The sequence below is a fragment of the Harpia harpyja genome, chromosome 1 (assembly GCF_026419915.1).
Source record: "Harpia harpyja isolate bHarHar1 chromosome 1, bHarHar1 primary haplotype, whole genome shotgun sequence".
Lineage (NCBI taxonomy): Eukaryota > Metazoa > Chordata > Aves > Accipitriformes > Accipitridae > Harpia > Harpia harpyja.
Genome location: NC_068940.1, coordinates 34,626,319 through 34,914,676, shown reverse-complemented (window position 1 = coordinate 34,914,676; position 288,358 = coordinate 34,626,319). Strand labels below are relative to the sequence as shown.

General features: G+C 40.9%; 3 protein-coding genes across 10 annotated transcripts; all 3 read left to right on the top strand.

The window, feature by feature from the left end:
* Positions 1-50,296: 50,296 nt before the first annotated feature.
* On the top strand, positions 50,297-64,933 carry STX16 (syntaxin 16). 4 transcript variants are annotated; one of them, XR_008235125.1, is made up of 9 exons: positions 50,297-50,681; positions 55,624-55,731; positions 56,906-57,046; positions 57,607-57,769; positions 58,703-58,794; positions 59,980-60,123; positions 60,648-60,728; positions 62,280-62,478; positions 62,946-63,041. XR_008235125.1 is itself a non-coding variant. In XM_052786593.1 (8 exons), the coding sequence occupies exons 1-8, from the start codon at positions 50,547-50,549 to the stop codon at positions 63,048-63,050; spliced, it is 915 nt and encodes a 304-aa protein (XP_052642553.1). In that variant the 5' UTR covers positions 50,299-50,546; the 3' UTR covers positions 63,051-64,933. The 4 variants fall into 4 exon arrangements, 3 of the variants coding, with proteins under 3 accessions (XP_052642553.1, XP_052642543.1, XP_052642563.1); XM_052786593.1 differs by lacking the exon at positions 62,280-62,478 and having other exon boundaries at positions 50,299-50,627; positions 62,946-64,933; XM_052786583.1 differs by lacking the exon at positions 62,280-62,478 and having other exon boundaries at positions 50,299-50,681; positions 62,946-64,933.
* A 3,126-nt stretch (positions 64,934-68,059) lies between these two features.
* Positions 68,060-83,804, top strand: NPEPL1 (aminopeptidase like 1). Of its 2 annotated transcripts, XM_052786565.1 has the most exons (12): positions 68,060-68,246; positions 69,520-69,705; positions 70,874-71,044; positions 73,559-73,648; positions 74,343-74,424; positions 74,631-74,773; positions 75,333-75,410; positions 79,041-79,141; positions 79,798-79,921; positions 81,095-81,271; positions 81,933-82,043; positions 82,899-83,804. In XM_052786565.1, the coding sequence occupies exons 1-12, from the start codon at positions 68,097-68,099 to the stop codon at positions 83,055-83,057; spliced, it is 1,572 nt and encodes a 523-aa protein (XP_052642525.1). In that variant the 5' UTR covers positions 68,060-68,096; the 3' UTR covers positions 83,058-83,804. The 2 variants fall into 2 exon arrangements, 1 of the variants encoding a protein (XP_052642525.1); XR_008235124.1 differs by lacking the exons at positions 81,933-82,043; positions 82,899-83,804 and adding an exon at positions 80,466-80,706.
* A 36,630-nt stretch (positions 83,805-120,434) lies between these two features.
* GNAS (GNAS complex locus) lies at positions 120,435-281,989 on the top strand. 4 transcript variants are annotated; one of them, XM_052786525.1, is made up of 12 exons: positions 120,435-120,756; positions 184,147-184,219; positions 222,070-222,124; positions 222,210-222,329; positions 240,633-240,730; positions 270,628-270,682; positions 272,402-272,475; positions 273,283-273,341; positions 275,263-275,383; positions 276,527-276,657; positions 277,173-277,240; positions 278,132-281,989. In XM_052786525.1, the coding sequence occupies exons 1-12, from the start codon at positions 120,492-120,494 to the stop codon at positions 278,276-278,278; spliced, it is 1,266 nt and encodes a 421-aa protein (XP_052642485.1). In that variant the 5' UTR covers positions 120,435-120,491; the 3' UTR covers positions 278,279-281,989. The 4 variants fall into 4 exon arrangements, with proteins under 4 accessions (XP_052642485.1, XP_052642494.1, XP_052642513.1 ...); XM_052786534.1 differs by lacking the exon at positions 120,435-120,756 and adding an exon at positions 179,172-180,117; XM_052786553.1 differs by lacking the exon at positions 120,435-120,756 and adding an exon at positions 180,399-180,526.
* The last annotated feature ends 6,369 nt before the right edge of the window (positions 281,990-288,358 follow it).

Genomic DNA, 288,358 nt, shown 5'->3' with positions numbered 1-288,358 from the left:
AGGAATTGAACCTCATGCCCATGTCAGGAAGACAAATTAGACTCTCAGCAATACCCTCCAAGGTCCAGCTCTTCCCTTGGGTTCATGCCACTGAAGTCGTTTCTGCAGTGCCAGAAACCACAGAGCTGGACTCGCTGCTTGGAAGGGTATGTCTGCACCGATGGCCCTTCCAGAGCCGGCCACACGCTGCCACGGCTCCAAGTTGGTTGGATCCAAGCCAAGTCCGCAAGCCAATGCCTGGTCGTTGCTGGCCTAAGTGCAAAATGCCTCTGGGACACTTGTACAGACATACTTCCCTGCTTTTCCTTTGTCGGTCGGGGCATTTCAGGCCCACTGCTTGCAGCAGCAATGGCACCATTGGGCTTTCCTTCCCCACTTACCCCCACATTTCACTTTATGAAAAGAAGCGTTTACATCTGCTAGGAGGAATGACCCGGACTAGGATTTTCACAGGAGGATTTTAACAAAATTCAGAGTCATCTGCATCTCCTGTATTTGCAGAATAACTGCCACAGCAGCAGTGAAACACAGCGAAAACAGGTGATTAGTTCAAGATCACCCAGGAAATCAATATCACTGGGAGGAATGAAACCTAACACTTAAGTTCTATACACCCAGACTCTAACACTAACATACAGAAACTCAGCTGGCAGGTATTCTGTAAAATATAATCTGGCTATACAAAGAAGACTAAGAATAATCACTTACATAATGAATGCAATAGGATAAATTAAGATGAAAGAGCCTATCAAAGGAAATTAAGAATTACAGGATCAGTCTCAAAGTTGGATGGAGATGGGTTATTTGGAAGGAGATGAAGTGACTGTATTTGTTATATCCATCCAGCTATGTACCACTAGTTTGAAGAACCCCTTGGAATGCTCATTTTCAGAATAAAATATATTAATGAACTATTTAATAAAAGGAGGTGACCTAATTCTTTACACTCACATTGCAACTCTGTTTCAGGCTGATTAAGGTGACTAGTTCATCTGCTACATGGGCAGGGTGGAATGTCCCTAAATCCCTGAAAATCACTTGCATTGTCTTAATAGTCAACTCTTCATCAGTTGTTCCTTAAGAAAATTTTTTTCTTTGTAAGAAATTTATGAAAAAACAGCTTAGTATTCAGAAGTACAGCTCTTGAGAAACACTTCTCCCTCCTGTTAGACCCAGTAAAGGGAGCCGGGTGAGCTATCAGATCAAACAAGCCTACCACAGAGCAGCTTCAGTTTTCATTGTTGCAATATGAAAATATTTTATGATGTCTCATAACTCATGCATGAGGCTCTGATAATGGTCACGTCAGCCCCCACATTTCACACTGCGTTTAAAAATACGGCTTGTTTATCTACCACATGGGCTGCAGCCTGCGATCAGATTTACATTTGAAAACACTCAGCACCCGCACGCAGTCTCAGAGACTCTCTTATGAAAAGCACCCTAACACGATACAAAATTGTTGCCCTCCTGATTGTAATTAATGTTTTAGAGTTTCACATTTTTTGTCTCTTGGTTTGGAGACAGAGTTAAATCCATACTCAGTGCCCTTTCAGGAAATGCATTTAAGATATTTTGCACATCCCTTTCACCCTGTATCCCCTGCAAACCGTGGGTGAACAGGGTAGGTGGGTGGCTAGATGGGGCAGAGCCACAGTGTGTCTGTGTTAAGGGTTCTCACGTCCTCTTCATTTTATTGTGTTCTGGTGCATCTAACATTTTACTTACAGTACAAATCTTACGGACAATTGTGAGAGGATCTGTACTCTCAGCCATAAAAAATAGCCTTGCAGCCCATACGATTACACTGAAAATCTTCAATATGCAGCTGAGATGAACCTTTGGGTCTTAAGGCAAATGCAATGAACCTCAATGCATTTAAACATACAAACACATAAAAATAAAACAACATAAGTTCTAAGCCAATTTCACAATTATGCTGCCTGAGTCACAAAACTAAATTCCTTGGAACTGGCAGTAACATATGAACTTTTATTTGGGTCTGTGCTCTCTATTACATTACTCTATTAGCTCTTTAAATAGCAAAATAAAGTATGACTTAGCATTCAGCAGTAAATCCTTTCCTTTTTTGTGTCATATGCTACAGTAGCATAGTTTAAGTGAAAATAATTTCCGACAATGACAATAAATGCAACATATTGCCTGACTGTAAAAATGAGGTGGTATTTCAGTTAACTATTTCTTTCTTAATGCAGAGTATTAAATGTCAACCAGAGGCATTAGCCATGGTTTAAAGGAGCCTGTTGATGATTTCAAATATTCAAGTGGTGTTTTCCTGCCTTGTTTGTATAGTCGTTGGGCAGTTGACAAGTAGTTTTGCAGAGCATAATGATTGCACTGTATCACACCAGAGCCTAGAGAGAGCCAGATGCTGCAATATAAGGGACGGCAGCTTCAAGCAGGCCAGCACATCTGTAGGTTGGTGTGTTTATCATTAATCCATGTGTATTCAGGATGTGTAATCTCCCGTGTCCCCACCTGGCCCATTGCCCCAGTACCCCCAGTCCACACTGTGCCCATACCACCTCCAATGCTGCCTTTATCTCCTCGCTTGCTGAGGCTCGCTGCCCACCGCATAGCATCTCTTTAATCTTTGTGAACCAAATTCCTGGCCAGAACAAACTCTGTGTGCCAGAATGCATTTGGGAGGGATGGCAGGGATGAGCGGCGAGAGGCTGCATGGCAGAGGAACCAGCGTAGGGGCCTCATGGGTTAATTCCTGGTCGAGCACCTCCTTTCGCAAAGCAGAGCAGGCAACAGAGAACTATTAAATCCCCTTAGAGGTTTTTCCATTGATTACGGCACTGGTCTAACCTGTATTCTCAGGCTTAAGATCACATAAAACCACCTCGATGTGACCTGAATTTCAGCCCTGAAATGTCTTCTTGTGCAGAGTTCCCGGCCAAGGGTTGCTTTTTGGGTGTGATTTCAGGCAGGAGGGCAGGTTGCTCTCCAAAAGCTCTGCCTGGATACAGGGAACAACAGGCTTTCATGAAAAGCTTATTCTGAAAAAAAAATACTGTACATTGTATTTGGAATCGTGTGGGGGGTTATCCACACAAGCCAAGTGTTATGTTTTCCAATTGTCCAATAAAATAGATTTACATAGGAGCAAGGAAGAAATAAGGCATTTTATAAGACTATTCCTAACCTCCATGAACTAGGACATCTTGATTTAAAACCACTCAGTGCCCAGCAAGAGGAAATAGTTTAGACTATATGTGAAAAGAGAATAATGGCTCCATCAGGTAGTCTGTCAGCCTGTGTAAATAGGACCAGGTTGTTGTGTAGGAAAGCAGGGTGAATGATCTACTCTCCCAGGAAAGGGCTTCAGTGAGGCATTTAATGAAACTAGAACAGACTTATTGTTCTATGGGACTCATACAGCAATTCCCCTGGGTCCCTTTGAAAATCACAGGCTGAATAGACACAACAGGAAAAATAAAGACTGTATTTGCAGCGGAAAAGTTGAGTCCCAAAGCATTTACAAGCTCAGTCTAAAGCCTTTCAGAAGTACAGGCTGAATCCGTATTTCTTAAAACCTAGCACCTTATCTACAGAACATCTCCCCGTTCAGTAGAAGCAGCACAAAATGTACCATTTGACAGTAATGCTGCACTCTGTGCAAAACCTCACTGAATTTATTTTGCAGGATGTCTCTTTCCTACTTTATTGCAGGCAAAACTCCACATTGCCAAAAGACTTCAATGCAGAACAAAGTTTTACAAACCTAAAGACCAAGGTTGATTGAAAATCAGGAATCATTCATGGAAAATTAGGAGATGTGACACACGCAGAGTGAAATCTGCATTAAGAATCACCTCCAACTGGCGAGGGCTTAACCTATGGGACAGCTTTACTGTATCTCCCAGGATTACAGCATAATTTTCTCCGACAGCTAGTTCACGATCCAAACTATGCAGAAACCCTTTTTTGGGGTCTGCTCTGAGGCTGCCTACTGCGCCGGGATCTGTGAAAAATATCAAGACAAAAACAAGCAGGAGGGATTTTTTTGGTTTGTTGTGTGCGAGGAAGAAATAGGCCTTGAAACGGCAAGAGCTTCCATGTGCCGAGACGTTGTTTCAGACTCTTTAATTCTTCTGCCTGGATGCACATGCGGCTCCTATTAATGTCAGCTGGAGCTACATATGCCACAGCAGAGGAGCAGACCCAGCAGCGGACATTAACGCACGACCAGGCACACGTGTTTCCAGACACCGTCATGCCTCAGGTACATCCGAGGCACCACATCAGCGCTGAGCTCTTCCCATGCCTCCGCCATCTCTCCAGCGCTCCCCACTTCATTTGACTTTTTAACCAAAATCCTGGCCAAAATAGATCAGAGCTTTTCTAGGGCCAGTGAAAAAGCCTGGGAGAGCCCATTCATACCATAGAAAAATTTTTGGGCTCTTGGGCATCACCTCTAGCCCTTTGTGATCCCCTTCCCACAAAAGGGAGACCCAGATGCTAAGGGCAGGAGGAAGCTCCTTATAGAGATACCAGGTGAGCAGGGAGGACCAGGAGCGAGGTAGCTGATGGAGAGTACCATCCCCACAGTTTAATGAAGCCTCTGGTGATTTTGGTGGGGGTCGGAGCCATCTCCAAGTGACTGAAGGTGCCCAGGGTGCACCATCCCCACTGCGGGTGCCAGTAGGGCCACACACATTGTGGGTTATTAGGCAGCAGGCAGTAGTGGTCACCACATAAATGAGAGGTATTTTTTGAAAGGAAAGCACAGAGAGGCTTGTCACAGTGCTGTGGCAGAAAGAGTGTTGAAGGGCGGAATTGGGGGCAGCTGCACAATCTGCACGATGTGCAGGACAGAGCCTGGTCCAGGCGCAGGGGAAGGGATGCTGTTGCTCATGCAACATGGGGCGGTGGTGGGATGTGACCTGGAAAATCGGCAGCGATGCATGGAAGGTGTGGCATGGGAAGGTGCTGCAGTCTGCACGCTCTGCTGAGATCGGCATATGGATTCAATGTCAATAGATGAAAGGCCACACGTCTGGGGAGGAACAATAAAAATGCAAAATATACTTCGGATGGAAATGTTCATGAGGAAACTAAAGGGGAAACAGATCTGCTGGCAACAGTAGCTGCAAAGCAGTCAAACAGGGCTGGAGAATATAACGGTGGGGGACTGGGTTACAAAGCAAAGGAGATAACTGCTCCCCTCATCTGGCCACATCAGGAATTCTGTAATGGTGTTACTCAATTTGCTTTATAAATTACACTGGGGAAGAGATTCAAAAGGCAAAAAAGGCCTTGTGATAGGAGAGGTGCTGCTTTTAGGAGGACCTACTCAGCCAAGCAGTTTTAGCAAGGCAAAAGTCAATCTCCTCCTAATACAGGATAAAACCACCTGAAGGGCTGTGTGTGGGGAGAGGTGCTCTGTCTTTGGGATGGGTACCACTGTTTCCCTCAGGCAGGGCTGCTGTTTTTGCCAAAGGAAATGGTGAGAAAATATATGGCCAAAGTGTTGCAAACAGACAAGACACAAACTTTTCCAGAATAAGAGATGCGGCTCCTATCGAGCACTCATTACCAGAGGCACAGGGCTGGCTGTGTACGCAGAGCTGTGCTGGCGGGGATGCCCGTACCTCTGCAGGCAGCAGCCATGTACTCAGGATGATGAAATTCAGCAGTAAGCAATGGCAGGAGGTGGCCCTGATGGTTCTTCAAGGGTAAATGTTCTTGCAGGTGTCATCAGACACAGGGAGGTCATTGGGGTGAGGGTGGATTTAGACAGGCTAACCAGTCCCCATTCTTTTCTGTGATCACATCTGGTAATTGCAGGGGCTGCAGTCTCAGCAAGAACCATCTTCTGCCTTTTTTTCCTCACATAAGCAGCAAATGGGGTCATGGATGGGAAGTGCCAAAAGTAATCTTTCAATCTCTTGTTTTCTTAATATGAAAAATGTATTACATTTTTCTAAAAGGAAAAAAAAAGACAAAGAAAAATGACTTTGTCTGGAACCAAAAATTAAAAACCCCAAAGCCTTCCTTGCGAAGTGAGCTAGGAGTGACTTGGATAAACACAACTATTGACTTTAAAATATAATACTTTTCTTCAGAAGGAACAAATGACATGAAGGGTGTGTGTATCTCAGAAAGCTATTTACATTGCCTTAACCTGGATTCACCTTTTTTTTCTCCGCAGTATTTATTTTCTTTGCGTAATGTTCTTCTTCACATTAGCCCTTCTGCCATAATTTCGTAAAAGGATTTGCAAGAATGCAGGTTTTATTGTCTGCAGTTTTGCTTTAACCTTTATGCAACTTTTGTTTCCAACGAACTCTTTCTAGCTTTCCTCATTCTTTCTTGTTTCTTCTCATTTCATCTTCTATTCTTAATGATTTCTCTGCTCTTCTTGAAACCTTTTTTTACTGTTAGTTTTCAATAGATAAAACCTTTAGGACTTCTCAGCAAATGAATGTTGGCTTTTGCTCAGTATGAGCCAAAGCTCTTATTCCAGAAGACTGAATTTGCGTTTTTTCTGTTTGTAAAACTTCGGTAGTACAGTTTCTCACCATATTGAACAAAGGTCTGCTTTAAAGAACTGCATGGTGTCAATGTTCATACACTTGATTTATTCATTAAACCTATTGGAGGAGGCTTTGCTTTTATCAGGAGGCTGCCAATATGCAGTAATAACTGCAGGGCTGTTCCTCCCCCTCCAGCCCCAGCATGTGGGGGATTATTACACCTTTGCATTGTTTTACTTCACTTCCCTGGTGTCAGGAGGTCTGTGGAATGTGGCCAATGGCCTCATCACTCTGCAGAATAACTTGCTAAAATATATGATGGAGAGGAGCTCAAAGTGTATGGGATTAGTTTGGAACCCCAAGGATGGCTACAAAGAGACTTCAGCATAGCTCTGCAGCTGTGGGGGGAGGAAGACTTGGGGATGCCGCAAAAGCACTGTAATGACTGAGATAGATACAGGAAGGCTCAGAACCATTGCTTTTAAGCCAACATGGTCCACAGAGCTGAGGAGCTCTGTGCATGATGTCTCATACTATGAAAACAAAGTCATTGTGCATCCAGCCACAGTAAAAGGGAGTGTGGTCAAAGCTGATCCAAGCATGTTTTTCTCCACGTGAAGCCTGATTAAGTCAGAATTTAGTACCAGAGGAAGCCTTTGTGGTCAAGAATTAAGCTCGTTTAGCAACCATATAGGATAATAAACTTGTCCAGAGCTATAATGGTTACTGTTAAATCCTAGAAATACTGTTAAACCTAATGCTTCAGAGCTGAAACCAGCCTTCACCCATTGCAGATTAAGAAGTGTCTAGAGCAGGCAAACCTCCCACACCAGCATCGTAGGCATTTCATACCAGCACAGGCTGGTGACTGCATGGGGACCAGGATAGGTTTTATCGGTAATGAGCATCTTGAAATGAAGATGCCTACATGAATGCTAAACTCCTTTAAAGAGTTTGGCCCAACCTAATAAGAAAAAGAAAGGGTTCTCCAAGGTACGGTTATTTCTTCAGGCTGTATTGGGTAGCTGCCAGCTTTATTCACAAAACTGCTGTTTTCCTCCTTCCATAATTGCAGTGGGCAGAAAGCCACCTCACAGAAAAGAACTGGCACATCCTTGAGCTCCGTCCACCCGTCTCAGCAGAGTTCGTTAGGATGAGCTGGCTGGCAGGTGCAGCCACTGTCTTCCCACAAAAAATGCAGTCTGACCTCTCTTTGCTCCTTCAAGCTCAGTGCCCGCTCTCAGAGTCGAATTTTCCAGTGCTATGAATGTCAACCTCTAGTTGTTCAGGTGCCTTTTCACATCAAAAGCTTGAAATTTTCCTCCTCCAGCATGCAAAAATTGATTATTTATCCTTCCACTGCCAAGTTTGATCCTGCCTTATGTCATGAGCACCATCAAACCAGTGGCAGTTATATCCAAGTCACTAGCAAGTTTTCAGTGAATTGGGGTTTTGTGTTGCTGGAAAATGGCAGTTAATTAGAACTGAAGCTTTCTGTGCAAATATATTGGTTTTGCTAAATTTAACTCAAGACAAGGTGTGAAACTGCTGAGCAAGGAGGCAGGACGGGAGCATACCCCTTTCTGTCTCTCCTGTCCTGATCATCCAGGAGAGTATCTGGTGTCCAGGCCCCTCACCTGCACTATGGAAAGTTATTTTCAAGTCCTTTTCTTGAAATGGTGCAAAATCTTTCACCTGGTACCCTAACCAATGGATGAGGGAGCAAACAAATCACTGGTTTCTATCCCATGACAGATGGATGCTATAAACTTGTGCCTTGGGCGTTCATTCAGAATAAGAAAACAATTCCCTTATTTTTTCTGAAAAAATAACCCAGAAGTTTTCAATTTCATTCCTTTGCAGAACAAAGCAAATGTTGACACCTGCACATTTCACAACAGGTAACTGTTGGTGTTTCGGTTATCCCTGGCATTGGAGTCGGGGGGGGTGTGAACCTTTGGCGACCCACATTCATACCCACCAGCTTTTCCAGCAACCTGGCATCAGTGCTCCCTCTTCATCAGTCCTGGCACATCTGAAACTCCCAAGGTCATTTGCAAGGACAAGCCAAAAGTTTACATTTAATAAACCATTTCTCATAGTTAATTAATAACAGTTCAGGTAATTGGGAGACCTGGGTGAGGCGTGAGGATCAGCCCTATGGGTGTTATCCTGACTTCCCCCAGCTCTTACTCCTTCAAGTCCAAGTGTGCACCACAGATAACTAGAGAGAAAAGCAGAACAGCAAGTTGCAAAATCACATTCTTTCCCCTAAAACATGAAGGGACATGTTTGCTCCAGCATATTGGGTTTCATAGTGATGGAGTATAAGCAGGTTAGGGAACTAAGCCTGTCTGCCTGTGGTTATCAACGTGTCTTCATCTCGGTATTACTGTAACCGGTAACACGAGTGCAGAACCACATCGCCAGAGAGCTGCTACCTGCCTGCGAGCAGCCAGCAAAAAGCCCTCAAGAGACCGAAGTCTTTCCTCTCCATTTGCCCAGGCAGTGTGGCTCGTTTGTATGTCTTGAAGAAAGTTTGACACCTTTTAGTTTCTTGAAGAGTGGATGTCAGAGCAATGGGAGAGGAAAGGTGAGGCAGGAAATCTGGCTCCCTTTAAAGGTGCTTTGATAATCTCCTGCACAAAAAGTGAAAGCCCTCAGGTTTCTCACATTGTAACATGGAGCATGCACTGCTCAAGACCTACACTTATAGCTCAGTTACTAGGAGTGAAATGCTTTACATGCCTCTGGGGACATGTGAAAGGAGAGCTGCCCCCAGTGTACTACTAGAAGCCATGCCAGCAGTTCAAATAATTTTTTTCCAAGATTTTATGATCTGATGCTTGGATTACATTTGTTTAGCTGTAGAGGTGTGAGGTCTGAACAATTTGTCAAAGGAAAGAATAGCCCCAGCTCCAGACGTGTGTGCATTTGGAGTTCAGCTTCAACCATGACACTGTGGAAATCCTTGAGGAGGGATGAAGTCATAGGACATCTTGCCTGAGACCTAAAGTGTAGGAGAGAAGAGGGACACAAAAGGTGGGGAGAAGTGGCTGTGAGCCACCTTCCCCTACTGCAGAGCAGGCTGGGTGCAGCGTTTGGGGACGGTGTCTGCACAACAGTGGGGAGAGAGCCCCAGGAGCCATCGCCTGGGGTCGGCAAGTGCTGTGCACCCACACCTGGGGTGAATCCAGCACCAGGGTGAAGTCATCTAAAGCTCACCTGGACATCTTGCACCGTGCAGTGGTCTGCAACGGACATCTTACACCCCAGCCAGACATCCCAAGGAGCAGAAAGGGCTCGCCATGAAACATTACTGTCTTAGTCACCTGCAGTGCTATGACAAGAAAAACCTTCACCTCCAAATATTTAATTTTATTAAACTATTTTATTCCAACAACATTTTCCTCAAATTTCAGGCTTCAGACCTTTATTTCTGTTGTTCCAAGAGGGCAGTTCAATAACACAACACGATTCTCTTCCTAAACCTTCACAGACATGAACTGAACCTCACAGCTCCCCAGACTGAAGGCAACTATGGCAGTCTCCCTGCTGTGCAGGTGGGGCATTGAAGCAGGGAAGCTGGTGACATTTCCAAGGCCCCAGAGAAGAGCCACCCTCTTCCCCAGCCCAGGCAGGCAGTGACAGCAGACAGGGACTGAGAAGTGCAAGTGACAGCCTGGGCAAGTTTGTGGGAATCCTCTCTCAAAGTCTCAGGTAAGGATTAAATGGCAGGGCAGTAACTCCAGAACCCCCACCCTATATCCCTCTTTGCATGCCAGAGCCTGCTATCCCAGACCAATTTGCTTTTCTCACCAATCCTATCCCAACATCTTTTTTTCTTCCCCATTTCCTCATCCCCAAATCCCCCTTCTTCCACCTTATCAGCCTTCCCAGCACAGGTCCTTCCGCTAGCCCATGACACTTCTTATCCTGCCTTGACCCTCCATCATCTCCCCACGTCCATCAGCCACTTGCATCCACTGACACCCTGCATCTGCCAACCGTGGCAAACCAAATCCACTCCTGCACACAGACGTGCGCACTTCAGGGGTTGGGGAAACTTGGAAGTGGGCTGCACCTATGAAAAATCCAGTGAAAAGAACTTGGGGGCAGAAAAAGAAGACAAATGTAAGAAAAAAAGGTGGACATATGGTAGCCCTAATAAAGAGTGATAAAGTCCTCTGATGTTGCTGGAAAAACTCCCACTTAATTAACTGAGCTTTGGACCAGACTGCAAAGCAGCTCACTTTCCAAAGCTGAGATAAGTTCCTGGCTCCTATTTCCAGCTCTTGTGCTCAGACTGCTCGACAAGGCCCATCCTCCTGCTTTTATTTATATTAGGGAGTCACTCATTCGTAATGCATCTGGGACTGAAGCTCACTTCCCGTGTCAGGATACAGATCGTTTATAAGGCGATAAGGGACTATATTAACATTATAACCCAGTGTTTGTAGATGCTCACATTCTCTCTCAAGATGTTTATCGCCAATAAACACAGCAGAACATCTGACCTTCATTGACCTTTGCTTCACAGATGATTCTCTTTCACACTGTACATAAAACCCGACATTTATTTAATGCAGTCCTGTGTTGGGTTCAGTCAAGTTCAGTACGTAACACTGAAGACAAGAGGAGCTGTAGGTGCTCAATACCTTTGAAAATACTGCTCTTATAAACCTGTTTAGGGTTTTTAATTATCACGCGTGCCAATAGTATATATTTACTTGATCATCAGGAATTTCCCCTACACACTGTCCACCCTAAAACCCAAATTCATTTGTTTTCATTTGAAGAATAACAAAACATATAATTAACAAGCACATGACAAGACTTCATGATGGATTAACACCATTTCACAGTTGAAAAGTAGGCCTGTAGATAAAAAGCAAATGTTAACAGATAGTCACTTAGTGAACTCAAAATTTCCACCCCATCTGGAATTGCAATGTTATGGTTAGTGTGTGCTGCATTTATTGAAATGAGTAGCAAACGTTCATCTTTTCTCTTTGAAACATATTTAAATGACTTGTCCTCTTTACGGCTTGTAAAAAAAAAAAAGTCTTTATATACCAGGCAGGTAAATGTCAAATCAACCTCTCAGGTAAGACAGCATTAATGAACTAACTGGTACAGGTACCAGCAACAAAAACTGGGCATGGATGGTTCATACCATTGGGACTACTCTTTGGTTCATATTTGAGGAGTCTTTCATTTCCAGGTAACAGGTTTGACTCTACCATGCTCTAAAATGATGACCAACTGACAGTGAAGGGTGGAGAGGAAATTCAAATTGCATCTGGTGCTCTTGCGACGAAACAGCACCGATGGGTGAGTGACTCAATGGGTCAACCCTACGTGCAGCAACTCTGGGGACCTTCTCCTGAGCTGGGCTAGCAGAGCTTGGTGAAGGGTCAAGGCCCAGGGTGATGATCCCACCACAGCCCTTGGGTGACCACTGCTCATGACCTATTATTGTGGAAATGACAGAGCAAGATATGGGGTGCCCAGCTCTGAAAACGTGAAGGAATGTGACTTCCAGTAAGTGGTCAGCACTCACCTCTAAAAATAGAGGCACTGGAAATCACTGGTGACTTTTGACAGTCTTGGCCAAAATCAACTATTTTTAGTCCATCTGTTCCCTCTGAGCTCAGTTCTCTCAGGAAGAATGTATATTTTGGGGGAAGGGGAGGAGGCAGAGGTTCTTGTCACAGAGTGAAAGTTGAAACACTTTCATATCAAGAGCTCTAAAAAATGACAGAACCACTTAATTTCTTTAAATGGGTGTGAGAACGTTGCCAAGTTTTGTGAGCAATTAAATTTAATGCAGGATAAGATGGCAGGGATGAAGGATAATTATATGCTCTCAAAAGCTTGGTCTTTTTGTAAGTGAAATGGCCTTAGGGAGTTTTCCAGCAAAGTTTGGGCTCAGCCTTTTAGTTCCAACAAAGCTGATTGCCAGTCGTGGCTCTGTACCGGGCATATGTGACATGATTTTTAATGAATTCCCTGTCAGATTCCCATTCAGTTGCCCACCAAACCTGACAATAGTTTGGTTTTTCTTTTGCGGTTTTGTGCAATCGAATCTTGCCTAATGTGTTAGCTTTCCCACATACCTGCACTCTTAGCAGGTGAAGAATTCAATATACTGGACACTGAGAAATTTATCTGATAAATAAACACTGGAAGCCTCTGAGGTGATAATGTAACAAATGCATCAATAACAGCAATGGGAGCACTAATTACAGTTCTTGCTAATGAGCCCTGACCTGTGAGGTGTTTGGTAGTTCCTAAGAGGTGCTCAGTGCCACCATTCACTTTGCTGAAAGTCAAGAGAATTAATTCATTCTTGCTGAAGGGAGGCACAGGTACTGATTTGCCCTTACACAAGTTGTTGGGCACATCAGTTAGAGTACGTCCAGACATCATCTTGTAGCAGTATGAAAAGCAAATCTTTAATAAGATTAGAGGCTGGTGGCAGAGGGTCTATCCTTCAGACTTTGAGCACATTACTGACTCATTTTCTTTTGAAGTTATTTGTGGGTGTTATATGAAATTATTTATTTATCACTATTCAGACAATGTTAGATTATATATTCATGAAAACTTTTTCAGTTTTCAGAAGTGTTGTAAACCCATTACCACTGCTTCCCCAAGATCAGTTATTTAAGAAACTGGGGGAGGTGATATAATATTCTTTGTGTGATGCTCATTACTGTCCTGTTGGAAAAGTTTTGAGTAGCCAGACATGTAACAGAAGCAATATAATATGATTTAGACAGTATATTCAAAATATCTGATAGTCAATCTGAACAAGTTCATGAGTATCCCAACAATGGAAATTTTAGGAGGGGATGGATTATGATAAAGGTCATGAATGATTAAAACATCATAAGAATGAAGGATTAACAAACTAAAAATGGGTAAATCCCTTGGATCACTCATGTGATGTTCGCTATCCACTCTTACAGGTCGCAGTCTGACAGGTTACAAAATACAGCCTTAGGCCAGTCACCAACTAGTTGATTCTAGCAGAAGGAAAGAATATTTATAAGCAACTTGTCTAACCATGTGAAAAAGTTATTTCCATTTTTTATTTTATTTTTTTCCATTTTCTTTTTTTTATTTAATAAATCTATTTTGTGTTATTTTGGCAACATTCTCTCCATGTAAAGCATATTTTATTTGCAGCTAACTACAGAAATATTTCCCAAGTACATTCCAACTAGCTGCAAGGATGATAATCTTCCAGACATTTTTCTTTTTATGGTTTAATTATATTTATTTTTAGTTGAATTGCTGGGCTTATTCTTGGGAGCCTGTTGGATCCTGATGATGCTTGCATTTGCTGTTGGGAATATGGCACAAGCAGCAGCACTGAACTGGATAACATTTATAAAGGCTCTAATAGCTTCGCTGCTGGCGAAGAGCTAAGAATGTCATTTTCCCAACCCCACCTACAGATTTCAGGACCTAACAAGCTCCGGAACAAATGGTGCATTTCAATTTTGTAAAAATGATTTTATCTTTTGCTGGAACCCCCTCCAGCACTTTAGAGAGGGAAAAAAAAAAAAAAAAGAAAGAAAGAAAGAAATATGATTATATCTGATACCTGCATTTGTTTCTCCACTGGTTGAACATATATTATTCTGACTAGTTCAGTGATATTGCCCAATAGTATAACCATACTCCTACATTACCACGTAACTGATATGGCCATGCCACCATCAGCTAGGACATAATCAGCTTGTATAAGCCAGGTCAGGCTAAAGCTTTGCATCCAGGCAAGCTGGGCTGCTCCAGAGGGATGCTCCAGTGGTTCAGGCCAGCCGGAGTATCCTTCTCTCCAAGGAAGTGGATCGTGCAAATGGATCGTGACCCACTGCAACAGGAAGAGTTTACTGTGACCACTGTGCTGGATGGAGCCTTTGTGACCAGGGTTAGTGCACCGTAATGGGGGTGACAGGCAAAACAGTTGGTGGGAATCTCATCTTTTCATGATTAAAGACACCATGTTCTTTTCCATAGGAAACACTCGACTTAAGACTGTGCAGTTGCAATTTCCTATCTGTTTTTCACTCTAGTTTTCCTTTTGGTCATTTCCTATCCTTCTTTCTTGAAGGAAGATGCTTAACATTGTTAAGCAACTTCTGTTTGAGATATTTACATTTCAGTAACTGACACCCAGTATAGAGTTTGCTAATGGATCATTCAGGAAGGAACACACTAAATGTGAGGTACAATGAGGCATATATTAATAGTATGTGTTCACAGTTAACATTAGTTTGATATTTTTTAAGATTTTGATGAATAGTGCCACATCTGAGAAAACAAAAAATGTATAAAATCTGAGTAAAGATTTCCTGAGTAGATACATTTCACAGGAGCTAAACCTGAAATCAAAGCTGACTCGCAGGTCTGTGCTTAACATGCCATTAGCACGTTGCACATGGGATTGCCTGTTTGCCCATAGTTTATGATTATGGTGCTGCAAATACCTAGTAATAGCAACAATTTGATGTTTCAATTGTCATAGGTCTCACATCCTTGAACCTAACCATGCATCCAGTCTCTGTGTCTTGAAAGCTCCAGAGACAGATGTGGTTCTCATGTGTGTCCATCAGCGTGCAGCAAAGTGTGTTTATCAGAAGTCTTTCTACTAATTGCCTGGAGGGGTCCTGTGCGTTTATATTGGCATAACTCACACCAGAATCCTGTTCTCTGAACCTTGGAAAACAAATACTTTGGCTTCGGGAAAGAAAATGGATCCACAACAAATGGTGTAGTATTGCTTAATGGTTTCCTGACAAATCCCTGTCTCTGCTTTGGAGCTGTGAAAACAGACGCAGAATCTGCTCTCCTTTCAGTCTCGGGAGGAACCTGACAGGTGCAGTGAGCAAGCTGGTCAGGATAATAAAAACCATAGGTTCCGTACGCTATTAAAAAAGGCATTATGCAAAGCTCGGACACTTAGCTCAATTAAGGGCTGTCTGAAAAACTGCCATAAGAGGAGAGGTCCTGCACCGCTGGTGTGTGCAATGCTTGCATGTGCTCAACTCCCTTGAAAATGGCAAGACCGGGGAAGGAAGGCAGGTTAGCCATTACCTGGCACAAGGTGCGACTCCCCAGGGTCACAGCGACACAGAACAGGGGCAAGTCAGATCAGAAGATGAGGTGAACTGTTCACATAGGAAATATGTACCTGGAGATTGGGTTTCCATGTGTTTTCTTCTTTGCAATGGTTTTATAGTTTACTAGGACTCTCACCATGAGTTCAGCCACTGGTCAGTCACAGCCCAAGGTTTCTTCTCTCTTAACACCACATTCCACAGTAATTTCTGCCCCACATTCAGATTCTTTGCCGTTTGAAGGACGGCATTGGATAAAGTTTTCTTAGTTTGTTGAAAAGTCTTACAGAACTAAACAGACTTGATCCAACAACCTTGAAAATCAGTGGATCTCCTCTTGCTCCAGCAGTCACAGAGGTGGAAGGGAGTGTCTGAAGTAACAACCCCTCTCTTCCCCTTCACCTGCCCAGCCTAGACTAGACCACCTAGGTCCTTCCTCACAATTTATCTAGCCTGCTCCTAGAGACAGCAGCCTGCACACTTTGCAGCTGTGTTTCTCAGCCCTCACCCCAGGGAAGCTTTTTCTGATGTCTTGCCTAAAACTCTCTAGCTTCAGTTTAAGCCCATTGCTTTTTTGCCCAATCCACTTAGGTGCAGAGGAAGGCTTTATTTCTAAAATACTTCATAAATCAATAGAAGGTAAGATGGAGCCTTTCTGCTTCCATTGTTACTTATTTATTTTAAACTAGAAATTTGGAGGATTTATTAACTTCCTCAGAGCGGTTCAAATAAACCACACAGAAGAGCAATAGCTTTCTATGGAGTGCTTTAGGGAAAAGTAGTTTCATGCGCTAGTTAAACCTGGTGTACTGAAGTCATGGGAAGTTTTGCCATGGAGTATAACAGAGCCTGGATTTCAGTCAGTGACTGGCGGTTTTCACACTCATATATTCGTTAGGGTCCATTGGCTCACCGATCCTGAGAGCATCTCAGTGTCTTCCAGGTAAAAACATGTAAAACTGTGAAGCCTCCAATAGGTCTTGTTGAGCTATGGCCCCTTCACCTCCCTCCAGGGCAGAGACAAAAGATCTCCTTGAAGCGGGGTTATAAGGGGCTTGATTGATTTGCCTGAGCTTCACTTTAAGTAGAGAAGAGCTGAGACTGTAATTCTCTTACAATGAGAACACAGGTTTGAAGGAAGAAAGGAAGAAATACAGATTCTGGAAGAGGTGGAGACTCATGGCAGAGCACCAACAGTCTCAGTCCCATCCATCCATCACCCCAGGCACAGACCAAAAGTCTATCAGTCACAACAGTTTATTCATGTCAAATGATTCCAGCTCCCCGCAGGAGCGATGGGACCGGCACCAAGCAGAGGAGGTTTGAATCATCTGAGCTTATCACACAGAGGTTTCAGAAAGTTCACATTACAGAGCCCCAATGCATTTTACAGCTTACTTGAAGGGAAAGGACTGAAACATCCCATATATCTCCCATAGGCTGACAACCTAGTAAACACTCCAGCAGGATAACCATGATCCTTAGAACAATGGAAACATTTTAGTTAGAAACTGTAGAAGTTACAAGGCAAAGATTTATGTGCTGTGGGGTAAATAAATATTCAGTTCCCATTAATGTTAATGGGAGTTAAGTGGCTAATTCCCCACACATTATGCTGAAGATTTACTTCTCTGTGTTTTATAGAATAAATGAATTTATAGTCTTCCTGGAGGTTAGACCTGAGAAAAACAAAGAGCTCAGAGTTTACTCCATTTTTATGAGGTCATTTTTTTAAAGGAGGTTTATTCCCCGAACAGAAGGAAAGGTTAGAAGAGCACCAAGTTAAAGCAATCCCCTCCATGGGATGCCAGGGAGATTTGTGGCAGGCATTTAATCCAAACTCACAGACGGAGAGACACGCAAAGATCCATATAAAATGTCTTAATAACAGAAGCCGGAAATTCGTAACAATAATAAAGGCTGACATTTATACAGAGCCTTTCATCCACACATCTACAAGCTGGATTTTGCATTCAGAGGCACTCACAAAATTCTCTTGCAAACCACATGTGATTTCACACTAAGAGGGCAAAATGCATCAAGTAGGCTGACTTCAGCGTTACTGAAACTCGGCCAACATTGGGGCAGGCATTTAATGCCCCAGGAAGGTAGTTAAGCATGTTTCTATTTTAAAGCTCAGAGTATTCTCATTAACTTCAATTGATTTTTCATGGCATCTGACTATACATCAGAAATGAGCATATTTACCTTGATGAACTAATACCTACACCAGCACTGAACAGCCATTCCCTGCATGTCCATGCAAAAATCCCATGGAATTTGTTCTTTTTTTCTTATGCTCCAGTCTCTAAGATGACCCCATAAATTTTCATTGCTGGTTAAAAAACATTTAAAGTCAGTTTTAACACATTAGAAGTCACAAGAATCCTTTGCCCAAGATGCAAACAGTATACCATAGTCTGTGTTCAAAGACGACCAAATATTCATTCCAAACAATCACATTTTTCTCTTCCTCTGTTAAGGACTACTACGTATTTGTGCTGAAACTGAGATTAGAGATTATGTAGGGGACAATTGCACATTTGTTTCCTTTTTGCCTGGTCTGAAAAAGAACAGCTTCAGGGAGAGGAAGAGAAAAATTCATAGCAGTGTTTTCAATAGGGCACAGTGATCTGCTACAGATAAGCAGCAGTCTTTTTTCCTTATTCAAATGTTAAGCTTTCCCAGGCAAATAATATTTTCCCCTAACTGGTCATTCATTCATCTATAACTCCATGCAAACAAGTCCTTTTCATTAGCAGGGTCACTCTCACAGTTTCATTTTGATCAGACATTGCTTTTGTATTGCATATATTGGATTTTTTCCTTTTTGACAGCAAAAGAGCCTCTCAAGACCTTTGACAGGAACTCCATGCACTCATCTTTCATTAGGACTAAGCTCTCCCAGATCACTTCTTATTTACCAGAGCCAACAGCTGAAGACATACTGCAGGATCAAGTGGACCGGGCACCCATGCACCAGCTTCACCCAGCAACCTGGTGCCAAGGCTGGGCCACGGCGCTTTTCGGCATCCTCTCCCTCCCCCAGCTCCTGTTAAACGCTCTTGATGCAACCGGTTATCTCGAGGCTTACATGGAAATTGCAAAATGAGGTAGCACACACAAATTAAGTTATAGTCCAGGTGTATTACGCTTGGCCTGGTGTGAGCACAGAGCGCAAATTCAGCCCCTGGGAGAGCTTAGGGCTGAAATGTTGGGGATGAGACAACCTGCGGATGGAGAGACAGCTGATGGCTGGGGGTGCTGATGGGAAGCCACAGCTCAGAGCCCGCCAGTCATCAACCAGGGGCATGCCCTATAAATGCAACACTTTCATCCTCTCTCCTCTGCTGATTTTCCAGGCTATAAGCGCACAGAGGAGGGCAACAGCAGGCAGTGGACCGCAGCGTGACATAAGGGGTTGGATGGCTTCCCCTCCTACGTGGGACAGGGTAGCTGCTGGTTTTTTGGTTTTTTTCAGTGCTCAGGAAGAGCCTCCTGATGAGGGTGATGGGGAACCTGAGTGAGGGTCCTGCTTTGTGTCAGGCTTTGGAGGGTCTGTCTCTTCCCATCAGCTGCAAAAGCAACATAGGGAAACTGGTCAGCCAACAGAGACACCTAAATTATGTCTTGTATGAAGTGGGGCAAATATGCCCCAAAGTTATAACTGCTTGTGTTTGCGCTGGACTTCCCACAAGTAGAGCAGATCCTGGAGGGAAGGCAGGCAGCAAAGAGAAAGCAGGACTGGAATGTGATTCCCTTGCATATTTGAAATGTTATTTACTATCTAGTAAACCCATTTTATAGCACCCTGCATTTTATTTTCAAACACTTCTATTGACACGCACTGTATATCAGTCATTATCTGATTATGGAAGCTTTCACAATGGTTTCCGGGCAGCTTTAAAAAGCTGCCAAAGAATTCAGTGTGGCAGAGGTTTGAACTTTATTGCTGCTTTTCACAAAAAAAGAGATGGAAAAAATGGTTTTCAATGACCTGTGTGAATGCAGTAGGCCCCAAACCATGAAAAAATGACCTTTTGGGGGTTATTCAGTTCAGATAACCTGCTCACAACTTTCTGCCAGTGGATCATGAGATCCATAGCCCCTCTGGCTTTTTTATTAATTCTTGAAGAAGAGCAATAAATAAATGTCTTGTCATTACTGAAAAAGCACCTATGAGACACAGAACAAATATTAATTGTACTTAAAGTAGTGCAGTTAGACGGTATGTGCGCATCCTAGAGAGATGATGGACAGGTAAAGAAAGAAATCCCTCCTTTTAAAAGAGATAGCTGACTCAACCAATTTGTTTTTGCTGGCCACACGTGAATAGGATTGCGTCTGTACAGATTACTTTTACATTCTCTGCTTCTCCTCGGGGACAATACCTTGTCTTTTTAAGCCATTTAGTTATGTTGATAATTTTTATTCTTTACACTGGGCTGTTAGCCAAGGCAAATGTTTGTGTTGTTTTAAAAACTTGAAGTGTATCACTGTGGGAAACTTCAAATATACAGATAACTTCAGAAAGCATTTTTGAAAAAAATTGTGATAATATCCCATGTTATTTTACTTTCCTTCTATTAGTTTTACATGTAGCAGTGTTCAGTGCCTTCACTGCCTGTTTTTCTGTCCTCCTCCTTTCCCATTCCAAATACATGAAAATACTGATATGATGCTAATTGAACTGAACCATCAACATTTCTGTAGCAACAAAAGTTACACAAGAAATCAAGAAGCTAAAGTCAAATGTTATTTTTATCTTTGAGAGAATGTGTGAAATATGTAGCTGAAATAAGAAAAACACTTTGAAGTGCATGTATATTAAATATTAGCACTAAACAGGACTCAAAACAGTAATGGAAGGACAAGCAAAGTTTAATTGAAAATGACAAAATTAAATAAGACACAGCCTCTGAGTTCACATAGGGAACATTTGTCTCAGTCAAATGCTACCAGTGCTGCATACCAACGATATGCTGTGTGCTGCTGAGCACGCAAGGACTCAAATCAAAAAGATTACAAATTTGGCTTGTGAAGCCTGCCTCAGACTCTAAGTAAGACAAAGTTAGAAGGCTCCAAATATTCAAGGACTGCTAGGCACTGATGAGAAAGCTTGGGGGAAGGAGCATAAGTGAGGAGGAAGGCATCCAGGCTCTTTGCTGCTTTTGCAAAGCCACTCGCCCTCCCAGCAGCTCTCCCTTACCCCAGGGGTGAAAGCAGAGGATCTGCCACTGCAGGGTTAATCTCTGTTGCCCACTCCGTCCTGGAAGTGGATCCTGGCAAGATCCACCAGCCAATGGGATACTGCTCACTGTAGAAGGAAATATTAATTAAGGGTGAACCTGATCTGCAGAACCTGGGCTTGCATATCTGAATCCAGCTTAACGCAGAGTTCAAGCACATAGGTTTTGATACTGTGTTAGCAAGTAAATCAAGCAAGCACCAGCTGTCAGCCCAGCCCAGCATCCCGTATTTCTGCCACATTCTTCATGGTGAGGGCATTATTATGTGTTTAGACAAGCCAGAGGCTGTCCTGCGTAAAGCCTGACATGTATGAACTATACATGTGTCTATTAATCAGATGATGATTGAGCCCCCGTGTGTCCTCAAGCTAATAGCGGTCCTGGCATATTCAGTGCAGACCCAAATCTATACACCAGCTTGTCCTCATGAGTCATCATAACCTCAGACCTACCTTCCTTCTCCGAGACACGCACACACAGGCACAAGTCCCCCCAGGTTTGCTCTTTTAGGAGCAGATGACTTTAAAGCAGCACGGAGTTGTGTAATGTGGCTTTAATAAGCATGTGCTTTCTCTTTGTCACTGCTTAAACTGTACTTTTATACACACAGCCCAGGAGTCCTGCTGAAATCTGCAAAACATTAACGGCAGCAAAGATGAAGGGGTTTCGACCACTCTGTGGGCTGGGGAGAGAGTCTGGCTGGGGAGGCCGGGTTGGGAAGAAGTCATTTTGATGGAATTAAAGGAAATAGTAATCAGGGTTGTAGTGAGAACTCTCTTCCTCCAGTTAATGTATTTTCTTAAACAAAGAACAGGAAGTTATAACAGAAAGCTCCTCTGTGCTCCTTAGGCACACAGCGACCGGCATCCTTCAGCTTAGCACAAATCCCCTTTGACTGGGGGCAAATCGGAGATTCTCCCCATTAGCAGCACACAATCCTGGGCATGCTCCATTCAATCCCTCCTTTTCCCACTCCAGGGATGCTTTTTCTCTTCCATATACCTCCTTAAATAGATGATCTGTTGGTGGAATAAAAAGAGAAATGTCAGTTTTCCCTCCTTTTCACTGAACTCTGTCCCTCCAGCTCTCTTGCTGGCTGTGAAGGTTCTTAGAGAGTCTGTTTTTCAGCAATAACCATTCCCTAACCAAGGTCACACACACTGTCTAAGTGCCAGCAACCAGAAACTTTAAATAAAGTGTTAGTGAAGTAACTGTACAAATACCTTTTTCGCAATAATCTGCTCGCTGTCTTTCATGTGTTTGCTAATGAGCTTTACCTCCTGTGGAAATTCAATGGGCTCTAGCTGTACAATTTTCCAGCATTCAAAAAATATATCAGTTTTGCTGGAAGAGGAGCTGGTGTTTGTTTTTCTGCGGTGAATTTTGTTTTTATTGCTCTAACTGCAGCTTCAGAAAATGAAATGTCTGTCAAAACAAATCAGGAGTAGGAATGCTCAAAACTTTCATTTTTGGCACCATTCTGCAACATCAAGTGTTCACCGTCTCAACTGTTTTAAATGCTGAACATGGTTAAAATGAACCTCAAGATCAAAAATTAGTAGATGTCCCATTAATTATGTTTCAATGTGTAGTAAGCTTCCAAGTGAACTCGAGGCCATACGGAATTTTTCTGATGCCAAAGCCTGAGGCCTTCTCCAGCTCTGCTATTGCTGCTTTAGTCACTCTCAACACATTCCATCCCCACAACTCACTAATAGTGGAGGACACTGGAGAAATCCTGGTTTTGCAAACATGTGCCACTGATCCTATTAATCATATTACTAGCACCAATACTCATAGCATTTACCCCTGGGAAGGATAACACTAGTTGCCATGGGGTTACTTAGGCATATAGTATAAGCATGAGAAATATTTGCAGGTCCCAGCAAATGTTCTCAAGGCAATTCAGTGCAGTGAACTGAAGTATCATGGATTATGAGGGGATAACAAAAGCAGGGATGCTAAAACACAACACAGTTTGTCTTTGCAAATGAGCCTACATCAGCTTCTAGTTAAGCACAAGCAAGTCAGTGTGCACGATTAATTGGTATGGTACATGTGTCGTAGTATACAGCCTCCTCAGCATAGGCCCATGATTTGGGTGGAGGATGGCAGGTACAAAGGCTACAGCCCGCGTCGGACATGCTGACTGTGGTAATGCCAAATATTTTCAGCATAGTAAGCCTTCAGCTAATTAGTAAAGAAAGGCTCAAGAGGGAAAGTTATAAGCTGAATAGCATTGTCATGATATTAGGATTCAGATGCTGAAAATTGGTCATGTTTATGATATTGCTTATTAATAAAGTAATTTCCAAGGGGGGTCTACTAATAACAATAATAACAGCAATCAAATAACAATGAGCTAATAGTTGTGCAAAGAGATGTGTGCTTAGGCATGGTGCCATCAGACAGCATGTACAAATCTTAATGTGCAAATTCCGAGTCCAGGACTGAACAGGTGGCTTCAGAGAAATGTTGATAAATACTTTTCTAAACAAAAAATAGATAATAGAAAGCACAGGCAGGCTACCACATTTAATATTTTCCATACACAACTGCAGAATCACAAAGTCCAGAGATTAATAAGGGGGAAATTATTCTATGTCAACACCAGTGAAAGTTTTAGAGGCCAAAATACTCTTGAGTCTGAGCTCAGTCATGAGAATATTCCCTCAGTGAAGAACTGTGATTGTCTGGTAATAAAATAATGGGAAGAATAATGCATTGCACTTGCCCAGTACTGCATGGGAAGTGGCAAATAAGGACAGTGGTTGCATCTATGTAAAAATAAGCCCCAGGCTGGGCTCAAAGCCAGCTCTGCTGTTCACCTACACTTCTTTGCTGCTGTAGCAACCTGAGTCAGCTCTGGGGTGAGCCATTTGGCAGTTCAAGAAGCGGAGAATTTGATGTGCTTTCTGTACTGTACAGCACATCCACAGCATACGTGGGGCCCAGAGCTCCGTGCCTAGCTCTGCAGCTTCCCTCTGCCCTATCTGCCTGAGTGCTGATGCCATGTCATCAACATCAGCCAGACAAGACCACTTGAAATCTTTCCTAGAAGGCCACAGTGTTAACTGCCTACCAGGGCAGATGGGATTTCTAGGCATGTCAGGTTGAATCCAAACTGCATACAAGGACAATAACGAATGCAAGGTTCTGGGATTTAGGAGGTAACCCAGGCTTCAGGACAGCCCCAGACTAGCCAGTTAAATTTTGAGGTAGCCACAAGGACCACCTCTATCTAGATCTATAGGACAGATCATGGTGTCCACTCTGGCCACGTGCTGTCCTTCAGCACGCGACCATTCCCAAACACCATGCAGGCAAAAGGTTTGGCTGGGACACGTTGAAGGAGAAGGGGTGGCCAAGAGAGGCTCTGCTGGCAGTGCCTCGCCTCCGGCTGAGTGGCCACCAGCCTTGAGGTTGTTCAGTCACACTACAGGTCAAATAGCCATCCTAAAACATTCGGTAGCTATTTACTGCTCCCCCTCCTCTCTGCAGTGTGCTGAGCAAATGTGTGGACTGATAGAATATGTTTAATCTAAGGAGGAGAAGTATCTTTATTAGTTTGTAGCATCATTTTTCTTTCAAGTTCCATTAACAAGGTTTTGTGTGCCTTTAGATGGTGGTTTATTATGACTTTTAAATGTTAACATAAATCCTGTTGTTCATCAGTATATCTGCACTGATCTTATTTCATTAATTCCTATCTTTGCTCCTGCGGATTTTATTAATTTTAGTCAGTATAAAATTAGATTTTTAAGAGCCATCATTAAATTTCTAGCATTTGAAATAGTCCTCAGAGAGTCACCCTGTAAATGTGACTGGCTTCAAGCACTTTTTTTCCTTTATAAGGAGTGCTGTAAGATCTTTTGTTTTATTCATGAAATGTCACATTGTCTAGTATCACAGCACTACATCACATAACACATCCAGTCTGTAGTAGTAAATCCCTTTATGTTTCTACATTGTATTCCAATTTGCAATATTAATGCTGCAAGTAACATATAGTGACAACTGAAACTTTCAAAAGAACATACATTTTCCATTCCAGACACCCACTATCATTTCCAGTAATGGGTATCCAGTCTGAATGTATGTTTCTAGCAGACTGTAACAGTATGACCGTTAAAGTACCAGTGGTACTTGTGAAACCACAAATATGCAGGTAATCTTCTGTGATTAGTAAAACATTTCCAAAAACTTTGACTTTTCCATTTCAAATCTTAATTTCTTGTTAATCCCTCAAAATACGTAATAATAACAACAATAATAACCATAATGATAATACTAGTAAGTCAATGGCAGAGTAACTGTGAAGTGTCTTCCAGTAATACATCAGTGCACAACTAAATTTCTGTATGTGGCAGAGCAATTCCTCCTGCCAATCCTGTCTGGAAAGATCCAAGAGTTTGACTAAACCATGGATGTCATCAAAAGGGAATTTTTATTTTAGTTCCTGAAGATCTTGAAGGGTTTCCCACTTCTTTCTGTGCCACCAGGTTTATGCAAGCGTTGCTACCTTCCCACCAAGTGACCTTTCCACCATCCCCTTGGTGGAAGTCCATGCCTTCAGGGTTTCAAATCAACCTTATCAGAGCCTCCTTTTTACCTCACCAGAAATAGCTCAGGCATCTGCATACATGATGTTCCTGCTCTGCCTGCAGCTGTACTAATACCAGAAAATGTAAGAAAAGAAAAATGAGGGGTAGCTTTTGAAAATGTGATCGTTGAAATTTAGAAAAAATTTCAAATTAAGATAGCCCCATCCCCTCCTCCTCACACACCTCAACCACAAGTTTAGATTTGTTCAAGTTCTGGCTTTTCCTGAGGCCTCATTCTCCATTAGGCAGTTTTATCCTTTCTTTACTAATTGTTTATACCAGAGGTAAATCCTCCCAGCTGCCTATGAGGAGCAAAGAGGTTCCCACAGCACTGCTATCTCAGGGAGCACTGCAAGCCTCGAGGGAACATTTAAGAGGAACATGCACACTGCATGTCAGGGCCACATTTCTTTCAGGCACCAGTGATTTGGGCTTTTAATTATCTTCTTAGATATGTCATGACAGGTGACAACATCCCAGGGAAGGCTCACAATTCTCTGCTGGCATTGCATCAGTGGTAAAGCCTGGCTGCAAAGCTGTGAGGGTGCCTGAAGATAAATGAGCCCCCGCATCCCAGCGTCTCCACGCGTAGCTGCTTTCACCCCTGGGATTTCACAGGTCAAGTTGGCCTCAGCACGTCAATAATTCTGCCCTGGGTATCCATGTTTACCCATTTCTTTTGCATTAAAAGGATGTTCCTAGCAAGCCAAACGATCCCTGCCATGCTGGGGTGGGCGGGTATATTCAATTCATCAAAACTTGCAGGTAAAAAACAGCCACCATCACAAAACCTGGCTCAGTTCTCAGCTGCACCAGGCTCATGCTGTAAACTCTGCTTCTGTTTCCCTGAAGCTGAGCAAAAGTTGGGCTGAAAGGCTTTCCAGCATACTTCAGGATGACTTGGGGCTGCTGCAGCACATCCCAGCTGCAGCCAGCTGCTGGCCCAGCAGAGGGGCTGGCTAAATACTACGTGCTGTCACCCATGTGTGAAGGCAGGGACAGGGGACGGGCAGCAGAAAGCCAGCCAGGGCAGCTCTGCTCTGTCCCGGGGCTCTTGTGCAGAAGAATCCTCCATTACTCTGCAGGGACAGTGCTTTGGCTGCTTTCTGCTGCCTCAGCAGAGAAGGAAACCTACTACCTGGACCAAAGTCCAAGGATTTAGCCCATAAATCTCAAGGCTTTGATTAATTCCTTTCCTTTTATTTTTTTTTTCCTTCGCAGATATTAACATTTTCCAAGAGTTATATGCTACCTTGGTGAAGTGCAAAGAAAATAGAAACCATGTCTGAAATTACACAAAGGATGAAGTAGAATAGCATGCATTGGTTTAATGCAGCAATCAAGATTAGATAAGAAGCATATGCCCAGTGCTGGATCTGAGAAATTAGCAGGAACGCAAAAGACATTTTTAGCATGTGTTTCTGATATAAAGTCACTTTCACTCAGAGGGGAAATACGTTGTGCACTAATACTGATATTTTCTTCCCTGATCCATCAGGTGAAAACATATTGGAAGAGGCAGGATAATACTATTTCACCCAGGGTACAATTTTCTTCTTGCTAGAAATAGATTTATTGTGCCTTCTCAGTCAAAACTGATAGCATCCAGCATACTCCCATTTACCTCTCACTGCTTCTGTCATCTGACATTTTTCTATAAACAGACAATGATTTAAGATTTCAGCAGAAATGAAATCATTTTGCCTGGTAGATGATGGCAAGCTTTGAGGCTGTGCAATCTTGATTATACAGTTTTAACATGAAAAAACACCATACATCTAAAACTTCCTTCCTTTTTTTCCAAAACTTAACAATTCAAGAACACAGTTGCTTTCATCATCCATCATCACAATAATGGTGATGATGAAAAGACATATTAGCCACGCTTAAGTTATTTACTCGGAAAAGTAAGTTTTAATATGGAATTACTATAATAAAATTTGGGGACTCAAAAATAAAGGTTTTCATGTTACAGTCTGTTAGCTGAAATGTGGCAGTACAGATGTACCTAATAGTTCAGAGAAATCTGGAATCCTTATTGAGACCTAGGAATCCCAGTCTCAATTGCATTCAAATAAGCAGTTTTCACTGGGAATGTTATGGGTTTGCCAGTCAAACTGACATGAGAGAAGGTTCATTTCCACTCTTGAGGGGTTACACAGAATTGATGGAGATTTTTCATAATATGCTGTAGGCTCCTCATGTTGATGCTGTGGATCCAACAGCCAGGGACTTTTCTGTCCTTCTGACTCACCCTCCGGAGGAGCCCCAGTCTCCCTCTGTGGGAGTCTGGCAAGATGAGCTGTCTATTTTAGGGACTCAAGTTAAAGCTAAACAGGAGAGAATACTCCTACAGATACAGCAACTTCTTTTGCAAAGAGTGGCTGAACAACTGGACCATTTCTGCAATTATTTCTGCATTTTCCAGTTATATCATATACAGCCTCAGTTGTTTTGCAAACTCAAGTGAGAAGTGCAGTTAAATGCATACATGTAGACATCTATCCCAGCAGTGCAGCAATGAACTACCACTCAGTCAACCCCATGGCACTGCTCTTAGACCACTCCTCTCTTTAAATTCCAGTTTTACATCTATATTATTCTTTATGAAAGAAACAAATTACTCCCATAGCACACAGGCTTCTACAACGCAGTCATTAACCTCGCATAAGTGATGCTTGCCTGATGCTGTTTCCGACATATCAAAATCCCAGGACTGGAATACATGACCTCTTCCTTTTCCCTTCCCGCTAAAGGAAATCACAATACATTTTTTATAAGGTTGTATACTCCCACATAGTGAGGGAAAACATGGTGCTGCTCTTGTGTATATCTTATAAAAGAAATTCTTTTGTCAAAGAAGCCCCGCAAATTATAGCCTAAGGCATAAAAAAGAGATCTAGATCCCAACTCAGATTTAGATGTGAACACACTGTGATCAAAGATCTTGGAACTAGAGATAATTACACCCTACTGCAACGATCATTGCTGCTTTAAAAATAAATCAGGCTGGTTAGAATCTTTTCACTGAAAGCACTTCCAAAGCAAAAACAGGAGTTGGATCAAACACAATTTTAGGAAAATGTTATTTTTTAACTATTAAAAAAGATATTAGAAATTTCCAGGCACAATCTGGATTTTTGTATTAATTATATTTTCACTTGAAACAGAGGTAACATTGACATTTTGTTACCTTTAGAAATCTCCCACCAAACATTTCAAGTGAAAAAATTTTAAGCAGAACATGTTCAGTTAAAAATTTTACAAGAAAAAAAACAGCCTAAAAAAAAAAAAGGCATAACTGGAGAAAACTAAGATTCTAAATTCATAAAAATAGGATTAGCTTTTATTTATAAAAGTACAGGTTTTAAATAGACATCAACTTAGTGCTTTAAATGTGTGAGTCCAACATATTGTCACCAGTATGACCATAACTACCGTCATTGCTGAAACTGACTGGTGACATACTGGTGTACCAAAGTGTTAATGTCTCAACACATGAGTTAAGGAAAAGGTTGCTATCATGCACAATGCATGTGTCTTATAAATTAGGTGGATGAAAATCAAAATCCCTTATTACTGTAAGCACAAAATTACAGGGATAAATTTAGAAACTACTTTCGATTTTTCAGTATTCCTACACCATTAATCCCTCTCTCTGCTTCTCCTATTATTACCATATTAAGTTTATAAGCCTATAGCCAGAAGAACAGTCACAAACAGAGTCCGCTGGTAACTAATATAAATAATTTATTTCAATTCTGAGTTTAATCAATATACGGCCCAATTTTTCTAGCTGTATTTTCTTCCATGCATAGAAAATGCACAGAATTTCAATGGCCATTTCAGAATCCTTTTTAAAAATTGAACACTAGGGATCGTATTTTCCAAACCTGCCCAGTCTGTCTCTTCTAATTAATGATGTGGTGCACTAAAATAGATTGCTGTGTATTTTGCAAAGTGTTGCTTGAAGTTTGACTTGTATGACTGCCATTGGCTTTCACGGCTGTTGCCATGAAAACTCCAAATCATTATAAAAAAAAAATAGATGTCTGTACAGCAGAATAAAGGCAGAAGTTGTAAATAACATGCCAAGAAATGAATATGCCTAAGTAAGCATGCCATCACTGCTATGTACCAAAGATTGCTCCTCCAAACGGAGCTCCAGCCAAGAAGAGAAATGGCGGTGATGAGTTCTTGTGCCATTTCACCCTCAGCCTTGAGCTCAGCAGCAGAAGTAGCACCAGCACCTTCTGAAACTGTTTAACAGAACGGAGAGCAATGAGTCATTTCGCAGAAGTCAAAAACCGATCAGCTGAGAAGAGCTTTTGATCACAACTCCTTCTGTGGCCCCTCCTTGGCCATAGACCACCAGCTCACCTTGGTGTCCCCCGTGAGAGGGCCAGTGGCCCACAGAAGCTGGCAGCTTCCACAAGAGCAATGCGCGACTGCAGATTCTTTTGCTGGTGGATCTATTCATAAATGAGTTCTGTTTAAAACCGTCCAGCTGCAGAAACTTGGCAAGGGGACTGCTCCGCAACACAAGCACTAACTCAGTTGTCACTCTGGATATGGGGCTTTTACACAGTGTGACATTTGCACTGATGGATGAGGTACCCAAACAGGGTATCTATGTAATAAATGCATATGAGTGAGTAAGCACATTTCATTCCCAAACAAAAATCATGCCTAGGAGAACAAGAAATCAACAAACACATTAGGGAAATGAAAGGTCACAGGAGGGAGCTTTTCTCGTTAACCCTTTAAGTACCGAGAAGCTGAAAAGAGTAGTCACTTAGTCAATGTATGGAGAGCTAAAGGTCTCCATTGCTGCCTTCCTTCCCATCCATACCAGCATCTAACAACAGTGTACGCAGGGATTTCTGATACTGCAAAACGATTTATGTCTTAGCGTAGGCAAGAATCACTGAGATCGTTACTGACAGTAGTCAAGATCTGAAATATTCTGGCCTGTTGGTTATAGCTTTAGCTTCTGGCAATGAGCCATAGTATACAGCAGAGGTGCAGCAGTATTACACCTCTATTAGTATATGCATGATATAATTCAGCTGGTGTCTTATGTAAATGACCCACAAAGGATGAATGTATGCTCTGCTGGGTGAAAACTTGCCTGTCGCACATGCTACATTATCAGTGGCCCTGGCCTGCCCGCTGGGTTCCTCCTAAATCCCTCAGGGTTTGTTCCACTAACGCAGCACATCTACCCGTGTGCAATCTGCTAAGCCACTGTTTGGACACTATTGCTAGGGAACTCTGATGTCCTTTTTAGCTTGGGTTACAAGGCAAAGCTTCACATATAGCCAATGCCTCTCTCTTTTCGGATCCAAATGCCCTCAGGGCCTCAGTATGGTGAGTTATCTCTGTTTCTGAAACAATCCGCCATATTTACTTCACCACCGCATATCTTTCTGATAATGTTTCTTCCTGCAGATCATGAAGAGAAGCCTGGCTTTCCACAGCTCTCCTAAATTCCCAGCCACCGCAGGTCACCTATCCTTTTCTTCCCCTATTTTCTGCCTGCCATTTCAATGGCTTCTTGGAGAGGGGCAAATTCTCTCCCTTCTCCTCATCAGCCCATGGTCTTCCTCTTCCTCATCCTGCTAGCCGAGGCAGGAAGGGAGCACAGGACCGACAGCAAAGTGAGGGCAGAGCTACTTGTGACACAGCAGCAGCGCTTTCTGAAGTGTGCTATGCCCCAGAAAGCTCTCTCCAGCCATCGGGTGGTCCAGGATCCATAATTTGAGACACACTGACGGGGAGAAACAGGCTTTCTCTGTTCTAGTCCAACACCATTTGGTGTTTTCTCTTACAGGCTGTTCTCTCCACCTCACTGCACAGAGAAAACACCCCAGAGTATCCTGTTCAGAGCCACTTCCTTACCCTACATCCCAGTGGATGCAGCTTCTGAAAGGAAGCAGAGTCGGCAAGGATGGAGTGCTTTTGGGAATCATTCCCAGCATATGGAGACTGCATTCTGCAGCAAGCAAGGGCAGTTCCCTCAGCAAGTGGAAAATGGGCTTCACCTCCCTGTGGTCTCACTGTGGTTTGCTTCCCTTGCGATATTATTTTTGAACAGCAGGCAGGAGCTCTGTGTTTCTTGTTCTGTTTAGTAAATCCAATAACCAAACCTGGCCCACTTCTGGGTGGTCCTCGCGAAATACCAGAAAACCACGCCAAGGCCATGTGATATAATAATCATAAGAAATACAGGGATTGCTTTGACAGATACCTCAAAATCAGTTTTTCAAGAAATGGGATGTTTCAACTAATGTGTCCATTCCATTTGGGGTTTTTTTTTCCCCTATTCCTTTTACTTATTGAGTGCCTTTGTTCTTCATTCTGGTAAGCCAGAATTACCAGCCTGGAAAATGAAGATCACTGATGCATGATGCTTAACTTGCTCTTAGGCTGGGAGACGTTACACTACACAAAATGCCTTCCAGGTTAAAGAATTCAGATCTGAATTGCTAGGCAGACTGACTGCTTTCATGACCAAGAATAAGAAAGAGAGATGCAAAAAGCCAGCCACTAAAGCCCAAACGTAAGCATGGTTTCCTTTTATTTTCCTGAATACTTTGTGGGTAAAGTTAGTGCTGAAGGACTAATCTCAGTGCACAGGGCCAGCTTCAACCTTGCCAGGCGGTACGCCTGCCCACACACCCGCAGCTCTGCCAGCGGACTTCACTTGCAGCAGCAGCCACCGCCGTCCTACCGCGGGGCCCCTGCGCTCGCCGTTTGCCAATGTGCTTCAGCCATGACTTCCAGTGCCTGCGGTCCAGCTCCGGCCCTCCTCGCTGACATCTGCCCCAGCTCCATGAGCATCCATGCTGCCCTGCCTCTAGAATTGCTTTTGGAACGTATCAGCCCACCGGGGCAGAGATGGGGGATGTGAGATGGGCTAAGGGAAAGGAAATAATCCGAGTCCCTTCTGACCTTGCAGAAGGAGGGGCACAGTCAATCATCTGCCAGTTCATCTCCCTGCACATTGGGGATATCCCTAAACATGCTTAACTCAGAGGGAAAATAAACATTATATCTTACCACTAACACATTCCTTCCCAGCTACCAACTATTAATGATGTTATACTTAACTAACATTTTTTCATTCACAGTTTTTTACAACTGCATTGTATATATGCACAGTCATTTCTGGAGAGGATAGGAACCCAAGTCTCTTCAGGTCGAGAGGACAGGCTGGTCAGAGGCACTGTAGTTTATTCCTGTTCTGATAGCAATCAAATTAATAATTATTTGGAGCAGAAAGGCTCTTCCTTCTTAAGGGCCCGATCCACATCACATTATGTCAGATGAACTTTGTTCTTTTCTTCAGCTGCCTGTGCAACAGCGCCTAATTGGGCATCTATGCTCTTATTTGTCACTGCCCTGATTTAATTAATTGCCGTAGGATTAAAAATACTGGCTTAATTCATGCTCACATAAATATTAATCATTCTTGTCTCTTTTCATAAACACAGGCGCTAATTCAAGTATCATAATTTTACACAGCAAACATAGCCAAAAATGTGATAAAGGAGAATTTCATGATCAGAGGTTGGCCAATACAGAAACATAGCACAGCAACATGACCAAAGCAGAACAGTGTGATTGATTTTCCTCTTCCTTTACTCCCAGCTGCTGCGATTCGTGTGAAATCTGTCTCAAGACAATGGGATCCCACGAAGGGAGCAATTGGTGCCGGGAAGAAGCAGTCAGCGTTAAAGGGGATACACATCCTCCCTCTCCTCCTGGCATGGATATACATCTGGATAGACAGTCATTGCACTCCTGGACGCCCTGCCATTTCCTCATGATCTGGGAACCCAGCTGCTAAGCTGCACTTACAGAGATGCTCAGGGTTAAATAGGCACACCCCGACCCTCCCAAAACCTTCATCCCACTGTCACCTGGCACTTCACAATCCTGCTAGCTTTCTTTTGCCACGCTACTTTCTCACAGACCTGCCTCTGTTCTCCCAGCATGTAAATAATGTAAAAAAGACTGTTCTCTTTGTATTCAATTAGAGAGTGAAAATGGTTTTGTGGTTAATGGACCAGGTGGGGACTCAGGAGATGTGACTTCAGTTCCTAGCACTGCCACACGCTTCCCGCACGACCTTAGCTTCCCACACAGCCCTGTTGCATTCACCCAAGCCAAAAGGAGAGTAACAGAGCAAGTGTGATTTCAAACAGCAGGCCCAGGGTGCCAAACCCACCAGTCATCAAAAGACCTGGTACCAGTGACACCAATAGGCTGCTGCCCACACACGGCTTTGTGCAATCATCGGGGTCACAGCCTGAGCGGAGCACGGTGCGGTGCCATCCCTCCTTCTCTTCAGCAAGAAAACTGCACCACAGTATTCCTGACTACAATGATTTAGTGTCTGTTCCCTTGCACTGCACTGAACCAAGCCAGCCGGGGCGCAGGGAAGCCTAGGACAAACTGCGATGAAGGGAGCATCACCATGAAGACAGAGAAAGGTTTGTATAACTGCAAAGGCAAAAGGTCAAATCCTTTATTAAAAAAAAATCTGTAAACAATTAAAGTAGCCACGAATATGGGAGGTATGAGTGCAGGCATTAATATTTAGGGGAGTGGAGGAAGGAAGACAGAGAGATGAAAGCTGAACACCTTTTTGAACCTCAGCCAAAGCTTTATCAACCGTATAACTAAGAGAACACATCCTGCTCAGCGAGACATGTATTCACCCTGTTTCATTACATTCTGTTCTGTCCTCAGTCATGATGGATCCTGCTGAGACTCGTGTTTAACAGCTCCTTCCTGGAGTGGCTCGAGCAACAACAAGAAAAAAAATATTGTGAAAGTCACACCCCATTGAAATTGCATCCTAAAGGGACCTGGCGAGTGCAGTAATTACCAGAATGACTATGAACACCAGGGCCACACTTGGCTCAGAGACTGCTGTACATGTTAAAATTAAGAAGGACTTTAAGCAGATGCAAGAAAAGTGGAAATTAGGGACCAAAGTGTAGGCACAAGAGCGATTCATCATTCCTGATAAGGAGCCATTAGGCTGGATTTTGATGGGAGCAGAACCCGGGGAAGCTGGCCATTTTAAGCTTACAAATGCAGTGTAATCCCCGACTGTTTTCAGATAATGGAAAACTGCATTAACCTTGTAATGCTTCCCTGGTGACTCTATCACCCTCTTACAAGCCTCTCAGCTACTTTTTTTGCACCCTCTGATTTCTCCAGATTCTGATTTCTATGCTCTGGGGCCAATGCAAAATGCCTTGGTACACGAGATCAGAATCCAGCTCCTTGTTATTTCAGCCGGAACAAGATTTCTGGCTTGTTTTAGCCATCAGGATAGCCTTGACATGCTTTGACTTGCCTGCACCAAAAATGTAAACAGCAGCGCTAAGTACAACAATTAACGTTGTGTCTCTGCAGATGTTTGTTTCCCTTGAAGGAGCTTGGAATTTGAGTGGGGAAAAGCAGGGTAGGCAGCGAACAGAGGCTAATGCAGTCTGGGGCAAACTTCCCAACTGCAGTTTTATAAACAGCTCAAGCTTCTCCCCTTTCTATCAGTGATGTCACTCCTAACCTTATAGCGGGCTGCGGCATTGCGATCCATCATCTGCCAGCTGCTATTCCTTCCCCACCATAAAGCAGGAGGCACGTGGTGTGTAAAGGCGGCTGGAGTCTTGAAGTGTTTCAGTTTCATGTGAATGGAAGCCAATAAGCTTCAGATTCCCTGGATTTTTCATACAAATTATCTCACCCAAGTCTGCAGATAATGCTGTCTAACAGTTGTAGGTTATAATTTCCAAACAGCAAGATAACCTTCATCATCAAGCAAAGGCAAAAATGCCATTAGCAGATAGAGAGGTGATTTAACTCAACCCAGCCATTTGCTCACGAGTCTGAATTTATGTCACCAGCTGTGATGAAATGAGTGTTTTCTTAGATAGATATGGACGACTAACACAGCGCAGAACTCAGCAATCTTCAAAGGACTCTGAGTTTTAAATTCTCTGGCTAAAGTCAAACATTTGTCTTTCTTATCACTTTCACTCTAAGGATGTGTTTTTGCAATATTACATCAGGTTAATTTGCCAACAGAAGAGGCCAAAATGTGACGTCCAAGAGATGAATGCTGCCTTCACTTACATGACAGTAACCCATCAGCTGCACTGGAATTACTCTGGGTTTCCAGTGAAGGACTGACAGCAGGACCATAACACCCTGCTAGAACATTTCTTGTATCATCATTGCAAGAGCTCTGTAAATCCAGCGCTTTCCAGCTGAGACATTTCAGATGAGAGCTCAAAGTTGAGGTGATCAAACCACTAGCGCAGAGGTGGCCAAACAATGAATAACAATAGGACATTCGCCTTCCTTCCTCTGTCCAAAAAATGTGTTAAGTTAGAGTAATACAAAATGTAGAGGTATTCTGTGTCCAAACCTATTTTGTCTGCAGTTAGACCCTTTCACAACATGAGTGCTGTAGGCTTTGGGAACAGGACATATTCTTTAACAGCTCACCTGCATTTTCTTGTTCTCTTCTCAAATGACAGCACCTTGGATGCTCTTGTATCCTCCTTTAAACTGTTTCTGAGCCAATCCTGTACGATTGCTTGCGGTACTGCTCTCATCCCTCAACAGGCCATGAAAATCAAAGCAAATTTCATTTGCTTTGGAAGCAGATGCCTTGTGAAAAAGCCTCTGTCTGTTTAGCAGCATGGCAGATTCATTCCTCCTGCAGTCAAAAGGTTATTTTAGTGAGGTCACACAGTCAGAAATTGGCCAATTGAATACTCACCAAAGAATCTCTGCAAAAGCCTGATGTAATTCTACAGGACAGAGAAGTACCTTCAGCATCAGGTAGAATACTAGAGCATCTCATTATTCAAACAGTGAAGTGGTTTCACTGCAGTACATTGTTATTATTATATACAGCAAATGTTGCTACATCAGTTTTACTTTCCTGTAGCCTCCCATGGGGCTCACAGCAAAAGCAAATGAAGTGAGCAAAGAATGATTGTGGTCACCGGACTCCTTCAGGCGTAGGAAAGGCTGAAGCTGACTGGCTTTTATGCAATACATGACTACAAATCCAGAGCTGGTCGTTTGCCACTTTTCTACCAAGATAAACAAAACATGCCCCTACTCTGTGCATGTAATTTTCCACAATGCCATGAACTCTGCAGGTGACAGCCTGGGCAAGGGAACAGAGCCAGCTCTCTGCACACACGCTGATTGGATTTCAACACACAATTGTGACAGATGTGGATATTTTTCAAAGCTATCTGTATACTGGAGGATTTGAAATGTTTCTTACCTGAGGCTACCTGCCAATAACTACTGCTATTCTTTGCAGCTGCAAACACCTTCAGAATGAAGGCAAAGTTCCAACTAAGCCTGATGTTCAAACTCCGGCTCCAGCTTCAAGGTATGTGAAGAATTCGATCAACCTACTCATGCATCTTGTTGAACAAAGATGAGTTGTTTTTCATGCCCATAGTTTCTGGACAGTTGTGTCAAGCTTTTTGCTATACCTAGCCAAAGACTTGCCTAAACCCAGATGCATCACTAGGTTAGTGAGACTAAGTCATGCCAGCGTCTCCACAGTGACATTAAAGGGAGCAACATCCTTTGCATCACAAATAGCCACCTTTGTGGCTTGAGACAGATGGGTCAGCTGGGAATACCTAGGCAAGGATGACCAGAAGGTTTCTGCAGAGAAGACGCTAAAGAAAAGCACCCTAGCACAGTGCATTTAGCCATCACTAACACTTATCAAGTGCATCATTTGGAACAAAAATAAAAGTAGCTGTAACTCCAGTCTCTGCATTCCCTGTCTTCAAAGAGCTTCCAAAGGCAGCTTGAATTCTTCATCCTTTTGCTAGCATGCTCGGAGTGACATTAGAAGCCACTTCTGGCACTAGCTGTTATCACATCCCGGTAACTGCAGCCCCCAGCTAGCCACATGTTGGCAGCAGGAGAGGAACGCAGCTGTAACACTATCTGACACACACCCAGAGAGTTTGTGCAGCCCCACTCACAACTCCACTACACAACGGATATCAGCCCTACACACTAACTATAGACTTGCTGAAACATTATCATACATGAAGGACTAATTAGGTGTGCTGGGCCATTAGCCATCTCTGAACATTGACTGATGAAAAACATAATTAATGGCAGCTTTCATAAACAGACTCCAGAATGGTGAATTAAATTAAAAGGAAAACAGCTGTTGCTAATGGAAATAAGGACCATTTCTTGATTAAAATATCTGCCTGTCTTTCTGTGGGAGTTTTTCCAGAATGGTGGGATGGAAGAGTGTAACAAGATCTGGGAGCAGAGAATCTGCAAAGCTTCCTGCTGAAGAAAACACAACTTCGCTGGCTGATGAGTCACAATGTTTTGCTTTTGCAGATTTGAGTAGGGGAAGGAGCTGTACAATTGCCTTGTTCATCTCACTGCCAGTCTAAATGGCTTTATAAACCTTGGAGATCAACCTTGACATAAAAGAATCCATTTCAGCTTTAACATAAGATAATATTTCATATTACATGAACCCGCAGATATAGGAGGGTCTAGATTTCAAAAGCTACTTGCTAAAGCCCTACATACTAGTACAGAGCTCTGAATCCAGAAGACAACATCTCCACAAATCTCACTTAAGCACATATATTGATTCTGACACCAAACTTCAGCAATGAATGCATGGCTGAGAACATCTATCAGAGGGAGACTTCCACCCGGAGAGAGCCACTATGGACTCAGTAAAAGTTTGCTGACATAAATGAAAGGGTCTGAAGGATAGAAAATGTCAGAATCAAGATTTCTTCAGGTCATGAGGCCTTTTCTTCATGCTGTGATGACTCTGATCCTCTCTGACAAGTAGTACTGCAGGAGGAACCTACAGTGTGGAACAGTTAACATCCAGATTTTTATAGAAACTGAGCAACACAGCTTCATCTGCCTCCTACCGTCTTCTCTGTGACAGAAGTCACACACCTGTGGGGTGAAAGTCTTCTTTCTGAGCCCCTGAAGTCATTTACTTTTACATTTACTTAATTTAGCGTAAACATTTTCAGTGTGCTTCCAACTGCCATTGGGACTTGTGTGTCATCAGATGTGGCCTTCTCAGTTTTACCCTGTGCGTTTCAGTGTGTCCTCTCCAAGGCACACAGACGCTTTAGTCTGTCTTCATATAAAGTCTTGAATCACGGGTTTGATTCTCTGGGTGGGCCCTGAGCACTGCGTGTTACAGATTAATACTGGTACTTAACTGTCGACCAGCTCTTTGTAGATTTGCACCCCATTCTGTACCTGGGGCAGGAGATCCTCCGCTCTGCCGCACCTACTCCATCAGTCTTGCTCTGCCTTGTTCAAAATGATAGATCTTTTCCATCACTCTGATGCCTGAGAGCTAAGCCCTGGAAATCCTGTGCCCCATGAAGCCCGCTGACAAGGAAATACATGCTCCATACCACCTGCGCCTTGAGGAATGAAGGCATATGAAAGGCTGCGTTCAGGCTGCTTATCAGATTCAAAGTGGAAACTAAAGAGAGAGAAAGGTCTGAAAGATGAGCCAGCCAGGAATGCCTGTTGCTTTCACCTTTGATCCACGTGGTGCTTTGATGTGGTATTTCAGTCCTTCAGACAAGGTAACTTATCCCAGTCTGCAGCTCATGGCACCTCCAATGGATATAAATGAGGCAGCAAGCCGTGCTCTTAGGCTCTCACTGAGGCACTGCCAGTTAGCAATATAATTCAGTCCCAGCTCCCTTCCCATCCCCATTTTTTTCTCTGCCTGCAGAGTCTAAATGGAAATTCCCTCAAATAAATACAAAAGCACTTGATGTTCATCTAATGGCATTTCAGGGAAAGGAAGCATGAAACCACACAAGTTATTAATCTCCATAAAATGGTTTTATCAGAGGCCCAGAAGACAATTCCTTAGCCTGAGGAGGTCTGATCTTCCTCGTGAGATGTAAACGCATGACATTATGTGCAGAATGGGTGCTGCTTAAGAACCCAGATAGATACAGAGCAGGCATGTGGGAACGATCAGCATAAAACATTTCTTTTTAATGATGTGCACACTTCTGCTCCTTTGAGGGAGAACAATATGTGCACTGAATACTGCAGCACATTCTTCTAGTGATATGGAGGTCTTGATCTGCTGGTGAGGGCTCAGACTGGAGACATTATTTGTATCACTGACTCAGCCAAAGGTTGCCTCTCCATGGCTTACCCTCACTCAGCCTCCCTGTGCCAGGGTTTTCCCACCTGCAAAATGGAAACAAAGTTCATGTCCAGGGGTTCACCATCTGGGCAATGAGCTGAGCTAGAAAACCTGGCTCCAAAGTCCCTGGGGTTTCTCTCTGCAGTGAATAGCAGCATGGAGTTTATTTTCTCACGTAAGATTATCCCTGTTTCTTCTTTCCCTCTCACAATAGCACCAAAGTGAGCCTGAACTCCCGAAGCCAGGATGACTGAATCATGTTCAAAGGAGCCCAAAACCAGTACGGGAATGCAGCCTTTCTTGCCAGAGGCCTGGGTATACAGCATGCTGAGTGGGAAAGGTTCTTTCAGGCTCAGCTGCTGCAGTCTGAGGTAGTGGCACTGGAGCCGATCACTGCTCTTCCGCTGGAAGCTGCTGTCACAGCCCGGCAGCTATCACAGAAATCACAGCTCACAGCCACTGCAGTTCACAGTTCATTGTCATAAATTAAATCACCAGCGTAAGGTAATACAGCAGACTGGGAATAGCAGAGGCCGAGGACCTGGCAGATATTTGTGCCTCTCTCCCCTTCCATTATGAAAACAGAGGCTTATACCTTCTCCACCCCAGGAAGATTTGGCACAGTTTGGCTGTCAGAGTCCCAAGCAGCTCGCTGGAGGTCAGGCAGGAAATGTGTGTCAGCACAGATCGTCGTGCAGGGTGTTGGATTTGCACCTCGGGAGCCCAGGCAAACGCCCCGCCATGAGACTAACCTTTTCCTCCGAGCAGGGGCTGGCTGTAAGCATCAATCCCAAGCCCTTCAGTTACCACCGCCGCTGCCTGCCAGGCATGCGCCTGTCAAGCCGCCTTGCGAGCAGCTGGCACGTGGGTTAAGAGGAGCATTATTCTGTAGTTGCCTTTCTAAAGCCCTGTTGAAAAATCTGTCCCAAAGAACAAAAGGAGAGGTATTAGTTTAAACAAGCACTCCTTAACATGCACATGAAACAAGCCCTGGAAAGGGAGCAGAGCTGGAGCTATTCTTACTTGCTACCTCCTGTGCAGGCTTTAATTGCACATTATTCATTAATCCTTTGCTCTTCAGAGCAAACAGATCCGTTTCAAGACACTTGTGTTACATAAACAACCAGAAACCCTTCTGGATGAGTGTGTGTGTAAACACCCACCCAAGGGAGCGTCGCAGACATGTCGGAGATTCTCGTTTCCCTGTGCAAGTGCTGTGCTTGAACTGACAGAAATTAGTAGTCGTTGCGTGGCTTTGTTGGGCTGGTTTTGAAATTGGTTTTACAAAATCTGCATGGGAACCCAAAGATAATTGCCTAGCTCCTGGTTAATTTAGGAACAGAGACACTCTCAGGAGTGGCACTTGGAGGGAGGCAGATATTTGCAGGACTGCTCTGAGCTACAGGAGGCATCTCGCCGAGGCATGGTTCATAACACAGTCCCTGGCAGGAGGGAGATTCCTCCTCTCACCCACCAGCTGTTTGTGTCTGCTGCCACCCCCGTGTGCTTGCTCTGCTGTCAGACCATGCGTGGATTAGATATGCAATTCTTGGTCTACAAATATTAGCACTCACTGCAGTGTTACAGTTTCACGGTCACTCTACAGAAAGCATCATTCTGGCACTGGGGCCATGAAAACAGAAAGAAATTAACAAATGAGCTGCAGGAGAGGGCGAATTCTCCTCATCCAGGGCTTTGATCTCTGTAACACAGCTGCCATCTTGCTTAAAAAAAGAGAAAAGTTATCTGGAAACAGAAATGAGGGAGCAAAAGGTGAAGAAGCAAATGCAGGGAGCACAGAAAAGTGTTCACAGGTCTCTGTCGTGCTTGGACCGCATGTTCAGGAGAATCAAACACAAATGCAGCTCTGTTGTTCTTTGATTCAGTAGGAATGAACCCTGGTCCTGCGGGGAGGAGGACGGGGTAACAGGCAATTGGTGCAGCAGGGAGACATTTCGAGCTGGATCTGGAGCCAGAGTAACTATTGGCCAAAGTCATCTCTGCTATAACACTGCCAAAAGCAGTTCAGCATTCTTCACCTCCCTTGAGCTTCACCAGCGACAAACCTGGCTGGGCTGTGCTCAGCCCGGATAATCCAGCTGTGGAAGGACCCAAGCTCAGCAAACCGAATGGCCTTGCGGGCACTTGCCAACCTGACACGTCTGAGTTTGTGAACTGCAGATGGTGCTGGCCCGTGTATTTCATTTTCCCTCGACATCCCCAAGCAAAGTGAGTCAAGCGTGCCTTACCACAGCGCCTGGGAGACCGCGGGCAGGAAGGGATCGAATTTTCCAGTTTTGCCTCAAGCGTGTCACCACATCAGCAGACAACTCCTTTGCCTAATGCCAGTGTATTGTGTGTCACCTCATATTTCACACAATACAACACAGTCCAGTGATGCAAGTCCCTTCTCCTGCCGGCTGACCAGTATTTATGGAGATAGCAATTACCAGGAAGGCAGGATTTAGGGCACGTAAGGGCTGGTGGTGGCACAGAGCCCTTGCTACTGGTGGGTGGGATTCCTTTACCTCTCCCTGAATTCCTGCCAGGCCACTCAGCACATCTCCAGCCACAAGAAGTTTGCAGCTGTTTTGGTTTGAAGCACCAGAGGAGGGGGAGAAGCGGGGGAGGCTCTATCAGCTCTTCCCAGGGAATGCGGTTCAGTTCCTCACACCTCATCTTTGGTCAGGAAACTGAGATGGGGATAGGCAAAGCTGCTGAGCCTACTTAGACAGAATACCTCAAGAAAATACGCGGAGCCAAATTATGTCCCATTAACTTCTCCCAGCCCACCATCTTCCACAGCTATGCTGCAGGGAAAGCGGGTCAGCATTTGGACCATTATCTTGGGCCCCTGCTACTGAACACCTCCCGCTCTCTCGCATGCTCTCATTCGCAATGGTGGGGAAAGGCAGTGCTGTTAGCTGGGACACTGAAGCACCAAGAATAACCCAGATCCAGGTACCCTAAATCCCACTGTGGTCCTTGTACTCAGTGTTTCCTGCTGGCCGAGTACTTCTGATGGCCTCTTCTATGGATTTTAAGAGGGACACAGCAGGCAGAAGCCAGGGTGGATATTGCCATGCAAGGAAAATGGGGTGGCTGTGTCAGGGTAACCAGCCAGCCTGGACTGGCACAGGCTGGATCCAGCCCTCTCTCAGGTACAATAATTTGGACATCGGTCTCTTTTTTTCCTGCAACTTAGCTCAGGGCTCCAAGAATCCTGAGCCCTCTATGGTCAACGGTAGATGTACCCCAAGCATGGGAAGATGTGACTACCCCTGCAAAGCACAGACAAAGGGCACTGGACTACCTTTCCCAACAGGGATACAACAAGGACAGCAGAGCACAGAGATGGGGCCATACACCCTGGAGACCACAGAGCCTCCCAGATCAGCCTATACATGGCAGCGCAGAGGTGGGAGATCGAAGTAACCCTCTGCCCACTCTGAGCACTGCTGCCATCATTCACAGTGCGCTGGATGATCCTCTCTCAGCAATGGGGGTGAGTGGGGAGTTCAGGGCGCAGACGATTGAAGAGGATATTCACTACTGCTGCAGACCAGCTGGAGCCCACAGGCAACAGCTGAAGGGTCCTGGCCTAAAGCCAGCCACTGGGACATCAGTGGGAGGTAAACTAGTTGAGCCTGGGCTGCATGAGTCATCCAAGGTCAGACATCCATGTCTTCAGAGGGCTCAGACGAGGATAGCTTGGAGAAAAATTGGTTGTCAAATCAGCATCATGCTCCTTTGCCTCAGTTTCTTCAAACTGGGGACAATAAGATGTGTTCCTGTGAGGCCTTGCTCTGTGGAATGGAAGTTCACAGATGGTGGTAAAAGTGTTTCTGGAGACACTGTAATTCTTTTATCTGAGCAACAGGAAGAAAAGAGAAAGAAATGAGAGCAGTTCCTTTCTTGGAGCTGCTGTTCTGCTGTTCCTTGCAACCCCTTTGTTTTGATTTCACATGTATGGTTTGTACTTTTTTTTTTCTTTTTTTTTACTGTGATGCTATTTAAGGCAGAAAAGGGATTTCATCATCTCCCCATGGCCATTCTCAGCTGCAGCCCTGACCCCCCTCCCCAACTTGCTCCACTTGGTCTAATAAACTTTTTTTTTTGCTTGGTCTAGTTTCCTTCCTTGTGCTCTTACATCATCTTTGTACTTATCTCAGATTCTAGCATTTCCCATTTCTAAGCACCTCTGAGAATAGCAATAAACACCACGTACAGCAGTATCTTGGCATAATACGTCAGCTGCAAGCAGCAGTCGTAAGTGACAGAAAACCGTTCTGGAAATCTACGATTCCTTCTTTAGAGGATACCCACTTGCTAGCCACTTGGCACCAATTCATTAAGAAAATCAGTATTTACAGTTCCTGATTCTACAGGAAAATCTAGGCCAAAAAAGTGAAGATTTGTTAAGTAGGAACCTGCTCTTATGTGCCCTCTGCTGCTCCCAAATGGCATTGAAATTAGCAGGGTCGTTCCTTCTTTCCCTCTCGTTTCAGAATGATTTATGGTTAATGCTATTCATTACAAAGCAGAGTCAGACTACTTCTGTGCAAGATAATACTCATTATGCAGACTTCTGACTGGATTTTTTTCACTATTTCATTGATTATTTTTACATTGTAATGTGCGAAAACCTATTCATATCTTTATTAGCCTGACTTGTTTCCTGCGTTTATGAAAAAGATCTTTCTTTGATAACAGTTGTTATTGCTGGAATGAATGTCAGACCATGATCTACTGTAATATATCTTTTTGAATTGCCTTCTCTAATTTTATTACTTGAAAAAAACAACACCTAATTTAAAGAGATAAAGCCTTCTGGAAGTGGAACATTGCCACTAATTAGGATAACAAGAACATAGGTATGAGTTGCTGGGGATACTGGAGTCTAAGCTTCTTTTTCTAACACAAGCATAGGCATCTTTTTCTGGCACAGTCTTCCTTCTTTTTCTGAAATTCTGCTGCTTTGGGGGAAACTATTGACACTAATCTCCTTATCTATGATTCCTTTAGGAAAAATGCTGACCAGGACTCAGCAGCTCCAGATTCAGGTCCTGGGTTTGCTATAAATACCCTGTGCGACCTTGAGCAAGCCACTATTGTTCTGTGACTTGGTTTTTCCGTCTGTAAAATGGCAGTAATGATGAATCCTGTGGTTTATTGCCAGCTCTTACATTATGCATATCTGCAGGGGAACTGCTCACTGAATCTCTTCATGGCTTGGTTCCTCATCTCTAAAAGAGGAATAATAATACTTCCCTTGTCTACTTATTTTGATTACAATCTTTTCATGTATGGATATGCTTGAAGTACTGTGGGACTTTGCCACAGTATGCAAACAACACACTTCCCTCCTCTCTTAATCCAGACTCAGTACCGTTCGACCCTCGAATGTGGGTTTGCAGAGTGGCTTTGAGCTAACTCCCCTCAGCACTCCAGTGTGTCAGCTGCAGTGGCTTGACCTCTCTAGGAAAGCTGCTATATCAGTAACTAAACTGATCAACTTGCACTAAAGCATGTGAGAAGCACTCACAGACAGACTGTGCTAGCTAAATTGCAGGGTAACATCATTGCTGTGGTCAACAGCAAACAGCTAGGGGACAGAAACACCTTGAATTTGCACTGCTATTTCTATGGATGAACATCTGACCACTGCTGTACATCTAGACCCACAACTTCTGCTCAGCTAAAACATACATCCATGAGAGCTAGGTATCCCATCTTGATCTAAAATCTTTGCATATATATCTTACAAGAAAAAGACCAGTAACAAATTTTTACATTTGATACATCAATTTAAATACAGAATATCTTCACATGACTACTGGAGAGGTACTTAGAATAAGCAGAGATATAAATGCCTGCAATGAGCAATCTTTTATCTTTGCTGCAGAGGTGACCTAACACCATGGTGACACAGAAGATTTAATATAGTGCCCAGCTGAAGAAAGGAATTTTGCACAATATTAGATGACAAAGTTGTTCCATTGTTTAAGTACCACAAGCATTATTAGCCGGTCACAAGACTGGGGTACAAGCTCACAGACTGTAACTCTCATATCTGCCTTTGAACAAGGTTGCCTGTCTAATTATGTATGTGAAGTACGTCTGCCTGTAAACATCAAATTTTTGCAGCTGAATTTTGATTAAAAAATTCCTCCCAGCCCTCCAAGCAGACACAGCAGTCTTCACTGCCTACCCAGATTGAAGACTTGATTCCACCTGGATTGATTGCATTTCAGTAGCAGGGGAGGAGTACAGACACATTTGCAGGATCTATTCTACCATTTTTCAGTGTGCAGAAGAGCCGCTGAACTCAAGGCAACATTTGAGTGTAGAGCAAAAGAGGACAGAGCCCACTTAGAGATGTGAATTTTTTTTCTCTTTAAACATCCATTACTTAGGGTCTCTGCATGACCAACTTATTATTCGTTTTCAGATGTTCTTCTCTAATTCATTAGATTCTACAATCTGCTGTTAAAATTCTGGTAAAGTTAGATCAATATGAAAAGACAGTTTGTTCAACTGCAGTTTTCCAGGAAGAGTACATAATGCCAACAGTTTGAACCCAGGGAAAATAACAGTTCTCCTCTGTTTATATTTCCAATGGGTGCATTCAGATTATAGATCATCGAAATAAAGAAATTACGGGCAACTATGTCTAATTTTCTTTAGGAAAGTTGGAATACCAAGAGCTGGTTAAGAAACCAAGGGACTGACTTTCAAAAATAGCACAGGCGAGTCTTAATCACATCTCACTGCCTTGCAGCACCACCTACAGAGAGGCTGTCAGAATCACACCCACTGCCAAAACTCGGGAAACTCCCAGTTCACTGGCCAAACAACCTCTGGTTCAGTGATTAACACACTGGAAACTGCGAGTTTGACAGCCCTGAAGCCTGAAAATCTGCTACAAGATAAAGGCAAGAACATGGTCTATTTTTCCAAAAGCCCCTCGACTCCCATGCAGAAAATGCCCCTGTAGCAATGACAGAGCTAACGTAGCCACTTGGCTGTCTTTTTCTTTAGAAACTTTCCTGCAGAACATTTCTGGCAGCCAAGTGTCCCAGCTGCAAAAGGATGGTGGGATTTTCCAGGGCAAAATGCACTTAATGGTCCATTAATCCTACCTTTGGCACAAGCCGATTGTTTAGGCTTCAAAAGACTGCAATATTTCACCTCCTCCGTGTATCCACTCAATTACACAAGATAAAATGTGGTGGAGATTGACCTTCATCTGATCACCGAAGCATAAGGTCTGTTTGCCCTTGACTTAGCCTGGGTAGCTAAACAGTGGCGATACAGGGACTGGACTGTGAGAAAGGAGTTTGCAAGCATAGTTTAAAAGCTGGCTTTTGAAATATGGCTCTGATTATCTTCCGGTTTAAACAAAAAATGCTTAGCTATTCACCTCAAAATAGAATGTTCTTCTGAAATACGGCGTATTGTTGTCTTCCTCCACAAGCCTGATCCAAATGCCATGGTAGTAACTGGAAAGTTCCCACCATTTTGGATCAGGCCCTGGCTGTGGGAGGCAGTGGGTGCAGGAATGTGCAAGTGCAGGCAGCATTGCTATCTCATTGCTCATTAAGGACAGCAGAAAAGAACAGGCACTAAAAAAGCAGATAAAAGGGCAAAGGAAGACACAGGCTCCAAATCTATGGCAGTGAGCTTTAGTGTCAAGAAGCAACAGCCTGAAATATTAACAGTATATGCTTAGAAAAGATATATTTAGGGATATGTGCTGTCTTAGGAGGGGAAAATATCCTTTTTATGAATGGATTGAGTGCTACCTTATAATGTGTTTGTTTGCCCTTGCCATGCTTGTAGGAAGGACACTCATTCCTCTAATGGTTAAACATTTTCTTCTAATTTCCAGCCTACATTTATTCATTACCAGACAAAATAATCTACTAGCTTTTCTCTGTTTAGAAAACTAGTTACCTTACAAAGTCACAAAAAACTAGTCACCTTACGTAGCACTATCCACCTTTAGTAAATGCATGTTGTATTTTAGCCTGTTTCCATCTGCCATCATGTCTGATATTATTCTTTCCTGCTAAATTTATCCAAAAGTCTTATATTTTATTTGGATCAGACTTCAATTATTTTTCCTCTTTTTAACTGCTGGAACAATTTTTCCTGCTCTCAAATTGTGTTGTGTTGCTCCTGCAGTGATGCTGTTACACAGCCAGATATAATCTTGATAGGCCAGTGCTGTTAGATGTCTGGGTCAGAAATTAGAATATTTCAGTTGAAAGGGACCTATAACGATCATCTAGTCCAAATTATCATCGCATTATGATCTTTATGATTTGTTCCACTTGGATGAGATAATTTCTATCTCCATGCATTTATTTCCTCTATGTACATTTCCACTATATATTATGCATTCATTTGTGTCCTGCCTTTCCCCTTTCATCACCCCTACCTCTTCTCTCCTTCATCTTCTGGTATGTACACCTGAAGAACATTTTGCTATTTGTTTTAATTTCCTTTGCAAGGTCTAACTTGGCTTTACTTCTGGCACATTTCCCTTTATGCCTACACTTCCTAACTTCTAAGACTTAGTTGTCTTTGATTAATCCTTTTTTCCATTCCTTCTACTCCCTTTGCTTATTCCTAATATCCACTTTGAAGTGGTTATTCACCAAGTTAGGTCTGGACCCCTTCCTTGCAGTTTTATCCCTCTGTGTACAAGTCCAAAATACTTCTTATAGCCACTGCTTAAATTCCAAGCCTGCCCAACATTCAAACCTTTTTAAGCTGTCAAAAATCAGGAAGCAAAAGATGTTAATTGCTGGTGTGTACTAACTTCCAGCACATTAGGCTTCCCATTGGGTTCATGTTCACTATCCCAATGTGTGAGATATTCCAACTGGTTTTCCCTGCGCACACATCCAGAGCTAAGAGATCACGGGGAGACCGCTGACGGCAGGAGAAATTCCTCTCGACCTACAGCCATGACAGCAGTGCCAAGAGAAAGCTGGAAGGTCATTAGCTGAAACTGTTCTCATAGAATAAAAAATTGTTACAGTAGATTAAAAATTAGCATGAAGAAATGAAGTACATACATATATTTTTAAAGCCTCTGTCAGGCAGCCAAAATGAAAACAGATTTCACCAGACCACGAAAAATGAAACGCGTGCGTTAGTCCTCGTATGACTGGAGCTTATTTCCTTGCTAAATTCCAAGTTTCAGGTCTCTCCCGCTGAGGCAGAAGGGCTGCTCAAGAAAACTCCCCAAATGTCTCATAATAGCAAAGGAATACTTTTTTTTTATTTCTCACTGTACAAGTTCGCCCAGGCGGTTAGATAAAACGAGGTAACATTTCCAGAAAATGTGGTTGTGATTATAGTCACTGTTCCTACCATATGTGTAAATACTAGTTGTTTTGAGGGGCAGGGGGTGAGAGTTTAAGCTAGGGAGTGTCCTGACGACCAGCGTGCAGCAGCCGCCCTGGCCGTGCCATGCCGTGGCCGCTGCCATTTTCACAAGGGACATGTTGGACGTCCCTCAGGGTGCCGGCGCGAGGTGCGGACCTGGCGTGGGGTGCGCAGGAGGGAGCCCAAACCCCAACTCGTGTCACGTCTGCCCCGCGCGGGGCGGACCCAGGCTGGCCGGACAGAGCAGCAGGGGAAAAATCATTTCAGTCCGCCTTATAAAAAAGTCTCTTTCAGAAACTGAAACCCAGTATTGTCTTTTTAAATGCCTTGTTCGTTTTCAGGGAACGTCCTGATTTTTGAATAGTTGGGGGGAAAAAAGTTGCGTGAGGTTTTTTGGAAAACAGAAAATTCACTGGAAGCAAAGGAAATTGGGGGGAAGGTGTGGGGGGATTCAGAAGACAAAAAAAAAAATGGGAAAAGAGAAGCCATTGATATAGAGAACGAACTGCTTATTGCTTAATGATTATCTCTCTGTAACTTTACATACCAAGGACTGGTGTTTGTCAAGGATTAAGCCTGTCAGAGACTGGTACTTGGGAGTAATGAGCAAGAAGAAGCCATGAGCAATCACAAAACTTAATTAAATGTTTGATGAATTTACGATCTTGTTGAGAAGGCACAAGCAGAGGCCTTGCCAAACCAAAATGGTCATACTATGGTATTTTGCTTTGAACCAAACTCGTGCCTTTCGAGGATGCTTCACAGCAGTGAGAGGGAGCAAGTTAACTGAAAAAGCTACGGAAATGTTAGGGCTTCTTTGTAGGAAGCCATTTAGCCAAGTTTCCCCGCCAGGGAAAGGCAAGGCTCCAGCCCAGCCGCCAGCAAGGGAGCCCAGGGACAGGTGTGGAGACATGAGGCCGCCATTTGCACAGGCCCGCACCTGGCTCTCGTTATGGGCAACCAACACAAGGCACTAACCCCCGGGATTAGGAGGGAGCGGCAGAGGGCTGGGGTCTCTTAGCCCCAAGGGGGTTTCACAGCCGTTTGGGTTGGATGTGGGGTTTTGCTCGCCCCCGGCCGCAGTGAGGCCCGGAACGTTGGTGCGGCGGCCGGCGGGCCCGGGCGGAGCGGGGCGGGGCGGAGCGGGGCGGCCGGAAGGCGCTGAGCGATGCACAACGCGGAAGTGAGCCGGGCCGTTGCTGGGGCTGCGGTCGGATCCGGGGGGGGATGGATGGGGCCGGCGGCCGGGGGGTCCCGGCGCCGGGGGTCTCCGCCCGGGCCCTGTGAGCGGCCAGCGGGCGTCGCCGGGGGCGGCCGCCGTCTCTGCCCGCGGGCCCCGGGGCTGAGCTAGGGCCGAGGGCCCGGCAGCGAGGCGCCGAGCGGCCCCGGGGCGAGGGGCCCCGGGGCGGTAGGCCATGGCCACCCGGCGTCTAACGGACGCGTTCTTGTTGTTGCGGAACAACGCGGTGCAGAGCCGGCAGCTGCTGGCCGAGCAAGTGAGTAGTTACGGCTCCTCCAGCCCTCTGAGTTCACGTAGCATGGCTGCTGCGGTGAGTCTCCTCCCTTCATCCTACTGTACCTTGCTGCGCCTAGGGCTGCCAGGCAGCCGTGCTGTGTGCCCCGCTCCTCCCGTCCGACCCTCCAGCCTTACCTGACCCCCCCGACCCCCCCTCCAGCCGGCCCGGGTCTCCCTAGCTCCCTTTCTCTGAGCCCTCTCCTCAAAACCCCACCGTCCTCTGTACTTTTCCCCTCTGCCCCTCCCTCCCCACCTTGTTGATCCCTTTTTCCTGCTACTTCACGTAAAATGAATAGAAGAGATCTGTCCTGGTGCTGATCACGTCTCTATTCACTTCATGAATAATACAGTTATTGTTCTAGTAACTTCGTATTAGCATTGTCGTGAGGTTTTTCGTCCCTTGCGCTTTTTGATGCCTCCTTTCCCCAAAGAAAAAAATCCAAGTCATTTCACAGAGCAGAACTCTTCTATTCACTTCAGTGTGGGCACTGTTAAATGCACTAGTGTAGATTATTCCCATTGCTTGAATTTTTCCATAATTTGCTCTGATGTCCGTTGCCCTTTTTATTCCCCCCTCCAAATAACAAATAATACTGAAAGTCGTCTGTGAGAGAGGGGAGTTGGTAGAGTCTAGTGCACGTCCTCGTTACAGAAGCTTCAAAAAGTCATTTGTTCAGTGGCAGTTTATGTGGCTTTTTTGAAGTTTTGAGCTAGTCAGACTGATGGACTGCTTGGCAGCTCAGCTCTGCTGAGGTTTTTACACTTTCTGCTCAAAGTTGTTATTTATTTGTAATAGGCACCAGTAAATATCTCCTGGTAGTCTCATCGTTATAAATTGCTTTACATTAATGCACTTTTGTTAGGAAAAGCAGGACTTCGTGCTGCAAATTTTATTTCAACTGATGAGTTGCAGTTGAATGCTCTTTGTTCATTGTTAACTTTATTACACCTGTGTCTAGCAACCTACATGTTAAATTGCATTTGCAGAACAGGAAATGTCAATAGTAATGTGTATTATACATGTTTAATTTGGCACTGCATTTAGTTCTTGTTAACATGGGGTTTTGCCAATACCAATATCACTTCTTTAGATCCTTGGCTTTGTATAAAATATCACCTAGAAAAGTTAGTGATAGTTTAAACTCACATACAGACTACTGAGCGGTGAAACTACACTTTTACTCAACAGTGAGTGCAATAACACTTAGCACTCTTATAAAACATTTATTTACAGTGTTTGTTAATGTTAATTGAAGCTATTTTCTAGGATGCTCATTCAAATGTAATGAAAGCTAACAGTGATTGGAAATTGTCACTCTTGTGCAGTGGGTGGAGTTAGTCAATGGCTCAGTCTTGATCCTGGCAGACAGTTCAGAGTTCTGTAGTTACTACAAGGGTATTATTTTAGCAAGAAGTGTAAAGATGGTAGTGTGAGCTATTCGCCTTTCATGTTTCTAAGGTGCCTATCGCTGTCAGAGTTGCAGCTAATTACCTTTTGGGTGGCATCCCCAGAGCAGAGCTGCTGCGTGCCAGCAATGCAGTGGTGCAAATTCTAGCTCATAGCACTTCGGCTTACCTTAGTTCACTCTCCAGGCTTCTTCTGAAGAAATCCTTTAGTCTGAGAGCTCTCTATCAAAAATTGCATTCTGCCCTGGAAGATGCATTCTCATGTGGACAGTCAACCACTCCTTAAACTCGGATAATCAAAGCAGCATTCTTAACAATATAGTCCTATTTCAAAAGCTTGGTATAGGATAAAAGAGATCAGTAGTTAAAGCCTGCTGCTTTGTTAAACCACAAGTATTTTGTCCTTGGTTTAGATCTGCTTGCTTTATTAATCTTTGAGTGAAATATCCTACTGCACACACATACCTTCTACAGTACAAAGACTGATGAGTAGAGAAGGTGCAGATATGTTGCAGATGCTAGCTTTTTGTGTTTTTTCAGGTGCATGTAGGATTAACATTACCTGAAACTAGACTATAAGTGAAGTGTGTACATAAGTGAGCGTACGCTACATTTGCTTTTGCTTTTTGTCTTTTGCTGTCTGTTTTATCCTGTGATAACTGGGGTGCTTGTCAATAAATGTCTTACAAAGCTTGTATGTGCATCTTCCAATCATAATCAAACCTTCTAACTCACCAGTGGATGTTGAATACTGCAGTCAAATTGCCCTTGCTGTCACACTTCAATATATTCTATTGCAGTTTTTCTACCTGAAATTTTAGTAACTAGAAACTTCACTGTGCAGTTACTTTGGAAACCAAACCAAGCTTTTAACTTGATCTCTTATGTTCTTTCTGTTTACCAAGCAACTGAAATATTTTTTTTAAAAGTTTGTGCATCAAGCAAAATGCTGACTTAAAATGTGCAATATCATGATGTATTTATTGAATAGTTGTGTTTTAAAAGCCAATTTGTTTTGTTCTTGGTAAACCATCATGCTTAAAAAATAAATTAGTATTTTCTCAACTGACCATACCCTATATCTGTCCTATGTCTCTTTTCCCTTTTATCTTTTGCTGTCTCTAACTGGATGGGGCTGATGGGATCCACAAAACACTTCAGGAGCTGGATGAGGTACTGTTTTTCACGTTTTATTCTGCCATCGTGCATCAAGCATACATCGCTGAGCTGAAATGTTCCTTTCTTTATTCTGCTAGTTTTCTTAAATTTCATTATGTAGGATGAGGTGTTTCCGTGTAGAGTAGAAGGATAAGGCTGCATAGAGAAGACAAGCATTTTGTGATACCATGTTACATTGTTAATAGATACATGTATAAATTAGTCTGACTTATTGTATAAAGTCACTGTATCCCATATGTATACAATGAAGCATTAACTATTTTTTATGCTATGCATAAATTGTATAAACTTTATTGGTCAGGAAATAAGGTCAAGGATAGAAAACAGGCTTTCAGGAAAGAATTGCCCAGGAAGGAAGAGGGGTTGTTTTTTAAAAGGGGAGGGAGTGGGGAACCACAAAGCTTTCCAGGCCTGATAAAGGAAAATTAGAAATCTGGGAGAAACAAGGAAGTGAGGTTTTTTGTATGAAATCTTTCCCTGGGAACAAACAGTGACATAACTAGGTATGTTTCAAGTGGTATCATCGATGATACCACCTCTTTCTATCTCCAGTAAAGGAGGATTAGTTTATCTCTGAAATCACAAAGCCTGATTCAACTGGCAACAAGATCTATATTTGTGTTCCAATTTCATCCATTCCCCTGCCTTCCTCTCAGAGGAAGATGACTGGAAGCATCTATGGCCCCAGTGCTATATGTTGCTCTGTGGCCCTGCACACTGTTAGCTGTGTATCCTACTCAGCCTTAAATTGGAGAATCATAGGCATGCTTGTTGGAAGGAACCTCTGGAGATCTAGTTCAAGCTGCTGCTCAGAACAAGACTCTTGGTAGTCTATATAGGGTCATCCATGACTTTGTTTAACCAAGTCTCAAAAACCTCCAAGAGCAAAGATACCATCCTTTCGCTGGACAACCTCATACAACACTGTGCCATTGTAGAAATAGGTTTCTTTGTACCTGCACTATAGCACTGAGTCTATTTACATAAGTTTCTAACCCTACCAAGAAAAATCTTCTGATCTGTTTAAAGGTCAGTAGCACTAGTGCTGTCCTTAACAAAAGAATTCTTATTGAGGGTGAACAGCATGTTTTACTGGCAATGATATCAAAGCAGATAAATAAATCTGTACCTATATATTCAAGATCAGACCATGGCTTTTGGTTTCTGCCAAACTGAGCTTTATAGAAAAACAAACAAAACCAAAACAAACACCTGACACATTATGTTCTTATTTCTTCATAGTTGTCATAACTTCAACCTCAACAAAGCTTGAAATATTCAACCTGCATCCAAAAGTGTTATTTGAAAAATAAGATTCTGAGAGATTTATCACAGGCATTTTGTGACTCAAAAATACCTTTAATTAGTTATGTGGGTTTTCTCCTAAAAGCTGTTAATATTTCAACCCTACAAATGGGATTCTATCCCCAAAAAGAGTCTCCAAAAAATATATCATACCCTTCTGCAACTACGACTGTGCTGCTGTACATCAGTGTGCATCAGCCAATAATATAAACCCCTGATTTGTTACACCTGAATTATTCAAATTATGACTATTAATTGTGATAAAGGGTTTCTTTTATTGCTTCCCTACCTCCAGCCCTCCCTCAGATCTGTGGAAAGCTGTGTATAAGCTGGCTGGCACATTGTCTTACTCTCTGACAATCTCTGGAATTTTCTGGAGAATTATTCCACCCATTTTCCTGCAAGTTTCTTTGCCTCATGCCATATAGCTGAAGCAGAAAGCATGTATCACTGTGATATAGAGAAGTGTGGATTGGTCACTGCCTTGGCTACTTTTGTTTAGCACCTTTTAATTTCTGTTAAATAAATAAACAATTTTAGTTGCTTGGCAGTTTGCAAGAGTGCTTGTTCTTCAGCTGCCTAGTAGGTGAGTGCCTGGCTAAATACAATGTTGTCTGAGAACAATCATGAGATACTGTTTTTATTTCTTGGAGATGTAATAAACATTTTTATTTGGAGATTTTCCCAAATGAGACTTTCAGACTCACCTGGCCCAATATAAACCATGCTACACTGTTGATTAGGGAATCCCTTGGCTGTGAATCATTGTCTAATACGACATGTACCAACATGAGAATTACTTGAATTCTCACTGCAATGCCATATTTTCTCCTTGAAAATCTGCTAAGAATTTATTCTAAGAGAAACTTTCATCTTTCAGATCCAGTAGGAAGTGGGAGGATGTAGGTCATTAGCATACAGGGACAAACCAGGAGATGTGGAGCTTGATCATGCCTGCATTATGCGCAAACATGTTTTTGAGGTTAATTTTTATGGGAAGGCATACGTGCACTTCTTCCTGATGCTCAAGGATTCAGATCTAATTTGAGTAAAATTAATTTGCTATCTTTTCTTATCTTCTGTAGCTTGCTGATGATCGTATGGCACTGGTATCAGGAATAAGTTTAGATCCTGAAGCAGCAATTGGAGTAACAAAACGCTTACCTCCCAAATGGGTTGATGGAGCAGACGAAGTAAGTTGTGTGGCAAATCCAACACAGATTTTGATTTCTCGTGTAGGGATTTATTAGTGTTGTCAGTTACTTTCTCAGTGCTGTAAGTTTTATGACAGAAGTAGTATTAGAAGAAAGATTAAAATAAGTGTGTTTTCTAAATTGACACCCTTGTTTAGAAGAAAATATCAGGCAACCTGTGACTCATTATCTTGAAGTATATATTGCCAGTGAAATAAAGGGAGGTTATGTAGGGCCAGAAATTCCAGAAGACTTGGTTTGCATCTGTAGCTGAGCTTTTAGACTTGAGACTGCAGGAATGTCCTAAAGCTCTTAGCAAAGCAAAGTTGTTCTCGGTTTGAAACTTAGAAAGAAGGATACAAAAAAATTAGCACTTCCAGTAGACTTTTTGTTTGAACCTGTTGAGGGGTCCAATTGAATAGACCCTAAAATGGTGGAGATTAGCAGTTTACTGTTTGACAACAGGAAGTGTTAGTGTCTTCTAGAAGGAGAATTTTTCCTGCCTATGCAGTACCGGTGCTTTGCAAGTTATGGATATATTTGGACAAACGTGAGGGAATTATTCTGGAGGCATCCTATTAAAAACCTTTTCCATTATTTGGAGTGTGAAGCTATTCTTGACTTTCAGAAAATCCTTTTAAAATGTACTCTCAGAGCACATGTTGGCTCCTCAGTTTGTGCGTACAGAACCCATTGTGCAGAAAGGTGATCGGTCTCCTTTTTACTACAATAATAATCATCCTTACAGATTTATTTTTAATGACTTGTTTGAAAGCATGTCATTTAACTTCTACCGTTGAGTTCAGGCTATTCAATGTTTGACAGAGTTGAAGGTGTGACCTGAATTTTCATTTCTATTTTTGGAAGTTGGCTAAACCTTCTCACTATGATATTAATTACAAAATGATAAAAATATTATTCCAACTTAATGAAGCATATTTGAAAACAGCAGTCATAACGAGTAGGTTTAAAAAGTAGCAAACTCAAAGTATATGAGAGTATTCAGTTACTTCTTAGTCAGCTTTTTATGAGTGTTTTTCTTTTTCATGATCTTTGGTCTGCTTTTTATATCATATAGATTTATTTCAGTGATTTTTGTCTAACGTTTGTCAGAAGCTTTTCCTCTGAAACATTAGTCACTTCCTTTTCTTCATTGTTGGGTTTTCTGTTTTAGATTCAGTATGATATCGCCAGGGTTAAACAGAAGATGAAAGAATTAGCCAGTCTTCATGATAAACATCTAAACAGACCAACACTGGATGACAGCAGTGAAGAAGAACGGGCAATAGAAATAACAACCCAAGAGATCACACAGGTACAGACTGCTTTCAATTCTAAACCTACAGTTTGATGTGTCTGTAATGCATCATGATGAGGCAGTGGTTGCCTTTTGAATAAAGCATTTATTTTGTAATCAGTATTGGTGTGAGCCAGAAGTCCTGGGCTCTGTGTTTGGTACTGCACTTGCTGTCTCAGTGAATTTCTCAACAAGTCACTCAACCTCCCTGTTCTTTTACCTTACCTATTTGCTTTTCTGCTTGGAACAGGATTGGGAGACTTAATCAAATCACATTTACAGATATCTCAGAGAAATACAGATATATATTCTAAGGCTTCCAGTCCAAGCAGTTATAATGAAGCAAATGCCTTTGGTCGGAAGTAGTTGTGTTACTCTGCTACCCTGTTAGCTTGAAGTTGTTTGTTCACCTATGTTCTGTGTTTCCGCATCTTTTTAAACATTGCACTGGGCAATAAGAAATTAACTTTAAAAATCTAGAAATCAAAATATTAGTCTTCCGTTTGGAACTTCTGCAATGTGATATTTAAAGTGTGTGTTGCTGTATGTTTTTTTTACTAATGGAATTGTTTTCTCAGTTATTTCACAGATGTCAGAGAGCAGTCCAGGTCTTGCAGAGCAGGTCACGTAGTTGTACAGAACAAGAAGCACGTGTTCTCAGGAATGTAGTGTCTTCCTTAGCACAGTCCCTTCAGGACCTATCCACCAACTTTAGGCATGCACAGTCTGACTATCTCAAACGTAAGCATAAGAGATACAGTAATACATGGGCACCTTCTGTGGAAACCACTAATTAAGGTGTGCTTATTTTATTGGTTGGGAAAACTGAAGAACAGAAGGGTTAAGTGATGCACACAGGAGTGCCAGAAGTATATTAGAGTGGAGGTTAGAATTTGGGAGTTTTTGGTTCACAGCCCATGTTCAAACTGCTTTGTTCTACCTCTCATATTGCTAAAGGAGAAATTTCATGGTTAAATATATCAACAAAACCAGTGTATTTCATCCGTCCACATTTTTAATGCATCATTGCTTTTCAAATTGTGGTCTGCAAAGCTACTTCTGTTATATTGGTGAAGCAGCTGTTGGTCTTCAGACATGATACCTGCTGTTGATTGATAGTCTGTGATAGATAAAACTTCAAAAATGAAGTCTTCATCCATAAACAGATCGGAAGTGGAATATCCTCTGTTTAAAATTCTAAAATTGTGTGCGATTCTATTTTCAGCTAAGTAAGATTATTTTGATCTTGGGAGAAACCCACAAAAATTTGATCTTCAAATTTAATACTGATGTATTTCTTCCTCCAAAGATATAAATGGCACAGGTGGAAATTAAGATCACAATTCAGACAAGGGATGTTCCTAAGAGAATTTGTTAGAAAATAGCCTAGAGTGATCACACATTAAGGCTCTTAACTTACCTATTTTTTTTTTTAACTTCATGGAACACAATGACTTAAAAATCACTGATTTAACTGGAGTCTTGCAAGTCTGGTTGAATTTGTTATGCTTTGTTAAATAGTAAGCCTGTGTGATAGTTAAAATTAAGATACTGCTATTTGTCATTAGCCAGATTTTCTTTCTTCTGCTTTTCTATCTGGTGCTTCAGACCTTACTCTTAGTCTGATTTTAGTGTGCGTAAATATTATGCTCAAACATAGTTTGTCTTTTACAGGCATGAAGAATAGAGAAGAAAGATCCAAACACTTCTTCGACACCTCAGTCCCGCTGATGGATGATGGGGAGGATGATACACTTTACGATAGAGTAAGTTAAGATACTATTACGCAAATTCAATACAAAGAAACTTTTTAATATACCTTTAATTTTAGTATGAAAATATCAAAATGGTATGCTATGAGCACCAAGCTACATGCAAATTCTATTTCTGCAGATTTCTGTGATGCATTTTCCTAATTAATATTGCTGTTGCGATGTTAAGATGATTGCACTATCAGCCTCAGCATTGCAGTGTGAGGGAACTCAGTTTGACTACTGAATCCTCCTTACATGACTGACAGGGACTAAAGGTCTGTAAATACAGTGCTGTCCTTTGTCATACCACCTTTCTGGGCAGATGCAATTGTTAGAAAACTGTGATTCTGAGTTTGAATGGAAGGTGGCACTCTTTAAAGTTAACTTTAAAGTGTAACTGAAGCTTTTCAGTATTACAAATAATGTAATTATTTGTTGCAAATAATGGTGTAATGATTTGTTTCTGCACAGTTATGTTGTGGAGCCATACCCGACGCACTTCTTTGTTTTACTTTGTGGAGTTTGGGGATACTGAATTTCTAAGCAATGGTGGGATCTGTTCTATTGTGTCCTATCTAATACTGCCGCAGAATACTCTTAACTGTAACGCTTACTGTTTAACTGAAAATTTACCAAAAAAATTCAAGGCAGCTTTTCAGCTAATCTTGTATATAAGAGGTTTTTCACTTATCTCTAAACAAGAGTGATGGAGAAAGGATAGTGTTCAGTTATGATTGGCCTTGGGAGACAAAACCAGTAAGGTGTCTACAGTTTATTTAAAAAAAAAAAAAAAAAAAAAATCAGAATTGCTGCTGTGTCTTTACACATTGGCAGTATGGGACTTTCTGTAATGCTGGTCAATCAGTAGATATTCCATAACTACCAGACACTTGCATGTATTGGTTTTGTACACCAATAAAAACATTGTTTTAGGACAGATCTTATTTTAAAAAGTTGTGAGTTTGGGCAGGATGCAAGATTTACATTTTCTCTGCTCAAACTATAAATAGCTGTCCAAGTTATTTTAGTGACCCTGAAACTCTGTTTTTAAAATACAGTAAGTTTTTTTAGATACTTGTCTACTAAGGAAATTCCAAAAGGACTGTTGTGTTATGAAATCTTGTAATCCTTGTAATTATTTGTAGTGTTTTCATGGTGTTAATGTTAGTTCAACATCTAAATCTTTTATTTCAACAGGGTTTTACAGATGACCAGCTAGCATTGGTGGAGCAAAACACATTGATGGTGGAAGAGCGGGAACGAGAAATCCGTCAGATTGTACAGTCAATCTCTGATCTCAATGAAATATTTAGGGACCTGGGAGCAATGATAGTAGAACAGGTACATTGACATCACAGTGTTAGTAAGAAGTAGGAGATTCCATGTAGTGTTAAGTCTTCCAGATGGTTGTAACATCCTGTTTTCACGTGCTTCTTGCTTTTCCTAACTTATCTCTTCAGGCTAAGATTTCCTCTGCTTGAAATCTGCCAGAAGATGACTTAATGAAAATAAATAAATAAAAATTCAACTGCTTATGGGTGTCAGACTAAAAAAAACATAGAATGCCAAAGTTCTGTTGGTTATTTCTCCCAGAGATTCAGTTTAGGTTGTGTCAGCCAAAAGCACCTGGACTGGAAGTAAGGTGATTATTAAGGGATGTGATGAGATGGTGACAGAGCTGCCAGTTAGGCATTGAGCAAGGAGGTCCTTTAACGAAGTCCCAACTAGTTCTGTAAGAGTTCCTAGTTTACGTAGTTCATTAGCTGTTTGCTGTGAGTATTGTTAATTACTCTGCTGTTCATAATAATTGCTTTATGACGTTCATTTAGGTTCAATTTGGTGCTGATTCTCTCCATTTTATTTAGGGAACAGTTCTAGATAGAATTGACTACAATGTCGAACAGTCATGTATGAAAACTGAAGAGGGTCTCAAACAACTACACAAGGTAAGTAAAGAATACTTAAGCTGCTTTGAATATCTAATTATCTTTTATAATTTAATAGAACTAAGTTATTCAGTCATTTTTCAATTGGACATTGTTCCTTTTAGAAATGATTGCTGTACTGTATAAAATGTCCAACTGTGCTGTATTAGGAACTTTTCATATAATTTCAGTTAATGTCATGCTTGATGCCTAGTGTTAATTTCTTAAATAACTTCTGGGCATCTAAGCGATGTGTTTTGATCTTTATATTGTTGACGTGGTGGGACCTATCTGCAATTCCTTCTCTGGAGAGCCCAGCACTTGTGAAATAGGACTGGTTATTGAGTACCTCACTATAGATTTCAGTCAGTTGATATATCCTACTTTGAAAACATTATCTCAATAATGTGAGCAGCAAGCATAATTTTTAATGTTTTCTCTTACCATCTGACACTTGTTAGAAGTTAGGTCCAACCTTATGCTTTTAATGTGAAGCTTTTACTATGAACATCTGAAAAGTTTGAATTGGCAGCAGAACACAGCATTTTGTGGTTGTTTTGTTGGCTTTTTTGTTTTGATTTTAAGCTAAGTTTGGACTTGTCAGCTCAGTTCAACCCTTCCATTGCTGGAAATAAAGTAGAATGAGAGATTCATGCAAAAGCCTCTTAAGTAAAACAAAGTAGAATGAGAGATTTATGCAAAAGCCTCTTAAGTAAAATATTCTGTTTTGGAAATGTGGACATCTTGTTACTACACACTCAACTTCTTCATATTATGGTAGACTTCTAATATATGGACAGCAAAATAGTGCCATTTGAGGAAAAGCAAAATAAATTGGTTATAGGTTTATTCTTGTTATACATAAAAGTAAATTGGAGATCACTAAAGTCATTGACCATTGGTGAACAAGGCTTAAAGTAATTGCAAGCAATTTGCACAAACTGAACTGGAAATAAATGAATCAGTTGGAATCAATGCTATTTCTAGTCTAGTGGTAGTTAATGAATTGTCAGCAAACCCTTGTTAGGATTGCTGACTAGAGTATGGGTATTTGATGCAATATATACCCGTTTTTGGTACAGCATAGAAATTTTTTCACCTATCATGGAAGGCATGCACACAGGTCTGAATAGTAATATCGAACACAAATACCTTGCTGTTTCTAATACTGTTGGTAGCTTTATTCTGATTTAATATCTATGATGTCAGTTTTCTTTTCTGTTTTAATTGGCATAATTATTACAAACTACTGAGACAGCACTTTCACAGAAATTGCATTAATTCACTGCAGAAGTCTGGTGTTATGAAGCACTAGTTACCAATTCCTGCTTCACATGAAAATTGGAATCAGTTGTGATACTTTGTCAGGCTGTGATACTTAAAGCCTAATAAAGTAAATAATCACAGTGGTTGCATGTTATATAGTTTCAGGTCAAAAACTCCTCTTTAGCAGATCTGATAATAATTAATTACTTTCCAGGGACTATAAAGGAGAATTAATATCTTTTGCCCTTTAAATATTGAAGGTTTGTTAATTTAAAAAGAATTAAATGCAAGTTTTGTTTTGTTTAGCTTCTATTAGCAGACTTTCATTTGGCTTTTGGAGAGTTTTCTCCACGTTGCCTCCTTTTAATTCCCCTGGGAAAAAGAGGAAAGGGATGAGAAAATGTGGTTAGAAGAAAGAAGGAATGAAGCAGAAAACTGAGAACCAAATCAAAAAGAAAGCTTTCAGTTCTAATTGAAATTAAATGAAAATACACAGCTGAATCAGGTACAACAAAAATGCCTATTAAATAATGAAGTTTTGTTGTGAATTTCAATGTCCTTCAAATATAATACAGGAATCTTATTATCAGCAAAATGACTTAAAACATCTTACCAACTTCTACTGTTTCACACAACTTCTGTGTAGCTCGTGTCCTGTGGAGGCATAGGGACCTCTCAAGGACTCCTGAAAAGTAGTCACAGTAAGGTTGCTTAACTGACATGAGGATGCATTCTTCTTTATAGAGTCTGCTGTTTAACACAGATAAATGTGACTTCAGTGCACACTTACCTTCACTGAAGTCTACAGTGCAGACCAGAGTTATTTTGTGGGAGTTGCTTGCAATATATATTGTATGAAATGTCAAATTACCAAAGAACAGTTCTGAGATACATGTACTTCACTTATACTAAACAAGAGTCTGTAGCTTGGCAGAAATCTAAGTATTAACTCTTTCTTTTCTGTTTCTATAGGCAGAGCAATATCAAAAGAAGAATCGGAAGATGCTTGTTATTTTAATTTTGTTTGTTATAGTAATTGTCCTTATTGTTGTTCTTATTGGTGTAAAGTCACATTAGGTTTCACTTCATTTTCTCATTTTTGGAGTTTATGTGAACTTTTTTCCCCAATGTGAATGGATGGACCTGCACTCCAGAAAGCTGCCTTTTGAATGTATAAGCCCTTGTGGTGCAAAGTCAGTGCAATGTTTCTGTAGAATTCTTCAAAGTACAAGTTTGGTGATCTGTGAGGTGGTTTTAAGGATTATATGGAAAATATCAGGAAATTCGATGCTCCCACACAAATAATTTGGCGCTTTTATGCAGAGGTATTTGGAAACACGGTACTTAAAAATAATGACAAAATTGAAGTTTACCAGTGAGTACAGTAATTAGTGTGTTGCTGTGAACAAAAATGTGTTGTCTTCTGTATTCTTAGTCACAATTGTTACAGGCTTCAAATTTAAACCATGTTTCTGAGTCTTGGGACTAGATAACAAAAATTGACCTAGATGTAAAATATGTTGAGGCACAAAAATGTTTGGCTTCATCTCCTTTCTTCCAGACTCAAAAACTCCAAGAACTGGATAGACAGCTAAAAAAGAAAGCTTTTAGCAACCAGAATGTAATCCGACCCCTGTGATCTTAATTTAGATACTGCGCCATTACTAAGAATGAGTAGTGCTTGATCTTGTAAATAACAAGATTTAATCACTGGGATAATTTAACACATTTAGTTAATTAAAAAAAATTTCTGAGCTTGAGTAATCATGGGAATGCTTTTCCTCACCAGAATGATCATATATATTTTTGCATGTACAATTTTTTTTTAGTTTGAAGTACAGACATCACATTAAAGCAGTGGTGAAGTTAAACATAAAAAATGGAGTAGAAAGCTGAAAGGAGAATCTCTCTCTGACCTCAGATGTTTCAAACTTTAGTTGTTGTATAAGCTGTTTATTTTACAGTGCATCTGCCCATATGTATTATGTTTTTTTTATAAGAAGTGACTTCACTACAGTATATATTACATCCATTTTCCCTGACAGAAGATTATTTCTTTCAAATGTCTGCCTGGAAGAGGACGTGTTTATGGTCTCTTACTGACCATGAGATGTCACACAAGTGACATGTTACTAGGCCTTCAGTAGAGAATTTGGGGTTGTTTTCACTATGTTTTTCAGTGGAAGACTTTGCTGTAGGCCATAAAAGAGAAATCAGGGCAACATCTAATAGAATACTCCTGATTTAATTCAGGCCTGAAGTGGTGTGCAATTGTAGAGGCCTTGTCTTAATATTTTTAATATGGCTTTTCTGTATGGATTTTCTTCCCCAAAGGGACTGTAACTTCCTTCCTTCACTTTGACTGATACAGTGCTCCCCATAAACTTGCAGAGATGCTCTGCTCAAAGCCCCTGAAGTGCAGTTTCATAATACTATGATATTAATTTTGCATATGTTGCCTGCCCTGAGTTTATCTTTACTATGTACTAAGGAGGACTTTAAGATGTGGCTTTAAACTGACTTGGTGCAGGAATGGACCTGAAAGCAAAGACTACAAAGATGTGAAAGCCTTGGCTTTTTGTGTGGCTTATTGTGAAAAGCTTTGTACCACTTTTGTTACCTCTAGACAAAGGGGATGTTGAACTTCCAAAACTGCCAGTTCAAACCCTTGATTAAATTCATAAAGTAAATTGGTAAAAGAATGATGCTTGTAGTTGGGTGTGCAGCTCCCCTGTTCTGGTAATAGATCTTTTCAATGATCGTGAGTAAAACTACTGTCTCCCTAGTGTGCTGTCTACATCGGTTGGTATGAAGCAGCATATTGCTATAATTTAATATACTGTATTTGCAACTTTCTCTCTAACATGAGATTGTGTTATTTATTTCTGTCTTGACTGGTGCTTTTGACATTTTATCATGGCTAATGAATTCAAAAGAGTAATAAAACACTTCCAACCTAATTGGGCAATTATTCATTTTTTAGAAAAAGTATAAACTGAAACATACTTGTGTGATGTTAATGTGTCTCTATATATTCTTCATAATTAAAAGAAAGCAGCAGTGACATGAAATACCTTTGTGCTACAGAAAGTTACAGGGTTGGTTTTTTTTTTTTTTTTTCAGTGTAACTTGTATTGTCAAGAGTTATTTCCCCTGAGTTATGGTCATGGTATCTTAGCTCCACTGAAGTAACTGGGTACATATTTTCTATCCAAGTTCCGTAAAAGGAAATGCATTTTTAATATGCATTGGACAAGAGGTTAAACTTGGATGTCAACTGTCCTGTGTAACTTGAGCTAGAATTTATTGAAGCTGATTATATCAAGAAAAAAAACAGGCTTCTAAATCATTGCAGGTGTCTACCTTATTATGAGTCAGTCTAAATAACTATCAGAAGCTAAATCAAACCCTTATGCTGTGCTTGGTAAGAATTTCTCCAAGTGGCATGTTACAGAAGGGGTACTATCTGTGCCATTGGGCAATGAAAGCCCAAAAAAGCCACTGCAACTGAGGAGTAGCTTGGCTTTGATAGTGGCTGCTGCCTACTCAGGTGTTACAGGAGCAAGAGCTGCCTGAACCTAATGACTGTGCTTCTGTCCAGCCCTGTAAGCATCTCTGCTGCTGCAGAGAAAGCTGGTGTGCTCCGTTATGCAGATCGTGGCCTCTTCATGGTTGCTGAATTCTTCTTCTTGGCTTATACTGAACCTCTGATTCCTTACAAAGGAACGGAACAGCATTGCTAGAGTATCTCCCAAGAATCTGTGGCTCCTCACGTGGTGGGAATGACCTGTAAAGCTGTTGGCTTGTACAGAATTTCTCCATTAAAATGCATGCAAGTGTGCAAAAATGAGCTGCTACTCTTTGTTAACAGAAGTTAATTCTAGTGGTATGTGAAAATGACAGTATTAAAAGCACTGTTACAGCAGATTTATTTCTACTGCAAGCCTTCTCCAGAAACTGAAAAGTAAAATGGAAGAATTAGTTTCTTGCTTGGTGATTTTTGGAATGTGATAAAAATTTGAATGAATATAATCAATGCAGTTTTCACTGAGGCTGCCTAGATTGTATTTATTTAAGGTTTGCTTTTATGAAACATTTATCACAACACAAAGGAGTCTTATTTCCTTTGTTTAAATCCTTGGAAACCTTGCTTTTGGTACAGCTATGCAAAATTTAAGTTCTTGGATAGGTGACAATGAAACTGACTTTGTTGGGAAAAAAAAACTCATATATTTACTACTTAAAAAAAAAAACCAAACCACCAAACCCACTACCGAAAAACACACCCAACAGCCTTCCTATATAAAATTCATTAAAACAGGGTATCCATTATGATTTTGCATATTAATTGATAGATTATGTTTCAGTGGCTTAATTCTATAAATACTTGCAAAGGATCAATAGTTGGAGTGGCCATGGAAGACTGGTCTATGCTGCAGCTTCCGCTGTGGCTTGTACGAGTAGAAATGTTTGCAGCTACTGTTAGTGGAACATATGCGGGAAGTTTCTGTACTGTAGATAGAATTGATTTTCTCAGTCTATTACTTGACTAGGACCCTCCTCTGCTGTCCTTAACTTTAGTGAAGGAAGGGCCAAGGGTTAGATGAGTATTTCCTACTGCTTTGTTTACCTTTCAGATAATGTGGATTTGGGGACATTGCTCTTGCACTAGCAGGAATAGCAGAATTTTTACCCTAGGAGCTTACTGCCTGGTAGAATCTTTGGAATGTCTCAATCCTGAAATAATTGCTGTGTGTTACTGTCTTTCGTATCTCCCATGCTGACTATATATATTGGAATAATAGTGAGCCCCTAAACAGTTTATGTTCTGTGGCTTAGTAGAGACTCATAAAAGTTGGAGTTGGAGCTTGTTTAGTGGGTTATTCCTTCCAGTCTGTGAGGATGCATGACTGATCTCTGCAACAGATTTGCTAGAACTTTTATTCAGGCTAATTCTAAATCTATCAGGCAATAAAGTTTCCATAATGTCCCTTCAGAGACCAAATAAGACCTTACTCTAAGGAAGCGTTCTGCAATACAACCTGATTTTTTTTTTTTTCTTTTTAGATGTATTTCCATTATATGCATCAGCATTCACGTTTCCAGTCTAAGTGGAAGTGCACCGTTTCTGATGTTTAGACTTCCCTAGCTGCAGATTAATGAGTATCAATTCCCCACTGACCCAACATTAATAGGACGTGCTTGGCAAATATAAAAAGATGAGGATAAATACCCTATTATGTTTAAAACAAACATTTACATCTACTATTAAAGCTGGTGTTTGGAAAACTGTTTCTGTTTAGTGAATCCCCGTGCTGTACCTCGGAGCCTATATTGGCTTTTTCTTCTGTTTCTGGAACATTTTTTAGATGTACCTTTTTTCCAATATTTAACTTCATGAGGAAAAGAGAAATTGAGCTTTTTCCATTTTTATCCCTATGTAACTTCACGCTTTCAGAATGAAGCCTTTCCATCCTAAAATGGTATTATGAAGGGGAAATACAGACTTTCCGCTTGATACAATTGCCTGTCAGTTGTACGCAGAGGCAGCTGGATTAGCACCCAATACCTTTCCCTCTGTACGATTCGATGCGTGTGGTGGGACACAGGGGCAGCGTTACCGTGTGGGTTTGGTCTTTTTTTTTTTTTTCCGTTTTCCTCTATAACTTGTGAAACTGTAACACCCCTGATCTACGGCCTGATCTCCGGAACGCGGGTCAAACACAAAGGCCTGGCGCAGGGCGCTTTTTCTGGCCGGGAGCTCCCGCGCGTTGTGCGGGGGATCCCGATGCGACCGAGCCGCACGCCGCGCCCGGGTGCGGAGCCGAGGGCGCCGGGGCTGTGAGGGGCCGCAGCACGGGGCTGGGCCCGTTTCGGAAGGGGCCGGGAAGGCCCTGCCCGCCCTCCCCGGGGCCCTGCGCCGCATCCGGGTCCCGCGCCCCGCCCGGCCCGCCGCCTTGCCCGCCTGCGGTGCCCGGCGCGGCCGCCGGGGGCCGCCCGCGCCTCCGTGGTGCCCGCCCCGCGGAGCCGGAGCCGGGCGGCGGGGCGGAGCCGGGCGGACGGGCCGGGCTGGGCCGAGCCGAGCCGGGCTGAGCCGAGCCGGGCCGGGCCGGGGGCAAGAAGATGGCGAACGTGCAGCTGGAGTTCCAGGCCAGCGCCGGCGAGGCGGACCCGCAGAGCCGCCCGCTGCTCGTCCTGGGCCAGCTCCACAACCTCCACCGCCTGCCCTGGGCCCAGCTGCGGGGCAAGCTGCAGCCGCGGGTCACCGAGGAGGTGAGGCCGGGCCGCGGCGGGAGCGCGGTGTCCCCGTCCCCCCCCGCCCCGAGGCGGCGGCCCCGGCGCAGGGGAGCGGGGGGGGTGGGGGTGGTAAGCGCGGCCCCGGCACCGCCTCCCTCCCCCCCCCCCCCCCCGCCGCCCACGGGCCCCCCCGGAGGCCGCGTCTTCCCGCCCCGGCCCCGAGCGGCCTCGTGGTGCGGGGTAGGCGGGGGCTCGCCCGGCCTGCGGCCGCCTGCGCGGCGCCCGGCCTGCTGCGGCGTGGGGGACCGGCCGGCAGGGCGGGCGGGGAGGGAGCCTGCCGGCCCCGCCGGAGGGGAGCCGGCCTTGAAGCCCAGAGCCGGAGGGTTTTAACCCGTGAAACCCCCTCGGAGTGGCCCCTTAACGGAGAAATAAAGGGGAGACGGGCCGGGCCCGGGGGCGGCAGCGGGGTCCGGCGGGAGCCTGTTGCTGAGGCGGGGGGAGCCGCGCAGCCCTTCCCCACCCGCGGGTGAGGCACGGCGGCTTCGCTCCCGCAGCCCTCGTGCCCACCTCGGCGGGTGGCGAATGCTTTGGGCGAGCGCTTTGCCCTCCCCTGAGGTGACGCGGGGATGTCCGCAATTAGCGTAATTACCGAAATACGCCTTCTCAGGTGCCAGATGGCAAGCGGGCGGCTGAGTGCGACTCGCCCCCGGCAGAGGGTGAACGAGATGGCAGCGCTTCCCCCTCCCCTGCTTTCAGCTACCGCGGCGGGATGCGCGGACCTATTTACTTAGATGGTGCTGATGGCTTGTGGTAAAACGATAAATGTTTTGCATCGCGGCTTTTTAGGTCGCCAGGTGTTTGGCCGTCTTTTTTGCTGGACTCCCGAGCCTCTTATGACAATGTTTAGCCTTCTTTTTTTGTTTGTTTGTTTTTAATTAAATTGCTATGTGAAACAGTAACTCGGGACTAGTAAATCAATCCACTTATTTATCAGTAGCAAAACTGTCTCATCTTAAAAAGGCTCTGAAGCGGCTTTTGCGCTAAATGGTGTGGTTTTAAATTTTAATTCATAGGGCCTAAAAGAAGTGCTTGTAATGGAAGGTACATTTGTATTTTCTGGTTAATAAACAGGTTTGTTTTATTTCCTGTTTCTTTTTACTCTAGAGGTTATTGCATTTAAACGCGTGTGCATAATTTGTTTCCAACACCTAAAACCCTGCAATTAAAGAGTGCCTAAATATAGTGGGAATGAGATGGAAAGAAAAGTCTGATCCAGTGCTTTGTCTTTAAATTCTTCTTTTCTCCCCAGATATGGCAATCTGCATTAAGCACTCTGAATCCAAACCCCACCGACAGCTGTCCTCTCTACCTGAATTATGCCACTGTGGCCGCTTTGCCTTCCAGGGTCAGCCGGCACAATAGTCCATCTGCAGCTCAGTTCATCACCCGCCTGGTTAGAAACTGCCTTCCAGGAGGTGTCAACAGATGTATTGTTGTAAGTGGCTATTTGAAAATGCTTCCGGTGAAATGTCTAGTCAAGTATTTTCTTGACTTTTCAGGATTTTAGCTGTATCCAAGGAGACTGGAGGTGGGCAAGCCTTACCGGTATAATTATACTGGTATTTATAAGTGGTTTTGTACTGACGCGTAAACAAGACCTAACTATAATGGCTTATGTGTGCTCAAACATTTGGAGGGAGTTAAGGTTGGATATGCATGGAATGTCTTCAGCTAGGAACGTCCATGCAAAGGGAACCAGTAGTGGCTTTTTTCGAACAAGAATTCATGATGTTAGCACATGCTGTAGAAGATTGACGTAGCCTGCATGCAGGGTGCCATGTCTATATTGCATAACCCACTTAAGGTGCCTTGTTTGTGTTATTCAGTGACTTTTAAAAGTCTTAATGCAAACTAATGCTCCAATGTGAGTCCTTTGCAGGACAAGCTCTTGGACTGCTTTGGTCATCTTCTGCATGAGCTTGATGAATTTGTTATTTGTGTCTATGGCTTCTCCAGTTAATTCCGATTTCGAGATTGTTAGAGAAGACTCATATAGTCAGTGTCAGTAAGAAAATCTAATACTCTTCTCTTGGAAAACTTATTTGCAAGAGTAATTACTTAATTTTTTTCCCCTTATAGTTAACTTTGAAAATGTTTAGCTAAAACTGCTTTCCATTGGTAATTTCTGTAATGAACTTCAGAAAAATATTCTACATGTTAAAAGGCTTTTGGGTTAATATTAGCCACATTCTCATATTTCTGTCTTTGTTTCAAGCACATGTTGATGGTTCTCATACTTTTTTTTTGTCTTGATCTGTAGGCTAACCTGTGTTAATTGCACTAGTATAATTAAAGGAGTCCAGCTCCCTTGTAAGGATGTACTAATTCCCACACAGTCAAGTCCAGCAGTGTAATTCATTTCCGTATGGGAAATTAACTCAATCAGTACAATGTGGTACAGTTTGTACTGTCACTCCATCCATGCAAAACATGACGTATGAGTATGTCTTTATTCAGACATCAGTTATTTCCCAGCCAGCCACCCCCCTCCCCTTTTTTTTATCCCCCTTCTCTTCCCCAATAATATCACAGGTAACATCCTTTTAAATCTAGTCTTGCACATCCCTAATGCTGTCTGACTTGCCTTCTGGCTGGTGTTTCAGATGGTCTGTGAGCGGTCTGAAGTCTTCGCTTCTGCTTGTGCGTTGGCCAGGGCTTTCCCATTGTTCACACATCGGTCCAGTGCATCAAGACGCACAGAGAAGAAAACTGTAACGGTAGAGTTTTTCCTGGTTGGACAAAACAATGGACCAATAGAAGTGGCAACACTTAAAGTAAGATTTTGCTTTTTTCTGTCATCGTTTTTTTCCATTATTCCCTGAAATATTTTTTATTGTTTTCTTCAATTGGTTGCATGCACAAATACATCTGTCTCAGGCTACGTATGGAATAGGTGTTGTACCTAAAGTAATAAATTACCCTAGGTCAAAGTTCCTTGAAATTGATCGGTTCACAGTACCTGTGAGTAGAAATATTGAACATATTACTGCAGCAAAGGCTGAAGATGTTATTCAGAATTTAGATTTCAGGGATGGAAAACACCACAAACAAATAGCTCAAAGAAAATGTCTCCTTTCTCATGTTCACAATAGATGCAAATAGTGTATTTCTAGCCTTTAATATTACATTGCCTTCCGTGTGTGGGCTTCTCACTTTCTTTTACACAGGCAAAATCAGTATGTGGCTGTGCAGGTGAATATCACAGTGAAGTCACTGAAAGTTGCTTATTCTGGGATCACATATGGCCTCTGCTATTTCTGTGTGATTTATCTCTTTGACTGAGTTTTTCTAGCAGAACTGTAGCCAGAAACAAGACCCTAAGAAACAATACAGCTTGGAGAAGAGCTATACATAAAAGTTAAATATGTCTAAGTCATCTTTCAATAGCAGAAAATCAAACTCCACATCAGGTAACTTTTAGTATGCTAGGTCATTCTTCTTCAAGATCCTAACTTAAAAGCTGTTCCAGGGTTTACAGTTAAGCTGTTAGGCAACTTCCTGTTCAGTGCTCCAGGTTCTGTGCTTCAGTACAGATGGACACTCACTTAGCTGATCAGTCAGTGAGGTTATACAAATCCCTTAAAAATTTTGGCAATGGATTTGACAAAGGATACGGTGTTGCTGCATCTGAAATTCACAGAATTGCAGCTCTAGGGTATTTTTTTTTCTTTCAGTATTTCTTCCTCCATACTTTGTCCTTACACTATGAACTGATTTGGCCACAGCAAATGATGCCAGACCAGTTTTCAGGAAAGTGACAAAGACAGATGTGCTGTGAGTACAACTGTTGATCACTCAATTTTTCCGTGCCCCAAATCAGAAAAAACATAACTGGTGTCAAAAATAGTTCCTTCAGATAGGTAGATTCCAAACCACTTGGGTTATTTATAACTAAAAAACAAAGCTGAAATATTTCTACCTCCTGTTCTTCCCCTTGATGTCAATGCCAAAACTATTACCGGCTTCCTCCAAGCTAAGTTTTCACCCCTTAAATTCAACCAGCACCTACTGCGTTGTTCAGGATATTTTATGGTGAGGACTAGCAGGTATTGTCATAGTTTTACAAGGCACTTAATAAAGGCTGCCATTATCCAGGTTCTCTTGAGTACCATGGAAGCCAAACCCAGGCACAGCTTATTTCTGTAAGTTATATTGTTTCCCTCAGACTTGGCCTTTGGGTTAGAGCCACCTCTATTTACCTGCATGGCCCTAACGGTGAATCACTCCAAACCTAGCTTGGCTCCTGAGGAGGCCCTTATCCCTTTAGGGGAAGTAAAGCAATCAAAAGTAATTGTAGGGAATCGGGCACCATTCCAAAGCGAGCCAAGGTTTATGAGTCTGCTGGGATACAGAATGTATAGAGTCCTTAGGCCAGTCTGGCCAAGCCAAACTTCAGATACCTCAGCACAAACGACTATCCAGCACATCAGATTCTTTTGAAACCCGTCTTGACTCACCCGCCTGCTGTGTGTGGTCTTCAGTGTGGTGTGGCTACTGGAAAGCTTGAACAAAGTTTCCTTCCACCTAGTCTTTTTGTTTCAAGTTGTTGATTTACAGGAGTTAAAAGCTGAAGCTTGGTGTCTGGTGCCTTCATTGTCCTTTTTGCCAGGAGGAGGATCCTTCTTTAAGGAAACAGCCTCGGCATGCTCACTGTTGACCATTTTGATTCTGTCCACTCTTGCTTAGATAAGATTTTACTTAGTCCATTTTGCCACAGGAATGAGGAAACAGATGCGTGCATGTTTTACACAAATATGAAATATTCCACATTCCCCATGGGCCTGCCATATAGAATGTCTTACGGTAATAATCTTTATTGCACTCAGCCACTCTGCCTGCCATATATAAACTGCTGTTTCCCATCTTGTAGATTATGTAATCTCTGCAGGTTTCCAACCTGAGCAGCCTACAAGCAATTTGCAACTTCCTCAATTGGCTTTCTCTTATGTTTGTTTCCTCCACTTCACATTGTCGTCTTGGTCTCCATTTGATAGTGGAGAAGGCTACTAATTTTGCAATATCAATTCACTGTGGGAAAGAATACAGTTGCTTAGAAATTAGAGCCTAGGGAAAAATAACTGAAGCTTAACACATACAAAAAAATAATGGTTAGCTTGGCTGATATTATTTAATACTGTACAACTGCCTGTGATTGGTTGCAGTTAAGCATTAGTGTGCTCCAGAGGAACCACACGTCTGGTGTGGGCTGCATAGGACTAAATGCAAAGCTATGCAGAAAACCAGCCAAACCAAGGCCAGTTCTCAGGTGTCCTCGCTTCTTTTCATAGTGTCTGGCAAGTGCTACAGAAGGAGTCAGGCTGGCTGCTCGAATTGTGGACACCCCATGCAATGAGATGAACACGGATAACTTCCTGGAGGTAGGTAATACACCTGATGAGTAAGAGTTAGTAATTGTAAGTCTAGACTACAGTAATCAAGAACTAGTGTTGCTATCTCTTAGCAAAACCTGTATGTCAGCAGTGGGAAGCACATCAAAGAACCTGCCCAAGGATGCTGAGGCTCTTTCTTTGGCCTTTAATATTTCGTAGAACTTTGGTAAGTTGGAAGGAGGCAGAGTGTACAGCTTGGGATAAGGCATGGGGAGTCAGAAGACATGAGTTCTTGATTCGGTCATGACACTGGCTTCTTTGCCAGTGCTAGTGTTGTCTTAAGCCTGATGGTGACAAGAGTTTCTGAAATTACGGGACAGAAGTTGACATATTTCCAAATTAGCTTTGTCGTAAAGATCTGGAAAGCTGTTGAGAATGAAAATATTCCTGTTCTATTGCATCATGATCCAATAGAGTGAACAGCTGGCCTTTACCTCTGAAGATTTCTTTTATTGGTGGAGCTTAAAGGTCAAATTTGTATTTCATGCCATAGTAAGTCAAGGATGTCTCAGTGGAATTAGGCCATTGGAAAACCAGCACCACTCCCAAAATTGTGAATGTTTGTATGTGTATGCATGCAAAAATCACACAAAACCCTTAAGTGGGTACCCATTTGTGTGGAAAGACAGATGTGTCCTTCTGATGACTGACTGACAATGTCCTTTTTCTTTTAATGATTAAGGAAATCAAAAAAGTTGGCAAGGATCTTGGGATTACTCCTACCATTATTCGAGATGAGGAGCTGAAAGAGAGAGGCTTTGGAGGTATATCTTGTTGATAATTCAGCTTTTTTCGTAGCAGTTAATTGGAATGTGTTGCCATCTCTATATCTCTATTGTAATATTTTATTTGCACATTTTTTAAATGGTTTTATTGCCCATAGTATTCCAAGATGTTTTACAGAAAATAGCCACAGATTGCTCCCCACAGTCTGTCTTCCCCACAAGTGGTTTAATTCTCTGTTTTCCAGGTATCTATGGAGTTGGCAAGGCAGCTCTGCATCCTCCAGCCCTAGCAGTTCTCAGTCACACTCCAGATGGTGCTACACAGACCATTGCATGGGTGGGCAAAGGTATTGTGTATGACACTGGAGGACTAAGCATTAAGGGAAAGGTACCTAAACACTTGTTCTTCTGCTGCCTTTGCTTACAGTGTTGTTTTCTGTTGGAAATAATTCAGTTAATGTCTGTAGGAAACCAAAGTATGTTTATTTGAGTAAACACTTGATCTACTGTCATCCATATGGGCACAAACTGTCAGCCGAGAAGACCAAATAGGATTCAAGGAACACTTTACAGAGCAGTTAAATAGCTACCTGATATTTTGCCCTCTGTATTTGATATTTGACCACTGCTAGGAGAAGGCTAGAAACAAAGATGTTTAATTCCTGATTTTGGAGATAGATCCAAAACCCATTTGAGTTGGCCTCAGTGTGAATCTTGTAAACAACCTTTTTTCTTTTCTAACAAATTAGCAGCAGAGGTTTAGTGTTTTCCAGTTCTAAGGCAGGATCCACCAATAAGCAGGTGCAGGTGTTCTGTGTTTCTGTTACGGCTGAGCACTGTTAAGACCAGAGTTACAGAAGCATCAGGAATACTAGTTTTAGCAGGCATTACTGTGAAATTCTCTTTTAAGGAAAAAGAAAAAAAATTCTATGGTTCTGTTTAAACAGACGACTATGCCTGGAATGAAACGAGACTGTGGTGGAGCAGCTGCTATTTTGGGTGCCTTCAAAGCCACTGTAAAGCAAGTAAGTAAAATGTGTTAATTGATATCATGTATCCCAGCATTGCCAAGGAGCAGTCTGGGTTTTGGATATATTCCCAGATATGGGGGCCAGTCTAACCCTGAGGTTCTGACCTGCCACGGCTGTTAGTGATCCTGGGTCACTCTGCTCTTTCTGCTATTTCAGGAAAATATTTCAAATCTTTACTGGGATCTTGAGAATTATGAGAAGTTCTTTGAGTGCTAATTTTTTTTGAAGAGTCTTTCTTGAATTTCAGGGTTTGTTCTGCAGGCTGAGTGGTTTCTAGTTCCTTGAATCAGATTTATACCCAGTGCTGATTTTGTTTAAGCTGTAGGATTTGGGGCAGCTGTCGTCCCTTTAGCAAAGAAGGGCATGAGTGACTCTGGTATATGAAGTCTGTCCATATTCCAAATCCTGTGCCTGTTCTAATATTAGCCTACTGGGGAAGTGGCAGCTCTAGTCTCATCAGGAGCTGCTTGTTGGGTTTGCTCCTGTGGTCAGAAAGTAGTAGGGGAGCTGAGAAGAAGCCAGGTATTGAAATACGAAGAATTTAAAAAATGCATATTGTGCTTTAACAATACGAACTGGGGAAAAGAAGTGGCTGCTGCCAATAAAACTGTGCCCTCTCCACAAATCCAGTGACTTGAGTCTTGCTGACAGAGCAGCTATTGCCTCCAAGGAGTATCCAAAGTTCAAAGAACATTACTGCTGGAGATTAATGCATAGATCTGACGGAAGCCTTGTCCAGGGGATGATCAGTGCCAAATTCCCATTTCTCAACAGTGTAGTTCTGTGCCTTGGCCCTAGCAGCATGTTTGATGTGGAAAGATTGTAAACTTCACAGTTATCTGCAGAGACTTAAAATTGAAAACAGATTTGCGAGCTGTATCTTAGGCAAAACGGCTAGCTTTCCGTAATGAAGTTCTTCAGAAAGATCAAGCGTTTGCAAGGGGAAAGAGCTAGAACTTACACAGTGGTTTGGGAGAGTCTGGGAAAGCCATGGATGCGGTACATTCTTTCGGTGATTCAGTCCTTGTTTCCAAAGTAGTTTTGTGTGTAATCATCTGCACTGAGAGAAGTTGCATTCACAACCACACTAGGTGTGAACGTAAGTGATCTGCCATTTCATATGCAATTATTGTAACGATGAATAAACTGGCAGTGATATGTTTGGACAAACTGAGCCTGAAGAAGCTGTGGTACCTCACGAGAAATCTGTGCCTTTACATGTAAAACCAAAAGAATGATTTCGCTGCTTAATTTTACAACCTCATGTAAGAAGATCTGTTAATGAAATCCCTGCAGAAAATGTATTCCGGTAGGCAATGGAAATAATTTGTTGTTACTGTTTCAAGTTGTTGGGTTTTGGGTTTTTTTTTAATGCTCTTAAGAATAATATAAAACTGGAAGAGGTTTAAATTAGCTATGCTTTGTCAGAGAGACTGAAGTTGGAAATGTGTGTTGGATAGAAAGCTCAGTGGGAAGAGGGGCAGAGGTTATTATCCATCTTCAGAAAATATCTGCCTACATGCTGTTCGACAGTTTTACAACGTGATTTAAAAAGACTTTGGATAGCAAAATTAAGCAAGTGATTTTTCCTAGAAGGATGCATTTCATCTTTTGTGAGCTTTCCAACACAAGGGAGAAGAGAAAAACATTCACTTAAATTTTTTAAATCCGTCTTGATCCTGCATGTTAAACATAGTGAATCCTGCTTCTGAAGAGCTGCAGACAAAATGAGATTTAGGAAAAGGCAACTGATACTGGAAACGGCTTTTCACTTTTTGACAGTAGATTAACCATATCTCCCACTTGGAGGAGGAAAATTTGGTGCAGTCCAGTGAGAGATTGTGAACAGAGTGAGGTTTTTGCTGCACAGACCGTTTTGGAAGAGCCAAGGGTCATAGATGGAAGGTTATCTCATCAACAGTGCTGTTTGCCCACTGGCTGGACTAGAAACTGCAAAGTTACTTTATGGCTTCTAGATGCTGCCCATTGTTTTGAAAGGTTTTGATTGATGCATTTGCCCTTTAGACTTCAGAACAGGAGCTGATTCAGCAAGTCCAGATTTCTTCAGCTATGGACTTTTATCCAGAGATTAACAGTAAAACTGTACCTGTTTTCCCTAGGAGTTTGATGGTTTTGAGGCTAGTTATCCCATTTGAGGAGGAACTGTGTTTTTATGTGTTAAATACTGCTGTCTCCCTTTCTGTTCCTAGGATCCCTCCACACAATACAGCTGTCGTATAAATAACAAAATCATCATACATTTTAAAATATCATCCATGACCATATAAGCACTTGATTTTAAATCAAAGTAAACCAGAATGGGAAATGCCAGAAGAGAGGAGGCTAAGGGAAAAAAAGAGCTTGAAAATGCTGTGTGCCTCCCAGCAGGAATGCTACATTAAAAAAAAAAAACCAACCCAAATTCATCTTAGCCTTGGATATTTTTAGTTTCACATGGAAGGAGAGAGGATAGATCGTGATAGCATGTATGTGACCTGTGGTGCAGGTTGGATGTTGAAAGACATTGAGCTGTGTCATTGGCATCTGGGAGATCCACTGAGACATGGAATTCCACCACGTTCTAGGATTGCTATGATCAAAGTTACTTTCCATGAAAATTCTCAGATACGGAATCTCTTCACCTGGGGTTGGCTTTTTAGGGAAGGTATGCCGTTCACAAATGGCTGCATATTAGCATTTAGTATTTCCATCATTTTTCACTATTACTGTGGCTCTTCCCCAGTGTGGCAGCAATGATGGGAAGGAGCTCAGTTTCTCAAATGGCCCCAGTTGTATCTTTGTTGTTATTGGAGACTAAACAAAAGCGGTGGAAAATACAGGGTTCAGAAAATAATCCCAAGCATCCTGACTGGCTGCGTAGTGTCCTCTCACGAGCCTTTGTAATTGTCACATTGAAAGCATCCGTTGCTTGGATCTTTCCTTCATGGCTATGAAACGTGAAGGAGTTACACAGTCCGGATGTGTTGTTTGTGACGTCTGTTGTGAGTCAATGTTAGAGTTGTATTAAAATTAGATGAGTGAAGTGTCGCATCTTTGGAGATGTATTCCACTGATTTTCATACAGGGGTACTGTAGTTTAGTGACTTACGGTTTGGTTTTGGTTAGCCTGGCAGTTTCCTGGTGAGCTCAGCAGGCTTTGAAGTTGTGCTTGTGAAGATCTTACTGGAGCTGGCTGTAAAGAGCTGAATGTGCTCTTCCCAGGGAATCAGGTTTGACTAAACATAACCCCCTCCAGTTGCATATGCATACTGCATATAAAAGATGCTTTAGTTCAGATAACTTGCCACTGAGAGAAGATTGTACTGATCACTGCTTAATTGTCAGACACTGCTTAATTCTAGATCCCTTCCCCAGTTGCCTGTCACATGCATATAGGCTTTTATTCACTCTCCAGTGAGTACTCTAAAACCAGTATTAGATGTAACCTCCTCGCCCGCCTTCTGTAGCTCTTGGCCTCAGCTTCAAGATACAAGACATTCCTCACAGGTTTCCGATATAATTAGTGGCGTTGCTGTCAAGAAATCATAATCCCTCACTGATTTCAGTCCCAATAAATTAGCTTGATGTGAATCAAAAGCCATTTCTCTCCTATTGTTGTTACAGGGTTTTAAAGACAATCTTCATGCTGTTTTTTGTTTGGCCGAGAATGCGGTCGGACCACGTGCAACAAGACCTGATGACATTCATGTTCTTTACTCTGGAAAGTAAGAGTGTATCTATCCTTTTCACAGAAACATTGAGAGGAAACGTCATCTTTGGTTCTATTTATCTGAGTACCATGCAGATTGTGAACCTGTCCCTCATCAGCTTCCCTAAATATTGATAACAGTGTTTCAGACAGCCATAGCAGTGAGTTTTAAGTGTGCTGAGAGTTTCCTGTTGGGTATGTAAATACACACCAAAATACATATCATATATCATGAGCCAAAGTTTACTTAAACCACTCAGGTTTAGGCGTTTTTTCCAGTACAATCAGTTTTCTGTGTCCATCTGTAGTCTACGTTGTCTCAGTCACAGAGGCAGGCTACCATTGTATAAGAATCTCTTCTTGTTTTAAGCAGAGTATGATACCTCTTTGTATGGAAGTAATTTGTAAAATGCCAGCTCGACATGCTAGGTATTATACACGCCCAACAAGGAGACCCAACCATGAGGACAGTACTATTATAACTCTTTTCCATGTGTCTTCTGTCTGGATGCTTGCAGCTGGGGAATAAGCAGTCATACCGACTTGTAGAGTCAAATAAGAAAGCACATTAGGTTTGAGTCTGCTTTTTCATCCAGTATTCTAGTCCAGACAGATGAGTCTTAACTTCCAGCCTGAAGCACTGTTGTATTAAATGCCCTCTTTTCTTCCTAGAACTGTGGAAATCAATAACACTGATGCAGAAGGTAGATTGATACTGGCTGATGGAGTAGCTTACGCATGCAAAGATCTTGGAGCTGATATCATCCTTGATATGGCCACTCTTACAGGAGCTCAGGTACTGATACAGAACTGCTAGCAGACAGGGGGTGCATCCTTCTACTCTCTGTGCATTATACACTTCTTTGCCTCTGTCCTGCTAGTCTTTGGGGGAAAGTAGATATCGTGAACTGTTGTGCTTGATGGTGGCTTCCTAAACTTGTGCAAGAGAACGTTGCCAACAGCAACCCCAGTAAACTGTAATCTTCTGTGCACATGACGTGTGCCATGAATTTGTTAAATTTATAACTGCATTACTCAAGCAGGTGGTTTTTTTGGTCTTTATGCGACTTTTTTGCTTTTTCATACTTAAAGAAAAAATGGTATTCTTATGATGACATTAGCAGCTGATGTAAGTGATCCGGTACTCAATGCTTGCAATTCAGTAGCTTTATAATGAGCAGAACTAATTTGATGATAGTGATCAGGAATTTTCTTGTCCATAAGATGGCTTACATTGTAAGTTGTACACAAAACGATAAAAGAGTACAAATTCAGTGCTATTGTTTTTTGAAATCTATTCCTGTTTTATAGGTTATATTGACAAGCAGTGATTCTTGTAGTTTAATTTTCTAGAAAATGAATTGGTCTTCATATCAGGAGGAGAAATGGTGGCAAATTTTAAAAGCACGAATGTTGCATACAGTGCTGTAAACATCAGTCCTTTGAAAGTTTCCCATCATTGTCCTACTGGAAAACTGGTGTGATGGTGGCTTCTGGGTTTTGTATATCTGGAAGGAAGCAATCTTTCCAATGAATGAGGATGTTACATTCAGACTCCAATGACTGACACACATTGGTGGGGTATGCTTTATGTGTGTGTTAGATGTTTCATTTATAATTCATTGCTGATTTAATTTTATTTCTGAGGATAAATGTAGAGTGATAATAGTTTGCTTGCTCATATAAAGAAATGTTTTTGTGGGGCAGTGGTTTGAGTAGGCCAGACAAATGCAGACTATTTCACTGCAGAATGGATTTTCAGAAATTTTAAAAGATTCAGCAGTAGCTACAATGTCTTTGTCTACATTTGTAACACTAATTTTCTGCAGAGTAGTTTTGAGACTTTTTTTTCTTGGTGGTTTTCTTAGATGAAAAGCAGCTGTTAATGCTGAGAGGGAGTAGTACAGAATTATCCTACCCAGCACATTTAAGGTGAATCCTTCCTGATTTTTGTCTTATATCTCACTAGGGAATTGCTACAGGAAAGTATCATGCTGCTGTCCTTACCAATAATGAAGAGTGGGAAAAAGCTTGTGTTAAAGCTGGCCGGAACTGTGGAGACTTGGTCCATCCTCTTGTTTATTGCCCCGAGCTCCACTTCAGTGAATTTACCTCTGCTGTAGCTGATATGAAGAACTCTGTGGCAGTAAGATTTTGTTTTTCTTTTAAATGTCATTTTTTACATAAAAACGTGTCTTTTCTAAATAATGTGCTGGCCTGTTGATAGCTGAAAACCTCTTCATGTGGGCTGTAATATTTTAGAAATGGGCCATATAATTATGGTCTTCGGGGTCTTATACCTGGGGATTTTGCAGGCTGTGTGTCACTACACTGATATTTAGTGTCAATTTTTAAACAGGGTAGCCTGTTGCAAAGGTACTTTGGGCTGCTTGCCCCAAGATGAATGCTAAATTCCTGGATGGAGACTGTTTAAGAAGTAAAGATGGATATTCCTCAGGTCATACTAGCGGAGGCAGTATCTGGGAACACAGAAACCAGGAAATTGAGGACAGAGGCCTTAGGAATCACTGCAGCTTCTTTTGCTGCATTTGAGAGTTACAATGTGCAGTTGACTTCCAAAAACACTGCAGAAAGGAGCTTGGGCAGAAGAGGACTTGAGGAGGGCCAGACTGCTACCAGAGATTAAGTCAAAGGATTTATAGTATAATTGGTTTGCAAGACTGTGTTTTAGGGCTATTTGTTAAGCTTTGAACTAGATTTACACAACTGTCTTTTCTGTAGACAAGAATAAAACATTGACATTTTCTTTTGTTGCAAGACCTACTGTATTTTTACTATTTCTACAGGACCGTGACAATACTCCAAGCTCCTGTGCTGGGCTCTTCATTGCTTCTCACATTGGCTTTGACTGGCCTGGAGTCTGGGTCCATATAGACATTGCAGCACCTGTTCATGCAGTGAGTATGTTCATATGACTTCTGACACTTTCCTGGGCAAGCAAGCTGGGTAAAGGAAACTGCTTGTGCCTGCAGGTACTCTGAATTCTATGCCATCAAATTCAAAGCAAGAGAATTAGGTGGAGAAGAGTTCTTTTTAAAAGCATTGACTCTTCATCTGTGTTGGGAATTTCTTTGTTTTGGTAGCTTCATCTGTTCTTATTTTTCATTTTGGTTTTAAAATATGCTAATGGTCACTTTAATCAGCAACATCTTTATCATTGTAAACTTTGACAACTTGCCTGCTTTCTCTTCATGGCAATAATCGTAGCCTTCCATTTTCACCCATATTGTTTCAAGGTGATTGACCAGAGTTGATCATCCTGCCTGCTGACCTGCAGCAGAGAAAACATTTGTTTCCTCTTGGGGGTTTTCCCTCCTCCCTTTGGTGGAACTTGTGTATATTCTTTTTTCCTAAAAAACAAGCCAGTTTACTTCCCCACCTCCTTTTCTTTTAAACCCAACTTACTCAGCTTATACTGCAAATCCATGCTCATGCTGGATGGAACATTCCCTGCCCTGAACAATGCTAGCATAAACCCACCATCAAGTCAGTGTGAGCTCTGTTCTCGTGTGAATCAACCAACGTGTTGGTTTAATCTAGCCGGGACAGATTCCAATAGCAGTAAGGATACAGAAGCACAAGCTGAGCAGGCCTGCCAGGCACCCCAAGTATTTGCTGTGGCCATGCGCCATCACTGCCCTTGTTGAGTGAGTAGGTAGATTAAAACTAGATTCAAATTGTAGAATCTGAAGTGTGAATTGTTATGTGGTGGGTTTTTTTGTTGGGGGGTTTTTGTTGTTTTTTTCTTCTAGGGTGAACGAGCTACCGGCTATGGTGTGGCTTTGTTGCTGTCCCTGTTTGGAGGGGCATCTGAAGACCCTTTGCTAAACATGGTGTCCCCTCTTGGGTGCAATGGAGACTCTCCCACTGAAGATATGGAGAGGGATTCCAAAAGGCGGCGCCTGGTTTAATGTGCCCCCAGCCCTAAGTGACGGGGTGCATGGGTTACCTCACTTTGCACTGATTCATTCTCAAGCAATGAAAATGTTACACATCAGAAATTGCCATTTTTTTTTACTATCACGATAAGATTTATTACTTGTTTCTGATAAAAACAGCCTGATTTCTTGTTTGTTTTTTTTTTTTTAAATTATTGGTGCACGCAGTTGCTGAACAATATCAGTGGTGCAGAGTCTAGGCTCAACTAACTGTATCAGGAAGAGGACACATCCTCCTCTGAGCTCCTCACAAAACCTAACTAAGTGCATTAATGCATGAGAAGCTCTCTCTAGTCTGAAGAAGCAACTGCAGCTATTGCTTACAAAGCCTTCTGAATTACTTATTATATGTGAGATTTTATCAGACATTTCTGCAGGCCCCATTACATCTCAGAACACCGGACAAGGAAAAAAACCTCTGTAGACTTGGCTTATTCAGTGACAATTTAGCTTAGCAGCAAAGGAGATGTAATGAGAAAAGGCCTATAGTTTTAATAAGGTGCTGTTTCCGCATGTTTAATGTTTTTCTGACCAGTGAAATCAGCGAGAGTGGTCCAGAACATATCTCTACGTAAATCTTTCACATACAAATTACAGAATGTATTCATATTAAATGAGAAAAAATAGAGGGACTGTGATTGAGTAAAATCGGTTTACAAAGCAGAGTGGCTTCTTGCCACTTAATAAATTTATTATTATTAAAGCAGCTTACGTATCCCATGTGGTGTTTCATGGTGTTATTTACATTTCTGAGAACACAGAGTGCTCCAAAAGTTTGTGCACGACATCATTACTCTGTTCAAATTCCTTTTTCTAGCACTCATACATCTAAAAACAGACTTACTAGAGTAACAGCTTATACTGAATGGTTCGCGGCAGTTCTGAAGAACTTACACTGATTCAATTCATTTATTTGATTCAACAGTAATCAGGGGTGCATAGCATTAGTTTCTGTGTAAGCCAGTCACAAGGAGCTCACAAGCACTAGTTTGGCTTGGACACCCCTGGGGAAATTACTTGCCCCAATTTATGTAATGTCAGCGGCAGAGCTGGGAACAGACTGACCAAGTTTTAATCAGTGCTGGTCCCAGCCCAGTGGTTCAAGCATCAGCCTTTGGAAATGTTTCCTGGCTCAACCAGAGTGTTGATGGTGAAAAATCCCACCCAGCACACGCTTTTGGCTGCTTTGCAGATAAAGTCAAGCTGAGTTGAGTTGAATTACACCTTTCCCTGTGTCAGAGCTGATCTCTGGAGAGAACTGGTGCTAGGTTTTGGATGGAGTTCCAACAATGAGGTACACATCTGGTTTTAGGCATGAGTCTTTTTGATTAAAGACTTCATGGAAAGCTTAACGCAGTAGGGCGAAGAAACAACATTTTTTATTCTGGTTTTGTGGCTATATTTGATTCTTAGGCAGAATGTAACTTTTTTAAAAAAAAACAACACAGAACTTCATTACTTCCTGTATTTGCTTCCCCCTTGCTGTTCTGGTTCCCTGGTCCACTTGATCATAGTTTTAAGGGATCTATATATAAATGAATTCTGCCTTTGGTCATTCTAGACACTCAGTATAAAGCACTATCTGGTACCAAAAACTGTTGTGGGAAATGTGTTGAAGAGTTGTTTTCATTACTGACTCAGTCTGACCACTGAAGCCAATAGCAAAATTTCTAATTTCAGTGCTCTGAAATCAAGTCTTCAATCTCCATCCTGTAGAAACACTCTTCAAATTAAGCAATTCTGATTTTGAAATTTAGTGTTTTGCTGAAACAAGGCAAATTTTTACATAAAAAGTAGCCTGCAGTTTTGTGGCATAATGCTAAATTCTAATGTTATTCACTGACTGCAGCAAGCCCAAATAAAGGAGAAATTAGATTTTCATGACTGATTACCATACTCTTCAATTTCGCGGCGTCTCAGAGCATATCATTCTGCTGGATTTAATTTGGAAGGCACTTAATAGAAGCTATCTTTAAAAAGAAATACCTAATATTAAGGAAATCTAATATGAAATACCTGAAAAGCAAATGGGATAAATATTTAGGAAATCAAAAACTGAAAACTGACTTAAGTTTGCTTAAGCAGAGTAAAATAAATCAATCCAATACCTAACAGTAAAAAGGTCTGATGCTTCCTCTGTTTCAGAGATATAACATAATAATACAAGGCTTTTTTTTTTCCCCAATTCTGTAATAAAATCTCCTGCTATTCCTGATGTACGTTATTATTTCCTTCTGTTTAGATAAGAGGTCTATTCTCTAGAGCAGAAGCTTCAGACCTACACAAGACAGTGATCTGAGCTGTACTTGCCAAATAAATGATTCTCTCTCTTCTGTGTTTCACGGAGCTTGCACTGGGATAATTTCTGTTAAGCTTACAGTATTTCTTAACCCCTTACGAGTAGAATTTTAGTTCCTTCAAGGCCTGCTTCCAGCACCTGCATTTACTTATCTGCTTTCAGGTACTGGGCAATTTTAACTGCTGCTGCAGCATTTGCCCTGAAGTGTCTTGATATGAGACTTGGAAGCAGTCTACAAAAGGGGAGATCCCCAGACTGCCTTCGAAGCAGCAGATAGTGTCAGAAATTAATATGTGGGATAGTTACCAAACAGAAATAAGCCTGTGTCGAGCAGCAAAGCTGGAATTTGGTGTCTGCAGCTGCCACCTACTTCTGCTAATCACTGTGCAGCCTGAAGTGCGGAGGTTGCAGAAGCTATCTGATGTTCCTGTGGCCTCTGTGGCCATCCTGACCGAGTGCTCCACAATTACTAACGCATTTAGGTTTACAGTCCCTTCTGTGTGACAAAGCAACGGTTATTCCCGGGAAACAGTTCCAGACACCAGAGGTTGACCTCAGTGGATTTAGGTGACTACACTTGAAGTATATTCTGGCACCACTGAAGCAACTTTCAATAGAAACACTCCTATGCTGGGCAGCGTGCACCAGCACCCTTTCATATAACTCTGCTAGGTCCTGGGTCCTATACGCTGCGGGGTACCCTGGACCAACCCTTCAGAGATAACGAAGCAGCACAGGGCTCAGTGAGTTGCTGAAGGTCACCTCAGTAGATAAGCAGAAAACTGAAACTTGGGGGCTCCCACGCCCCGGGTTCCCCCGTGTCCTCTGGCTCCTCAGCACCTTCTGAGCAACCACGGGAGATGGAGCAGAGGCACACAGGGCCTGACACCTGGCTCCAGAAGCAGCACAGAGCCAAGGAGGTGCCTCTCTAGGTTGTTTTCTACGAATTAGAGCTTAAATTACTACAGCTGTGGGCCCAGCACTTTGAAGAGGAGGTTGAGGGGTATACTAATACACTCCCCCAGGAGATTTCCTTCTCCTCATTTCCTCCTTGGAGCTGTGCTGCTGTTACCTGAGGATGGTCCAGGGGAAGCTGATGTAGGCAGCAGGTGAGTTAACAACCTCCTCCGCCGTGGCCGCCTGGCACTGGTGGCTGATGGTCTGTAGCAGAGCAGTGCTGCTCTTTATCTTGGTGACACCCACGACCTCTGGGCAGGAGTTTGCTATGAACCGTGTGGCAGGCTTGGGGGGGAGGACAAGGGTGATCTGCTGGTTTGCTTGTTAAAGTAAAGAGGAGTTGGTGTTTTATGGATTGTCCAACGTGTTCAGTCAGGGAAAAAACCTATCTGATGTTTTCAACTTGTAAACCTTACTGCAGAAAACACCTTTTCTGTCTTTGCTGCACTTTGCATGGAGCAAATTAAGCCAACAGCATATTTTACCACATTTTGGTACTACTAACTGCTGTCTGAATTGTGGACTGGTGACAGACGCATCACCAGAGTTTTATCAAGGGCTCACTCTGTCAAGATGGACTTACCCAAAACACTGCTTAGGGATTAACTCTTGCTAGGCAGTACGGACCTCGGGAGAGCATTTACATGCAGTAGAGGTGGGTGTACTCCCTCTGACGCGCCGATGCAACACTTCACAGGGTCTCGTATGCTGCTGCGATGTGTTAGCCCAGTCGAGTACGGTACCAACGTAACTCCCAGAGCTCTGGTAGAGGAGCGAGTACAGCGCTGTGCACTAACACCACAGCTGTGCTCTGTGCACGTCGTTAAATCGTACAGGGGTTCTGCTCTCCTGTGTTATATATGTCGGGTTCTTGGCCAGCACTTGCTGGGTGAAGGGCGTAGTGATTTGTTGGGCCGTTGTGTGCTGCCTGAGTAAAACAGATCAAAGTCCTCTGCTGAGAATTCATGGTGAATGATGAGGAAGAGTCTGACAGGGTGTTCCAAGTGCAGCCTTTATAGCACCGGGGCTACGTGTAGCCTGAGGGGGTGAATTAGCCTAGTCCTTTACCAGAAATATAGAGAGAAAAGTTATTCTGGAGGATACTGTGGTCTGACTGACAATGAGGGCAAACTGTTTCCCACCGACGACAGGGAGCCTGGGTTGGTGGGTGTTTGCAGATACCTCCTCCTGCATCTGGGACAGCATTTACTAAAGCTAACAAAACCTGTGATGTTGGAAGGCAGAAAGAAACTAAACTGGGACTTGCTGTGTTCACATTTCTCATTCTCCCTTACCTTTCTTCTCTCGTTTTCCTCCTTGCTGCTTTATGTGTGGGACTGAACAGCCTTCAGTTAACATTAAGGTGATGGATTAAAGTCTCTTAGCTATTGAGTTTTGAACTTGTATGTCATGCTTTGGTCAGAGGAACCCCTTACCTCGTAACTGCTCCTTGTAAGGAGTCCAGAGATGTCCAGGGGCTGGCTGGTCACGGACTGAAGAAGTGGCGTAAGGAGCAAAGGAGGCCACACGGTACAGATCAGTATGAGCCCGCATTCTGCATTTCACAATCACTTTCCTCTCCTGCCCTGTAGGCTGAGGATATTTCTGCAAAGAAAGAAAATTTTAGTTAATTTGCCACAGCCGTTTCAAAAGTTTTCATGAAAAGGGATTGCACAACAGGACTCGCTCACCTTCTTGGACACTCTCCAGGCTTTCGTAATTAAAATGTTAGCGTATAAATCATATAAACACAGATGCAGCTGGAGAAGCTGAGGGTTGTGTTAGTCCAGACCCATTTTGGTTCCCTTTGGGTGTGTTGGACTTTACCTATAGCTGCCAGTTTGAATTCTGCTGGGTAGCTGAGCCATGCTGGGTGTCTGGGGCTGGAGGGATCATAGACACCTACTGCTTTCTTTGGGTACAGTACGAGAGTGGGAGGCATGGAAATCCCATCCTGTTTATAATTTGGACAAAATTTTGGACAAACTAGTTTTTTGGAAAATAGTCTTTGGGACATCAAGACAAGTGCCTGTATTCCAAGACTCTTCTAAGTGAGTCAGGGCATCTTTTTATCTCCTAGTACCTATGCACAAAACTACTATTAATCATGTGTGCTACAGCAGGGCTAGGGACCTGCTAAAAAAGCACCCATACAAGAAAAGGGTCCTCTTATACTTACACTACACTGAATCAGAAGCTGCACAAAGTCACGCTAGACAATCCAATTGACTTTTCTCTATTTGCATGTTTAAGGGATGGAATTAGTACATCTCATTCCTTGGTCCCCATTGTGGTTTGTGTCCTGGAAATTCTGTTGCCTTGATGTGTGATGACTTCTAGGCTCTGGATGGGCAAGTAATAGTTTTCAAAAAGTGCAGTGCAGGGATTTTTATTTTTCCCTTTCATGTTTTCTTTCAAACACTTCTCTTACACAAAACCCACAGAGAGAGTTCCAGGCAGTGTCCACCCATATGAAACCAGACATTTTTTTCCATAATCTTTTTATAGACTTGATAATATTTAACTCAGCATGTATTAAAAATGTATGGAGTACATAAAATTCATTATCAATGTCACCAAACGGGCCAATGGCTTTTTAATATCACTGCCACAAGACTGCGTTTTAACCTATTTCCTGTCTGGATCCATTCCAGTGGCAATTCCAGCAGGGGAATATATTTAGTCTATATTTACTTAGTCTGTTTAACTTTCAGTTAGTGTCTTTGGCTCATCCCGTGGCCATGCTATTTTGGGATGATTTATACAATATTTACATTAAATTCTGCTAATATTTCCTTGCCTCTTGAAGTCAGATTACACTATTTACATCTCAAAGGCCCAAGCTGGAGGAATAAGCAGCTGTTCCAGGCACCAGAGAGAATTTAGCGTAGGGGAGGCTGCCAGAAATGAGACCGTGTGTCTGAAATAATCATGGAGGAATTATTTAGAATTGGACCAGTCCTCCATGAAGGAAGGGGGAAGGCTTACCATAGCAGTAAGAAACATGGTTGGTATATAGGGGTCAGACAGTAGCATTCAGACATTGCTCGTTTTCTGCAAAGAATTCCTGGTGCACTTTCCATCAATTGCAAATGTCCCAAGCTAAACCACGGCAGGACCATACTCTGGGCTCCTCTGCGGGTAGAACTTGTGGTTTTCATACTCTGTTGTAAAAGCTGAATGTCACTGCTGTGCTTAGCCCTGAAATAAGGGTGAATGCAATTGTATCTCCATCACAATGTTGCCTGGGACTGGACTGGGCTATAGCCATGCTTGGTCTGACAGTCTGACAAACCAAAATAGATGCATTTGACCAAGTACCAAAGCTGAGCCATGTGGTTTCTGTTAAACCTCCTGGAAATGAGCAGAGCACAGGATTTGCTGGAGTATTTTAAAGAATTTCATTTCAAAGAATAAAAAAAGTGACTACTTAAAAGTAAAAGATTGGACCTCTTTGTTAAGGCTGAATCAAAAAGCAAGCAGACAAGCAAAGAACAGAGGCTGTAGATCAGAGGAAATTCCCATCGCATCCCCAGTGGTAGAGCAAAGCAGTCCGCTGAAGGGAATAAAGTATCTCTTATTGAGGCCTCTGTGTGGCATAGCATGAGAAGTAGGAACGATGGTCCTTAGGCGTGTGATTTAGCCTTTTACAAAGCCGAGAGACATCTTCAAATCAAAGTTTGGATGCTGAGGCCATATTTCTTAAAGCAAAGAGGTCAATTTTGGATTTATAACAAAAATGAAGACAAAGTACATTCAATGGCACTTAAATTAACCGCAAACGTGCTTCAGAGTTAGGAAAAAAAATCCTCTCCATATGTATGAAAATTTACCTTCAGGATTGACCTGTGAAGTAACAAAGCAAGCAGCTGGATGAGATCAAACTGCATGTAGCCAGCCGCCTTCTCAAACCCAACAATAGTTGGCAGAACGAATGGTTCTTCTGCGTTGATGGCACAATACAATTTAGTGGTCCAGGGAAAAAATCCAAACTGTGAAAATATTTGACAACTACTGTTATTGGGGGGGGGGGGGGAGAAACCAAATTATCTGGAATTTTGGACTATAATTATTCTCAGAGGAATCTGCAGATCTTTTAAGTATAGGGGATGGTTCCAACAGACATTCTTAATGGCTTTAAACTCTGGAGAGCAAGTCTTGCTCTGAAAGCCAGTGAAACTTTAGGGTAGATAAATATTTTCTCTTTTTACTCAATTTAGTTCTCATTTTCAAGTCAATGAATTATCTACAGTTCATGAACAAAATATTTTAAGTCTTATATCCTTGCTAATCCACCCTAACATTGGTCCTAAAGGACATTCGTTGTACTTTAAAAATGTCTTGTTTGCAAAGTTACTCACTTAAATACTAAGAAAAGCTTTAGCAGTAGTAAGAAAAACATACCTGTGTATAAATAATAGCTGTCATCCAGAAGGATTTTGTTGACCTTGGAACAGATAAAATGACCCAGAAAAAAAATAATGGGCAGAACGAAAGTAAGAATTGAAGCAGAAATCCTGTGATTCAGAATGATCACAAAATAGCAAAGCCTCTCTGACTTGGACACCATAGCATCGTACAAATTAAAGCACAAGTCAGACTGATAAAATTTCTCTGACTCCTCCAGTTCATTGTCGTGAAATATCCTGAACCATGGCGGGGGCAGGGGGTAGAGAAAAAAAGAGTTCAAATGAATCATTTTTGTTTTCTAGGAAAAAGGGCGTGAGGCTGCTAAACAGCATTTTTAACCCAGACATTTAAATAAATCAGACTAGGGGATGGCATAATGGCACCTCCTAAGAACTGCAGGTGTGAGGTGGTAACACCATGTTAACCAAGTCTTTCCTAAAAGCTTTTGCTGACTCAGTGACTGATAATGACAGTCCAGGATACTAGGGCTGATTTATAGGTACTGAAAGGATGCGAGTTAAATCATCTAAATTGCACCTGCTCTGTAACCCCCCTGAATTACAAGGATGTGTTTACAGTTATACATCAAACAGGGCACTAAACAGTCGTCAGATTACTTTGTCAAAAGTTTAATTTTCTTTAAAAGGCCACAGAGACAACATACAGTGTGAAAATGAGCATCAGTTCCTGCATTGTGGCACTACTGATGGCCCTGGCGGAGGCTGTGATCCCAAGAGGCAGACACGCGCTCACAACTGGTACAGGCGCTCTGTCAAGGCAGCTTTGGGACAACTGATTTACACCATCTTTTTAGTCCATACATGATTCAAATCCTTCTTGGAGCAAGTTTAAAAAGTGGAAACTATTAAGTTTTTTTGTTGTTAGATTTTTTTGCACCGATCATATGTATATTGTAACAGGTGGGTTTGCTTTTAGTTTTTTCTTGCCTGTTCAGGAACAGTTCACTGGCAGTGATCATAACAAGAACTTCATTTAATGGCCTGCCTGCTGCTTTGCTCCTCTGAATTGGTGGGGAAGGGATGTGATCTGCTGCAGCTAGGGAACAGTTCTTCAGGCTAGGAAACTGAGCAGAGGAAGCAGGTGAAGGATTCATCTCTGGCATCTTGCCTTTGATGCCATCTTCAGCTTCCATCTTTTCTGCTGCTTCATCTCCACTTACTTCTTCAGTGTCGTGGCTCAAATGTGTTGTTTTGAACATCTTTGAATCCATCCGAAAAAAAATTAGTAGACGATGATCATTTTAGATAGAGATAACAGAAGGCTCTTGCCAAGTGGCAAATATCCTACCTGTGCTTCCCTGTGTGCCCTGGGTCTTCCTCCTCTTCATGCTCAGCCTCAAAGAGGTGGTAACCACCGGTTCAAATCACTAAAACAATCTGAAAAACGGTGGAGTTCAGAGTTGTGTAGATGATTTAGAAAGACAATTCTCCTCAAAATCCAAAGGGACTGTGCCTGTAAATCATGTGTCTGCTGTTGGACAGCTCAGTGCATATGTTTAACTTTTTAGTACAAGTTAACTATAGCATAATGGAACATACAGTTAATGTTTTTATTCTCTTTATTAGTATTTTTAATGTAATTTTAATATAGTTTAAGGCAGTTATTGAGCTCTAAATAGGAACATCTGGGAAGAAAATAATTTTCCACGTACATTGAAGTATCTTGGGCAATGGTAGTGTTTGGGAGGGACAGAGTGGAAAATTGTACACATCTTGCTAAAATACACACACTCCCCTTAAATGAGGGTAGCTCTTGGTGCAGCTATTGGAGAGCAGCAGGGTTTCATTCCTGCAGGTCGTGGCTGCGTGCAGAGACACATCTCCAGCAAGGGTGTGTTGTTTCCACTTCTACACATCATCTTTCCTACTAGTAATGGCTCATTGGCTTTAACTTTCCCGAGGTGTGGTTCAGCCAGCATTGCCACCATTTCTTTTTGCCATCATTTTTCTGCAGAACCCAGGGAGAGAACAGGGACAGAGACACAACGTCATGCTGCCGTTTTACCTGCATCTTGGAGATGCTGCTCTTTCTCTGGTAGGATCACAGGGCTAGCAGTTTGCTTCAAACTCTCACATTTCTTCTGTCTTATTTTGATTAGTTTCATCCTACTGGTTGAAAACAAAATTAAGGCAATAACTGCTCTAAATTAGGTGTCCACTTTATCTGAATTCAATGTCTTACAAACACTGTCCTCATGACAACTCTGTGGCATAGAGTCTGCAACTTCAGTGTTATTGAAATGACCAGAAAGCTCACATTTGATTTAGAAATTACTTAAGAAATGAGAAATATTCATTTTTTAGTCTAAAATGTTTTGGGGTTGTGTATTTTTCAACTAGTCAAATACTTTTATTTTATTCTATTGTATTTTACAACATTTTTGATTTCCTGTCAAGCCAGCCCAAATGAATAAATCCAGATTGCAAATCTGGAAGTATTTTTCCCAAAGACTTAAGGTTAAGACTAAAGCCAAGGAGACACTGGCTGTAGGTCTGGTGTTTAAAATACCAGCCATTTGTTTGTTATGGGCATCCACATCCACACACGACTTTCTTTTTCATCTGACTGTTGCACCCATTCTTACAAGACTGGGTATCCCACCAACATGCTTCTTTCTGAATCGTACTTCACAAGCAATTTCATAACACTTAGCCACTTTTCATATCTGTCTGAAATACTCCAGTGGTAGCAAAATAGCATTCCCTTTGTCTTCAGCAGAATTAACAGTGGACAAGCTCACAAACCTAATCTGAAGCCCATTGTATGAATATCAAAAGGGATGGGTCTTAAATGCATATTTTGTTGGATATCACTTTGACATGTAAGATATAAAGGCTGTGAGAGTAAGAGAGACCTTCATATCTTTGGCCACCAGGAATTTAGCATATGTCTTTTAAAATTGCCCCCCCTCCTGTGAACACATGTAAGCTTGCAAGCCAGGAAATAATGAGGAGACAATTATTCATCTGAGTATTTATACTACTTCTGATATTATTGTTTTTATTTTTGTGGAGCACAGCTTACTTTGGACCTGGCTAGTATTTGGAAGCTCTCCATCCCAAGATCTAATATCCAAAACAGGAAGCAGATTTGACAGGCACATGCAATACTATAGGCAAACGCAAAACAACATCGTAAAGGTTTGGCTCTGGACCAGCTTTGTATGTTGAAACATTTGGTATTCTGCTTAAGGCTTCTGCAAGGAAACATCTGTGAGACTCTGCCGCAGATAACATGAAATGTTTGATCAATCTTTGTTCACCTAGAAGGGCACTGAGAAGGCTTCACTCAGTCCTAACTGTCAAATCAAAATGTGCCTCGTTACTCCAACACGGAAAGCCCACGTGCTGTCTGTAGTGGTGCTCCACCAAGAAATGGTGGTGTAGCGCCCAGGCAGAGAGACACAGGCCAGGACAACCCTGTTACATACCTGCTGGGCCACAGATCAGGGTCATTACGCAGGTCTAGATCTAACACGCTTCCCCTCGCTCTTCAAGGGAAACTTTACTACTTCATCCTCTCCATCTGCAGAGAGGCATCTCCAGTGGAGGACTCTAATGAGCTCTGTTCATTGTAAGGCTTTCATACTGGTACGTCTATGGAACGCACTGTCAGTGCCAGGGCTTTTTGGAGAGCCTGTGACAAAGTACAGGGGTCAATCCCAGTTTACGTTAACGCAGTGTGTTTATGCTAGATGTTTGCACCAATGCAATTATGGTATCAACTAAAGCCTTAATGGGCAGATGGCTTCGATCTGATCACCGAGCCGTTCACCCTTGGCTGCAAAACAGTGAAGAAGCCACAATCCCTTCAGATGGAACAGACAAGTGTCTTCCAGCAGAAAAACACTGTCTTGGTGAGCACAGACAGTTCCTCCAAGGTTGCAGCCACCATGCCAGGTTAACAGCTTGTGGCTCGTGGCTGGGTCAGAGGGACAAATGGGAGGGAATGCTGCCTGTTTTCAGGCACATGTTCCCCAACAGCCCTCATAGAACAGGTGGGTTTTTCTTTTTTAAACAGTGCTGTTTTCCGAATGCATAAATATACTCCTAATTGTGACAATATGCTTACCAAACCCTTCCACTTTTCAGAATTACAGAATTGTGATCCCAAGACAGCACTACCATCAAGCAAAAGGAGCTCAAAGATTTGCATGCTGCTTTTAAGGATGACTTGAAATTTCATAAATATTTTTATCTACTCATTGTAGATATATAGAGAGAAGTGCTGTTTGGAAATTTTCCATGCAGCATGGACTATACCTAGAAATGCTCAAATTTTTTGTATAATATATTGTTTTGATGTATCATGGGAGATTCTTTAGTAACCCATTTTCTGATGTTATGGCTTCATATAATTAGATGGTGTTTTGGCTATTTCTAAACTACGTAAGACACGGACACTCTACGGGATTGTTAGTACTAGGATTGCTGTCTGGGAGAAGAACTTGACACACTGGGTTATTTTATTATTTAGAGGGACAAAAGTCATTAGATGGTAGAGCAAACTGTCAGGAGAAATGAGAGTGTCTCCTGATTTCTTGAGACTGTAAGACTATATGTTGAAAATACAGCTTAGTCAAATGTAAGGTAATGACTCAAGCAAATTGCAGTCAGTTCTTGATCCTTTTAAAAAATGATGTGGTGGGATACCCAGGATAAATGAAAAAAGCCCACATGAAACCACAAAACATATGTAAAATTAGCCTAAAAAACATGTTACAAGAGAGCAATGGAAGAAAGAAGAGTCAGTGATAGCACCTGCTGTGCAGAACAGCATCTCTGAGTTAGTCCTGGCTGAGCTGGTAGCGTTTGCCTTTGTCTTCTGTAATCTCAATCAGTATGAAAAGATCCTGCCCTTCCACCTGTAACAGCTCCCTGTAACTGCACTTACCTGCAGCGCACCACATTTGGTGCAGGACTGTAGTGACTGAGGGCAGCCAGGTCAAAATCATGACTGATCTATCTCCATGTTGCCTCCTGTCTGTGTTCTCCCACAAGCTTTACTCTCGTCCTCAAGCGCTTGCCACTGGAGGGAGGCAAAAGGCAGAAGTTGAAAGTCATCTGGAAAGACAGAAGAGCCAGAAAAGTATGTCGCAGTTTAGCTTTAGCTGTAGGATTGTGCTAGGCAGCTTCAGGTCTCTCTGCAAAATCAGCCAGGTAAAGCCATTCAACCAGGCTGGAATGGATGGGCCAGTGAGAGGCCCTCCATGGGTAAGCTATTAGCAGCGGTGTTATGTTCATCACATACAATGCCTCAAGCCGGTTTCTGTACTTGTGGTGTAACAACACAGACTCTAAAAGAAAAAGACTTGTCTGGTGAGATGTGCAGAGCTAATGTGGCTGTCCATAAACATGTACCTACCTTCACAGTGCTCTAACACCTGGAACAAGTGATGGGGTGTGCTATGTGAGTTGACTTCAGCCCTGGGAAAAGTCAACAGGAGCCTTTGTAATGGAAGGTGGGTGTTTACAGCTGCATACTCTGCGTGCGGTTCAGTGCTTAGCAACTGGTGATTTGGGGATGTAATAGAAGGAGCTCATCGGGGTCTATTCCAGGATGCTTTCTGGTCTCTTCTTGTCATTAGTTAGTACTAGTTGAACTGTGCCAATTGCTAACTGAGCTCTCAGATATCCCTCCCCCCTTTATTCTTCCTTGTTTTAAATATTTCATTGCAGTGGCTGCCACCTTCTGCCACTCTTTGGGCTCTACAGAATGGTGGTTGAATACTGGTGTCCGGACTGCTTGTGGGCAGGGAGATGACTCGGGGAGTCAGTTGAGCTAGAGAAGGAACTCAGTCCCGCACTCTTTATTTTGCTTTGTAGGGAGAAATAAAGGCTGCCAATGGGAGAATCGTTTAAAACAGTGATCGTTATTTTATACACTTGTGTTACAGGTTCCCCAAATGCACTGTTTGTCCTTTGCTTCCAGCAGAATATGGTATGCAAAGAGACTTTTTAATTGTGGCCATAAAGTTGTCAGGAGCATAATACTGTGTCGTTGATTCATTTTTGTATGTGGGCCTCAGCCAAACATCTTAGCTGTTGGCTTCAAAAACTTTTGATTTGGATGGTGATTTTTCTATCGCAAGGAATTAACCCTTCTTCAGACTTGGGTGCTTAGGATGCAGGGGAGAAAGGGAGGGGAAGCTGTTTGAAGGGGAATCGAGAGAAAAAGCATGTCTTCCAGAGCATGACCAGATTTTGGTGATTATAATGCAGATCACAGTTGATTGCTGCTTTTCTGGCTGTTGAGCAGATAAAAACCAATCGTGAGGAAACAGCCTTGGTGACCTGAGGCTTGGAGGACTGTTTGCATCCACTCCCTGGTGGGGTCCTCTCACCAGCCTACCACTGCTCTTGAATGAGCATCCCGTGGGAGCTCAAAGAACAGCGAGGGGCACTACTGACTGCGATCCCACCTCCTGCTCTTGCTTTGCCATGTAGGTGCTCTCCCCTTGCAGAGCTGGAAGGGCAGTAACCCTCCAGTGCTCCTCTGCTGAGCTTTGCCCAGTTCTTTCTTGGGTCTCTTCTGCATTCTGTTTTCCAAACCTAAAAATTGCGCTGCACAAGGGTTTGCAGAGAGCAGGAGAGAGGCCAAGACACAGCAAATACTGGAAGGCCGCAACAGTGGCCAGGGAACAGCAATATCTTGGCCAGACTTCAGCCACTGCGTTTCTCCTCTGGCACCATAGCAGATAGGTTGTCCAACATACATGGAGCAGCATGTAGAAATCCATACGGTGCTGTATAACATTGATGGCAGCAGTGAGGCACATCTGCAAGAACACAGCGAGCCAAGTAAACAAGAAGGCATGCTTTGTAGGTTACAATGTACTGTCATTTAGAAAATTATCCTGACTTGGCTTGTGCAGCTTGAGAACAGTTTTAAGAAACACTTAAGAAAAGAAAAGAGGCTCCTGGAATAAGAGTGTCTATACTTGGAGTTTACTTCTATAAATACAGACAAAATTTTGCCGTATTAGGAGACCTGTGCTTAAAGAAGTCAGAAAGCAATGTTGTTATTTACAGAGCGAAACATTAAAAGCAATATTCTGTTTTTCTGTACAAGTGGGTGATAGCCCTGAGAGCTGATGAGAACCCCTGATACCGTAATCCTCCTCCTGCCGTGTTGTGCAACCCTCAGAGCACAGCGTGCACCTGCAGTGTCTGGTATCACCGGGGGAGAGAGCATGGGAAGAGATGACATTGGTATGTCGCTGCTGTTGTGTATGCTTGTGGCATCAGAGAATTTGGCCTCTGTTTAACTAAGTTTGCAATGGGTGTTTTAATGCCTCAGCAAACTGAGGCCTGATGCCCACTTCCCGAGGATACTTCTCCTCGCCTTGTATTTCCTCACCTCCAATCCAAATTTGTAAGAACTGTAGCTGAGAAAATATTTGATCCAGCTGAGTAACCCATCATCCAAGTGCTCCCAAGTAATGCTGTCAAATATGATCCCTGTCACGGGAGGTGGCAGCTGGTTTTGAACCCAGTAGACAAGCTGTTGGTAGTACACTGTCATCTCCATTGCCGTTAGCCACAATATAATTGTGTGGTTCTTAAACATCAGTGCAAAACGGTCTCAGGCCTGAAGAAATCCTAAATGTGACACTGAGCAAGAACTGAGAAAGGTGAGGACAGTCAAAACTCACAGCATCTAAAATGCTGTTCTGTGTTTTCCTCTGCTAGGAAGCAAAACTGTGTTTACCACCCTCTGGGGCTGTTTTTAGGAACAGGAGCCCAGTGAGAACTGGATGACCTGTAGCCCATTCCCAGCCCAGAACACGTGCAATATCATGATGTGGGAAGATCCTCCTCGTAATACTGCAGTAACAACAGTAACTGAAGGATTTGGGCCAGTGGCAATTTCAAGGGATATTGTTTCTGGAGTTGTGTAATAAGGATCCTAAGGGGAGATCGCCTAAAGCAAAGTGAACTAAGAACTAAGCACTAAGATGGCTGAGAAAATATTATTTGTTTCATAAATATCCTCTCTCCTCCAGTTGCTGTCAAAAAGATCTAAACAGGATTTTTGTTTTAAAGAATTTTTTACACCCTGTTTATCCCATGCAAATAATGGATTATTTAGCCTACTGACTGAACCAGAAGTCATTTAAATAATTTCTAGCCAACCGGCAAATACATTCAAGCTCTCTTTAAAAGAGAAAACCAAACAAAATAGAAGAATGAAAGTTAGTGCAACTGTGGGGTTTTTTGTTTGGTTTTTTTTTTTTTTTTTTTAAAAAAGCCACAATAAGTGCAAATCCTGCTAATACTGCAATCCTGCTAATGCTGCGAGGACTTCCTTCTCTTGGTAGACATCAGCCTGATATGCAGCAGAGCTTGGTGCTGCTTGGACCTCCTATGACATTGTTCCAGCAATCTTTCAGTTATTCAAATAAGGCTCCTACCTTGAGGCAGGGTAAAAGAGTCCTCGCACTCCCAGAGCCCTCTGCACCAGTCTACAGGATCAATAACAGCAGAGCACAATGCAGATTTGTGCAGCACCTCGTTCAGGCTGGCACAATGGTGTAAATTAAACTGAAGTTGAAGAACCCTTCTCCCCACCCCCCATAAAGATGTGACAGTTTATTCCATCTGAAAATCTGTGCTAAAGGACACAATTAATTTGATTTTTCTGCTTACCTGATACTGAGCCACATAGAACCAAAAGAGCACAGTGTAGAGTATTTCATCTGCCACTACGCTGCCATTGAGGCTGAGAATTAAAAACATGGCAGCACAGAAATAGCTCCAGTATTTAACTAGCATTCCCTTAAGCAGAGAGCCAAGGATTTCCAAAAGAAGATTATGTGGTTTGTCCCGTTCTGTAATAAGAAGAAAACAAATCTGTTGGGCGTGACGCTATCACTGTACTGTCTTGACACCTTTTTTATAATTATCGCTGCCTATGGCTGCAAACGCCTCTCTTAGTAGGTGACTTATCTTGCCTTAAACATTGTCACCTAGCAACGGAGGCTGCAAATGCAGAGGAGACTGGCAGTCCCATAAAGTGGTCACTGCTCCTGAATACATGTAACATGCTCTCTTCTAGTATACATGGCAGGCCTCCACCTGCCTGTCCAAAATCCACTTACTTGAAACAGCAACCAGAGCGAGCTGAGCAAGTGGTAGAAATAAAAGGTATGCTCTTGGCAGCAGAGAACTTCTGCTTCAGGAGGCGTGTATGGTCCTTACAATACTGTGTTGCTCCCAGAATGGCTGGAAGGTCTCTACTGTGAGCGTGAATGCATCACCCATCTCTGTCCTGCATGTTGTTATGAAGCTTGTGATATCCAAGAAGTCTGTTCTCATTCCAACACCGAGGCAAACGCACAGCTGAGCTGTTTGCAAAAGCACATGTGCAACTGCACAGACAAGCCAGGTAGCTGTCTACACAAATCAAGTGTTCACGCTTGCACAACTGATATTTAGTAAAACTATCCTTAGAGTATTTTGGTAACAGGTTCCAGCTTTAGTTTAGCAAGACTAAATGCTTAACTGTGTTGCTAAAGAGGAGGTCAGAGAACCACACTAAGACGAACTTGTGTTGTTTCCTTACTGCTCTCATTCAATATTGCTTCTTGGAGAGATTCTTGTTTATCCTTCATAAGTTTTTGAATCTCATGTTGCCTTAGCAACAGCCAGAGTGCAAATGCATAGAGGATCTGCAGTTAAACCACATTTGCACCTTATTTTTTCCACAGAACTCTTAGAGGTACACAAGCAACATCTTTCCTTGTTCGGTAACTGACAGAGATCTAGAGCCTTGCAAACTATCTAAACAAGTCAAAAAAGTAGCATACTTTAGAGGGGATGTCTGTCCCGGTGGCTATATCTTCTATATGTGTAGATTAGGGAGTTCAGGTTGCAAAGACTTTGGAGGCAAGAGTTGCTTTGTGTCGGTATTGCACAGGACCTTGTGCGGTCTGAGCATTATCAGAAAATGGGACGCAAAGTCTAATTGCTGTACTTTTCTTCAGTGACAACAAATGAGTTTTCCCTGACAGTTAATTAAGTTAGCATAGGAAAAAGAAAGTTTAACTTGGCTATAGAGCACGATCCCCTCTGAACTCCACGTCCGCGTTGAAGTGTCTTTGACAAATCAGATGACAAGTGTTTCCAACACTACGGCGTTCTCCCGTGCAGACTCCAGAACTGGCCATTCACCACTGCGGACTCTCTTACAAAGCCAAATTCTTGTGCTACAAGAAATTGGTAGGCCTGGAACAAGCTCCCAGGCTTTAACAACGAGAATTGGACTTTGCATGTGGCCTGGCCTCAGTGGTTGAAAACATACACGCCAAACTGTGTGTGTATGTCATGAATGCCTCTGCCAAGTAATTTTGATTTGTCCCCCACATCATTCCTAACACGGTACTGGGTGTCATGGGTTGAGGGAGAGTACAATACAGCACAAAAATAAAAATAGAGTTTTATTTTTCTCTCAAAGCCTGGCTCACCTAACTAAGGAATGAGAAAATGAGGAATTCCTACCTTCATGCCAAGGGGCATGCTTAAGCCAAAGCTGATGAGAACTGATTGTGGGATTGTAGGGAAGAATTCCTCTGGGGAGATATTTAGCCCTGCAAAGAAACTTAGGACAAGCAGGATGTTCCCATAAGCAGGAAGGAATGGGGAACTACGCAAGGCATAATGCCTCTGGTCACGAGCCATCCAAATGATGCAGCACCAAATCAGCAGAACAAAAGTCAAACAGCTGTAATGTGCGATGTTCCAAACTTGCAAGGCAACAGAAACACGCAATGGAAGAAATGCTGCCATTTAAATTTCAATAGGCCTCAAAATCAGATATATCAGAAAAGCTATGCGCTATGTTATCCCTTTTGATTCCCTTGGGCAAAGCAAAATCAAAGATTAATTGGCTCCCAAGTAAAAACGTTGTGTTTGCTTGGTTTGCACCAAGCAAATGGGCAAACCAAAAGCCTGATTTGGTGTGTCTGTAAGGAATGAAGTACGACAGATAGTCCTTCAGGGAACCAGGGGCCAGCACTCTTTTAAACATGTTTCTTGGCCCTTCTGGTCATGGTCTCCAGCACACTTACAGAGTTTGTGTACACAGTCTTTGTGTCTTTCATTTTCTGTTCCAAATGCCATTATTGTCCCATTTCAGTAGGAAGCAGATGTGACACTGGAAGGTACATTAAAATTGCTTGCAAATATTATACAAATTATTCCAAGTTAGTGTGTTGCAAAGTCAGGTTAAATAGACTTAACTGACCAGGTAAATATGTTTTATTTGTATGCTCTTCATCATCATAAAGTTCTTGCAAATGACAGCCAAGTGGAGTTTTATTTTTAGAGCTCATCTGGCACTGGAACTTCTTTCAATCACGTATCGCCTAGCGACAGTGAAAAAGTCAATGGATATAGCATCTGCCATGAAACCAGGTGTGTTTCCCTTCCCCCCCTTGGCCCCTTCCCTCCCCAAAACCCCCCAACCTTAAGAAAGAATCATTTGTGTTTGTTTGTGTTGGTAATCCTAAGGGAAACAGGTCCCTCTTAAAGCATTTATATGGCAGACCAGTACTGATCCATGAATGGCAGGCAAGCTGCCTTCTTGATTCTGTGTTCCCCAAGGCTGTGAATTTATGACACAACCGCCTCCATTTTTAAGATGGGATTAGGTGGCAATTGTGCTTTGGTCTGCGTCACGCTTAGTCATGTAATTATCACTCTTAGAGCTTTGTACCTGATAAAGAAGGGCTTTATACTTTGCCAATGTTGGCAGGAGCTGTGCAGGAAATGCTGTGTACACAGGGTAAAAAGGGAGTGTCCTGCCAGCTTCCACTTGCAAAATGAGCTGCCCAAAAATGAAACACAAGAATATTGTAGGTGCATCCTCATCTTCCCACAGAGGTTTCTAGTGCACTTGTACAGGAACCTGGAACTGCTTTCCAATGACTCACTGTTCCTGCATGTTGGCATGGCTATCAAGGTGTTAGTTTTCTGAATATTGCATTTGTTTGTTAAGAAACTTGAACGGGTGGAGGGAAAAAGCAGGAAGGGACAAACGATAGGTCTCAATTTCTCTGAACATATTTGTGTTGATAAAAGGTAATGCTAGTCCACCTTATTCTCTTCATTCTTGGTCAGCCGTAGCACATTATCCTACTCCAGACTTCAGCTGGTCACATTAGGACTTCTTGCCTGCACTCCTGCATTCAATATCACACCAGGATATCATATTCCTGTAACACAGCTACACACCATCCAGTATCAATATTACTAGCTGAGAGTAACAGTACAGTTTCACCAACACCCATAAAAATTTTTTTCTGTTAGCAGTTCCATAAAAAGCAGGAGTCAAACATCAGTCTGATGAGTAATATGAAAACCAAGCTATTGCTAAACAAGGCTTAAAATGTCTTTGATGTACTTTCTCATTAGGGCAAATGTGATCCAGTCTGGATGTGGTGACATGCAGAACAGTACATAAGAGTCTCCAGAAGGGTCAAGGTACATTGAGTCTCTAAATGCTGGATTGAATATTCACAGCTGGTGTGGGAGAACCTCTTCTGGGAGATCACTTAGGCTACACAATGAATTAGACAAAGCAAAACTTCTCTTTAGAACTGTTTCTTTAGCTCCTATATATGCTGCAAACAAACTTTATCCCAACTGCATTTTTGCTACGTGTTGGAGTTTTAATTTAGGTAGTGGAATACTACATGTACTTCTTCATTGTTTTCCTCTTCCTCCTCTTGTTCCTGGTCTTGAGAATGAAACGGTATGTGGGGAATTTAGGGCTTTCTCAGGTTTTTTTGCAAATTCTTGGAACTGTGGTACTACTAAGAAATGTTCCAAAATCGGTAATCAGTAGGCAGAAGATATTACCAGCATTGACTCTGCTGAGCCTGCCAAGCAGAAAGCAATGCTTAAAAATGTACAGCTTCATAATTTTGCATGTATTCTTTTGAATAATTAACTTGAAATCTCTCTTACTTCTACCACCCAGAAATGTAACTGCAGTAATACAGAAAAAAGCGCTAGTGTGCTTTAAAACAAAGCAAATTGCATCGCAGTAATCAAATGTGCAATAAAGTTGCTCCAGTAAAACATTTATTCTCTCTTCCAAGGAAAGATTCAATCAGTCCTTTCAGAAGACTTATTATAATTCTTTGAGAGAAAAGATCAGATAACCTAATAGATAGTGCAATTTAATACCTTTTTTGTTTGTTTTATTTTTTTATAGCCAATATTGAATATAGTTTGATGTATTTAATACGCCACTTCTTTGTACTGCATCTCAGAAGTAGAGCCATACTTTGGTATCCCACCTTACAATTCCAACATCGCAAAACCAATTTTCCCAACTTCAGTCTCGTAGATAAGAACAAAAAGATGTGTTTATGAACTGATATGCCCCTATTTTCAAATCCCCAAACACATGCTTAGCGTAGGTGTATGCCTCCCATTTCTGTCTTCACATTTTTTTAAAGGGAGCCTGAATTACGATATATCCTGCTTTCCCACACCCCAATTACTTTGCCGTAGCAAATGACAGAAGTAGAATCTGATTTTGGTTCAAGTTGATGGAGTTTCAAGAAACTTCTGAAGAACACACTGATGTTATCTGCAGTCAGAATGATGCATTTGTGTTTCTACCAGCAATTCTGGGATTTCAGTGGAACTGCAGTATATGTTTAACTGCCTTGTGAATCAAATCATTACAGAAACAGCTTCAGTAGCAATTGGAGATGTCACTGAACTGTGACATCTGGACCCTGTCCAGGTAAAAATGCCACCCGATGAAAAAGGGAGATCAGTATCCGAAGTTCTTTAACTTAGGGGCAGTTGGAACAAGGCTATCAGTGACAGCACTTTGCTCCAGTAAATGAGTTTCTGAGGCTTTTACTATCAAGTAACCAACTGCCATGAAAAATGCCCTTACCATTGGGCAGCAGGCAGTGGTAAGCTATCTGAAATGCCACTTGGATCGTAAGGAAAGAGAAACTGCTGAAACTGATTGCTCTGAGTAAGGTGTGGGTGCCTCCTCAAACAGCAGATACTGGTTTTGTTGTGCCAACAGAAAAATGTATATTATATAAAGCAAAACATATGACAAAGCAAGTACCTTGCTCTGAGGATTTAATAGGCTACATCACCTACGTATGCTACCCCAGGGCAACCATGAGCATATTCCCTTCTCAAGCACAGTTCAGATAAAACCACACCAGAAGATTCTGGCATATCTTATGGAGAGGAAACTCTCCCATTTGTCACCACTGCAGAGGCAGCGAGTGAGAAAAATGAACAAGTTAACGAAATAATGATGATGCAGCCAGAGCTGGGCTCCTTAGACACCATATCAGGAAGGTCTGTAAGAACACAGGATATAATGTATTTATATAGGTCCAGTGCACAATGCTTAACTGAGTGGATTAGTAACTAATGTGTAATTATGCAGTCTTGCTCATCAAGAATTTGACAGAGGTCATCTACCTTTCACTGTGTCAGCTATAGGTCTTGGAAACCGTGGGAAAATCAGCGGGAAGATAAGGCAGGCAATTAAGTCCATTGTATAGGGTGATATAGCTCTGAAGTAAGATGTGACTTTAATTGCGAGGCATGATGGAATTAACTGAAATCCTACATCTGTTCAGCAATACTGTGGATATTGGGAATGAGGTATTTTATTTCAAAGCCATCTCTCCTGTCTGTCTTTCCATAAGCCATACTGTGCCTTTGTGAGACAGCCTTGAACATGAACTTGACTTCTCTACTACTTAGTTTTGATTGTAACTTTAACATTTTATCTCTTTAGGAAAATTATTCAGTATTTAATTTTCTTCCTCTTAATTATCATAATCAGAATGTCCTAGACCTTTTCCCTGGAGTGCTTGCAGTTTGAAGACAGCGCCAAGGATAAGGAAAGGGTAGAGTGACCCAGTGGTGATGGTTCCAGCCTGAGACGTACCAGCTCCTTGCAGTGCCACAGGCTCTGCGTGGTTGAGAGTAAGTCACCCCAGCTCTTCACATTAGCTTCCAGTTACAAAGGGGGGTGGGGGGGTGGTGGTGATGGTGGTGGCATCTTCTAATCGCCCAGTGTGTCAGTGGTAATAAAAGCTAAGTAATCAACATAGTGAATCTGAAGCTTTAGAAGGATTGAAATGCATTTTATGATTTAGACTGCCTGATCTTTGGACCATGTTCAAACTAGAAATGTGGATTGCTGGTGCGTTTTGAAGGGGAAATGCTCTGATGAGGCTAAAGGTTTGGAGGTAGCAAGAGGCTGATATGAATGCAAACAGCTTTTTTTTTTTTTAGCAATTCTATTAACAAGAAACTTTGGGTAAACTTTGACTTTAAGATAATGAGAGAGGGTTTGGTTTGTTTTTTAAAGTGAAGCACTTTTTACTGGATTTTCTTCTGCCCCAAATGTAAAACATCTTTTATTGAAATGAGTGGTTCTTGCCTAACCAGTGAAAGTAGAATTGAGCTAATACATTTAATGAACAAAACCTGTATTTTAAAATAATCAATAGCACATGAAAACCCCTGAAATACTAATTTTGTTTCTCCAGATACAAAACTGACAAAATGCCAGTTTAAAATAAAACAAGAACCGGTATGTTCTGTAACACAACAAATTTTTATTGCTAATTTTGATTTCAAGGTGTGGGTCTGTAAAGAGTTTGGATTATTAGTGAAACAAAGAAGCATATATTTCAGCTACCTCTTCAGTGTAGTAGGTATTGCCAAGCTAATAATGCAGTTACAGGGTGCTACTTTCAATAATTGGTAAGTTGTGCCAAAAAAAGCAACATTCATAAATTAGGTCATATATTCATGTTGTCCAATTGTTTCATGTACAAAGTTGTACTATTATTTGCAAAGTTTACTAAGCTAGTATTTTCTTTAACTATAAAGAATGACCAGGGGTATATTGTACAGACTGTTCTTCAAAACAAGTTTCCAAAAACAACAAGCACAGGAAAACAAGTTCGTATCAGATAATTAAAAACTAAGCTATTAGAATTTAAAGTAAGTTTATGAAATTTATTGTAATAGAACAACAGGAAAAGTTACCCTTCTTTTCAAAGAGAGCTTTCCATGCTAAGTTGCACTCACGTACAAGAGCTGTATGAATGCTAAAGTTTCAGCATGATAAATAAAGTTGTATATGATATACTAAAATTTTAACCATATACATTTTATGAGTAAGGCTGTTTTAAGGAGAAGAAATCCTTTACGAAAAAAGAAATCCAACTGCTGATGAAGGTGAGGTGCAACTAGTGTCCCTGTGTCAACAGCATGACATTTTTATAGCAACTCTTCTTCAATCATCGTTCTCTCTCTCCCTCCCTCTCTCTTTTTTCCCTGAAGTTGTTATCTACAAGAAAATTCTTCTGAAAAAAATAACATCTTCCAAGGTTCTGACAAATAAATATGTCAGAGAGCACAGGAGAGTTTCTGAGGCTGCCCTGCATCTAGTTCTCTCTCTTTCCAGATCTGCCCAGTTCTTTTGTCCAGACAGTGCCTTATCTTTCCACCCAGTGCAACGCTGCTGGGGTTTTCTTCAGTGAATGCAGCTCCTAAAAATGATATTTCTAAATTTATAATTTTTTTTTCTTCTTCTCGTCTCTAGTAACATGGTTCAATTTCAATCCTGCTTCATCTACGTTGAACTTTGTGTGATTACTTTAGGAATAAGTTTTGCCTTCTCTTCCTATCACCTTGCTGCATTATTCTAGCCATGAATAAATTGTCTTACTTGCTATCAAGGCAAATGGCAAAACCATGCTGAAAAATCAACCCAGAAGCTAAATTATTCTCCATGATTGTCACACCACTTCTGTGGTTGGTGTAGCAAACTGTAAGGCTTCCACAAAATGTGGGCTAGCAGCAATTGTTTACACTGCTTAAAAAAGGGGGAGCAACCTTACAGTGAGCTGTTTCTGTTTTCTTCCCCTTTAGTTCTCTCGAATGGAGAGCACAAACTGTGTTAATCGATTGCTTTGCAGGTACTTTTAACGTATACATTTCTAATCATCAAACCAAATGCTGGGATTTGTTTTCTGTCCAATAATCCTCATTTTCTCTGAAATGGGAACTATTGATCCCTTATGTTTCACTTCAATCCAGACTCTTTATTGCTGAACAAGTATTCTGAAACATGGCTGTCAGATCATTCTTTCTAAATTAGAGTTTCTTTCCTTGGTTTCTTTCCAGATACAAATAACTAGTCAGAACAGAAGTGGTTTTCAAATTAAAAAAAAAAAAATTAAAAAAATCTGATTTTTCTTTTTTTCATTAATCTTCAACAGTCTAATTCTCGAGTTTAAGGTGAATGCAGACATTCTGTATACAATGCATCCTTAAATGCTTAACAGGCCAAGTGGAGAGACTTTAAAGAAAATTCTAAGCAGCAACCCAAGCATCCCAGAGGCCACATATAGCTGCCTGGATTATCCACCAGAAAGTTTATTTCAAAGAAAAGCATTGACACATGGGCACAACTGTTTTTGGAGTGAAACAGAAAACAGCTGTCTATGGACGTGATTATGTCCCCAAATTAACTCAAATGCTTTTGACTAATAGGTACAGTATTAAATGTCCCAAATTTCCACCTATTCATCCCATATCGCTCTATCCACTTCAGCAGAGCAGAAGCTGTTTGTATCAGCTGTAGTTCCAAGTGCGAACTCTGAGCTCACACAGACCAGCGTTGCATGAAGGCACCAACCAAGCTCTGAGCAAACTAGCTTGCAGATTGGGAATAGTAGAGGTACCTCAGCACAGTACTTCACCTGAGTTTATATCCTTAGTAATACTCAGGGCAGGATTAACTAGCAAGGCAGAACACAATGAAGTTTATATAGTACTGTTGCCTCACTCAGCAAATCCTCTGTCATATTAATTATTTACTGGAGACATTTACTACTTAAACTCTGAAAGCTGAAATATATCTGTGAATTTTCCTTTTAATCTTTGGCTAATGATTTTGTAGTAGATAATCCAACAAGAGTATATGGTGGGTCTGTGATTTTTGTTGCCAAATTTATCTGTGAATGAACTTTGCAGCTCTGAAAACACAGAGCTCTTGGCAAAAATAATTTACCAAAAAAGCAATTACAAGCTGTTTTGAGGCTGGTACTTGTGTGCGGTCTCCTTTTACGTTACTGTTAGCTTTAAAGGAAATTAATCATAGGGTGAACTGGAGCTCCCATCCCAGAGACTAGCCAGAATGCTGTAACATGTTTGTACTACTCAGCAAATGGATGCGTATGTTCAGTTGAAATAATACAGGCGGCCGGACTGTACCCTGAGTCACACCAATTCCCAGGGCTTCCTCCAGCCCTGGGCAGCTGTGTGCTACTCCTACACTGGAGCGGGAATTAGTTCAGGGACTGTGCCTTAATTACACAGTCTGTCCAAAGGGAGTTTGTCTCTGTGGAGTATCAGTCCTGCAGAAGAACAAGTCTTCCTGAAGTCCTTAGCGCCAGTGAGTCAATTAAGGAACGACACTCTGCAGGCTACATGCACTCCTCTGTTTACGTATTTCATCTCCCAGTCATTTCTACTCTCAGTGGAATTTAATTCAGTCCCATAAACCTCTCTGTGACATGTGAAGGCTGAATGATAGCTAACATTGCATTCTGCACCTAAAATCCTGTTGGGAAGACCACAGATACCTATGCTGGTGCTGGCTGTAGAAAGAATTATTTCATAATGGGAGTGCAAGTAAATGTCCTCAGCAAAAATTAATAAAGCTCATCAAAATTTCCTTTGCTGTCCAGCGACAAATACCACTTAAGATATGACTGACATCATTGCATGGAAAAGCACATTTTTAAATGGGACGGAAACCAAAGTCTCTTGTATCATATAAACAAGGGAATTATTAAAGTGATAAGGCGATGTTATAAACCAAAATACAAATTTTTGCCCTTTCCTATAGAGCAGTTTCTAGAAACTGGTAGAAGTTAATGTACTGTTCTGCCTTGCTTTTCTCTGCGCTGCCTGCCTGCCTTGTCCTCCAGCGGGGCTGGTGTAGCTGTGGTTGACCCTGGGTACGGAACTTGGCCGTGCCATCGCAGGGGCAGGGTTTCAGACTCGGTCTCTAGTCAACACGTTGTAATGTGCACTTTTAAATATCTTCATAAATTCCATTCTATCCAAAAGCCAAAGCAAGCTAACTCGTGAGGGATATATACACCGCAGAAGGTAAAGGCATTTTAAAAACAACTCGGCTTTAGTATGAAACAGTCCGAGATACATCGTTGGGACCTGACTGCTATTCGAAAAGGACAGCTCATCACCCGCCAGCTGCACAGAGAGCATTGCTGCGCTCAGAAAATCCCTGTGTGCAGGTTTCCACATGGCAGGCTAGTGAGCAGCTCTTGACTTTAGAGCATACAGATCTTTATTCATCATCCCTTATTTGGCAAGTATAAAACCTGTGGCTGCATAAAAGCACAGCATGCTTTTGCACAGAAAGCGTATGACAGGGACAAGGCTTTGGCACTTCCACCTTGGTAAAACACGAAGGAAAGCTGCCCATGCCTTGCCTCCAGCCAGACATGCTGAGCTCTCCCAATGTAATAGCACAAATTACTTTGTTTAATCTGTGGAAATGGATTAAAAGTTCTCAAGTTGTTTAAAGGAAAATGCTACGGTGATTTACTGGTTGATTTTTATGGCTACAGAGAAGTGGGAAATAGGGGACTCTAAGGAAGGCACAAGACCTGTAAACTTGGAAGTTTGCCTAAGTTCTCAGCAAGGTGTCATCTTTGTGCATCCTGGGTATATTCTAGCATCACCGAGATGTGGCAGTAAAATTTTGAACCAAGTTCCTAAGAAATAGATGAAAATCTACACTTAAAAAAATCCTTGGGATTTTTTTTTTTCTGGCAAAGGCTAACTCTGGAGAAAATGAAATGTTTTAAAAATCTTTTTTTCATGTTTTCTAACTAGCTGCACACAAGATGTCTGAATTCATAATGTAGATATAGGTTTGGCAAAAAAATCTTCTTGGTGTAGAATACTACAATTCTGGCTTGTGGCTCTGAAAGCAAGAATCCTTTGGCAGTACTTGCTTTCACATCCAAAAAATGATAGATTTTTGTCTTTTTCCTCTTGTAGCCTCTGTACCCATTGCTGATAATGTAATGCAGTACAGCCTGTGGTGTCTTTTTTGCCAGATGAAACAGTCTCTTAACATGAAAAGACTTCATTGTCTTCATTGTTCCATTCTCTTGTATTTTTTTCAGTAGTAATAACAGCAAGGGGAATCATGAATGCTTTGCACTTCCAGGAGGGCTTTATAAATGAGAGGCTTGAAATTTTTTCCTTTACACTGTTGTTCTCTCTTTCACATGGGGCCTTTCCATTTGCTTCAGTGGATACTGCAGGTCTTCAGCTTGGCACAGAAGGCCCCTCCTGAGTGAAGGGTAGCTGTCTGTCCCAACAAAGGGCAGCTCTCTGTCCCAATAAACACAAGTCTTTTGCTTGGGCGTTCCAACCAGATGTGGTTTGGCTCTATCCAGGCAAAGAGTTAACCAATTCTTACTCTACGGAAACCATTGGGAAGATGAAAAATACAGCAGTTAGTGAGATAACAGCAAAATACATCTTGTGAGGAGGATGAGGAGGAACATTGTATTTTTCCAAAGGGTTTTTTGTTGTTGTTGCACCAGAAGAGGAATGGTTGTAAATTACTCGTCACTCCCCTTTCGTGCCCGCAACCTGAGCACTGCAGCATTAGCATGCAGACACCTGGATTGATTAGACACCAGATGTGAGAAAGCAAGTCGTGAAAGAACAGCCGAAATGGTGAAAAAGAAATGAAGTGGTTATGTTCTTTTTTTAACTTTTAATGAGGCTGGTGTTAATACACTGGGGCCTCATTAGCAACTTGAAAACGGCTTTAAAGCTGGCCATCTCAAAGGCAGTAACTCTGCCTTTGTGCTTGCTGGACACGCTCAGGGATGTGTTGGTGCAGGAGCAGACACCTGCAAGGCCGTTGCAGTGGTGACATCTAGAGGATTCTGGGTTTCCAACCATGGGCCATTTTCTGATGCCAGCTAAAATCATTTCACAGTGATGTAGCAGAGGAAAACATTAAAAAAACACTCCATGTGCACATGTAACTGCCCCCTGAGGAAACACTGTGCTTTCCTCATCCTGCAGCCCTCGCTCTAGTTTCAGATTTCATCAACTAATGGTGTAAACTGTACTACTGCAAGTGAAGAATAGAAGAGCAAAATCCCTTACTTCACTGCTGTGACTGACTGACTTATCAGAAGGCCTGTGTCTGGGGAAAATCTCTGACACTGTTCCCAGAGCCGGGGTCAAGTGACGGTGCGTGATGCAGAGCAGATGCAGCTGTTGTGCTCTGGGGATTATTTCTACTGTTGCCCTCCCGATTGCCGATGGTATCTTGCCCTGGAAGCAGTGCACAAATAATCAGAATTATGACTATATGACTACAACTGCAGCTACAGTGAATTGATGTCTGTGTTTTCTGCAGTCCGAACGAGAGGCAAGCGGGAGGTGTTCAGGCAATGTGAGTATATAAAGAAAAGGTGTAAGTGGGAGCTTAAACTCCTCTGTAGGGCTGCTGCTTCTCATTTCTCTGAGGCAGGTCGCTGCAGTACCTTCCTGAGAGCCCTGGGTTCGCTCAGCCTCCTTGGCCCTGGCAGCTCCAACTCTTTACCTTGGCTCTTGAGTGTCTTGGGACAGAACTGTTCAGTGCCAGAGCTGCCAGGCTGCTCTGGGGCTTGCCGGCAGTGGAGATACCAGTCTCGTCCACCTCCCCTGTCCTGCGTGGCCAGCAATGCTTTCATGTTCAGTACTTTTTTTACCAAGAAAGTAGATCCCTTGCTTCTCTGCCATCTTCTCCTTTAAAGCTGCATGAGAACAACAAAGTCTAGCAGGCAGTCAGCCTGGCCCAGTGCTTCCATGGGAAATATTAAACTGCAGCACTCGGAGAAATGATGAAATCTTTACTGGTAGAATTTAACAACCTACTCACACTGGAGCCAACCAGCAGAGATTTATAAAGCTGTAAAATAAGCTAATTCTGTTTTAAATTATTTCAAAACCTGAATAGTACAAGCTGTCTTTAAAATCAAAGGGCAGATTTGACTTTTAAAAATGAGATTATATTTTGTAAGGCAAAAATTAAATGCTGTTGGCCCAAGCATTTGACAAATATTTGTGAGGAACATCAGGGAGAAGGATTTCTGGAATTGTTTCCACTCGAAAAGGAAATTGATGGTAGTCTCCATCTCTCTCAAGTCTGCCCCTCCGGTCCATACTATCCTAAAGTCCTCTTCCATGTAACTTCCTCCCACGCTCACAATACCTCTGTGCTACTTGTTTGCTCTTTCTCTCACTCACAAAGCGCTGCAGTCACATCAGTGCCCAAATCAGCTGGGCACCGTGTTTGCAGAGTGGTTCTCAGAAAACCCCTTGAGCTGCCCAGTCAGACTTGGGACTTGCCACACTTTGGGCATTAGTCACTTAAAAAAAAGAGCCCTGTAATTGCTTCATCACTAAGCCTGACAGAGAAGTGGGTAGCACTGTTACCCACTTCAGTTAAGTCTTGTGTTAATTCTGTGAATAAGAGCACTGACATATGAGTACAGTATTGCAGGACAGAGCTTTTAACCAAAGCAGGATGCTGGCTAAACTCCAGGACATCCAGTTGTTCTTTGCTTATTACCCTGAACATACAGTTATATTATCAAAATTGTATATCTGAGTAAGACTTTGCTAGTTCAAGTGAAACGCTTTGCTCAGTTCTTACTTGTTTTTTCCAAAAGGTTGTGTGATCTTTTCAGACACTGATTCAGAAATGAGTGTTCATGTCCTACTGGTTTAATTAGTCACATGGACTGAACAACATGCTTGCAGTGAAGCACACAGCTTCTTCAAGCTGGCTTGAGCTTTCTCCTTTAGAAAGGCAAAGGCAACTTGTGCTGTTTTAGGACACGAGGAGAGCCACAGAATTGGAAGGACGATCGCTGGGAATTGCATGTTTCATAGGGAACATGGTACGTCGCCAACTGTATAGGAGGCCCCAAGCTTTTAAACTTACTCGACCCTGCCCAGTGGACAGTACTGCCTGTGAATTACTTACCACGCCTGGATGCAAGCCAGTGTTATTGCAGGATTGCTCGCCCGGTTATTTGCTTCAGCCCGCGAGCGTTATCTCGGTGTATGAAACCAACCGAGTTTGTTTTTTCCTACCTTGGTTGATAAGAGCCAACAGATGTCAGTGCAGCCTGAATAACAAGAGGCCGAGTCGCTGCTCAGGGCTCTGCTTGTGCAGAAACATCCCTCTGTCGGAGTTCCACCATCAGACGGCTGCAGCATGCCTGGGAGAGGGGGAGAACGGCGCCAAGAACACTACCCGTGTGTTAGGGGAGGCTGGAGAGGCTCTCACAGCTAAAAATACCCGCCCGAGTATTTTTAAAAACACATTCGAGGGTCCTTATAAACACACAGACTTTTGTTGACAGAACAAGACTGCTCATTTATGCTGCGTATTATCCTTGAAAACCTGCGCTGTTTATGCAGGGAGTCCCATGACAACCCTGGCTTGCTAAAGGTGCCACAATGATCTCAACAACAAATGTGTCACTTTATCTGCTGGAGAGGGACAGAGGGGAAGCAGGAAGTGTCTGCAGGCTGTTGGAAAAGCAGTTAAGAAATGGAATTAAGCTGCTTTATCAAAATATTGCTTTGCTGTTTACGCGAGTGCAATCCCAGTGGCTTTCTAGCCCAACTCAGGGCACCTCTTGCATGGGAGGTTAATGCTGGATATGTGTATAAAGCCCAGTAAAATCAGTGGAATTGGGTAGGTCATCTGGTTACATGATTTCTGAAAGGAGGGAATTTGACAATGTGCTTTACTCTTTTTCCACCTGAAGCCATAAATATTTTTTCAGGTGACAGCTCTAGAACCCAGAAAGCCACTGTAGGGAAACTCACACATGGTCTTCAGTGGGTGGGAAAAAAAAAGGGGACGAGGGGAATACGTTGATATTCCTGAAGGAGAACTGGGGCATGATGCTGAAAACCAAGATAGTCAAGGGGAAACCAACCATAAAGATAGTCGGGGGAAAGGCAGCAAGTTTTATTGTATTCAACAGAGTGAAAAGTTTGTACTTTGGAGTTTGGATGGTGACACTGGTTGGTTCTGTGCCCAGTGAAGCCTACCTGTCAGGGAGCAGTTAGTCTCCCCAGAGCACAGGCTATGGTTAGTACTAAAACACACCTGCATGAGTGCCTTCAGAAGTTTGGCAGGAGGAATGGACCCAGGAGCAAATAGTCACACTTTAATTTACACGCACAATGCAGTTTGATCCCATAATGCAGTACGCTCAGGTACAGATATCCAAGTCCCACTGCCACCTCTGAATGCCCTTCTCGCCACAGCCAGTCTTTTATCCCTCACTGCATTGTCAGGACCAGAGAGAAGACAAATGCTGGATGAGGTGATGAAAGATCTCATGGAAATTGCTTTGGGATAAAAAACACCTGCATAAAACTAATCAGGATATTAATAAGTTGGATGCTTATCTATTCAGCCACACACCACACACAGTGAAGTGCACAGCTTTGCTCCTGGAGTCCAGGACTTCACCCTGTGGCTTATGGGAACCAAAGATAGACTGGAAGGGTATCAGTCAGAACTGACATTTAGACCAGGATGTTGTCCCCTCCCACAGCCATATCTATACGCTCCGGTCTCCCCACATAAAGAATTTGCCCTCTTTATACAGGGAATGGACTTGAATATCTTCCTAGATGAAGGTGGCTTTGCTCAGCCTATGTCCTCATGAGCCCAGGGTGGGAAGCTGAAAGCCTGCTGTGCAGTAACGGTAACACTGCATTTGTTGACCATGTCTTCAGAACACTTTCCCATGACTAGAAGCGCTAATACCTTTTGTCATTTTATATCTGAAACACAATTCAAATGTAGCTAATTCTACCCATCGTGCCTTATCTGTGTATCATGATGTTTATTTTACAGATGAACTGGCTTTTAAGTTAAGAGATGTGACAAGGCTGCTGACAGTGGCTTTGTGGTTATAGGTATTAGGACCTCTTGGCTTTCACACTTTCTGAAATACGACAAAAAGTTAACAGTTTAGATTGATACTTAAACAAGGATTTAGGAATCCAAGATTGAAATTAGGTGCTTAGTCACCCTTTTAAGTCTAGACTTCAATGTAGGAAACAAAAGAATGACAGCAAAATAATATTGACCTGAAGCCAAGGACCAAAAGCAGAGACCAGATAGAACCTGCTTCAGCTAAAATTAGTGGAAAACACTCACAGTCTGTAGTGGGTGTTCAACCTTATAGACACTGAGCAAACTCCACAAATGCAGGTTACTCTCCTTATGCCCTAACAGCCCTGTTTTGCAACTGGGTGGCATGATTTATTTTTCAGGGGTGCTCAGCACCCTTTGTTGCTCCAGCCACACTGTGAACAGCAATCACGGGGCCTGTTTGAAAAGCTAACTCCTTTGCTTGAGATGCCTTTAACAGAGGTGCCAGGCTACAGCCACCTACATTGGAAAAGTTGAGTGCAAATCGGCGCAATGGAGAGAGGACTGCCTGTGGGAGGGCAGTGCCAGAAGCTGATGAGCGGGTCTGACACGCTGGTGTTTTGCAACAAGAAGTGAACATTGCATGTATAGATCACTTACAGTAATAGGGGTGGGAGTTCGAGTTCAATCAACTATTTTCCCTCCCAAGGTACAAATAAATGCAAATTTTACTCATTTACATTTCTCTTGATGACATATTTCCTGGTGTTGATCCAAGATTTTTTGCTTGTGTGTCCATGTCTCTTAACGCTGCAGTCTCACAGTTACTGCCTCTCTTCCTCTCTTCCTTGGTATTTTTTGCATTCCCAGGTGGCCCACTCTGCTTTTTAACCTCTCCACTCCCCCCCCCCCCCCCCCCCCCCGTTGCAGATGGTAGAAACAACAGAATAAAAATATAGAGAGATCTGCAGCCCAGTGCTTGGGGAAGGACAACTCTCTATTCCCTTCCCTCCCTGCTGGGAGTCAGGAAGGGGCAGGGTCTTAAGTCATCCCCACTCTGCTTGGCTGCCAGAGGGGTGGGAGTGGTAGAGGAGATGTATGGAGGAGTAGCAAACTGTACAGCCGTGGCACTGCTGCAGGCTCAGCGCCTCAGAAAGCCCTCTTATGTCCCTGACGTGAAGAACTCCTCCTGGGCTGGTACAGCCGTGCCTCGGCCCAGCGGACCGCTGGGCTGTACAAGCTCTCAGTTCAATATGCACGGCCGTTTGCTTCTTGTGGTGTTTGCTGCTTAAGGAGTTTGAATGAAGCTGAACACATTGCCGTGAGCTGTGCAGTTTGTCATGCGCCGGCAGAGTGGGGTAGATACATACCCTGTGTCTGTGGGCATGACCAGTGCCCTTTAGAAACGTATTCTTTAACTGCGTTTTGTGAAACCCACTTAATCTGTGCTTTTTAAGCCTGAATCTGTCCCACAGCATAAATGCTCCAAGTACAATGCGGATGAACAACATTTATATATGGCAGAAGACTGTTTGATCTTTGAGGTGATTTCCTCTGCTATCTTTGAAACTGTGTAATTTCAAAAAGCAGTCAATCTGTGTCATCCACTCTTTACCCAGGTGAAATATGTGACCTTATCCTTGCTGTCACTTTTTGCCACCAACTAAAACTGGTGTAAATGGGGAAGCTGATGAACCTTGCCTCTGACATTGTTAACAGCTGGCATTCGAGTAACTACATCTATACTGTAACTATAGGCAGGGCCATATCCAGGACTATACCAGGATGTGAAATTTCTGTTTTCCTGAAACATGTTATTCTAGGGGTTTAGAATACTAGGATGAGGGAAAGCCCGTCTTCCACTTTGAAATCCTACTTCATTTTCAGATTTCTACTTCAGATCATACCTGGGAGAGGATGGCCATTACAGTGAAGATAGGCTTGGTGTGCTTTGCAGAACCTGTCACCTGCAATGGAAAGGTTTTCAAAGTAATGAAACCAAGACAGACTGATCTTAAACTTGTCTTGCTGTGAATTGCACCAGCAGGAAAACCTCTGCTTGTCTACCTGCAGAGCCAGGGGAACAAATTCATGGGCTGAATGCTGCTTTCCAGTTCCTCTTTTTACCTTTGGGGTTGGTTTGGATTTGTTTTCTTCACAGCCCTCAAGAGTTCCCTTTCCTTTTGCAGGTGGCACATCAACAGATCCCCACAACCTAGCATGCTTCAGAGAACTGTCCAGTCTGTAAGCATAAGCTTCCTCTTGTTCCAGTGCCTCTCCAAAAAGCACAGGAAGAAAAAGAAAACCGCTATTAATAATCCTCTAGGCTGACCTTTACATTTTCTTGGTATATTACATTCTCAGGGGTGTGTTCATCAGAAGAACGAACTCTCAGTCCCAGAGGAAAAGGCATTACAGCAGTGGAGACAGAGAGTGAGTCATGTGGGCATCTCGAGCCTGATGTGAGATGGATTAATTCCTGCAACAGGCAGCCGCTGCTGCTGAAGCCTGGGCTTACAGCGATGTGTAAAGTGAACTTGTCTGCTGTGTAATGATTTAATGTGTACACTTAGTAATTGCTGTAACAGCCAGGGAGCAGGGTATTGATTAGGTGCCTTGAGTGGCACACAGGCAACACGATAAATGGGAAGAAGGAGGCGTTCTCTCCATTTGCTCAGGTGATGTCTTTCTCCAGGAAGAGACCCACAGACTTTCCACAGCATAACTTGCAGGAGCGAAGAGGTAAGAACCTGGCCATCAGTTACCAGACCTGACTGAAAGTGAGTCAAATAGAAACAAACTTGTTGAAATAACCAACATCCGTCCTACGAGGGACACACACACACAGTGTCTCCTTACAGAACAGATGCAAGTCTTTCCAGGCATATTCCTGCTGTGGAGCATTTGCTCATGTCTCTGCCTGAGCCCAAACTCACAGACCATTTAAACACATTTCCTGAACTTTGTTCTGGCATCCCCACTTGCCGTTGCTGATTATTCCTGGAACCACTCTGGGAACAGGATGCCAGGGAGCCAGTATGCAGAAGCCCGAGCTCCCTCCTGCAGGACAGGGCTCGGGCTGAGCCTCACCAAAATGCCACTGCCGCCTGCCAGGACCACGGTCTTTGTTGCTGCCTTCCAGCAGAGGCCAGACCCGGGGCACCACTCGTCCTCTGCTTCAGCGCAAAGTCAAATGGGCTGATTTGAGGCTGGGTCCCAAGAGTAAGAGTAACAAAAGGTACAAAAAAAGAGAACTGGTTAGCTCACCTGGTTAACGGGGACCTTCGTGGGCAGCTCTGTCATTCCTGCAGGGCAGCTCCTACCCTGTCAAAGCTGTCCTGCTGAGTCAGCAACAGAAACACTCTAAGGTTTCATACAGGATATGACCTGCTCAGCCTTTTGGGTGGTGGTAATGAAGAGGGAAGAGAGGGCCCTCTTAACAGATCTATCCTTCTGCTGACACAGACTCGCAGGAGATTTTGAAAGAGAAATTTGTATCAAGAAGACATCTAACTTGTGAGAAAGCCCCCAAAAGAGAAGCTGAGATTTCAGGGAGAACCACACAGGCTATTTGCAGAAGATAAGGTACAGCACAGATAGCTGGCTGGAAAGCTCTAACTCCAGAGTGCAGGATGTGTGGCCAGGCCCCAGAGAGTATTAGTCATATTGCAAGTGAATGTTCAGAGCTGGCCGGAGATGAGTATAAAATACAGTATGACAAAGTTGGCAGTACTGTGCATGGAGCGTGCTGCCAGGGAGGGGGATATTACCACAACCAGCATCATCACCCCAAGCCAGGTAAACGGATAGCAACTGAGGAGGTGAATTTGAAGTTTGTTGTAAGAAGGCAGATGCGGTGCCTCCAGCGGAGAGGGGGAGAGCGAGAGAGCAAGCTCCATCATTAACTTCTCCACTGGATGACAAGTGTCGGTAGAAAATAACAAGAAGCCACTGACAAATATGCGTGTGGCAGGAAGTGCAGAAAAACTGGGGCACGAAAATGGCGCACATCTCGGGTGTCACGTCCTGATCCCCAGTGGGCTGAGACATCGTGGTGGAGGAGCTCGGCCGCAGTGTTCAAACTGGACATGAGCTCTCCCGTGGACCAGGGCTCTTCCCGCCCGCCGCAGCATCCCCACGACATCCCAGAGGCTGGCATCTCACCTCACCTCACCTCCCGACCCGGACCCGCGGCTGGGGTCACCGCGGCCGGGGTGCAACAGCAAACCCGCGAATAGCTAAGGGTGGTTGGGGGTGCTGGAAACGGGCAGAGCTGACCGACGGTTCTCCCGGTGGCTCTCTGGCCGGCGGCTTCCCCGCGGGGCAGGAGCGAAGAGGGGAGCCCGCAGAGCCGCAGCCGGCCCCGGGCGCGGCGGGACGGCGGTGTCGTCCCCCCCTCCTCACCCTCACCCCCACCTCCCCGCCCCGCCACCACCGGGAGGCTGCGGCGGGGGTGGGGGTGGGGGGGGCCGCTTTCCAGAGAATACGGTAAACATGTCCGCATCACGTGTGGCCGCCGGCCGCGGCGCGGGGGACCGGCCGAGGGGAGGGGCGGGACGGGACACCGCGCTCCGCAGCCCCGGCGGAGCGGGGCCACTTTAAGAGGCCGCCGGGCGCCGCCGCCTCGCCCCCGCCCGGCCCGGCGGAGAGCATGCCCGCGGCGCGGTAGAGCGGGCAGCTCCGGTACCATGGGGCTGTGCTACAGCCTGCGCTCCCGCCTGGCCGCCGCGCACCCCTCCGCGCCCTACGGCGGCCGCGGCGGCGAGGCGGACATCCCCCCCTCCACCGCGGCGGCGGCGGCGGGGGAGCACGGCGACCCGCAGGTGCGGCACCGGCTGCGGCAGGACCTGGTGGCCAAGGAGCGGGCGGACAAGAAGCGGAGCAAGAGCATCGACAAGACGCTGAAGGCGGAGAAGCGCGAGTACAAGCAGACGCACCGGCTGCTGCTGCTGGGTGAGCCAGGGCGGGAGCGGGGCGGCCCGGCTCGGCTCAGCTCGGCCCGGCCCGGCCAGGTCCGGCAGGTGCGGGGCGGCCCGGAAGCCGCTGTCAGAGCCGGTGCCCGGCGGCCCCGCGCTCGCGGAGTGGGCGGCGGTCGCGGGTGGGCCGGGGCGGGGCGCCGCGCTCACGTGGGCGGCCGCGCCTCAGCGCGTCCGGGCTCTGCCGCCGCCGGGCGGGGGTCGCCGGCCCCCGGGGGGGGGAGGCGGGAACTCTCGGTGGGACCCCCCATGCCGCGGCGGGAGGCTGCGCTGGGGTCCCGCTGACCGCGGGGGCTCGGGGCCGGGCCGGGGTGCCGTGGCGGCTGCCAGTGCAGCCGTCGCTGTGGCGGGAGCTTGTGGCCGGCCCGGGGGAGGTGACAGCCCGCCTCACCCCCCCTTCAGGGGACTTGCTCGGTCCCCACAGAGGTGCCATGTCCGCTCCCCCTCCCGCCCCCCCCCCCCAAGTGGCTGTCGACATAAAGCCGCTCACTGGGACCACAGGGGAAGAAGGCGAGTTCATTGAGCTGGTGCAGTTTTTCTGTGAGGAGAAAGCCTGAGTTTCTCTGTGTGCGTTCGTTTTTTATTTTGCTGTTGCCTGCCCCACCTCCCAAAACACACGCTGGGCAAGTTTCAGCCTCTACGACCGAGGCTCATTTAATTCCTCGCTGCCTCGCACTCCCACGCACTAGCACCTGCTTACTGCGTGGCACCTTATCTCTGCGCAGGGCTGCCCGGCCGGAGATGCTCCGGCACGGGGCTCCCATCCTGAGGGAAGCCCCTTGGAAAGACACCTTCTCTTTAGCCGCTTGCGTTGTGCGATGTCTGAGCGTGTACGGTACGTGACCGCAACGCAAACGGTCGTAGAAAGTCATGTGTTGGCCTTCAGGTAAGCCAAAGGGGCTTGGAAATGTTTTTGCTGCCCCCCCAGCACAGTGCAGGTGGAGCACAGATTATCCTGCACAAGTGGATTGCTTAATTCTGAACATCTTGGAATAATAGGGAATATTTTCAAATGTCTGCAAATAACTCAAGAGCCTCCTATCCCCTGAGGCGTGTGTGGTACCGCATGTGATAAATAGCAAGATTTGGCCCTGATCTTTTTGGTATGTGTTTGTAGCCTGTAATTGAGGACCTGAACTTTAAGGAGCTTTAGAAAACAATATTGGACATAGTTTTCTGACTCTTAGTGGTAAAAGTTTTTATTCTAGAAGTACAGCTTTTTTTGATGTGGTTGTAGCTATACTGATGTAAGTCTGTTCATAAAGGTGTACTTTCTTCTTGTGAGAAGGGGGTTGCGCTACCCCTGTGTAAAGACTAAAGCTTGTATGCTGCGACTGTATTGGTAAGAAATCACACCTCTAACCGACGTGGCTTTCCTTTCAAGCACAGGCAACACCGTAGGTATTTTACAGTTCAGGGTTGGTTTTGGTTTGTTTTTTATAACATATTCCGAGTTTTTTCTCTAGTAAACAAGTGCTTGAAGAAGGAGCTGTGAGAATTGGTTTTTCTTTGTAGATGAAATAATTAGGGGAAAGAAAAAACCCAGTAGGGCTAATTTTGATGTTAATCTGCAAGCCTTTATGACTTAAATGCTATCTGATAGGCTTCTGTATTTGCAGTAGGCAATATTTCAGTTGCCTGTTTTTTAATATTGCTTCTAACATGTTGTGCCACAAAACTGGTTATTGCAGAAATGACATTAAACATTGAGTGGGTTAAACAACTTAGCAATTTAAAATTATCTATGGTGAAGCCAACAGAGAGAGCATTCTTTGTCGAAGTACTGATTTATAAATCTGATGGATATGAGTCAGTGTTATGCTGGCAGTGTTTTATTATATTTCAGCCTGGACTTGAATAGCAGGAAGTCACTTTTTGGCCCTCTTGTAAATCTTGGGATGCCTAAGAGACCCATTTCCCTGCTCCTTGCTCAGGGACTGTCAGTTTTCCAGTTAGCTTCCTTCCCTTGCTGCTTCTCCCCTGCATCCCGCTCTCACTGTTACTTTGTGAATTTTCTATTTCTAAACTGGAATATGAAGTTTGGGGTACATTTGATTACACTTTATGTACATCTGCTGGTATTGCTGCCACAGCTGAGTGTCTCTGTGCTGAGACTTCACCTAGATGCCTATGGATTGCACATGCAAATAACGCAGGACAGTAATATTGAATGAGGGGGGCAGGAGCGTCTAGCTGGGATTTAAAGCTGCAACTGAGTCTTCTTCCAAGAAATGGAGTTAGGATGGGGGGGGGGGAAGACGGAAGAAGTACAGAGCCAGGGATGTGTCCTCGCTTGGGGTTGAAGCAAAAGCTGCAGTAGGTACTCATGGTTTCTTACTTGTGCTCCCAGCTTTTTAGGCTGATGTGCTCCTGCAGGAGCATATTGCTGACGTGGATAGCAAAGGAAAACACAGGTGGACACTCTTTCTTTGAGCGTAACAGAATTTTAAATGAAAACTGCACTGATGCTTCAGGTCTGGTTGGTCCCCAAAACTAAATATTTTTAACATATGGCTGTGTTAGCTCATATGCTTTCAAGGGCTGCAAAGTTGTACTTGCAAATCTAGAGTGTTTCCTCCTATCGTGTGCTCGGCTGTTCAGAATACAGGGAGTGCACAAAGTCACAGGTATCTGTGCCTGCATGTGTTTTGATGTTGTAGTGTGTATATAACACACATTACAGCTGTAAGCTCTAGTCTGTTACTCGGGGTATTACTCAGATTAGTGCTCTTTAGCACAGCTGATATTTATGTTTCCATGTTGCAGTTCCTTTTTTGGAAGGAGAAGTTCCTCACTTTATCCGAGTGCTCAGGGATGTGCAGTGCATGGGTGTAGTTACTCAGTGGACATCTGTATGTCATGTTAATTCATTTTAGGTCTTTTTCATCATTTTTTCAGTCCTTTTTCATCACCGCAGATGTGTGAGGTAAATTCCTGATTCCTGAAACTTCTCTTGGTTTCAGTAGAGCAAAGATCTTATATCTGCTCTATTTTTGAAGCAATAATCTGACTTTGTACTTGCGGTAGAGTAGTTTTTTGCTTCGTGCATTTTCCTTTCACAAAAACAGTCAGGTGTAATCTCATTGGATTATGTTTAGTGTACTGTACAAGTCACAACTCCAAGATTACAGTCATTGTTATGTTGGCAACATAGTGAGAGTTCAGGGTTACTACTGGGTATTGGAGGGTGATTTTTTCAGTGCATGGGGTGGTTTTTTGTTTGAGAGCAATCCTGGCTCTAAAACTGAAAGTGTGTGCTTATGGGGGAAAGGATTTTAAACTTTGCCATAAAACAATTCCATTCTGTGTGTGCTTTCTCACTGGTGACAGTAATGCGGGTCTTCCTCTATCTTTTTTTAAGACTTTAAAGTATAATTCAAATTCACTTATGTTTTTTTATTTTATGACAAGTATATGGAAACAAGAATTGTAGTCCTGTCTGAGGGATTTTAATGCTTTTGATAAGTTAGTATTTTGCAATAAAAACCCACCCTGTCTGAAACCGTCGCTCAGCTCTCCTGGTGTATGTGTTGCTTTACCATGACCTTCCTTCTCTTCTGTGATCTGGTTTGCTGTAAGAGAGTGAACTTGGGCTGGTCTCGTCTTGGTGCTTTGCCAATCTTTGTGTACTTAAGTTTTTTTTCACTCTCTCAGGCTGAACTCTTACCTGTGTGAAAAATACTTGTAGCTTATTCCCACATTGAAAAGGAAATGTGGATATCAATATACCAGTATAGATATATGCATTTGTCACCTTAGGTATTTATATTAAACTACAATATATTAAATAATGGCCATTCCAAATCTTACCTACATCAGTGCTTAAGTAAAAATGTTTCTAACAGAAATATTTATATTGGTACAAATATGAATATAGGGCATGCAAATTTGAAGTTTTTATAGGGGGAATATATTATACAGGAAGAAAAACATACTTTAAAAAGCTAGGAAATATCAGCGTGAAGACTAACCACAGTCACCCTCTCTGTGTGTATGCTGTATGGTAAGCGCCTCCATACCATATAATTAAAGACTGTCTTGTATGGTTTACATTGTATTTTTTTTCCACAGGGCTGGTACTTCATTCAGGGCACAAGATGGATGCTGTGCAGTGAATGAGCAGCTATTCAATATTCTTATCCTCCTCATACAATGTGTCACCCTGTGCCCTATTTATGACACACCATCCATACCCTGTACTGAATAAAGAACTGTTGAACTCCTCATGGGCTTTTCTGTAGTACTGATCACTGCAGGGACTGAATGCTTCATAAATGTCAGTGCGCGGCACTGCTGTGAAATGAGGTGGTATCGTTCTCCTTTCGTAGATGCTGAAGAGGGAAATGCCACCACAGACTAAAGCTAAAATTGTCTGAAGCTACCACTGACTTTAAATGCCCAGTCTTTGCCTAACGCTAATTTTTCTCTGTAGTACTCAACTTTTTTTTTTAGTAACGCTTCGTGTGTTTAGAGCATGGACCTCATGGTTGTGAACACTCAGCACTTTTGTAACACGAGCTTTAGATGCTCTGAAGTGCAACCCAGGGAGCGAGAAGCACAGATGGGTGCCTGCTATGGAAGCTGCGTGCTGCTCGGTCGGCCACAGCAGCTCTGCAGCAGAATGAAGCCGGTCTGGTTCTCCAGGGCAGCATTTAATGGCAAATCCCATGAGATATCCTTTCTCTTGTTGTGATTCCCTGTCTTGTTCACTTACAGTGAGGTGGTTGTCCTGACACTGCTTCTCTCAGGGATCAGGCGGCTGGGGAGGGGAAGATACGCGGTTATAAAGATAGGCATGTGTTCAAGCACTTGACGAAATTCCATCTCACAGGAGCTTGTCCTTGTTGACAATAGTTGCATTCACTTACAACCGATTCGTTTTTTGTGCCCCATGCATTGCGAGCTAGAAGAGGGGGCATACACCCTGCAAAAAAGCAGGAGAGAATTAGAGGAGTGTGTAAAAGATGTACAGAACAGAATAAATTAAAAATGTAGAGGGAACCTTTATCCTGTTGCTTCCTAATTCTTGAGAACAAGATTTTTGACACTAAACATCTTATACCAAGTCGGTATTTAGTTTCCCCTTTAAGAAAAGCAGGAATAGGAAAAATCAAAAAACATCCTGCGTTCAGTCCTAGGGGAAGTTTGCGATGCGAGTATCTTGTAACGGGGGGGCTCTGCTGAACAACCTGTCCCCTGCACACTGCGATAGCAGCTGGCAGGGCAGCAGTACACAGTTGTTCTCCAAATGGACTGTCATTAGTGGTGAAGGAATTACAATATTTTCCAATAGGGTTCCCAGTAATTACCAGATACTACAAGAACACTTGGACATGGGAATCTCTGTGGTTTCCATTTGCCCAGTACTTTCCAGCACTGACATGACGATCCTGCTGTGGACACCAGGAGGTGGTATGCTAATTATGGGTCTTTCTTTACCATGAAGAGCCTCTGCAAGACGAGTCCTGTCCGGTTCCCACTGCTGTATACAAAATGTGCTTGATGGCATAGTGCTGCCTGTTCAGTTGGTAAACAGAGATCTTCTGGGTCTGGAGCTTGTTTACCCTGAACAAAAATACCTGAAAATCTTTGCAAACTTTAACAAGGCTTTACCCAGTATGCAAGCAATGCTGGCTCCAGGACCTGTGATGTGATTTGGTGAATGTTCGCTGAACCTCAGAGTGATGTAGTGTGTTCAGCACTGGCACCTCTATGCTTTAGATCAGTTAGTAACATAGTTTCTCTCCTGCTCCCCTTTTAAAATTTCATAGAAAGGAGACAGGCAAGCTACTCATAATTCCCTGGTTTTTTCTTTGTTTTGGGTGGTGTGGTTTGTTGGGTGTGGTGTGGGGTTTTGGGGGTTTTTTGTTTTTTGGTTGTTTTTTTTTTTTCCCCTCAAGAGCTCCTGACTGTGACTTTTTCCTTGTACCACCTCCATACAAACAAAAAAAAAATCATTAGCCTCAGGCAGACACATGGCGTGGAGAGCTTCAGCCAGCATGTTTGAAGTTTGGCAAAGTTTGAGTTGCTTCAAACAGGATCTGGCAACGGAAGGTGTCAGGAAACCTACAGCAGCACTGCTATAAAAGTGTTACGATGAAGGTCTGCTAATGGATGGCATACTGTATTGATGCTAGGATGATGTTCCCTGTATAGAAATCCAAACTGCAAAATAATTACTTTCACAGTTACAGCTAATGCTGAAGGGATGCTCTTTGCATACATAAGCATGGATTTTTGTGGGAAGGGAGTGAGGAGTCTGGGGGATCCCCTGATCCCTAGGACCAACCACAGCTGTGCAGACACACAGCAGCATAGATGTGCATCATCTCTCCCCTTCCCCAGCATATATGCAATCTCTGTGTTAGTGGTAATCTGTATTTTTACTCATTAAATGCTTGGTGGGATAAAGATCATCATCCATCACTCTAGACAGGCCATATTCATGTGTAGCCATGGGCCTAATTTCAGAGTTATTGGAGACTTTTTTTCAAAGCTAAAACTCCACCCCAGCAGTGCTCTCTTTTTGACTATTGTTTTTTAGCTGTTTATTCCATCTCTGTTATTCTGAAGGAAGGTAGCAGCTTTTCCTTTCCACCTGTTGAAAGGATGGTGGTGGCACCTACTGGCATCTCAAGTAGTGACTGAAACCACCATGTTTCTTGCCTGAAAGAAGACTCACCTAGCACACAAGTTGACTGAAGTCAGAAGTTTGTTATTAGGGCAGCTGAGGCCTGTGAAGTTTTTTTGGGGGAATGGAAAGAGGGTTTTCAGGTGTGAATGGGTGGCCTGACTTTAATGGGAAATGCAGACTTGTGAAAATCTCTATTTATACCCTCTATTTATAGTTACGAAGAGGTTACCTGCTGAGCACGATATCAATTAAATGGTGGTGCTTAGGTCTCACCTGTGCTGTTGTATTTTCAACTAGTGGCTAGCATGGTAGGCTCAAACTGCTGCTGGTTTAGGTGTAACAGGTCTGGCAGAGGCTTGTCGTCCTGTTGCTAGGTCAGCATCATCTGTTTCCAGAGCAGACAAAATGTCGTGATTGCTTCTGTGCAACTGCTGGCTCCTTTCTGCACTGGGACATCTTAAATTGAACTGTCTCCTGTGCAAGGGTTTCTCTAGACCTGGCAGTGTCATGGTTGGGAATAGCTGATGGAGTGGACCAGCAGTGAAGAAACGGGAGAGAGGAGGACTGGGTGCTTCTTAAAAGAAAAAAATTTTTGGAAATAAATAAAAGAAAATTAAGGAACAGGAAAAGAAGAGAGAGGAGATCCAAGCACCATAAAGTTATTTATAGTTCAAACTTTACTGCTGTAATAAAGTACAAGCAAACTCCTTCTGTCTGATTCATGAGGCACTTGTGAAGTTTTTGGAGCTGCCTACAAAAATGTCGTTCAAATTCTATCTGGTTTCTCAGCATTTACCTCCAATGTATGTGCTGGAGGTGTGTTCGTGTTCTTGTATGCTGCCTTAAAGAGGTGTGTGGGGCAGGGCTGGCAGGTGCCTGAAGGTAGAATATCTGGACTAGAGAAATTTTGTTTTCTTCTTTCAGGTTGTGTGAAACCCCTGCAGTCAGGGTTAGGGAAGTAGTCTCCAGCTATGACCACTCTGGTTTCCATACCTGATGTCTACCCATTTTTCTTCTGTTAGAAGAATCTAGTAAGTCCCTATTAACCCTTGTTCTTTATATGGCTTCCTTGGGAAGGAGGGATGAGAAATTTCTCTTTTGAGTTTGTAGAATGCCGTCCCACCTTGACTCCAAATATACACTACACTGTCATGGTCAGGCATGTAATTATTCCTGCAAAAATTTCCATGCAGAACTAGAAGCGTTTGTGTGCATGTTAGCCTGTTAGTCTGCCAGTAACACTGCTGAAACTACGTGACTGATGTTTTAATTTTTAACACTCTCAAGTGTTATTACTGAAAGCATTTGTACTAGCTGGTGGTTTGTTCAGGTTCTCCTTCTTTGGCGTCTCCTGTAACCTCGAGATTTTTCGGAAGTCAATGACTATTTTTGCCCTGTGCAGGTGGAGGGCTTAGGCCCTTTGAGTGTTTGTCATAAATAACTACTCGCTGCTTCGACATATTGTTCAGCAGGGTTGGACCTTATACTAGGAGAGAGAGAGAGATACTGGCCTATCCATCCTGGCTACAGCATTTCAGTCTAAAGGGTGGGCTTCATGCAATTTGCATGAGCTAATCCCCATTGCTCGATGCCTAGGTGAGCTTCTTACATGGAAATGTGGGCCACCTTTGCATAAAATTTTGGTGCCTTTCTGGTGTTGTCTGCCCTTGAACAGCCTCCTGCAGACAATACCTTGGCTTCTGGAGGTCCACTTGTGCACAGGCATCTAGCTGAAAAGTGTGTTAGCCAGCAATCCTAGCTTTATCAAAACCTGTACTGTCAGAAAAAAGGGATTAATAGTCATCCCAACAGAAATGTGAATAGTTTCTTTATGGCCCTTTTGTGTGCTATGGATACTCACACGTCTCCATAAGGTGTGCTCACATTCATTGAGGAAAAACCTTGAAGAGTGCAGTTAGTTCTAATTAGATGCAGTTCTCTCCTGGCTCCCTTAAATTTGGGAGTGTACTTATTCACAAATACGCATGATTTCATTGAATTTCCTTCTAATTGCTGTAACTTAAAAATGGCAAGAAAAAAACTTGGCAATTCCCTGAAGTGAGGACAGCTCGGATACTTGTCATAAGAAAGCCTGGTTACCAGGCATATAAATCCGTGATGTTTTAGATATTCAGACCTGAAGCATGTGTCTCAAGAAGGGAATTTGAACTCCATGACTTATTCTCATTGTTGCCCTGGTCAGTGAAGCATTTGAGGAAGAAGGCACTGTATGCTTTATAAATAGCTCACTGAAGTTTTCTTTACTTCCTCTAACTTGTTCCCTCTGCAAAGAAAATCCACAGTATCTGTGTCTGAGTAGCATTCTGTAAGATTTGCATGTCACTAAAAGGAAAAAAAATTGATGAATATTCTCTGCATTGAGGAATGTGGGGTGGGTAGGGAGGCAGAGGGTGTTAAACAGATGTCAGAAAGTTGCTACTATTTATTTTGCCCAGTGAAGGAACTGGATGCTGAGGAGGATGGGTTGGTTCCTAACAAGGAATAAGATGCAGTTTTACAATCTACAGTCTTGCTATGTTGAGCCACTTCTGTCTCTGCTGTAGTGTGTTGGAAGGGGTGGGGGAGTGCTGAAATTCCTAGGAAAAGCCAGTTAAATTCTGATTCCAAATTGGAGGAAGAGTTGGGGGGGTTTCCTCCAACTGAAGGACTATTCCTTCACCTTTTTCCCATCCTAAGCACAATTAAATCTTCTTGCAAGGAGGGATTTCCATACAGAAATCATAGACAATACACCAACCAAACCAGCCTGGTGCCTCCTGTCCCCTGGTACGTGTCCGTCCCATAAGGCTGAGCTTGGCACTAGGCTGTCAATGTATTCAGCGCTATTTTCAGAAACCAAATCCACACGCTCCTACCCCAGCGCAGCTTCACACAGGTTTATTTGTGCATAGCAATGCTGCCGTGACTTCGTGACTTTGACCTTAAGGAAGTATATCAGGTTCAGAGGAAAAACAAATGAACAGAGGGCCCTACCCCTCACCCATCCCATGTGTGTGCCCTGAATGGGGATGGCATTTATCACAGCGCCAGTGGGAAAGAGCTGTGGGAGCTGCTCCTGAAAACGTCCCCTGCAACTTCCCCTGTGAACTGAAGGTGATTTATGTGTAAGGTGGAATTCTGCCAGCGTGACTGGAAAAGCATTTTTATGTGGATTTTCATGGAAGAGGCTTTCATTTTAAAGCGTGATTTCAGATGTGATGGGAGAGCTTTCTGAGCCCTCGCTGGATCTTCCTGCCCTGGGCTGTCCTGTGCAGTGCTGTGATCCCACCCCCACCGAGCAGCTCTCACATCTGTGCCTACCGCAGGCTTCTTCTGCATTAAGTTATAGGAACAGTAACCCCAAATAAGTTGCTTTTAAAATCTAATGCTTGCATTTTGGGAGCATTCATTTGATTTTGAAGTTCGGCGATGTCTCGACCAAGTGCTGTTACTGACCACTGCAGAGCAGGTTGCACTGCAGAGGAGCTTGTAAGGCGTATGCTGCTCCCTTGGCCCATTCAACACTGGCTATGGGGCAGTCAGGGCAGCCAGAAACATGAGCCTGAACTATAAATTGTTCCTGTCATGTTGCAGAGATGTTAGATTTCCCTGATATACTGAAACAATTCAGATCGTGGTCTTGCTACTGGTGAATGTGTGTTGTGTGCCAGCATGTGCAGGAACCAAAGGCTGGTGGAAGGGATTCTCCAGGCTCCAGCTCCACGGTTTGTAAGAAAGTTGTGAAGCTTTCTGAAGCTTTCTGAAGAATCATGGACTAGTTGGCACATGTTTGTGGAGAGCCCATCTCTGTTTTCTCATCATTGCAAATCAAAATAACCTCAGAACTATACTTTTACTGTTCTTCTAAGTGTCCTTTCTCTTTTTGTCAAGGCAAAAATAGCAGAGTACCCCAGGGATTAGGATGTCTTCTTTACTCCTGGTGAAAGCGAAGGGGCTCCATCTTCACCTCCATCTTCCTTCACATGATGAAAGGAGTTGTGAGGCAGTGCAACAGCTGGGCTCATGCCTGTCGGTTGAGTAAGTGAGTAGGTACAGGTTTAGTTTCAGTGTACAGGTGAGTGCCCTAACTGATGCCTGTGCTACATCTACTCCCTTGGGTGGCATTCAGAGAGCACAGTTGCCACCTCCGAGGAAGACAGCGTAGGGTTACTCTGAGCTTCTCATCCTGCCTCACACTGCAGGAGACAAGTTTCAGGCATTAAAGCAAGGCGACTGCTTTAGTCCTTTCTAACTCTTTAATTTTGCTTGTGGCAGTTTGACTGGGACACCAACAACTGTGCAATCCCGTCACTTACTTTCCCAGAGTTCGTGAGCTCTGTTGGCTTCTTGGTGGAGATAGGAAACTGCTTTGAGTCCACATAGCCTGGAGCACAGACAGCCCATAGTGGAAACCAGCAGCTGTCTTGCTTGTCTGTCCCCAAGCTATTACAGAGCATGACTGCTCAGTGGTGGTGCCCAGAGAGGGGCTCCGGTCCCCTGGGGCGCGCAGGGTGCAAAGCTCCAACTGTGCCTGATCGGCAGCTCCGATGGGGAGATGCTGCTGCAGAAATGAGGGGTGGAAAAAAAAAAAACCCCAACCGCTTTACAGGGTTTGTCCTTCTTGTTCTCGGCGACATCCTCATCATGCGTTACACCACAACCTCTTCCTCTTCCCTTCCCCACCCCCTGACAAACAAAATTTTTAGTTTGTGGGCTGTATTTGTTTGGTTTTGCATTTTTCCTGGTTGTTTTTTATGCTGAAAATCTCAAGATCGCTGGTTAGCTGAGAGGTTTTCTGGAGCACTGGGGGATTTGTGGGACTGGGACTTTACAAGGGGAGGAAACGGAGACACTGAGGAGAAGGGCATGCTATTGTAACCTGAAAATCTGCATTCGGATTTTGTTTTTTATAAATACCAGTGAAAACCATCTGCTTGGAAGAAACATACTGCATAAAACACTCTCTTGATGCTTTCCTTGCCTTATCTCCACACAGGAAATGCACAATTTGATAGACCCGATTTTTCTGTGTTGATTAAAAACATATAACAATACCTTTTAGACTGTAAAAGCTGAAAGATATTTTCTCCTCTAAGCCTGATTCCTTACCACTACTTGTGCTCTCATTTCTCTCTGCTTCTGTGAAGCTTAATCTCTTGTCTGTAGCATTTTGTGGTTTTAGGTGGTGAGTGATGCAGGACTCAATTTGCCGATATTTCAGAAGAATATGTCTTTGTTTAAAAACACTTCAAATATTCACAAGGAAAATACTCCTTATCTGTTTTTCCCACAAACAAAAACTGAGATAAAATTTGAGTGGATAGTCCTTAAACATGCATATCCAAAAGTGCCATGCGCACTGCTATTGGAAAATCGGAAGCAATTTGCAAAGGCCTGTTTGATTAGCAAATAGATGAAATGGGTGAAATGTCATTCTTGGCCTTTGGATCAAACCAGGAGTTTCAGTCTTGCAAACTCCACGGCGGTCAGTCCTGGTGATTTCAATGGGATTATTCACACGAGCGAGGGCAGTGTCAGCCGTCCCCTCTCGGAGCCAGTGGGAACAGTGAGTCACCTGTGTGCTGCCGTCCCATTGGCAAGGGGCAGCACTCCGTCCCCTGGACAAAATAACGGTGACACACCGTGAAATCGTGCGTAATCCACTTCAGTACAGAACCAGCCAATTTAGCCTGATTATCACTATCGGGCCCGAATTGAAGTTTTACTGTATGAAGGAGTTTAAGAAAATGCTATTTGAAACTTTTTCTGCCATCAAATAATTCTGTGTTAGATTTGAGAATCTGTTGCTCCTAGTAGAGGTCTAAGCAAAAACTAAATACTGCAAAGATATTTACCATTCAGGCTTATTTTGGGAGGGGGATGAGGAAAGGCCTGATAAGTTATGTACTTGACCGCATGTAGTTAAAAATATTATTTGGAATATAAACTTCCTTGTCTGAAGACCAGCTTTATGCACAAAGTCAAAAAGCACAAAAAGCAGTTCTCCTCCTGGCTTCCATAAGTATACCTTAATGCTGCTGAATCCTGGAAATTATGCAGGGCATGCTTTTTAAATGTTGATTTTGACTTCTTGCCTGGGACCAAGTGTAAAGTCTTTCCAAGGAAATACTTAGAAGACTTGCAATGAAACCCAAAAGCTGCTGCCAAACCGTAGTTTTTAGAAAGGGAGTAGGGGGCAATCCAGACTGTTAAAAACTTCCAGTTGTTTGTAATTAAATCCACTTCTTCTGTGCACAATAAACATATACTTAGAAAAAGATCATTTTACATAATACTTATGCGGTTTACTGCTGCTCTTCAGCCGCTAAAAATCAAGCAGTAGGTCTGCTATTTTAGTCTGGAAAGGTTACTGGAAGCTGGGAAGCCAGGACTCATGCAGCTGTGCCACCGCAGTGGCACGTATCCATGTATCCAGTGGTGACACGCAAATCAAGCGAGGGAATCCTTTTCTCATCGTGAACCATCTTTCCCGCCTCTAACTAGTTGAAGTTTGTTTTGGATTGACAGGGATGGGAATGAAGAGGAGATAAAAATATCCCGTCCGCACATCCCTCCTCGCCAGCAGCAGCACCACTCATGGCTTCGGTGGAAGCTATGGGTTTGCAGGAACTTCTTATCATGCTGCTTGCTTCTTTGAGGGCTGGCAGGAGACTAGACCGCTAAATCCTCACAGCTCTCCCCACCCTGAGGTTGGTCTGCCACAGTTCATTCCAGATCGTTTCAAGTCCGCTGCCGTCGTTCATCTGGAAGATGGGATGTGCAGGATGGAAACACCAGCAGCTCTTCCTGACAGCTGCTCCGCTTCCCAGCCGGCATTCAGGAGATGCCCCTGGGGCTGAAGCAACTGGTAGGTCTGTCAGAAAGCCCAGCACAGATAACACCTTGCTAGGGAACAAAGAGGCCAAAGCTTGAGTGAGATTTTGTACCTCCTTGTGCAGAGAAGGGATGCCACCGGGTTGGGGAGTGTGATGGATTCATGATGTCTCTGCTTATGTCTTGGAGGAGGGAGTCATTCGGGCTCCAGAGGAGTCCGTCTCTTGTCTTTTGTCAGTACTGCAGTCACCTCCGGTTTTGTTGTTATCGTTGCTTAATGTCAAAGATCAAATTCTGTTTGTGTACATACATATTTGTTATGGCCACAGAAGTACCATCACAGCTTTCAGTGTAGGCGCCTTGATTTTGCCAAGCAAAGTGCCCAAAAGATCTCTGATGTTCAGTTAATGAAGTTGCTTATAAACCCAGATCTTCTCCCTTTGTTCTTTATATGCCGTTTGCTGCATGCACAGACACGTAGCCCTAACCAGGAGCTCGAATGAGAGCAGAAGGCTGCTCCCACCAATGATGGACAAAAACTTTCAGAGCCCTGCCCAGTGTGTGTGACTGTCCTGTCTTAGACCTCTTGCAGGTGGAAGGGACAGCCTGAGTATGAGTTTATCCAGGAGGTAAATTTTGTATTTACCCTTGGCAAGGGAGGAAATTTTTTCTAGGATGGCATGAAGAAATTGTCAGTTGTTACTAGGCAGGTTGCAGGAGCCTTTGGTTGCTGGTAAAGAATAGACACAAGGCATGGAAAGAGCAGAGAGGAGCAGCTGAGAGGTATTATCTAATAAGTGACATAAGAAAAACCATGAAGCCTTGCAGAGCAGATTTGTTAGGATTTGAGATGCAAATCCCTGTTGCTTGCTGAGATTATCCCCCAGCATATGGCAGGGAATGTAACAGAGATGTAGAATTAGCTGCTAATGATCTGGACACCTCTTGAAAACAGATGTTTGTAGTCCTGTATAACTGCGTGCTGTTTAATTCAGCTGAAATCTGCATTACTCAACAAGAGGCTTGGCGTGGTATTCAAATGCTTGGTATCTTCATTTCCCACTGATCTCCCCCCAGTAGATTGCCTCTTTCTTAGGAATACCGCTGGAGTAATTTTATGTGAAATTGGAATTGAGAATTCAGGAAATCACAGTCAATGCGGTGACGGCAGACAGCATTAGGCAAGAGCCAGAGAGGCGGCATGGGGAGCTGTGGTCATCTCTTCGGGCAACCCAGTACGTCTCTGTTGCACCATGGCATGACCCTACTACTATTACTTAAGGATGGGTGGTATTTGTTTGTGGCTTCTTTAGAGGATGACTTACTGATAGATCTCTATGGCTAATGATGCTGCAGTTAAGGAGAAATTTGCTCCTGGGTTTAGGTGTGAATGGCCTGGCTTTTGGAGGCAAAGGTGTATCATTAGTGATGTGTGTTTGTTTCTTAGCTGATGCCTGGCTGATCCACGTGCATATGTGACAGCGTATTCTCGCGTCTTGCTTTGCCTGTGGAGCAACGCTGGAGATTTGAGCAAGCCATATATGAATGGAGGACTTTATCCTTATGCCTACTTTAATACCAAAGTATAATTGAGATTTTTGTGTGCAGCATTAGAAAATTCAACACCATTCCGACAGGAAGATTTTCTGTTGGTTTTTACCAAGCCTTTGTTAAAGGCTATTTTGTTGGTCCTTATTAAAACCTTTAAGCGTCGTCAGCTTGAGCATCCACCCATAAGCCACAGATGCTGAACTCCATGTCCCCATTCACAGGTTACAGGCTGGATGAATGAAGTGAGCAGTGTATTGTGCTGGAGAGAAGAGAGGCAGGGAGGCTGCGTCTGCTCTCGCCACCCCTGACAGTTCCTGCTTCCCCCAGGTTGTCCTCCCTGGGGCTGTCAGCTGGGGTGGTCACCAGCTTGCTCGCCCACACGTCCTCAGCATGCCATTGGAAACACAGGGCTTGAGTTATCTGAGTTATCTCATCTTGCTTTTAACAAATGCCCTATCAGAACCTCTTTTTCTACAGCTGCTTCTCTCCGGACAATCAGTTTGTTTTAGAGCAGTTTCATTCAGACCCTGCTCCGTTCCCTCCTGCCATCATCAGTACAAAACTGGCACCTAGTGAACTTCTTGTCGCTGCTGGGTTTTCTGTTGTCCTTTCTGTCATTGTCTTACCTCAGAACTAACTCAGCTAAAGGGGATAAGCGCCTAATTTCCTTTCTGATGCCTTAGACTACACCTCGGGTCCTCTGCATCTCACTCAGCTGTTTCCTAATCATGGAGATTGCCAAATTCGCTGGTACCTCTCTTGCTTCCATGAAGTTTTCTTGGTAACTCTGTCTTCCACCACACGTGCCCAGGGCTGACTGAGACTCGACACTGCTGCATGGGCAACTGCCTAATGCAAAACCCCCTTTGTTTGATGTTTCCCATCAGGTAGTTTTGGTATGCCCTTACTCAACCTGACTTTGAGCTGTTGTTCCTAAATACCTGACTCGTCCTCTCCATTGTTTAAGGCACTGAAGTTTCTAACGCAGGGATGTAGCTTCCCCTAGGTTCTCTTTGGGGTCTCTACATTTACTTCAGCCTTACTTAAGCAATCTGCTCTGATAATGCTCTCACTATGCTTATATTTCTTTATGTTCAGAACAATGCTTCCTAAGGTCTCTTAATTTACTTACCTCAATTTGCATTATTGGAAGACATCCTCCTGGAGTTGGAAGCCTTTATTGTTCACAGGAGAAAAAAGTTTGTTAGCTCTCCGTTCACTTCATCTTTTTTCCATCCCTTTCTTCATGTTAAACTTCCTTCTGGACTTAATCTTTTACAGTAAAAGCAAGACCTTAACCTCAGCCTTTCTTTGTAAGTTAGATTATTTTGACCTGGCATTATCTTTGTTACAATGCTTCACACACTGCAGTACAATAATATTTTTCTTGTGGTGCAAAGAGCAGCACTGCAGACGCTGTTTCAGATGGGGTAATTTTTTCTCTAAATTAGCAACTGTCTTAATAGATATTTTCTGTGGCTTCCAAACTATGCGGTATTGCTTGAACAAAAATATAATTCCACTGAGAGGTTTCAAGCCCAACTTCTTCTGGGCTTCCAGAAACAATTTTTAAAAAATTTATTTGCACAGTCAAAACAAGTTTGCTAGCGTACTGCGTTTGCATTTTGAAGCTGCATCTTTAGAATCAGATTGAAAATATGAATATTCTCTGCTATATTTTTCTCACAGAACACAGTTTTCATGCAGGCTTATTTATTAATGTAAGGGTTAAACTATGGCAAATGTGTCTTGAAACAACTGAAATATTTCTTTGCATCAAGAGTGGAAAGCCCAGTTCTCTGCCACTGGAGAAACTACACTCACAAGGCTTCACCTCAGACTGGTTAATTTTCTGTCATTTTAAAATAATCATTTGAGAATGCAGTTTTAATTTGGACAACTTGCTTCCAAGTCCAACAGAGTCATTTATTCACTTGAAACTTCCTTGGAGGGGTGAAGAGGACTCTTTTATACAAACCAGCCATGCTGTGGACTAGCAAGCAAACTCCTTTGGGGTGGTTGCTTTAGCAAGATATGAGTGGACCCTCAGGAGCATTTGCTTGAGTTCTCTTTTGTCACAGACAAACATGAACAATGCAGTAAATGATGAAAAATCCACTAGAACATACTACAAGCCTTAGGATCACAGGCACCTTCTTAGAAATTTAAAGCGCTATGGACAAAAAAATAAATCGAGGAGCCTCAAAAACTTAAGAGTTTCTGAGAACAGCTAGGGAGGTGATCAAGGGACTTTGACCCCCTGCAATAGCAGGGAAGTTGGTAGATGAAATGTGAAAGAGGGCTAAATGGAAAAGTTGAGAACAAGAAACAGTTTTGGTTTTGGTTTTGTTTTTTAATAAAAAACCCCAACACCTAAGCACCTTTGATAAAGACAAGTTGTATAGTTCCATATAATCCTAAACCTAAATTTTTTAACAGTTGCAGCAGATCTAACTTTGTAATCGTCTTTGGGGAATGAGAAGTTCATCCATGTGACCCTGGAAAATGTTAGAGGACACCCCTCGAGGTTTGTTCAGAATGGAAAGCATTCAGTAACCTGACAGGCATATGGCCTGTGGGTTTTTTGCATGCTTAACACCAAGGAAAGCTGCCCCTTAAAGAACCTGGAGGCTCTGGGAACCCCGCACAGGGTAAGGATACAGTTCTCAGTACATATGCTTTTGCCAGAGTGAGTGGCAAGAACAGTAATATCAGATTGGCATACTGAAAAACCACAAATATTGGTGATTGCAAGAAAAGTAAGAATTGGTCTTGTGCCACTGGTAGTCAGTACAGTGCCTAGATGTAGCTACTTTGTGGTGGTGTTTGTTGTTTTTCTGGTTTTTTTTTTTTTAATCCCCATGCTTCAAATAATCTTTATTATTAATAATAAATAAGCTTTATTATTTACAACAATTTTATACAAATGAGTTATTTTTGTTATATTTGCTATTTGGTAATCCACATAGTGGTGAAACTTTATTGTGACTGCTAGAAAGCTCTTATTTAGTTTTCAGGATATCAGTTTCTAAATAGCTGGATTTAATTTATTCCAGAGAAATTCTAAAATTTTTTATTTTTTATTCACCTAACATCATTGGCATGGTCAGTAGCTAACTATTAAACTTAAACCTGTGCTGTTTCTAAGTCTTTTAAGATTGCAGGATCTGTCTACTGCTTTTGAGATGGAGAGTTTGCAGTTCGGTCCCATATTCTTGTAGCTCTGCATCCATCCTGGCACATCTGTCCTGAGCTGTCAGTGCACTCAGGCATTCCCTCTACTAGGCAGGATTTTTTTAATGCCAAAGCCAGAAGGACTGTTCCAATTTTTTACAATTTCATCAAGTGAAAGGCCCTGAACCGAATTCAAGCCTTGCCCCACAGCATCGCAATGTCTGTGCTTTCAAGGATGGGCAGCTATTGCCCAGTTCGTGATTCACATGCTACGCTTCGGTGAATAGCCTGGTACCAGGGTAGCGTGCTCCAGCTCGAGAATGATGACAGCAAAAAGCGCTGGGCAAGACCTGATTCTGAGCAAGAATAGCTCTTTGTGTTTGTGCACTCGGAGTCGAGCACGTTTTGTGTTGGTGTACAGAAATCGCTCATCATTTCACGCTGGAGGCCTGTGAGATGCTGTTGGAGCTATTGTGTTTCAGGAGAAAAAGTGGGATTTTTGTGTAGCCAAAGTGCTAAAGCTGTGCCTGTGGGGTGGGAAGGATCCCTGCCAACTCCCCAGGGGAACAGAGCTGGGAGTGCATGAATTTCTTGGGTCTGTGTGGGCGGTTTGGTTCGGTTGAGCTTTCCTGTGAAGATGTTGCAAGACGAGTGCGTCTTGGTCATTAGGAATTTGTCTGTGTTGCATTATTAGATGAGATTTCTGTTTACTTTTTGCTTTATCCTCCACCTGCATCCCACTGTGCATAAAGAAAATCTTGCTTCTGTCACTTGGGAAGCAGCAGTTTTCCAGCGCTTCCCAAAATTCCCTCCAGAAAGAGATTGTCACATCTGACCCAGATGCTTATGGAAAACAAAGTGTCTCAGCACAGTGAGTTCTGGGAGACACTCTCACACAGAGGAGCTGATCACAGCAGTGAGGATAGTGTTGGGGGAAGAGGGCTTTTCCTTGGGTTACCTCAAGTAACAGCGAAATACTTAGGTTTTAATTAGTCAGGGAGAGCCAAATGCTGACTGGCCCTATTTCCAAGCTGGACCTTTCCATTTCTCAAGTGGGAGTGGTGTTCTTGGACCTCTAAAACCTCCAATATATCTTCTCCTCCTGTTCTTTGATTAAGGATGTGTTTGTTGACACTTCAGTGGGTTGTGGCTCTAATGACAGCAGCCCTTGTGTCAACCAAGACAGAGCTTCTCGCTGTTGATATTTCCTGGCTTTGTCTTTGCTTCCTAGATGTGGTCTGATAGAGGTTGTAATGATCATGTAAGTTGTAAGTGGGAATAATTCTCAGTTAATTAAGTGAGGTTTTTTTGTTTCTCCAACTGTCCCCTGTCCGTATCTATGGACCAGACAGATGGACAAGGACAATGCTATGCAGATCTTTTTGTCAGGTGTTTCTTTTAATAGTTTGCCTGCAAGAAGCAGATGCGTAGGATGAAACAGAAGGTTCCTACTTCTTCAATAAGTGTCTAAAAAGTTAGTTCTGGACATATTTTAAGATAACTTTTCAATGGAAAATAACTGACTGAACCTACCATGGTAATGTTTCCAGTGAACTAAGTGTGGTATAAAGTTCACATTTACATTTCTTTTTATAGCTCAGAGGGTCTCATCTTAAAGGGGTTTTAATAGGTGCCAAATGTTCTCAATATCTGTCAAGGTCAATTATAGATGAGTTGGGTTTTTTTTTTTTTGCACAGAGCAGGAAACATGAAGCATCTTATTGGAATTGTTCCTAGAAGGTTTGAACTTAGCAGATGTATGAGGTTTTCCTATGTCTTGGTAAAATGCTAAGTCTGAAGCTCAGCAAATTACTATGCTGGCAGTTAACAGAAGATTCCAGCTATGCTGGTTCGGCAGGAAAAGATACGAGATTGAAAGATTTCCAGCCCCGCCAAATGGAGATCTCTTGGTAGGTAACTGATCCCAGGGAGCAGCTCGGCTGTCTGTCTGCCGTCTCAAGTCCCATTGAGCCCTCTTGAGGGCTTCAGCAAGCCAAAACTCAAGGGTAAACTGTGCTCCTCTGGTTTCCAGCTATAAACATGGAGATCAATATCATGTCACAACTAGAACTGTTAAAATTGGACATGCACTGTTTGTTATTACTTATTTTTAAAGCTTAACTCTTAGGCTTAACTAATCACAGAACACTATAGAAGAAAGGATTCATTCATCTGCAGATAAAGTACTGAGTTACTTTGTGCTCTGTTCTTTGTTTTCTTATCTTTTCTTGACAAATGTGGATTTTAGGGCATCTTTCTTTGACTGCTTTCCCTTTATGAACTTTGTCCCTGCCTTTTTATACTTGCAGATGATTTTTGATATATAAGCAGTAGTCCTTACATTAATGTTTTTTTATAGGACTGATGCTGTAGTTGGCTCTAAACTTTGGCAAAACAGTCCGTATACTTTAGGATGTGTTGTCAAGCACACCTGCTTTACGATATTTCTGCTTTCTCAAAATTCAGGTCAGGCATTTTGTGAAACACTGACAAGGACGTTTTTAAATATTGAATTCTTAAGGACACAGACAACTGTTGAATAAAATGATGGGGAAATACAGTGCTGCAGTAATATTCTAAAAAGTTGTGAAAGTTCTTTTCAGTCTTCACTGTTTCCCTTTACTCTTTCTCTGTTAAGCAGTCAGTATTAATCAGAAGTTCAAATGTCAAATTGTCAGTTTTCTCCCCCCCAATATATTTTTTTGAGATAACCATGTAATTAATAAACTACTATAACGAAAAATATTGAGCATACTGCTCAAAACTGAGAAAGAGAACAAAATACGAAGTCCTGTGATAAAAAAAGGCTGTTATCAAATGCAGTGTTGCATTGGCAGAACTTTTGAACAGAGAGTTTTCTCAGGCTGGCAAGTTGTAACTTCAGTCAAAAGATTGTTTTTCTTCCAGCCTGTTTCACATCGGAGCAGGAAAAAAAATGGGGGACTAGTTACATTAATTCAGAAAAAGCTGAAACATTACCATAACCCATGGAGAACATAGGTGTCTGTGATCCAACACTGGAGGTAGGTGTGCACTTAGGGTAGAATCTGAAGAAAACGATCACTGATATGGGTGGATCTTGGATCTGGCACTGAACATCCCAAACTGCACATCAGCATCCTGCAGGACCTGGCTCCTGCAAGAAGGAAGGTGGGAAGGATGCAGTGGAGGATGTAGCAGGTGGAAGGTGCAGGAGGGATGTGGGTTTATTTGTGAGGAACAAGCAGCCTTTGCAGGGAAGATGCTATTAAAGACCAGGGAAAATGGAGCAAAACAGTGTCATCAGTCTGCCCATAAAGGACTACAGAAACTCATGAATCTCCCTTAAGAGAAAGTGGTGTTTGCATCTTCATCCCCAGTTTTGTTTTGGTTGTTTTAGTTCCACGAACAGATGATTTCTCACACCTTCTTATTTTACCCAGAGCAAATAAATTATCCTGGAAAAAAAAATTCTGAATTTAACTGTTTTCTTGTCCTCCTTCCACTTTATCACTTTGTGCAAGTATTTGAAAGGATAACTAGGTGCTAACCTTGAATGTTAAATGTTAGTCCTAACTTCTGCTCATTGTTTACCAAAATAGTAGGGCCACTGTGTAACAGCAATAGTATAAGTGTCAACACGGGTCACTGATATATTAACAGAAGACTTTAATTCATAATAAAACTAAGTAGAGGTTTTTAGGGTGAGTTAAACTTATTGCAGCAGCGCCCTCAAGTGCTGCGACACTTTAAAGGTCTGATGGTGTCTCTCCCACAGGACACTGGGGGTTTATTTGCTGGGGCTTGATTTGTTAGCATGTTCAGCCCAGTAAGAGCATATAAATTATTTTGGTGTAATTTCGAGTGCTCACGCAAATCTGCAAGACTATTTAAATTAATAATAGCATGAAGGGAAGTGTGCTGGTTTTGGAGTTTCTTTTTTAATTACTCGGTGGTAAGGAAGGTGGTGTCAGGACCAGTTTGGTTGGAAGTGATGGTAGAAGGAGTCCTGGGCAGAGGAGTTTTCAGGTCAGTGATGGGCCAGGTCCTGCAGGATGCCAATTTGTAGTTTGGCATGCTCAGTGCCGGCAGAGCCCAGTGCATAGCTTTATAAACTGTTCTTCAGCTTCCATGGCCCTTTCTTAGTTTAGGCTATGGAGATAATGGAGCAGAATCTTCTCTGGTGTGACTCATTACCTTAATGAGAATTTGTCTGGATTTGGACATGGTATTCATTTGGTACTGAGATAACCATGTCTGGTAGGCTGTGGACCAGTACACTATTTGTAATGGTATAAACTGTATGGACATAACTATGGCAGTATAAAGCAATTGTGGTCTGTTAGAGGTGTTACACCATCCTAAACATACCCGCATCATTACGGTTGTGCAAGGAGCCAGTAGCCCCTGGACTTGCTGGACTGTGGTTTTGCCAGCAGAATTCCAGCTCTCCTTGAGGCAGCAGCTGGAGGGAGCCCAGGTTGCAAGCCCGCTTTTCAACATCTGAGCAATAAAGCCACAGCCACTTCCAAAATTGCAGCATCTGTTTTAGCTGTCTGACAAAGCTGGCACTGTGATTTCTTCCATTCTCTAGAATTCCCTTCTGTTAAGCTCTCTACCTCTTGTCTCCCAGCACGTATGATCAAAGCAGGTCAAGTCATCTTTGTTCAAAAGCAGAATTGCCAAGCGATACCGGTGTGTCTGGAGAAGTGAATTTAGCCTGAGAGAATGATTCCATGGGGATAATACAGGTAATTATTAGGTGCTATCTTTGTATCCACAAAATGAACTTTTGAGGCATTGCTGAGAGCAGAAGGCATCACTTACAACAACGCCCTTTCCTCCTAATTCTTAAGGAGTATTTTTGTAAAGGTACTTCAAAGTCTCTATTTTATATTCATTGCATGTACTATTCAAATGTGTATTTTATAGTGTCCTTTTGTGGGGGTTTGTCTGGATCCAGAGGGAATAGCAATTGCAATAGCGATAGCAATCTGTGGAATGAAGAATTGCAACATTTGGGCCATACCCGCTCTTAATATTTGAGTCTTGAATAAGTATTTCTAGAGTAAAACAGGAAGAAAATAAGAGGTCAGAGGGAAGATAATTTAGAAATCATTCAATTGTTTGACTTATGAGAAAAATAAAATAGTGACACATCTTTAAAATAAACAGATATAAAGGTCAATGGCCATCTGGAGCTACAGTAGCCCAGCAGCACTTCGGCTTTTTTTTTGGCCACTTAAGGAAGTTTTAAAGCCTTTGGCCTAAGTGCTGCTCTCTGCTACACACGTGGAGTTTCACGTAACTCCTTCATTAGGTGACCTCAGGCTGGTTTTGATTTGCACAAATTAAAAATGACTGCTTTTCTTTCGCTGGAAGTTTTACCACTCTGGAGCAGTGCTGTGAAGAGTTGCTTACTTGATTCAGTCCCTATTACAGCTGCCTTGGTGCTGCCTGGTGCAGGCTGGAGGAAGATGCTCGTAATTATTACAGGTACATCCCTCTCCAGGTGAGACACCCAGCAGACTCCTGAAGTGTTTTGGACCAAAACACAAGGACAGTGTGTGAAATACTGCATGTTACATGTCTGTAGGCAGGCATAAAAGATGGTGAGCTTTGTATTCATGGGAAAGCTGTTGTCTCTTAATTGTCTCTTTCTCCCCAGCATAATTTATTTTTTCAATGTAGAGGACTTATCTACATATACAACTTCATTTCTGTTTTATCACATTCTAATCCATTTAAGGAGCAAGACGACTCCATTCCAGAAGGAATTATCCCAGAATAAATATGGCCTCCTACAAAGCCAGGTTTTTTGCTGCTATCACACCCAGTTTGGTTCATGGTGACCAGCCTGCCTGTTTGTCTCTGTACCCTGCATAGCTCTGGGATTTTTCCTTCCTGGATGTCTGTCCCTCTGCCACTTGAATTCTGGCATGCAGTTAAATGCACCACTGCAGTCATGGTTTCATATACCTTGAATCCCTAATCCTGCCCTGTAATCCTACATGACCACAGCTAGAGATGCTAGATTTCTAGTCTTTTTCTGAAGGTGAAATGCCTGGTCGCATCTTAGCAGGGGACGCTGGACTGTGACATCTGGAAGTGGCAATATCAAATCTAAAGGGGCACTCCCCACCCAGGAGCTTTGGCAGAAATGTGGAAGTCCTTCAGGGCAGAAATGGTCTTCAAGGACATCTTCCAGGGTGGATGCATGTTACTAAGAACTGGAGTGTGTTTTCACAAGAGATACACATGCTCCCTTTTCTCTTCCCCTTTGTTTCTGCCAGGCTGGGGTTGGGTATTTGCAAGACATTGAGTGATGAGATCTCTACAACACTATTCTTTAATATAGCGAACGCCAAGCCAGGCACTTTGACACCAGAAATGGCAATGAGACCTGTGTTGGAGCCCACGAAGTTCTGCTGCAGAGAACATGCAGAAACATCATGCCCTGTATTACAGCATTGCAGGGACAACTTGCATTGTCTCTTTGTTCTCTTTGCACCTGCTCTACCATTGCCCTCCAAGAAGGAGGAGGGGGAAAAAAAAAAAAAGGTAGTGATTGCTACTTAATGAATACATGGCAAACCTCCAAGGCGAACGTGACCAGGGAGTTTGTTTTTGCTAACAGAAGAGGGGGCCAAAGCTGCAAGGTCTGAGGGTGGGTTTCAGATTAAGAAAGGAAGAGGGTGAAAATGGGAAGGAGCCAGGGAAGTGAAGGAGCAGAGAAAAGGACTTGAGGGGGTTTGCAAGCTTGTGTGGCTAGGAAGCAGCTGAAAATGGAGACTTAACTCAGGGCTCAGCCCGAGGAGTGAGCTGGGAGGGAGAAGAGCTCCTGGCTGGGGAAGACAAGGCAGGCAGCTGGCTTGGCAAAGTGCGTGGGGCAGGAGTGCCAGGGAGGCTGTGACCCAGGAGCCTACACCGGCTGGGTAAGGACCTGCTGGCTCAGGTGCTCCTCAGCAAAATAACCCTTTAGAGCCTCATTCAGAAGAAAGCTGTCAGGACCAGAAAAGCTTGTTGCATTTTGTAGCTGCCCAACCCAGCTGCCTCTTTTTGGCTAAAAACCTGGGTCTCTGGGTGCTCAGGACAAGCCTCTCCCAAACAGTGTTCTGTGTGTGAGACTGGGGGGCCAGTCAGCCTGCCCAGGGAAGCTGGGGCTGTGCCTGCCCAGCTCTGGCGTATGGCTGCCACTGTCCTCTGGCTACGGTTTTTACATCTGCAATGGGTTGGTATTTGCAACTCGGGGGGGGGGCGGGGGAGGAGGTTCCTCAAGCTATACTTTGCCTTAATATCAATTTCTGTAATGTTACTGCACAAGCATTTACTCATAGCTTGGGTGAAGTTGTGCTTTCTTGTCTCCGTCTTGTTTCTGCTTTTGAAACCCGGGGGCATAGCGCTTCCATGGCAAATTCAGGCTTTTTGCAGACATTTCCACTCTCTGCCTGGTTAGAAAGTACTCCCAGCCCTTGGGCTGAACTCTTTCTCTTGCTCAGAAAAATATTTTGCACAGCAACCACTGCAGGACAGGTTCCTCATGGCAGGCTTGTCCAGGGACGCTTACATTTTCCTGGGTCTTCTGAATGCATGCTTGACTGTCATTCTGCAGCAACTCGGTGAAGACTGAAAGAAAGGATAATCTGGATTTCTTGCAAACACAGACACGGTTACAGTACTGATAGCAATGTGGCAGCGAAGTTTCCATTTCCCTGCTTAAAGCATCTCCTCCCAGAAAGGAATTTGCAGAACCACTGCTGCATTCTCCTATTAATGACTTTCAGGATCACGGTTTTCAGTGATTTTGCTTTGAGCCTTTCTGAAAGCAGCTTGAAAACGGCACTTGATTGCTAATGTCAGATCGTGGGAGGTGGTTAGTGTGAACTCTGCCTGTAGCAGGCAGCTAAAAGCTAGTGGAAATTGGTAGAAATCTGTATATCGTAATAAAAATTTTATAATGCATACAATGAACACAGCTTCAAGAAAAGTCTGACCAACTTGCTGCACGTCTGTTTTGGTGATACGTGAAATTTTGGAAAGGCACTGGTACACATAGACACTTTTTGTTCCTGTATAAACAAAGTGAAGTGAGTGTATACGTGGTAGAGCTATAGAGAGAAAATACAGCCTGAAAACTCTTGTGCAGACAAGACGTGAGGTGATGTGATTTCCCACTGAGAAGCCAAAATCAAGAAGAATATCAGAAAAGCAATGGGGCTATTAGGAGGAATAAATGTAGGTAATGATGTTGCCAACTGTTACAATCATTTTTTCTCTGGGTCCCACCATGGTTATTACTTTTTTCCTCAGCTACAATCCATGGAGCACTGGCACTGAACTTCTGCTGTCAGTCCAAACAAACCACATTTTCTAGCTCTTAAGAGTACTGAGAAATGTTTCAAGCATACCCAAAAGACTCGTAACTGGAAGGTATATTTTCCTTTAAAGTCTCGTAACTTTGGGAGGGTTTGACCCCTTATTTTTAAGTGGCTGGGATTTGCACATTTGTGATAAACTGCACTAAAATACTGTTGTTTGCTGGTGGTGGTGGTTTTTGTCGCCGCTGCTCAGTGATGCCTAAGTTGTCATCCTGCCTCTGAACTGGGGTTCTTTGTTTCGGTAACAAGGGAATAAAGCAAGGAAACCCATGCTTCCAAGAGAGGAAATTTTAAAACACCGAAGCGTGTCGGTATTAGATGGGAAGTGGCATTCGTGTGGCACCTGGTTTCCCTAAGCGGTAAGGTGTGGCTTCCACTGAACTGGGTGCTGGGCTGTGCCCTTGGGACTTCGTTTTAGTCCCACAGCTCTTTCTGCTGCGCATGTGGTTTGTGAGTCCTGCACAGGTGCTAATGGAAATTTTTAACATGGAATTCAGAAGGCATTAGTAACGGTGAAGGAATAAATCCCACACGTAAAATCTCCTGTATTGCAGATAACACTGTGCGTTTACATCTTTGCCAGCTGTGGTGCCACTTCTAGGCCAAATCCTAGAGCTGACTATAGCATCACCCTGGAGCTGGCTGCAGCCCTTCTGCACTCCCAAACCCAAGAACCATGTCTGGAGTTGTCTGGAGTCAAGACGGGAGCCGTTTCCAGCATCATTTCTAGAGCCACCTCTAAAGCCACGTCTAGAGTCGTTTCCAGCATCCACCTCTGCGCAGCTATAAAGCTGCTTCCAGAGCAACCTCCGGACCTGCTCCTGGGTCCGGGTCTGCAGTCGGTCCCACCGCTAGCGTCAATTAATGAGTTGATCCCACATGGAGCCAAGCTAGAGCTGCCTCCGGAGCCCTCCCTTTGACGTGTGCCAGGCGAAGTCCTGCCCCGTTGCTGGGGCTGCCTGCCAGTCCCGGACCACCTCTGCTTCCTGGGCTGCCTCCCTAATTGTACATTTTTCAAGCATGCCAAGAGGGGTATGGGGCAGCCTGCTTGGGTTACTGTATTTTTTTTTTTTTTCTTTTTCTTGTTTTTTTCCCCTCCCTTATTCTGATCTCCCCTGGAAGCAGGAGTCATTTCAATGTGTGCTTTGTGGAAGCAGAGCTGTCTGAGCCCTTTAAGCGGGAGATGAGCTCAGGTAGAAGGAACGCAAAGAGCTCCTTTCATCAGCCAGGGCCCCGCCAGCGGCTTCGGGGCATGTCCGGCCAGTTATAAATGGATCATGTGTTGCTATTTTTAGCCAGGAGAGGATTGTAAATATAAAAGGGTGTAAAGTGCAAAACTTAGCAACAGTGGCGTTTGTTTGCTTTTTCTTTTTTTCTTTTCTTCCCCCAACCTCCCCCCCCCCCCGCCGTTGGCAGGAATGTGTTTGGAGAAATGTGTTTGGAGAGGAATGAAGTTAAAGCAGGAGATTTGCTGCGTGATCGCCTTTGGACTTTGCACCGCCTGCAACTTTTTTCTCTCTCGCTCGCTCCCTCCATACAAAAGGAGGGGCAGGAGGAGGGGAGCTCAGGCTTTTCTGATGCTGTTTAAAGAGATCCAAAAGTGCAGCCTGAAATGAAATGGAAGCGCTGGAGAGAGAAGCGGGGGGGGGGGGGGAGTGGGAGCCGGGGTGGGATGGGGGGGCGGTGGGTGATGGGGGCGAGCGGAGCCCTGCCTGCGTGGGGACAGAGTTCAGCAAATGGAAAACACTGACATGGGTAAAAATAGTAACAGCAGGGTTAAAAATAACATCTGGTGAAAGAAATGTGCAGTAACTTCTGAAACCTCTTGGGAACTTTTCCCTTCTGATCCGCTCCTGCCCTGCGCCCTGTTCCTTCTCCAGCCAGAAATCCCAAAGCAAACCCCTCTGCAGATTGAAAACATTAAAGCAGCACCCTGTGCTCTGCAGAGGATGAGCTTTGGTTACTTTTTGACGTTTTTACGGATTTTTGTTTGTTTGTTTGCTGAAACTTTGTGCCAGCGGAGGGGGGACAAATTCCTCTTTTGCTGAGCCTCTCGCATAGTCCTGGGACAGACCAGTTAGAAGGTCCTTGGGGTTGTTTCTCCCTTTTTTTGCGTCCTTTTCACCTTTTTGGTGTGGTTTTCTTGTCTTTTTATTTTTTTTAATTTTTTGTTTTGTTTTGATGGTGGTGTTCTTGCTTTGGTTTTTAAGACCCTCTTGTCGCTTCTAGGAGTGCAGACTTCGGTCTTTGTCGTCCCGCTCCGGCCTCTCAGCCTTGGCAGCAGCAACCCCCCCGCCCCGGGCAGATGGCTGACAAACCTCCCGCAGATGTGCAGACCTGCGGCTCAGGGGGCAGCGGCCAGCCCCGGGGGGGTCGGGGAGCACCGGGGCTCCCTGCAAATGAGAAGGTGCAGGCTTTTCTCCGGGGGATGGCAAAGGGAGGGAGTAGCGAACTGGGCGATAGGAAAGGATGGAGAGACCTTGAGTAGCTTGTTCTGTGGAGCAAAGGCTTGGCCGGTCCCTTCTCTTAGTGGGGCTGAAGATGCTGAGGGCTCCGGGTGAGGTGGTGGTGCTGGGAGGGGGTCGGGGGGGGGGGGGAGGCTGCTAGGGGTGGGCTGGGCAGGGGGATGTAGGGGAGATGCTGAGGAGGGCTTGCAGGAATCTCCTCAGAGATCTTTTTGCAGCTCTGGCTATGAACTTGACATGTTTTGACTGGACTAGATAACTGAGGCAGAAACAATTGTTGTGACAGACAGGCAGACCTGGTTCCTGAAGCTGCCCCACCACAGCACAGGGACAAACAGAAGGTCCTGTAGTTTAGAGGCAATTACAGTTTTAACCAGATTTTTTTTTTTTAAATATTTTTTTAAACTAAGCAGCTGAAACGTTCCCCCTGGCTCTTTATTCCCCAGGTTAAAGGCACGGGGTGTTTCAGGGGTGCATTTTGTAACGTTTCCTCCCCACTTAGTTATCTTTAGTGGCTTTGAAAGGAGGAAAAGTGCTGGCAGGGCTGGCCCTGGCCCTGGCCCAGCCCCACCGACTGCGCCCAGCCTCCTCTCCCTGCACCCTGAGCAGAGCGGTGCAGAATAACCTGACCTGCCCGGGGGACTCCTCTGTTTGTGTGCTCCTCGGCTAATAAACACGAAAACCAAACATGATAAATGAGATCGCGCAGGTTTCTGTATCGAGACGTTCCTAATGCATCTGGAAATCATTGGTCTTAAAATGCAGGTTGATGCCTCCCCTTTTTCCAGGTCTGGTGTTCGCCTCCAAGGTGGTTGCGAGTGCTTCTGCCATGGCTGAAGGTGAAGGGGGAGGGCATTTTATCAGGCAAAGTGAGAAGGGAGGCGAATGTCCTTAATTGTATTTAGCAAGCTAAGCCCTGAGCGTTTAATTACTTTTTTTTTTTTTTAAGGATTGGACATTCCACAGCTTGTTTCTCTAGATCATTTTAAATTAGTTTTGATGTTTAAATATATTTCATATGAAGCCTGTCTAAATCCTTTAACCAGTATATTTTTGAAAGCACAAATAAGCTTTCATTTGATAGAGTAGCTAAAAAAAATACTTTTTGTATTTGAGCAAAGCTGTTTTGTTTTTAAATTGGGTTGTTCAAATCCGTCTAACTTGATCATTTCGTATTTGATTCAGCACATAAAAATGATGCAGAAACTCCTGTTATGAATCTGAATGGAACATTCATTTTCTTATCAAAATATTATTATAGAAAAATATTAGTCATTCTTCTTGGCATAGTAAGCAAAGAAACATGTGGATGTGTTAATTTATTCCAGAACCAGCAAAGAGGGATAGTTTATATAAGTAAAATAATTCTTGGCTATTTAATAATTGGATCACTTTAACAATAGTTGACTAATAGTCAGATGTCTGAAATACATCTTGCCCATTTCTATTCTTTAGGGAATTTAACACTTAAAGAGCGTTTTTTTCCAGGAGTTGTCATTTTTAAACTGTTACCTTTTTACATACTTAATATTTGTTGCCCTCCATAATTTATTAAGTCAGAACTAGGGGAAAACAGCTCAAACATAGTTGAAATTAATCCCTTGGGAGTCTGCAAAGAAATTAAACTGAGATGATAAATCTTGAGAAGGAGTTAAAGATGAGTATACCCTACATGAGTAGGGTTATTTAGAAAGTGCATTATTTTACTGTCTAGCATATGTAAAAAAGATTTTGATTCTCAGAAATAGGGATGCATTGGTTAGTCATTTATTGGTTTTGATTGTGTTAATGGATTGTTGAATTATATATGTTTAATTCCAAATTGCATTGGTGGTACAGGAGTGAAAGTAAAAAAAGTGAAAAAAATTTTCTCACTACTGTAGTATAAATGTGTCTGCCTATAGCACATGAAATTCCTGTATTTCTACATATGGCTCTGCTAACTTGTTAGTTGTAAATTGTTTGCATTACCTTTCAAGTCATTTTGCTCCTGTTCATAACTGCTTAAACATTTTGTTGTTTTCCCAACTTTGAGAACACAGGTGGCATGTCTCTTCATGTTGGCAATTGATAACAGCTAGCTAAGATTAACTCCTAGGATTATGTTGGTTTAGGTAACAAAATTCCACAATTGTATTTTTTCATTTGCCTGAGCTGTAAAGAAATCAATCCTGTGATTGTAACTTGTAAGTAATAAAATTTACCCCCACTCCTGCCAATGGTATGATGGTGAGGGTATTGTTCATAGAGTGCAAACATACACAGTAAGTACTTAAACACTCATGGGTATTTCTACTACCCTCTAAAATAATAAATATAAAAGTATCAGACTCTAGAGTGCATTAATAACTTACTATTTTATTTGAAAGGGATAACTTATAGTGTTAAAATGTCAGATAAACTGTATTTGTTTTATACAGAGAATATATTAGAGAGTTTTGAGAACATTTAAAATATTAGTAAATTTTTGACAATATAAAGATAGAATACCTGGAAAGTCCCAGCTGAGGTCTTGCAGTCATTGTTTGGTCAGAATGATTTTTATAGAAATAGAATTTTTGGATGCATGGTAGGGAATTCAATACTGTTCTCTAGAAAGTTAACAGAAGAATTACATTTTGTTAGAAAAAAATAAGGCAGTAATTGCAAAGTCAAAAATCTCTAAAAAGAAGATAATTATCATTTTTCCTGGTAAACTTTTCCTATTGCATGTTTTCACAGTAAGGACATAAAGGGCGGGGGGGTTGAATCAGCCTTTTTGATATTTGCATTTTTCCTTGGAACCTGCCCACCCTCCCCTTACATTGAATGCATTGAGTTCAAGATGGCATAAATAAAATTTGTTAATTTAAATTATTGGATAATATATTTCTTCCTCATATTATAGTTACAAATTTATACATAGATGAATAATGAATAAGATTGATAATAGTTAATGTTTTTCATAATTTTGATGTAGTTTTTAAAATGAATTTAGAGTTGGTCCAATTTTTCATGTAAATAGTATTACATGGTTATCAGATTAGCGTACTTAATTTTGTCAGCATTACTACAAACTCAGTGCTAAAAGGCACAGAGATGCATGAAACTGCTTTACATGTATTTGAAGATTATTCTGTACATTTATACTGGCTCAGTGCTAAGGAGTCAGCTTTGTCCTAAATGTGAACTGTAACTGTAGCATTAAACATGCAATTGCAACATCTATATTTAAAGGAAAAGTAGGGAATTTGATAGCAGCAACCATGATTAGAAATTTAGAAATCTTAAATGATGGGAGAAAGTAATACCGAATAATTTGGGGTTTAACTCTAAAAATAAAATTCCTAAATCTTGGTGAAAATAGATTTTTAGCATTTTTCTAGAAACTAAAAAATAAGCACAAGGAAAACTAATATTCTGAGAAGCTGTAGCATGGCATTTCTAAATAAAATAAGGAATGCAATTAGTGAGATACTAACTATGACATTTATTATTGATCCTTAGTATTTTCTTTTCCCCCCAGGGAAAGTTAGTTAATTAAAACAAGGAAAATGCTGAGGGTCTTTGGTGAGAGAACAGGAACCCAACTTATTCTTGACACAATTCAAGTAGTAAAACCCACCAAACAGTGTCTCAAACCAGAAGACTCGCAGCTCGCTGGAACAGCCTCTGCCAGAGCTCGCTGGAGATCTGCTCGCACTTTCCCAACTTCTGCACTTCTCTTTCCTGTGTGCAATAGCAGGAGCAGACATTTAAATTACTGCTTATTAAAAGGGAGCACATTAACATCAGGAGGCCACACTGAATGAGGAAATGTATGACTAGTTTAGTGATTATTTTGATTATTTATAACTATTTGGCAATACTAGACCTGCTAAACTCTAGTCCCTTTCTATTTATTTGAATGTATTTTTAATCATATTTTCTTGACTGAGAGATGTAGGGAAAAGGAGGCTTGGCAAAAAAACTCAGAGTATTGACTTGCTGTTTGCATATTTGGGAAGGAATCCCTCTGAAATATTCCTAAGGCTTTAGAAAACTGGAAAGGAAAAAGAAACTTATTAAGTAAAACCACTGATGTAATTAACATATCCTGAAGTGATGCAAGGCTTTCAGTTACCTAAATAGTTTGTTTCCATGTTAATAACAGAATTGAGAGAGATTACCAACCTACAGTTTTAATTTCTTCTGTCAGATTGTGCCAGTTCTGTTACTATACTGAGATACTAGTTTTAACTGTTGAAGTCTTTACTCTTGCTCAGTAGCTCTGCAGCTTAGGTCCTGCCACGCAGCTGATGGGGTTGGTGGGTCTCCTTCCTGCGGGGCAGCCCCCAGCCCTGGCTCCCCTGGTGCAGGTCTGACACCTGCAGAGTAGAAAATGTGTGTCGGGAAGCTCAAAAGTCATGTGTGATTGATTTGCTTGATTTTAGCAACTGTGGAGGGAAAAAAAAAAATTAGTCATGATTATGTAGTGATTAATAGTGCTTACCCAAAATTTTTTTTTTTTTTTTTTTTTCCCCCTCTGCAAATCCCTTGCGGTCAGGAATACGTAGCCAGGTATCCAGTGCATACCACTGGTATCTTAAAAAATCACCTCTCAAAGATCTCTCCCTTAGGCAGCATATAGCTGCCAAAACAGTCTCCTGCTGAGTATCAAAGGGCATCCCCTGCAAAGAATCGAGGTTTCTCCCAGCAGTTTTGACAGAGCAGCTGTCTGGCATAACCAGAGCTGCAGCTGGATAGCCCCAGCCCTGCTCATCCTGCCTTTTTTTGTAAGGAGTTTATAAATACACACTGCTGCTCATACAGCTATCCGGGGTTAGGATTTTGTGAGCAGATAGGCTGTTTGACTGAGTCAGACGTACTAAATGCAACGTGTGTTACCAAACCCACGGAAGAAACTGTTCCCAGTGAGAAGTCTCCAGCTGCCGGCAGTGGCCCTGGCTGCTCCGCCGCGGTCCCTGGCACTGGTTTCTCTGCGCTTTCTATACATTCAAAACAATGGAATATTCCCCAAAAAACACTGACAGCTGCCTCTAGCGGTTCAGAGGGAGCCCCTGCGTGGTCCTTCGCTGTCCCTCGGGAGCTCCGCAGCCACGAGGTCTGCAGCAATGTGCTTGCTCAAATGCTTTCACGCAGCGCGAGGGAGACGTCTGTTAGCACTGATCTTACAAACAGTCGCTCTCAGGGTTTCATGCATCATGGCGTGAGCATTAAAACTTGTCCCAAGAGGGTGCCTCGACCCAACACGGGGGTCTCGAGTGGAAGTCCTGAGCCCGACGGGTCCCAGGGAGCCTCCAAAGGGAGTAAAGCCCAAGCCCAGGGGAGGATGGAGATGGTTAGACCTCAGTGTCAGCCCTGCTTTAGGCACAGAAGCAATGGATGTACAAACGCAACTTACGATAGAAGGACTGGAAAAACGTACTAGCTTTGTTGTTACGGGTTCAGTCAAGCTGGCAGGTGAACCCAGTACAGAAATAATGTGGCTACAGGCTTCTTGCAAAGCAGTGTCACCCTAGAGCGCTCAAGGGAGCACCCAAACTTTCTGCTGAGCACAAAGCGGCAGGCAGGGTTTGTAAGGCTCCGGCTCCTCTTCTGCGCGCTGCCCGGGGAGCAGGTCGACACTGGTACAACAGTGGCAGGTCAGCTTTCCCATATATGGGAAAACCCTGGTCTAATTTTTAAAGCCATGTGTTGTGGCAGTGCTGAATATGGGAATTTTGTAAGCAAAGCTGAATGCTTGTTATGTTCATTTGTATGCCAGTATCTGGAACGCTGCCGTTGCAGTTGCCACTGCAAGGTACGCTTGCAGCCTTTATGCAGGCAGGTTCCCAGCATCTTCCCACCTATTTGGGATTTTCTAATAGAAGTGTGAACCTCAGGGATATGGCACGGGGGAAGGCACGATGCTGAGATGCTCTAGAAAAGCAAATGACCAGAGGGCCCCATACACAGCACCTTTTGCATTGGTAGTTCAGTGAGATAGCCAGTAGAGGATAAGGATGAGCATTGCAGCAGTAAATGTGCTGGTTCAGAGGTATTATTTATTAATACATATTATTTTGGTATTATTTGGATTTACACTGAGCTCATCCCTATACTAATCTGAATGCTTTACTCCTCTGCAAGCTGTTGCAGGCTGCCCATACAGCGAGTAGACAACCAGCCTGTCATTTCTGTAATTCTCGTAATCTAATTACTGCCTGCCAGAGCAGCGAGTAACTTCTGCTAAAAATCCATGATGTACTTACTGCCTTGATGCAGCTGTCTGATCTGCAGTAAGGATCAGCCAAAAATGTCCTGAGGGCTCCTGGGCGTATCAGGAGGCTGAGGTGCCTCTGGGACTGTGACCATGGTTGGATTTTTCTCTTGGTTGGTGTTCACCTGTGCGTGTGTGTGACTCTAAACTGCAGCAGTTAAAAGGCTGAGGAAAATGGGAAGGAAACAACCATGTCTACCTCTAGGACAAGGTAGCTGCCTTGTCCTGTGAGCAAATAGTTGTATGAGCAAGGCTCCTGCCCTGGCAGCCCGGGACAGGCAGACCTCCCCTCCAGGCACTGCTTAGCATTTTGGGTGTTCTAAATCCACTCATTTGGGTTTTTTATTTGTTTGCTTTTAAGAAAATATAGAACATTAATTATTATTTCTAAAGGGCTAGGTGCTCGCTACAGAGCAGCCCAAGTAAAGTTAAATCATACAGTAGTTACTTTGCTTAAAATATTAAGCAAAGTTTGCTGCCATTGCCCTGCTGACCACTAGTTTTGAGCCAGCAAGGGTTCAGAAGTGCCTGGTGGTGCTGTTTGTGGCTCCCCTGATGTTTATCCATTGATTTGGGGTGGCAATGAAAACTTTCCTTTGATGCAAGCCTGACTAGTCCAGCAACTGAAGTTTAAAACCAGCCATTTTGCAGCCCTTCCAAAAAGAAACCAGATATGAAACCCACCCTGGCAGTTCCTTGCATGGTCCAGGTCATGGCTGGTTATTCTCACCATGTGCCCTGTTTTAGGGGCAGCACCTGTGAGAATGTGCCATTTTCTCAGTAGCTGGAGAGGAAAACATTACAGGTACTTGCTGGCTGGAAAAGAAAGATGCAGCAAGCAGCAGCTAGTTGCAAAATAGCCGCTTTAAAGCAGAAGCTGCCTGGCTCTGCCAAAGCTGAAGGGCCAGCCCCAGAATGGAATGCTTATAAAAATAAGATGGTAACCATGCAGCAGAGAAGGAGTAGAGACCAGGAAGTTTCAGTGTTACATACAACATGATACTCTGCTTGGAAAAATATTGTCACAATTATAGAGATATGGGCATGGATCCATAGTTGAAAGGCATAACCCAGTACCTATCATTAGGGTGATTTTAATCTCTCATTTCCAATTTTGTCTGTGGAAGAAACTCTTTTTGGCTTGAAAATTCTCATGTGAAACGTTGAGCCAAAGGAGATGTGTCTCGTCTGGGGAAAAGTTTGAAGTAATTGATTAAGGCTGGTTTTGAATTATAGAGGGGGGGAAATTCATCTTATACCATTTCAAAACATAACAGTATATTGATTTATTTAAAAATTTACAGGATGATGGATTTATTTTAGTTTAACCATGTTGATATTTATTTGATGGTTTGGATTTTCAACAAAATGAAAGAAAGTGCTCCTTTCATGCAACCTGATGGAGAAATAAAAACAAGACAGCAACCTTTGAAAACATGAATGCTGCAGCTCCTCAGTCATCCTGAGTAACAGTGGGATATCTTGATTTTCAGTACTTGAGAAATCTTGCAGTCTGTACAAAGGCAGTTTTTGTCATTTTTATTTTTTTTAATAGCAGAACCTGATTTCTGTCATCTTGGTTTAAAAGACAGGCTGTTCTTTGAGCTCTGATTACATCCAGAGAGACAAATTTCTGCTGGGATAGGGGCTGTAGATATGCAAGAACTAGTGTAAACTCAGACTTCATTCTCCTTCATGAGTTGCAGAGATGCTTCAATAAGCCAGTGTGGGGCACTGGAGAAGGGACAAATCTGATCAGAGGAGTGCTGGGCTGATGCTTCTCCTATTTGTGCTGTCAACTGGGAAGATGCTAAGTTCTAGCAGTCATCCGAGTTTAAAAGTTATTTAAGAACGTATAGCCAAAGTGCTAGAGAGAAGGTGTACTAAAATTCCTGCTAGCCCCAAATCTTACACATTTGGAAAAAAATGGTAAAGCACTATTTAAGTACTCTCTGTCTTGCTGTCTTGCTCTCTCTTCTTTTCCTCCTGCTGCCATGGATCATCAGAATGACAACACAGACACTGAATTTTCATCTTTACCCATTAAACACTAAAAAAAATCACTTTCTGGCTTTATAACGAAGCTGTCACTGCTGAAAAGTGAATTGGTGTGCCTTCTTTTGAGCTGTTGGTTTACAGGCAAGCTGTACCTTCTTGTGGTGTCCTGGCAAGAAATTAATAAATTACAGACACTTAACCACTCTTCTCGTTACAAATGTGTAACAACCTTTGCAAACAGAGAAACGTGTTCATATGATAACTTAGCCTATCGACTATTACTCCAACAATTAATTTACTTTCCTTGCTTTTTTGCTCTTATCTTACTACAGAAGGGACAGAGTCGTTCACCTCTTGGGTATTTAGTTGCAGGGCAGAGAGTCTGTGTGTAGGTGGGGGGTATTCCACATGTGTTTTCCTGCATTTTGTGCATTGTCTTGAACTTTCAACTCTCTTAGCCTGGTCTTGAGTGGAGCTCCTCTTTTGCAGCCCCGACGTTTGATACACGTACTGGTTTATATCACAGCCCCAGACCCTGCTCTGGTTCTGTTGCAAAAATTTTCCATTCCTGATGTCCTCTATGTTTAATAGATAATGCTTTGAAAGCATTTTATTTATTAGAAAGACCTTGGCTGACATGATTCACCTCAGCAAGCAGTGAACATATATATATACACACACACACATATGTGTCACCTTTACGAGGTCTACCAAGACACTCTGTGGGCACTCAAAGGTGGTGCTTCTGTCAAAGATATTGGTGTTTACTTTACAAGCAAGGCAAAACTCTTTAGAACCAGCAAAAACTAGGTCTTACAAAAACAGTTTAAGTAAACAAAGATGTTTCTTTTTTGAGAGGAGGTAGATGTGCCTGTGTAAGGACATGATCCCTATGGAGTCTGCCACACCACAGAGTATAAATAAAAAAAATCCACAGTGGAAAATAAAAAAAATCAGGAGGTTTGTTGCTCTTCCTTTTCAAGCATCTCGTCGTTAGGACACGGTTGGTTGGTGTATGCCGGCTGCTGCCTGACGGTGTTTCCCCAATAGCATTTTCCTCACTACATGTCTTAAAGGACAACAGCAGATTCCTCCTCTACACGTGTGGCCAAAGAATTTCAGTTTTCCAGCAAAATTAAGTGGGGGCCTGCATAACTTCATTGCATAAGCAGGAGTGGGTCGTGTATAGCAACGTTGTGCATGTCCCCGTCCCCATCATCCTAGCCTCAGTAAGTCTCTGCCTGGATTGAACTGACGGGATATCTCAACCTTTTTTTATAGATGTAGTTGAAGGCAGGTGACCTTTGTTATTTAGCAGCTTTATTGTCCTCTGCTCCATCTCGGGTATCACCTGTATTTACAGGAAATATATGAAAACATTTTGAAGCATGCATGTTGGAGGTCATCTTTGAGAGGTATCCTACATTTCTTTCCTTGGGAAAGGATTTGTTTCTTGTGAGGAAGCTTATAGCTCTATTTAAATTTTTTTTTTTTTCTTTTGGTGATCCATAAAAACAGAAGGAAGATGCAGCAGCCTAACTGCATGGCCTCTTTTGTATTGCTTGAAAACAAATTGTTTCCCTTGACCTTGGTGGGAGTTTGGGTGAAGTCGCAGCAAAGGAATATAGCTTAAAATATAGGGCAGAGGATGTCTGCCCCCTTTTAAATCTATGATAACCAATAAGCTTAAGTAACTTCATAAGAAGTATTTCAGAAGGAGCCTGAACGGTGGAGAGGACTGGTATTTTAATTTTAATAGATTATGATTGTTTAGGCAGAAAACTTAATTCATTTCTGCATCAAGCTGTAGTTTTGGCTTATAAGACTTAATGCCTTTAAAAAGCAGCGGTCTTGATTTAAAGACTTTAAGATACAATGTAAATGCTTTGAAATGCAGACAGCAACATTATGTTATTTTAAAAAAGTAACAGAAAAATGTCATACTTGTGATACTATCAGCATGCCAGATATTGTAACACCTGAACCTTCTTTCGAGGTTTTCTTACAGCCCTGTGAGCTCAGACCCTGTGTGGATCAACTTTTGCACATTTTTCAAGTCAGCAAGACCGCAAACAAGGATTTAGAGACTGTAAAGTAGTAAAATTGCAAAGGAGAGACACTGGAGTTGGAGAAAAGGGACTCTGATATTTAGTTTCTTTTTCTTGGCATTATTTAGACTCCCAAATGACAACGTTTCTAGTTTTCTAGCACAAAGGAGGCCTCATGCTGTTCAGGATCTGCTGTAAAGTTCTAGTACAGATCATTCTGTATCCCAAACAATTTATCTAGTTCAATGATATTTTTATTTCACAGCTACAGTTTATAGACCCTAGTCTAATAGATGGTATTTTTGGAAACCTCCCATTTATCTAACAATAAAAGCCAGGATAGAATATCAGCTTCCATTTCGATTTTCCTGAATTCTCTCCCATTGAATCAATAACATTATTTTTTTAAATTAAAGTTTGTTTTGCTTTTAAGGAGAAAGACTAAAAAGGAAAATTAAAATACTATTTAAAACAAATACTGAAGCATAAAAAAGAAAAATGGCATTAATTTCAAATAAGTTAAATAATCTGGGTGGGTTTTGTTACAACATTTACATCATTATAAAATGTAATTTTAATTGCAGGAATGTAACTGATTTACAACATATACTGTGAATGCTAGAAGTAAATGTGAGCAGGCCATTGTGACTTTTAGTTTGTGCACGTCAGTCTCACTTTCTAAATCCGAGCTGTTGGGAGAGAGACCGGGAGACTGGAGAGAGAGAATCAGATCAAAAAACTTTTTGACAAATTGACTTCCAGAAAATAACAATATGCTAACTCCTGTTTTTTGACTAGACCCAACTACCTGAAAGGAGCTTTATGCACATAATCAGTCGCAGCAGGACTTTCATTTCTGTCACAGAGGTCTAAATAAATGAATTGGCCATCTGCAATTAATTCGCATTGTACAAATAGTTTGAAGACTGAGTCGTCTGTCTTCTGAACAGAACAATCTATTTTTAGCTTTTCAAGCAAGCCTGTTTTGTGTTCTTTGTAGAGTCAGCGACATTCTTTCAATTTTTCAGCTTAATTAACACAAAAGAAATTGTAATCTGAGAAGGCAGCAGAAACAAGAACCCCCTGTAAACCGTGAATTTGCAAGAAAGCAGAAGATGGCAGCTTTGCAAAAGATAGCTGGCAAAAAGAAAGAAAAAAAGTTCAGAGCAGTTTGTGGGATTTTGGCTGGATACTATATAGGCTAAATTTATACACACAGTTTGTTGATTTACAGTGAATGCTCACAGGTCTTGCAACTCATTTTGGATTCTTTATTCTGAAAATTATGAGGGCTACAGAAAGAACATTTTCACATGAGATAATAACTAGAACAGAACAATACTTGTGAATAAAGCAGATTTCTGTAGAATTATGTACATACATCTGGCCTGGGTGTGAACGTTGGTGCGTGCACCCCAGATGGTTGAGGGAACACTGAATCCCCTCTGGATGGACTCTGTGTGCTTGCAGTTGTGGGTAAATCCTTATTTCAAGCTCAGATATATTCATATATATGTAATTTTTATTAGAATCATGCCCTGACAAATGCAAAAATATCCATGCATCACAAGATGTATTCTGCACTACATTAGTTAGAAGGTTTGGAGCAGTCATTTGAGAAAAGGAAGGCACAGCTTTCTGCTCAGAGGGATTTGAGTTAAAATGTTAGTTCTAGCTACACAAAAAGGAAATGAAAAGTTGAATAAACACAGAATACCAACTGCTATCAGTGAATGTTCAGAAATAGTGCTTTGAAGTAACGATGAGATTTCTGTGCCTGCTGGCAGGTGCTTTTCTGTTTAGATATATTAAAAATGCAGCATTAGCATTTGCTGTGCATTATTATGCACGTGTAGCATGTAAGCTTCCCAGTTAAATATCTTCCCAAGTACTCATTTGTGGGTGCTTGTTTGAAATATGCAAACAGAAGGAGGAACAGTCATAAACACTCAGCCTCCTTTCTTTGAATCCAGGCAAAGAGCTCGAAAGCCTGAAGTACAACTCCAAAAAGCATGCTGGGGACATCAGCAGCCCCACTCAGCCGATGGCCACTGTGGCACAGAGAGTGGGAACACGTATTCCTGCAACAACTGGTGCCAACTATAGCCTTACGTTTCTGAGTCACTTGCAACATCTTTTAAAAACAAAATGTAGATTCTAAGTCATATAACGTGGAGTATTTAGAGGCATTTAGTTGCCTAAAAATACAGCAAGTTCCTAATGGGATTCTTTTTCAAATACTGTGGTAGGTGTGGCAAATAGATTCAGCTGGAAGCCCTTCCAGAGGTCTACGTGCATCTTTAGATACAAAGGTGCCTTTGAAATCTGGTCTCCAGGTGCTGTTGAAAACTATTCCCCAATGGATTTTACCGATCCAGCCATCCTGAATATCAACTTAATCTGGTTCCTTCCCAACACTTGTGTATGAAGAAGTTGTATCACACATTACAGAAGAAATGTGCAGAAAAAGGGTTTGTTTAACAAGCTGAATTTAGTTCCCAGAACTGTAGGTACCTTCAAGTGTATCAAATGAAAGTAGAAGCTGTGACTGACTTCTGATTAAAATACAATTCTTCAGTTTGTTGCAGAAATGGGCTCCTGCAGGATGCCACCAACTTCTCTAGCTCTAACCAGTTTTGCAATAACAGAGTCTCACCTCTTAAAATAAGTGCTGGGGGAGATTCCTTTCACTGCCAAGGGCTTATAAGACTGTATCCTCTTTTTCCTTCACTGTAGAAACAGGCTCTATTTTCCATCCATAAATGAAAAGTGCAGCTGAGCAGTTAGGGGTGAGGAGGAGCAACGTCAATTTTCTTACTAAAAAACAATAAGAAAGTTACAAAGCTGTTGCAAAGCCCCTGTGAAGGATTAAGAAGGCGTGTAACTGGTGTGTGCAATCAACTGGCAACAATGCTGAAAATAAAAGGGAATCACAAGTGGTGGTGGGACAGTTTGTTTGCTCACCTAGAAACTGAGGAAACTGGAGTATGGCAACCCACAACAGTTTCTTTAAAAGCTATCATCTCACCCGTTTTAACTTCAAGGTCTTCACAGTGCCAGATTTGATGTGCAATTCTAACTACAGGTAGTATGAAAGCTGTTGGTCAACGCCTAAGTTGGTGATGAATATTAAATACTACAAAGTTTGCATGATTTTGCATGAATTTGCACTGTGAATTTGCCCCACACAATGCTAGAGAAGGTAGAGGAAAATGAATGTTAGTGTCATCTTTTTCAGTATCTAAAAGCAGGCAGAAGAAAGTAACAGGCACAACTAATCAATAAACTGGGATTTAATTATTATTTGAATTTTACTTGCAGAAGTTTTCCATTCTGGGCAATATGCAGGCATGCCTTTTGTGTCTAAGGGCTAAATATACTCATAGTACTAATATGTTAGTAAGTGTTCACTGCTTTGATTTTTATAAAGATTTGTGGGTATTCATTAAACAATTTCAGTGCATTAAAAACAAGATAGATTTATGTGATCTCCATACTCTTAAAGTGAAATTTTTAGGTCTTTGTTTAAAGAAAAGTAGATTTAATTCTTGAAGTGTAGTTAAATACAGTAACAAAACAGGAAATATGTCCTAAAGTATGTTTGGTTTAAGCCCCATAAGAAAGTCTATTTAAGGATGCTTCTGTAAGGATGTAAATTCTGAAATACCTATTTAGTGTAATAGTTGTAAAATATGTGAGGTAGTCAATCATACCTTTGGCTTTTATACTCAGCCAGGTTACTTGCCAACATAAACAAAGACTTAAAGGCTTATTTTTTAGACATTTCAGACAGAATCCAGTGTAAACCTTTCACTTAATCCATAATATCCTAAATATTAATTAAGTATTTCTGAAAGTAATCAACTAAAGTTGTTATTTCTAAAGACATCGTGAAGGTATCTTCCACTTCATCATTTTAGACTCACATGTTTGTCTTTTAAAAGAAATAAAATATTTCCCTTTTTTTTAAATGCAAGGCATAATCTGTTGATCATTTCTTTAAAAGGTCTGCACCCAATATATTCTCTGTTAAGTCATAAGTCAAGTCTGTAGACCACTGCATTGTTAAATAACAGTAAATATTCTTTGCTGCTGAATCACCCATGGGAAGGATAGATATAGCACCCAGACTGCAGGCACTGCACGCTCCAGCAAAGTAGAGGGACAAAGTACTCCATGCCCTTAAGGATTCAAGAGAATTGTTTAGGTAATTGGCTGTCCACAGCCCTTCTCCGTACTCTTAGCCCTGAAAATATCCTCCTCAACAGAAGTGAAGAGACATATTCTTAAACGTCCATCATCAGGTGGAAACTAACCTTCTTGCGCAAGGAGTTCTGCAACAGGCTTCTTCCTGGAGACAGCAGGTTCGGTAGCAGTGTCAAGGACCATGTGACAGGCAAATTGCACCTAATCTTTAGAAATTGGCTGGCCCGCTTTCCATGAGGAATGGCCAGAAATCAAAGCTGGATAGTGTTGTTCAGCTGTCCCATCCGTCTGCATTCTTTACTCCCTACCAGTGGTCTTCCCTAAACCTCTTCAGGGACTCTGGCATAAGTCCCTTACCTCTTTGCTTTACATGCAAGCCACACAAGAGGTCCTTCAAGAATATTGAGAAGAGGTTTCGCTGCTTGGTGTTTTGGGGTTTTGTTTCATCACAGACGTTACCTCGTTATGGCATTGCATGTAAATATGAAGGCAGTCTTCATGTACCATATGCACGATGAATCAGGGAACTTCAGGATGTGTTTAACATAAGGCACCCATTTCGCATAGATAGCCTTCTCATCTAGGAGGCTGGACGAGCACACCAATAGTATTTGTGCATATAGTTTGTTCGGCACGTCCACAGTGGCCCTTTGGTCAGATCATATCTGAAAAACCCATAAGTGTATGGTATCATTTGTTCAGTTGATGCTCCTCATGGTACTGAGAGGATACTACCTGCTGGCCTCCACCAGTGTGAGCCACATCAAAACATAGATGAAGTACTCCAGCAGTAAGTAGCTGTGGTGCTTCACTGTTTGATCTGTAGATGCTGCTGACTCCAAGGCTCATTCTCTGCTCCATGCTTCATAGTCCTTGATAGGAGCTTCTAACTGTAATTTAAAGTTGTCTTCACTGCTTTTATCTGTCTTGCAAAAAGCAGGGGGAAACATCCATGTTCATGAAAAGGAATCACAGAAGGGTCACCAGGTCTTTTCCTGTTCCTCCTCCTCTCGCCACTTTATGGATGCTTACTGTCAGTGTAAAACACGAAGATGCTTTTTCCATGACAAATAAGGAGTGAGGGGCCCTATCAAGCAAAAGCCGTGGGTCTAACTAAGCACAGCACAAATCCCTGGGTCAGAACTTGGAACTCAGTGACCTTTTCTCTTATCAAGGACTTGTCTGGTCTAATAATCAAAACTGAAAGGGCCTGGCCTTTTAAGGGAGGGAGGAACCTAAGTATTTGTGGCTTACATTGATTTTGGTAGGAGTTGTGGCTGCTTGGCTGTTCTAAAGTATTTTATCCTAGCTGCCATAGTTGCTTCATGAGGCTCCTTCATTTCACACTGGGCAGTCCCAGGAGAGCAAGACAAAATGTCCATACTTGAAGGAGTTCTGGATAAGTCATATGCTAGTTGAAGATCTACATGTTTAGGACCTTAATATTCTAAGTATGCATTTTCATAAGTGTAACAGAGTAGCTGTTCACATTATAGTAAGTAATAGACCTTTCTGTCAAGAAGAAATTGCAGTTTCCTCAGAATACATTGCTGTGTTGCTGCAAAGCCCATCAGACAGTAGAGGGAGCACAAGTTAACAGTCACTTTTCCCAGTGCCATGGGATAGCAGCACTAATTGTATGTAAAACAGCTAAGAGAAATGGAAGAAAGAAAGAAAGAGTGAAAGCCGTGTTGGTTAGTAGTGTACTGGAAGTGGATGAAAGGGCTGGAGGGAACAGGTTAAATGCCTGAGTATTAGGGAACGAGGAGCTAAATATGGCATCTTAATACAGCACGTGGCAAGAGGCCAGATCTGTTAGTTCATAGATCTTAACCTGCTTCCAATAGTTGTGTCTGAGCAGGATTAAAAACCAGGAGGGGAGTTTTTTGGGGTTCTGGTTTCAACAGCGATGGTATCTCTGAAAAGCAATTTCAGTGCTGTGGCATCCAAACCCAAATTCTCATCTTGTGGGACCTTAGGATCCAAGCCGCAACCTAGCATCATTTCTTCAGTCTGTCTGTACCAAACATTGATAACTATGCTCTACAAAATAATTTGTGTGCAGCTACAAAATGTAGTTAGGTGATCGTGGCTCTCTGGAAGTAAAACGTAGCGCTCTGACAACTGATGTTCATATCAAGAATAGTGTGCAAATTTAGCTTCTACTGCTGGTTTAAAAAAAGGTAGCATGTCCAAGGTGTAATTTTCTTATGCTCTGCGTTAGACGTGTTTACGTTATGCAGTACCAGAGCTAGGACAAGTTGCTAAAATATAAGGTTTCTTAGGAATCAGCTGTATTAATGACTTTCTTATAACTGAGGATATAAATGAGAGTGACATTTATGTAACAGAGTTTCCAGTATAAAAGCCAAAGTCTGTTGGCTATAAACACTCAGAAAGCTTTACCATGAAAAATTATAACAATCAGGGGTTAGATGTTACATTTAGAGAAAATGCAGGGCGAGATGCATAAATCTACTGCTTTTTTCATCACCTTTTTCCAAGTGTAATGACTCGAGCTGAAGTTAACTTTTTACTACTTAAGAAGATTATATGGTTCATAGAAAAATAATTCAAACTGCTTAATTTTTAAAGCTTTTTTTAATAAGAAAACTTCAAAGAGGTTCATTTTAGAGTAGGATTCAAGTAATGTAGGTAAGGTAGTTAAATACTCCCTCCCTGAAAGGTAGTTTGAAAAATAGACTTTCATGGCACCTATACAAGTATTTCTGTAGATCCTTATCTGTAAGAACAGCAACATACTTCTTTTTTAATTAAAGATCATTATAATTGCTAATGTATGATTGTTGGGGGGCATATATGAGTCAAATTGTGGTTTTAAGAACACAATTTTTGAGAACACCTTAACCTTCACTGAATCCTTCGCCCTGTGCTGTAATGTCTGTGTGGAATTAAAATATGGGCCCATGCTGGAGATGCCCTATGTCCTTGCCAAGGAGAGGAGCACCTCCAAGAGGACAAATGAGAAAGCTGGGAATCATTCAGAATAACTGAAGAACCGAATTTCGTAAGACAGTGACCATTTTGCAGAGAAGCTGGTTAGCAGTTTGGGAAAGGAACAAAACAAAGAACCTTTGAAACCAAAGCAAAGGGGCAGAAGAGAGGTTCAAATTATTTAGGGAAGAGACGTTCTTTCACAAATAAGCAAAACTTTCTAGAGAGAGCAGAGGCAGACTCATCGCTGCTAGAAATGGCATAATCAGGCCAAGAAGTGAATTCAAGCCTGTTTTTTTCCATGAATTTGTTCCTTGCTTATGTGTTTTTGTTAGGTTTTTTTTATTGTTTTGGGGGGGGGGGGGGCGTTAAGACTTAGGTCTCTATGATTAAGAGGTTCCTCTGCTAAGCCTATATTGCTTTCTTTCATAGTCCTTTAAGGATACTACTGGAAAACCAGAGTTTCTCACAGCCAATATACCCTAGGGTAATGTACCAAAAGAACTGTCTCCAGAAAATTGTTCCATAAGTGTTGATGTGTCCAGATAGTGGCTTACACCATGGAGTGCTCTTCAGCTCGGGTCTTCAAAGCTAGTCAGTGGTGATTCATTCACGATGTTATATCTGTCTAGACATGAGAACTTGATGCAATAAAAAAGTTTCTTACTCAGGTATTAAGAGACTGTAACAATTACATAATTGTTACTAGGGCAGGAGGTCTCAAGTCATGGTAGATTATTACTGTCATGTCTTGCCCCATCTTCTTCTCTGCATGCAGACCAGTTTGGAGTGTTTGGATCCAGCCAGTGAATCTATGTGCTTCTACCTATCTGAGTCGTTTGCTCCTGCTTACAGCTTTCACATTGATGCTTCTATCAAGAGACCTCCGGTAGGACCTTTCTGCAGCAGTGAGATCCTGCAGTCCATTTTCTTAGGCAGTGAAAGCACTGCTTCGGTGCTTCACATTCTTAATTTCATAATATAATCTCAGCTTCAGCTCCCTGGTAATGGGAATTCCTTTATTCATCCTTAGGTGAGGAATTTCTTAGCCTTTTTAACTTTACGCTTAAACAGTACTAAGCATATACAGATCATTGAAAAATAGCATTCTTGCAAGTCTTTACTGCACAGTTCAATCTTGTAGCTCGTGTGTCTTAGATTGGGTCACTATCCCTGTGCCCATCGGCTTTTCATGCCTTCCCTCTGATTAGCTTGACCAGTGTGGGCTGATGCAGTCCCTTTCATAGAGTCTGAAGTCCATTCTTTCTAGCCCTCTTTCTTCCCTTCAAGCCAGCTTTTAGGGTGAAGAATTAATTCTTCTTATTTCTAGGCTGAAAGTTGGGAGACGGACTGTGCTGGTAGATCACGGTGGCTCTGTTTCTGCTTTGCGGCCATCGTCGTTCAGCTGGGTACAGAGTCTCTCCAGCAGCAGGAATGCTTTTATCTCCCATGGAGGGTATGATACCAAATAAATGTAAACAAACCTTATAGCCAAGGTGATGTTCACAAAATAAAACGGGGTTATCATTTTGATGGAGAACTATTTTTGGTGTGTCACAGTTGCCTTGGTCCCTTTTGCCTGCCAGAACTGTGAATTTATAAACTCCCTCACTAGTTTCCTCACTCAAGGGAAGCAAAACCAGGAAGCTTAAACTCCGTTTTTCTTTCAAAGGAATATTAATGGCAAACATTATGAGTTACTCGCTCACCTCTGTAATAGTACACTTGTCCATTGATGAGATGGTCCAGACAGAACAGAGGATTAGGAATGTAGAATTTAAGACTGAATTTGAAAAGGCAGCACAGGAACTTCACGCCCCAAAATATCCTCTGAAAGTTTGGCTTTATTTCATACTGTCGGCCAGGATTCTCCTTACGGCACCACGATATTCATAATAAAGAAATAAATTAAATCCACCCCTTCCTGTATGCCTCACAACACATAGCACTGTGCATGCTCAGCACATGTGTAGTTTTGATAAAGAGACATTATCAAGCCTGAAATCATTTCAAACACAAATAATGTGGCTGCCCAGCACTTCCTCTGGAAGTAGTTCCTTGGACAAATCTTCCTTAACTCTCACATGTATGGAGTTAGTATATATATCCCTCAGTAACACCAATTCATAGAAGGAATTTTTCAGAATAAGTGTACAGCTGTGTATTTTATATATAGGGTGTGAAATGCAGCCATGCAGGAGGGCCCTGCCTTCAGCCTGCGATTGCCGGTGCCAGGAGGGACTCGGCGTCTTCCAAATGCCCCACAGCACAGGGTGGGGTGTGTGTGTGGGGGGAATAGATGTCCCCGTGCCGTCACCCAGGGGTGCTGGCTGAGGGCAGGGCGGGTTACCGGTCACTCTTTGTGTTTATGGGCTGGCAGAGGAGCTGCAGCTTGAAGGAGGCAGTGGGGTAAAAGCTGTTGGATCCCCTGCCCCTTGCGGCATCCCTGGATCCTTGGCCGTTCTGAGGGCGAGGTGGCTTTCCATCAAAGAAAGCCCTTCCGCTGACACAGCTATGATCCCACTGAGTCAAGGGGAGGGCGTCTCTCCATATGCAGTGTTACAGTCTTCATTCACACCGGGCTTGCAGGGAGCTCAGTCACTCCGGGCTGACACCCAGAAAGTGGATAACAGCCTCCAAGGCTGGTTCGGGTCCCAGGGGTTGGAGCGTGCTCCTCGCCGCTGAGGACCGGGGGCTCAACCGCGCCGCTTGCTTTCTGTTTACATAGTGTAGACTGAGCTGTAAAAAGCCGATTGCTTCAGAAGCGAATAGGTCACTCACAAGAGAGCGTGCACAGAGCAATGGAAAAACAAATTCGTTATTGTAACACCAGAGAGCATAAAGCAAACCTGGAGGTGACCTGCAAAAGAACACAGCACCGGGTTTCTGCCCTGCTTGGTGCTTTATGGTCTACAAAGAAAGACTGAGAAGTGTGCAGGCATTTTTTTTTTTTTCCTAGTTTCAAAATAAAAAGTATCTTTGTCTGGTACTTTGAATGTAGCAAGCACGCTGATTCTAGCTTTCCTTGGTTTTGCTGGAGGGCCTGTGGGAGAAGGACTCAACAGGATACTAGCAGTTTTCTCAGAGTTTTCATTTAAGAAAAACAGTGTTTAGATTTTGAACAAAGCCTATTTTCTCATCTAATGTTGCTGGGAATGTCTGAGTTAAAGAGGTGTTAAGAAAAGGAAGACAGACTATTACAAAAAAATCGCTTCCTTTTTGAATAATTATTTTATGATGAAACGTGTAGCAGCAGGGCTTAAAGGTCACCAGTGAGATCAGGGCCCCTTGGTTCTCGATACTGTGCAGACATGTCGGAAGTAAACAGCTTACAACCTATATGAGAGAGGCAGATAAAAGATAATTGGAAAAAGAGGCACAGAAAGGGGAAGTGGCTCGTCCAAGGTCACGCATGGATTGCTGGCTGTGCTGGATCGAACCATCTGCGGTAGATCAGGTCTCCTGGATGCTGTTCCCCTGTTTGATCACCGCACTCATTTCTTCTCCATTGACATTTTGGGAGCGTTCAGACAGGCCCGAGCGTCCCCCTGGGCTGGGTCCACAGGAGGGGATAATCCTTCACCTCTGTTGGTTTTAATGTGGCAGAGGCAAAATCCCAGTGTTGGACCACAGGTCCAGACCCCGACTGCTGTCTGGTTCCCACAGCCCTGGCAATGGATGTCTTTCCTGGCTTTGTCTGAGATAGAGTGACAAGGGAAACCTTTTATTGCACACCTAAAGACTTGGAGATAATCGATTGTTTTATATACATTTCTAAAATCTAAGAGACAAAAAAAACCCCCAACCCACCAGAAAGACTTATTTGCAACGCTGGGAAAGGGTCTAAATTCTGCAACTGCCCTAGGGTGTGTGGGGCACTCTAATTTAACGTAAAGGCACTTAAGAAGTAATGATGCTGTTCGTTTGCCAGACAGCCGGATTCTTCCAGGAAAAATAGGGTACAAAAGACCCGTATTCTATAATTGTGTCTGTATGTAATTTTAGGATCTAAGCTTAACGTTTCTCCATCTAAAGAAAAAGATGGGAGAAAGCACCCTTTCTGAAAGGGAACATTTTCAGTCCTTTAGCAGTACAGAGACAGAGGAGCAAAATCACAGTTCTGTTTTCCTTGCAGATCGTCTCTAATAATGGCTCCTGGTATTGAGAGTATTGTGGTTTTCCAGCACTAAAATGTAAAGTTATTTTGAGCGTGAAAGCCTGAATGTCATTCTATTTAAAAAAATGTAAAAGAAGGAGAGGAATGTTTACAGCACATTAAAACCTGTGTGACAACTTAGCAAGAACTATTTTAACAATCTTCTTATTCCCCTTCCTGTTATGTGCCATAAAATGAGAATGCAGTGTCAGTAATAAATAATATTCGTGTGGAGGGATAGCTCACCGTGCTGCTGGAGAGCAGGCTGGGTCAGGCTGAGCCTAAGCTTATGCTCAGCCCTAGCTCCCATCCTGCTCCGTTAGGAACCGCGGCTGGTGCCGGGCTGCTCAGCTGCCTTGTGTGCTGGGGAGGTGAAGCCAGCAGCTTCTCCTCCTCTGCTGACCCCCTCGGCAGGAGAAAGGCTTGGGAGTTTTTGTGCTTCTTTGCAAGAGCTAACTATAACCTGGTATTTGGAAAACACAGCCTCTACTACTACTGCCTCCCTGGGTTTTGTGACCCAAACGTAACGAGGATTAAAGCAGAATAATTCTTTATAAAAAACTTCGCAGTCGAGGGTAGGTCTGCAGTGAATGTTGACAAATATTGAAACTAAATCTGAGAAAAGACTTGTTCCAATTTTTTTTGTAATCGGCATTCCATATGTGTTATGTGGAGAGCTAGGATGTGCTGCTACTTCTGTTACATAAGAGGTTTTTTTTTTTTAAATGAAGTGCAGTGCAGAATGCATGAGTAGTGAGAAGGCATATCAGAAAAAAAAAAAACCCTGCAAGAAAATAAGAAAAGCTACTAGGTGAAAAGCTCTTACTGAGTCTGTTATTTCCATAATTCCATGAGTTCCTTAAAGTCTCTTTTAATATTTCTGAGGAAAAGCCTCGAAGTGAAAGGAGGGAGGCAAGGATTTTTTTTTTTCCTTTGGTTTAAAGGAAGGTCTTGGTTAATTCTATTAGTAGACTTTGAGCTTGTTTTTATTTAAAAACAAAACAAAAATCCTTCTCAAGTTTAGAATCTCTGTATGGAAAAATTCTTCTTTGCCAGAGAGGGAAGTATCTCCTTTTCATTCTGTTTGTTTTGGAGTATCTGTACTTAAGTGTTTTGTGTTTCTTCTTGATTGAATACATTAGTAGTGCATTAATTTCTTCCTGACAATGCTGATTTCATTGCATTCGGATAGGCTCACTCTTTCCCATATGACAGACAAACTTGTCGTTTTACTTGATGACCCTGCTTTGCCCTCCCTGGGTTTGATTGATAATGGCTTTATTTCCTACCTTGTTTACCTTTTAATGCTTTTTGAAGTGACTTTTGTTCTGGCTGCCGCAAAGGAAACAGCTGAAAAAAACCCCACATTGGATTCTTGCTCCAATTCCAATCTGTTTGCTTTGTTTTTCCTTTTTAGATTATTGTTTGGCTTTAATTTGTTTGTTTCTCCTTTAAATGGGCTTGAGATTACTCAAGGGTTCCTTGTTCAGCAGGTCAAAGGGTAACTTGGAGACTTTGAAACCGTCTCCCTTTTTATCACCAAGTTTCGTTCTTCCAAGAGTCCAAAGGATTTTGCAGGACGATAGCTCGTGGAGGATGCCTCCATGTAAGGAAAGCGTGAGCAGCAGACCTGAGTCATTGCAAGAGGCCACGGGAGCCTTTTTAGTGTTCAAAGCAGATGAAGAAGACACTGATCTAAGTCTAAATCAGAACCTTAACTAATCCTTATATATAACTAGCTAGAAGACTGAGTTTACTGAGGATTAAATACATTGAGATTGATAGGTTTGATACTCGACTACCAGTCACTTCTGTGGCCTAGGATGAAGGCCCACAGTTCTGTATTTCTAAAGCTAAAAATTTTAACAGACTTCAAACCAGAGAGGTATCAATACACAAAAATATACAGTGTGTGCTATTAAAAAATGTCCTTTAACTGAAAGAGTCAGTCTGTCCCAGAGGTAATCCCTGCTTTTGAAAGAGGGAAGTCTGTTCAAACTACTCAGCCACGGCACTGTGAATTTGTAAGACAGCAAAACAAAGCATTGGGCAATGTAGGCTCCTTGACAAAAATTCACAGCTACATCTTACTTCTGCATAAGATTTTAATCCTCAAAGGTGCTATGCACAGGGGGATCTTCTTCTGTACCTTTCTAATATAAATTCACTCACTGTTTGTTTTTTTCCAGTACTTTAAATCCCTTGAAAACCTTAGCAGGAAAAAAAAGCACCTCTAAAGTCTTCATTTCTTACAAAGATATACAAAGATAATAAATTTCAAGTGAATCACAGAGTGGAGAAGAATGCATAGGGTTTTTTGGTTTGGTTTTTTTTTTTTTAAAGAAAGCAGGGTATAGGCATTATCCTACAATAGCATATATTCAGCTGTGGGGGAATTACAGGGTTGCAGATTCTCAGTGAAAAAAGATTAAACTATCTTCCCCTTGAGAGTTCACCTTGACATGATTAGCAGCTCTGACCCAAACTCTTAGGAGTGGAACAGTCTCACAGGTGTGAGGACTAGGGAGAGGATATAACTGAGATGCATGGTTGTAACTGCATTTTCAGGTTTGTAGTGAAATGACCCATAGTTTGTTTGTTTGTTGCTCCTTGACAGCTTTAAATCAGAGAGTATTTTTCTGGTGGGTTTTTTTTGTTGTTGGTTTTTTTTTTTTCCACACACACAAGCCTAACTCTCTTTTGGTTCATCCTGATATCATAGAGAGGAATGTTACAAAGTTTACAGTCTAGGTTTTCAAGTGGAAAGAGTCTAAAGTAAATCAGAGATAAAGGTGTTGCTGTAAGAACCACTTGTTTCATGTGTTCCCCAGATTGAGGTCTGCATCCTTCCATGAAAAAGACTTGCTGAAAATAGGCTATTTCCTATAAACAGAAACAAAGGAAATTGTACAGTTAGATCACCACTATTGCTTTTACTTTTTGAACTACAGATTTTGTCTTCTCTGCTGTGTCTCCTCAGCTGTGGCAGGAACTGAAATACAGGCTATTCCAGTGGCAAGGAAGGCTGACAACCTCCTCAAAAGCTGCAGTGCCATTTCAATCCAGTTGCTAAGGGATGCTCAAGCGTGATGTCGTCTGTATCTTCACTTCCAAATGAGCACATTAGTTTGGTCACAACTCCACCCCCACAGTTCACAGCCAAAAGTTTACGAGGTCATGTTCACTGTGGACAGCGTGAGCCCGTAAGGAACTGTACAACTGTCCCATCTGAAAACTAATTAACCGTTTCTTTTTTCTGGAAGCTGGGGCATCCAAAGTGCTCAGTACCTTCAACTTACTAACAAATGTGAATAGTCTGCAATAGGAAATAAGGGTGTTTGTCACCGGGAGGGTTTGGAAGGCATCTGTGGTGTAAGGTGGACATCTTGATCTGGGTCTCATCATCACCTGTAAAAACAAAGAGTAGCTCGAGTGAATTCAGAGCCTAAGTCTGATTGATTGAGAGTAAAACTGATGCAACATCAAAATTGAAAGCAGAAAGTTTTATCCATTCAGTTAGAAAGAGAAAAGAATGGAACAACATGAAGTATGTGTCTCAGAAGCATTTTTTCTACAGGCTCAAAACCTACTCTGTTAAGAAAATAGTAACCCCAAAAACAGCTCTTGCATCTTGTCCAGCCAATGTTTGTGAATTTTACAACAGTATTTCCTTATCTTTTACCTATACAGGTGTGAATATCCTCATGCACAATAAGGGAGACTACCACAAGGAAAATGCATTAAAACATATGCAATGATCTGTCAAATATAACATAAATATATTAAAACAGGAAAAATATAGTATTTTTCTTGAGGTCCTTTTGAGTGATTGTACCAACAGGTATTATATGTAAATCTTAAAAGGACAGTAGTTTATGTGTATAGGGTGGGAGAAGCTTAAGGGACATGTACTTTTCAACAAGTTCTCTCTCACTTGTGCTGTTATGGATGGTCTACTTCTACATTAAATCTTTTTAACCGTTTGTAAATCAAGCTAGTATAGTTGCCCTAGCTGGGAACAGTAAAGTCCCCATAAATTATGCACTTCAATAGGACTGCTCAACTGAGGAGAGTACATGTTTATTTACAGGACTGGGCTATTGTTACAAATATTCCCTCAGTCTCAAACACCAAGCAGTAGTTTTGGGGGCAAAAGCTGTGGAGGGAGAATGGAGAAAAGAATTGTAATGAGATTCCTCTTTCCAAAAAAATTAAGAACATTAAGAGATCTGATTATTTTCATTAGAATGTAATAGAAGTTAGGCCAATGGGACTAAAAAAGTATTAACTAAAGTTATCAAGTGGACTGAAATGGATTATAGATATGTGAAACTTTCCTATACACGTCCCCCACAAATATTCCACTGGAATATTATTCACTTTGAATTATCCTGCTGCCTCTCCCTGTGAGATCTTTTCTGGTTTGAGAAGTGAAACAGCAAAATATCATTTCACACTGCCAAACCCCCTGTTCTTTTTGTGAAATCCTTAAGCTAAGATGCATGTTGGTGTCTCAGAGTCTTTGCATTTACTTTAGACCGAAAAAAAATGCAGCAGAAACTGAGGCTGTTGGCTGTTACATTCAGACACAGAAGGAGTATCAATGAATTTGAATTTCATCTGTAAGTGCAATGTTCACAGTCTTCTGCGTGTAAACTCTTATCTCCCATTAATTTAGATAGTGCAGGATTGAGTCAATAGACGTAAGTCTTCTCATGTGTCTTGCAGCCACTTCCACGTTCAGGTTACCTTGCATTTTTGGAAAATATTTCTGCTTAACATGCAGCAGTGTCCTTTAACACCCTTTTTTGAGTATTTTCAGGCCTCAAATAATTAGACTTTTATCACAGAGGCACTATGCCCATACATGTAGCTATTTCATCTTTGCATTTATTCTTAAGACTGCAGCTTCTTCAGAAGTGAGCTTTAATTTGACAGTGAGTTAGGGGTCAGATTTTGCCTGTACTTACCCTTCTGATGGCAGGAGTCTGGTGAAACTGAAGTTCATGGATTTTTACAAGATGGAAGCTAGTGCAACTAGTTCCAATAAGAAACACAATTTACTCTAAAGACATGTCAGCAGCATTATGTTATTTAAATAAATAAAAAAGAGTGAGAACAGCTAATGTGTTGGTATGCTCGCTCTTCAAATGGTGCTCTCCTAATCAGGGCAGGACTAGAAAAAAATCATGGCAATTCGGTGGGTTTGTGAAGTACACTTGGTGCCTTACGTCTTGTGTTCTGTCGTATTTCAGAAAGACAAAAAAAGGCTGTAATTGCTGATGGGTTTAACAATTTGGGAGTTTTCTTTTTGTTTTCTGTAGCTTTTCATGCTTTTACACTTTAACAAGACTTGTAGTACAAGAAGCTAATTCTTAATTCTGTTGTAACTGTGAGTTTTGTGAATTAGCTGAGTGTGTTTTCCCTTTTCAACTACCTCATGCTTTGTTCAACCTGAAGAGACAGAGGCACAGGGTATACGTTCCAGGAGGGCAGCAAGTCCTGTGCCCCAGCGTGGTGGCTGGCAGCTGTTTGAGTTTAACCTTGCCGAGCCTGTCCCCGTTTGCTTTTGGGAGAGGGATGGGTGGGTGCTGCTGGACAACGGCATTTACACAGCAATGACTCCCTTGTTGGTGGATGCTTTGGCATATTTACCGCTCCGCTTTGCCTACGCTAATGCCGCTCACCGTTCACCAAGATTTTAGCCTTTTGTGTATCTCCAGCAATAATTTTTATCTTGTTTGTGTATTACTTCGTGTTTGGAGCCTGAGATAGGCTTCCTTCCCCCCTAGCTGGGACCCGGAGGGAAGCAAAGCGTGGAGGCTGGGGCAGATTTTCCCTGCTGCGTGAGGTGGCAGGTACTGGCATTTCTGCATTCTCTTCATACCTGCGACCATAAAAAGGCGATGAGGTTTTATAATCTTCAGTCTGAATTCTGCTTTATTGAGTCCTTTGTACCTGGTAAACACCACAGTTAAAATATATTTGAATAACGTGTATTACGTGGAAACAACACAAATAAATAAAAGACCTATAAAAGATCCAAGGAATTGTAATCTTTGCTTCAGATTGATGTGGGCATTGCTGAGCCAAGTCTCTCTAAGACCTTTTAAAACTGCCTTGGCCTAACCAGCACCTGGAGAAGTCAATAAGAGCCTCTCCACTGACTCCAAAGCTCTTAGGCTCTGTGTACCCCAAAGTTGCGGCATTTAAAAATAGACTGAATGTGCCAATAACTCCTCAAAGACCAAGACTTGGTGGTGGTGGTCCCTGTTTCTTCTGAGGTCCACCCCTCTTTCAGCAAGGTCAACTAAACAGATGTATCTGATGACACTAACTGTGACCTAATTGTTTGCTCTATTCACATAATTTTTTTACTGTAGGTAGTTCTAAATACAGTAACTGGATGGCGTAAGAAGGTGTGTTCATGGGAATAGCATTGTAGATAGTTGAATTTGGCAAGTGAGGATAAGTAATTTAGGGATAGTAAAGGACATCTCATTACTCTCGGGGGGGGGGGTGTAGAGAAAAACTACCTGTGTATTTTAGGGAACCGGGTTTTACAAAGAGCAAAGCGCCAATCTTTGTTTTCCAGATGTAGCTGATAAGCTTGTGCATGAAAACCACTGTGTCATCTATATAATGAGGTTTCAAAAAATATTTTAGAGAACAAAACGGAGCTAGATAGCTGGCAAAACCATACATAGAAGCAACTGCATGCATCAAGTTGTACTCCGCTGGTCCACCCAGCATGACTTGGTAGGTTGTTGCCCTCTGTCCCACGGCTGAAGGGGCACCCCACGGGCTTGGCTGGACCCAGCGCCCGGTGGTTTGTGTTGTGCGCGAGGGAGCTGCCCAACGCTGGTGAAATGCATTTGCCCAGAAATACCCGCACTGGTAAAAATTAATTCATGCACATCAGCGTCTGCAGGATCATCCTGTAGGTTGGTAGTCGGATATTCGGAGTTCAACTGAGAAAATGTAAAAATATATACATACGTAAGTACCAAGTAGGATAACTTCTGCAGTGATTATTTTCAAGTGCAGTATAAAGTGCCCCGGGGCACGACTCCGTTAAAATTTATTCAGAATCCTATTAACCGAACCCCCAACTCCTGCGCATCTCTTCTCGGCTGCTTTTCATCCCCAAAAGCCCTTCCCAAAGACCACTTGCCATCAGAGCGACTGCCGTACCCCGGCGGCCGACCGTCCGAGGGGATGGCGGCCTGGGGGGCGGGAAAGAAGTCGGCATGGCGGGGAGGGCCGCTGAGTTCCCACACCGTGCAGCGGGCTCCCTGAGCGGCAGAACCCGCCGGAGCGGCGCGGGGCCCCTCTGCGCCACGGCGGGGCGAGAGCGGCGGCGGGGCCGGTTCGAAGAGGGCGCCGGCGGCGGCGCGGGCTGACGCGGGCTGTCATGTGAGCGGCCCCGCTCCCAGGGTTCAGTGTGGGCCTGCTTGCCCCACCCCGCCGCTCTGCCGCCTCGGTGCAGCTCAATAGGGGGAAGGAGAAAAAAAAAAAAAGGAAAAAAAATAAAAGGGGGGGTCTTAAAAAAAAATAAGAAATGCGGGAGAGAGCAGGGGAAATAAGACGGGGAAAAATCCTCCGGTGAGGGACAGGTTTTTGCGCGGGGGGGGAGAGACCAAGCGGGCTTTTTTTTTTTTTTTTTGCCTTTTTTTTTTTCCTCCCCCCGCTCCCCGCCCCGCTGGAGAAGCTGAGAGGATTCAGCCGCCTGGAAACCTAATGTGAAAAAGCAGCAGCAAGGAGAGAGAGGAAAAAAAAAAAAAAAGAAAAAATAAGAGGGGGGGGCTTGGATTGGACCCCCACGCCCCGGTGAGGGAGGAAGGACCCGCGGCGGCCGGCGGGCGAGGAGCTGCGGCGCCCGGCGAGGGAAGGGGACCCGACCTCCGCCGAGAGCCGGGGCTGGCGTGACCCCCTCGGCGCTTCTGCCCGTTGGCGCGGGGGGAGAGGCGAGGAAGAGACGTTTCCCGATCCTCCCCGCCGACGATTTGGGGAGGTTTCCGCGCCTGGAGCCCGTGCCTTTGGATCTAAAGAGGATTATTTTTTTTTTAATTTTTTTTTTTGGGGGGGGGTTGGCACTGAAGCTGGATTTGTTCCTGTGCGTGCGGCGCGGGGGGAGGCATTTCTGTTCCCTCTAGAGGAGCCGGCGGCCCGGCCGGGGGCGCGGAGATCCCCGCGGATCGCTCCGCATCGGGCCCTGCCGCCACCCCCCCCCCCCCGGGGAAAGGTGCGCTGAGGGGATCGGCGCGGGGCTGAGCGGGGGGGCGGGGGAGGAGAAGCAGCTGCAGCTGCCGGGGAGGAGGCCCGGCGGAGCAGCAGCAAAGTCATCGCCATCGGCCCCCCCTTGGCTGGCTCCGGGCTCGGCTCTCTCCATGTCTCTGGCTCTGGGCAGCGGCCGCCACAGCAGCGAGTAGGGGGGGAGGAGAGGAGGAGGAGGAGGAGGAGGAGGAAGAAGAAGAAGAAGAAGAAGGGAGCCCGGGAGAGTGCCTCCCTCCCTCCCCCCGGCAGCCCCGGCCGCCTCCCGTCCCCTCGCCCCGCGTCCCCTGCCTCCCCCTCCCCAAGATGGGCTGTTTAGGGAACAGCAAGACGGAGGATCAGCGCAACGAGGAGAAGGCGCAGCGGGAGGCCAACAAGAAGATCGAGAAGCAGCTGCAGAAGGACAAGCAGGTCTATAGGGCCACGCACCGGCTGCTCCTGCTGGGTAAGGGGGCCGCGGGCAGCGCGGCGCCGGGGCAGCGGGCCGGGGGCCGGCGGCCGTCCCCTCCCCGCCGGGGGGAGGGCAGGGGGGAGGGCGGCGGGGCCGCGCACCGGCCCCCTGCCCGGGCACGGGGAGGCCCGAGGGAGAGGTGGGGCCCGGGGGGGACCGGAGCCGCAGGGCCCACCCGTTCCGCGGGGCCGGGGCGGTCGGGGGGTGGGGGTGGGGGTGTCGGTTGGGGCGGCCGGCGAGCCCGCTCCCGCCGGCGCCGCGGGGATCCGCTAGGGCCCGGCGGCGCTGAGGGGAGCGGTGCGGTGCGGTGCGGTCCGGAGGAGCCTGCCGGGCTCCTCGGCCTGGCGGCGGCGGGGAGGTGTCGGGCACCACCCGGGGCGCCGCGGGCAGGGCCGGCCCGCAGGTACGGAGCTGCGGCTTGGGGGCCGCTCTCCGCCCGCGGGGGGTGGGGGGGCAGCGCCCCGCCGCCGGGGCGGCAGGCCGGGGCGGGGAGCGGGCCTCGGGGCCGAGCGTGAGGAGGTGGCCGGGGATGCCGGGCCGGCCGCCGGCGAGGGGCGCGGGAGCGTCGGGCCCGAGGGGAAACCTGGGAGATAAACACGGCAGGGCGCTGACAGGGGCCGCGGGCCTGCCCTGGGCGTGCGGAGCGGGGAAGCAGCTGCCGCGGCGAAGGCCGGTCACCGCGGCCTGGCAGGAGCCGGGGGCCGGGCCGGGGGAGGCGGCCGAGGCTCGGCCGGCCCGAGACGGCTCCTCTTCGCCGGGGGCTGAGGCAGGGCAGCCGAGGAGCGTGCGGCCAGGCCGGGAGAGGAGGAAGAGGAAGGGAGGAAGTCGGGGAATCGTTTTGGGGGAAACGGAGGGAGGATGTCGGTCCCGGAGGGAAGCGCGGTGGCCGGCGTTGGGGACGAGGGAGCTCCGTGCCCGTGGCGGGGGGGAGCGGGGCCGGGGCCGGGCTGGGAGCGGGCGGCCCGCATGTCCTCCGTCCCCCGGCGGGCTCCTTGGGCTTACTTTCGCCGCACCATTAATTAATTGAGGTATCGCGCGTTTGGAGGAAGGGGAACGTTTGTAGCTTGGCTTCAGGTGTTATCTCAGCGGTGAATTTGGGTTACCTGCATGTGTCGTGTTTTTCGGGAGATCCAGTTAGAAATGCAGCTTATGGCTTCAAGGAAGGGGAAGGTCCAAAAATCGGTATCGGAGAGAACAAGATGTTTGTCAGACTCATTCTGTCAAAGTATTTTAAAGTAGTCTTTTAAAACAAGATGCAGTTATGAGATCTCGGTTGTTTTGCTCACGCCGAGGGACCGCTTGTGCACATTATGCAGGGGCTTTAGCGTGGAGGAGAGGCTAGGCCTCAGTGAGCTGACTCAGTTCTGGTGTGAAATGACCGTAATTGGGTGGGGGGGGGGGGGGGAACCAAAAGAATTTTTGAAGGTTGTGAATTTGGAAGTGTACACTTACTGGTAAAATCTTTCAAATGCCAGTTTGAAGAAAGAGGCTTAACATAAATGGAGAGTGACTGGGACTACAGCAGCACCTGCGGCACTGAGGAGTCTGCCAGGGTGCCAGCAGAAATCTTTTAACAGGATAATTTGGACTTCAGCTCTTGGGGAATGTCTTGGACTTCCAGATTTCAGGCTGAACATTACGTAGATACATAGAAGCCATTTGTCATCAAGTGGGTTACTTTCGTAAGAGGCAGAGTTTCAGAAAACAGAAACATGATGGGCTTGCCTGGGTTTTCCTTCTGTTTTCTTTAGTTTTGGTGGCTGAAAAATAGTTCAGATACTTGTAAATAAAAATTTGCGGGTGTTCAGTGATGGCTGTAAGGTCATCTGTGTGCGTGTGTTTTAAAGTGATAGTTCAGCTGTTGCAGTTTTGAACAGTAGCTGTCATGAATTGTGGACAGTCTATAACACAAACTCACTGGTGAAAAATAAAAAAGTTTACGTCCCTATTACTATGTCATGTTTACTTTAAGACACGTGAAATAAAAAAACCAAGTACTTTGAAAGTATTCTTAATATTTTCATGTCATATTCAAATAACAACAAAGAAGAGCTGCCAAGTATTCTAACGGGTTCATACTGCTCTTTGTAGGCCCCGCTGCTGTACACGTGCTTGCCCCTTCTGCCACGAGCAGTCTCACTGAAATTAGTGGAACTCTCCTTGGTGGTGAAGTTAAATGTATGCATAATTGTTGGTAAGAATAGGGCCTTAATGAGTGGCCAAATATAGAAATAGACTTATTCAGAAATTTAGTTGTAATACTTCATTTTGGTTCACTGGTGGTGTAGCTGATCCAGAGAACCCAGGTATGTCAATACCAAACTATGCATTTATAGCAAATGCAACAACTATCTACCCTCGTTCTTGGTCTAAGTGAAGCAGAGATTTTGGCTCCCAGCACTTACAAATATAAGATGTGATTTGGAGTTACAACTGAAATTTTGTTATTAATTATTCTGAATGGAAGTACGACTATAGCATATGCTGCTATTCCTGAATAATTCTTAGTTGTGAAGAGGACCCAGTCTCTCTCTTAACCCAAGATACTCATTCTTGGATTAGTTTTGCCACCTGTCTTTATTGCGTGGTGCAGTATGCCTGAAGAGACAGAGTGTGTATATTATAAAATAGTAGTTTTGGGGAGAAATGGCACTTGCCTAAAGAGTTGGAGATAAAAACTGCTCTCTTAAGTGCTTACAAAACATCAGTGAGCAAGGAGACGAAAAAGGAGTAAGGCTCTGGTATTAAGGTGGCAAAACATGCAGGCAGGTTCTATGGAGAGAAGAGCAGGGCTATTAGGAATTCATGAGGGAGAAGGAAAAGAAGGGAAAAAGCAGAGGGGAATGCATTTGTTGGAAGATGAACTTTGAAATATAACTGCTAAAATACAGTTTTGAACGTGAGGCTCAAAATGGAGGCTTGTGCTGTCAGTGTGTGCTAGCAGAGGCCTGGCATCCTATAAATGCAGACTGTACCTCTGTGCCCATTCTGCCACAGACATACATTTTCTGTTGTTGAGACATAGGCTAATGAGAGGAATAAACAAGTAGCCAGGAGACACGAAGGGGAATCTTTCTAAATTTTGCCAGGTTATGATACTACTCTTGCAAAAGTATGTTTGCTTTATATAGAAAACTACCAATCTGGCAGCATGGAGCAGCTCAATGAAATGCTGCTGTTTGAGTCTTTTTAGCATGCATGGAAAGACGGGTACTATAGGCAGATGGGTTGCCCTGTGCACTGGCATCCGTGCAGCACAGCAGAAATAGCATACACCTACTTATGGAAACTGGAGTAAAGTGGCGTGGTTTTTTTTGTACTGCAGGTATATAAGGGAATCAGAGGGGAGCTGCAGGAGGGGGGAGGCTATTTGGAGCATGTAGCCACAAAAGGTGGTCTTTGCGTCTCGTTGTGTATGTGATTGATTTGGAACGTGTAGAGAGGGTGGGAGGTTGCTTACAAGACACAAATTAGAGAAGGAGGCTTCTGTAGCTTTGTGGGTGGAGGCTTAAAGGGATGCCTTCCTTTTTCAGATGTGAGTATCCACATATTTTATTTCTTGTGATTTAAGTTACAGTCTTTTGACTGGGTGATGATAACTGCAGCCAAACTTAAAATATTTTAAGGTTCTAACGAAAATGTTTCAGTTTAATATGGACTTCAGTCAGTCTTTCTCTCCATCAGAGTAGTGACAAGGCAAGCAGTTTTTGATGTTCCCTGTCTTGTTCTCTATAAAATGTTGAAGTTGTCCTTTTCCTTCCAAACCCTGCAATCTGCTTTTAACGTTGACACTGGAAAAATGGACAGTGAAATGATCCAAGATTCAGATCTGACACGACTTGAGCTGGGCATTTATTTTTAGCTACAACTGAAGTTTCCAGTGGCAATTATTTCTTTTTCTTTCACTTTTCACTCCTGCACTGAGAAAACCAACTTTCTCGATTTTACCCTGAAGAAAAAATTCTAGTGTGTCACTTCATCACTCATGCTTCCTTCTGAAATTGATTTACTTTCATTTTCTAGGTGCTGGTGAATCCGGTAAAAGCACAATAGTCAAACAGATGAGGATCTTGCATGTGAATGGATTTAATGCTGAGTAAGTGCATTTGCTTTTTCACTTTACAACCTACCTTACGTCTGTGCACCACACAGTAGTCGTTGCTGTTGTTTTGTATCTTGGTATATTTTCTTCTTGCTACTGTTTCACGGTCTCTAGAATTCGGATGTGTATTTTTAGATGAGATTAATAGACATTAACTTGAAGTCATGCACCAATAATAAGTAAGAGCTAACGGTATAGAATGCTTTATATCAAGGTTCAGTATAGCTGATTTGATTAAGGCTTAAGTTTTGTGGTTTGTTTTTTTTAACTGCAGTTTCTTTCACAACATGGCTGACACTGATTTACCTCTGCTGTAGCACATTGATTCATACTGCTGTAAACATACCTCCTGTTAGTGCACAAAATGAATGCAATTTTCTTCATTTAGAGCAAGTAAGGCTTTTGTTTCTGTCTCCTCACAAAATGAGACTGTACTACGAATTTTGGGGGTAATAGGTCAGATTTTCTTCTCTTTTCTGTTGTGTTTGCTTGTCCAGATGTTTGTGTTAAATTATGTTTCTAAAAGCTTTTCTTGTTCACGCTTAAAATCTGTTCTATTATATGATAGTTGTGAGGAGTGGAATGGCATTAGGGTAGGGAAAATGGAAATGTTTTTTTTTTTTTGTCTGAGACAGATTTGTGTTTGCTAACTTTTTCGTCTAACCTTGCTAGGGAGTAGGAGGAGATTATTCTGCATGTTATATGCTTGCAAGTGTCCGTGTGTGTGTCTACCAAAAGCTGCTAAATTAATTCTAATTGAATTAAGGTGTTAGAATTTCAGAGCTTATTCTCTGTGTGTATTATTTTTTTTTTTTTTAGATTATATTACTGGTTTTGTCTTTCTCGTCTTCAAACATAACATTTTTGTATTGGCATCCTCTACCTTCTAGTAGTATCATCTATTTCGTGAATAGTGCCTTTTTCGGAAGATTAAGCTTTCACTAGTCTTTCAGTAGTTAATTCTTCAGTCAGAATGTCTGAGCTAAAAGTTTAGCCGAGGAGCCTGGACAATACTTCTTCCTAATCCCCAAATGCTAGTTCAGGGTAAGGTACACAGTCTTTTGGAAGAAAGTTCAGACTGTTTCATAATAAATTACATTCTGTGCTACATGTTTTTAGCTCCTCTTTATAAGGAATATTTTCTTTATCCAAGACAACTCTTTTTCAGAAGTGCCCAGTCCTGCATCCTGTTAGTGCTGAGTTGTCTCCATTGTTTTGGCTGCTCTTGTTACTAAAGACCTTTTAAAAGACTTGCCCGACTTAAAAGATTTGCATGAGTTGACTTTGATAGCAGCTCTCAACATTAGGTGCTAAGTAAAAAGTTCATCAATGAAAGAGGAAGTCAAGGATCCCTGGCACCTTTAAAAGTATCAATCCATTGAACCAATACAGTTCTTGCAAGTTTTCTAAGCATACAGATGCTCTTAAAGAGATGATGCTGCGGTGTAATGAATGGTGTATTACATGGGTAGATTAACTTTCTCAACCCTGCAAGCTGCATACCCAAATTTGTGCGAAAGTGGGAGTCCATGGACCCATTATACAAAGCCTGCAGAGCTGGGGAGGGACTGGGACACACTCTGGGATTTGCAACAGCAGTGTGTTCCTCGAACATCTCACTTCTGTGTTGTAGGTTGGGGCTGAGCTGAGCATGCATCTGGATTCCAGGGCAACATGGCAAATTTGGCCTCAGGAGCCTCTGCTGGCTTCTGCCTTCTCATAGGCAAGGGATTTGGATTACCTAGCAGCCCTATGCCAGCACAGCCCTGCTTCCAGTCACATAGCATACCCCAGTGTGGGAGGATGCATGAATTGCGGGGGAGCTGCATGCAGCTCAGGAGCCATAGGTTGTCCACCCCATGGCGTATTGTCTTGCAGTCAGTCCTTTGTGCTTGTCCTTTTGTGGGTAGTATGTATTGGAACATTCAGGTGCGTAAAAATGAAATAAAAAAGTGGTATATATAAAATGTACAAGAAGTAAGTTATAATGCATCTAATTTTAGGTTTCTGTTGCCAAAAATAATCAGTAGATCCACTTTACAGGGGGGAGAAGGCTGTTTTTCAGTGTTTTGTAATACTTGCAAGTATTACAAGTTAGTCCTTAAGTAACTCGTATTTTCTTCAAAGTTACTAACTGCTCCCTACATTGTCCTGCTTTCCCTGCTGGCCTTTTTGCCAGATTCATTCCTTTCCTGCCCTACTTTCCTTGAGGAAAAATGATGCGGGATTCAGCTAATGAGAGAGATAGTATGGAAGTTTTTTGGAAGGGTAGGAAAAGTAAATCATTACTTCTCTTAATGTTGTTATCAGTGGTGCTACAACATGAACATGTTTGTATACACCACCACAGTTGATGTGATGAATAACAGCAGAGAGGTTGTGAAAACTGTAGTATGCTGGAGATGACGAGAGATTTTTTTAATGTCAGTGTCCATGTACATAACTGTAGTTTTGGATTATTTCTGTTGGTGCAGCTTATTCATGTGGCTTGAAAGAAATCCAGTTTAAAGTCCTGTCTAAAACTTGTTTGCCTTTGATTTGATTGTCCAGTGATAATTGACGTTTGAAGCAGAAAGAGGATACCCGTTATGAAGGATGTGTAATGTGCTATGAACAAGGGAATCAAAAGTTTTTATGTAGTCTTACTCAAATACTCTTCTTAATTTCTGGTGAGTAAACAGGATATCCAGTGCTAAATGCACTAGCTTCCTTCAGTGAGTGTGAGGATTTTTTATTTGTTGTGGATTTAGGATAGATGGACAGTTGTCATGTGCATTTAGGTGAATTGTTGTAGCATTTAACAAGGTGAAATCTATGTAGTTCTACAAAACTAGAAGAATTTCCTCTGGGACTCCAATCCTTGATCGCTTTAGCTAATTAATTATTTGAGGAACTGTATGGAATCAAGTGTTCCAGGTAATTAATATGCTTAATAGTTAACAATGCTAAGGTGAATTTGAAGGTGGTTAAAGTTCTAGCCAAGTTAACTACAGTAAAGACTGTTTAAAAATTTCTCAATGTGCTTTTTATAATCTGTAGTTGAGTGTAGAAATAATTTTTTTTGTTCCTGTTGTCAAGGTGGTGTGTGGGAAGTAACAGCGCTGTGGCGTTGGTAGGCAGAGTAGAATACTGGAGAAGCAAGGCATGGTCTACAGCACAGGTTTTTCTGGATGGAGTTTTTGGAAGGGCTTAGCCTGCTTCCAGCTCTTGCAGGACGGCTTCAGTTGGCCGTGCTATAAACTGATGTCTTCCTACAGCAATTTCATAAGCGTGCCGTGTCTTTAGCATGGAAGAGCTGCATTTTAAGCATAATGAAGACTCCATATCAACCAAATTTTCTACTCTTTGCGTTGCTGCCAACAACAGAGCCCCTTGTGATGTAGAAAGGGTTTAAATTTGGCTTGTAATAGCAGGAAGCCTGTGACTTCCCTTCCTTTCCTTCCCTCCCTCCTCAACACTTCAACTGTCTTTTCATGAGGCTATTCCAGAGGAATAGGTCTCTGCTGTTGCATACTGCATTTTGTGAGCATCCACTGATAAAGTGGAGCTAAAACCTTCTCTTTTTGACTGCAGAAGTTTGGGTGCCAATCTTTGTGAGCCAGAAGGGATTAAAAATGGAAAAGGGAGGACAGGAAGTGTAAGGAATATAGTTGAAAGAATTAATGTAAGTGTATAGTTCAGGTTGAAGAGGAAAAAAAAAAACCCTCTTTTCTGTGTTATCTTGGGGCCAGGGTTCTTTGCTTCTAAGATGATGGCCTTTCACTGACTTTTTTTTAAAGTCATCTTTCCCCTCTGTGATTGCTGTGGGTTTGGCTGACAGACTCTAAGGAGAGGGTCATTGTCATGCACAATTTTAGAAGGTGGGGCATTGGCAAGGGTGATAGACAATTTTGAAGTGTCATGGGAAAAACTGGGACAAGCAGAAATATTTAGATAGAAATAAATTGTTGAAATGTGACTTACGACATCCACTACAAAGATTGACAAATAATGGGAATGTGCCTTTGTGATTGGTAAGTTTGAATAGTGTTTATGATTCAGGAAGTCTTTAGGTTATCGGGAATTTCAGATAACACTTCTCAGCCTCAGTTTCCCAAATGGTGTTGTATAATGATGACTTTATTTCTTAAACTGGTAAATTGAAGTGTTGGATAGGAGTTTGTGTATTTATCAAATCTGTTAATGATGATGGCAGAAGCAGAACTGAATAGCTGTATCTGCAAGACTTAGATAACAAATATATTTGCATTTCTCTTGTACTTTTAAAAATTATTTTCTCTTAGTGGGAAAGTTAAGAAAGCCAAGTCGGCCTTTTAAAGGTTTGGAACTTTTTGTCTTTTCTTACCTAGATTTAGTAGTTTGTGAGGAAGGGGATATTAGCCATTGATGCTTTCTAATATTTTCTTTATGCATCTTGTACACCAAAAGTTGAACTGCAGTGCCACCATTATTTCACATAAACCAGTAGTTGATGTTATCTAGTCACATTGGTCAGTGTCGATCTCTTTTGTGACTGAAATGACTTCTGTTTTGGTAACTTTACTCTGCTTCTGTCTGATACTGTGTTTTGTTTTCTAACTTTGGTCTTTCTGTGCATGTGATTTTATGGAAGGGAAGTTAATGTTATGAGTGAGGAAAAAGTATAATATTTATAACTAAGTCTTCTAAAATAATGATTTCCCTCCTAATGGCTAATATTAGTTTGTATACACAAATGTTATTGCTCTGTTTTTACAGTTCCTTTAGATTTGTGTACCAATACCATGTTTTTAGAATGGTCACATCAGTTCCTTGCCAAGAAACAAACTGACTTTATTGTATTTTACTCTACTGGCAACAAAAATAATTTTTTCCTGGTGTCCAAGTAACATTGAAAATTGGAGGGGGGTGGGGGGGTTTATGTGTGTGATTTCCCTCCCCCCTCCTCCTTTCTTTCTTTGCATCACAATGTATATTGGGAGGCTTCTGCAGATTTGAGGCAGAGAGCTTTTTTTTTTTTTTTTTCTTTTCTTCACAGCTCCTGTTCCAGGGCACAGACGAGGTGTTACTGTGCTGGAAAATTTGTGTGTACATGTCTGTTCAAGACTATGAAAAGTTCCGTTCCAGCTGAACAGCTAGTTATGGGTTTTGATCAAAATTTGTACTGCAGAACATAAAGTAAAGGTGTGGGCGGAGAGGGGAGCAGGATATGTATTTCAGTCTATTTTAGGTCTTGTCCTAAGAACTGACACAGCTGTGTAATTGAATTTTGTCAAAAGACAAGAATATACCAACAGTGAATAAATACTATGATTAAGAACTGAGTACTGCATATAGCTTGTAAAAGTTTATGCAGAATGTTTATGCAAGTTAAATATAAGTTCCATCAACTTGAAAGAAATGGGAGGTAATATCTGGTGATGTTAAACAACCCAAGCAAACAAGAAATTCCTTAATTGTTAGGATGTTTAATGTTGTGTTTATGTGCATGAAATAATTTTTTCTTTGGAAATACTTTTATTTTTACAAAGGGGAAAATCCCATTCTGTGAAAAAGTAAACCTGAACTCCATGAAGCAGCATTAATATTTCGTTATGTTTTGAAAAAAGGAAAAAAAGTTTACAGGTTTTGGGTTTTTCAAGTTTCTTGGGGTATCTTGCCCTAAGATATGAGACATTCTCCATTAGGAACATGTGCAAGTATTTTGCAGTTAAAACTACTACTTGGGTGTGATTTTAAATACTGTAAGATGAGTTTTCAGAAAATTCTGATAGTTTATAATACCTACAGCGGGCCTTATTCGGCAAAGAGTATTAACGTACTGTGGTACTGAATATTCCAATAGTCAATGGAGTAACTCCCTTACCTTGCTTAGAGGCATTCTGAAATCAAGCCATTAAAATATTTCGCTGTGCAAGTGAAGTGAATATTTTTTTTTTCAGGGTGCAAAATGATGTTATTTAGTTTCCTGAAAGTATTACAGAAAAGCAATGCTTGAAGGAATCTAAAAGTTTAAAAAGCCGGTTAGTTCTATCTGGTTTTAGATGCTCATGGTAGGCTCAGGCTAACCATAAGTGGAGAGATGACAACACAGTATTGAAAGAAAGCATAGACTTTCATTTTTACATTATGCTTTATTTTCAGCTGCCTGTTTTGTGTGTTTGCTTTTTCAAGAAATTCTTACTTAGGTAAAAGAAAGAAAGTGAGAATTGAAGATAAAAATGTCTTTATTTTTATAATTGCATGGGAAACAAGGTGGTGTTGCTCATAGCAGAGCATGCATCTTATCTGCATTTACTGGTTGGTGGGAAATGCTGAATTCTCCTAGCAAAGCAGTATTTAAACTACCAGTTTTATGTTGTTGCACGTTGAGAGCGCTCTGTCCTCTGAATTGCTGTTCCTGGCCATGCAACTTGGCATTTGTGCTTTCAGCTAAATATTTCAGTTTTCTGATTAAAAAAAAAACAACAGCAGCAGTAGTAGTAAACTCATCCCTTAAGCTAAATTTGTGTATGTTGCAGACATGATTTGGCATGTAAAGGGACTGGCCAAAAATATGGCAATAGTTTTTACTTGTTTAGAGGTTTAAATTTCACAAAAGCTTTTTAAGTATGCATAGACAGCTATCAACCTAGTAGAAAGGTTTATAGTTAGAGTTGTAGAGAGCTTGGAGGGCAGTAACTATGAATAGTGGAATAAGCATGGGTGATGTAATCTGAGAAGCAGAAGAGAGAGACAGAAGAGAGCTTAAGATTTAACTATGTGGAAAACATTGTGAATGGGTCTGGGAGGATTTTGACTTTTGATGGTAGATGTGGGATTTTACCCATTATTTTTGGTAAAAATGAACAAATTTTGTAAACCCCATTTTAAAAAAATCGCAAGTTTCCTTTTACCTTCTCAAAACAGATAGTAAACTGTTCTTTGGGTAGCTGAGCTAACGAAGTCTGATTTCTGTAACTTGTTCTGTGTCTCCCAAATCTTTTCTTCAATAGTCCCTCCCAGTCCCCTACAGCGTCTGCAGTTCCTCCCCACAGGACCTGTAGCTTCCCAAGTATCTCTCGTTTCCTCCAACCAATACAGCCCTCTTTGTAGCCCATGTTCCATGGCCCTGATGTCCCCTGCAACACTGACCCCTAAATACTCCTGGATTGTCCAGTCCTTTATCTTCCTTTTTCTGCTTTTCCTGCTACCTGGACAAAGTCAGCATGTACTGTGGCTGGCGTAGATCTACATGAACTCTTCCTGCTTTTCCTCATTGGAGCACTAATTTTGGTCTCTATTCTACTCAGCCTCTGAATTTTGTTTCTGGGAGTTAACCTCTGCAACAACAACCCTCCTTCAAGTTTCGTTGAAGTTTGACAACAGTATCTGAGAGAGAGTGAGACTGAGAGAAAACCGCTAAAAAAAGTCCTACTCTTCCTCAATTCACGCCAAATATTTTTTGAAATATTTTTACTCTGCACATTCATGAGGTAAAGTGGAAGTAGTATGTTTTTCTCCATTTTATTATCTTAAGCAAGCATCTACTAGTATAAGCCAATGTATCATATTCTGTTTAACTTGTTATTTAATAAATCATGAACTATATTAAATACCCCCAAAAAACTTTAAATAACTTCAAAAATAGAACTCTGTATGGAGAATATTAAATAGATATCTATATTCCACGCTTCAGTGTGCTTTCTGAAAAAAATTCAGTGTATCGGGTTTTCCCCAACTCTTCTCAAGAATTAGACCTTCAGAGTGATTACCTTTTCTCTAGCCAGTGTTACAGAATCAGTACTATGTGAAGAATTTTCTTCTATAGTATCTCGCTGGATTTCTTCCTGTCACACACATTTTGCATGGGCAGACTGGGCAGTACTCTGATATTCCCAGTAAAAAATGGTTTTACTAATTTATCCAGATGGATGCTGGAATTACTTTATATATGAACAGAATACTTTTCATCATCTTAAGCTCATGGAAGGCTACCTTTTCGGTATTAAAATTGTACCTTCACATTATTGCAATCCCTGATGATTCCCCTTACTTCATTACGTAGCTACGTTTTATCCGTTGCCAGTCATTCCAGCTGGGGAAATTTTTTCAATTTCATTATGTTAAAACCTAGTGTGTTTTTCCCATAAGATACAATTTGTTATTAAAAATGCAGTGCCTTTCTCGGCTCCTTCTAGCAATCTAGATATGAATGTTATTTCTTCTTCCTGTTTCTTAGGTTGCTGAGCTTCCTGCATTGTTATGGTCTCTGTGGGACAGGTTCAGTAAGAGTGAAGATGTGTCCTGTCATTTCTCTTCTCTTAGGCTGGGGGAGCAGGTTTGTGGGGTTCTGAGGGATTTTTTTAAAAAATGAAAAACACTACTCTTGTTCCAGTTTCGTAAGCATCCTTCCCGAGTGTCTCCTAGATCAAGGCAGGCATAGCTAATGCTTTGAAGTATAATTCAGCAGGCAAATTTATCTCTATCTTTATTTTTAGATATATCATGCGTTTGTATATTAGGGTTGCCCAAGTCCCATCTCTGATGAAGAGCTGAGATACAGAAATTGTTCTGCTTAATTGTGGTCATTCAAAGCTCTCAAGTTGAAATGAAGGAATTTCCACTGATGAGGTTTTTGTTTTGTTTTGTTTTTTTAAATGTAACTTGAATCCTGATGTCGAAAATACTATGCTCTCCATTTTACTTTGACAATTGAATCTTGAGTTCCTAGTAAATGCAAGAGTACTTAGGATATGGCGCAAGTGTAGCTGCACCAGCTTTTATTAGTTATTTCTACAACTGTACTCTAATGTAAACATGCAGTTAATCAGAATTACTTGTTTACAGCTGAGCTTGCTTAGTTAGAAACAGCCATACATTGAGGTATCTTTTTGACAGCTAAGGGGCAAAATTATCCACTTTTTGAGGAATGTAGTAGTGGAATGTCTTGATGAGATGTTCTGTTTTAAGGTGTTTGCTATTACAAAAGTACGAGAAAGCTTGTGGCCTTCTCTTAGCTACCTGTTGCTGACTGTATTCTCCAAAGGGCTATTTAATAAGTCATTGCGTTCACTCGTCTTTTTAGTTAAGGCACCAGAAAATAATCATCTCTCCCAGCTGCACCCTTGTAGCCTCCCAAGAGTGGTGGGTGAACTAATGGAGCAGGCAGAGGTGTGCAGTATTTCCTTCTGAGGTTTAGTGTAGTCCCAGTAGATGTTATATTTAGCCTTGAATGGCAACTTCACAGCTAGCTGGGGGATTTACTATTGCCTTCTTAATCATTGTGATTTAAATGCTCTCTTCTTGTCAGTAGGTCTGTGTGCATAGATACGCTTTTATTTCCTTCAAGTTAAGACATTTTTATTCTGTTTTGCCAATACAATTATCTATATAATATAAACGTTCATATTAATTAGAAAATGTTGCAACGAAGTAGGTTTCTTCCTTAAGTTTGCAATGAGAAAGGATGCCTTGCTCATATCTTGCTTAATTTTATTTTTTTAAATGGAAAAAAATGTGTAATGGGACACTTAGCACATTAAGTTCAGCAAACTATGTGTAGTACCTGTTTTAACCCTGATAATTTAAATAACTTAAAAATAAATATGCTAGCTAAATTTGATTTAACATGGCATTACTGTGGAAAAATTAAACTAATTGGTTTCATGAATTTTAATTTAATTGCATAACAGTGATTGGCATAGTTTCACATATTTTGTGTTGCTTTTAACAGTTTCAGACCATTTAAGATAAAGATGAAAACTTACAGTTGTAATAGCTTTTTTTAAATAAGTGAAAGATAATAACCATAAGGACATAGCCATTTGCTGAATAGATTTTATTAAATACCTTTTATTAATTTTTTTTGTTTTCCGAAATGAGAATATAATCACAGCACTGCATTATTCATGGAAAAAAAACATAAGCACAATGCAAAGCTGAGGAAATTTTTTTTTTTCTTTAAACGAGTGAGAAAACTGAAAGGAGAAAGGCTGTTAAGTACTCAGGGTTCTCAGGAAAGCTAATAATACTCTGACCCAATCTGCAAGTCCATATGCAGGTCAGGAAGAGCAGCTCTAGTTCTCCTGTCCTGGCCTACACTTTCTGCACTTCAGGATATTTGACAAAACAGTTCCAGAGGTCAGTGTCAGTAAGAATTTTTAAGTTTTCTGATACTTTGTCTCCATGTATTTTGCAGCAAGCATGTTATACAACTTCCTGGAAGATTTGCTTTATGGGGTTGTTTTGGGTTTTTTTGTTGTTAAATTTCTATAGTGTAGGAAGTTACTGAATTTTCAGTACTGGGTTTTGAAGCGTACTAAAATAGGTGCCTGTAAATTAGATGCAACCTTTTACTTTTGGTATGTAGAAATGATTAATGTTGTTTCAAAGTAGTTACTTGTAGGAACACATTCTGCTTACACTGAACATTGTAGATAACAATACAGTCCATAACTTACTCATAAGACACTTAAAAATTGCAAATGTAGCTATTTTGCCTTTTAGTATTATTTTGAATTGAAAATGGAAGGGAACTGTGTCACTTGACTCTTAATTTCACCAAACCATTGGGAACTCGGGATGCTCCCTACTGCCTCTGTGTTTTGCCTTCACTTAATTGGACAGTCTTCATTTTATGTAATTGCATCTTATGCAATCATATGTTTACTTTCCTTTATTTATCACTGAAGAACTTCATAGTGTTCTGTTACCTCAATATCTTTTTGAGACCACTGGAAAATAAGGGGCTAGAAAAAAGTAAAAAAGACTGAGTTTAGTAAAGCATTTCTGCTTATTTTGTAGAATTGTAGGAAGTCAGAAGAAAACACTTTGAAAGAATGTAGGCAACATACTGTCTGGCTTTTTTCCTCACAATTTTATTCATACCTTGGAAACATAGAAAGAGTTGTCTGAAAGGGGGAGGGAGGGAGAAGGGAAAGTAGACAGAAGTGATAGTCTTAGGTGATGTCCATAAGTAATATTTAATATGCACACATTATTTAAAAAAAAAAAAGGCCTACTAGATATATCGCCCTTAGACAGAAATGGAAAGTTAACCCAAATCAGGGGTTAAAATTAATAGATTCCATTCTGATGATTTTGGACAATATGGAACCCGTAGTTTTTTCCACTTAATTTTATTTTTAGTAGTATTGTTTGGGCATAGATTTCTTGCTGAATGCAGGAGGTAAAATGATATAGTAACGTAGAAAAAGCAAAAATATTCTATGGATATTTTATTCCCTACCAAAAAAAGTACATATCCATCCTGTACAATGCTGCAAATAGAAAAGGAAGTTTAGCATCTGTGAGAAGGGCAAATACCAGGATCATCTGTTAGAATATGGATTTTTTTCAATAAATAATGGACAAGAATCCCAAAGGAACTATGTGAGAAACTGTGGGAAATGCTAATGTTAATTTCTTTATAATTCTTAGAAAAAGGGGAACAATTCCATTGCTTAAAGTAAGAGATTGCCCAGATGCTTGGCGTCAAATATGGGCATTTTAATTTATTATTATTACTTATTTTGGTTTCTTGCAACCAGGGTGTATAGGAAGAACATCATTAATGGTCGCCTTAGCTTCACATATAGTGAGATCTTATTGAATGAAGCTGTGCCTTTTTGGAGGGATTATAGATCTGATTGATAAAATCAACTGGTTTGGTATTTGATGTAATATCACATTATATTTTGATTTTAAAAATGGCATTGTGTGAAATTAACAGTGTATATATTACAGGAATGTAAAAGCTGGCTTATTGACAGATCTCTCAGTGCGGTGGTTAATAGAGGCAATGAGTGGGACCACTTCTTGGAAAGCTTCCAGGGAACTAGTGGTTACATATATAAAATCACTCCTTAGATTGCTGGCCTGATTCGATCTGAAACCCCTCTGCAAACTAGCCACGTACTTAATCCTGGGAAGGTCAGGTTACTCTTTTAGGGTGATCTGAGTAATGTGTTTAAAAGTTGTACTTCAGAAATTTGTTTTAATACAGCTGAATGCGAGACAGTCTCATGGGAGTTAGAATGTAGATTGTATCTGTAAAATTGGAAAAGGACTTGAAAGTCAATTAGTTAATTACCTTAGTATGCTTTTTTGTGGCAAAAAGACAAATGCAGACTTGGATGCGTAAAAAAGGGAAAGTGAAACATAAGTAGTAAAGTGGACTTCCAACACTGATAAGAGTGTTATTAAAATAGTATATCCCATGCTGGTGTCTTCACTTCATGAAGGATGTGGAATTACTGGGTAGAATTTAAAAGAAAGGCCACAGGAGTTGTACAAGGTTCAGAAGCAGTGTGTCCAAATGCGATGTCATTGCCATGTAGAAGTGGTGCTATGCGAGAAAGATTCACTTCCCTAGCATTAGAGATACTTCCATTGAAATAATTTGTTGGGGATGAGGAAGCCTCATTTGAGCTCTCTCAGGGAAGGACAGGTTTATTTTTAAACTGGATTTCAATCCAGCTTCTGGAGATACAGCTTTCCTGATGCAAGTGTGAATGCTCGTGGTGGCCACTCTGGCCTTGGGAAGCATGAAGCCTGCTTCATGTGCTGCAGATTACCCACCTCCTTTGCAGCTATGGGTTTTTCTTTTTGCTTTTATTACCCTGAACATCGTTAAGATATATGCAATTCTGTGTTGGTATTTGAAGCCTTGAAACCTTGGAGTCCTGTGTTTGCCTGCAGGCATCAGAGGTGGGGAAGCATGGGGGTTGACTTTTGGTTTTGGTTTTTCCCTTTAGACAGTTTGCTAGTTGTGTTTTGTCACTGTTTTCACTTCCTTCTGAAGCATCAAAGGTTGGGCAGGGTCTGAGGTGATGTTAGAAGATCCTCTTTTGTGCCAGACTGGTTGATTCTTACTCACATGACCCAGATAAAGTTAGTTGAAGAGCTTGAGATAAGAAAGAAACTCTTTCACTACGAACTGCTAGGTGTGTTTCCATCTTCTGCTGCATAAGGCTTTTTTGACCTTCTTGAACTATTAGGGCAGACTGTAATCAGTTCTCTGCCATTGCAGGAGTCTTGGGTGCTCAATCTCATCTTGTTTCAAATTGTGACGTTCAGGAAAAATTTGTTTCATTTGAAATTTCAACTTGATACTAAAGTATATGGAGAAGCACAGTGGCTTATGGTATACTGAAAGGCAGACTGAAGTATTCAACTATCCTCTCTGGCCTAAAATTCTTCACAATACTTACTATATGTCTGTGTTAACCTGATTGTTCCTTGCTGTACCAAACTGCCAACCCAGGAAGAAGCCCTGATTCTGAAGTCTCTTCTCTACAGGCAGACACGTATGTGCCTGAGGAGGTGGCTTAATGGATTTAGTGGGACTCTGTGATTATGGATGTCTGTATTTTGAAAGAAACAGCAAAATTTCACCTTATTCACCAAATTGGTATAGTTTGAGTGCATTAGTATCTCTTAATGAAACCAAATATAGTTCTCTTCAATTCCATTCATTCTGGACCTTATCTCTCTTTCTGATACGTCTCACTAGTTGCCAAGCAACCTCAACAGTAGTTCTGCACATCCAGCAGCATTAAAAAAAAAAAAAAAAAGGTGAGTAGTTGTTGCTGAAAATAAGATGCCTTCTGATGACATGAATGAAAAGAGTTATGAGAGAAGGAAATGGGGAGTGGCAAGTTTGGGGCTCATGTTCTGAAAAAGCTAATAATACTTAGCACTTAAGTAGTGCTTTTTATTTTCCAAGCACTAATCAAGCAGTCATAAGATTATTAAATAAAGACTATTTTTTTTTCTTTCAGTGAGTGAAGCACAATTACGTTTATGCTTCATAGAGCAGAGGGCAGGATTTAGTCCCAAGAGGGCAGGAGTTAGTTTAGTATATGTATTTCTTTCTCTGTCCATATTGACTTCCCGTGTTTCTAGTTGGACTGCAGATTAACTGGAAGGTTTTGGAAGATTTTTGTTTGTCTGTTTGCTGACACAGAGCCATCACTATCTATTCATTTCATGCTGATGCACCTGCAGTGTGTTGAGTTTCATTAAATATTTATCACCTGTAAGGCTTTCCAAAGTAGAAGTATGATAGATTGTGTGTAGGTCCTTTATTACTTGACAAAGCTGTAATGCTTATAAAGTAATAAACAGAGCTTATTTTTATATTCCGTCTCCTGTGCAAAATGTGATCTGAGCAGCAAACAACCATAGCAAAGAATATTGTAATGAAAATGAAATCTGATTTGGGAAAACAATACTGGCTTTAGATTGTTAAGGTTTCTATGATAGCTTCATTTCAGTTCAAAAAGAAAACTGTCTATTACATGTAGACTGACTAAAGCAACATTACTGTTGAAAGTATCTGAATTAAGATTACCTCAGTTTGAGTTCATTTTAATTTAGGACACCATTGCCAATGACTGCCTATATGAAAAGGTAATTTTGAATTCTGTAACTAACTCCTAAAAAGCAGCAAGTAATTCTAATGTGTTTTTTTTGAAGCAGGTTCTGACACTGTGAAGACTCACTTTCCTGCAGTCACAGTGTGTCTGGAATTACCGAGTTGTGTGCTGTTAAGCTACCCAACAAGTTTTGGTCCAGAGGACTATTGGTCCCAGTCACAATTTAATGCTTTCCTTCCCACTCATTTTTTTTTCTGAAGATGGTGGTCTTAGAAATGCACTTATTCTACTTCTAGGTGAGAGTAGTAAAAAAGGGATGTACTGCAAATGGGTCAGAAATGGGGATATGTCAAGTCCCTAGTTGAATTTACACATAAACCAGGATGTGTTCTGAATTACATATTCAGTGTCTGTGGAAGACGCAAACATGTCGGACATGCTTCAGACATAGTAAGGCTTTTATATGCAGGGTGTTTTGTGCTAAGCCTGTGTTTACATGCTGAATGTCCACATGGGTGTTTTTGTCAAGAGGCTTCCATTTTGCCATTGTTCAGGATAAAATGAACAAGAAGAAACAGTATAATATAGGAGGAATTTTCTGTGTGATGCAGATAAACACAAAAAACGAACGCTCGGTGCGCAAATTCACAGCTTATTGTTGCAAGGTGACTTCCTGCTATCCTGCTTCTGCAGGAGTGTAAGGTGTTTTGAAGGTAGTACAAAACTTAAAGCTGTTACTAAGAGAACATACATTTTGAATTACAGTCTGTATGTTCATTGTCCACATCACAGTCTCAAAGGAGTGCATGCCTGAGAAGAGTTGGGTTTTGCCGTGTGTGGGAGAGGGGTGGTACGTTATTCACCAGCTGCCGTTGCAGTGAATTTGAGTCAGCTGGTGGTGGTAGGTTATTTGTTGCTTTAATGTGAGGACTAAAAACAATCCTAGGTAATTCTAGGTTTAAGGATAAATTGAATTAATGAAGGCATACAAAAGAACTAACTTGGACATGGTTAAAATACAATGAAAAAATATCCCAGTGTTATGCAGTGGTTTTACCGCGTTCAACATCTAAGGTTTATTTGTGCTGAACTAAAATTTCTTCTGACATACTGCAGCAAATAGAGGTAATTTAGAGATAGAAAAGTAGTCTATGTGTGTGTCTGTGTGTGTGATGTGTATACAAAAACTGTTTGTAGTGGTGGTATTTTTATCCTCCTCTTCTAAGAGAAGACGACTGGTCCTAGTCCATGCTTTTTTGTAATGCATAAAATGTGTGGATTTTGACAGCTGTCTTTTGCCTCTAGTCTTGTAAGTAGGTTTGTCCATGCAAGATGCATATAATTACTATATATATGTGATGCGCTAGCTGCTGCACCAGTATTGCCATGTGAACTTAGTTGCCCTTTTTTATATGTATGTGTTCTCTGTATACCTAGTTTTAAAAGGGTAAATATTATAAACTGGTTGCTCAAGAGAAGTATGCTATAAAAAAAGTAATAAGCACATCAGTAAAAGTGTTGGAGGTAGTAATAAAACTGCACTATAATCCTTCTACCAATTTATTGAACTCTAACTATTGTTATCTATGACAATTAACTGCTACACATTGTACAATAACCCTTTGTATAGTAGTTGTGTATGGAATGGTACTCAGTATGACTGCAGTGCCTTAAGCTTTAGGTTTTCAATGTGTCATCTAATTTGATAGCATTTGCAGTTTGCTTGTTGCTTTTCTCTTTTTGTCTAGCTTTTGTTTCGACAAAAAAGGACATCCAGTTACTTTGTGGAAAGCATCTTTGTCACAAAAATCAGTGTCCTTTTTGCAAAATGAAAGTAAACACATGACTTATTTCAGGTTTTTCTTCAGTATCGTTGAAAAAAACCAATACTGCAAAAGGTGGTAAATGTTTAAATATTACAACCTGTACTTCTTGGATTAGATTTTTTAAGAAGCTTCATTCGAAGGTATTACAGAAGTGACTACAATGGAATTGTATCTGAATGTCGCCAGACTTCTGAATTCTCTGTTACCTCTGATGACGAAATCTAATGAATTAAGATTTGGTAGAAGGCAGCTTGCAGGGCCTCTCGCAGTTGGTGCATGTGAAGGAGCTTGGCAGATGCAGCGCATCATCTGCCATCACGTACTTCCATCACTGCTGGAAGAACGGGTTAAATCCCCATGCAGAAGCTGCCCGTTTCAGGACCTCCCCACAGCCTGTTTAAGGACTCAGCAGCCATTTCTGTGTTGTAGAAGTTAGTTGGGTGTGAGTACAGAGGTGTGGGTTCAGGCCCACCTCTACAGGGGCAGCATCTGAGCTGGTGCAGGAGCGGCCATGAAGCGCCCGCAGGTACTTGCCAGCAGCCTGCCTTTCGGACCTCCCTTAGCTCGTGGCGTAAAGGATCCATTATGTGTGCGGGTGCCTGCTGAAGCACTTGTCACGGAACTGTAACATGGGACTCCTGTGTGATGCTGGGTGTTCAGGGGTGTTTTTGATTCCTAGAGCAATTTGCATGTGCTTAATGTTCACTAAAAGCTGGGTTGTATAAGCTCAGGAGTGCAGCTCTAAATATTTTGGAAAGTTGTGTAGTGGATGTATGATACTAAGTGAGGTAAAATGATAAAAGGATTGCGTCTCATTAAATACAAGGAGTCCCTCTTAGCCTAAGGTTTAAATTTTCTAAATTCAGTCTTCCAGAAGGTGATTGTTTATGTTTAAAAATGTCCCAATATGTCCTCAAACTGTTGAGGAGTTGGAAGTTGAGACTGCAGCGTTTTTAATTCAGTTGCCTGTTGCCTTGGCACGGAGGTGGAGTTTATATATGCTGTTGTAGCCAGTGTCCCTTAATTCCGAGAAGATCTTTAAAATGGCAAGCAGTTACGTTTGAAGTTTGGATCTCATGATGTCAATACAGATATGTAGTAAAATGTTCCAGGGTGTGGTGATACTTAATCATTAATGATTGAGACTTGGGGCATTTCCTGAATATTAATGTTGGACATGAATGTTGATTGCCCAAGGCAAAATTATTACCCAGTTACTTATTCTCTTCCCTCTCCTTTTTTATCGATTGCTAATGCAGAAATGATAAATGCATAGTTAAGTCAAACAAATTTTTGGAGTACTCTCTGAGGCACGGTGATCTAGACAGAATGCTTTCACTACCTTCATACCTTGCGGATTGCATAAGTATCATGTAGTGTGAAAATGGTTATTTTAATTTTTTTTTTCCCCTGTAGTGACTTAATATGTAGTTACACAACACAGACTGTAAGTTGTCCGCTGGGATTTTTTTCCCTCAGAATCACTTGGTAAAATTCAGCCTTGTCACAGGCTTCTGGTTTCGAATGATGAAGCTGATAGAGAATTTGCTCTAATTGTGTAAGTGTAACTGCCACTAAGGGTAAACGGATTCAATGCCACACCTTGGATGTACTTTAATACTTAATCTACCCCTTAGGAAAGGTTGAGGGTTGACTCGCTAATGTCAGTACAGTACTTCATAAAAAACCTACTCATAAAAATGTTTATGACTAGGTTTACATGATTTACGTTTTTAGAAAAAAGTAGCTTTTCTCTGCCAACACCAGCTATTAATAACCTACTAAAATACATGACTTAAACATTTCAGAAATGTATTTGGAACACGCAGCATATGCAGTTGGTTATGTTGGGTTCTATAGGAGCTTTAAACTCCCAAAAAGTCTTGCTTAATTCCTGCATGGCAGTACGTGAGGAGACGCCAGTGAATATCATTATGCTGTAGGTAGATCTGTAGTGTTATCTGATTTCCAGGTAGTAGATTCATAGGGCATTTCTGCATATCACTTGCATGTCTTGAAAATATGCTCTTGTAGCTTGTGGGAATAAACTTGGTTTCTCTTTCTGTTAAACTTTTCGTGGAGAAAGATTTTGTAATTCTGTATGTTAAACATTTCAGAGGAAAGCCTTGTCTTTCTTGCTGTATGTTAGTGATTACTAAAGTGGGGTACATTCTTCCCCTTCTCCTCCCAGTAGCTGGGAACGTATCTGGAAGGAGCACAGTCTGCCAGGGCCAGGGTCTCAGCAGGAGCCACCGCAGGCACCCTTGTGCCTCTCTGCAGGACCCATGACAGGCTGAGCAGTTGCTGGCAGGGCAGCTCCTGCACACCCAGCCTTCCCTCCGACACATGGCTTTTCCAGAGCAGCCCCGGCTCTCCTGAGCTGTGTCTCCCCGCTGCGTTTCAGCAACTTTCTAACAGTGTACCTTCCCCCAGGTACAATCTAGCCCGTTCTTATAACAGAAATAGGGAGGAACAAAAAAGTTTGAGAACTGCTATTTCAGAAAGTTGGCAAGCACAGCTGAGAACTGTGGCTGCAGATGACTGAGTGAAAGGGCTGTCGCGGTGAGCTGTGCTGCGCTGCTGCAGCACCTGTACTCTTGACAAGGTTGGCGACATTCAGTAAATTGCTGTTGGACTGCTCTGAAGGGTCAGGTATATAAAAGTACAAGCCAAAGACAAATGTTTTGGCTCTTTATTGAGGCAGGTTGTTCTAATTTTTTTTAAATTATTATTATTGTTTTTAAGGCGGGAGGGAGAGAGGAGACGTGCTTTATTTCATCTCTTGTTCCCTCTCTCCTTCTCCCTTTCCACCTCACCTTGTGTTTTACCCCTTGGCTGAGAAGCAACATCTCTTATTTAAATGAAGAAATGTTTCATGTAGTCTGTTTTATATATCTCATAAAGAATATATTTTAGAATTTTACAGATACTGATGATTCGCCAAATTATTTTTAATTTTTTAAATCAAATTTGTGGTACTAAGGACACATTTTCTGTAACACAGTGGCATCTTGGTCTGCTGAAATTTCTAGGCAGAGAATTTCTAAGAATCTATGCCATGCTAGGTTAGACTAATGGTTTGTCATGTGTCAGAAATGGCACTTGTGGACAATTAGGGAAAAAGTGTAACAGAAAGATTCGTGGTGATTCCTCTTCAGGTCTCTTGCTAGGTTCTGCCCCTGGCACTTTAGGAACTCCAAGAAGCAAGATTCGTAACAAGTTTTGAAAATAAGTCACATTCAGTGTGTTTTTCTGTTTCTTTAAAAAGACTAATACTTGAATAATCTAAGAAGTCCTCATTTTCCTTGGAAGTTTCTTGTTTTCCTTTTTTCATTTTATTGTCCATGAATAGAATGCAAATCTTGCAAATTAGTTGTGCTGCCTGGTTAATAAAACCTCTGCATTGGCTGGGATGCCACTGAGGTCAATCAGATTCAGATAGAGCCAAGGTATCTCCAGCTTCTCAGTGCTTTTGATACATTTTTGTTGCAGCCAAGGTAGCAGATGGTTGGATCAATAATTGTACCCAAGCAATACTGTTTAAGTAATTTGCAGTGTTATAACTTAGAGCAATATATACACTCTCTTGAGATTATTTTCTTCAGCTGTGTACAAGTTTCTCATTTAAACAATATTATTATTTAAAGGACCATATGTTGTGAAAGTAATTGGACAGTTATAGCAGAGTGCTATATATTCTAACTGATGTGCTAAGTATCAGCAAATTATTTCTCACATAACTTTTGGCCTAACATTCTCATTTGTTATATACTGTCAGTATGAACTGTATCTTTTACTTTTCTGTTACCATTTAGAAATGTCGGGTCAGGGCCAGGACATGATAATTGTGCCATTGTCATAGTTTGACTTAAATTACAGCAGTATAACTTCCCTTTTATCAGGGGAAATGATAATAAATGTGCTTATTCAGGTATAATTAATTTCCAATTTTAAGCTTAGTAAAAGGTCATTCTTCTTACTGGTTGAGTCCAAATATATGTAGATGTTGAGTACAGTAAAGTAAAAGTTTCTTCACTCCATGCATTGTGACTTCCAGACTTCTCAGTAAAGAGCTGTTTGGAATTTTTCTAGTTAATTTGTGTTGCATTGGAGAAGGCGCTAATTTGGATCCAGAATGTTTGTCCAAAACATCAGTGAACCTTGCTGGTTCTAAATGGTACCTTCTGGTTAAATGAACCTTCCTGGTGCCTAAGGTGGGGTTCCCTGGAAGTCCAGGATCATGGTAGATTGTGGCCTGTGGGGAACGTTCTTCACTTCCAGCATTTCCTAAACAGATTTAAAAAAAAAAAAAAAATTTTTTTTTTTTTTATGTTTTGCCTGAAATGTTTGGGGTTTTTTACTGATATTTTAAATGGGAAAGACTTATTTTGGTGGTATTTGTTTTCAGCAACCTATTTGTTAACCTGAGCAGTTGTTCAAGTCTTCTCTTTTATACCTCATATGTTCAGGCTTAGGTTTGCACAAATGGGAACTGAGTAGGCAACGAATCAGGTTATAGATGTTCTGTATCTACTCTGTGCTCAGTTTGAATATAAATAACTCCACAAGGAGCGAAGACTCGGCCTCTTGGTGTTTGCTGGGAAGTAATCTGCGTAAGAGGAAAATCGTATGGAAAAACTACTCTGCCAGCTTAAAAAAAAAATTGCTTAGAAAGTACTATCTTGTAAGATTGAACTGCCTGGCACAGAAGCAGATTTTGTAAGGCACATGAGACAAGAAGCTGAGAAGAGAGGTTTTTTGTATCTACCCATCTGCTTAGGGCTGACTTAGGAGGAGTTCAGGAGTCGGTCCCAACTGTATGCCTTAAAACCGTAGTTGCATACTGTATTCACTTAAGCTTTTGTAACTAGAAATAGCTTGCTATGACACAGTTAAGGAACTGTAAAATTGAATTGTGAAAGTATTGTTCTCTTTCTATGCAGTTTAAGTGAATGGACATAATTGGAAATGTAATATTTAGGTAAGGGAAATGTGTATCATGTTTTCAGATTAATTTCTACAGCTCCTCTGTAGGAAGATGGGGGTTTTTTTCCCTATTTTGTTAAATGTATGGGATTTGTTTACTAAAGCATTTAATCAGTTAACTTGTAGTACAGTTTTACGTAGATTGGCTTAATCCACAGCAAAATTATTTCAGAAGTAGCAGTACAGAAACTTGTGCTTCTTTCAATAAATTAACTCCAACTTTTTTGTAAATAGAGCCCTAGATGGCTAGAAATAAAATACATATCTTTCATGTCTTTTAGTTGACAGTGTCTTCTAAAGTCAGGCTGGCAAGAAGAACAGGTAGGTGGAAACTGTTGCCTGAAACAATGCTCCCTGATGCTGGCTGAAGAATTTCGCTAATGGGTTTAATGTGATGATGACTATATCTGTGCTTGGAAGGAAGTGAGGGTATTTTTGTTGTTGTTGCCTGGTAGTATTTGATGTTTGTTTCCAAATATTTTTCTTGTATCATCTTCACTTCTGGTAGTGCAAAACTTTTAATAACTGGAAAAGAAATTAAAAGATTTCACATCATCTTAAATATAATTATAGAAATTGGTGTGATACTTTAAAGGCAGCTATTGCCTGATACATGTTGAATTCTGGGCCATACCTCTTGCTGACCTGGTTTCAGAAAAACCTTTTTGTTACTGTCAGGATCTATTTACTTACTTTTTTTTAATTCAATTTTCAACACTGCCTTCCAGTCTAGGTAGAAAATAGAATATGATCTTACAAACTCCAGGCAGGAGACCAGTTTCTGTTTGGCCTTTTTAATTGATTATATTTGGGGGGTAGGGGGTGTTCTCATGGGGTGAGTCATCTTCCTATCAGCAAAGCAGTTCTCATCCAGAGACTCTCAGCTGCCATGTGAGGGTCTCCAGGTGCTGGCTCCTCTCCTATCTCCTCCCAGGTGGGAGGGGAAGACTGCAGAGTAACAATTAAAACCGGTTGACATGTGGCTTTAACCTGTTTTAAGTGAACTGCTTATACAGGTGGTTGCAAACAGAGGTGGTTACAGTGTTAACATGGAGTAGTATGCTCTGCCGTATTTTTTCTAGACCTCTTCTGCCAAACTGACACGGGCAAAGTGATGGTTCTGCTTGGGTTTGCTGTCCTCTTCTGTTTTGATTGCAATTACATACACAAATATTGCGAAAATATTTTTTTTTTTCTTAAACCATGGACATGGGAAATGGTTTATAAAGGCACTTACATAAACTCTGCAGAAATAAAAAGTCCACATCATCAGCAGTAAATAGTACTAAAAGATCAGAGTTTGGCCTTGTTACCAGTGTGGTGTAGCCTTTGAGACCAGTTCAGTTTTGGTGTCAAGTTGCTTTTGGAGAACTTCTTTATGCACAAATTTGATTATTTGCACTTTTGTCTTATGCTTACTCTTTCCAGTGCTGGCTTTGAAATTCAGCATGGTTGATCTCTTTTGCATGGCAACTTGATTATAAACAATTTTTGTGTTAGTTCTTGGGCTATTAAGAGAGTAACTTTGCTTGTGTAAGTTTGTCAAGGTGTCTGTAAATACTTTGGAATTTTACTGAGCGTATGAGGAAAGTGTGCTGACAGCTGCAATTTTAATTTAGTTTTGATGAGTTTAATTTGGCTGTACCTAGAGACTGCATTTCTTAAGACCATAATTTCTTTAAGTGATTTTTCATTCCTGTTACTTTGTGAGGGACTAAAACAGAGAACGCTTTTTAAGAATGTGAAACTGATTGTCCAAAAACACTGGCAATTGCACAAGTAAGGTGAAATGGAAACTTTTCTTCCTGTAATTTTACAGTTTCAGGAGACATAGGTGGTGTTTGTAGCAATAGGGAGATTTTAAAATATCAGAAATCAGATTTTAAAATTTACATCCTTTTGTCAGGAGAGTCTGTGCTTCCTTGACTTCTTTGTTTAACACTAATAGTCACAAAAGTTTCCCGTGAGCTGTGTAGGAGGCGTGAATACTTCGGTTGTTCACTTAACAGATATAAACTATACCTTTTTCTTTTATGTTGAGGGCAGCCTGAACTTGATATGAATAACCCTTTGCTATAACTGAGCCAACATTATTGTACCTCAGAGCTTTAGGATTGGAACATGGTAATCTAGAGGGCAAAGTTTTCTGTTCCCTTAGAGGAAAGAGTCACTCAAGTGAGGTTACGGGAGGTGTTCGAGCAGCTTCGGCGTTGTAGTTACTGTCTGCAGAGGGCTGAATGTCACCTAGTGAAGTGGGGGGACCTTTCGTAAGAAAAAGCAGGTGTTGGTTTAGACCAACAAGCTTTTTTCTGCTGAAATATTGTTAGAACGATGTTAAGACTTGTGCAAGGTTTTCCCTGCTGGATTCCCTGTTGCGAGCCTTCTTCAGTCCCCAGTCCCCACAGTAGTATTGCATTGTTGTAGCTGGTCTGAGCACTTCCCAGCTATGGTAAGCAATGCAGTCCACGTCTCGTGCAACCTCGAGTTTTGGCACAGTCTCGTCTCAGTAAAATTGTACTAGTAACATTAGTGATACGGGAGATGCAATATAAATAGCAATGCAGTCAGGTTACTTGGAACTCTGTATGTGGGGGTTTTGATTTTGTGATACAAATGCTTTTTTAATGGAAATAATACTGAATTTTGCTTGCTTGAATTCTCATTGTCTCATGTCACAATATAGTTGCTTCTTACTACGTAGAAATGAGCAAGTAGTTGTGTGACTGTGGCATTAACAAACCTGTCCTTTATAAACATGACGTTGGGCGTTAATCTGTGAAGCTTCATGTGAGCTGTAAGAATAAACCTCAGTGTTTAGGGGTAATGGAGCTAGGTGTGTTGTTTCTAGCGAATGATGGTAGACTTGCTCTGTTGAGGTTTACCTGCTCACTGACTCTTGTGCTAGGTGTAAGGGAAGATCATTTAACAGTGATTGGGACTTCAGAAACAATATTTTAAAACCATCCTGAATAAAGAAGAAACTGCTTTGAATTGCAGTTTGGAACAGAATCAAACAGTGTCTGTGTCTGAATCTAGAATAACAGAGCCCTGGTTAACCAGTATGTTGCTGGAAGCTATGAGGACAGTGAACTTCACAAGATGAAGTACCTTCCTTATTTTAAAGATGGGAAAATGTGGTAAAAGCATTGGACACACTAACCTGACATAAAGATGACCTGAGCTGGGAGTTGTGTGTGATGCTGAGGAATTCGCTCAGAGAAGAGTAATGCTATGTAGTTTTTTTGGAGGCATGGGGTGTGGTGTTTGGGGGTTTTTTTTTTGTTTGTTTTGGCTTGCTTTTTGGCTTCTGGTATATAGGAGCCTAATATGATGCTTTGACCTCCTAAACTTTTTTTTTAGAGAAAAGCTTACTTCTGTCATAGTTATTCTGAATTGCCTTTTGGAGACATAGTCACTTTGCCTCCATTCCCTTATCTACAAGGATAATAAGCTTGTGCTGTCACACAGTACTGCTGTGATAGATGTACACAAGTGAAGTAGAAGTACTAGAAGACAGATAAGCTCATTTGTTATACAAAAATAATTGTAAAAAACCGTATTGTGATAACTTAAAAAGCATTTTAAGTTAGAAATTGTCAGAATTATTATTAAAACTGTTAACAGTAATAGCACTACAAAATGTGTTGATGTACCACACTAGAGACACTGTTTTAGTAAGTAAGCTGAGAATTCTGGCAAAAATTAGGGACTCTGCAGTGACATAGATTCAAAGCATTCTCTCTTTGAATTGTATTTAAGGGAATTTTCAAGTCCCCTAGTAGTGTACTTCATTTTCTATAAATTCCATCTAATAAGTAGTAGTATATAATTCCCTTGCTGAAGATGTCTCAGAAAACATAATCCACAGAAAAGCTATTTATTTTTGTGTTCTCTTTGGTGCGTGTTCACCAGCAAGTTAAAAAAAAAAAAAATTTAAGGAAAAAAAGAACAAGAAGAAAAAAAAAATAGCAAAACCCAAACCTAAACACACATTTGTTCTTAATCATACTTGTTGACAAATCAAGGAGTGAAATAGCTGTATTAATTTTAGGTTCTATTAGGAACAGTCAGAGCAAAAACTATACTGTACCAAATTTTGGGTGGTAGCAATCAGGGAGGGAATAAATTTTAGTTTAAAGGTCTGAGACAGCATTAGAATCAAGACAGACCTGTAAGTGACGGTCTTGCATGGCCTTCGTTTTCCCTGCTCTTGAAAAGAAGTTTTGAGTTCCCCTAACTTACACTGCAAGAAAAGTACAACAGGTTACCTAGCTGCTTTGTTTTTATATCCTATGGTACACTTATGTGATATACGATGGGGAAGAAAAGACAACTAATAATCAGCTTCAATTTTATTCCACTCTAAAGTGAGGAAGAAGTTTGGAATTCTTGAAATGTTTGGCAGAAGAGATTTGTTTTCCAGTTAGCCATACATTTTCCTTCCACATTTGTTATTGGCTGGGTATTTGGTAGTAAGCAGACAGAAACTGTAACATTACCTTTGGTATGGGGGGGTAGAGTTGGTCCCTGGGTACAGGGATCATTTAATTGCCTTTGACTTCTTCTCCATTGTTTGTTTCAGAGCAGATTATTACTTGATATTATATTAGAAGCTGTTAGAATTCACTGTACATTTGGGACAATATGGCTATATAACCAAAATTTTTCTGGAGCTTTTCCAACTTAGGAGTACAGGGATAAAACTAGATGACTCTTATGTGTTACTATTTAGTGAGACTGATTTGATCTCCTGGAAGATGTCTGTAAAGGATTTTTCAAATTGTTTCATTCTCTTCTTTTTCAATAAAACTGTTTTCTAAAACTTGGTAACAGTTTTTGGAGCCATATTCAGGTAAAACAAGATCCAGAATTTTCTGGTGAGTAGTTCAGAGATCAAGTCAGTCACCTGTGATTTATAGAAGCTGTCCTAGCTTGAAATTTGCGGAGCGGGTGTTTTGGGTTTTTTTAACATCCTTAACATTGACTGTATAAAATATTTTAAAGAAATCATATTTTTACTTAAAAACACCTGAATTTGCCACACATTATACACGTACAAGAGAGGCACATGTACAGCTTTGATTATCCAAAATAATTGATGTTACAGAGGAGTTACTGAACTGTTAAGCCAGTTACAGTTGAAACTGTGCTATGCTGGTGTCTGTACAGGCAAGCTTACATCTGAAAGGCTGTGGTACTGATGTTTTCAAACAAGAGCAAACTAGTAGCAAAGCTTTTGGTCTTTTCTGCATTAAGACTGCTTAACTGTGATCCCCCCTGTTTCAAAGCACAGTGTGATGGGCATAGGTGACATATGGCCACAACACAGAGCTGTCAGAGAAAAAGAAGGGCAAACTAAAGATACATGGACATCTTGCACATGAGAACTTGCATTGTATTTTATCTTCAAAGACTGCAGAATAACTTGCATCTCTGTGTTACATAAGCAGAGCTGTGTTCAACTTATGGTAAATGTTGCTTCCAAAGCTTTTATAACTTAATTGTTCAGTGGAAGAATGCTGTTTTTTCTTCGTATAACATAGGCCATGCAGCATTCTTAAAGGTTCTGCGCATTCTGGCCCCTATCCATCACAGTACTTAAACCATGAGTAGCCCTATTAAAGTTGATAGAATTACTCATGTGCTTAAAATTAAACATGTGCTTAAGTGCTTTGATGGATTAGAGCCAAAGTTGTCAGCACCTTGCCTTGTTATGTGTTGTGTTACACCTGCCTCCCTGTACACTAGCCTGGATCTTTAAGGGACAGATTTTCAGATTTGCTCATTCCAATATTTAGTTACTCTGTGTTGTAAAAACGAGTTTACATGCACAGTCATAGTAAATTCATACACTGTCTGGAAGTATAAACGCACAACTACAACTCTTGAAATCTAACAGTACTTGACAAATTTCACAAGATTTTTTTCTGGGGATTTCAGTGGGAATGTTGTGCTAATTGTTTACATGGAAACATGACATCCATAGTGTTTTTCACAAAACTAGCTTTCTATTGAAATCTGGATTTTAATAAAGTGTATAATGGAAATCACCATTTAGAAACAACAGCACACTGTTACGAATGACTGTGAACTGGAACTTCACAAAAGCTAAGATCAGTAGGGGCTGTTCTAGTTTCTGCTGATAATGCTGAGTTTGTAAGCATTTAGGCAATTCTTTAAGGCTTATAACTAAAGTTACATGTACCAGCTCTTCATCCTTGGAGGTAACTGTGGAAATCTTCCTTGATTCAGACTTTGTCAATGGTACAAATTCCAGATCTACAGCGGTAGAGAAAATAGTTGATTCAGTGAAAGCAGTCCAATGCTGCCATAAGAAATGTGTGGTGGACTAAACGTTTAACATTAATATCTCGCTGAAATCTAAGGTCAGCTTTCAGTGACAGCTGCATAGTTTAATAAACAGTTCCTGTGTTCCTTTCCAAATTGTCCCCCCTGTTTTTTGGGTGCTGAAAGTCTACATTCACTGCCTTAACTGCTTTCCTATTCAGACTGTCATTCTGAACTCAGGAGGCTATCTATACTAAATCCTGCAGCATTCAGGAAATATAAAGGTTGGGGTCATTGATAGTTTAATTGAATTTTAAAAAAATTAATGGGAAAAATGGTGAAATATGTTAGATAATTATTTTTTGAGTGAAGCAAAAGCAAAATTTTCAGGAAAATGCAGTCATGTTGTAGGTCATTTCACAAAGAAGGGGAAGCCTTCTTTGTTTCATTCCTTGATTAATATTTGGAACTGAGTTTTAAATTGAAATTAATAGTTGAGTCAATATTTCATGGTGGAATGTGTATTTTGAATTTTCTGTCCTAACTCACAAATGGTTTTTTTTTAACTATCAATTGGTAGCAAATAGCTCTTTGCAGGTACCTGTTGTTAACTGTTACTGATCAGATGACTCCATGACACTTTGTATTTGCCCTGATCAGATGTATCTGAGAATTTCTGTGATCAAATTGCACTTAAATTTGAATCTTTGTGAGCACATGTGCATTTGAATATTGTAATAATTTTCCCAGATGTTATGTTAGCAAACCTTGATTGCACACAAATTTTTTCTGAACAACTAAAGTGTATGTCCCCAGTAAGCAAAAAAGTAGCTATTTCAGTTGTTCTCTTAGTGGAATTGGAAAGCTCTGTTATCACATTCAAAGCTCGTTGTGTATTTTAGTGGCCTTTAGTTGTATTAAAGGAAGAGATTAGAAAGGTGGAGTGAGAATAAAAGTAGGTAATTCAGACAAAAGTTACAGTGATTGCTTGTAGAAACATGTTTTGTAGAATTTACCTTGTCTCCGGTAGGACACCACATTGTACAAATTTGAGCCTTCCCCTTTTTCTGTTTCTGTTGTGCTGTTGTCCTTTTGACATCTGTGTCTTACCTGCTAATGTGCAGGGGTTTGGATTAAAAAACTTGGGTTTTGTCACTGTTAGAGGCAAGCCTGTCTTCAATATCACATGCCAGAAGTGTTTCAGATGATAATGGAGATCATAATCACTAAAAAAATAAGAGATTTTCAGGACTGGCCATCTTCCACCTGTCTTGTTACTGTCCTCCCTACTGCATTGCATCTTGCTTGGGCTGGTCTGTGTGTATACTTATTTGGCATCCAGTGTTCCAGCCATTTTTATTTTAGGGCTTCTTTCCATTTAATATTGGCACTTAGCCAGCTGTGTACTTTTTTAGTTTTAAGTAGCAGTGAGGTCATTAGCCATTATAGGAGCTATTCCTCTCATTCTTGTACACAAACCCCTGAAGAGCTTTGGGATGTGATTGCCCTCTTTGGAAAGCTTCATACCCAGTCCTGGCTGAAGAAATTACTAGCATACAGACATTTACAAAACAGTGTCAGAGCAAATGAAACTCATAGGATGCTCATCAAATCAATGTTTCAAAGTTCAGACAACAGTGCTTTGAAAGAGCCTGAAAACTAGGGTGAGAACAAGACCCCCAGTAACGCTGCCATAACCTGCCTGTATTTTAAAGCAAAGTCTCTGCAGTACCAAGGATGAAGTGATGAACAGCACAGCAAATACCCCAGTTTTAACAGAAGGTGCTGTTGATCCATGTATACTGCAGTGTCTGGTCAGTATGTACTCGCACGACAGTATTTTTTCTGGACATGAAGAGATCGATAGACCCAATCAGGTAACTCAGGAGACCCTAGTAGATTGGGTCTGCAGACAGTTTGAAACAGCAGAGAGTAAAGTACGTCCTGAGAGGTGACAGGTGCTGTATTTCAGTGCTGTCGCACAGTTGGACATAAATGTTTCAAAAAGGTGATGGCCAATGCGCATGTTCCCTTTTTTTCTGTGTTAATGATTGCACTAAAAAAATAAATTTAAAAAAACATCTTTGTGCTTCCTGACAGCAGTTTGAAATGGTTATCTCAAAATAGTGAATTGTACAAGGCAAGATGATTCAGCAAGTTTGACTCGAATCCTGTTCCTGCTGGTTCTGGGAGATGGCCTTCTGTACCAGAAAAGAATGACAAAGTGTACTCTGAAGACTCTAGCCTTGTTAATTATTGTATCAAGCATCTAGAGAGAATACTGAACTTTTGAGGACACCTTTTATTGTAATACGCTTAATTACCTGTACTTAGAGCAAGAAAACGAAACTGGTGTGTTATCCTCTGTATACATGCCTGAAGAGCTAGAGACCAAGTTTGCAATTTACAAAGGTGTTTAATTGCATGGTATGAATTAAAGGGCCTTTGTCAACCTCATACATCACAGAGCTCTTTGTGAACACTTCTATTTTCATTCCTTACCTAAACTATTGCTAGTTAATTAGCTGAGGTAAATGGAGCAGTATAAGCAGAATTATGCTTCTTAATATTGGGTCTGTGATGGTCTCTTTGTGCCACTTATGGGTATAAAGGGACTGTAAACCAGTTAAACTGGTTTTACATAAGAATCTGCAAAGCAGAAGGGGAGCCCCAAGGTGGCTTAGAGCCAGGATAGCATCTCTGTGCCACATCCAGCTGGGCAGATGGTATGAGGAGGGTGCCATGTGCCTGGGCTGTTCCTGCCTGTCGGAGCAGCCTTGGGGACAGAGCCATCAGGTGTGCATCCAGCCACCCTCCTGGCTCCTTGAACTTCCATCAGGAGCCAAACGTGCCCACAATCAGTCTTAGCATCAGGTAGCCATGGAGGCAGATTAAAGTTACTCTTTAACCTTTACACCTGGGATGACACAATGAGCACAGGTAAAATAAACCTAAACATTGAGTTTATTAGGCTTATATTTAAGGATGCTTTTTTTTAGAGTTTTGTAGTAATGTCATTATGGTACTGATCTGTAAGATAAGAAACAAGTCACACCCCTAGCCCCTAACACTCCAGTGTAAATAAAGATCAAAAATAACATCATTTCTGCTTTCACAGAGCTGTGATACGTTTTTTATCAATGCTTCAGTAATTTCTATTTCTTGCCTTTTAACTTAGAGTATGATTCTGTCATTCCATAAATAGCAGGTATCTCTTTGCGCTTACATTTCTTATCATATGTTCATCTATTTATGACCACATAGATGCGCATGTAGCTCATGGAGGTAAATATTGTAATGTATTAAAACAAGCAACAGTAAAGCAGTTTATAGTGCTTTTTCCAATATTTAAAAGGGAATTTGTGAAAGCTCTGTATATATTGTCTATTCTATATATTGCATCATGTGTTTGTGTGTGTGTGAAAGTGATTATGCTTCAGGGGATAATTGAACTAAGGTCTCCCAAATCATTTAGGTCACAATTAGATCTGTCCAACATAATTAATTTTTAACCGTGTCTTTAAATCAAAGTATATCGTGACAAAATTGTTCAACCTGTTGGGTTTTTCTTTTCCAAAAGGTGTTATTTACAGAGAAAGCGAATAGTCCATCCTCATAGCTGTTCTTTTTCTATTATTATTACTTCTTCTCACAGTAAAACCTCTTTGGTAGCTAGATGGTACAATTTGTTGTTACCCATATAAACCCAGAATGTCAGAGAAATAAACCCAAGAATCTTCAAAGTGAAGTAGGTGTTGGGGGGAAAAGGTGGTGTAAGAGGAAGACCATAGTATTAAGGAGAGGAAACTACATTTCTGCATTCAGCAGCAGCAAGGGTCTGTTGCTTTCAGTGAGATGCTTGATAACGTGCGTGGTCAATGTTACCAGCATGGCATTGACTATGTAGAGTGCTTTAGATTACATTTTGTCAGCTAGCTATGCCTTTGGGTAACTTTATTTCATCTTACAGGGTGACAGAGTTATCAAGAACAAAGTATTAATGTGGTTAGAAAATCTCTTTCAATTCTGCTGCAAGTGAGGACCGAACTAAATCATATTTCCTGGTGGAAGCGGTACAGAGTTACTGCTGCGCTGCTGATGCATGGTGGCTCTTACCCCATGGTACTGCATGTGCCTGTCCTTTTTGTTCTCGAACAGTACAAAATAGAAAATCTCTTTGAAGTTGGCAGAATTACTGAGGTATCTCTGTGGTGTGATATAAATGAAGAGTTCAATTTGAAAATTATATTCAGTGGTTTTTGCTATTGCGTTTTAGCAGTTTGGGCTGTAAAATTGGTACTTTGTCATAGGTCTAAGATGAATTATTTCAGCTTCACTCTGAATAGGCACCTATTTTCCCCTATTTTCAAGTGCCTCTAACTTGGCCTCTGCCCTGTTTGCCATTCTAGCTGTTGTATTTTGAGATAATTGCCATGTTGTTTTGTTAGAAATAACCCAGGCTGCTAAACCAAATTTATCTTATTGTTGAATTGTAAAGTACCGCAGAATTTTTGTAATGTGGATTGGTAGCAAAATCTTAATTGAACTTCCTTGCTTGTGGTCTTGTGTCTGAAGATGTTGACTGCACTGCTTTGTTTTTATGAGGTGGATTGGCAGGTAGTGCTGTTTGCATTTTTGTTAACTTCCGTAACATGCAGTAAACAAATTTTAATGCAGATTTTATGGAATGTTTATGAAATCCGTGAGCATGTTTCACTGCATCAAAGATACCATATTTAGATTAATAGCTATGTTTAAAGCCCATGTGCCTGTGAAGTGCATGACTGCCTGTCAAAGAACTGAATTGTGTTTTAAAATGAAATTGATGTATTAACTTTTCATTTGCTTTCAATGTGTAGTTGCAATGGGCTTTTGAAGGTGAGCAGAAAGGGGACAGCCTGTGGCTACTTCCCTGTGCGTTCATGATTGTTGGTAATACCTGAAAGCAAACTGAGATGCACCTGTGTTGAAACACAGCAATGTCATTTTCTCCTACAAAAAGCCAGAGGCAAATTAATTGTTTTGTAAGATTTTTATTCTGGCTCTTATACTTGCAAGTTGATTCACTTAACTGGCAGTGCTTTGCACAGGCAAGGGAAGCTTTTCACTAGGTAGAATTGTTACCTCAGCAAGTTCAAGAGTGAGCAAAGTTTGACAGTGCTTCAGAAATAAAGGTAATTTATGCATTATACCAATCACTGAAGGTGATAGAAGTCAGACTGTTTACAACCTTATAAAGAAGACAAAGGCTAATGCTTTTTATTAACATTATGTGATTACATTTTAATATGCCCTATTAAAATGGTCTATATATACTCTCCAGGCATGTACATTTTTGCAATACAAGTTTAAAGAGAAACTTTCTGCTTTTTTTATTATTTGCAACAGCATCCTGAGAACTGCAACAAGTTGGGAACATAATTAATAAAGAACATTTTAACATGGTTTGGGGGGTTTTATGTAATACAAAGCCAGTCATTCGCTTGGTGTGCTCTGCCCATGCTGTTACGTACCCTTCAGGATTCTAGACAAGCTTGCTTGTGGTGAAATAATGTATACACACTATTAAATTGCAAACCATTATGTGGCATTATTTGTTATGTTAAGGCTGCACACAGGCTATCATGTGTTAAAAGACAAACTGAGAAAGAAAATGATGTTTTGCAAAAATGAAAGGTAACATTTATATCTGCAATATGCAAAGAACGTTCCAATATTTTGTATTCACATTGTAAGTATTCATGTTCCAGGGTATGTTCCTTTTTAGGCCATGTTCATAGTGGGATTAATTGGCAATCATCACTGACCCTCATTAAAAGCCTTTTTCTGTTGCATATTATCTGATCAAAGTCTTTTTACTTTCACTCAAATGATGCATTCCACAGCATTAAATTTACCTCTTCACAGTGTTCTTCATGACATGTCTAACGTTTGGTTCCTAAAATATTCCTACATTTAAAGTGTGGAGTTTCCTGTATAATCAGGGGATTTGGGGGAGATGTGGGGAGGGTTTCCCCACTAACTTAGATAATTAATATATGTTAAAATGATAGTGCTATATTATCATGGCTATCTTTCCTTCTAAAGGGAAAAAAAAATTATTGTTGTTGCTTTGCTCTCTGCATGTTTTGGATTTTTTTCTGGCTATCTTATCATGGGTTTGTAGGGTTTAAAGAAACATATAATTTCATTTCTGTTCATAAAATCTATCTACTTTTTGCTGGAAAAAAGAAATAATATGCTACATTCTGATTTAAAACTAGGTAGTTCTTTGTATTTTTCTCTTCAATCTTGCCCGAATTCTGTGTGTTGAACAGAACTTTGCAACAAGGCATACATGGCTTCTTAACCTATTAGTAGTGACCAATAAATTCAAACTTCTTTGCTTTCAGGAATTTAGATTAATGTCATAAAGGGGTCACAGGATTTAGTACTTCTTTTTTTCTTCCTTTTTTTTAATTCTTTAACAGGTTTTGTTTTGACCATTCATTTCAGCACTGAATTTCTTTAACTTTTCTACCTGTGAGATGTTTATGCTGGATGAGCTGAATCCTTGGTCCTCTGGAATGTTCTTTTTAAACTGTAAATGTTTTTTCCAAGTTCCAAGTAATGGTTATTCATATTATCTGGAAAGTAAACCAGAAATTAACATTAAAATTAAATTAGTTTACTTTCTGTTAATGTTTGGTAGTGTGTTCATTGCGTGTAAGATTTGACAAAGTCTGAGTAAAAATGTTGCCGTTTTAATACTAAAGCTCAGCCACAGGTGGAGAAGTTCTTTACTAAATACTGATTGGGTTTGTTTTCAAGGAATATTTGATTTTCCTGACCTTTTTTGTCATTCTGATTTCATGTTATTTGAATTAAAATCTCGTCTTTTTTTTATAGTACCTAAAATAGACTTTATTAGTTTTCCTGAAAGCTATGTGCAGCTTTGCTTTGGCCCATTTAAATATTGAAAACAGCAGGATTTGAGATTTTTCTTATAATCCTCAACTAATAGAGTTTAATGCTTTGTTTGGCCTACCCTACACAGCCTAAGCAAAAGTTTTAAACAAGATTAAAAATATGACCTTATTAACCTACAGCATCTAAAGATACAGAACAGGCCTGCAGAGACTGCAGTCGTTCATTAGGCAGGATAGCATGGTGCTATTCCCAATCTACTCAGTCTGTTCCAGAGGAAAACATTTTGGCTGCCCAGCTTTTTTCTTTAGTAGTTTTGGCCATCATGCTGGCACCCAGGAATAAGAAAGAAAAAAGCAAGAATCTGTTTCTAAGTTGGATATTCAGTCTTCATGGTTGGGGAAAATAAAGTTCAATTACTTTTGGAAATTCGAGGTGCAACCTGTCTGGGATTTCTCAAAAACAATTCTGGCAGAGCTAAGGGACAGCAGAGGTGGAGCTTAGCTTTTGTTTACTGTACTTCACTAGTCCCTGAATAAAATGAGTTTCACCTTTCGTTTTTTGAAGTTACAGTAGTATCTAAGCTGTTGGATGGGTGATTGATGAACATGTTGCGTTCCAGAAGAATAAAGTATCTCATTGTCATGGAAAATTTATGCTTCGTAAACATTATAAAACACAAAATGACATGATACATTCATTGCTGTGTAATAAGATTCCTTGTTTACTGGGCATGCTATAGGGCCATGGCAACAAAACCAGAAATAGGAACTATGAGTATTCTTGTTGTAAAGATGATGATGGTTATCAAGCTGTTTGTTGCTTGCTGTAGCTCTACATCACTCTATATTCATTATCGCTTTGCAGTGCCACTAGTAGCGTGAGGATCAGTGAAGAGGTGTAAATGTGAAAGTTTGACTAAAACTTATAATAAAAATAATATGGTTTATTGTATGGTATGGAAGAGTCAGGTAAATGTGCATTTAGCTGATGCTTTGAGACAGTTATCTCCAAGTGTTCTAGGGGAGAGAATATAATTATAGTTTGCTTAAAAAACAAACAAACAAAAAACCCCCACACATAAACATACCCCCCCAACAGAAGACTCTCTAAACTTCTGTCTGTCTAATGATGTTCTGAAACAAAGCAAAATGACTGAATATTTTTTCTGAACTTAATGCTTTAAAAATACTGATATCTCGCTTAACTTTCAGCATATCAGTTGCCCTTTTGATCTCAATGGGGTGGAATCTGAATACATGTTCATTAAGTTCAAGACCCAGCTGAAAATTGGAGGCAAAATGAAGCTAAATTGCTTACACTGTTATTGATAAACATTTCCTGCTTTCATACCATTTATTTTTTTTAATAAAGGAACATAATTTTGTGGCTGATGTTTTTGCAACCATATGTGCACTATCTGAAAAATACAGTATTTGTACACCTACCGTAAGTCTTGGTTTGTGGAATGGAGAATTTCTTAAGACCTGGGGCAATAGAAAACATTGAAGATGGGAAGGAAGAGGGTGAAAAGGCCTCAGTATTTCCTCTCTTTTCCTGTCTTATTTATTTTCCTTAGTTCAGTGCTTTTGGCCTTTCTTGGCTCACTGCCTTGTTCCCATCAGCAGTGCCAAATCCCAAAAGCAAAAAAATGGTAGTCTTCAGGAATAATGTGGTCTGTAGGTAGATCAAGAAGTCTAGGGAAACCAAGAATTTACATCTGATGATTGATCATTTAATTTTCCTTCTGCATCAAGTTTCACTGACCTTCCTCGCCCTGGCCCATAGTTTTGAGAATATATGCAGTGGTCAGTGATGAGGAGCTGATGTTTAGGGATAATTGCGTTTCTGTTTGGTAGAGTTCTGCTGCTGATTCAGACATGTTCTCTACACAGCTAAGTCATCCTGAATGAGCTGATTTGATGCTGCTGTTTGCTTTCCATCTGTAAGAGCAGCACTTGCATGCAACCACGCTTTCACAACTGTAGAATGTATAGTAAGATCCTCCACGTCTGTATCTAAAAGGCAGCGTGACATGCAGCTGGCATGGTGGTGTTTTCCTTGACCCTATCTTTTACAAAAGTTGCATTAATCTTTCATTTGATAACCAAAATTCCCACCAGTCTTGGATCTCTGCATCTGTGTTATTTAATCAGTACTTTTTTTTTCTGTTCTTCTGCCTTCTTGATTGGTGAATATGCTTTCAGTTTCATTTTAGTTGTTGGTTGTGAATAATTATAGAAAGGAAAAAGTGATAAAAAGCATTTGCAATATGAGTACTTAATTAACTCAGTAAAATGAGTTTTTGAAGCTTTGGTCTGTAAGCTGAAAGTGCGAGCAGTACCTTTTTAAAGGGTAAAAAAATAAAACATACTGTTGGTAGTTTGAAGTCTCTGGGATACTGTGCTGGAAAAATGTTAGTTTTCAAAATGAAAAAAATTAATAGTTGGTATAAATATTCAGATAATGAAAGCATTCTGTAAAAACAGTTTCATGAAGATTAAAAGGTCACTAGACAACTTAGCTGGGTTTTTTTAGTAATTACATGGCTAACTTGGTTTACCTCAAAGTAGCAATTTTATGCTGCATATAGCAAGAAATTAACAATTAAAAATTTTGTCATGGTGCATTACAATTAAGTTAGAGTTTACAGGCTCAATACTAGTAAGACCTTTAGGATGCTAGTTCCTCGTTATACCAAATGTTTGTTCATACAGTTCTTTTGATTGCACTATTTAGCATTGAAAATAACTATTGTCCGATTTGACATAAAATACAATACAAATATAGTAGAGGCAATGTTTTACACTCTGGTTTGCTTGAGCCTGTGACGCTTTTTAATTTGGTTGCAGTTAATCCCAAATGATACTGCTCATATAGAGCATTCCAAGTGGTTTTCTAGCCTACTCTTCAGCTTGTAGTTAAAAGGTAATTTTACATATTTGGATTGGCCCTTTATTATTTATTTTAGATTTTACATCCAAACTGTTAGTTTTACTGTCTCTGTCAGGTTGAGTTCTCCGCTCTAGCTTTTCCTGCTATGACATCATTTTTGTGTTTTAATTTTTTTGTACTTTGAGATTCTTTGGTCTCCTTTCCTTTGTTTTTACTTTCAATAACTTACCCATTTTTTTCTCTATTGTTTCCGGTTTATGCTTTTCTAAATAACTTCAATGTATGTCTAGTATTTTGCATTCAAATGAATCAAAATCGGTTTGATTTTGTAGAATGTCTTAGTCCCAGTCTAAGAGTGCAGTAAGTTTTTATTTAAGCCTAAGTAGATCCTGATTTTTGGATACAAATAGGTGTTTACTGTTTAAGTAGAAAAGTTATGAGATATTTAGTCAAGTCTGTCTACAAAAGTGTTCGGTGGCTGAGAGCACTTTAGTCAATAGTGACAATATATTTTTGATAGAATGCTTTTCTAGTCCATGTTCTGTTTCAAAAAATATTCTGCTTTTATGGCTTATAAATTTAATAATGTATTTTTTTATTACAGGGAGAAGAAAATGAAAATTCAGGATATTAAAAACAATATTAAAGAAGCTATAGAGGTAAACTTAGGAGCTATTGTTTTTAATTATTCAAAGCTAGCTATTTAGACACTTTCTGCAATATTTTATTTTTATTTCTTTGCAGACAATAGTGACAGCAATGGGCAATTTGGCACCTCCAGTTGAACTAGCCAATCCAGAGAACCAGTTTCGAATCGACTACATCTTAAATTTAGCTAACCAGATAGACTTTGATTTCCCACCGGTAAGTAAATAATTCAAATAGGCTGCAGTCATGCTTTTTCGCAAATTGTTATGTTTCACTGCACTGTAGTAAATATTTACAAAAAACAGTGAGCTGCTCTTTGGGAATTACTACAGTAGGTGTCTTTGGTCAGTGCTAATCAAATAAAGTGTATAGCAACACAGCTAAAATATTTAGGCTGATCCTTTATGAACACAGTTTCTTGTGCTCTACTGAAATCATCTGCAGAGTCAAGATGGACAGTGCTGGCAGTAAAGTTTGGATATTGTTGGGAATTGCCCTGCCCAAAAGGAGTGAAGATACGCACAGCAGTCTGTTGATGATTAGCTGGCATTTAGTGATACTGTATTTCTCTCTTTTGGAAGAATAGTAGAGTTTTCTTGCTGATTCAGACATGTTCTCTGACAGCTGTGTCAGCCAGACTTTCTGCAAAGGCTCCACACACTACGTCCTTGCCCCAACCCTCCCAGTCCTAGTTAATCATTCAAAATGCCAGCAGTCCCAGGGTAAATGCAGAAAGTATAATTATTTGGTTGGTGGTATAACTCTGTGCCCACTCACTGTGATTAATTTTTACTGTATCTCAACTAGGCTAGTAGCAGAAGCCCATGAAAATACAGTTTGCAAACACTGAACTTTTAAGCACTGAGAAGGTATTTTTCACTAATTGCCATGAGGTACCTTATACTTGCAGTAATACAGGAGTGTTTCAAAGCTTGTATTCTCTCTCTGTGCACTGTTCGAGAGGGCTGAGGGTAGGAATTACGATGAAGTATCAAAATCGTGATCCATTTACACCAGAATTTTGTATCCAGCAGTAGTCAGTCCCAGATGCTTGAAAGTGCAAGTGCAAATAGTAGTAAGATGTGGGATAGTTTGCACCACAGCAAGGTTTTCGTAACTCTGATTTGTAAACATTATTGAACAAGCTAGTCTGTGAAACCAATGACAGTTACCTTTTGCAACTGTTGCTGCTTCTGGGAATTTCTCTGCTTTGGTCAGCCTTTATTAAAAGAAAAAAACAACCAACCAACCAAAACCACATACTTCATGTGCAAGGCAGAAGTCAGGTGCTATTACCAATTAATTGGAGATACTGGCATTGTAATCTTCAAATCCAGTAATTTTCAAAGTTCAGCAGGCACAGACAGGTTGATAGAAAGGGGGATATATGATTCTTCTCTAGCACGTAAAATGTAATATTAGTAAATTTATCTTAAAGAATCTTAAATAAATTAGAGATTTTGAGATTTTTAACTTGACACCTCTTTAATTTTGACACTTGACAGTATTATTCATAGGAGTATTTGGTTCCTTCATGGATGATCTCTTCTGCTAGGGGGACAAAAAAAATTGTGCTTTGAAGATAGTTTTAGTGGAATATTCGAGAGAAAAGACAGTGGCTCGTTACTCCACCCTGTGTGCTCTTGAACTGGCTGCGTGCCCGCAGCTCTCCTACTGTCCATTGTTTTGTGATAGTTCAGGTTGTGATCTGTAACAATGCTATAACAAGTTCCTGTGACCTACCTTGTACTGAAATACTTGATTTTCCTTGTCTCTTCTATCTCAGAGGGGTTTTTTTTCTTTTCTTCCATTCAATTGGAATGCAGTTATTTTTTAAATATTCTTTTTCTTTCCCCTGAAAGGAAGGGGTAATTGTGTAGTGGTAAGTGAATAAGCCAAGTGTTTATAAAAATTAATAATTCAGTATGTATCGTCTCTGGTAGGATACATGGTAGCAAGCCCTTGATGTCTAAAGCAATAGAAATACACTTACTAGTCCATAAATAATTTCAAGTTCAGTGAAGAGTCTTTGATGTGTTGAATGACACACAACTTAAGGAATAACAGTGCTCCAATAAAACTAGTTTTTCTTCTCTGAGCAAAGGTACTGTGTTAAATTTTTAAGCCCTGAGTCTACAGAGGTTTAGGTGTGTGCATAACTTTGACTAGTGGTGAGCTTCATTAGCATGATTAACTAATTCATATGTAAATGTTTGTAGGGTTGAGGTTTTAAACTGGATATACATTAGCCACTAGGTTAGGAGCCACTAGGAAGGAGTATTGTTGGCTCCCTCTGCCCTCAGTGATTATATAAACTAATATGTACCTGATTTCCGATTTTGTATGAATGTAGGTTATAGTCCTTTGGAACCTGAAAAACTGAACCTGCATTTTAATTGTGTATTTTAAATCAAGTTAAGACCTAGAATGTCCCTAGATGCCAACTCTCAGTGCATGGTATCAGAAATACACGATCCTTCAGTACCTCTATCAAAATAATTTTGACTTTGTTATAAATTAATTAATAGTACTTTGAAGAAAAAATAATTTTCTGTAAATGGAAAGGATAGCCTTATGCTAGTTATGCTTTATATCTAAGGAAATCTTGATTATTTAATTTCTCCTCCAGAATTTCATAAACTGGCAGCTAAACCTTTTCCTATATAGAGTATTAATGCAGAAGAAGGGAGGGGAATTTGAAGCAATGTTATCAGTATGTGATGCTGTCTGTTTTGAGTTGTAGAACTTGCTTTCTGTCTCTTCCATTTTCTTCATGGGGAATCATATTTCAGCTGTTATGAAGGCATATTTTCCTCAGTATAGTATTTGATGCTGCTCTTCTTGGCCATAGGAAGAACATGAAGGTAGGGAGAAAGAGCACTCATGTACCAAGGAGATATTCTTTGAGGGTTCTGAGTACTTAGCGCCATACTCTTTAAAAAATACAAGTCTGTTTTGCTTCCCTTTAAATGCCCGTTCATCTTTTTCTAAACATTAATTTAGCAAGCTCTCCAGAAGGCAACGCACAGACATACAGAGTTTAGCACTAGGATTGTGTAGTTTCTTCTCCAGCTACAGGGGTTCTTCTTTACAACATAAGAGGCTTCATCCTTCTTCTGTACATGAAGGAGTAGTTTAAATGAAGTTTTAAGTCCACACCAAAATCTATGTTTGTAATTACCTGTTGTACAGGAGCTAGAATTCAGGTTTCCTAACAGCAAGGTTCAGTGTAATGTGAAAGGCAGAAGAAAGTAGAGGAAGAATGTGGGAGCTTTACAGTGTGATGTTAGTATAGGGGCCTGGCTCTACATATCTAGGATTCAAAGAGCAACTTTTGTATTCTGATATTCTAATTCTTTTCTTAGTTTGTGTCTCTGTCTGGTTTGCAGTTTTTAACTTACAGGAAATGTGTGTCATTTGTATACAGCATATTGTATTGAATTTAAAAAAAAAAGAAAAAAACCAACTCGATTTAAAAACAATGTTGGTACAGTGCAATGCTAGGTTAAACATTCCCTTTAAAATTGAAAATTTAGGATGTTGGAGATTTATTAATTCAGCACACTTGGTATTAAGCAATTAGATTTCTTGAATACAAATAGTAGCATATGGGGAAAGGAAAAGAGTAGTACTTACTGAAAGGAATTCTGTCCACATAATCATGTTGGCGATTTAAAGTATCGTAATATTTAGTAGATCAAATCTGTAGCTCCTTTTGCAGTCCTTCCGTGTTGTTTCACCATACCGCTATTGGCAAGAACGTAGGAGAGTTTCACTCTTAAGAGCCGATGGTCCAATTTGTCTTTGGTATGTTTTCAACAGACAGGTTCTAAAATGCAAATTACAAAAAGAAACCCCAAACTATGTGACTCAAGTGAATTGATAGAGGCTAGGAACATAACCACACTGAAAACCTGCGGAGAATGCTAATTAGTAATATTCCAGGCAAAACAACTAAGTTCATGTTTTTACGTGAAGTATTTTCTGCCTTAGCTTATTGTGGACTTCTAAAATAGCTTGAGGACATAATATCTCCATGGGTAATGGAGTGCTGTTCTGATTTAGTTTTGCAAAAGACTTTGCTCCTTTTGGAGGTAAAATCTATTCTTATTAGGCTTGTTGCACAGCCTTTTCTTAGAGCAGAGCAGAATGGAAATAACAGAATTGTAATCAGGTCCATGTAATCTATTGTTATTATGAATAGCACTGATAAATATTGTATGTAGTATGCTATTTGCATCACGGGGAAACATTCTTGCTAAAATGACAGGACATTAAATGACTAAGTCTTGCAAAAAAAGTCTAGCCCTGCTAGTTTGCATGAACACTGAGAATAACAGGGAGGTCATGCTTTCCATAGAGAATTACTGAAAGCAGAACTCAATTTTTTCTAAAGTACTACAGTACCAATTTTTTATGAGAGATTATCATTTAAGGAGGACCATTATTGTTGCCTTTATTCAAGTTGGGTTTTTATCATGCGATTAAATTGTCACTGGCCAACATGATGACTTTAAGCAAAGGAAGAGAAAGTTGAAGAAAGAAAACCTCCAAGTTAATCAAACTGAAGTCATTTGAGACAACTGAAGCATTTAATTTTAATAATCGAGCTGATTGTGAATGCGCATTAGTTAAAGCCTTAGAAATGAGGTCGTAATCTATGTGTTGATGTATTGGTACAGATCTGAAGGCATACATGTAATTACTGCTGCCGGGCTTGTGTTTTAAGATTACATCATGATAAATAATATTTTTTAAAAAGAATAAATTCATAAGTGATTTAGAAATTATAAAATTAACTATGCTCATAATTGAGGCTCTCTAATGAAACAAGTAGTGGTTTGCTTGAGCAGTAAATTTGAGACCTTGCCCGAGTTTGTGCTAGAACTGCTCTTTTAGTTATCTCACACTAGCTAAATTTTGTAGGAGTAAATTTTACTCTTTAATTTTCTGTGTAACCAGATTAATACATGCTTTACAGGATCGGTGTGGTGTGTAAGAACAAAGACCTTGCAAATCAAAATTTCAGGCTTTTTTAACAACTATTCCATCAGTTAAAATGGAAAAAAAACCCCAAATGATGCTTGTAGTTGAGGCTTCCTAATGGCATTTCTATCACTATTGTCCTTTGATGCATTCAGCTCAACACAATTGTATGTGTATGTTTTCAATGTCAAAAATCAACCTTATAAGTATTGTCAATAACTCTGACTAGCTGTATATCTGTTTCAAATATAGGGTGATGTTGGGTTAGCTGGGTTGTAGAGGTGATATTTTTATTCCTGTACTGCATGCCAGACAGTGGTTAGGATATTTTCTCCATCCGTAGTACCAACTAGAATAGTGGTCTTTTTCTCATCCCTTTATTTTTGCTCTTTTAGAAGAGGAAAGGAAATGCTCTTGTTTTGTGGACATTTCTCTTTCCATGATCAACCAATTTGAACCAAGCTGCCAAATAAAACCTACTTATATTGGGTCACAGTCCCTTTATAATTCTCTTGGTTTAATGAAATATTCAAAATAGCAGAACAGTATTTACAACTGCCTATTTTTAATTGATCTGGAGTCAGCTGAAGAAGATGTCTCTTGAAAATACCATAACAACTTCAGAAAGATTTCAGAATATTAGCTATTGAAATGCAAAATAACTGGGGAAATCACTCCAGCCTATGGCTCTCTAGATCTAGGAAAATACATGTTCAGAAGAGATGCGATCATTTTTAGGGTGTTGGTGAAATTATCTGCAGGTTTTTTGGTCCCGGTTTATTTTTTATTACACTGCTCCATTGTAGTTATCTTGAATCTCTCACTACCAGTGCTGCTGAATAGGGTTTTTTTATGGTTTCTGAGTGGTGTCCTTGAGGCCGAGCTTTACCACATGCTGGCTTCAGCCTCAAAGCCAGCTTAGCATCCCCTCTGCCCACAGCCATCCCTTCCTTCTCCTCCACACCATGATGTGCCACCCTTACTTGCACCAAAAAAACATCCATTGGGTCCCCAGCATAAATCAGACCATTGAACCGATCCAGGTTAAAAATAACCCTGGTAACCCTTACTCCTCTCTCTTCTATTTTGGGGAGATTATTTTTAACGGGGATCAGTTTTGAGGGCTGGTTTATGACATGGCCTGTAGGCAGTGTGGTACAAATGAGGTGGTACAAATACATTAATGCGCAGCAGGGTCAGAGGTGGGGGTAGGGGTCCTTAAAATGTTTTTGATACGAAAATCTTCAAGAAAGTAACAAGAGTAAGAACCTCAGTAAGAAAAGATGTGAACTGGGATCTCTTTGCTGCCAAAAATGTTCCTTAATTATGTAGGCAACAGAACAAAATTATCTGTCCCTGTAGATAATCACCCTGATGTGTATAATGATAGATATATTATTATTCCTGTCTAAATACATCATGAAAGAAGAAGAGAGCTGTTCTGGTTTGACAGCATCACTAGCTTTATAATGTAATGACAAACGTATTCACTCTTAATGGGGGACATTTCCCATGAGGCTATCTTGAATGTCACAGATTTTGGGGTGTGAAAGTAGGCAAAACATTTTCTCTGGTGGGTATACCCCTGGGAAGCTGGGAACACTGGTGGGACACAGAGCCTGGTTTCTTGGGCGTCTGGATAATATTGTATGCAATTTGGGCAGCTATCACAGTGAGAAAATTTGGGGCTTTTGTTTTTTCTTGTCCAGACTCTTTATGATTTTGAGCAAGTCACCTCAATGTCCTATATACTTTTTTTTTTTTAATGCCCTATGTATCTTGTTATCTGTAAAATAGTGATAGTATATGTATCTTGGAGATGCATCTTGAGGTGCAAAATCGGTAGAAAATTTGGATATGTGAAGTACTTTTAACTCAAGAATGTTAATGTTAACAAAAAGGAATGGAGAGTATTACAGACTATCAGCAGTGATGTGGTACTAGATCCTCTGAAATCTTGACTCGCTCTTTTTTAAATCTGCCATTATTTTATCTACACAGAGCAGCTCCTTCTAAATGGACTTCTAGATAATCCAATTGAGTTTACTTGATCAGAGTTTAACAGGACTTAAATAAAGCTGGTTTTCCTATCCTTTAATAGTAGAAATAAATTCTTGAATACAGATTAATTAAAGAGTTCTTTTGAAGCCTTCTTTTAGTATAGTGACTCTGAGGTAGGCAGCCACTTGATTTCATTTCTGTTTCTCATAGTTAAAACATGTATAACTAGTAATGATTTGCAAATGAATCTCCTGAAATCTCTGGGTTTTGTCCAGATGGATAGATGCCCGATATGAATGTTTTATTCTTATGGATGAATAGCAGTATCTAGCAAATTCTGGCATTGCTAACCAGTTATTGGAAGTGATCTTTTTTAATTTCAGCTTCAGTCTGGAGTACCTTAAATTTTTGTTAGGCTGTGAACTAGCCTATTGCATCATAGTAAGAAATATTATTTTCACGCAAAGCTTTTTTCATGAATAATTGAAATGAAAATATATTGAGCGTAAGTATAAAGTAGTATCTGACTTATTTGGTGACTAGACATTATTTTAATGAGTAAGAGCAAATACTGTTAGAAAACTTAGTTTTTAGGTTCACAAGCAAATTCCTGGTGGCCATCTTTTTTGGCAGCAGTTGTCATAGTAGTTGTTATCTGCAGTGGCAAGCTTTCGGATGTGCAGGAATTTCCCGGTGGTCCCACGTGGCCGCTGTAGCTGTGCTGGGAGCAGCTGCCTATGGTGCATGGTGGAGAGGCTCTCGTACTCTGGGATGTGTGCTGTGACTCAGGGCTGTGTGCTGTGACTCAGGGCTGTATATGTCCCTTAGCAGCTGGTAGGTGAATTCAATACCGTGCATTTTATTGGTCCTGTTTCTTTTGGTCCAAGAAACAATAAAGTCTTTGGGATTTCTGTAGGAGCACGCATAATTTATGCAAAACTTTTTTTATTTACAGGAGAGAAGTTTTTTTTTTTTTTAAAAAGCAATTCTTTAGTAAAATGTATGATTAGAAACTGCGTGTGCATATATAGTAAATAAACTTTAATATGGGAAGTGCTTTCTTTTTACACCTAAGTGTAAAACTATTTAAATTAAGTAAAAAATGTTTGTGCTGTATGTGTTTTGACTGCTGAAGTTTTCCAGAAATCAAAGCACTGACTAGGAACCTAGGCTTTTTCAAAGTGAAGAAACCATTTGTAGCATCTTGTAGAAAAATTAATCACTGTAGTCCATTTAGTTTGCTATACCATTCAGGAGTTTGACATTAGACATTAAAAATAGGTTAGTTTCATGTTAAAACTGGAAGAAAGAAAAAATATCATTGAAAGGTACAAACTCATTGCTTCCACAAAGCAGAATGCTGTGGTGGCTGGAAACAATTATTTAATTCACCAGCTACATAAAAAAAGCTTTTTTAAAAATATATTTTGATAAGCCTTTAATTTTGCTATACTTCATGCATCCAGCTAGAATTACTTATTAAATAAAGTTAATAATGCTGTTTTTCTTAAATGGAACTTTGGTCTCCATCTGAAACAAAGATCATGGACAAAAAGAAAGTGTAGCAAATAAGAAAGTGGCACTGCCTGACTGGTGATGAAATAAAGTAAGTAAAAATAATTTTAAAACGTATTAACTTAGAAAATTGCTTCCATCCATTTATACAATATTCATCTGTTTAGCAAAAGTAACACACACACAGACTGTATGTATCAGGAATTCAACATATTTAATGGATACCAATTATTGAGCATTAAGCTTTGAGAAATAACAATTTAAATATTATGTATAGTAGGTTTGATTTTGGTAATTTAAGTCAGTGGTTCATATTTTTAATTTAATATAAAATTTGGTTTATCTTGCTGTCTAGTAATGAAGGTTGTATATTTTTGGTCATTTGTCTTTGTCCTTGTTTTCCTCAAATATAGGTTAAGTCCCCTAGTTTTCACCTTGTTTTAGAGTTTCTTTTCATCCCGAGTTTTAATTTGTAGGAAAAAGCTTGAGAATCTGTTTTTCTGAAGAAAGTAGAAAGCTATCAACTATCAGCATCTCTGTAGGAGGAGTTTCATTAATTGTTAAGCCTGTATTCAGTAAAATTACATACATATTCAGGCCAGTCTTTCAGAAGAACAGTAATGTTACAGTACCTTGACTTTACATATAGCCTGAATAATGAGTACATGTGTATTTAAAAAAAGAAAAAAAAAAAGGCCAGTCTCCCTTCTGACTTTTGGGAACAGAAATGAGATGAAATGTAAGAGTTAAGCAGCTTTACTAATTAGCATTGCTTTTCTATATAGTGATTAGTCTCCTGATTTGTTTGCTGTAGTCCTTCTTGCTACAGCTGATTTGATTTTTAAATGTGGCAGCATCTGCAGGAACAACTCTTGTTCTACCTTCTGGTAACCCAGATTTTATTGCCAGTAACCACAATTTCTAACTGCAGTGAAAATGGGGATGCTGTTACTTCTTATGCTTCGGTTTGTTACATGCAATAAAATAAAACTTATTCTGGGCATGAAGGGAAGATATTTTTGGCTAGAAAATTAAAGGAATATGCCCTTTGAATTCTGCAGTGCTTTCACCGAGGTGTTCACATATTTCTGTTGAAATCCCATAAGGTTATTTCCTTAAATTGGAGTAGCTACAATCCAGGACTTCAGACAATGGACATTACCTGCACATCTTTTCTGTAGTGCAGTCGTTTTTATAGTACAAAACCCCCACCCTATATTTTGCTTTATTATTTATTAGCATTTGAAGTAAAGGCTAATGCTTTATTCTGCACTTGTATTTTTATCCAGTAAATTCCCACCATACCATATTTATAGGGTCATAAGTTCACATTTAGAAATCATTTGAAGAAATTGTGACTTAATTTCTCTTGATACATCTTCTTTGTTTTCCTCAGAGCAGTCTTAAAGAACAAGAACAGAGTAATTCAATTTATGTTGAAATAGAAGGGCTGTCAGCTGAATTAAACAGGAAATAGGCATAAATTTAATATAGAAATTCTTAAGCATTTTCTGGTTTTAGTCACAGTAAGAGACTATCACCACGTATTGGTGTACGCATAGATGAAATAAAATTTTACCTATGAGCCTGCCTAGTATTGCAATGGCTTGAGAAGAGTTTCTGTGAGAGGCTGTGTGAAGACTTAAGTAACATGTCAATGTGCAAATTGCCCCGTGGACATGCTTTTTGGGCATACAACAAAAAGTGCCTTTGGGCATAAAAATTCTGCAACGTACAAAGACTTGGAAATGTGATGGTAAACATGCTTCTAAAAAAATCATGACTTTGGTATTTTAATTTAATTTACATCATATCAGGTGAGTAAAGGATGAACTTGGATAAGCATGGAAGTAGCTAAAAAGAAAAAAGTGAAAAATACCGTGATCTATTTTACATTTTGATTCTGTGGAATACTCTTTGCTCTTTTTACACGTGTCCCTCAGTGGTACATTTGAAGTTGTTTTTCATTATTCCAGTACCAAATACGATATATTGTAGTATGGCTAAGTTGTGCAAAGTTACCTTTTTACATGCAGCCATCTGTGACTTCCCAACTGGGAGACTTTTACATGGAACAGAGCAGCAGGGAGTGTGCTATTAGTTCACGAAGTTATGGCAGAATTAAAAAAAAAAAAAACATGTCAGGTCCCAAATCTTGAGAGAGATACACAAGCACAGACCTTTTCCCTTGTCAAACTCAAATGGAAGCTGGTGAGAGCTTGTGTGCGAATGAAGGTGTGTGGATGAACAGGTATTTACTTGTGTATCTGCTGCTTGCATGACTCCAAGTTTTGATCCTGCCACAGACGTGAATGCCCAGAGCTGACTGAAGCTGTTAAGGGTATTGTGTTTCCTAAATGCAAGCATGTCTTCTGGTAGAGTCCTGCTGTTCAGAGAAGCAGCAGGTTGTCAGGGTTTTCAGCTTGCCTTTGGAGGGTACATGACATTTCTTCAGTGTTCCAGTAAAATTTAAGATTTCTTAAGGTCCCAGGAAACTGGGTAGCTTTTTATTCATTAAAAAAAAAAAAAATCCCAGCAGATAAACAGAACTTTTAATTAATCTATTGTAAGTGTATGTGAGCTTGATTTCTCCATGTAGACTGTATTATAAGTCTATGAATACTTTTATGAATATAGATTCTGCTTCTTCAGAAAGATTGTAAGATTATTAGTGATCTGTCCTTGGGATTTGTCTGAATTTAGAATGAGGAGTAACTGTTTTATCTTTTACCCTTTTCTGTTGGTGGAAGTTTCTGGCAAAAATAGGCTTTTTGTTTCCAATCTGAAAGGGGGCAGCAAAGTTGCTGTATGGTCCGGGGTTCAACCCATTATTTGAAATGGTGCTTGTTCTTAGCACTGCATAAGGTAATAAGGTCATTTTATTTGACTGTTTGTTTTAAATTTATTATATATTCATTACACAAAAAGCAACTAAATGACGTAGTATGAAAGACATTTTCCAAACCCTAATTTAAGGCTCAAAGGAAATTTCTCAGAGTTTTATTAAACCTTCTTTCTTAGCCAGAGGTCTACAAAAATAGCTAATGGTTGAAATGCCTCTTACTGCCGCTCTCTACTGCCCCAAGAGAGAGCTGGAATGGTATAGAAGACTTATTTGTGAGCCTTTTATGCTATCAGTAAGTTTAATCCATTAATGAATTGCCTTTCCGTGTATGAGTATACTGTGAAGAAGCAGAGGAACAATGATTACTCGGTTTAAAATTGCAAAGGAATCTTGACAAAATGGTGAGTAGGGTCCACATCTGCCAACTTCCATCTTAGTGCTCTTACCAAAAGTGAGTTATTCCTCCCTAATGAGCGTGATGTGCTTTAAATAGGAGTTGTGTGAAAGGATTAAATCTAAGTGGTGTTCTAGTATCAACAGATTAAGCTTCTGTGGCAATTAAACTTCTTGTGAAAGTAGAAATAAAAGAGAAATAGTGCGCTATTATGCTAGTGAGGCCTTTTAACCAAAGGCACTTTGTAGATTATGGGTATGGAATTGTGTGTTGGCACATTTCTCAAATACTGTGGTGTTTTGAAACTCTTAACAAAGGGGAAAAATGAAAGTTCAAACTTCACAGGAGTTACTTAAATAAAATTCCTTTCCCACTGTCCATTCCTTGCAGCCACATCCAGTTTAATTTGTGCTACTAGAAATGTGAAGATACTGTCAGCAGAAAATCAAAATTTTTCAGCATCATTCTTCATTCCTAAGCATGAAAAACTATTGATAATGAGACTGAATCCTTGCTGAAAATATTTCTGACTCAGTTATGGGAAGTGCTGAGTACTCTGGCCACTCCCAAAGAGTTTTGTATTCAGCTCTGGACACATGCCAGTAACTGGAGAATATTTTCAACTATTTGTAGGTATGCGTTTCCTTTGTGATATCATTGGCATATTTTCCCTAAAATAGCAAGCAATAATTAACACTTGTTCACACCATTAGGAATGCAGATGTTTCCCTATTCAAGTAAGTGGCTTATTAAACTGTCTGATTGGACAAATTTAACACATTCTAGTATCCCTGTCCAAACACAGGGAGAATGACAAGATGCCATCAGTTTCCTTCTCTGAGTGGCCTTACAGTCAATAGTAATAATTTGATTTCAGATATGAGCAATGAAAAATAAATCAATTTGTCGTGCATTTACTTATCCTGGAAGGAGAAAATCAACTTGTGCAGTTTGTCTTGGAATGCACTGTGCTGCCCTGCTGTCCTGTGACCTTGTCTTGTTCTAATGCGGTTCGTTAGTGGAATGCAGCAGAACTGCCTGACTGCCATGCAAGTAAAGTTCATGTGCCTCCACCTTGCAGACTAGGTTTGTAAAGGGGTTTGAAACCAATGGTCAATGTTATTTTTAAAAGCTGAACACGTTGGGAAGCAAATGTCCTCCAAGATACGATTTTACAGTTAGAAGCTGGTTTGGTTTGACCTTTAATCATTAGGCTTGTAAGTGGATGACCTATTTAAAACTCTTATTATGAAATGTGTAACTCCATGGGACAGTGAACTTTGCCCAGGAATTGAATCCCAGTTTTAACCACAACATTGTGTAATGGTTGTACACACCTTTTAGTAGGTAAGGTTTTTTTTCAATGGCATTGACTTTTGCTGGAACTAGTAAATGAGTTGTTATAATGATAGATCCACCCTATATTATATTTTACGAAGAAAAGGTAATGTTGCATGTCCATGCTAAGGTTCCTGTGAACATCGTGTCACAGTGGCAAGAACTGTGCCAATGTTTTTCCCTGCCAACATCCTAATGCCTGTAAAAAATTGCTTCATAAACATTTTTTTAAAAGTCTCTCGAGTATTTATATATCTGGAGGGAACAAAACCTTATAGACAGTACGTCCAGTTTTTCTCTTTCATTTTCTGTTAGTATTTTATCCTTTTAGAATGCCTCTCAAAAGCTGATCTTGGTTCCTTTATTTTTTCCCAGGCCTGGAGTTTGTCTCTTGAGGATTATTTTTTTTAACAACCAAAATGCTCAACCTCCAAGTTCTTTAACACTTTCTCTGGTTTGACTTTTAATAAAACCACTGTTTACCTGCTGCCATTTATTCAATTTACTGAAATTTTCTAATACAAGTGTTTTTTTAACTTGATTAGACTCTGCATTGCCCCTTTTCTAATCCAGAATTGTGTCAGTAAGATCTTTCTGGAACAAAGTACTGTTTTCCAAACATCCCTTTTATATTATGATTTCCACTGATGGGTTTTTTTCTCTAAAGGGCTGCGTAGGTTCCTATAAGTGAGTACAAGTGATGCACAAACGTTGCTTATTGACTCATTGCACTGGGAAACTTTCAGCAGGTAGAGAAAGTGTTGTCTAATAAATAAAACATTAATCCTGAAATACGTTTCTTTCACATAATTTAAGTATTGCGATGTTACGGTATGATGAGAGATGAGGCTTCTTTGCCATCAGCAAGTCATGGTTCTTCATACTTCAGTTGTAAGAAAGACAGAGAAGGTTTACCCAGACAGTGGATTTTCTCAGTTTTTTATAGTTTCACAGAAGTGTATCCTGTTAGTTAGGGATTGTGCCTGGCATTCAAACTATGCCCCTGCCCAGCCTGAACAAATTCAAGTCGAGCCCTGTATGTTCTGTTCAGATTTGTGTTATGTTGGCATTGTTTTCCCTAAGTGTTCTACACAAGGATTTCTCCCTGTTTAGGGTTATGTTAGCGCTTTGGAAAGTGTAAAGTCTGGTCTGGTGGTAAATAAATGCTACAATCTTGACATAATTCTTAGGAAGAACTCACTTCTTACCTTCCTTGGTGATGCCATGCTGTCATCACTTATGTTGACTTTTGTTGCTTTATACAGCTTCAGCTGTAGTTTAAACAGGATCTTGGGTGTGTATTGTGTAACTGCAGCGGTTTTTTTTTTAATGGAAAATGACATAACTTGAATATTTTTTTGAGTTTAAGTATGCATAGGGCAAGAATGGATAATATGACCATACTTTGCAAACACTATGGATCGTTTGGAACCTAACACTTAAATCCTGTTTATTGTGGAATGTCTTGTCAAACCAAATTGTTATTTAGTAGTATTTGTTTATTTTAGCTGTTTTGTTAGGAGTTCCATTTTATAGTGCAAGAGAAACCTGTGTTGATGCTGCTGTAGAGTCTGTTATATTACAATGTGCCAGCAAATGAATCAGTGTTATGGAAACAAGAACGAGACATGTAAGGACTAGTTTTCTGGCTACTTCTTTTCAGGAAATTTGCCTGCTACTTTTGGATAATTTGTTTCCTAACTCATTGTTTTTAGAGATCTCATACAAATTAGACCTATTTAACTGAAAAAAAACCCAAACAAAAACAAAAAAACCAAAACCCCCCCAAAAACCCCAACCAAACAAAAAAACCCTGTTGCTAACTTGATTTTTCTAGCAGCCTCTGAAGCCCCCGTTTTACCTAAATACATAACAAATCTTGCGGTTTTACTCGCCTTCCCTGAGAGTAGCCCCAGGCTTACGTTCCATGACTCAAATGGGATGCTGAGGATTTTTTGTGTTATTCTTTCTTAAATATTATTTCAGAATTGTGGTTAGTGTAGGTGTATTTGGAAGGAGGGAGAATCTGGTTTTTTGCAGCTAGCTACTATGTCTTAATTCCAAAATCCGTCACTAGTGGAAGTAGGCTTCTAATAAAGCAAGAGTGGAACTCTATAAGCTTGGTTCCAACTTTTCTTTGCCGAACACCTTCCTAGTTTACAGTTGTGTAAGCTGGGTCAGCATTAGTCCCAAAATGTGTGCAGATATATTTGATGTGGCCTAAAGACAAAAGGTTGTTTATTAATAAAAGGCCTTTGTATTTGGCTATCACAAGTCATGTAGTTCAGTTTTAAAAACAAAACGAAAACAAACAACACAAAAAAGGCCAAAAGAAGCACAAAAAAACCACCCCAAAATACCGCACTGTATCTTAGTATAATAATCTATTACTCATGACTTGTTGTAGATCCTGATTTTGAAATGCCAATAAAAAGTTCAAAGAATGTGGACTTAAATTCTCTTTCCATCACACACAGACAGTTAATAACCATATTGAAAAGATTGCATAAGTATTGCTGGTTATAGTTCAGATTAGCAGGACAGACATAAAGGCAGTATTAAGTATTTTGTTGCAAATTAGGCCTAACAAGACACAAACATTGATCATTATCCCATTATTGCAATCCACATATTTTCTTAGAAGTTAAGAACTGCCGTTAAAACACAGGGAGGACTCTGTTAAACTAAATCCTAGGCTTTTTACTATCAGTGTGTTTATGCAAGGGCCAGGAACTGGATTTACTTTTCATCCCATTTTAAGAGTCTAATTGCAGAAACTACTCCAAATGTTTCTTCACAAGGTATGATGGAGTTCATAAGTTGTTTGAAACAATTGCTTTATATCAATTCTCTACCAGAATGTCATAGTAGTAGTGAGAAACAGTAGTGAGGAAGGACTTTTGTGTCTCATTTTTGTGGCAGAGTTTTACTATGCTGTGACTTTTTTTCTTTAAGGCACTGCTTCTTTTCACTTTAAATGTACATTTGTAGGTGATGAAGATTCTTTGTTTTATTGCATTTTCGGTAAACTTATCTTTGCCTAGTTATTTGTTTACTTACTGTAATGCAGGATGAAGCAAGTATTTTGGGGTATGTTTGAAGATAATTGGCTTGGCAGATGCTGACCCCAGTTTGAAGTAGATGTCTATTTTAGAACCATATCTCTGCCAAATCTTCAATTAACTATCTGGAGTCTGGTGTAAGTTATCTTGATTAGATGGGAAATTTAAATGGTGTGTGTGCGTTTGAATCAGCTGCTGTTTCAGAAAAGAAATCTCGTACAATTGACGATTCAGTTTTTCAATTTTCCAGCTTTGTAGTAATGAGTTGAGTGAATCATAAGATGTTCTGTTTTAGACTACTGTTACTTTTAAAAAGACACGTATAAAGTCACCCCAAAATGGGTTTGGTTCAAATACAGTGAGATTCCAGTTACTTCCCCCTCTCTCCTTTACTTCCTCTTCCTACTCCTTTTTGCTTTGGAAAGATATTTTCCTCACTATGCTGTTATACAGTTGAAGATTGAAGGTAATTGACGGTTCCCCAACTGCCAAAAAATTGGAAAACTTCAAAATGAAAGCATCCAATGAACATAATTCCAGCACTGGGAGAAAGAAAACTGAGGACTAGAATTAAGATTTTGATTCATCTTTTACTTCCTTTAACAGCAACTGGTTGTACAATCTACAAATACTAAAAATCAAGTAAAATCTTCTTACCTGTTTACAAAAGAAATTTAACTGGTCTTTTTGTTCATGAACAGTTCATAAAAGCAGGGAACAAACTGAAAAGATACATCTAACACTATATATAAACTTTATAATATCTTTAAAAGAAATTAGAATAAAATTTTACCCTAGAGAGTTTTTTAGCTGTGTAGTGTGCGTTTACTATCGTTTGTGTGCATGTGCAGCTAGTGAATATTCAATAGCAATAAAAGCAAGATCAAATTTACATTTGATGGGCTGTTTCCATCATTGGTATTCACAATTCTATGATCACACAATCACATATGCATCTTATACCTGCCAAAAAGAGGATGGTTTGAAAATCTGCATCACTAAATTTACTTTAAGATGCCATTATGCATCTTTAAGATGCCATTTAAAGCATCTACTGTTCTAGTACAGTTCAGGTGTTAGTTAACGTTCTGGTAGGAAAGTGAATTTTTAAAAAGATATTTTCAAGTGAAACCTTGGAAGTCACATTTGGATGTGACCCCTTTCTTTGTACTACACTGATTGTAAAAGAATGTGAGAGACTGATATCCCAACAGAGGGAGCGATTCCAAAACTAAGTTAATGGAGGAACCTTGAAGCGATAAAATGGCTATTTAAAATAATATATTTTTCTCTAAAATATTTCTGCTCTAAAGAAAAGGGGTGAGGGGAGAAATAGAATATATACAGCAACTATTTTAAAGGTCATGTGCTGTCCTGGATGCAAAAAAGCTGATATGGAGTAAGTCACCTGAGCCACTTAAAATCAGAATAAAAGTATTTAGTCCAAAACACTTTAAAAGTTCTGAGAGATAGCCAAGAAAAGTCCGTGGTCATTGATAAAAGTAACACCCACAGTGGTGTGTGTATGTAAGTCACTAGGTTGCTGCTGTTCTTTCTAAGTCTATTCAGAGTTCTTAGACTGATAGACAGAAATACAATTACATATTGCACACACCCCTTGTTGGAGCCAAAGTGCATCTTTTATATGCAAAAAAGAATGGGCTTCTGTGTGTGTTTTATACTTGCGTTGTAGGTTCAACAAAACTGAAGCATTGCATTTTTGGCTGTCTGCTTTTGTATCTTGGTTTATAATTTTTAAGGTTGACACAATCAAAACACAATCTAGCTTTGTATCACTGTATTTCTTCTGTAGTTCAATATCCTTTTACACTGTAAAACAATAAATTCTGCAAATACTTTGAGTTAAGTGATACAGAGTTAAGTAAGAATCAGATGTCTATATGGTCCCCAAAGAGCCTCACTAACTTGGAAAGTCAAGCAAAATCTAATCATCATTTGCTACCTTTATGTAAGAATTACTGAGAAGTAGTGTTTCACTGAAGGAAAAAAAAATAAATCTTGACAGCCAAATAAATATAACATGCAGTGGAGTTGCGAGTTAAAGAACAAATGTTACCGAAGAGTACTGATTATTAACAATGCCAACAGAATTGTCATTAATGACAAGTTAACCCTTCTTTCAGTATATAGTTGGACTCAAAATGATTGAGAAGCAGTTTTTTAAGTGTTACAAAACGTTAAAGTCAAAACAACTAAGAAAGCCAAATGAACTTGTAGTCAGGATCTAAAAAATATTTAAAGTTTTTTGTTAAATATGTTACCATTTACTGTTCATTACAGTGGTAACGATATGTTACCATTTGCCGATTCTCTTTATATGTAAATTCATTTTGCTAATACTGTTTTTACTCTTTCAGGAGTTTTATGAACATACAAAAACACTTTGGCAAGACGAAGGTGTGAAAGCCTGCTATGAGAGATCTAATGAATATCAGCTGATTGATTGTGCCCAGTAGTAAGTATAGTTTCTATTCTGCTGTATATTGACTGTGATATACAAAATTTTTTATTGAATGTTAATGGCGGTGATTTGGATGGTCCTGATGCTTTCTTTTCCTTACCTTGGAAAAGGAGTGTATGCTACGTAGTGAATTCTTGGCAATCAGCTATTCAGAGAGGTAGGAAAAACTAGCATTCAATTATACAATGATATCTATATCGAAAACGTTGCAGATGCTTTCAAATGGTCTTAATACAGGCAGACACCTTAATGCGATGGACAATTGTATTGTCTCAAAGACCAAATTTCCTGCTGCTTCCGCTTAGACCAGTTCCTTTCCAAACGACAGCTTCAGATACTGCAGCAAGTTTTAGTAAGTTGGAAAGTACGTTGGTGTGAAACATGCCCATGTTTGTAGCTTTTGTTTTTAGTGCAGTTTATTTATCTGAAAACAAAGAGATGGCAGCAACAATCATGGGCAGCAGCCTGTGATCAGTCACCAAGGCTTCTGCTTGTGTGCCTTCATGCACATATTTGAGAGTGATTCATTCTCTTCTGCTATTTATACCACTGTGATAATTAGCATCGTCATGAGAGACTACTGCATGTTTGCAGTTACTTATCACATATAGCAATATAGTATGGTTCAGAATTTTTTTATGGCAAGATGTTTGTGATAACTGTGACCATTCCTGGTATTTTTGTTGTGTATACTCAAGAATTGCAGGACTTAAATTTGGAATATTAATGGTTAAAACTGTTCTTTGTTAGTTTATATTCTCTCTACTTCTTTTGGAGAAGCTGAAATAAGGTTTAATGGTCAAGGAAATGCAGGTTTCTCGTTTCACATGATGATGGAAATACAGTTTGTCTACTACAGCATCTCTTAAAGAATATTTGATGAAATCAAATTTGTAAGGTTCTTTTGTTTGTTTGTTTGTTTAGGTAGACTTAAAGGTAAATCAACAATTAGCTCTTGTTGAAAAGGGACCAGGGAGATAATTTTACTATGACTTGCACAGCTCCAGGTCTTTAGGAGCCTCTTTGAAGTTTTGCCATTGTTTCTAGTGCAAATTTGTTTGATGTGTAGCGATGTCTTTGCATTAGGTGACTAATGTTTGATCATTTGGCATGGATCTTTTTGCAAGTTCAGTTGCTACAAAATAAAAAATACTACAAGATTTTCATTTTCTGTCAACTATCCAGTAAATCTTGTCTCAGTGTAAAGCTGATAGAAATGGGGAAAAACTAGTTTTGTTTCTGATAGTGTTTGGTTATCTGTTTGTTTCTGGTCAGTGTTTGTTAATAGTCAACTTCTATGACAGGAAGAAGTAAATATTGTTAAGCACTAAGGGGGTTTTCTGTTGCCCGTTTTTGGAAGAAGATCAAATTTTGTTCGGTCCTGAATGCACAGAAGAAAGCTAAAATTCTTATAATCCCTGATTGCTGGACATCAACTTTTTCATGGGTCAGCAAGGGGGATGGCCTTCATGATGGTTTTACCATCCTGCTCCATCTAGTGGAACACTTAATTCTACATCATGGGCTGTTGAGCCAAAAATAAACTTTGTACATTGCTGACAAATTACAGATTTATTTTTTTTTCTAAGATACCATTGCTGTCTCCTCCTAAAAATATTTCATAATTCTAATATTTATTCAGTTTGATAGTAAAGTATATGATATTATTTTCTTGCAGAAGGAGCTTTCTAATTGTTAGTTTTGGTAGTTCTTGTCCTTTCTGGCATTTTTGATTGTGCAGTGGCATTGTTTTTAATAACAGAATATGCAAAGTAAGAGTTTTTTAATGGCAAAATGTTTGCTTGGAGGTTAATGTCACTTTGAAATTCTGAACTTGTTTTTATCATACAAAATTTTCAAGGGACCTGACAAAAATTACTTCCTGTAAAATCTGACAGGATTGATACCTTGAAATTAACCTGGTGAGCACACCAAAAAAAAATGTAGCTGAGATGTCAAGTGAAGACTATTTTAATTTGAATGTGCAAGCTACTGTCATTAGGGCTAATAGAAGTTAGAAAGTTGAGCAAACTGTGTTGGAGTTGTCAGTTCTTTCAGAGAAGAGTCTTGGGTTTTAAACGCTTTCCCCATTTGAAGGCCCTGTTTAAAACGAGAAAGGCATGTTTAAAATGGAAGGCTGAGAAGTGACTTTTCTCTTTCAAGATCAATCCAGCTTCCAAAAATCCCTTCTTGCTCTTGAAAGTTGAATAAATTCTTAAAATTAATGGATTCTTTGGTTGATGATTAACTTTAAAATTCTAAACAATGGTTCGTGTTCATAAAAATTAACTTCTTGTAGTTGTTTGTAAAATTTTTAATTTTTTTTAAACTTGTTTTTTGAAGTGTGAATTGCTTAGTGTAAAGTTTGTCTTGGTATGGGCTCATTTAACGTTCTGCATTTTTTAAAAAAGAAGGGTTTTTTCACTCTTGGAAGTGACACGGTTATATATAGGAAGCTTTGCAAGGCGACTGCCGAATGTTTAAACATCAATTTTGTCTGTGTTTTAGCAGGGAACAGCAAGGAGTGCATATCTTACAGGGCTTTGTTTGGCTTTCAGAAATGTTAATATCAAAATTAAATTCATTTCTGTTTCTGCCAAACCTGGATGTGAAATGTATGCAGAGCTTCTTCAGGGATCTTGAAGAGTTTAGTATCGCCTGTCCTCAGGGAGTGGGCACTTTGCAGGGCTTGTGGTCTGCTTGTGTGGCAGCTGTTCCAGGCAGCGGGCTGCGGCAGCTCCCGGCATCCTGCCTGCTGTCTTCTGGGAACTGGCACAAGTCCTTTCCATCTTTTGTTAATGGTGTGATGGTGGCAGTGAGGTACTAGGAAGGCCATGAGGACTTACCTAGTTCCCTTCTGTTCAACATTGCTGCTTTTACAATTCCACTTTTCATGGATTAAAACTGGTTCTCCGTGTAGGCAGCTTAGCCATAATCCAACAAAGGTCTTCTCAGAGTTAAGGACTGCATGGCATAGCTGCAGGATGCTGGAGCATCTTGAAAGAAAGATGTTGCGGACATGGAGGTTTAAACTCTTGCAGAGTTTGTGCCGAGGAAAGATGGGGACTAGCTGATGAGTCAGGAGATCTCCTAGATGAACAAAGGGCAAGGAGAAAGCCACTTTTTACTACTTGTCCTTTCCCAGGAAAGTGGGAACGAATATAATTCTCAACCTAATGTGTTGTATCTGCCTAACTCAAATGTAGGTGTTTAGAGTCTGGAAATGGTATTTTTCAGCTGCTTCTGAGCAGTAACTTTAAACACTACAATACTTCCTGCTGTCTCGCGACAATTTTTCAGTGCCTCCCCATAAGAAGTTAATGTCAATATGCACTATTATCGTTGCTCCACCAAGTTTCTGGTTGCATTGGCTCAGAAAAGATGACTTTACCAAAAGCTACAGGTACCATCCTGGCTTTCCATTTAAATGCGGCTGTGATCTTTGGAGGTGTGAAGCTGGGAGGCCTGGCCAGTAACCTCACCTGCTGGAGAGCCCTTCTGGTATCCCACCCTTTATCCTCCAGCTCACTGGCTAAATGAAAATGTCACTTCAGAGGAACTCTGTTCATTTTGAAAGAGTAGCTGCCTCTGCTCATCATGAGCTTTACTGTACTTCCTGCCTAGGCATGTTTTACAGTCTTGAGAGGCAGAGAAGGGAAACGAGACTGTTTCCCTTTTCTTAACTGGACTTACTAAGTAATTAGTTTCAATTCTGCTTTTAGAACAACATGGTCTGCGAGGTTGTCACTAGTTTCTCTTTGAGAGGAATGTATTTTAGCTGTGAGGAGGGAGCATTATCAATGAGGAGACCAAATTTCATTGCTTTTGCATCTCGTGGGGATGTATACAGAAGAGAACGAATGTTTGTACTGAAGCTGCCATATGATACCACTCTTGGCTAATAATAAACAGAGGAATGCAGAAGTGTCTAGAGTACAGAAAACCCCAAATGGTCATAAATGAATGATTTACCATCCTTCATATTTCTTCCCTGAAGGCACAGGATTGCATTTTATTTAGAATATATTACTTAACATTAAGACTATAGGAGCCATTTCCCCTGAAATGTGCCAAGACCTGTTCGTCCAATATATGCCTTCTGTCAAATATAAACAAACATGTTCTCTTTGAAGTGCTGTTGTTGCTAATACTTCTACACAGCAGAGTAGTCAGAGTAAGTAGGATCTCTCCCATACACGTGTGCTGTTTGTGGCACAAGGGCATGAAGGATGCCAGCACCATCCTGTAAGGTCTGACCCAAAGTCTGTGGATGTCCTGAAGAAAATTGCTTTGATGTCAGTAGCCTTTGGATTAGCTATGTAGCAAATCAAAAGCAAAGCCTGGGTACATGAGCCTCCTAGTGCTTTTTCTAGATGTGCTAATATTAGGCTGTGCCCACAGATCCTTGAATTTTTGCTATAGTTAGCCTTGGCCACCAATTTGATTTTGTGCTTCATTTTATGCTATGCTTTCTCTGCGTATGTCCTAGCTGGCGCTTCCTGGTTTTGGCTGGGGTGGAAAAGGAAATAATGTGAGAGACAGTCTTTGCAACCCATTTCACACCCTCCGATATCAGGAAGGACTGGAAGTAGCATGAGGGAGCCCATTCTCACGCTATTTCCTGCTGCTGGCCGTGCCGGCTTTTCCCCTGCCGCCTGCCATTTCGGGAAAGGAGAAAGCATGGGGAGGTGGCTGGTCTAGGTGCAGAGTCACATTTCTCGAACTTCAGCACCAGCAGAGCCACTCCGATAGCTTGAAACTGTGCCAGGCTGCTCCAGAAGAGTTTTATGAGAAGTATTTTCTAAGATGTTTGTTTTTAAAATACTTAGCAAAGAAAGGGGGGGGGGTGCAGCTATTAGCCGACTGCTGTGCAGGGCTGCTAAAGGATCAGCAGATGTGGACGCGCTGTTTTTTTAATTTCTAATTTGTTATGGGTTGTAAAATCTTTATATTTTTATTAAGATTTATGGTGTGTTTTATTTCTGGATTTGCTGACTTGTAGAGAGCAATTAAGAGCCCCGATCTGAGCACTTAATGATTTTCTTCCATGTTGATTTCACTTCATGACAAAGTTCCCTTCATGGAACATGTAGTAAAGTACGTTTGCTGAAAGTCTCACCTTTTTAAATAGTGGCTGATTTATCAGTGGTACTACTGTTAGTCTAGTTTCTTACTCATTTATTACTTTTTTTTCTTTTTACTTTCTTTCACTCAGTGTGGTTTTGGCAGAGTAGTTGCTCTGTCTTCTCCAGCTCTGCAAGCTATGTCTGCGTATTCACATTCAACAGGACAGGAATTTCCCTGGCCTATATTCCTGGCATATGTGAGCGTCTTACGGACATTAACAATTATATTGTTAAACATTCCCGTGAGGAAGAATAATATTCATGTCCTCTTTCACTGATCTGAAACTGATGAGCTTGCCTACTGCTGTGTGAACTCTTTGGCAAGCCAAGGAATAGACCCAGATCATCTAACTTCTAATCCTTAGTGTTGATTATAAAACCCACCTTACTTTATTCCAGAGCAGTTAGACGTAACTGAATTAGGGTCTTCTCCCTACTCTTCTTCAGCCTGAGGGAACACAGGATCATGTTTTAAACAAGGTTAAATTTCAGTTAAAAAAAAAAAAAAAAAGCAGCCCAGGTTATGTTTTCTGTGCAATACAATGGGGTATTGCGTGCAGAAATAGGTTGCTGTAGATGGGAAGCACAGTAACTCCTGTCTTTGCATGACTTTAGTGAAGTCACTACCAGCAAAATGAGTCCAAATATATAAGCAGCTGAATTACACCTAACTACTCCATGTGTCTGCCCTTTCTTGCCGACTGTCAATAGCAGGGATGTGCCTGCTGGCAAGTGCTGTGAAAACCAGATTACCTAAATTTAGCCAATAAATGGATTATGAATCCAACACATGTTCCCACTGTTGTCACAGCTGATCATAAATTCATAATTTCAAGCTACACTCAACCCCAGATAAACTTCTCTGTCTTCAAAATAAATTACATCCCAGTATGAAGCTAGATAAAACAAAGGGTGGCCTGGAATAGCTTGCTTGAGTCTTACGAATTAGGAGCACCGATATGTGAAAATACTAAAAGTCATGAGCCATAATGGCAGAAAGACCTTTACAAGTCCAAAATGTGAATAATTTAAGAAGTCATACCACAGGCTTTTGAGGTCTGTGCGATGCCCACAGTGTCCTTCTGAATTATTGTGAAAGTGTTTAACTGTTTGCTCCAGGAATCTGATTTCTGCCTCCACTTTCACTCGCTCTGCCACTTGTAACCCCCCCGCACCCATCACCTTCATTCATTTGCCACTTTTATTTCTCCTTTGTTCCACACATCTGTTAATGTGTCAGTTCCTTTCTGGCCTTTGCCTGCAGATGCAACTTCCTTTCCTTGTCTAGTTGTAAATATTAGGGATTTGCCTCAGCTGGAGGCAGGGCTGACCTGATCTGAAGAGCATGAAAAAGCTGGGTTGGAACTTCTTCCCCAATTTCTTGAACCAGTCCTGCATCCAAATAGTCACACTTTGCCTTTTAGTTTAAGTGTATCACTTGCTAATGCCTGCAAGAGTTAAGGATAAACCCTAGTGCAAGTGTTCATGGATGCTTGATTTAGTGGAAATGGATGTTCATTTCTCAATGTGTTATATTTGCTTTCACGTGCAAATGGAGCATTTGCTTATACAACAGCTATTTCATTGTTTCAGTAACAAATTCACATGCACAAAATTTGCTCAGGTTAAGCACATGCTTGCTCAAGAGTATTTTTGAAACTTTGGCATGAATGTTAACATTTTCTTTAAATAAACTTTGTTCCATAAAATAGTAAATTTCCTGTGTGATAATAAGTAGATATCCACATGATTTGTTCAGTAGATTGCTGTTTTCCTCTTTTTGAATGGCAAATGCATATCAAGACAGTGTCATGAAGGCAGGACTAAATAACAAGCATATTGACGTTTTAGTTAGCTGCTGAAGAATACTGTGTTGAGTCTGGTTGGTAGTTTGATCAGGATGAATCTCTTAACTAATATTTTACTTTAATAGTCTGCTTTAAAACCAAAGTGGATGTTATCAAAGAATGTGAATGTATGAGTAACTACTACTGTATAAACCTAAGAATGATACAGCTTCATAAGATAATTCTGTACTAAAAGTATTTGGCTACAGTTCAGAATTCTGCAGACAAAATTGTTTTGTAGCCCAATTTCTTGATGGTTTGCCTGTACCCGTAGAGTTAATTAACACAGAGTTGAAAATAATTCACTAAAGAGAGTAACAGATTCCTTGTTACTAGTGGTTAAAAATGGCAAACTGTGTCATTTGATAAATAATACTATGCTTACATCACCAAATGATTTTACATTTTAATAAACAAATGATATAGATAAATGACAAAATTTGCATAAGCCCTGAGATTTCTATTTCAAACAAAGAAAATAAAATAATCTTGAGCTTTTTTTAAAGTAAACATCAGATGCATATTTTTGCAATTGATTTCAAGTCTGTCTGGTTCAGTAGTATCTGGACTTATTAGTCAACATATTTCTGATACCTATCCATGCTCCTGCTTTGTGTTTTTGTGGCACTGTTCTCTGCAAACGTAGAAATTCAAATGCAGTGGAATTTTTTTGTGGGTGAAGGGGAAGAGTTGAAATGCAATACAGCAGGAGATAGAATATAAGCTAAAACCTTCTGTTAATTCAACTTGTACTAATTTCTGCATTTTAATGGCAACAGGTTCCCTGTTCCTTCCCACTGTTTCCTTTTCCCATCCTCAAAAGTTTATGTTGTGGCATTAATTAATAGTGTGAGAATATTCTAGAAATACGTGGAAAAAACATCTTTCGTCTGCCGAGGCTTTTGGAAGAGATGCTGTGAATATTGTATCGGTCTCTTGCTCTGTTGATAGGTACAAGTTTGTAATAGAATGAGAATTAGTGAACTACACTTGCAGGGTGCTTGTTCTGCACATCACCGTGTGATTTGTATACACATGTATACCTAAAGCTAAACTTATCTGGGGTTAGTTATGCAAAACAGTTAGAGTTGCCGCCTTGAAAAGTAGTGTTTCCAACTTTTAATCAAGGAGATATGTAGGGTTGATTTTTTTATTTATTATTTTGGTTGACTATTTAAGTTTTGAGGCTTCATAAATCATTTTCTATGTTATTAAAACGACCAATATTTTTCAAACAACTAATATATTAGTAAACAAGATTTTGTGTATGCATTCAAAGCCCTGACTCAATGTGCAATCCATTTTGAGTGATTAATCAGTGTTGTTACAGAATTTGACACAAAATAATTTATTCAAGAAATTAGTATGTTGCATTGTTACACAAGATCATTAAATACAGCTACTAACATAGCATTACTACACAATTTTATTTTTCTTTCATGATTGTAAAGATTAAGAAGAATTCGATAGCCTGGATTCATCCTTATAGGAACTTGCTTAAAGTAGATGGAGTTTCTCCTACTGTGAGTTAATTCATTAACAACAGGTTTCACAAACACCACTGAATGCATGGATTCCTTGGTGTTCTGCTGAGCAGCCTTTCATCCTTTAAGCGATGCCACACATTCCTGGAGTGAGGGGATCTCGCTATTGTAGTAAACACCCTATCAAGCTACTAGTACAAAGCTGATAAACACACAGTTGGTGCATTTACTGCAAGGCAGGCCCAACGTTTGACGAGGTTTGAGACGTTCAGAAAGTCAGACATTTGGTAGAGCTACATAACTGCTGAAAGCTCAAGATTCTTTGACTTGTCTTCACCGTACATGGATCTTGCAGATGCTATTGCCCTTTCTTCTGTGTTTTTATTTATTTTCACTAGGCACAGAATATACTTTTTTATGGTAGGGGAAAATGCAACAAATTCACCCTAAAAACAACTCTATTTGCCACAGGTGAAACTTCTCCTGTAATCTCAGTTCTCAAAAAAATACACGTACTTTGAGTAAATTTGAACAAGTAGTAGATTATTGTGTACACAATAATCCTTAAATCCTCTGGTTTTTGTGAAGACAGGTAGCAGTCAGTCTGTGTTACAATGAACTAGTTAGGATAAGTTAAAATAAGGGGAAGAGTTGTGTTTACGTAAACTCTGTAAGGTTGTCATGCACCTAGGGTGTACTAGTCTTCTGTATTTATTGAAGTTTTACCCATTAATTTAAAAAATGTACTCAGTTTTACTGCAAAATTCCCATAGCTTTATTAGAAGAAAGAGCAAACAACACCTTTAATTGTTAGTATCGGACTTAATGGTATATAGTGGTCTTGGATTACTGTAGTGGTATAAAAACCGTAGCTGTCAGGTGTTGAGAATCAGTCAAAGCAACTGTTAAAACTCTTATTAGTTCCTGAGAAGTAATTTTCAGTCACCCTTTCCTCCTATGCTTTTGCAACCTCCGTTTGTGCGAACACAAAAAGCCCTGAATGAGGCTTGTTTTGAGCTGCAATTCGAACAAGCAATTCAATATGATACAGAAACAAGTGGAATAAAAGACTTCCATATGGTCTGGAGCAGCCTTCACTAGGAATCCCTCCCGCAAGAGAAAGATCTGCAGGCGCAAAGCACAGGGCAAGCTATAAATAAATGCTTGCGGAACAAGAAAGTGCGGTGTTGATTGCATCATTTTTGCATTACCTATGTAACAGCCAGACTGGCGTTCCCTGGGTGAATTTGGTGGTAGGAGTGCTGGGACAGCTGATGCGGGGTGCAGTGCTGGACTGGCTGCGGGACACTTGTGAGGGTGGGATCCCTGGGGTCTGGCTGCTGCTGTGGAAGCCACAGTAAATGCTGTTCCAGCAGGAAATGGCTTGCTGAAATGGTGCGCTGCTCCTGGCGCTCTGATAGCAGGGAACGTGGAGCAGGTGTGACCAGTATTTTCAGGATTTTGCAGTTTACTCGCCTTGGTGGGTGAGTAGCTGCTGGAACTTTTTGCCTGACCTTGGGATCTGCCGTTTCTGATATCCGCCGTCAGCAAGCACAACAGCTTTTGGAGCATGGGTGGTTGTTTTTTTTTTGAGAGCGCTCTTATCGCTCATGCTGTATTGCTGCAGAAAAGGAACATTTTAAGATTAGAAGACGACAATTAGGAGAATACTTTTATCAAACTAAGACCTAAAAAGATATTGTAAAACCTCATTAAAGATTTGCTTTAAAAAATAAATTAAAAGCAACAGTGTTCTGAAAGATAGGAGGCAACAGAAAATTTGTGATACAAGGATGAAATGAGGCCAGTACATTTGCTGGTACAATGGGAAAGTGCCAGGTTCGATTCCCAATTATTCCCTGGGCTGAAACACTGCAAATACATCACTGCCAGTTCCAGAGAGAGGGAGCACTTGATGCTGTTGACTTGCACGTTCTCTCCCTCCTTTTCCTCTTCTGTGAACTCCACTGTTTGGTGATACACTGAAGCCTTTTCTTCACTGGGGATTTAAATTTAAATTTCTTTTGTCAGGGTGCTTGCCTGCATTCACAGGTATTGCTGAATTTATTATTTTGAGAGACCCCTGACAAAGATGTCTGCAGTACATTTGGTATAAATTTACCAGCAGGCTCAAAAGTTTATTGAGACCATGTGCTTGCATGCAGAGAACATGGTCATAAAATCCTTGCTTCAGGAGGGGCGGGCTGAAAATTAAAAAAATAGATTAAGCTTGTATTAGGTGAACAAGTTTGTCAAACTGAAGCTGAACTTAAGTATTCTTTAAGTGCTTTTTATAGTATGTGACTGAGTCCTAAATAAACGGAAAGAAATTGCTAGCTAATTTTACATGTGATTAACAATAATTTTGTAGGCAGGATGTCATTGATAGGTTTTGTGATTTGAAATACCATTTTTGAACTGATTAATCTGTAGTATATTATACATTGATTTTGTGGCTGAAACTTTTTAAAATCAGTTGTTACAGTTAAACACAATTCTGTGTTAAATATATGTGTATTGTGCTACACTAATTGAGTCTCTGAGAAGGATATCCACCAATAAAGCTAAATTGTAGTGTATTCGTTATGCAAGTGAGGTTGTTCAGTGTCTGGATGGTAATTTACACTTGAAACGTGTTGGCTGCCCAGTAAATTTTCTGTGAAGGCTGTGGAGTGCCTTGGGTACTCTGCAAGGTTCCCTTTCCCCCAAAGGGCTGATGTAAACTGCAGCCGGAGTAAAAGCTTGCAGAGGACTATTTTTAGCAAGGCTGTTGCAGCTGGGGGAGGGAAAGAGCCTTGGGTTCTGGAGGAGGGTCTGCCAAAGGCGTGTGGTGCTGGTGGGAGCCGCATCCAGCCTGGTTCAAGTGGCTGGGTAGTGCTGTATGATCTTTGCCGAGAGATTTCTGTTTCTACAATAAAAAAACCCCACCAAACCCAACCAAAAAACCTTCTAAAGCCTAAGTAATTTTTATAAATAAATGAAAATAGCAATAGACACGCAAAATCCCTGCAAATTGTGTTAATTTGCTATTTTTGTTCGTATATTGCCAATCTTGGTAATACTTGCAAAGTTGCTGAAGACCATGTCTGGAACACGCTGTCCACCACTTTTGCTATTAAGGCATCTCAGTTGGATTTTAATTACTAATTTATGATGTTATAAAATCAGGGACAGCGTGGAAAAGTTAGGCATCTTGAAGCTTTGTAACTGGCAAGGCAGTCTTGTTACATAGCTTCGTAAAGAGTGTGGCTGTTCTCTGGATATTCTTTCATGAAATTGAGTCTTAAGAGTGAACCAATCTTGCTCGAGTCTACTGATCTTATTTTGGTCTTTTCGTTAGCTCTGCCTATCAGTATGTATGCCACAAAGAACAGATTTTGCAGTTAAGGTGTACAGTCTCAGTTCTTTTCTTGGTTCAGCCTGAGTGGCTTCTCTTCACCATTTCTGCTGGAGGACTTGCTGTTTGCCTCTGTTCCACAGAGCTGAACTGCTTTAGGATCCACACATTTTGTTATCAAAGGCCAGACCTGGCTGAAACTTAGTCTCCCCATTTGTAAATTGGTGTTGTGATATGTCTCTTCTTCAAGAAGAACACAAAAGCTCACATCTGCAAAAACCCGTGGATGATTTTGGATAGTGTGAGGTTTTAAATGAGATCAGATGAGTGAAGGACGTTATTGTTCAATCTTTCATGGTACTAATGCCAAGAAGTATTACAATGTCATCAAGAACCTTGACACGATGAAGTGGTTTCGTAGAAGGGGTGAGAGGTTGGATTTAGATCTTCTCCGGTCTTACCAGCATAGATGATATATTTCCCAAATAGGCATTCCAGACTCTAGGATCCTGCTATGTCACATTAAAATGTAGATATTAGTATGTTATCAGTGTATTTTTCAATGCTAACTGTAATTCTCTACCTCTGTTGTTAAAAGTTTGTTCCAAAATAAGGCACATAGTAGGTATGAAGTGTGGAACAGTCTTATGTGAGGTTGCAAGTATAGCATACTCATTATTGTCACAGTGCATTATCAAGGGAACCAGTAATTAAAATGTCTAGTTTTAAAGAGCTATTTGGAGAAGAACACATCAGATTATAACTCACTTTATTGTGATTTATGTGGCTTGTTCAGTAAATTTGCACATATCAATATGCTCCATGTTGTGAATTCCTCTGTGGTCTTTCAGAGGTCTTTGCTAGGTGAGACCCTTCACCCTTCACCATCGCCTCTGGAGTACTTCACTGTTCACGTCTCCTCCACAGAGTTGAACTACTCCAAGACCCAAGCAGTTTGTTATCATTTATCATTTTCACCAGCTCTCTTCAGACATTAGGAGCTCTGTTACTCTTTTCCTCTCCACCTTTTCCTCGCACAGGCGGGTTGTGAATTGTGCAGCTGCGCAGAGGCATTCCCTGCTCATAAGGAGGGTGACTGGGGAACAGGCAGGGAAAAACAGGGCAAGGCAGGACTGGACAGGTCAAAGCAGAACTGCTTTCATTAAACTAAAAAAAAAAAAAAACCACAACCCCCCCCCCCCGACAAAATAAACCCCAAAACCCAAAAAACCCCAACCAAACCCTGAGCCTGGCCCTCAACCAACTTTTAGGATCAGAAAGGTGTTGAGCCATTTCCCAGTTTCAGTCTGATTGGAGGCAAGCCTTAGCAGATGCTTGGGAAGCCATAGCTCCACTGCTGCTTAATTGCTTCTTGTTTTGAAAGATAATTAGGAACTTTATTTAAAAATAGTAACTTTAGTGTTCAGTCCATTAAATTTGTCACCAAGATAATTTCATTAGACTCCCAGCTGTTTTCTTATTGGAATTGTGAACTAAAAATAGGTAGGATTTCTGCTGTTCTGTGCAGAGGCTGGTACCTCCATTTCAGCTCTGACTTTCCCTAATGATGTGAAATGTGTTTGTTTCCCTCAGAGCTTTCTTCTGGGCTGTATTTAAGAAGGTCCTGCTAATTATGCCAAAACTGTGCACTGTGGTTTTGTGATAAAGTCACGTGGCTGTAAAGAATATGAAACTGATTTTCCTCAAGACAAGTCTTACAAATGAAAGACTAGTGCCGCACCCAGTACATTTTTCTTTTTTCACTAGTCTGTGAGAGTTGTTTGTAATAATTCAACAGATACCTTTTAAAAACAAACACACACTAATGAACACAGGTTTGTTACTATTATTATGAGGAGTGCAGTTTACCCTGTCAGTTCAGTTCGCATGAGCAGTCCTTTTGTTGTGCATAATTGAAATCACAGTGTAGATTGTGAGATAAAGTGACAATTACCATGTTTGTATTGTATGAAACATGGTGGTTTTTTGAAACAAAACTCTGTAATTACCAGAATCTGTACAAGTGTATGCTGCTTTTATACATATATGGATTACAGGGTGAATCGGGTTGTAGTATCCACATTTAAATAGTGTATCTTTTAAATTCTGAACTGTTTCACATTTAGTCCTAACATCCATACCACAAAGCATCATAATGGATTAACGCTAGACATGCAGAAAACCAAAACAGATTTTTACTTTACAGAGTTAAGACACATATATGTCTATGTAAATGTATAGCAGTTTCCCTGCATACTTAGTTAAAAATCAGTAATTAGAATGCAATTAGAAAAGTTGCATTTTTCAATTGTGATGTTAGTTGAAGATTTTTTTTCTTCCTTGGGATACCTTTTGACTGTAACTCCACTAAATATCTGCAGCTTACACTGATGAAAATGAATGTAGGGAACAGGAGGAAGTTTTACTGCAGAGCAGTGTGGGGCTTGGGTGGCTGGTTTTTTTCCCTTTTAAAGGCTTGGTGTTTGGAGCCACAATCAAGAAAGTCAGTGACCTAAATACAAATTATATCGGTCTTTATTTTTTTTTTCTTCCCCATTCTATTGTATTTAAGCAAAGAAACAGAAAATCATAAGGTGTGTTAATAAAACATAGGTCTCTCAAATGGAAGTGAGTTCATTCAAAGGAGGGAATTTTTCTTTTTTAATTAAAATGAAGGATATGCTTATCTGCAGAAGTACTCCAATGATGTTCCCTTAAAACCTGTATTTAGATGCAGTGTGTAATTCTGGCATGGTTTATTAGCATCTCAGATCTTTTTAAATTTTCTCATCTGCTTGTTGGCAGTCTGTTCCTTGGACTTCCTGTGCATGTGCATTTATACAAAGAAGATAACTAGTTTTACAAGCTGAAGCTATATGATCTAAATGTGGGTGGGATGGGGTGAGGGAAAAGTGCCATATTGAGAGCTCTGCACCTGTCACTAGTTTTGAGCATCACAATCAATACAGGGCAGCTAGTGTGTTCAAGATCCTGCAAAAATGTCTTAGGCTGGAAAATGTAGAAGAAAACAGAGAATGGCTATATTTAGTAGTCGCATATTATTAACTTCTGTCTAATACATCAGTTGCTGAGCTGAGGCACCCTTTTTTGTGGTGAATCTAATAATTTGCTGCTGAGTAGAGGAAGTGGAGTTAAAATACTGTAGTGTGATAAAAGCTGTTTCACATATGGCTATAATGTTCATAGACTGTGTATGTATAAGCACCTGATGCAGCGTAAGGAACGTAAGAACACACCTCCTTTTCACCAGAACCATTGAGGTTGCTCTCCAGACTTTCTCCCTATCTGACCCATCTGATCTGAGTCTCTTCCACCTTGCAGTCTTTGCTGCTGTTCTTAGTGTAAACCATGATCCGGAAGCTCTAATTATAGTAATGCAGAACAAATGGAAATCCTGGAATTGTCTTCAGCACTCTCAAATCGCATGGTTTCTAGTTACAGGTATCAGAGCAATAGGTGAGCCAGTCCAGGCTACAGCTGGGTCATGATTGTTCCACAAGAGCTGCTGCATGCCTCTGCTTCCCAGCACAGCTTCGAATTGCCCATTTATTACCAGAGCTGTGGGCTGTGAATGTCACATGCCCACTACGTTTTAGGCACATATTTGAACTAAGACTGCAACACTGAAGGCTGTACATCTTTCAGTGCTTCTTTGCAGTAAGACATTATAAGAGGGTTGCTGGGTTTATGTCTTTGTGCAAAATAACAGACTTGGATGTTGAGCAGAGCTTTGTAAGGGCGGCCAAAGCCCCAGCTATGCACTACATTTGGGGAAGAGAAATACATTCTTAGATCCCTTCTCATCTTTCCCACTGCAGCAATTCTACCCATGTTTTTTAGTGTCTGTTGTTCCGTTCTTCTCCTGAGACTGTTTAAATGTTCCTTTCATGTAGAAGAGGAAATTTTTAATCTGTTAATAAATAATTTAGGTTTAGGGTTTCAGCCATTTAAAATGCAAACATGAGACACTGCCCTCTGCAGACAAAGAGATGGTCAAGATGTGTGTGTCCTCTACTGGTATCTTACGGCTTTTAGTCATCCAGTGGAATCTGGAAATTTTCTGGAACTTGAGTGCACACCTTGGGCTCTTCATTTTGGCTTTTCTTTCCCTCAGATTCCCTGCTGCCTGGTTGTGATTGGGGGGGGGGGGGGCGGGGAGTCCACCCACTTGTGGTGCAAAAATGAGTTGTTATTCATAGCTTTGTGATACTTTCTTTTCAGTGTAATAAAATAAAAAAGCATAAACGAGCATCACTGGAGTTTCAGAATTAATGCCTACTGAGAAGAAATTCTTTTCCACCTCTCAGTGTGTTTGTTTCACGCTACCTGCATAGGTAGAGCTCATCACACCATTTTGTACTTGCTTCACAATCATAATGGCTAGAATCTTTCTTTCGGCCTTCTCCTTCCCCCCATCCCCTGAGGAAAGGGGGGCTAAAGTTAAGGTTTCCAGAGCACATGGCATTAATTTAGATTTAGCAGACTTTGTACAGTATACCTTATCGCAGAGGTTCTCTTCAACCTCGGTAGAAGGGTGGTTTGTGGTCAAGGCTCTGGCATTGCCTGAGAGCACAGAGACCCATGTCAGAAGAGAAGGATAGGGCTGTGGGAGAAGACTCCCTGCCCAGGCTTTCTCAGTCCTTGGCCTCTGTGAGGCCAGTGAGAATGCTGAGACTGCAAGGGCGGTGTGTATGTGTCACCTTCAGTACCTCCTGAATCTTAATATTCTCCTGAGTATAAAGTTCCATTTCAAGATAGAGCTATCCATTCTGCTCTTGAGGGTTTTTAAAGTTATAATGCTGAAATAATTATGTTCTATGAATAATATATTTAGTAATTGTTTGGTAATTACTACACTTTTATATAACTGTAATAAATAGAGTCAATAAAGCTAGTTTAAAAGAACTAATTCCACCTGAAGCAGCTGCATTATCAATTCCTCATTGTAACATTGTCTTAAGCTAGTTAGAGAATAAGGGATTTTAAAAGTCTTTCCAAAATTTCCCCTCACCTTCTTTTTCCTGTGTGAGTTTCCCAACAACTCTTTCTCACCCACGCACATCCATCACCCACACACATCTCTGCACATTTACTCCAGTCCTGTCTCAGTTCCATGTTTTGCAGCACCTGACTGCTTGTCTGTGAGTCAGGGAACTGCAATGGAAAACCTCTCTGTGCCGAAACCAACAGACATGACTCTTGGCTGAGAGAGGAAATGGGCTAAGGTTGTGCCTTGTCAGGGATTTTACTTTTCCTGTGCACGCTTCATTCTAAACTCTCTGTTACTTTAATCTTGAAAGCACGGAGCTTAGAAAAGTCCATGTTAAAAAATACATTTTTCAAATGTTAAAATATGTTTTGCAAATATAAAGTGTATCCTACTGTCTGTTTTATAGACATTTGAACGATGAGAGATTTTAATTCTATTTTTAAGGTCTTTTATAGCCAGTCTTCTGTTTTGAGAGACGAGATTTAAAGGAGTTTGTATTTTTGTAATGATTAAAATTCTGCCTCAGGATAAGTTGAGTCAAGTTAGCAGGTCAGTGGGGAAGAGAGGGGGAAGGGCCAAAATATTTTATTTAAAAGATTCTAAAATAGCATATCATGTCACTTGCTAAATTAGCGCTGTTTGTGAGCCTTTGTAAAGCCACAGCATTCTATGAGGTGTCCATTTTAATTGTAAGCTTAAAGCACTAAATATTCAAATGCATTTGGGGGAAATATTCCATAGTCAATGACTATGTATTGCTGTTACCATAAACAACATGAGAGTAAGCGAAGGTGGAGGGTCTATATTAGATTTTCCTTTTAGGAGTAGTAAAAATGTAAGCAAAGAGCAAAATCATGAAACTGAATGACTGACAGTTCTTTTTGTTTGATGTGTTAAATTTCCGTGAGAAGAAAAGAGGGCTGCACTTCTTCAGAAACATGGTCACTCCCTGTGAATGGCTTTCCCACAGAAGCAGTATGTTCACCTTTATTGTTTGCCTTTGAATTTGGCTTCAAGCTTGATTTCTTGCTCCTTTTATCTGCCTGAATGTAATGTGTACCAGGGAGAGACAAGCACTTAAATTGGACTTCTTCATTTTATTGTATGGCAAAAGAACACATAAACGGGTATTTGCAGGTGATGCTTTTCACAGTAACCAAAGATTAGTGTCACTGTACTACTCAAAATTAACAGGATAAAATTGCTATTATAGCTCTGTATCACTTGCTTGTTTTAAAATGAATTTTTTAAACTGTGTCTGGTATTAAATTTCGTGATCAAGCAAATGTTTTCAAGAAAAAAGAATAATTTTACATTGCAGCTTACTTCAAGATGAGAGGTGTGGTCTTTACAGATGCTTTTAATACTAGATGCCAGGCTGTGTGTCTCCATTTACAGAGGCTTGGAGTTGTTTTTCCCAAGTTGAAAAAAAGAACGTTTAAAAAAAAAAAAAAGAGGGGGCGGGGGGGAAGCACATCTCTGAGAAAAGCAAAAACTGAAATGTGAGCTGTTGTGAGTTGTTCAAACTGTCGGCTCCCGAACAGGTATTGACAGGTAGTCCTGTGAAGACGCTGACTGCCATTCCAGTCCCGAGTGCCTGCAGCAAGCATTACGTGTGATGCTGGCGTAAAAGAAATGAAACATTTGAGCATCCTGTGAGCAGGATAACAGTCAAAATTACTGCCTTTTTGCAAAAGAACCTGACTTCCTAAAATACTGAACAAAAATCTCATTTGGGATGGCACCTCAGTAGGCAAAATTCCAGCACTGGATTTATATTCTTGCATGTTAGACATGTGAACTATTTCTCTGAAGACCTCTGTACAAGTGTATTTAAATAAGGCAGTGAAGTCCTCCCTACCACCCTGCTCAAAACCCAGCAGCAGTTTGTCCTCCCATTGTTTTGGGCTCATCTGGGGCCTGATTCCTTCCCTGAGCTATCACCGCTTCCCTAGTTCCTGCGGAAATTCAGTCCTAGGATCAAAATTCCTTTTCTGTCACGTGAGATCATGTCAGCTCCACCTACCTCTGTCTCTAAAATTTCTGTTAAAAATTATGTTGCCCATTTTTCAGATAGCAGTTGGGAAAGTGCCTGGTTCTGTATTCACAGTGTTTGGGGTTTAGGTTATACAAGCCCCACACAAGCTGAAAAATGTGGGAACTGTCTGAACCTTTGATTTGTCCGTTTTTGTTTCGTCAAAGTATGGAAACTAGTATGAAGGATTAGTTTATTAATTCTTTTATCATGTGAAAGGCATAGTGCAAATACCAATAAGTAACGCTTATAAAGCATTTTGTGGCTGTCAGATAGTATAGTTTTATTCCTACTTCAGATCTAGCTCTTTAGTTGTCTTCCCCCCCCCCCCCCCCCCCCCACTTTCTGGCTGTGTTTTTTGGTTGCAGTTGTTGAGGGAATATGCTTTTATTAACATTTTAAATTATTGACATAATTTTTATTTTAATTATTAGTGATGTCACTAATTTTGTCAGAATAATGCAATTTTAAAATTATATGTATGTGGTGGTCTTTATCAACTGAAAGTAATTCTACTGATTTGATGGCACTGGAAGGAGCTAAAGACCATGAGGACAAGGTTCATATAAATACTTTGTTGAAACACAATGAAAGGATATCCCATTAAGTTCACCTGTTGAATTGCACAGAGCAGCCTAAGGTAGGGGACATATACTTATAAAATGCATAGGTTGTTGCCATATTAAAAATGACATCTGAAATCGAAACAAGCATTCATTTGCTGATTTGAACTCAAAGATGTTAGGAGGTTTTCAAATAAATTTACATTCTGTAGAGGCACTCTTTAATTCCACTAAAAATTATTCATATTGATTTTTGCCTGTATGACTTTTCTTAAACAGTCTCCTTAGTCTAAGTTAGCAGCAAATATTCTTAAACCTGTCTAAGAAGATCCCTGTTGCACCTGATTGATTTAAATAGATTTTGAAAAATTATTAAATTTAAAGTTTTCCTCCAAGTTCAGCCCCCACAGAGCACTGGAGTGATGCAGGCAGTGATGCAGTTATGTTGATTTCTTCTGCTGTATATAAGGTCTGTGACTTTAGCTTAAAATTAAAAAGAGTTTACAAAAGAAAAATTCCTGACCTTGTTCATAGATACAGACCTTTTTCTACCTTCCAGAAAACAGTTCATGATCAGCCATACTTTAGTTCTCACTAGTCCAGCTTGATTGTTTTCTACATAGTAAAGACCATGGAAAAAAAATGTTATTTTCTAACAATTAAGTATTAGACTTCAGCTTTTCATTCCTTGTGTAAAATTAAAAATTGTAGTCTTTAGTGTGCAGAGCTCTTGCTGAAATAACTGAAAAAGATACCAAACTTGATGGAGTACTTAGGAGTTTGATTCTTCAGGATGACAGTCTTTGAGAGTCACAGGAGGTTAAAACCATTCTAAACGTCAGGAAAGACAGAAATTGCAGCAGGTAAGTCACAGAACAGCCCGGGAGTGCAGGCTGCTGCATCAGCTCTGCCATTCACCATGCCTGATTCCCACCTTCATGTCCAGGGTTTGATTTCCCTGGGAACTCTCCAGGCCCAACGTACCGCTTGCCTTTCATTCTGCTTCCAGTAATGCATGAATTGTTTAGAGATGGCTGATACTTTGATTTCTGATTAATTCACTTCTTGTTTTATTTTAAACAGTAATTCATTAAGAGGGATAAGTAAAAACGAAGGCAGGCAAACAAAATTGTTTTAAAGTGTAGAGGAAGAGATCACATCCCTTATCGAAAGAAACAGATTTGATAGTGTTTTGCAAGAGATGGGATCGTTAGTTAGAGCTGAGTCTCTGGTGTGTTTGGCCCACCAAAATTCAGGAAGAAGATTTGGAGAAGAGGAGCAGAAGGCAAAGCGAAGTGAGAAATGTTGTTACGTGAACATGTAATTGCTTCTCCTTTTCCCATGTTTTTTGTCTTCTTTTGCAGCCTACTTAAAAGAAAAAAGAAAGAAAAAGTTAATAAGGATTGTGCCATGACCCCCCCACACTCACTCACGCCATGTTCCTGCCCTGGGCTTGTCCTGGAATCAGATCACGACATAGTGATCTCATCCATGCTGTTACCTTTCATTTCTGTACCCAACCTTGGCCTTGGATCAGCTTAAGTTTCTGCCTGGCATGGTGAAGTAATTTTCTGGGGCGGGGTGAGGGGCTGTTCTGAAGTTATTTGACATATACAGGCTTGTATTGCGGAGTGAGCCTCGGAGGCACGCAGTAGTGAGTTGTTTTTAATCGGTCTGTTTTGGTGGTTGTGAGAGTGCGAAAATACCTTCGTACAAGTTCACAAACTAGGAGCGAAGGCAGCTGGAGTAGCCTCAAGTGTTTGTGTCGGTTACCGGTGAGGGGGAAGCTGTGCGGGGCAGGTTTCATTTGAAAACCAGTAATCGAGTATGGTCACAGGCAGCTGGCTGTAATGTTCGGGATGAAATGTGCCCCCAGTCAGTGGGAAGCATAAAGGAGCACAGACGATCTGCTTGGGGGAGGCATCCCTCCAAAGCCATTGCTGGAGGAGGAGAGATCCATAACCAGCATCAGCTCGAGGTGAAGAGTTAATGGCAGAGGGGATCTGGCAGGCATCCTGGCAGTGCTGTGGAGGCCCTTCCAGCGAAGGACTGGAGTGTTGGCCAGGTTTGGGTTACCTTGTAGTGTTTTCTGCTCTACAGCCCTCTCCCTCTCGTCTTTCTCCCAGGCAAAACCGGAGAGTTTGTTCATTATATGAGCCAAAAAGGGCTATCTTGTAATAACTTACAAATTGGTTTCTTAAGGAAGAAAAAAAATATATATAGTTCTTTTTTATGTAATTTAAATCAAAACTTGCAGTTGATTATAGGCTCTTAAACTAACTTGGAGTATCTTTATAAAAACCAATAAATCCTGAATTGCACTGCATTGCATGTTATAAAGTACATTTTCCAAAATACTTCTGTGAAAACTGCTGTTTTCTGAAACATACATTGTTCAGATGGCAAAGAGCAAACTGGATGTGGTGAAGGGGAGGGAAGTTTACATACAGCTTTAAGCCTGGATGGAAGTTACTCTACAATTTTTAGAAATGAAAATATCCATGTAGGGACCTAAAGGAATCCTGTGGGCTGATGGTGCAGTTTGTGTGGAGCACGTGCACGGTGCCTTTATGGCATACGGAAGATATTTCACTGTGGCTTAATGCTTATTATAGTTGCACTTTTTTGATTACCATCTGTAGTCTCTATTGGTTTTTGATAGAGTAACTAAGATTTTATATTTTGGGAGTGGTGTTTGCTGTGTTATATCACTCTGACTACTATTTCCAGTGTCGGTGAAACAGCAAAGTCTTACAACTTCAGTCTGATTCCTGAACCGTTGCTTTCACATGCTGTAGAAAATATTGAATCTCCTGATTATACAAATGTCTTCTGTTGGGTAATATTGACAAATACACTGAATAACATTTTTGACATAACATTCTGTTCCCACACAGATAATTTGGATGTAATTGAATGGGTTGATCAAGAGTCTGTGCTAAAAATACGACATTTTCTCACCCACTAAGTGAAAGAAAATGCTTGCTCAAAAGGCAGTTTTGTCAAGCGGAGCTGTTGGAAAGTGGGCTGGGTTATGCCGCGACTACTGATTCTGCCTTCCACCTCTGAAGGCATGGCTCAGGTCTGGCCCGAGTTGCATACACAGCTGGTTTGTAACCTCAGCGTAGTCCACGGCTGCAGTTTTGTCTGCGCTGAGGGTCCGAAGTGACGGTGTTGAGGGTGAGGAGGAGAGCAGCCGTCGCTGCAGCCTGGCAGAGGGCTTTGGGGAACCACGTCTCGTACCAGGCTCACGGAGCAGCCTGTGAATGATTTTAACTGGAGCAAAGCGCTCCAGCCCATGCAGGATCCCATCCAGGATGCCTGTCAGACTTGCAGGAGCGCTTAAATGCACTTGAGCCAAAAATGTACAGAAATAGTTAGAGGGGGAAGTTTTGAAGATCTCTTTTCTTTTCTTCTGTTTTTCCTTATTTTAATGGTCTCCTGGGCAAAAGACTGCATTGTTACAGTTTCAAAAGCGGTATGGTTTTGCTGCAGACTAGGGGAAAAGAAAGAAAAATAGACCTTAGAGAAAGACTGACTGTTTAGTATGCAATAAAGTAACTTTTATACTTCTCCCAATCTCCTATCAAATAAATCTCATGCTAACAAGCAATCAAAACTGTTTCTCTGCCCGCCGCTCCACACAAGCCGAGCCGCATTGTACCTTTACAGCCTTTGAAACTGCCTGTGCCTATTTTTATTTGTCAGGCCGGGGCTGGGCTGGCCCCATTCCAGATGTGTCTCACAAGATTTGGTGCTGATGAGCTATTTATAGCACTGTGGTTCCATTGTCATGGCAACCGTGCTAGAGGCCAAGGCGGCTGGGAGCTATTTCTGGACTTGTGCTGTAATGTAAAACTGATTGGGAAAGTTAGTGCATCCTCTAAGCCAGACTAACTTTACACAGGCAGAGGAAAAAAAAAAAAAAAATAGAGATAACTACAACCTCTTTAAACAGATTTTTCTTTTTCTCCTACTTTTTCCCCATTTCTCTTTTCGATCGCTAGCAGTTTTTGAAGGGATGGTTTGCCTTCTGCTGGATTTGTCTAAAATTCATTCATGCCTCATGGTGTCCTGGCAGATTACACTTTTTTAATTATGCAGTTTAGGAAGCTGGGTGCGTAACCAGCCTTGTTTTTAGGGCAAGGTTTGTATTTCATGGCAACACAAAAGTAAGGGGGCTTTGCTGGCTGGTTGGTGGGGTATGTTCAGGGGGTTTTGCAATAGCTGGGAGTTCTTTATACCCCGTAGTTTTAATACTCTATTTTTTTGTGTGTGCTTCATGTTCTCCACACCATATAAGGAACTGTAACCTTGATTACCACAAGATGATTCCAAATATATGGAGTCATACTTTTCAGCTTTCTCATTATTTGCTTCAAAATTAGACCCATGGTGCCCCTCCGCCTCCAAGTGGCTGGAATGCTGCGAGGTTCTTCTGTAATTACAGCTGGGGCCGCTCTCAAAATCACTTTTCTGGGGTGTGTACGCATTAATACTATCTATAATTAAATTCTGAGCTTTAGACTATTTTTAAATCTTTTTGTGTGACTTGCTGCTTCGATAAGGAAATCATAATAACCGATTGACTTGAAATTGGAAATTAAAAAAAATATTTGCAGCTTCTTGGGAAAGTCTTCTAAAGAGTTGTCTTTTGGTTTACTTCTGTTCAAGTCTTATACTACATTTTGAAGTTCATTTCCAATATAAATCTGGTTTTGAATGGGGTCCTTAAGTCTGAGAACTGACATGCAGAATTTGTTACGGGAACATAGTATGTAAGATATTTTTACATGCAATATAGCGGTCTGATAATTATACCAATGATATTTGTTACAGTACTGTCTCTACGTGCATGTCTCTAAAGGCTTTTCTTTTTTCCTTAATTCTCTTTGTGAAGTAGTTGAAGTAGTTGCAAAGGTTTTGATGGAATTTTTTTTCTCTCTCCTTATATAGTTTCATTTAGGGGGAAAAAAGACCTGTGCCTTTCTGAATATTTTTAATTGTCCAGTAACATGTTTGTGGCATGTCTTCTGTGACCATCTTAACAGTAAAAACTCCACCTTTGCAAATCATAGAAAATATCAGCATATCTTTAAAAACAAACAAAAAAGTCTAGTAAGTCCCAATTTTAATTTTTAACTTCATTTTGAGGAAAAATGTGACAAGTTTGGTTTCATACACTGTCCATGTTTGCAGGATACCATAAGTACTAGCAGATTGAGTGTTTGCTTATTTTATTTGCATCATTCCTGTAATTTTGCCTGCTTTTCTGCTTCTCTTGCAAAATAAACCAGCTGAAATGTAAAAAATCTTTATCACCAGTTTAAGGAATAGGATTTCCCCCTCCTCAATATCCTGCTTGCTCCCAAGAACAGCAGAAACGGACAGACTTGAGGGACAGTCGATATGCACATGCCTGCTTGCAACTGAAAATAACCCCTGTGCCCTGGAGTTATTCAGTGTATTGGCCTGCGTGGGAAGCCATGGTTTTGACACTGTAGCAGACTTGGCTTTTCAGAGTTTGGAAAACTCTTCTATATTAACGTGTTTTTAAACTGTGTTAAAGTTACAGAACATACATCATGTATTTCTCAGCTCGAATACCCTTTTGAAGAGGGTATTACATCTTTGTCCTAATCCTGTGACACTGGCTTCAGCGTAGACAATATAGCTAAAGAAAGAATTTATCAAATAGTTAACTGTTTAGCTTTTAGAAGGCTGTTGCTGGATAACAAAGGATTATGGCAAGGACTAAAAAGGGAGTAAAGTAGAAGTAAAGCATGATCTGTTCTGAGAAATAAAAAACACACTCTTGTTTATAAACACTATTAATGTTGAGTTAAATTGCAGCTTAAAACTACTTCAGGGAGCTTTGAATTAGTTTTGTAGTCCTGGTAGGGTATAGATAAATAAATAAAAATCTGCTGGGCATTTGCACAGTTTAGTCTTTAGGAAGATCAGTAAACAAATACTAATTTATTTTCAGACATAGAAACCTGAATTGTAAAGACTGTTTTAGAGGTGATCAGGGTAAATATAACATTAATTCTTAGTAAAATCTTGGTAATTCTTAGTAATATTCTGGTTACTTCTTAGTAATTTCTTGATAAAAACACATGACTCAGAGGAAATGAAAATTCCATTTCCAGTGACTTGGGGGACTCTGGGCAATTAACTTAGACCCTGTGTGCCTACCTTTAAAATAGGGTTAACATAAGGTGTGCATTTCAGGATGCAATGGTAGAGGCAGGAAGTGAAGCATGAATGAAGGCAGGCAGGAGTTGTGAGTATGATTTACTGTCTGTAAAAGACCCTGAGGCTTTCAGAGGGAAGAAACTTCACAAATACAGAGTTCAAGTACTACCGTTGAGGGATATAAGTTATAAACAAATGTTGTATTTAGTTGGGATTGAAATTTTGAATTCTTGATTTGCAGTGTCTTACTAAAGCTACAGATGAGATCTTAGTATGTCTTTTAGGAGAGACATTTTGTATACAAATTCAGGTTCTGACTTGACCAAAAAAAAAAAAAATCAGATGGAAATAAAGCTCTTCAAATATAGGCGTGTTGTCAGTTCGAAGAGACCTTTCCAGTGTTGTTCTAGACTGAAAACAAAAGCTCTTCTTCACAAAGCAAAAAAAAAAATTCTTGTCTGCCAACCATTTCATCAGATCACAGAGAGTAAGATTTCAAGTTACTGTTTATTGAAAAGACAGTCAGGAAATGCTCAAGAAAGGGCAGTCTGATTTCCCCCTCCCCATTCTTCCCAAAACAGTGAAGCTGTGTTGATTCTTGAGGTGGAAGATTTAATGTGTTATATACCTTTTCAGTGGGGAAAAAGGAGCACAGGCTGCAGTTCTTAGTCTGGCAGCAGCTTTATTCATTCGGGAAATTCCCCCCACATAGGGGTAAAACAACTCTCTCTGTATGAAAGAACTGCAGAATAAATCAGTAACTGTCATATATCTTGATCTGAAAATTGGGACATGGTTTTGGCATAATAGGCTTACTAAAAATGTGGAAAGAATTGGGGATACGTTACTTTGACCTACAGGAGCTAAGGAGAGTTTCTCTGTATCTCTCTGTATGAAGTCTGCCTCCTAAGTGCACCCCTTAAAATTAAAGACACTTGATTCTTCACAAAGATCTGTTTAAAACATATCACGTGTGTTTTCCTTCCCCAAGCTGAAGAAAGGGAGCCAAAACTAAAGCACACTTTTTATTTCAGATTGTTTTAAATTTTATTAATGCCTTTCATTTTAATATCTCAGGGACACATCTGCTGCTGTCCTAGAGATGCTTCTTCTCCAGTGTTGCTGACTACAAATGACCTAAAGTCTGTCTTTTTTTTTTTAACGTGTGTCATAGCAGTATCGATGTTTTGTAACAAGGCAAAAGTGCCTTATACTAAGTGACAGTATTTTGCAGAGCAATAACTGATCCTGTTAGTTAGTCGTGTCCAGAATCTGGCCCTAAGTGAGAATTGGCAGCGATGCTGAATGAATGATTTGCTTTCTGGAAAACAGCTTTCCCATATAATCTCTGGGAAAATTTTACAGAAGAAAAAAACTGACTTTGTAACTTGGTGCAAGACTTGCTCACAGTATAAGGTTTGGTTTCGTGGTTTGACAGTTTTATTTGAATTATTTCACCAAGGTCACTTTTCTTTCTCCCTGTGAAATTCATGCTGACATAGTAGATGGGCGTATCTCCAGTAGACTTAGAACAATCTATAACAGCAGTGAATTCAGCACACAAAGTAGTACTGAAGCGGCCTCACTTGTGTTTTGGGTAGAGCATAGTAAGAATTAAAAATATAAATTAATGATGGTGAATTAGTTTCTGAATTAGGCTTTGTTCTTATCTAACTTGATTATTAGTTTAGTTAACTGGATAAATTATTTGGTCTTGACTAACATTGACTTAGAAGTCTCTGAACGTAGTGTATTGATCATTTCTGAACTCTCATGCTCCCACTGTTGCTCCTTATTTTAGGTGTATCAGCCTAGATTGAATTACCGCTACTTTTTTCTCCTTACAGACACATTTATTTTTCAGTTGACCAACTGAAAGAATAACGCCCTTTCTTTATGTTTGAGCAGAAAAATCAAACTGGTTTTTAAAGTTTTTAGCCCTTTCTAAAGTTGCTAGAGCAGACTTTTATGAAAAGGCACATGCACAGGAGTGCATGTTCATTTAACGTCTTGCTTTGCTCTATTTTCCCTAAAATGCCACTGGAAGCCGGGTAGGTTTTCTGTTAACTATCACACAGTGAAAGACTTCCTTCTTGAAGGAGTATTGTTACGAGTAGCAGATGTTACTGAATGTTGGAACTTGTTTTGGGGGGAAGAAGAAATGTTTATTCCATTTGAACTTGTTTTACCTGGCATGAACATTGCTATTGGAATTCATCTCAAGTACAGTACTGCTGCTCCTATGTGGCTGATGTTTTTCAAGGAAATCATAGGCCTAAAAATAGTCTGCATAAACAACAGTAAGAGGTTTGTACTTTCAGTTCCAGGTTTTAGCAATATCTTGTTGTTATTTTCTAATTGTCAGTTTCCAAAATCCATTAAGCTGATTAGCAGAGTGTTTAAAAACAAAACAAAAAACCCAAATCCAAAAAATCCACCTCTTGCATAAGGTGGAACCTTGCATAAAATGTTATGCTTAGATAAATTCAGTACAGAAAGGCTGGGTCATTGCAGTAATCACCTTTAAATCTTTATGAACATGTTGTGTTCTTAACATTTTTCAAGCATCCTCCAACTTGTGAAATTGCCACATGATTCTGAAACTGTGGCCTTAGAAGAGAATATAATGTGGCAACACTCGTACTAGTTGGAATTCATGATTGTTGTACGTGTTTAACATCCTCTATGTACTGAACAAAGAACTTTACTTCTTTTCCTTTGGATTTAAACAAACAAAAAAAATTACTTAACAGCTTGGAAGAAATGAGGAAAAACTCCAGCTTGCAAATTGCAGTACACGTTCTGTCAATTTTATCCTTGTACATCTGCCTCCAAGTCACCTTTCATGATGGAAATTTATCTTTACACTTTGTGTCATGTTTTTAGTAACATGTTTACTAAGATACATTTTAATGTGTTTAAAATTCCGTAATACAGACTAAACAATTACTTTTCATTTGTCTCTGAAACAAGATGGTCATCTAGTCCCTGGTGAAGAGGGCTTTACACTGAAGCTGCTGTTGAAACATACAGTTATTTTTCTTCTTTCCCCTGTGCTTCATTAGATGTGTTAGAAAGTCAGTTGGGAAGCGGGGGCTGAAACTGAGGGCTAAGACCCTTGCTGATTTTAACGGAGGTTTGGTTTCTGATTTGTGAATCTGGGACGTGGCTACCATTTCCCCTCCTTTAAATTATTGCCTGCAACCATAGTTCATGCATTGTCAGCGTACCTGCCTATGTGTAGGGATCGGAAGGGAAAACTCAGCTTTTCTTTGTGATTTCTGCTTTATAAAGAATGCATGCAAAGGAATTTAAAAGGAAACTTAAAAGTATATTGGTTTTAAGACTGTGATTAATCATTAATGTTACGGGTAAAGTTAACTGTAGAAGTATTGCTAGATCTCCTAATAATCTGAAATGGAAGGTGTCTGAGCTCGGTGTAGCCCTGCTGCATACTTTGTGTTGGACAATGTGATTGGGAATGCAAATAGCATAAAATCTGCGTCCTGAAGCTCCTGGTTCACTACATCTTCGAGTCTTATAGTAACACCACAATAAAACAGAGTTAACAAATCGGTTCCTTGAGATTTTTGCTCTTTGAGTTGAAGTGAAAGATAATTAGGAGGTTACAGTTAATTGGTAAAAACATTTTAAAGACTCCAGGATATCCTTTTTAGGTAATGCCTAATGAATTTGAATAAAATACTTTTTTTTATACCCATTTGGCCTACTACTACTACTACTTCAGAAAGTATACTGAAAAACTGGTACCAACAATTGACAGAAAAATCAGTATTCCCTCTCACTTAACTGAACGTGTAATGAAATTGGTTTAGGGATTTCATTTATTAAAAGCATTACAGTGACAATAAATATTTTTAAAATAATCATCTTACTTTCAGGAAATTTACATGTAGGCAATTTATTTGAGTCATTGCTTTACAGTAGCAGTAGCAGATTATATTGTACAATTTATATGAATAAATGACCTAAATTAAACTACTTGTATGTTTGTTAGCAGAGGGAGCAGAGTGGGAGGGGGTTGGAATGAGATTACCAGACCTGATTAATAAAACTGTGGATTTGGCCCTCTGCTGGGTGGTGCTAGGAAATGCATGTTTTAAATACTAGCACACATATGTTGAGCAATTTAAGTGTATTCATCATTTTGTGAATCTGAGTGCATTAAAATATAACAAATCTTATCTGGGAACCTGTCAGTTACTAAAGTGTTAGATAGTTGGTCTAATTTGAGAATGAAAAGTTACTCTTTTTCTTTCCTCTCCCCAGTTTTCTAGACAAGATTGACATAGTCAAACAAAATGAGTATACACCGTCTGACCAGGTAAGGAAAGTTTCATTAAGAAATTACACAATTTATCTGCCCCCTCTGTCTTTGAGGGTAACTGTCTCATTAATTTTCTAATTGCTATTTGTGGCACCAATACAGGTATTACCAATGTACTATACATATTTAGTATTCCAGTAAAAATTACTTTGTTGTTTGGATTATGTTTATACATACAAATGTACTGTGAAATTAAAATCTGCCTAGATTCAAGACTTACATCATGCTTCTGTGACACTAAAACTCAAATATCCATCTGAATGAGTAATTTATAATGTTTTGCTTTCCTTGCTGAATAACCGTCATGCACTTTCTTTGATGCAAAGTCGACTGGTATTTTCTCAGCCCCACTGGTTCCCACTGTAAACCAGATTTTGTAAAAACAACCTTGTTAGAAGATTGTATTTTTTTAATCAGAATACGAATTATAGTTTTCATTTTGTTACAGATAATCTGAGGATCTTTTTAGGACCAAATCCCTAGTCCAAAATCATATGTATATTCCTAACTTTCTGCCCATAAATAATGCAATTAAGCATCTAGTGTACTTTTATAGGATAAATAATCAAAAAACATATTATAATGTCCCAAAACTTTCACAGACAGTATTGATGAGGAGAGAGCAGTTTGTGTCCTTTGAAGTTGTTCAAGAATAAATTAATCATTCATCCTTTTAAAAATCTGAGGTTTTTTACAAATGAGGCTTTCTTATCACTGAAATAATTCTATTTTCAAGAAACAAAATATTAAAAATATAAGTTATTATGTTTGAAATTTGGAGCAACTAATCTTCAGATACGAAACTTTAAAACAAGTATCAGTTTTATATTGGAGGCTAAGGATCTGCTGCAAATGTTACAATTTATCTGCTATTTAGACCCATTGTGAAGAAAACCAAAACTTTAAGTCCTAAATTATAAAACCTTTAGAGTGGTATTTTGTCGTTAGTTATATTTGGACTGTGTACTCAGTCTGCAGCCTATGCAAATTAGGTTCTTCTAGATCAGTTACCCACTAGGCATTGTATATGGCTGTCACTGCTTTACAATACACAGTAAATAAAAGCCGATACAGTTTGGTTTTAGTAGGATTTTGTAGCACTTATAACAATTTCAACTGTTTGTAGCTTACAACTTCTGATTATCACTTTTGTCTCTACAGGAAATTTCAAATTGTATCTTTAAAAAGCCCAATTCTTATGAGATTTAAGTGGTTGAGCTCCCAGTTCTTTGAAGGAAAAATTGGAAAATTCTGAGACCTAGACACTTCTTTTCATAGCCAAATACTGAACAGCTCGGGGAGAGATCTATCTTCTGGAGTTGGGAATTATTTGGTGGCAGTTTAAAGATCCCGTTGTGTGCCACTATCCCTCTGAAATCTGTGAATGCATCATCTAATCTCTAGGGAGGGGTCTGCGCTGTTCAGAACACTTGCGTTTGCTTTAAGTGGCCTGTAAATGTTTCCTCCTATTCCAAACTTGGCACTTACAACCTGCTTGTGAAAATATATATACTTTAAAAGTTGAGCACACCCATGTGTGTGCACATGTGTTCAAGATCAAAACCTTAAATGCAGCTTCGTGATGCTCTGTTCCCTGTTTTTGCAGTACAGCATACACTATCAGCACTGGGTAAAAAGTTTTTATTTCTATTGCTGCATATATGAAGAATTATGAAGTATCTGTGTTGAATCAGTGACTTTTCCTTTATGCTCTAGGATCTTCTCAGATGCAGAGTTTTGACATCAGGAATTTTTGAAACCAAGTTTCAGGTGGATAAAGTAAATTTTCAGTAAGTATGCTTATTTTTTTCTTTTTTTTTCTTTCTTTTTTTTTTCTTTCTTTGGTGTTTTTTGTTGTTGTTTTTTTAATACAGTGCAGACGAATACCAGGGTAAATTGGCAGACAGTCTACCATATAGTCATTGAGACTACTGTATTTCTCAAGTTGATGTTTAATAGAAAGCAAGTAGTTTACGATGTTTTAATTTAATAGTCTGGCTTTAAAAAGAAATTCAAATTGGTGTGCAATTTTCTGCTTTTATTTTAAATAGCAAAGAACAAAATGTTTTAAATCTATTTTTACTAACGCCTTTTCTGAGTATTTGATTCATTGCTAGTTTATATAGTGAAATATTTGACCAAAAACTTTGTATGTATCTGAGTAACAGAAAATGCATGTTCTCTTTACTGTCCCAGGTTAGAAAGATTGCTTGACCCAAACAAAAACTGCTGAGTTTTAGTCTGGTCTTGTTGAGTTTAGATCTGCAATACTTGTTTCAGCAAATGACTTGTTATAGGACCTTTTTTAATGTCTTGGCTTGTAAGGGTGAAAATGAATCTACAATGTACATACGCCAGAATTTCTTACCTTCAAGTGTAGGTGTTAGTGAAACTAAACGTAATTATATTTTGTGATGAAAGCTCTGTGTGCATATGTTGGTGGACTGTTACCTGTTCAGGTTCTCATAATCCTTGATTCCTTTTAGCTTTTATGACACCAAAGTCCTAAAATTTCTTATATTTTCTGTTTGCGTTCGGGGGGGGGGGGGAAACAAACACAAAAAGTATTCTGACTTGATTTATGATTTTTTTCTTAGTATGTTTGATGTTGGAGGGCAACGAGATGAACGCCGAAAATGGATCCAGTGTTTTAATGGTATGATTAGAATTTATGTTTGTTTTATAATAGTTCTCTGCAAAATTTTAATGCCCAATCTTAATTTTCTCACTGTGTGAAAGCCATCTTCTTTTCCATGTAGCTTGGTAAGGAATTATCTGGACAGTCATACAGGATGGAATTTTTCTTGACATGTAAACTTCTGTAACTGTGTGGAATATCTTTACGGAGAATGTAGGTGGAAAGGTTCAAGTTTAACTTAACATACCTTGTCCATTTTCTTCAGCTTCCCTCTCTTCATTTAATTAGGTGTAATTGGTGGTGGGTTTGTGCATTATATGCCAGCTATGTGAGTGTTAAATTCCAAGCTATATTCTGGCTTCCAAGTGAAGGTTTACATACGTTTGTGCCTGTACAAAATATACAATTACAGGATAATTAATATGCATAAAATCAGAAAATAATATTTTTGCACATAATTGCAGCCACGTTGCTATGTCATGGGTGCTTCTTTACAAATCAGCACCGACCCATTAATGCAGTATGAGATTGCAGGGAACATCTGTCTTGTTAGACATGGTGTCGCAATACGGTATGTGCATTGTATAGCGTAGCCCCAAAATGCCCTTGTCAAAAAGGTTTGTGATGGATTTTATAAATCTGCACTTTTCTAAGGCGCCACGCATATTAAAATAATTTATTGAAAAATAGCCTAAGGGGAAGGCCCTTACTGAAAACATAGGAACAAATACCCTCATTTCAGTAACCTACTTGTAAGCTAGATTCCTTAGAATGCTGACATAGCACCAGCCTAGATACAGGTAAGACCTGAAACATTTGCAGGCATTTTGTAAGATCTGGAGTTTTAACACTGATGTCCCCATCAGTTTAGTTCAGGTGATTATATTCTTAACTCCCATACAATTTAAATTGGGTAGTTTTGTGTGTATGCTGAAGTGTTACATGTACCGTCACTACAGCTGTTTATTCTACTCTCTCCATGTTTAGATGTAAAATGTTTCTCCACACAAGTTTTCTTAAAGCTAGAGCTGGTGAAAATATTTTTGTCTTTTTCTTTGTTGTTTGGGCAAAATATTTATGAAGCTATGCAAAAGTCTATCTTTTTGTAGAAGAGTTACAGTGAGATGCTACAGAATAGATAAAGTAGAATGCAACTTAGAATTCATGGTGTTTTGCTACGGTTACTGTCATAGAGTATCACCTGAACACTTTATATATGTCTGGAACTACTGTGCAATATTTTCATCTTCTGTGCTATTAATAACAGATTTGTTTGGGTTTTACCTCTGCTCCTTCCTGTTACCTCATGATCTGACTCATCTCTTCTGCTGTTGATGTCTGAGGTAGATGAGACTGGAAGTCAGTGTAAGGGTTCTGGAGCAGCACAGCCACACAGAAACACAGACATCTGGATTCTGTGATCCTGCGAGTATCTCCCAGGAAAGAGACAGGGGCCTCTAAGCAGTATAGTACACTGTGGGAGGACTAGAACAGTTAACCATGAATTCACAGTAATCTACTGGTTTTATTATTACTATTCACGCAGATCAAAAGTGCCATTTGTCCTGAGGTCTTCCCCCAAGGGCCTCCCTGTCCTTTCTTGATAGCTCAGAGTTGCTCTCTAAATTTCTTCATACCTTTTAAATCTTCTTTAAATTCTCCTCTTAGCTTTCTTCAGTTTCCCTCTCTTGCTTCTGTTCCTTTCTTTCCTACATTTTCTGTCATTCTGTCAGCTTCTGTTCTGTGGCCTGCCTGTACTATCTTTAATGGTTTCTTCACTTTCTTTTTTTATTTGTGGTACTTAGAAAGCTGTCAGCAATAGCATTCCAGCCTGTTCTCTTCATGAAGCTGAAAGTCTGACAGCTTTTTATTGAGCTTTGGGATTCCTGGGTATTTCTTCTGAAGTTTGGTATTAACTAATGGGTATTCCTTGATTTAGATGTGACTGCTATCATATTTGTGGTGGCAAGCAGTAGCTACAACATGGTTATACGAGAGGACAATCAGACCAATCGGCTTCAAGAAGCACTAAACCTCTTCAAGAGTATCTGGAACAACAGGTCTGTGAATTGAAGTTTCATTGTTCGTATCACATAAATTAGTAATCCTGTCTTACGCTATAGTCAAGACTTGCATACTGGGCCTGGCTAGGATAGAGTTTGTTTTCTTCATAGCAGCTCACATGGTGCCGTGTTACAGATTTTTTACTGAAACAATACTGATAACACACTAACGCAGCTGTTGCTGAACAGTGTTTGTAGAGCATCGAGGCCTTCTCTGTTTCTCACTCTGCACCCCACCCCAGTGAATAGATTGGGGGTACGCAATAGGTTGGGAGGAGACACAAGCAAGCAGATGACCCAAACTAACCAAAGAGGTATTCCGTACCATATTAATGTCATGCTCAGCAATAAAAGGGAAAAGAGGGGGGCTTAGGAGGGTGCAAAAAAAAAAAAACAAGTGATGCAAAAAGGCGATCACTCACCACCTCCTGTGGGTAGACCAATACCCAGCCATCTTGCTGGGTATTGGTCTACCCACAGGAGGTGGTGAGTGATCGCCTTTTTGCATCACTTGTTTTCTTCTCTCTTCCACTTATCCTTCACTTATTAAACAATTATTGTTTATATTTTTTTATCTTGACCCACAAATTTTCTTGTTTTTATTCTTCCTTTCCTCTTCCTCCATCCCACTGAGGGGGAAAGTGAGCGAGTGGCTGTGTGGTGCTTTGCTGCCCACCAGGGTTGACCCACAACAGCAGCGTAGCTGGTGTTATTTGCTTCTCACGGTGCAGTCCAAGCTAGTCTTTGATCGCAACTGTCTACCTGTTATGTTAATGTCCAATACACTCACCTAATTGAAGAAAATTCTGGAGAGTTACAGATTGGTAGTTGCCATATTGAGGCTGAAGTAATTAAAGCAGTGATAGAGTGGCACACTGAAAGTGGATATGCTCACCTATTTGATGTATTTGGATTAGCAGTAGAAAGTGGGCAACTTTCATTGCCCGCGTTAGGAGCACACAAAGCAAACTCAGGGTGTGTACACCCAGAATTACACCATAGGATTCAGTTATAAAAGGAACCTTTCAAAATTATTATAGCATGTCATATGAGTGTTGTCTCCAGAACTGGATTAAGTTTCTTTTTACTGTATGATCCTAGCTGTGCCTTCTCAGAGTGTTTGGTTTCAATTTTCTACAGGTGGCTACGGACCATTTCAGTAATTCTTTTCCTGAATAAACAAGATTTGCTAGCAGAGAAAGTTTTGGCAGGGAAATCTAAAATTGAAGACTACTTTCCAGAATTTGCTCGCTACACTACACCAGATGATGGTAAGACTTTTTAAGTTTTATTAGCAATTTATCATTTCCTTCTTAATCACATTTGTAATGTTTTTGGTAATTTCAGCTAAAACTTGAAAACTGTTAAGTAGATGTAATCTTCATTGTCTTTCAGCCAAACTGTAATGTTAAATTGTAGATATTAATAATGAAAGAATCCTGTCTTATATGCATTTAATATGTAATAATTTCATCATGCCAAAATCCTGTTACTTTGCTGGACACAGTACAGCTTGTCACAGATATGTCCTCTGGACTCCCCTTAGTCATATCTGTGGTCATTTCTCTAACCTGCCAAATGGCTGGTACTATGGCCAGTGTAGTATTCCTTTGTTGTCCTGAAATCTTGCTTGTTTAGATAATATGTTATGGTTTGTCTTATAGTCAGTTTTGCAAAGTATGTTTCTGTCATATGTGAGCAGAAAACAGAACAAGTTATGATTTTTAGGTGCTATCACCAAAAAACAACTGTTTTAATGAGATATACTTACGTTATTATTATTCAGCAACACCAGAGCCTGGTGAGGATCCCAGAGTTACAAGGGCCAAGTATTTTATTAGAGACGAGTTTCTTGTAAGTATTTCCTTTCTTTCAGTATTTCTCATGTGATTCTTCTCAAATACAAGCTCTTACGTACCTTCTCGTATTGCAAAATGCTGTTGCTTTTTGTGTTGTTCATATTTAACATCCACACTGCCTAAAACACGGTTACGTTTAAGAGCCTTACTGCTGTTTGTTAGCTGCTCTTCAGATATTTGTTTGTTGACGCAGTACATAATTAAATAGCAAAAGAATTGGTGAGAATTAGGAAACCTCAAATAGAGTGATGAGTGAAGTCCTGCTGTTCTTAATGGGGACAGATTTTTATTCCATGCATTATTTCTAAAGATAAAGACTAAGTAAAAGATGCATCATCCATAAAATATTAATGTTCTTTTCATATTATCTTTCTCATTACTGGTCAGCTGAAGCTATAACAGATTTTTTTTAAATATTATTACAATTACTTGTAGTGGTGAGCATGGCAATCAAACTGTGGACTCTTTTTAAAATGGAGCAAAATAAAATTTTGAGGGAGGCTTTGTGTAAGTGTAAAGTAGGGATAAAAGCCTTGTACAAGGAGGCAAAATCCCGCTTTCTTCATGGACAAATTGACTAGGAATTGTGTGGCTAATTCACCAAAGCTGCATATAAATAATAGCACTTCTCTGAGTTCTCTTTCAACTCTGAAATTCCCCAGTATGCAGTGGCCTTCTCACCGTATAATTCTGATCATTTTAAATGTTATGTTTCAGGTGACAGAGTGAAAAATTGTGGGCATTTTGCCACTTCGTTACACCCTTTGAAAACACAATGCACACATACTTACCTTAACCTTCATTCATCTGAGTTTTGAGAACATGGGGGGGGCTGGTCCCCAGTCAGTTTTATTTTAACCCAGTATCTCTCTCTTACTTTTAACAGAGAATCAGCACAGCAAGTGGAGATGGAAGGCACTATTGCTATCCTCACTTCACATGTGCAGTGGATACAGAGAACATCCGGAGGGTTTTCAATGACTGTCGGGACATTATTCAGCGCATGCACCTTCGCCAATACGAGTTGTTGTGATGGAGAGCACTTTTTTCTGTGTTTTGGACTCCTTATTCCTTATTAAAAAAAAGAAAAAAAAACACCCTTGCCCACATAGGGTGGAAGAGAACTGTTTGAATCTCCCATTGATTTGCACCCCTCAACTTTTTCTCCTTGCCGGACAATAGCAGCACTTCTAAGCTTGCTTCTGTACCCCTCGGACAGTTTGGGATGGCCCCTAACACTTAAAAGGCCATTTCCATGAGGATTCCCTAACACTGTTATTAACAAAAAAAGAAAAAAAAAAAAAGAAATAAAAACTAATTAATTAAAAGCCCTGAATGTGGAGCACCTGAAAGAATTGGGGATAAAAAATTAAAACTTAAAACAAAAATTGGGGAGAGAAAACTTTAGGTAATTTAGCACTGTTGTGGGCATAATCGTGTAACCCGTGATCTCCACTTTGTATCATTCACTGCATCAGACTAAAGAAGGTGCCAAGTCACAGACCAAGTTTGAAGACAGACACTTGAGTTTGGTTCTCTGACTGTAATGTGGCTTTGAACAGAAATACTGACAATTCTACAACAGACCTAGACAGTGCAAAAACCAACTGCTACCTTTCAGAAGGGTATTTTTAAAACCAGTCTTGGTGGTCTAAAGACAACCATGGACATTTATGAATTGAACTGCGTATGGCCTGTGATTGCAGAAAGAGTTAACCACACACTGTTTTCAGTTTGTCCACTGATGATCCCGTCTGCTATAAAAATCATTATCTGGACTGTAGTCCTCACAGTCTTTCCCTTCTTTTTCTTCTTCCCTCCCCTCATTTTTTATTTTACTGCTGGATTATTATTCTTGTACAGACTGTAAAATGTATTATTTTGTACAACTTTATTGAAAAAAAATAACTTGTAGAAGATCTTTGTGCCTTGATTATGGCTGTACCTGTACAATGAGCTAAGATGTAAGTATGTTTGATTGCGCTGTACAGCTTTGTCAACCCTATCTGCAGCATTAGCTCAAGGTAGGGAAAATTTATCTGTAGTTTAGTTTTTCTGGTTTATAAAAGAAGGAAAAATACTGTTTAGTAAAAAAAAAAAAAAAGAAAAAAGAAAAAAAAAAAGAAAAAAGTACAAATTGTGCAAACTTAACCACTTTAAAAGTGAGGTCTTCAACAAGTGACCAGATGTTGCAGCATCATGCTTTTTAATTTTTAGCTTTAATTCATTTAAATCTCTATCCAAATGCAAAACATGGCTTGTTTCTACATAAACCAAATTTTGCTACAAATTATAAATGTTAGTCTTTGGTCATTCATAGTCCTTTTTGCTAAAGACAAAACCAGAACAATAACAGACACATAGGGCATCATGCAGGTCTGGTGACCATCTCTAGACTGGGCCAAATACCCCACCAACCTCCACTTACGCTGCGTGGGCATACTACTACCAGAATGACAAGGTGTGCATTGCCCTTGGATTTGGCCACTGAATTCCAGTTTCAAATGACATTTTTATTTCTCTTTTAATAAAGAGATACTTTAGAACCTTTTTGTTTTATATTAACTATATAAGTAGCTTAAAGTGAAGATGTGTGGATTTTTCTTAAACTTGAATAATTTATGCAAATTATATGCTTAGAACAACATGTGGTACAGTAAAAAGAAAAAGAGCAAAAATCACTGTAGCAATAAGAGAGCATGTAATTTTAGTAACTACTACACTGCTTTATATTTTATACCTAGGTGTTTTATGTCTCTGTGAGTGTGTTACTTTTTCATGTGTCTAAACCTACGTGTACAATTTGTACAGAGTCAGAAATTACAGCTGTAATAACACATCTAGAACAGTGTTAGCCTATATTACTCAAACACCCCTGCTCCCCCTTCATTTACACCCCTAAACTGATCTGGATCTTACTGCAGTGACTTTAAAAGGAAAACAAAAGAAACAAAACAAAAAACAAACACCAAAATACTTGCGCCTCTGCCTTTCACACTAGCTTCCCTCCACCCAAGAGACTGTGTTAACTTTCTTTTTTGGGAAGAGGTCCAGTTTAAATTAAAGTTAGGGTGTGATCAGTGATGTCTGTGCAGCTAGATTTGCTTCAGGTATCAGATGCCTTTTTAATACTAAGAACTGCAACTGTTCAGAATTGTGAGTTTTCATTGCTTGTGTGGCTAAACGTCTAAATGAAAATTAATCACCTAGTCCGTTTTCATGTAAAGAGCAGGGACACGATGGAGTTACTCTCCCATCTCTCTTAATTCAAAATTACTAGTCATCTTCCAGAAGACACTAAAACATCTAAAAATTTTAGCTGCGATTGCTACTCATCTTTTAAATAATGATCTTTCCTGTTCACAGGTTTAGAAAGTTGCCATCTGAACTTTGTAGAACTGTAGGAGAACATGACCGAAAATAACCCCCTACAATTTAAGAATGTATCCCGTGCCTGTAGGTTAAGGGCTGGTGTTTCCACTAGGTAAAAATGGGACACACGTAGTGGAAAGGAAATTCATTGTGAGCCTTAATTTTAGTTACAGGAGCCAAAATCTTTAATTTAGTGCCAACCCTTATCTTTTTAAGCCTAGGAGGAGTTGGTGTAAACACCAAATTTATAAATGGGGAAAACCTTGAGTGGTGTGAGGAATGTAATCTCTGATCTGAGAGAAACAAAGCACCTCCATTAACAAAAAAAAAATAAGCTTCCTCCTCTGATAATGAGAAGGATACATAATAACAATGAGCTATATAAGACAGCAACAGTTTAAGAAACCTAAAGCTTTATGTGAACAGAAATGTTTAGGGGATGCTTTTTTTTTTTTTCTTAAGTAACGAAAAAGGCAATTGTTTTGAATATGGTTGAGTTGCACAAGTATGGAGTGTGTGTGTGTGTCTTAATGTCTCAGTATTGCCTTTGTTAGTCTATTAGTCCATGCAGTTTGGTGGCCTGGTAAATGCAAGTCTTATTTTTAACAGCTTTTTTTTTTTTTTTTTAAATACAAAAACATAAAGCTTTAATGCTTGCTATTTAATAAGTAACTGTGTTTTCTTCTGTCTCTAATTTAGTGGCCATAACTTGCAGTTAATTGAACCATTCCAACCTAATGCTTACCCATATTTCCTAGTTTTGTTTTATTTATTTATTTGAACTTCTTGTTTTCATGATTGAGGACTTTCACTTTTGTCTCATTCATCTGTTTGGAAACTTCTGACCTTACAGCCAAAACTTAACTCATTCTACTCAGTATTCATTGTGATGCTGAAGTGTAAGATACCTGCAAATGTAAACACTACCACTTTTATTAATAAAAGCAAATACAGTGTTTTAGGGCACATTTGCATCACTATAGTTGAGGTTGTGTCAGTATTTCCATTATAAACCCATAGAGGGTCTATATCTTGGCACTAAATTGCCCAAAGCTAAATCTTTGCCACACAAGGCTTCTGCTCAAGCATGATTTGGTGGGTTGGTTTTTAAACAGTTTCCAACACAAACTCTTGTTTCTGTTTTAAGTTATACAACTGTTTTGTTGGATGGGGGTTGGTTTAAAAAAAAAAAACAACAAACACAACAAACAAACGTTGTTCAAGATTGTTTTTGGCACTTCTGTAACTCAGAAATGGTTTTGATTTTACAACATAACCTTTGGCAAGCCAGTAACCTACAATATGGTCTGATCACTTTGGGTATTTTGTAAAAATAATAATAAATTGTAGAGATGTTGTGGTTTCAAAATCAGCTACTGTGCATTTGCAGTAACTTATTTCAATCCAAGAACTTTTAGTAATTTGTACGTAAGTAGACATATTCAGCAGCCAGTGTGATGCAGCTGAACAGTGGTAACTCCTGAAGGGTTTTTTTTTTAGTAATGTGGAGAGGTAAATCCACTACAGACTAAAAAAAAAATTCAGCTGCTTCTGAAAGCATCAAAACCTGCTCTCTTAGAGGCTGAAACTGGAGCTCTGTAAGTTGTTAGGAGCAGACTTTGGTGCAAAAGCATATGAAGGCATGCTGGATCAGTTGTCATAGACAGGAGCCCTGAGGGCTTATCTTCATTTATCTAAAAACTATTTTGAATTGTGGCATCGAGAATAGGATTTAACTTAAGAGTATGTCATTAACTCCAGAGGAACTGAAACTAATTCTGTTCCAGTGTGTTGCACATAATAGATAACTGCAGGATAATTTTCTTTTACTGGTAAATCTATGCACAGAAATACTAATGTTCATCACTTTAAAATCTGATCGCCTTGTAATTAGTTGTGGCGCAATATTCCTGTGAATGATGTAGGATGTTTTGTATTATATCCTATTTTCCAATGTCAAAAATTATGTACCAGGAAAAACAAAAGATATAAAGATGATTACACAGGACATTGACCACAGATGTGGAGATACACCCCATGACAGCCAAGTACCAGTGCAGTGCCTTAGTGATACTACTGTTGGTGATTGGTGCTATACAAATGTCTAAGACTGATGAAGTTCTTATAAAATTATGTAACTTATTCTGGAAGAGAGTAAGTTCTCTTCTTTCCCCAACTGTATCTAATACGCTATGTGTATTTCTAACAATGCTGGCACTCATAAGACCTCTTCCATGGAAGTAGATGATAAAATTTCTACTAACTGTAAAAAGCAGGATCAGGGCCATAGATTACTATCAGTGGAAATCTCACACAGGAACAGGTCCTCATCCCTAAAATACATGTTGAGTTTGTATAACAGTAAAAATACTTACAAGCAAAGTTCTGTTTGCAGTCCAAACCCAAAACTGTACCCTTCTTCCTCAGCTTGGTATTTCTGAAAATTCATCCATTGGGAAAAAGTCTTTCTGTTCTATGACAAACTTTGAAGTGTCTTTGTAAATAAAATAAGCTACAAAGGGGATTTCTGAACCTCTGTTGATGAAAGCCGTTGCACTGAAAAATCTCTCTGGTGACTGACAAGACAGAAGTTCCAAGGGTGAACCTATTTTAATTCTGGTCATAAGCAGTTAGCTTAAATACTGTGAGTGGATGTGTTTCAGTTACTAGGTAGGTAAACTGCTTTAGAGTATTTTACTGTATTGCAGAGATTGCTAAAATTTCAGCCATGCGTACTGGCTTCATAATTAATTGTTTTCAACCCTGATTCTCATCTTAGTAAAAGTTAAAACTGCCTTTTACCCTGTCTACTTTTAATATACTGAGCTGAGCAAAATGGGTGCAGTTTAAAGCACAAGTCTACTTGGAAAAGCAACTTGGGAGGAGCTGGGGAGGCAAACTAATCTCTCACTGCATTAAACATAAAAATAATAAGCTAGGGGTTTTTTTTCTAACTTCCAGGTCCTAAACTTAGCCTGGTTCTGTGGAAAAAATAGGGACCTCTTCTCTAGGTTAACAACAGCAAGTGCTCACTGATACCTCTGCAACAAGGGGTAACTGACCAAATATGTAATAAATAGTTTTGTTTTTAAGAAAAACAACAAAACCACCAAACCAGAATTGACAGGTTTTCCTAATTTTTTTCACTTAGGAAGTCTGCCTCAAAAATCTTTATTTTAATGACAGGACAAAGTAAAGCCTTTAAACATTGTCCCAAATACAGAGAGAATGATACATTTTTGAGGGAGATGGTATTAGGGTTTTTTATGTAACATAAAATGCTTTCTAAGGCTGGGGTACCAGTAGACAAATGTAAGCAAATTCAAAATTAAAATGTGAATGTATCTCTTCACTTTAATTTACCCAGTTGTTTTATTAAATGAGTTGGCTAATACTTTTTTTTTTTTTTTTTAAATATACTACTACTCAAGATTGGCAAAAGCAGCAGCTTAGGACAGAGGTAGTAATGTTGGCAATTTTCTCAGTTCTGTTGTTCTGTTATGCAAACTAATATTTTTAGGCTGTGAATTTTACGTGAATTATTAATAGTGAAGTATAGTGTTTCTATTTGTAGTTTTCCGGTATTGGATATGACTTTGGAATTGTATCATTCTTGCAACTAGAATACTAGAGTGCCGGCAGAGAAAGGACCTGCTGTGTAAGGGTTATTAATTACCGTATCAGGCTTGTGGACTGTAAGGCTACTTGGAAAGGGGGCCCATTCTAGTTCTTTTTCACTACATTATCAGTTTTCTGTTGGCAGGATTAGAAGAGCTTCCATAGAAAAGACAAATGAAGGGGTTGGGTGATAGGACCAAATACATGTCTGTGTAAGACCTCAAAGTATTAATGAAAGGTATTTCAAACTTGTATTAAGCTGGAGCCATAGGAGACAGCATGTCTTTCCTGAAGAGTGTGTGTGATGATTCATATCTATCTCGGTATTTTTAATATCCATTCTCTTTTTGCTTGAAGGCACAACATCCAAAATGAAGAAGGAGATTTCATTAAGCTTTTGGTGCTAACCTTGAGTTCTGTTTCCCACAGGGCAAAACTCTGCTGGGCTACAAAGGTTCATCTATGTAAGACAGTCTGGAAGCCCAGTGCTGCCACAAGCAATGGCTCTTGTTAACCTATTTCTAATTTAAAACTGGGGAGCTTACAGCCGATTGTTTTGTCCAACATCATGGCCCAAAACCTGCTACCTTGGATTCAACTACTTTCTCCTGTCCTCACCCTCACCTACTCTTACAATGTGTATGATTGATAAGAGAGAATAGAGCAGCTATGAAAGAAAGTTATGAGACAACCTCACTGAAAATTCAAAGGAACTAGGGAAAGCTAGATAAATGAGACTCCTAAATCCATCACCTTGGACACTGAAAAATATGGGGGAAATTCTTCATTCCCCAGGTAAGTGACCCAGTTTGGGATCCTTATACAAATTTTCAAGATCAGAGAATGTATTTATCTAAAAGGCCAGGATATCTCCAACTAAGGAGCTGCAAAAAATGTACTTATTACATACATTATAGAACTGGGAGATACTTCAGTGAAGTTTAAGTTTAATGATCAATATGCAAGTCAACTGGAACTTGCTTTGAAGTAAGAAAATGTTTCCACTATAGGCTCATCTTGAAAAGTACTTGGGGCAGTGTGGGGCTATGCTTTTAAGCAATCCACAGTATATAAATATAGTTCCAAGCTTTAAGTTGATGTCTGAAGGAGAGTAGAATGACATCATGTCAGCAACCTAAAAACCACCTTGTTTTGTCTCGCAATAGTTCTCAGTTACCTAGCAAAGTGTCATGGTGTTCAATGTCTGGAATAGCACTGTTACCAGTAATTGTGAATCTCGAAGTACAAACAAAAATGCTTAATCTTGAGGTTCTGCTTGAGAAGGAAGAACTGTAGCTGAAATTCATTAGCCTAACTTGATGCTGCTGTAATTTCCCACTCAATTTGAAAGTTATCACCTTATCTCTAGCTGAATGTATTGGCTGATTTGTAAAGGGCTAACAATTACGAATACAAATTTATGCTAAAAGAATTTGTAGAGGGCAAGGAGCAGAAGTAATTAGCATACAGAGAATGCCAGGGTGGATATTTTTAAAAAACATATGAATAAAAGGCAAACAGTTTGGTTAGAAGTTGGCTCTTCTGTTTGGGATTTTTATTTTATTCTAGGAAAGAACCAAATGATTGTTAAGTAATTCGGTCAAAAATCAAGTAACAAATTTTGATAGTTGGGTGGAATTGAAACTTGAGCATTTGATACTTGGTTTATTCGTTACTCCCTTAGAAGAGCCATTCCCAACCTTTATGAAACCAACCTTCACTTCTGTTTAAAAAAACCCAAACAAACAAACAAAAAAACCCCAAACAGATAAAAAAGAAAGTAGTTTTCCACATTTCTCTAGATCTGGCTCTTCTTCACACACATCCACTTTCCAGGATGCCTTCACTGATTCTTCAAAGCATGCAGCAGAGTCTCTGAGGCTGGCCTTCATAGTGTATTTATTGGGCTCAAGATTTTTATCTTTAATACGCTCACTGCCTCATTACTGCCTCGTCAAAATCTCATTAGGTGGGAATTGTGACTCAAGAATATTTTATACACAAAATGTAGTCAAATACCCACTTAGGGAAAAATTTGTTGCATTCATTTGCTGGATAATAAAATTTCAGGGACATTCAGGTAAATCTAAGTGCTTTTACTTATGAACATTTCACTGAAACTTTGTAAAACACAAATCCATATGGGAGAACACAGTTAAACCCAAGAAGACACCCAACATTGTTTCCATTCAAAGTTGTAAAAGTTTAGTTTGCAAAATCAATTTCTGGTACATTTAGGGTTTCATCACAGTTTAAATGATGCCTTGAAACTGTTGGGTTTGATCTGACTTTGCGTCTTGTTTATTGACCTGAAGTGGGGAAAGCTTGCATATTGCAATTCTGCAAAGGGCTATTCAGGAAATGTCTGGCTCTGTTACAGGTCCCTAGTTTTCTCCTCAAGGAAAGTTGAAAGTAAATGCTTTGAGTATTGTTCATTCTTTATATATTAAAAAAAAAAAAATCATTTTCTGTTACTGCAATCAAAATAAAGAGAAAAAAAGATATAAAAACAAAAGAATTTCCAGTTTTAAGATTCAGACACTGAAATTACTAGTATAATTAATGTCTAATACCGCTATGTCTCTCACTGGCAGTTGGTGCTGTGAACTGTTCCCTTTTTCTACTCAACGAAGCAGTAAGTTTCATAACATAATTACCCCTGAAGTCCTACAAGGGCAACTGTTGTCACTAGACAAAGCTTTTACCTGCTCTGAAAATGCTTTATTGAAGCTAAGACATACTATTTCAGGCCAAAAGCTCTGAGCACAGTGAAATTCTCCAGACCGCAGACCCAAATATCCTACCTAGGAGATGCACACCAAATTTCAGTCATGGGAAGGAAGCCTCTCCCACCTATATAAAGACATCTGTTGTACAAAGCATATTTATGTGAGCTTTCTGTAAAGAACTAGGATCTCCTAAGCCTCAAAAAGCCTCAGCTTTTGTGGTTTTTCCATCCAGTTTTGTTGGAATGTTAGTTACGTTCTGGACTCACTTTTTCTCCCAATTTTTAATTTTTTGAACCTTCTGTTAGGGTAGTATAATAGTTACTCTGAAATCACCTTCAGAGAACTTGTCCTACATCTTACAACACTGTACGTCATTACAAGCCAAAAAAAAAAGAGCTGATGAAGCACTGGAGGTGTATAGATGTTTCTTATTTGACTCAGAAAATACTTTTTCTTTCTTTGTTTGGGATAGATTAAATTCAGGTCTGGTATTTTCTTAGGAGTTTTGACTGGTTAATCACGCTGTCTGTTCTGAGTATACTATTATTTTTTCACATCTACGAGATGGAAATTGCCTGCTAACTAAGTGGAGATAAGCCAAAAAGTTTTTCTCATGATATTTCCATTGGCCGCCAGCCTCAGCCTGTCACTTCACTCCCAGTTCTTTCCTCGTAAAAAATGGCCAGTGCTTCCATAAGCATTGAAATGTTACCTTACTGTCTTCCTGACTGCAGGCAATCGAGCAATCATCTAGCACAGGTAGAGAATGTGTCCGTTGTGCCTCTACTTCAATCCATGCCTTTTATTCTGAAAAAGTCTCTTTTCCTTTCTGTTGACAGAGCAAAAAGAACATTATCCTGGGCTCACAAAAATGTTGAAGAAATGTTTCAGAAACAGTTGCTTCACCACTGTAGGGCAGCATATGACAGCACAGCTCGCACTGTGCTGCAGTTCAGGTGGTGGTGTATATTTGCTATACTGAAATTTGAAGTGCAGTAAGCCCTTTGGTACAGTGAACAAGGACTGCATCTCTTGAAGATCCTACAAAAGCTTATTTCTGAACAGGGGTTTTTGGCCTTCCCTACCAAGCGATTTCATGGACTGCATGGAAGACTATGTAATTTCTTTTTACTATTTTTCAGTTAGGAACTGAATGAGAATAAAGGACCTTTTAAATAATTAATCAGCAATGCTCTTGGCTGCCCTCTAAATCCCAGAACACACCCTCACCCTCCCCTTTCTCACAGTTAAACTCTTACACAACTGAAGAACAGGAGTCGATCTGACGAGAGACAAAGGGACTCTGTTTCTCTCACATGGTCTCCATTTCAGTAATGCCTGTCTCCTTGCCTAAGGTCAGATCGTATGATCAGTTTTCATTTTAGACTTATCTC

Bases quoted from the DNA above. Each gene is read 5' to 3' on its own strand.
- STX16 (XM_052786583.1), top strand. From the start codon at position 50,547: ATGGCCACCCGGCGTCTAACGGACGCGTTCTTGTTGTTGCGGAACAAC. The intron at 57,047-57,606 runs GTACAGACTGCT...TTGTTTTCTCAG, and splicing joins CAACCCAAGAGATCACACAG to TTATTTCACAGATGTCAGAG. The intron at 58,795-59,979 runs GTAAGTTAAGAT...TTATTTCAACAG, and splicing joins ATGATACACTTTACGATAGA to GGTTTTACAGATGACCAGCT.
- NPEPL1 (XM_052786565.1), top strand. From the start codon at position 68,097: ATGGCGAACGTGCAGCTGGAGTTCCAGGCCAGCGCCGGCGAGGCGGAC. The intron at 74,774-75,332 runs GTACCTAAACAC...CTGTTTAAACAG, and splicing joins GACTAAGCATTAAGGGAAAG to ACGACTATGCCTGGAATGAA. The intron at 81,272-81,932 runs GTAAGATTTTGT...CTATTTCTACAG, and splicing joins ATATGAAGAACTCTGTGGCA to GACCGTGACAATACTCCAAG.
- GNAS (XM_052786525.1), top strand. From the start codon at position 120,492: ATGGGGCTGTGCTACAGCCTGCGCTCCCGCCTGGCCGCCGCGCACCCC. The intron at 272,476-273,282 runs GTAAGTATGCTT...TTTTTTTCTTAG, and splicing joins GTGGATAAAGTAAATTTTCA to TATGTTTGATGTTGGAGGGC. The intron at 276,658-277,172 runs GTAAGACTTTTT...ATTATTATTCAG, and splicing joins CTACACTACACCAGATGATG to CAACACCAGAGCCTGGTGAG.